The following is a 253,313-nucleotide window of genomic DNA, read 5'->3' on the forward strand; positions in this document are numbered from 1 at the left end:
TCTTTTGGAACCCCAGAACAAACGCACAGGGACAATTCTTCCAGAATTAGGTCTCTGGGAAGCTGGACCATAACCCTCTCATTTTCTGATCTTTATTATTTTCCCTCTGCAGTACATTCTTACAGCTTGACAGTTTTGCTCCACCGTAAGGTTGTTCTGAGAAAGGGAGACTGTTCACTATTTTAGCAGAAGTCAAGCCTGTATTTCTCTGTTTTCCAGCCCATTCCACAGAGCTGTGCAGCAGTCAGTCTCAAACAAGCAGGGCCATGACAATTTTCTCTTATAAAAGTAATGTGTCAGAAGTTAGATCCCTGTGGGGTGCTGAATTACCTCCAGTATCTATGCATTTGCATAGAAAATGAGAATATTCAGGAGATGTAGTCGGTCTGCTCTAGGAGCAGAGCTAGAGTTTGCTGTCCAGATTAATTAAAGTGCTTGAGATACTGTGAATGTGATTACCTCTTCTTATCTTGTTCCAAAGTCCATGCAATATCTACAGTGTTTCGAAGCTATATATGTTTTTAAAAAAATCAATAGCAGTGGAATTTTCATTATCAGCAACCCACAAATAAAGTTGTATGAGAAGCAGAGGAGGGAAAACGTTGGTGTGGGAACAAGCTTCACCTTTGAGCTTGCAAGTGGATTTTCCCTGTAAGAAAAACTATTGAAAATCCCAAAAATTTCTAATTGCAAAGCAAACCAAAAACCCCATAAACCACCATTGTCCCCTCTTGTAGGTGAGGCTTTGAGAAGTGGTTTTCTGAGTACTTAGGATTAGGTACTTGAGGTGAAACAGGTGTTAGGGTTTGGCTTGGCCACCCAATTCCAGCCTGCAAATACTTCAGTATCTTTTTCTCCACGGACAAGGAAAGTTTAAGGTCACCACAAAGGACCTGGTAGGACCTCAGGGAGTCTGTTCTGTGGCCCCAAGAGCTGAGCACAGACACCTCAAACACTCCCTTCCCCCAAGGCATGTGGATCTCAAGTAATTACTTTCAAATTAATTGCGAGTGCAGCATCTGAGCTGAGAGGGGCCTTTATACCTGTCAAGGGCATCTGCTGGTGGCTCAGCCCCAGGCTGCTGGGCTGGGCTGGGCCCCTCCAGCCACAGAAGGCTTCAGGCACTGCCTCTGCCATCGTGGCTCTTCCAGAAGCCACAGGCAGAGCCCGGCTGGCTCCGGGGCTGTCACACTCTGCCACCTGCAAGCAGCAAGGTCAGCAAAGTCCCCGGCGCCCTTTCAGCCTGGTGTGATAAACACACAGTCACAAAGGCTTTCTGAGATGGCTCCAAACAGGATCTGCCCTTCGTTATCCAAACGAGGTCAAATTTGTGCCAGCACACCGCCATGAGCCGCGGCAGGCTTCGATTGGGATTTCTGATTCCTCAACAAGGACTGATGAGGCTCCCCTGTAGCTCCCATTAATCTTCTTCCCCGTGAGCTCTGCATGGCTGCAGCTGAGGAGGTTTTGTATTTCATTTGCACAAAAGGTGACAGTGCAATGGCTCTGACAGGCAGGATGTGGATGGGAAGGATCTCGTCTGGGTTTTGGATTTCGGGGCAGTCCTTTGCCATACCTCAGCAGTGCCTTGCAGGAATGCAGGGAGAAGTCTCAGTCTCTGCTTGTGAGACGTGAGACAGTTTCTCCAGGGATGTGATGGAGCTGCTCCTCACTGGGCATCTCATCCCTGGGGAATTCCTTAGCATGGCAGCAGGGCAAGTGACTGCCCACCACACGATACCAATGTCCCTAGGCAGCAAAGCCAGCCGTGCCTTCCAGCTTGGGAGGCTTCCCGCTCCGAGTTGTGTGGTTTAGGTATTAAAGGTCTCCTTAGTATTTCAGGAAGCTTTCAGACCAATTAAATCTTTAATGATTGCTCCCAGCTCTTTGCACAGTGGCTTTACTTCTGCCTTTGTTGCAGACAAAGTGTGTCTGTGTATAAACTGCCTCACACACAGCCAGAACAAGCCAAGCCTTTCTCTCCCTGCTCCCTCACCCTGCTCCCCAGACCCGGTTCTGCCAAGGAGAGCAGAAACCAGCAGCCTGTGTTCAGAGTCCCAGGAAGCTGAGGGAATCAGTTTTCTATTGAACCTTTCATTCTCCAGATATCAAAACACTTTGTGGAGACAGGGCCTGTAGGGAAGCAGAGCTGCTATTTATGTGATCAATAAAAAGTTTTACACAGAGCCTTGGATGCTCACAAAAGATGGGAAAGAATGTAGCTGAAGCGGCTCTTCACATGAAAACAAGATGTTTATTGGTATTGAAACACCCTGCTAGGCTGAAATCAGATGCCAACGATGTGAGCTCAAGCCAGGCTGGTTTCTCGTTGTGGAGGGGAAAGGAGTGGGCTGGCTTTTTGCATAGAACTTGCTAGAATTTCCCTGTCATAATGGGTAATAATAGAAGGATAAATGCACAGCATGGTGATAAGATTGAGGCTGGAGCCAAGGGGGACAGAGCCAATAACTTTTTATATATTTTCTGCTACGTGAATTTTTCACACCTTGAACTACTTTTCCTTGATTTTCTTCTTCTTCTTCTTCTTTTTCTTCTTCTGCTTCTTCTTCTTCTTTTCCTATTGAGGCAACAGCCAATAAAAGAAACGAATGGGTTAGAAACCACGTAAGCAATCTCCCACTGAGCTTTATTCCCCACAGGCTCATTGCATCAAAGGGAAAGCAGCAAAATAGGGCGACCAAATGCTACGTAACAAAGAAAACAAGTTGGCTGCTGCCAGCTCTGTCCCCCACACAGGGCAGGTCACATTGCCTGAAGGGGCTGTTGGCCTCGGCTGGGGTGAAGAAGAAATCTGGGGGCTTTTCACAAGGCAGCAAAGCTCCTGCCTTTGCTCTGCTTTCATCTCTCCCCACTCCAAATGCAAATACATCTCTCCAGCTGCCCCACTTCTTCCTGTGCCACCTCCACACTTGGAGATGAGGTTTCTTGCTTGCTGTGATTCCTCTCTCACTGTGTTTGAGACCTGTTTTCTGGCTGGAAGGTGCAGAGACACAATTCATCCTGAGTATCTCTGGCCTGCCCTTTCATCAGGAAGGGTAATTTCATGCCAGTCACAATGTCTTGCTCTCCTCATTCCACCTTACTGACCTCAGCCATGTCCATTTAGCAAATCCAGGCCTCCCATACAGAGCAGATATTTTTTCCACCTCACTTCAAGCTTACCACACCACCAGTTTTTGTTGTGCTCTTTCCAGCACTTGGCAATTTTGCTCCATAGTAATGGGATCAGCATCTCATAATTAGTGCAAAACCAGGGTACAACGTCCTGGGGAATGAGACACGGTGGGAAAACACTGACTGTCCCCAGTGCTTCCTGGGAAATGACAGCCCTGAGTTTTGAAAGCAATCTGGAGGGAGCAAACGCTGGCCACAGCACACAAATGTAGGCTGGAGATAGTGCAGCACTAAATCCTGTGCTCTGGGAATGAAACCTTGCAGTCAGCACAGAGCAAAAGCAGCAACACCATATGCAACTTTATCAGGGCTCAGAAAGTTGGAAAAAAGACTTTATGAAGGATAAACTCAAGGTTTTCGGTCAGGGCTCATCCTTGCTCTAAATCCTGCTGGCTTCACAGCCACAGTTTGCTCAGTGGGGTGGGAAATGCAGTTTAGTGGGTCTTGCACCCACCACCCCAGCACCAATTCTCACCTTTGCCTCTCTCCAGAGATCTCCTCTCCCACCCTGTGCAGCCACAGCTGTGGAGCTGCTCCTAATTTCCTGTGTTACCCAGTCACAAGCAGTGCTGCTGCAAACAGCCTCTGAAAAGAAACAGGGGAAGAGCATTAGAAGATAATCAGTCTTATTAACAGCTTGGAGAATCTGCATTTTAGAGTGAGAACCACACTTAAAAATCAGGAGAGACAAAGGGGTGCCTTGCAAAAGTGAGTGTTGCCTGGGCAACATCAGCATCTGCATCCCCCCAGCCCTGTCCTTAGCAAATATCCTCACCGTGGTCCGTCCTTCCATGCAGGCTCAGATTTACACTTTGCTCCCTCTCACTCACGTCTGCATCTGCCTTTCTGAGATGAATGCACAGGGACTGGCACACAAAGTCTACATATGCTGCTGGCAAGGGATGAATCTTCCTTCAGCCTTTCGTTTTGTCTCTCCTGCTGTGCTCTGCAGAGTCCCAGGTCTGCTTGCACACAGTGCAGGATTCACCCCACTCCCATGCCTTCAGACAGAGCTGGGTGCACTTCTGCCCTCCTCCCATGTATCCAGCTGTGTCTCATCTCAAAGTTACATTTATGTAGTAGTTAGGTTTGAGGACAGATGCTTTTCTTCTTTTCCTGCTTTTTTTTTTCCAACACTGTAAAAGAAAAACACACTCATCTTCCAGAGTTGGGAGTTCTCTTGACAGCAGAACGGTCTGATGGATGTGCCAGGACATCGTTTCATCAGAATCTCAAACCATGACGTTGGCTACTGCCCTTCATTCTTGTCATTTGAATCCTCTTGATGTGTAAAATCACATTAAACTCCTGTAAGAGAGAAGTTCTTCACAACTCCTTGTCAGAGAGGGCTGCAGTGGTTCATCCATCCGGTCCTGGGACAGCTCAGGCGAATGGGAGCTCTTGGATAGTTCACTGAAATGGAACAACAAAGTTCTGCAGGTACCTGATCCTCCTCCAGCTTCATTTTCCAAAGGAAGACAAGGACAACTTCTGGTATTTATTGTCTGCAGTTTTCTCCACACAAATCCTTAAAATAGTCGCGTTTTTCTTTCATTTTGCCAATGGCAAAAGGAATTTGTCTTTCTTACACCTTTTACTCTTCTCTGATTGCTGGAGGCTTTTTTAACATCTGGAGCAGCAGGCTGGTGGCCAGATTTTTGAAGGTGGTTAAGCATCGACAGATGCACCTGGGTACCTGGAGGGATTTTCCAAAAGCATTTTGCTGTAATTGCTTATGATATTCTTCACTTCCCATCCTGATCTCTTCCGTAGCATCCCTATTCCTGCCAGCACTGCGTCTCCTACTGCAGACTTGAGCTGGATTTTGTTTCTTTTCTTACTTTTAGTCCCAGAACTCCAGGGGACTCTACAAAGAGAGAAGAAAAATTTGCTGCACATGGTTAGATTTGGGTAGATTTTAGTGTCCTTATAAATACTGATGGGACGATGAGAGGATTCATGCTTTCATTTACAGCAGCAGAACTTCAGTACAGGCAGAGTCTTATCATAGATGTGATGTACAGAGAAATCAACTGCCTGCCTCCTTTGAAATGCAAAATATTCCTGTGCTGTAACATGATGGCTAAATTTGACAGTGGATTTTGAACATTTGTGTGGTTTTTTAATTTACAGAGAGCTTCCTTGTCATGTTTGCCCTCTGTTCTGGCGGTCATGTTTGTGTTGATATTAATAACCAGGTAAAAAACTGAATAAAATTTGCAGGCAGAGCTGCAGAAATTAGCGATCTGAGCTGGTTTCCTCCCCCGGGACAAACTGCAAGGAGCCACCGCAGCCCAGAGTTGTTATTCCAGAGCAGAGAGGCTGCAATTTCCATCCTGCAGTGCCATCTATAGCGCAGCGCAGAGCACAGCAAGCCACGCTCCAAAATCACACCGCAACCCAAAAAAAAAAACCCCGAAGGAGGCAGCAGGCCGTGGGGGACCTCCGTGCAGCGAATTAAATTGGCAATTTAGTGGCCATGGCCCATGTTGTGTTGGGCTGGATGGGAGCGGAGGTGTGAGTATCACCTGCCCTCCTGTCTGGCTGACTGCAATTTTTTGTGGGGTTTGCAACACAATTTCATCCCCTTCAAATCAATGCAGAAATGGCCACCTTTCTCCAGGGGACAGCTCAAGATACACTAAATCAGAGGTGTGAAAGCAAAACCCATTTTGACTCTGATGAGCAAAGGGAATTTCTCTTTATTTTTGATTTTTGAACCAGATGTTGTTTTCATGCTCTGAAACCCCTGAAACAGCTGAATGGATTTTCTTCAAACTCCTCACATGAACAAAAATTCACCTTTGGGCTGTGAACAAGCTTAAGAAATTGGACTGTGATGGAGATTATTTTTTTCTTCCCCTCCCCTCTTCCTTTTTTTTTTGATTTAGAAAGTTAAAAGGATCCTAAAATAGAAGCTGAGAATTGGATTAAACATCTCTCTGTTAACTCTTAGCACTGCTCCAAGTCTGCAATTATCATTTCTTAAGGTGCCTGGCTCCCATCCTTCTTAGACTTCCAGCTGCCGCCTTTGTTATTAAAATAACTGCTAGAATAATGTTGAGGACCAGCTCATCTCTGGCTCACTGTGAAGAGGGAGCTTTGCTGAGAAAACCGTGAGAAAGCCCAGGTTTGGCCCAAATTCATGTGCCTCCAAAACTGAGCCGTGAGACTGGGGAAGGAGAAGGAGATCACAGGAGCCCTAGATGAGGAGAAATCCCACTGTGCTCCTCGTGACTCACCAGCATCCTTTGGCTGGAGGGGCAGTGTGTGGCAGTGCCAAGTGCTCTGGCCTGGGCCATTTGGTATTGAAATATGTCAATCATGAGACCCGCAATGTTAACAGAGCAGAAAAATCACCCAGTTCACTGCCAGGAATGAATAAACACTTCACAGACTTCTTTCCTAAGCTAAATCCGGCCAGAAAGGAACATGAGAAATAAAGGGTGTAGTTATCTAAGAAACCTTGTAATACTGTGGAAATCTGAGGTTTGTTCCCATCAGTCCTCTGTTTTCCAAGATCAAGCACAAGAGCAGCTTCCAACAGAAAGGGTCATAGAATTGTAGAATTATTTAGGTTGAAAAAGACCTTTAGGATCATCAAGTCCAATCATTAATCTAGCACTGCCAGGCTCACCACTGAAACACATCCCTAAGTCACACATCTACACATCTTTTAAATATGTCCATGATGGCTGATCCCAACAACAGCCTCACAAGAAGATTCATTAATAGTCTTGGGAAATGCATATCTACCTTATAACAGTCCCTTTCAGTATTGTATGGGAATATCTAGGAGTGCTGGATGCTTGAGGAATGCTTTTACTGACAAAGGATAAGCAAAAATCATCATCTCCTGCTCTCACTACTAATTTTCCATGCCCCCATTTGTGCTGATGATATGTCTTGCACCAGTAACAGAGCAGACAAAGCCCTGTGTCAGCACAGGAGGAAAGCGGGGTGGGATTTGTGAGTGTCTGAATGAGGGATTTCAGTCACCCAAGAGTGCTGGAGATGGAGGGGGAGCTGTTTGTAACTGCTGGAAAGGATTTGGTGGGAGCAGCCCTTCCTGTGGAGGAGCTGGACAAACTCTGAGCAGATGGATGTGTTAGTCAGCTTGGCCACTGGCTGTTTCAACAGAAAATGATGTGCTAAATCAAGCCCTGGGAAACAAATTGCACACTCAGAGTGGCTGGAAGGCTGGCTTCTGGCACAGACAGCTGTTCTCAGCAGAGGCACATCCACCTCCTGCAGGACCTGCTGCCAGGACCTGCCTTTGGCAATGCTGGATGGAAGGAGCAAAAGCCAGAGTCACAAGGACAGCCACAGTCACAAGGGTGCTGTGTTTGCTGGCAAAGCATGTGTGTGTTTTTCCAGGGTTTCCTCTAAGGAAAGTGCAGCATGGTGCTGCCTGCTGGAGGTTTGGCATGGGGTGGAAGCAAAGCAGGAGATTTGCCCAAGAAGGGACTGGAACCTGCTTGGCTAAGACCCTCTGGACAAGCCAAGGTGTTCCTGGAGAGATGAGATATGGATCCTGGGGGCAGCATCCCCTGGTCTCGAGCTGAAGGCAGGAAGGGCTAAACCAGAAACTCCCTTTAGCCTCTTAGCAAACAAAATCAGCAGTAACCCCCCGCTATTTACACCTACAGTAATTCCTCCCAAAGTTCTTGCAAGCCCAGTTCAATTTTCCTTTAATTCCTGTGTGTGTATCTGCAAATAGCCGATTACTTGTGCTAGACCCTGCCAATAAATTGTGTGCTTATTTGTTTCCCTTCCTTCCAAAGTCGGTTTGCATTAAGCACCACTGCAGCCTGCGCAGGGGTTGAGGTAATGCCTCAGTGGCCTCATAAAACAAGTTCTTATTGAGCATGGCCTCTCTTTCTCACAAAATGAGCCCTTGGAAGATGCAAGCAGCTGGAATATGGGTATTTTCATGGCCATAAAAACTTCATTTTACTTTTATTGCTATTGAAAAGCCCTGGATAGGTGCATTTCTCATCCAGCTGATTAATCTGAGGTTAGAGGCCACCGCAGCAACAATTACACAGATATGTACCTCTGTGCATTTGGAAGCAGTGTATCTCAACCTCTCTCCAAAAGAAAATCAAAGGCAAAGTGTTGCCAGCATGGAGACACAAAGAATGCCCTCTCTTTTTCATCAGAGACTCCAGCGCAGGCATGCTACGCCCACTTAAGGCTCCTTTCAGCTCCCAACATGCCTCTGGGTTGCCTAGCAATCCTAACAATATTTTATGAGGCCTTATTCCAGAGGCACATTTTGCTAATGCTGAATTTTAGATAGAAGCTCTAGGAGAAGCATGGAGGAAGCCTGAGACAATATCACTCCAATTTATTACAGCCAGGATGCAAGGGGGAGGAAAAACAAAATCTGAAATTATCATGCTGGGCATTTAGCAATAAGGTCTGGCATGAGAGCCTGGGAGCCAGGGCTGCCAGGGGTGGTCCCTATGCCATGGGCAGCACAAATGGGCATCTGTGGCTGTGCCCAGGCTCCAACCATGCACATCCCAAAGGGAATGGATGCTGGCAGCCAGTGTGCCCGCTGCAGGCTTCTGAGCAAACTTCTAATGGGAAGAAATTATGAGGGAAAACAACCTCTGGGTGAATGGGGCAGAAAGGATTCAGTACAAGCAGCGGTGGTACCACCCTAATGTTGGGTGGCTCCATTGCCCGGGATCGCTCCCCAGGGTGAGCGATGCTGGGAATTAAAGGGGCTGAAGGGACCAGGGGCTCCAAGATGGCTTGGAGAACCTGGAGGGAGTTAAGACCTGCTGGCATCCACCCAATTCCACTCTAAGCTATAGAGAAAGTAAAGGTACAAAAATCCATAAATCTGTTTCAAATCACTTTCTCTTGGTTTCTCCTTTTCTAGCCCCAAGCAAACAAATAACCCAGCATAACAAGCCCTTGGGGTTAGAATCTATGTTAGAGCCAACATTTCTGAAGGCTACAGAGTTCCTATTTTTATCTTTTAGTTTGGCTAATGCAAACTTTGCCCATAACCCAAACTTTCTATAAGTTACTTTTAGTGGTTGGGGGTTTTAAATCCTACCTTTGAAAAGGAAAATAATATCCCTAATCTCATCAAAGATTACTCCATAATAGTGATCTCCTGTTAACATAAACTGAATTTGATTCCACTATTAAGTTCTCACATGATTATTATTTTGTTGATGAAGAATGACCTTCGGTCAAATTCAGCAAGAGCTTCATTTTTGTAAAACATGTATTTATAAGAAGAAAATCAATAGACATGTTTTCATGCTTTCCTATTTCTCTCTCTCTTTTTTTGGAGAGGTTTTAATTTTTTTCACTTTCCAGGGTGCACAGGTGGGATTTTTTAAGCAGGTAAACATGTCCTCTCCTTCCTGTAAAGCCAGTTCATCAGCATGAGGGAACTGGTGGCTAAAAAGTGCTTCAAACTGAAGTGAGACACATCTCATTGGTTCTTTTCACTGGCCAAGCTGAAGGACAAATAAATCGGATTTTTAAAATCCTTTCACTTTTAATACAGTATGGGATTATCAGTAATGTAAGTAGCAGTTTACAGCACGTTTTTCTAAAGGTGACAGTGGGCCCTGATGGTTGTAAATCCAGTGTTTCCCAGCACTTACAGCAAATGTCCTTATGACACTAAAACACCTAATGAATGCAACCAACCAGAAAGGGGAGGACAGGATGGGAAAAGTAGAGACTTTCACACTTAATCCAGGATTTTACTGGGAACCATCATTAATGCTGGAAATATAAACAGAAGCTGGGTTTGCTCAGTGCTTTAGAGGTGTCTGCAGAGCAGCAGGATATTTTTAGGAGAGTCCCTCCTGCAGCATTGCTCTCTGCTGAGAGGCTCCAGTGATCCCAAAAGACGTTCAGGTCCCACTGAAAGCAATTATGGTTTACAAGTGCCTTTGCTAGTCCCTACTTCAAGGATAACCCAAAGCCAAGAATAGATCACAGCAACTCAAATTTCCTCTGCTGGGATGCTCTGCAGATGCTGAAGTCCAGGGCTCTTCCCACATGGATCCCTGGACACCTTGGTTGTGTCTGTGACTGGGCACTGGACTCCTCACCTCTGCCCTTGGTCCCCTGCCTCTTACTTGAGAAAAAAAAGAGCCACAAGAACATCAGCCACCACATCATTCCTTTAGTTCTAATCCATCCAAAAGAGTATTCACTGTGTACATGCATCCCTTGGATGCTCCAGGAAGGGAGCCTTGACAGTGTGAGAAAGGCTGGATCCAGTCATTTTCCTTATTTTCTTGGCATGACTTGGCCTGGTGGGAGTGGTTTTGTATTTGGAAGGGAAATTTTTGATATCAAGGACGTTAATAGGGGATAGCTGATGAAAAGAGAAAAGGAGGCTGTTTATTTTGGGGGAGGAGAAGAATTTGTTGAAGAAGCACCTGCACGCAGCCATTTCCAAATGCTGGGATAATGCAGAGTCCGGGCTGCTGGTCATGGCACAGAGGTGATGTAGCAAAGAGGCCGTTTACACACACAGCATGCTGGGTTTGGAACCAATTCCAGACTGCCCTGACCTTCCCTGTGTGATTTATGCCTGTGAAAATAGAGGAAGGATGCTGGGATCAGGCATGACCACCGTGGTGTTGGCAGCACATTAGACTGGCTGCATCTCACAACAGATACATCATCATAGGTGCGGGTCATGATATAAGATTTGGGACTGTAAACATGCACATCCTGTGCTTTTTGTTAAAAGGTTTTGTAAAAATACAGGGCAAGTTTTGTAGCTTTTCTGTCTCCTCTTGCTTCTCAGGCAGGTTGTAAAGAAAGATATTTAAGATCAGCTGCTTCCAACCCTCCAGACAATGCATGGAGCTTGTTTTCAGCAGCAACAGGCATTACACGGTGCAGTTGCTCATAAAAGTCCAAAGCCATATTCCTTTTGGGCTGAAATGCTTTGTGTTTGGTATCAGATTTTGTACTTACTGGTTCAGTTATTTTCAGCTGTTGAAAAGTATGTGGTGTTTTTTGCTCTCTTTACATCTATGGATGGTGAGAAAATGAGATCATTCAGAAAGAGCTACAGCAAATAATTCAGACCTGGCTTGTGTTGTGCATTTCACCCAGGTCTAAGTTTCAAGCCAAAATGAAAGTAAGTTAGCTAAGCAGGTTTAAAGCTCAAAGCACACAGAGCAGTGTAAATTGTATTAATTATTTTAACTACAACCCGTGAAATGGTATTGCTTTTGTAAAAGTATCTTGACAACAAATAGTCTTGTTCAAGGCCTTCCTAAGTGGGTTATCACACATCAGACAGGCGCTGGCTTGGGTTCTACAAAAGTGACAGCATTTCTGCATGGGGAATGAGCAGATCATATAGTATCTTAGGAAATGGCAGAGTCTGGGCATCAGATGCTCCCAGGTCCTTACTGTATTTCAGAGAGCTTGCTGTGAAAATATATTCTTGATAAGTGTGATTCAAAAAAAATATCTCTGAAGCCTAAATAAACTGTGATAGAAACATTTCAAGCATGCTGGAGTTTACAGTAAACAGGATCACAGCTGATTTAAAAATGAAAAAAATTCATTACTATTGAAAGCACAATCTCTGCAGGCTGTGCTGCTCTTTGGAGGGAGCTAACAGACACAGCATCTCATTTTGCCCTACCTCTGCAGGCACCAAGGCTGCTGCTCAGCACCCAGCACGGGGCACACAGCACCCTGCAGGAGACAGCCCAGACAAGCAGGGTTTGAGCGATGCCCCCTCGCATTAGCTCCCAATGTTTGCCTGCCTTTTTATCTCTTTGATCCTGCTCCCTTCTGCTTAGCAACCTATTGGCATTAGGGAAAAAATGGAGGGTTTGCATCCTTTGTGAGCTTTCAGGACTGTGAGTGCTCCCACCATATTTCTGACTCACTGGTGTTATTTTCTTCAACCTTCTGAAGAAGAAAGAATTCCTCTATCAGTGGATCACCTCCTCCACAGGCCAACCCTTTCTTATCAGCCCATTTGGATTAAAACCTGTCTCAGAGCCACCGTGAAAGATCTGTAAAGTTGTTCTGACTGAGGGAAGGTATTTATGGGTGTCACAGAGGGGATTAGGCTGCTGCTGTGCTCCCCAAACCCTCAGTGCCAGGTCACATCCTCAATGCCACTGCGAGCTTGCATGTGTCCTCCCAGTCAGAGATCTATGCCGTGGCTGCAGTTTTGGCAGGCAGGGACATTTATATGGTTGTCCCAGATCAGGCACGAGGGTCATCACTGAGAGACATAAGGATCGAGCTTGAAAGCACAGATCCTTCAACAGAATTGAGAAAACAGGTAGAAATCCCATGGGAGGCTGAGTTAGACACCGTGCAAGTGTGTGTGTGTACATCAGACAGATACTGTGATGTGCCTGAATATATTTCAAAACAATGAATTTTATTTAACTTCTTGCAGCTGCTTGGTTAAGAAGAAAATCCTACCAGACACGTATAAGTGCAGCCCCCTTTTTGTTCCTGTATCACATAATGGTGATTTCCCTGAGACACAAAGCTGAATTAAAACCCACCCAGCTGGAGAAAGAAGTGAGGCTGCTCCCGAGCCCAGGTGTGCTGGGGAAAGCAGCTCCACAGATACAGGGCACATTGCTCATCACTTACACTGCTTCAAATCAGTTTGGACAAAAACCACAACAGCGTTTAAAACCTACTTGATGGCTGAGGGAAGGGAAAGGAAAAAGTGTTGTGAGAGGAGAGATGGGCTGGAATTTGAGGGAACACTGCCCTCTTCTTTTGTGTTTAATCAAAGTGTTTGTGCGATGCAGGTGCTGAAGTCTCTGCTTGCTTGCTAATGATGCGCACTTACATCAGTGGAAGCCTTATCACCATTAACCCCATTAGATTGGCACCATGCTCAGGAGAAATGCTGGACTGGGCTGGCACAGAGACAGCAGACTCTCTTTTCCTTAGAGTAATTGCTTTCCTTCACTCTTCTCCTCCTCCTTCCCAGGTCAGAGCTGTGCACATTAGGCTGCCTTTCATTGTGAGCATCAATGTGTCGTCTGGCTGCTGGGTAAATACATCAAGTGGCTCCCGCCCAGTGTGACGCTCTCATCATTCCTTTCTGTCGAAGCTGCTTTTCAGTGATGCTTTGGTCTGGGGGTAGAACAGATTTCCTGCAGTGCTGAAGCCAGGCAGATTCTTTGCTGAATTGGGGCTTGATAAATATGTATTCAGTGTCACGCATCAGAAGAGTGAGCAACAGCCGTATGAAACCCCACAGAAATGCAGCATTTCACTTCTAGAAACTCAATGTTTCTAAGCAGACGCCATCCAGCAGATAAATGCAGAAACGTGCCCTTTTATCACTATTTTTGCAAGATTTGTGTTTGCCCAATGCAGTGGTATCTGGGTGACCATAACAACCCATTACATTCATTTGCCCACAACTGATAGCATGGAACAGATTCTTGCTGTATTGAGACAGTCAGCGATGACACACAGCCAAACAAATATTTGACAAAGGACAGTTGGGTTTCACACCACTCTCTGAGTAACCCTGACTCCATCCCAGCTATTTTCTGCTCTCACAGCTGCTTTGTTTGAATGTTTGATTTCTCCTCCCAGTTCGGGTTGTCCTGTTGCACAGAAAGGTGAGGCAGGGCAGCATCTCAAAATGGCTCAAGGTGTCTCTACAAAGTGCCAGGAGGGATTATTTCTACATGTGCTTGTGTTGGTGTCACATCACAGTAGTGCCTGAGCATGGTTCTGGCAGCAGCAGGACAGCTTGGATGGCCAGGGATGGCCAAGGTGCCATTCCCACACCCACATCTCAGGTGGCACGAGGACTATTCTTGGCTCCCTACAGCTCTTGAAACCTGGCTGGCATCTCCTGGCCATCCAAATATTTTGGTAGGCAATTCACAGAGTCAGGAAGTTTGGCCACGTCTGCTGACACATCCATCTAAAACCCCGCCGAGGAAAACAAACCACTATAAAGTCAATCCAGCCATGCAGGGCGAGATAAACTTAATTCAAACAATCTTGAGTGCGTCTACATCAGGCATTTACACCGGGGCAGCCGGCTTGACTTTAAGCAGGATTAGCTGACTGGAGGAGCACAAAGCGTTCCCGTGGCTGAAGGGCCCTTGGTTTGATGCTGTTGCAGGGCAGATTAGAGCTGAGCAGAGCGTTGGAGGCTGCAAGCAGAGTCCTCTGTTAAAAGCTTAGGGAAAGGATGCTGCAGGCAGGCAGGCTGCTGAGACATGGTGCTAAGCACAACCCACCAGGCAGCTCAGAGGAATCCTGTTTCTGTACACCACTTGATCACGTTGTGCATGAAGCTGGGATTTATCTCAGGGCAGTGGTGCTGGCTTAAGCAGCAAATGCCACCCAGAAGAAATTTCCAAGTAGAAAGGAAAAGACTTGTTTGAAAAAATCTCATCCGTTGGTGTGGCAGGAGTGTTCCAGTGGCCACAGATGACCATGGCACATGTGGACATGCCCACTGACACCACCAGTTCCACAGCCCTGGAGCAGCGATGCTGCACCAGCTCTGCCCTGAGCAGTTGGGAAGCCTTTGAGTAGGGCAAGGATCTTCACAGCCAGCCTCGTGTGTCAGCCCTGGGGTTATTCCCTAACTGGAGCTGCAGAAATCTGTAGCCTGTATTGAATGTGGGAGCAGTAACAGGACCCAGCCCTGCAGTGACACGTCTCTTGGCCCCACATCAGACGGCCACACGGGGCTTCCCTGCACCTCCTGTGTTTGGAACCAGGGCCCCACTCCTGCCCATAGGGGGTTGGCTCCTGCCCTGACCCAGCCTGCCCGCAATGTGTTTTCTCAGGCAGCCCTAGAAACAGTTACTGACAACATCTGGCAACAGCCTCACCCTATCTATGCCTGATCCTTTCAGAGCCCTCCTGGTCAAATTTGGGATTTTAGAAAAGCTTTAGACATGAATGTAAATCTCTGGTGCTGCTTTCTTTTTCTCTTCTAATTTTTTTTTTTTTTTTTGACAGGTCAGGCTGCTCCGATAAAAGGTCTCACCCTGCCTGCTGCCACTCAACAGCCTACCAGCTTGGGTCCCTTTTTAAGCTCAGCTAACAGCACACTAATCCAGGGGTGGATGGAGTAAAAGCTTGAGCCAGCTCTTGTCAGGCAGCATGTGGCTCTGGCTCTACCTGATGGCCACATTTTGCTTTCTGGCCACAAGCAGTTTGGGGCAGGAGAGGAGCTCAGGCAGACAGCCCAGATCACAGCTCAGACCACCTCCCTCCTCCCCACGCCCCCTCTGTGGATGCCTTTCCTCTCTCTCCTGCAACCTTTTTCTGTGCCCAGCTCGGCTGAATCTCACTGCAGAGCTGACATTGGTGTGGAGGAAGTGGGATTGGCGTTTTGTTAGACGGTGCTTTTCTCTCTTCCTCTCGGCTGGTATTGAACTGCAGAGGCAAAGAGCCCTTACTGAAGATGGTGTCTCGGGTGAGATGTCTAACACAGGTCCCGACTGCTCAGCAGTCATTAAACATCTCAGGGAAGATGTTCCAGGAAGAGGAATGTTAACCTTGTGGTCCTGGACCAATTCCAGCTCGTTTAATTACAGTTTTCATTGCTGAAATTTGCTCTGCACTTTTGACCAGTTATGGGATTTTTTTTCCCCATCTCCTTGAAGCTGTTGAGCAGCCTTGCTACGAGCTGACACATTCCCCACACAAGCTGAAGTAATACAAAACTACAGCTGCTCCCTCTCCCAAGTTTCTCAAATTCATTGTATTTTCTGATTACTTAACTATTCAGGATTCTGCAAAGTATCACCAGCTAACCTATACAGAAACATTTTATCTGTTTAATCCGGATATATGTATATATGGATATGTGTGTATAGTGCTGAATATACATGAGCCAAATACATGCTGTTTTGGGAAAGAGCATGACCTTTATCATTAATATAAATATAGATATAAATATAATACATAATCATACAGAAATATAAAAAGTAATTTGAAGAAATGCTGTAATGCAAGCTAAACAACCTACACAGTCCCTTATAATGAAAAACTGTGAGTATAAAGCTATATAAAAGCACTGCATGATTACATACACTCATATATGAGTGTATCTGTTTATATATATATATAAACTCTATGAAAGTGCGTTAAGGTGTTTCAAACCTCACACCTTTGTGTATGTGGGATGAATCTCCCCCTTCAGCAAGCCTTGGCAAACAGTCCAGGGTTATTAAGGAAGTGTTCAAGGCCAGGTTGGATGGGGTTTGGAGCAACCTGGTCTAGTGGAAGGTGTTCTTACCCATGGCAGGGGTGTGGAACCAGATGAGTTTTTAGTGTCTCTTCCAAGCCAAAATTCTATGATTCCATGGAGAGGCAGCAAAATGCCACTGAACCCAGCTCATGTCAGAGACCAGACCCCAGCCAGAGGATGGATGTGTCCCTGCCCCACAGAAAGCCTGGAGCAGGTTGGTTTGGGCTTGGGGTGTCTCTCCAGCACAGGGAGTTGTTAATGAGGTGATTCGGAGAGAGAGACTCTTTGTTAGGAACTGCAGTGATAGGACAAGGAGTAACGGGTACAAATTGAAAGAGTGGAAACTTACGTGAAATATTATGAAGAAATTCTTCCCTGTGAGGGTGGGGAGGCCCTGGCACAGGTTGCCCAGAGAAGCTGTGGCTGCCCCTGGATCCCTGGAAGTGTCCAAGGCCAGGTTGGACAGGGAGCAACCTGGGGTAGTGAAAGGTGTCTCTGCCCATGGCAGGGGCTGGAACTGGGTGATCTTTAAAGTCCCTTCCAGCCCAAACCATCCTGGGATTCCATGTAGAGGCAGCAGAAGGCCACTGAACCAAGCCCATGTCAGTGACCAGAACCGGGCCGTGGGGTGGACCTGCCCCTGCCCACAGAAAGCCCGGATCCCCGCGGCTCGGGGGGTTGTTAGTGCGGCGATGCGGCCCCGGGGCCGGCACAGAGCGGTTTAACCGCCGGGAGCCCCTCGGCCGCGGCCGCTCCCTCACACCTGCCCGCGCTGCGCTGCGCTGCGCTGCCCGCCCTGGCCCGCAGGCGGCGCCGCGCGGCCGCCGTTGCCGCCCCCGCCCCGCGCCCCGGACGGCGGCGGGGCGTCCGCGCCCGGCGGAGCTGCCGGGGGAGGCAGCGGCCGGCGCGGCTCCCGCCCCGCCCCGCGTCCCCGCCATCCCCGCCCCGCCGGCCCCGCCCCGGAGGCCGGCACGCTGGCTCGCTCGCTGCCGGGGAACATGGCCGAAGTCGGGGAGGACAGTAGTGGGGCGCGGGCTCTGCTGGCGCTGCGCTCGGCACCCTGCAGCCCCGCCGCCGCGCCCCCTCCCGGGCCGCCGCCCCCGGCCGCGCCGCCCGCCGCCTGCGCCGGGCCGGTGCTGGCGCGGCTGCAGGGCCGCGAGTTCGAGTTCCTCATGCGGCAGCCGGCCGTCACCATAGGCCGCAACTCCTCGCAGGGCTCGGTGGACGTCAACATGGGGCACTCCAGCTTCATCTCGCGGCGGCACCTGCAGCTCAGCTTCCAGGAGCCGCACTTCTACCTGCGCTGCCTTGGCAAGAACGGCGTCTTCGTGGACGGCGCCTTCCAGCGCCGCGGCGGCCCGGCCCTGCAGCTCCCGCCGCAGTGAGTGCCGGGGGCCGGGGGCGGCGGGGCCGGGCCCGCTCCGCAGGGCAGGAACGGCCCCAGGGGCCGGAGAGGGACCCTCTGTCCCGGGGAGGGGACGTGGGGCTGGGCGGAGCGGGAGCTCCTTCAGGAGGGGACGGCGAGGGGATCCCTCGCCCCACCGCGCAGACGGTGAGCTGCCTGTGTCCCATGCAGGGGATGTGGGTCTGCCAGGAGAAGGGCCTGAGGTGATGGTGAGGGGCCACAGCTGATGAAGGAAACAGGGGTCAAGGATCCCCCTGCCCACCAAGGGTCAGAGGGCATGGTGAGGGTCTGCCTCTGAAGAAGGTGGAGGGCTTGAGATAGCGGTGAGGGATCTCCTTGCTCACGGAGAGCCTGAAGGGACAGTTAAGGTCCCCTCCCTTGAAGCTGGTCACAGTGGGTGAGGGACACTCACCTGGTGGAGGGCCTGAGGTGGCAGTGAGGGACATCTGCCTGTTGACGACTTCAGCATCAACAAGGGATGTCCTCGCCTTCCCGGCCTTGCTGCTGTCCATGGCTGACAAAGGGATCGTGTTCATCGGGACTGGGGCTGCTCACTCTGCGGGAACCATGCCTGGGGAAAAAGTGTGAAGAAGTGTGAGCCCCTCACTGCAGGGTATCCCCCATGGTCATCGTCCTCCATGCCTGCCTGCAGACAGACTCATGTTCAACTGGTGGCCCTTAAGGGTTTCAAAAAGACAGAGAAGGAGGGACTCTCAGTGGGCTAGAACTTGCTACACCCAAGGCTTGTCTTCGTTGGAAAAGATCTAGTGGAAAAAGTTGGAAACCACTTTGCCAGAGTGCTTACTTAAGGGTTGGCAGGTTAGGTGGTGTTCCTGGTGCCTCTCTGGAGCAGCAGAAAAAAGGAGTCAGGCCAGGCTGGGAGTGATGCTGCTCACCAGGACAGCAGGTGCCCAAGGTGTCTTTGCTTCCTTAAGGAACGGGAGAAGGATGCAGAAGGGTTTGCTATGCTACCAGAGTCTGTGTTCTGTTAGACTCTCTTGCAGAAAGAAGAACGAGGTTGATGTTAAGCTATTTCTTCCTCTGAAAACATTGTTTATGGTTGCTGAGTACTGTCCAGCAACTGCAGTGCTTCACCCCAGGGCAGCAGCATGGTAGTGGTGGGTGATGTAATTCCTGTGTGCATCTCCTCAGGTTGTACCAGACAGACTGTGCCTAATGCCCTCTCGGAGTGGAAACGCACTGTAAAGGCAGGAGACCGGGGGTTTGTTGTTTGTACAAAACATCTCTTTGCATCTGTCACGTTTTGGCTTTGGTACTGTTTACCTCCAGCACCAGGGTCCTGGAGTTATCCCTCTCTTGCCAGCCTGTCGCTCAGGGGAGGGTTTTTTAATTACTCATTTCCTCTGCAGGCTGCTTCATTTTGTATTTAGTAATTTAGTTATAGCTCCCTAGCTGCTCACTCTCTGAGGCGTTTTGGTTTGTAATGTGTTTCATTTTCTATAAGAGATGTCCTTTAGTGTCTGTTTAATTAATCTGGCTTTGTAAAACAAGACCACCTGAAGCCCTGGGCACTTCTGTTGTCATTCCCTCTGGCTCTGGTGTCTGTGCAAGCTCTCTCCTCCCTGCCATTCTGTTTCTTCACTTGGTTAATTATAAGCATTGTGATAGAAAACTATGTCAACCAGCAACCTCGTTGCTTATTTCTGTCCCCTTTGCTCCTGACTCCTGGAGTGGGAATGGCAACTTTCCTTCTGCATCCCTTTAAAGGGAGGAGTTTAATGTACACTTACGAACTGTACACAATAAGGCATCCTCATAGCTTGGCTGCTGTTTGAGCTACATAAATAAACTTGGTGCTCCTCCCTTTCTGACTTCCAGAGTAGGAAAATGTTTTGCATCAATCTAGAGGAATTTGGCCCCTTGCTTCTGTCAGGTAAACAACTCCTTACTGGCCAGTCAAGGGTTTGTAACCCAGACCAGGAAGAAGAAAATCTTGTTGAAGCTTGGTGTACACAGTCTTGATTGAGGCTTGAAACTCTGCTGTTTTCTCATTATCTCCACTCTTGAAAAATCAGACGATTCCCTCCAAGTCACCCTCTTCACTTGCACACACACAAAAATCTCCTCTCCCCAGTAAACACAAAGTGCCATTTCTTTTCTGTAGAGAAACCTGTGTACTTCCTGCCAGCTGATGTCAGGAGGACAGAGTGAGGACGGGTTGTAGTACACAGACTTTACACGATGTTTTCTGCATATTTTGGTAACACTCCTGCCCTGTTTGATACAGCCACACCTTCTCTGTGTACCAGCAGGATGTACAGTTTATATTAAGTTTCAGGAATTAGTGATCATTCCATTCAGTGTTTTAGAGGGAGGTCCTTGTGATGTGGGGAGCTCTTGCTGGTAATATTTTAAGAACCAATTGTTTGCATGGTTGTCCTCCCTTTTTCCCCCTCCACACCTGCAAAGGACGGCAGAAATGTGCAAAGTGCTGTTTGCTTTGGACCACTGCAGTCACTGCTGCTGTTACATTACAAGCAAAGGAAATGCTTGTGCATCATGAGATCATGAATGGAAGCAGAGGGTTCCAGGAAAAAGTGTCTTTCAGTTTAGTTCATACAATTGGCTAAAAAATAGTTGCTGAGCTCATAAATTCTGTTTTCTGAGGTTCTGTCTCACTTCACTATTTCTGTATAGAACTTCTCTTTTCTAAGTTTAGAAGTAATTCCTGAAATGTACGGAAGATCTCGTCAGGAGGGGTGGGGAAGGAAGGAAAGGGGGAGTTCGAGACATCTCTTGAAGGCTGTACTTACCTCCTGTCTCAACAGCCCTACTCAAAATCGAGGGCTTTTGAAAATCTTTGTATCACTTCCTCCATCATCGTGGTGTGTGTGGATTATCTGCTGTAGCCAGGATTTTACTGCTGGGCAGGAGTATCATATTCCACAGCTGTGTTGTTATGGGAGGTTGTATTTCACAGATGTGACGACATAACTATACCATATAATTAAACAATAATAACCAACAAAGAGGACATTTCCTAGAGGTTAATGACACTTAGGAACAAAGTGGGTGGAAGAGTGGAGGGCCTATGGTACAGCTGAAGATCCTTAATCAGTTTAATTAATAAGTGCCACACTGCAGCAGACATTACAAATATGAATCAAGATGAAATGATGGAAGTACTTACATCAAAAATAAGTGCTTCAAATCAAATTAATGATTTGCTAGAAACTCTTTTTATAGCTTGTGATTTTTTTTAGCTGTGCTGGTGGGAGCTGGAAATCTGTAGATAAATATCTGGGTATAAGATACCCAGAGAGAAGGAGAGGAACTCAAAACTACCAGGAGAATATGCACTAGATTTAAAAAACTATGGATACCAGAAAAAGTGTAAGATAGAGCAGGAACTATTAACTGTAGTATTTTTTCCTCTTGAAGACAGTAGTTTCTTCAAATTTACAGTGTAATCAGGTGTTTACAGGATCAGGCTAATGATGAATTATTAACTTTTTCTTGGTTGTCTTCAAAATTGACTCAGTTTTAAAAATAATTGGCAACAAGAAGTTAGGCACTTTCAGTAACTAAAATAAGCATTTGTTTGGTTATTTATTTATTTTATCCCTCAGAACAGAAGGAACTGTTAACAGTTGAAAGTTAAACTTGCTAACCTGAATTTTAATTAGCTATGAGTCAAGTCTTCAGATGCTCCTAAATACAAAAGTTCTATTGACTACAACCTGCAAATGTTGGTTGAGCATAGCCTGATAATAGCACTTGAGCCTTTTGAACTGTGAGCTCAATAGATTGGAAAATGATGCTTGTCTGGGAACGTTTCATGGGATATTTGCTTATTGCTTCTGTGACCATTTAGAAATTTTGCAGTGGTGTAATTAATGGAGCCTGAAGTTGGCGTTTTTCAGTGTAAATGGATTGTTTCAGTATGAGATTTCTCAGCATAAAAACAAGTTTTTAAACCTGTAGTTCTTTTAGCATTTAGGAAATAAATGGAGGAGCTTTTTTAGTTTGAGAATAAATACAAGAGAAGTAAATATATGGATGTATGAAACCATATTAAAACACGGAGTTAAAATAAAAAAAATATGTATATAACCCCCATTATAAATTGAAAACTTACCATGCATGTCAAGTTTTATTAAGAGCATGCTGCTTTATTTATAATGGGATTTTTCTAGGTGCTCAATAAACTTGACAAAAATAAATACTTCAGTACTCTGACCACACACCAAGGTGCTGATCCTGCAGAATTTTACTCGTGCATTAATCTTTCCATATTGTGAGCACACAAGTTCCCTTCGGTGTCTGGGTAGTGGAGGTGTCTCAGCAACTGGAGTTTAGTAATTAGAAAATGGAGAGTTAGATCCAGTTTCTTAGGGACATAGCTGTACAGTCTGTTAGCCAGAAACTCGGCACTAATTCAAGTTTAAAAAAATGCCATATTCTAGAAAAATGGAGATGTGCACAATGCACTGCAGTGTTTTGGTGACCTCACCAACCACTCGAGCTCCATTCTTGTGGTTGGAGCGATGCCATCACGGTGGGTACGAGGGAGGGTGTCCTTACATCTGGGGGCAGCTGCACACCCTGTGTGCACACACTAAGGAAATGCTTTGACCACATAACCATGACTGCAGAACTAGTTGTTTCTGAAATGCTGCATATGTATGTTGTCTCTGGTAACTCGTTAGGTAGTTTTGCTTCTTAAATATTGCATTATCTGCATTTGCAACTTTTCTTTTTTGTTCTTTGTTTGAAATACGCTGTTTGCTGTGCTACAGCTTGTGGATGGTGGTTTTACTCTTGCTAGAAACCCTTTAAAGATTTGCTTTCTTAGTGCTTCATCTTGTATTTTTCATGCTCTTACTTAATTTCAAAGACTCTCTTTGAGAACAGGTTTTTTTAGTGCACAGCAAGATGTGATAAAGGATTACCTGATTTTAATTATGGAATTCATGTCAAGTAATAATTTTTGGCTAAGCAGCTCAATTTGTCATGAGTTTTATTAAACGTTTAAGGGAAAGTTTCTCTCATGTGAAACTGCTGCTCAATTTGTTGATTCAAAAATAGCTGTGCTGTAAGTCAGGTTGTGAGTATAAACTAAGGTTATGCAAAACTCAGTGTATGTCCTTATGGATTCTTTTAAACCAGGCTTGGTTCAGCTTAGCTGATGTGTTTATTATGAAAAGATGAATCTAACGAGAACATGCCACACTTGTCTTGTACAGTTTTGTGTGGAGTCTCAGCTATAAAGTCATAAATGTGGATTCAAGTTGTGCTGGTGGAACTTCTTTGTGCTAGCAAACTCTTGATCATGGCATGTATCCTTAGGTGACTGTGGGATCCTTCCTGTGGGTACTGTTGTGTTTTCATATAAATCTAGAGGATGAATGAGTGTGAAAGTTTTTGCTTTTCTGAAAACGGGGACTAAAAATGATGAAATCTGTAGTAATTCATATCTTAGTTATTTAGGTGCCAGCTGTGTGAGCATACTCACTGTAGAGCATCTGTCCTGGTAACAAATCAAAATATGCTGTTTGCTTTTTTTTAGACCCCCCCTCTCCCCCCCCGAAAACGTGATAGGCAGCCTTGCACTGAATCACTGAAAGCATAAATGACAACCAGATTAATGTGCTTGTTGTCTTTGTAAGCAAGCTCCCAGTAACTGCTCCGCTGGCCATTTGGCGTCAGAGCTGTTCTGTGGGACGCCAAATTCTCTTGCTCGGTGTTGCAGTTTCCTGGAGGAGTAGATGTGGCAACAGGATGTTGGTAGAGAACAGGAAACTACTTGAATTTGCCACTTATGCCATGCAAATAAAGGCTTATTGCTGGCCCAGGTGTGGTAATTAGTGTCTGTTGTTGAGAGGAGTTCGTGCAGTGGTGGCAGAGAGCGGAGCCAGAGAGGATTTGGGGGCTGCTGTGTGACAGCGTGGGGTGACAAAGGGGACAGGCTGGTGAGGTGCTTGTTAAACCACTCCGATCTGACAGTTCCCTCCAGCTGGCTTTCGTATTCTGGGGGGATCTCTGCTAGCACTCAGCTCCATATCAGCTCCTCTGGCATGTGGTGATTTACTTTGAGCTCCTTCTAGCTCAGTGTCTGAGCAGTGTCTGGGTGTTCTGCCGTCAGAGCGATGGGACTCTGTAACCAGAAATGCTTCACAGACCAAGCTTGACCTCACTGCTGGTTAGACATGATGAGACAGCTTTCCTTTCCGATCCAAGTGGAAATGTGGTTAAAAAAAAGAAAAATCATGTGCTTTTGAGCTGGTGGTGTTAATGAAAAGGGAGAAATTTTCTCATTTGCTTTTAGTACAGATTCTTTCTTTTTCCTTAATAGCCATCCAGAGCACAGAGGCTTCTCTCACATGCAGCCATGTCCAACACCAGCTTTGTTTTATTAACTTTGGTTCAGTCCCTGTACATCCCAGAGTTTCCTGAGACTGCAGACTCATGACTAGGATATCCACTGTAAAGAAAGAAAAGTATGGAAGTGAAATGTGCTGTAAAGCTTAGTCCACGATGTATCAGGTGGTGGTCTTTGTTCTCTTACTGTTGCATATGCTTTGCAACAAATGCCTAAGAAGTCCCTTGAGCTTCTGCAGTGTTTTCTGACAGGTAAACTTAGGTTAGAATGTTGTTTTATGCATCTGAAATGGCTGATGGGCCCTTATGTAACTGAATGCAAGACTGAACCCAAGGAAAATGTGGAGCTGAAGGTCTGAGTGTCATTTTGCAGTGATTTTTTTGGATTTTTTTTTTTTTTGACAAATTTGTAAGATGAAAAAGCTGAAGCATTTTTTTTCTGTCTCCTGAATGTGAGCTATGACAAGACATCTTGATGTACTCCCAGACATGGTTAATCGACTAATTGTGAGTACAAATTATTGTCTGGTCTTAATGCATTCACTTCAGTCAATAATTGAGTATTAATCACTGAACTGTTTTTTCAAGTATTTATAAGTCTCCCCATTTCAGTTGACTGCAGACTCCTCATAAAAGCAGATTGATGAGATGCTTATAGAGCAGATGAATTTCTCCCTTAAGTAAATCTGAGTGAAAATTTCCATCCAATTGTATATTCTTTGTTTTCATAGTACAAATACAATTTTACTGATGTCTATTCACTCTTGTCCACAAGTGCTTTTTGCTAGTAATTCACATCTTTGGTTTCTTCAGAACAACTCAGTAAATGCATGTGTGCATTCCTTCTGCATGGCACTTAATTTTTATGAAATACATATTTTATTGGACAGTAAAACATTTAAGTATCTTAATGGCCTAATTAATACTCTGTATCCACTTCTGTCATGTGTATTTTGCTCTTCGTTATCCTTCTGCTCCTTTTTTCATGTCCTTGTGCATTTTTTATCATAAAAATTTCAAGCAGTCTTGAGAGAGCAGTCTATTACAAGGCTGTTCTTTGAATATTCAGCAATTCTAAGATTTGATTGATAGTCCCTTCCCTCCCATCCTGTCTATTTTTAGTAACTTAAAAGTGAGTTTAATTTCTTGGGTCGTCGTTTGTTGTATATGCGCAATTTACTTTGGTGGTTTTCCTCCCTCCTTTAAATGTACCAGATATGTAATTTTCATGTTCTTTGAGGATATCTTGACAGTTGGGGAGAAATAATGTAGAAGTTAATTGGGAGCTCTGCCTTAGCTGAAGGAGTAAAGATGGACAGTCTTTGTCTGGTTCTGTTAATATATGCTGTGTGATTAGGATAAGAGGAAGAGTAGAAGGAAACTTTCAGCACACTGTTAGCACTTATTATCCTGCTCCAACAATCTTCTAGCATAAGAGCCTGTTTTCATGTAAAAGTGCAATCCGCTTCATTTTTTAGGACAGAATGAGGAGACAAAAAGCCTTGCAGAGGTGGCGTAAGGACTGTGGAAAAGGATGTCCCTCCATCTCTCTCTGAAGTACAACCTTGGAACTGTACCCCCTTTTTCTGCTTCATGCCACTTCAAGGAGAGCTTTGGGAAATCTTCCCACACAAACTGTTTTAATCTTCTATCTCCCTTTAGGCCACATACAGAAGCCACCAACAGTTTGTCTAAGCAGGACTGGACTCCCTGCAGAGCCAGTTTGTGCACTTGCTGAAGGAATTGTTCTTGAGCAACTTCAGGCCTTTCCTCTCTCGAGGGCATAAGAACTCTGGACTCTTACACACTCAGAATCCTGATTGTGTGGGAGGAGAAAAGGACTAGACACAGAAAGCAAATTTTGTTTCTATCTGATGGGTAGACCAAAAAGGATTTTGCTTTTCATATTCAGTTTGAGGCGTAACCCAAACTAGTAAGGGTAGGCTCTTGGTGTGGGAGATGTGCCAACTGCTATTTATTTATTGATCTTGTTCCTTTTTTTACTTGTCTCATGGCTGGCGTAAAGTGGTGCTGGTGGCTGCCTGCCCACCATGTGTAAAGGGATGTTGACTGTCAACAAGCCTGGCAATTGGGTAGCTTTGCCTCCTGCCTTGTCCATTCAGCTGGATAATTACTATGGCTCTTCTTTTCCCATGTCTCCCTCAGACACCATCTAATGAGACAAGATAATGAAACTGTTTTAGTCCTGGGAAGACCTGCAAAGGAAGTCAAAGGCTGGCTGCTAATGCCTTTATGGAATATTAAGGCAAGCACTGAAGTTTCCTTCAGGCATAGGAATTCTTAGGAGAAAATTCCTGATTGTTAGTGGTTCAATAAAAGGATTGCTATCATTTTTTGTGTGTATTTTGTGTAAACAAGGCATATGCAAACTGGCTGTTGAAAATAGGCACAGTCAAGTAATTTAGACTTGCACATCATCTGTTTACAATCATGTGTCCCAGAGCGATGCTCACTGCGAACAGCCACGGGATGAAGTTGGGAAACAAGTTTGTTTTGATGGATATTGATTCTGAATCTGAGGTCCCTAGTCACCAAGTGGGTGCATCCTCTTCTCTAAGACGCTACAGTTTCTTCTCAATTTCTTCCTGCTTTGTTCTCCATTGCAAGAATGAGAATTCCTATTAAAAAAACCTATAGCAGAGAAGGGCCAGAATTGTGTTTCCCAAAAAGCTGATACTGCAAACTATGAAGCTCGTATAAATCTTCCAGGTAAGGTACATCCGTTAAAGTAAAATGTTTTCCTAATTCTGTATATTCTCTTGAAGCAAAGGAAAGGGAGTATTAAACTATGCCAGTAGTATGACAAGGTAACTCTCTAAAATGTTCCTAATTTAAAAATAATGAAACCACTGTGGTGACAACTTCCACATGTGCTGCGTTTTGCAAGAGTCATTGTCACTTCAGTTGGTTAAATTCTTTGCAAGGATTAAACCCCTCAGCGCAGTTGTATATACTGGCAGGATTTAAAATACCGTAGAAATCTTGTGATTGTTTTATATTGTTTGCAGTCTTAAACCATGTCCTGCTAGGTGGTCTTTCACAAGCCAATTCAGTGCATCATCATCTGAATCATAGTAAAATTATTCTCTTCTTTAGTAGAGGGAGGGAAGGTTGTGCCTGGGATTCTCTTTTAACCTTTATTTTAAATGTCAGTATTTGGAAGGATGCAGGTGGATGTCACTTTTGTAGACACTTGTGTAAGAGGCTCTGTGTTGCCCCAAATGTTTATTTGGCTCTGAGTCTAGGAGTTGTCAGCTTTTAAAACATTTAAACTACCCTCAGAGCTGTTTTAAAACAGTAATCCTGGCTTCCTCTACTGGGTATTGAATGGGTTGTGAAATGTCTTCAGAGGGAGCGGAACGGACTTGTGTGAACATTTTGCAAAGTCTTAACTCCATATGGGTACTTTTTTATAAAGTACATAAATAGTACATTAGCTTTTCCAAATCACTTTCTAAATGAACTGAACCAGCCTCAAAGGAAAATACATCATAGTCATGCTCTGCGTGTTAGAGCCCTCTTAGAGAGTCTGATTGAATTCAAAGGTTAGTACCATCCCACACACAGGCTTTTTCTGGCATATATATGTGGAAATTAGGATTTTTTCCTGAGCTTTACTGAGGTGATTTTGTTTTGCACAGCCTTCCTTAATGTGTTTATAGGTAGTTCCCTGGCTTTGGAAGGGTGAGTCTGCTAAATGGCTTGTGAGACCTTTCAAGGTATTGGGCTGGCTACTTGAAAGCAAACCCTACTAAGATGAATGGCCCATTAGAAGAAAGTTGATGGCATTGTAAATGAGATTTTACATGAGAATCAAACTGCTCTAGTGTATCCAGCAAAGATGCTGAAACAAGTGCCTCTCTCTGAAAAGGTTATTAGGAGATTTTATGAACTGCTATTTTAACGATTAGTTTTCCCTTATTCTCTTGGGTATAAAAATTTCCCAAGAGTCTGGATACTTGTACTAATAAAGAAAGAGTCTTCTCAAGGAAATGGGAGTTAAAATGAAAATGGGGATAGAATTGAAGTTGCTGCTTGCCTGTGGCAGCAGTGGACAGACTTGTGTGGTAAAAGGGGCAGGATGTGCAGCCAGCTGAAAGTTCCATGGCAGTTAAGCAAAGATTTAAAATTCTTGGTATTGAGTGAGGTATGGAAATGAATAACCAGTGCTTCTTGTAGAGGCCAATTGTGGCCCTGCAGTTAGTTCCATACTGTCAGTACATATTTAATTCTTGGTGTACTGTTTAATTTCTTATTGAAAACAGAACTCTGTGTAGAAGCTGGTATAGGGAAGTTCCTCTGAGTGTGGGTGCAGGTGGGGCTTTTTTTTGGCACTGAGGTAGGTGTTAATTGTGGTTTATGATTGAGGGGGAAACATAGTTGAGTGTCTCTGCCAAGATGAGCAAAGAAGGAAAATAGTTAATATTGACCTTTTTCATTTTAACCAAGATCGGTGGGACCAGCAGAGGCTTGGAAAACCTCTCAGAAGGGCTCTTGAATTTCACAGAAGCAGGGAAGGAGTGAGAGGTGGTGGCGAAGGCTGAGTCACTTCTTGTGGTCTCTGCTGTGGTAGAATGGAAGCCAGACTTAGGCTCGTATCTTGAGGTTTATCTTGGAGCAGGGAAAAATTGAGTGTGAATGGGGGCTAGGCAGCCTTTTCTGGTGCAGAAACACTGCACCAGAAAGTGGTAAGTGTGTGTGTATTAGAGAGCTGGTGTTGGGAATTTCTGTGACATCTCTGAAAAGCAATGTCAGGCTCACTGCCTGGGGCTGCCAGAGTAGCCACAGTCCAGAAGTCTTCAAGCAGCCAGGGGCTACGTGTTGTCATTGGGATTGGGAGCTGTGGTTTGGCAGTGCTCCCTTAGGCCTGGGGAAAGTGGGAAAAGAGAAATCCTACAGGAAGGTGAGACACATCAGACCTCTAAGCCCTTGCAAGGGCTGAGCAAAACATGCTCCTGATCCAAGACTATGCAGTGTCTGCCATTTCAGCCTTAGAGTGTAGAATTTGATGTTTAAGGAAGGATCAGTGCAGGACGAGGTGGCCAGAGCAGAACATAGAATTAAGTGTCATCCTGCATTGTTTCGTAAGAGTTGCCTTTCACTGTGCACTTGAATTAACTTAGTGGGACAGCAAGTTACCATGGGGGTGGATGGACTAACCTTATTTATCGCTCTACTATATTTTTCCAGTACCATAAAACCTTGGCTGCTGCCAAGCACACACTTGAAGTGTATTTATCTCCACAGAGTGGTTTTCTCTTTGGAACTTCTGTTCCATTCCATAGTTCTGCCAATTTGATCTGTACTTCAGCTTTGTTTAGTGGCTGTTATCTGGTGGGGTTGGGATTTTGTTTTGGTTTGGCATTTTTCATTTGAAACATCTCATTGGGATCTAAACTGAAGCTGCTTTAGAACTGAACACTTGGATATGATACTTACTTTTTTTACCAGTGTTGTCAGAGTGGCAACCATCTAAATGAAGCTCTGTGTCCTCTGAATAAGCCCCAAACTTCTGGGAATGAAGGGTCCTCCAGGGCTCTGTGGAGATGCTGCCTTAAGACACATTTGAGCTCTCTGTCAGAGCAGGAGTGACAAGTGTGATGTTCATTCTTCCAAGATGGACACTGGCTGAACAGGACTGAAATCCCCACTTGCATGCAGCCTGTTTTACAGAGGTCCATAGAGGCCAGTAATGAATAGAAGTTGTTCAGAAGTGTTTGAAATATTAGAGCTACTTATTCTGTCACCCAGTCTAAACAGCTACCCAACCCAATGATAAACGTGGTTAAAATCCCTGGAGAGATCCTGTAAATCCTAAATATACATTTACCACATGAGCAAGGTGGGCTGCAGTTGCAGAGAGAAACAATTGATGCTGTTGCCCATGTTGATTTTTGTGGCTCTGGCATGTGTGGTGAGCAGGAGAGGAGTTAATTTTAGCTTGATTAGCAACACAGAAGGGAATCAAGATGACTGTTGTAAATGGCCGTGGGATGAGATCAATGAGGGTAGTTTATTTCCATGCATCTAAGTGGGTGTTCTAAGCAATTTAATTTTTCTTTTTTGTTTGTTTTTAAGAGAACCAAGAATGTTAATGCATTTAGTCCTTGAAATCCTTCTGGGACGGCAGTTCTGGATACTTTGTTGTTGTTGCATGGTCATTGCTTTAAATGAACACCAGGTGCTTGTGTTCTGTTCCCCAGCAGTTGTTTCCCTGCTCTCTGTTACCTGGCTCAGCAGCAAGTGGTGAGTGATTCTCAGTACTGCACTCTCCATTTTTCTCCTACTCACCTTTGTTTATATTCTGGAGCATGTTCCCAACTGTTTATGATTAAACATTGCTCAAACAGCCAGGTTAAGATTTATTGACACAAAGGAGGCTGGGAGGAGGGAGTGGCTGGCTGGTCATCTGTGTCTACTTCCAGCTGATAGTGATGTTTTTGATGTTGTCCACGTGTCTGTGCAATGGAGGCTGCTGTCCAAAAACACCAGCAAGGGGCTGATCCTTGTCAGCACAGCCTTCTTCCCTTTGTGTGACACGGTAAAAGTCTCGAGCATGGCAGTTTGTGTAGGTGATGCACTCCTTTCTCTTCAGCTTGGCTTTCTGGAAACATCCCGTGGCTCTTGAGGAGGGGACCTCTATTTTTCTCTTGGTAGGAGAGGCTTGCTGATCTCCACAGAGAGAAATCAGGATTTGAAACATGCTAAAAGGGTTGTGACCTATAGGAGTTTTAAGCAGTTATCCTTTTAAAAAAGACGTCTTGAAAAACAATGCTCTTATATGGAATGCAAGGAAGTTCAAAATGGAAGATTGGAAGGTGAGCACTATTTAGGAAAATAAATTAAAATACAGAAATACTAGCATTAAAAAGAGACTGAGTTCAGTAAAAAAAAGCCTTCTCTGGAACTAAAACAATTTTTTTCCTGGCCCTTCTTAGCTATGTACAAACCAGATAACTATTTAGCTTTTGAAGTGTCTGTATGTAGCATGTTAAGTTTTGGTTATTTATTTTCAAGTCACAGATACTGATAATTTTCAAGTTTTAGGAAAAAAATAAAACACAATATTGACAATATACTAAAAAATGAACAGATTGATCAGCCTAACATGGAAAGGGACTTTTGCACGTATAAGATTTGATAATACAAGTGAGATACAGACACGTGTTGCACGTAATTTACGTTTTCTCTGAAGATCAAATATTTCTTGGCTGGTGCAGAAATGGTTAAGATAGGATCTAGACCTCCACAGGCTGGAATACCTGATTAGAGCAGCCGTGGTACACAGGCTGTTGTGTGCTATATAGAGTCTCTTAACTCTCCTTATTTTTATGTATACAACCACACACACAACAAAATAACATAATAGGCTTGCTATGTGTTACAGATGGTATCAGGCATCTGCAGTGCTGATAGTGAAACTTTCTGGTGCTGGCAGCCAACTTCATTTAAATAAAAGCCTCGTCTGCTCTTTGTGCCAGCCCACTTCTTCAGTGGCAAACTTTCATATCAGGTTTTTGATGTCAGGCCACTCGTTCTGACACATAAAACACCTCCCTATTCCCAAGCTTCAAAATAAACAGGAGCTTTATGGTTAATTTTAGCTTCTAAGGACATCTTACTAAATGTTGTCTGCAGGTCTGTTAACACCCCTGGGAATGCAACTGCAGGGCTTTTCAGCACTGTCACTGCACTGAGAGGCAGAATAAATGAGAGAGTGGAATTGACTGGCAGAGTGTGGTGCTGGGGGGGGGGGGTGAAGATGTGGTTTGCCATATGACACACAGAAAAAAGTTCACTGTAACTTAACTGTGTTCAGAGACATGAAGTTGTTTATAGCAAGGACTGGACAGCAGAACAGAGCAGCTTCTGTAATGCTGTGGTGGAAGCTCTGGGGAGCCTTTAATAAAAAAAAAATCAAACAAACCCCCTACCCAATATTGATCAAAAGGTAGATGTCATTGATGCTGCAGATTAATTTATATTGATGTAAAATCACATCTGATTTTTGTGGGTGTGGGCAAGACCTTCTAAGGCTCATACATTTAGCACCTTGGCAGACTTGAGTTAGGTCTGCACTGGCTGTACTCCATGAAATCTGCCCTGTGTGCTGCTGACCTGCAGTGTGCTGGTGTGCAAAGGAATAGGAGCACTCGGGAAGGGAGCAGGAATTTGTTTTCTGATAGCCAGCCCTGTGCCCAGCGCTCCTGGTTTGGAATGAATGGCATATTTTGAAGCTGACTCCAATGTTTTGAAATGTGAAGCTGAGGGAGGTACAATTACAGCACCACCTCTTTGTTTCTCCATGCCCAGTGAATGGGCACCAAGTAACAACCATCTTGTGTTGTCACAAGTATTTAAAAGGCAACTTTGGTGGTGGGCTTCAACAGAGACCCTTCACCTTGATGGTGTTTGTTATAAAAGCCGAGTAATTATATTCTTTTGATTATACCAAGGCTTGGTTTCTGCCATCATCTTGCTTATCATTTGTCTGGAAATAATTGTCAGAATTTTTCTGAATCAATTTTAATATACATTTTAGTAGTTGAGGCTTTTCATGTTTTAAATAGGTGAGTTAATCCCTAGTCAGATGTGGATTCAGTTTGTAAATAACTGGTGATAGTGATGGTATTTTGAGAATATCCTTCAGCTTGTTTTTGCAGGCAGTAACGTGAATGAACAGACACTTAGAGCTGGCTTATAGTTGCTGCTGAAAAACTTTAAGAAAGGTCACTTTTGAAAATGCATGTTCCTGACCATTTGAACTTTGATGGCTTTCTGGAGGAGACTGGAGCAGCTTCTGGTAGGTAGGGGATTTTTTGGCATTGAACTGAGCGGGATTATTATAAAATGCATCCTGCTAAGCTGGGGATACTAGAATCTGGAGAAGACCTGTTGATAATGTTAATTCTCCAGGCAGGGTGGCAACTTCAGAGAGAGCCTCCTGCTATTCCTGCTGGCTCTCCATTAGCTGATAGAAACACCCTTCTCAGCAGTTTTGGCAATTTCTCCCCTGTTCTTCTATGAGATGCTATTTTGATACTCCATGAATTTATTCCCTGACCTTGCTGCGGTGTTTCATCACACTGAAAAAACAGCAACTATAATATCTTACCTAGTTTGCTCTCTTTTTCCCTTTTCTGCACTGTTTTACTCAAAGGGGAGAATCTGAAAGTGAAGCTGTGCTTGATGTCTCAAATAATTTTTAAAGAGTGAAATTGGAACATTATTAAAGAGATGTAAGGAATGTAAAATAAAGACATATATACAAAAATACAGCTCTTGATTCTTCACTGCTAATTCTCCAGTGTGAAACAGCCTCCAGTGTTCTCACTTGAATGAAAAATTAACTCAATTTATCCATTTGATCTGTGACAGCAATTTAAAGGATTGCTAAGAAAGATAAGAACTTGTGGGAAAGATGCGTAGAATAAAATGACTGTTGAAGTTTCACAACATGGTATCTATAGTGCAAACCCTCCTGAAGGTTTTGCTTTTAACATCCACTTGTTGGAGCCTAAAACAAAAATGCTCGTCTTCTTCTGTGTGCTTTTAAAGAAGATAATGTATGAACCAAACCAGCATTTTGTAGTTCTTTGGGTTGGGCTTCTGGGATCTCTTTTCCTTTTTAGCCTTCCTTATCAGCCTGGGGGTGTTTATACTCCTTCCCTCCCACCACCTGTTTGGCTGAGTTTTACTCACTGCCTTTTCCTGGGATGGGCAGTGGCCGAGAGCTTGCTGTTCTCAGTGCTGTGAGGGGGTATGTGTGCAGGGACAGAAGGATCACAGATATTTTCTCTGTGTGCCTGCTGCTGGCAGGGAGAAGAATCCCAGAAGTTTGGCCAAACTTTGCCATGAACATTGCTGTCTTCAAAAGGAGTTTGCTAAAATACCTACTTGAAAATCTGCCTCTGTGTGGAAGTGTTTCTCAATTTGTTTGAACTTTGATGAAATGGCATAGAGGGAAGCCCTGTGCAACTGTGCTCAATAGAAACATTCATTACAGCTAATTTACTTGGTGCTTTTAAGAGACATAGCTATTCATAAGTTGTGGTTTTGCCTGATGCTGCTGGTAGTATTTGTTTTAAGTAGATACACTTGCCTGCACACGCTCTTCGCCCATCTGAAATCTTGTCTGGCTGTGTTGGAAACCTTGTTGTAAACTTGGTGATCTGCAGTGTTAGGCAAAGCCCAGTGCAACCTGAGTGCCTTCTCATTAAGGGAAAAAAATCCTTTATCGTGTGTACAATTCCAGCTAAACAGTAACAAGGAGCATAAAGAAAAGGTCTTGTCTGTGACAAGGAAATGGCAATTTTGAATTTTCCTGAAGCACTGTCCTTGTTCAGCCATCTTACTGCACTTGCTTTCTCAAGGCCGTTCAGTGAATAAGCTCAGGAAGCACAAAGGTACTAAAAAGCATTGATTTTGCAGCATGCAGAGCCTGTGTATCCCAGCTGAGATAACCACAAACCCACTCCTACTCCTGCAGACAGGACCTGCCAGTTGCCATGGGAGGATTGCCATGGGTACACAGCCCCAGGAAGCTCCTGTTGGAATGCAGAAAAACATTTTTGGTCTTTGTTTTGTCCCCTTGTGCACAGCGAAGTGACTTAGGGTTTGAAATAATTAGGCTGAATTTTAAAAAGACATGGTAACTTCTCTGATTGAGGAAGTTCTGAAAATTTCCAGTCTGAGAGTATCAGCATGTGGCTGATGTGATTTGCCTGATAAAGACCAGAGCTTTTCTCAAAATGAATGAATTGCAGTTTGTTTTCTGAAAGGAGAATGCAGTGTTTGGATCATGTGATGCTTAAATCCGAGTCTGTGGTTACATGCTCTGTCTTTTTTTATAGTCTAAATCTGCAACATTTTTGCTGGTACCTTCTTCTTTCCTTTGTCTACTTGATAATTTTCCCCTCCACCTTCTTTGTGTTGGTGATGCCATCTGGAAGGCAAGCTAAGGGATCTGATCTGCCTGGCAACTTACTCCCAACAAAAAAGGAAATTAATAATTTTTCCAATTACCTGGTTTGCCTTGCTGTGCAGAGGTTTGGGTACTGTTGGCATGAGGGTGATACTGAGAGAAAATGGCAGAAGAGAAGGAATGGCGGTGAAGGAAATGCCTCTTACAGCAGAGAATCAGATTCAGATTGTGTTAAAATAAATCTACATGAGATTGAATGCCACAGTTGATATCTCTTGGGGGAGGTTATTTTTAAGGCTAAGGAAACCAATGAGCCATCCACATGAAGCACAGAATTTTGCCCAGTTTCACATTACTTATCCCAGCAGGTCCAGGAAAGATGAGGATTTCCAGCTAACTCAGATGCATTTCAAGGGAAGGACAGAAAATCCTTCCAGTAATCTGGAAGCACAGGGTAGTTGATAATAATTCCATTGGGTCAGATATAAGGAGTTCCTGATGACTTCAGTGTGAGCTTGCCTTTACTAAAACTGGGCTTACATTATTTCTAGTACAGGAACAATACCTAAGGCTTGGGTAAATGCCAGGGACCCCAGAACACTGCTGTTCAGCTACTTGGGCATCTGGTGGAACATGGCAATGGAAATAGTTGGGAATAGTTGGAATAGTCTTTTTCCAGAAAAAGTTCCCTGCAGAAGAAAATTTAAATTCATGAAGTAGAAGTAAAACCACTGTCTTTTGAATTGAACTAATTATTTCAAACATGAGCTCACTCACATATGCACACAGGGAGTTCTGGTTCAGTCTTGGCTGACAGATGAACTCCTTTGTGTATCTGCAGTGTGAAGCATGACAGCGTATATTAAATACAGTGAGTGTGCTGCAAAGCATGCAGGGCAAGTGATTTGTGAGTTCAGGGTAACTGAGGTTAGGAACCCGTCCTCCAGATCTGAACTCATGTGGTGACTTAGAGAATAGTTGTGACCAAACATTACAATGGGTCTCTCTGTCATTGGAGCAGTGGGGGAGATCACTGTACTCCTTTATTTGCAGATGATCTCAGTACTTTTTAAATCTAGTTTTCTGTCAGTTATGTTACAAAGAGTAACAATGATTTTTCTAGCTTTTCCTCTCACTGAACAATAGTGGATAATACCAGAGGCATTTTTGCAGGGAGCTCTGCAGTTTCTTTCCTTGCCCTGCTGCTGTTTGGCCAATTGCTTGTCTTCCTTTTCTTCAGATTGAGTTGATTCACTTCAGGAAGAACAAATGTGGATTCTGGACTTCACCATTTACTTGCAGACCCTTTGCTTATCTTCATGTATACAACAAATTATTTTACCAGCCACGAGGTATTTCACTGTGTGTTTGATAAATGACTTTATGGGTAGGTCTTCAATCAGATTTCTGTGCTAAAACTGCTCAGAGCAGTAGAGCAGTTGAAAGGGAAATAGCAAATGCTGAAAACTCTGTACTTTTAGACTGCAGTAATCTCCAAAATGAACCAAGCACTCTTAAAACTGTGGTGGTTACACTGTGTATGTCCCGTAGCCTGTAGAGATGTGTAAGGAGAAGCATTATAGTGACTCTTAAATTGCCATGGTGATAAGCACATGCTTGTTTTGTGAAGTGTATTTAGACTAAAAAGAATAAAATGTATCTGTCTTCTTTCCTTCAGAACTGTCTGTAGTGTCAGTGCAATTGACTTTTTTGTTTGGAATGCAGATAGCACTACCCAAGTAGATGATATAACTGTTTTCTTATTGGTATTGCTTAGCAAGTGCTATTTACGGGAAAAGATTGTAGGGTAGGGAGTGGAACAGGAAATGTTGGATGATTTTATTATTATTATTATTTTATTACAAAGGAGGGGTGAATAGTACCTTATCTCCGGTGACAGCTCAGACAGCTTTCAGAGCTTGTTGTATGGTTTTATGACAATCATTCAAACTGATACTCATTTTAATTCACTTGTGATTGAAAGGTGATTTTTGTACTTGTGTTTTTGCACACCTTGCTGCTTCAGACAGCTTAATTCCAGCAACATAATCATTTTGAGCAAAATACTTGTGTTGATTATTCCCGTTGGGGTGTAAGGGTCGAGTTTATTTTTGTGAAGGTAGAGAACATTGATTTGATTATTTTAGTTACTGAAATGGGAGATATCCTTCTCAACATTTTGCAGTTGAAGTGTTTTGTGCTAGGTGATGCAGTGAAGCTTTGTGCTATAGAAAAGCTGAAGTTCTGAAAAGCATTACTGTCCCTGGGCAGAGTGCAGCATCACAAAGCAACAAGTCTCGGTAAATAAATACTCCCAGATCAGCTGTTGCAGAGGTCACAGCAATTCTCAGAGCCTTGTTTTTGAAGAAATTAGAATCTCAGGTAGTTCTTGTCTCAGTTTGCTTATCTCTCTGTGGGCAGACCTTCAGGGCTTAGATACATGTTTAGTTAAGTGAAGCAAACTCTTATCTTTTTCTAACCAAATTTAGTTTCATTTTTGGTGCACAGGTGCTTAAACTTTCCCAGTGAGTCTTGTATGTTGTCCAAGGCACATCCTTTCACACTGCTTCAAAGGGTTTTGTGAATAGGGAGTGGATTTAGGATTTTCATAGATGCAGGCTTGTGGTTCTTTGCTTAGCTGGTTACAGAAGATGAAGAAAATTAGTTACAGGAGGTAATTGGGCACTTTTCTGTAATGGCTGCTCTGCACAGCACCTGCACATTGATTGTAGCCTGAAATTTTGGTATTTATGGTACACATTCGCTGAAAGGGTGACAAGTATCCACCTTGCCCTCCAGTAGAATTATGTCAGGTATCTTGAAATAGCTGGTAATAGCCTGACAGAGATGACTAACAGCAAATTCTCACTTTTACTGAGAAACACAACGTAATTTTGGAATTTTGTGCATGGAAATGGTACTGTAATCTTTGGGGTGAGCTATGTGTAATTGGCACAAAACAAACGATTTTCAGAGAAATTACAGGGGACAGAGAAACAGCTGTTTCGTGGGGGGGTTGGGATTTTTTCTCTTTTACAAGAGTTTTTGTGGGCATTTTTGGTCAAACTTTAGCTAGTAATGACACAGTTCTGTTTCATCATGACGTGCTGCTGTGATTAGAGCTCTGGCTGGCCACCTCTGCTGAATCCAAGGTATTTATTGATGGTAGAGATTAACTGCCTCATCCTCAAGAGTTGGACTACTGTCCCTTCACATCACAGAATCACAGAATTGTGTAGGTTGGAAAGGACCTCTAAGATCGTTGAGTCCAACCATTTCCCCAGCACTGCCAATGCCACCACTGAACCATGTCCCCAAGTGCCACATCTACATGGGGACAGTGATTCTGCCACTGCCTTGGGCAGCCTGTTCCAGTGCTTGACAACCCTTTAGGTGAAGAAACAGTTCCTAATGTTCAATTTAAACCTCCCTTGGCACAACTTGAGGCAGTTTCTTGTCCTGTTGTTTGTTACTTGGGAGTCTGAGCCCTCCCTGGTTGCACCCTCCTGTCAAGAGCAAGAAGGTCCTCCCTGAACGTCCTTTTCTCCAGGCTGAGCTCCCTCAGCTCCTCCTCAGGGACCTGTGCTCCAGACCCTTCCCCAGCTCTGTTCCCTTCTCTGGACATGCTCCAGCCCTTCAATGTCCTTCCTGAATTGAGGAGCCCAGAGCTGGACACAGCATTTGAGGTGTGGCCTCACCTGACAGTGGACAGTCACTGCCCTGGTCCTGCTGCTCACACGAATGCTGATACAAAGTCTAAGTGATGGTGGGAAAGGCTGAGATACTGAATGTCAACTGGGTGGTTACAGTATCTGCATGTTTGAAAAGGAAAGGGGCCCTTGCAGCAGAGGGAGACAGTCCAGCTTAAGCAGGTTTTTGAATGAAACCTGAGGCCTGTGGTACCATTGGATTCAAATTGTAAAAAGTGGTATTTTTAACAGAACACCTCCTGCAATGTTTCTTGCTCGACCTGCATCTCAGCACTGTACCACAGATGCTACTGGTGCAGTTATACCCCCAACATTCAGGAATAACAGGATTTAATAAATTATGGTGAGATAAAGTAGACAAAGATGGTACCAACTTGCTGGTTACAACACATGTGTAACAGTTCCAGCTTACTTTTCTGGTTATTCCTTTTGCATGATGAACTGGAATGTTTATATATAACATAACATACTGCATTATGTTTATATGTATAACATTATATATATATACATATGTATATAATTCCAAGTTTTATATATACATTTTTGTATATTTTTTATATATGTTTCACCTTGGCTTTCTCATGATTTGCCTTCTTTTTGTCACTGTGCTTTTCCTCCATGTAAATGTACAAGCATAAATCCAGCACAGTTTCCTGCCTCCTTTTAAAATCTTTAAATAGCCTTTTCTTGCTGTCATGGAGCAGATCTTAGCAGAAGTCATTTGGTGTTAACAGCACTCAGGGTGCTTTAACAAAGAAGTCAGTGACTGTAATAGCTTCTATTGAACCTGGTACTATGTTTTGGCAATTGCATCTCCGTTCCCTTTGCAACTGTGAGTAAAAGGTGCTTTGAGGAGGAGGAGAATGTCTGCTTTTTATAGAGCCATGCAGGGTATGCAGTCATTTTGTTGGGGTTTTTTCCCTAACCATCCTTCCTGAAGTCTGCTGTAGGGTGACTGTTTATGTAAAGTCTAGTGTTTCCTAGCACATTATTTTCAGACTCTATGTAGATGAAATGCTTGTGGTCACTGTCACTGGTTCACCACATGAAGGATGCCTTAATAGCATGGGAGCTGTGCTGTCAGTGGGAGGAGCTCATCCAGGAAACTTTTGGAAAAATCTGTCTTGTGTAAAACAAGCAAACAAAATTCTAGCAACATCTTTTATGTGACTGTAACCATGTGTGGAATGTGCACTCCTTCTCTTCCCCTTGGTCTCCAATGTATATATAGCATGCATTGAGCCACTGCTATGGATTCTGTGCACTCCAGCAGGCAGCACAGAGCCAGCAATCCATTTTTCTCCTGCCTGTAATCTAAGAAGGCAAGGATTGTTTCTGTGCAGTTTTTGGTGGTTGGGGAGGCTGTTTGTGTGTCTTTAGTTTTAATACAAACTAAAAAGAAAAAGCTTTCTATTCTCACTGCCTTGCAAGGCATCCTAGAGAAATTAGAACCCTTTCCCACAAGGAATTATGTATGTGCTGTGCTGTAACTGTGAGTTCAGACCATATGGTTTCTATGGCCAGGGACTGATGGCAGCACGTACCTGTCTGTAGCAGGTTATTGAGTAAATTCAGCAGATCTGTAACTGAGGCAGGCTCTTCCTGCCAGTAACAAGACCAAAGATTTTGCAGACCATTAATTCATCCATCTAATCAGCTGGAAATTTCAGAGGTGCTTGAAAGAGTTGCTTCTTGGGCACCCTTGGAAATACCAGTTAACTCCATTATGCTTTTTATGTTGAGTCCAGTCTGTGCTTTCAGATTGATCTCTTTCTCATCATGAAAATGTTAAGCGGGAGTAAAAATTGTTATTGCATCTTTGGTAGGAATCATGCAACATGGATCAAATAGTATAACTCAGTTTAAATAACCTGAAATATATACAGTAATCTTAAGGAATGCATGCTCAGTTCTGCTTGGGTTGTCTGTCTTGTCCGGCTTATCTTCTGTAGAAGTGTAATTCTCAAAGGTTTAAGTCCTGCACTAATGTGCCTCACTCCTAAATTGGACTACCTGATATAATTTGAGTTTATCCTCTTGGTTGGAAAGAGGGTAATTAAGGGAACAATAGAAAAGCTCATTAAAACTGTATTCAGGTTCAGTGTAATGAAAATTCCTGTGACAAGATGATTCCAAAATCATGTTTTTGTGATTCCTCACTGACATGGTTCCCCAGCATTAGGCTGTATTGATTTGAAGCAGTTGCTTGAGCTGTGCTGGTGCCCCTGTTTGCATTGCTGTGGTGGTTGTGATAGACTGGAACAATAACCTTAATCCCAGGCACCTTCTCACCCCTGAGGGAAGGGAGGAGTTCCGCAGGAATTTACAATCTGCTTTGCATTGCATTTCCATTTCTTGGGTCTCAGGTTTTTACATCAGGAAAAGCATAAATTCGGCTACATTACCCCCAGCTTGGCTTTTCAGGCAGTGTCAGTACTGAAGCCAGCACAGAGCAGGCTGCAGGACTTTCTAAAGCTGTGAGCACCCTTACATGTGTCCACTCCCTGGTTTTCCTGGGACTGGTTCCTTACAAAATGGCCATGTTCGTGCTAGTTACCATAATCCACAAAAGCTGGTTGTACATCCTGGGTTCTGCTTCAGTGAACTGGGAAGCCTGTCTGTCTAAAAACAAAATCACAGCAGCCAACAAATTGTTTGCTTGTGTAGTCAGCCCAGGCTCTGTTTCTCTCCGCTGGTTGTAGCCTGAGATTGCGGGTAAATCACATGGCTGGATCGGGTGGCTCTGGGGAGGCTCGCAGGGAAAAGCACTGCTGGATGGGCCTTTTCAGCACATGTTTGCTGCCTTAGTTTAGACTTCACATTTCAGGTTGACTCATGATTTTGGGAAAGTAACAGATTTTCTTGAGATTGCCCGCACTCACAGGCTGATGGGACAGCCTCTCACGGTGGTTTGGTGCAGGTATCACTTTTTAGCTAACGTTGCTGCAGCGTCAGTGAGTGTAGTAGAGTTAAGGAGTTACTTTACCATCACCTCAGAACAATTTAAGAGATATGAATCTTGCATTACTGGGTCCTTCTGAAAGGAAGGCTTAAGTGGCAGGGGGATAGAGCTTGTTATTGCTATGAGGCTGCAGTGGGGGATCTCCTGGCCTCAGCAGTGCTGCAAAACTGCCTTAGGGCTCTGTGTAGTCAGGCCTGTTGATCAGCAGCAGGCTGGGATTGCACTGAACACTGTTGAACAGGGGCTGATTTGTCCTTGACTCAGATGTTGGAAAATGCTGAGCAGTTGGTGTTACAGCAGAGAATTCCATCGCTCTCTGACAGGCAGCTCAGCTTTTTCCCTGATAAGGGCTTGAGAAATGATGAGGCTTTGCTCATACTGGTTTTGAGCCTTAGTCCATGTGATGCTCATTGCAAATGTATGTACTTTGAGCTTTTTCTCTTTAAGCAAATCCATGTAGCAGTACAAAGCTTAAAAGCCAGGGCAGTGGCTCAAGATCCTTGTTTCAGGTTCATCTCAGGAGGTTGGTGCCTGCTGCTGGCAGACACTGCAAGGCACGGACACTACTGTTTTGAACTATGCCTTCATGTTGAGTCTGCGGGGAACCCTGTTTAGAAGGGTTAGATAAACACAATTAGGCTGCATTGCCAGCAATGATGTTCTTATTTAATGCATTAATGAGTGCAGGTGGCAGGACCTCTGAAGTGAATTAAATGCAATGCAAACTCCTGCTGTACTAGCAGAGCCATTGTGAGCCACTGAATGCTGAGCCAGCTCATTTGAGAGATGAGGTGGGAGATAGGAATGAGCTTCCCATGCCTGAACGATAATTTTGAGCATTACCTTACAGCACAATCAGCTTGTGCCAAAGAACCAAGAGCAATCGAGTGTGTTTTAGAGCTGCATTTCTGTCAATAGCAGCATTAAGACAAGGTGGTCAAAAAAACAGACTGACTTGCTTGTCACCTTGTTCTGTTACCTGGTAGGGTTCAATAATGCACTGGTTAAAAGAATTCTGCTCAGCCCGCACCAGCACTTACAGTGCTAGAACAACATCACCCAAATCCCTTCTTTTCCTTCTATAGGCAAGATGCTGGAATCCAGCACAATTACTGTGCTCTGCTGGCCTTTCCCACGGTGAAACCTGGTTTTTATTTCCTGCTGCTTTAACCTTAGTATCAGTGAAATGATCCCTGGAAAGCTTGTATTGATTGCACATGATTGTCTAATTAAAGTGCAATAAGAAGAATTGCAGAACACTCGCTCTCACAGCCCTGTGCTCACTGTAGACACTGGAAATTAGAAAGCTTTCTGTTCAGATATGGAAAATGTCAGTGCTTATTTCCTTTTGAATTTCCCAGCATCTCCTGAAGGCTGCACTTGCAGATGTATGATTTTTTTTTCCTGAATAACAATTGGAAAGAAGTGTTACTTAGAGAAGAAATGAGGCCCCCATAGGCTTGCTGAGGCCCTGTTCTAACCCAGCTAGCTGTAACCCTAAAGGGAGGCACTTCTAAATGAATATATGTTAATCTGAAACCTGCTAGATGATCCTTTAGCATCATGTGCACCAATATAAATAGATACCAATTATACAATGTATAGAGGCAAGTCTTTAAATAAAGCTCTCTAGTCTTACCTGGAGGCTGTTTGTTGCTCTGTCTGGACTTTATGGCTGTTTTGCTCCCTGTCGCTTGTGGTTTGATGCTTTCTAGTGACTTGGATCTTCCTGAGATGTGTGCAATGAGCTAATTAAAAATAGATCCTAGTCCTTGATACATTTCAGGAACCCAAGAGTTTGTTGTTACAGGAGTGCATCTTGCTTAGTCACTGATTGAATACATGGCCTTGAGGAAATCACTGAACTTACCCAAACCTTCAGTTTGCATCTAATCACTAAGTGATCTATGATTCACTGTGATATATTTACAGAGCTTTATGAATGATCAGTAAATCAACCCAAGATACTGGGCAGAAAGATGCTGAATGGTGGACTTTGAATTAATTCATCAATTGCATACAAAACCTCTTAAATACGTTCAGTATCATCCGTGAAACTGACTTTTCCCTTTCTTTCCCTTCCAGATGTACTTTCCGATTCCCTAGCACGGTTATAAAGATCCAGTTCACATCTTTATACCATAAAGAGGAAGTAAAAGAGGAAGCCTCAACGCATCCCCTTCGGCCACTTTACCCTCAAATATCACCGCTGAAGATCCACATCCCGGAGCCGGATCTCCGGAGCGTGGTCAGTCCCCTCCCATCCCCCACAGGCACTATCAGGTAAGATGTTCATTCTCCAAAATGTGTTCTCTGACATCAGTCTGTCAGCCCTCTTTCGTTTGGAATCCTTGCTGCAAGAAATACCCCATTAAAAATAACTAGTTAAATCTCTGGTGTTCAAAACGATGCAAGACTGCTAAAAAACGTTATGGTGGCTGGCAGTAGGGCACAAAGGATTTGTTTAAGAGCTCAGAGGGTTCAAGGAGAAACGTGAGTGTAAGTTTCACACTATAGAGTTACATATAGAGTCTATCTTTGGCAATGGAATTAGAAATATTTATTCAGAGCTACCTATGTGCATGGAGAAAAGAAAGCAGGCATATACTTTCTATCTTAAGACTGCCTGCTTTATTTTTATCTCAGTAATATTCTGTTGTTGCTGGGTGGTGCTGCTGTTATCTGAAGTTAGGGACAAGGGTGGCCATTGGCACGTGGTTTCCTGGGAATGGAAGGAAATGGGGGTAGGATGCTGACCATGTACTGAGGGGCTGTAGCAATCTGAATGTACATCTGGGCGAGTATCCTGTTTTGTAAATGATCTGATTCGTGGATGTGCAGTAGAAATAAGCTGAACATCAAGTTACTGTCTGGAATATTTTCTTTTCAGCAAGGACTTGAAGTTACAGAGTTTCATTGAAATCTTTGTAAAAAGGTATAATATGCAAATCTCCTCTGACAGCACTAATTCAGTGAGTAGTATTCAAATTTACGTGGCTGAGACTGAGACTTCAGTGTCACAATGAAGCTGGTTTGGGTTTGCATGATCTGGAGGCTTGTTTGGGTTTTTCCGACCGTCTTACAGAGCTGCACAGATGTGCAGTGCAGATATTCTAGAAAGAGGGGGCTGGAGGTAGCTGTGGTTTTAGTCCTCTGTTCAGGCACTGCTTTTAGTTTATATTTAACCTTCTCTTTTTAGATGAAGCTTGTTGCTGGGAGGGGAGGGGGATGGTTCCTTTGCCAACATATGGTAGTTAGTTTCCATTCAGTCATCTTGTGCAAAGCAGCACAGTGTGGTTTGTGTTGCTAACAGAGGCTGTATCTTTTGACTCTGGCATATGCCTGCCACTGGTGTTTGATTCCCTGAGAATGTTTCTTTTGCATAAGGAGAAAGTGGAAATAGTAGTGTTGAATTGTGCTCAGCCCCTAACGCAGTGTTTACTAAGGGTGATTAATGATTGCATCCATTTGTCTTGAGCAGAAGCTAATCCAGCCAAGTCTTCAGAAACCTCAAAAGACATCTGAGGTTTCGCTTGCCAAAGCCCTTTCATTTCCGAGTTCCGCTTACAGAGGAGGGGCTGACACGTTTGTAAACATCCCTGCTCAGCCCCTTCAGCCTGCCCCTCTACCCCAGCAGGGTCTTGCAGCTCTCCCCTGTGGGCCAGGCTTTGGGAAGTGATTTGGGTGTTTCTGCCCGAGAAGGGAATGCTCCTTTGGGAGCATGTAGCTATGCATTCTGGCCATCTGGCTTCCAGGGCAGCTCTCTGCACTCTTGGTGGCTTCACAGTGCGGGGTGAGCCTGGCACAGCGTCCTCTCTTCCTTCCTAAAGGCAGAGCTGGGAGGGCTGGTGGAGCTCAGCGTGGAACTCAGACCCCTCTCCCACTGTGGCTTTGGGAGGTGGTTGCTGGGTTCTCCTCCTCCTCCTTCCTCTCCCCCTTCTAGTATTTACTTTCCTAATTTGGTGCGTTTGCCTTGCTCCTCCCTGATTGGCCCATGGAAAATTATTGCAGTTTGGAAATCCTGGGCAGGGTGAAATTTCCTTTTTGGAAAGTGGCTCCTGGCCCCCTTTTCCTGCCTCCACCCTGGTGTAGGGCAGGGGCTGTACCTGCACTCTCCCCACCAGATCCAGCCCTGCCCTCCTGACCCCCAGCCCTGCTCTGCCTCCCTGTTTACACTGCAGCTTGCTTCCCTGCAGGTTCTCTCCTGCAAGCTTCTGAGTTTTTTTCCAGCCTATTTATTTTCTCTCTGCAAAGTGCAGCGCCTAGAGAGGGAATGAGCTTTAGTTAAACAAAACCAAACCTGCCACCCTCAGCAGCTTTGGAAAGCAAGATTCCTGCTTGCTCCTGGGGAGAAATGTGCTCACTGTTTTCTCAGCTAGGTGTTTTGTCTCCAGGAGGGGCCATGTGTGTGGATGTGTTTTGAATGCTGTTGTACAGCTGTAAGGGAAAATGTTGGTTGGCAGCATGCTGTGAGGGTTACAAACAGGCATGGATTATTTCTTCCTGCTTTGAGTTCAAAACTCCTTTTTATAAAAATCAGACTTGCATGTTCCAGAAAGGAAAAGGCCGCTGTGGTTTTAAGAACTCAGCAGAAGCAGCCTGCCATTTTGCATAACATATGAAAGGGCAGAGTAGCACCAAATCACGTCTTAGTAAGTTCAAGGCATAGAAAAGCTCTGTGAAAATCATGTGGGGTTTGGTTGAATTCAGCTCTACCTTTTGGGAGATAGAACAGAGTCACAATTTCAGGAGTTAAGGAGCAGCCTATCAGTACATGACTTTAAGTTTCTGCGCCTTGAGTTCGGAGGATCCTCTTTGAGGGACAGTGGTTCCACAAAGTTCCTCACCTATGCTGCAAACACTTATCTTTGCCTGATTTTGTGATAAATGTGCAACATCTACATATATGTGACTCTGTGTTACAACCCAATCCCCTGGGTGGCTTGTGCTTGGATTATTATCACATTCACAGAGACAAGTTGTGATGCAGGACTCTTTTCCTGGTCTCAGTCTTGCGGAGTTGGAGTTTAGATTTACAGTGTTCCATTTCCTTTTTACTGTAGTCCAGTCAGTGTTAATGGCCCTGTAGCAGTAACTTAACTCAGTTTACCAAATAGCATCTCTGTGCAGCCCTGCCCCTCAGAGCTGGAGTGGTTTTAATATTTGTGGAAATTAAATTGTTTCTCTGTACTTGTTTCCCTATTCTAAACAGCAGTTATGTTCTCAGTGAGATTAGATAGATAGATATACACACACACACACACTACAATACAGAAATACTAAATGTCCTGCTATGGAGGTCAGTACTATCATTCATATTTTACAAGTGCTACTTCTGCCTTATCTCTGCACCAGAATAACTTTGGGCTTGAATGCTTTGTCTTGTACTTGTTTGGGTTTTTTCACAGAAAGGGCACGGATTCTTAGCTCACATACACAGTCTTTATCAGTAAAAAAATTTCTTTGACATGTAGGAGTAAGAGTCCTTAGGACCCTGTGAGACCTGCTGCTTGAAACGTGCCTGGTGAGGTTCAGTGTTAACAGCTAAACTGGTACATATTTGTGTGTGAACCCGAATTTGTATTTTAACTGGTAGTACTTAATGTGCCTGCCCATGTTTGGCTGTTACTAGCAGGGTTAATAACTAGTTTACAATGTAGTTAATGGTATGAATAATGAAAGATCAGCTTCTTTTGTTCTATGAGCTTGATTAGTAAACCAGAAGATGTGAGCTGAATTGCTTGGTTTCATAAGCTATGGTCCTTTTTTCACTGAGAGAAATGAGTTCTGTAACACATTGCATGCTCTGATAGGGGATTACTCAGAGGTAGCTGCAATTATCTTGACTTAGCCACCAACTTGTTTTGTGGCCTTTAACGGGTCATTTAAATTCATTGTCTGATTTTTATGCATGCATAGTGTAATTACTACTTCACAAGCGTGTGTAGTAGATAAATTATGTATTGAGCTTTCATTCAGTAAAACTTGACAAGAGTGTGTGTGAGCCATGTTCCAGCAGACGTGCAAATGCTAGCTGTGCTTTGATCCAGACTTGGTTTGGAAAGAGGGGGGGCTTTTTAATGGGCTCTAGGATTGCACTGCTGTTTCACAACTTTGGGATTTACTCTGAACTTGCACATTTACTCTGAAGGTGTGTAGGGGGAAGCTGGATGAAAACTGGCTTCAGTGGATGCGCTCACTCACTGGAGCAGGATGCATAAATATTCCTTGCTCCATTTCATTCAGGCTTTGCCTCTTCCCAGAGCACTGTGAGCCATTGAACTGAAATGCTGCTGAAGAGCTCCAAGGCAGGTTTTTTGCAGGCTCTTTTGCATCGTCTCGGTTACACGTTACTTCCTGCACTCAGGCAGAATGCACAGCTCAGGCAACTCCCATAGTTGGACAGAGTGGTGATTATTTTTAATCACCCAAGTCTCCAAACCACAAGCCAAGGAGGGTGATGCATATACATCACATAAGAGAAGCAACAGTCTATGCTGGGTTGGGGAGCTCCTACGCGTGTTTATTGCAGATAATGGACTGTGTGCTAGAGGAGATGTGCCAAGCCATGTGCTGGAGGAAGGGTTGCAGATGTCACCAGCTACAGGAGCACTTCCTCTTCGCCAAAGAGTATAAAATGTTCACTGAATCCACAGTCAGAGTGAAGTCACTTCCTTTCCAGGGGAACCACTGGAGCACTGACGAATAATAACAATTTCATCTTTTGTGGATAGCTCACTTTCTCTCACTTGTGGCTTGTTCGACAGCTTTGGTTTTCTTCAGCATTAAGCAGGCAGGGTAGCTCTCAGATTTCTCCTTTCACATCAAAATCCAGCTTGGTTTGGCAGTCTCACCACTTGTGATTGCTTCTGAAACCTGTCTGAAACATGCAACGTGCAAGGACTCGCCTTTCTTTGAGTTACGATTTTGGGGCTAGGCTGGGGAAGGTGAGAGCAGTGGAGGATTCTCAGCCATTCTTGCTGATTGGTGTATCGTGGAAAGGCTTGTTTCGCAAGTCCAAGGGCTGTACTTTGACCTGATTCTTGCTTATTGCACGTAAAAAGCGTCCCTGTATCTTCATGCCCTTTTTTGCAGGCTCATGAAGTGGAGTATTGGGGTAGTCGGAGGTTTGTGCTATTTCTCTAACCACAGTCCCTGTGCCCAGGGCAATGCACCTCCAGCTTGTATTCAAGGAAGAGACTGGGGAGAATTTTAAGAAATAGTGATTTTTTTCTCTGTACCCAACAGGGGCTTAAAAAATGCCCAGTCAGACTGGAATCTGTATACTGGCAGCGTTGCCAGGGCTGTAACTCTTATCCCTGCTGTGTCTCTGTACCTGCTTCACAAATGTGCACATGGGAATTTTTCAAAGGCACTGCTGTGTGCACACCATATCCTAAACCAACAGTGGTTTTGTTCTTCTTCAGCAGTACAGATTCCAAGTCAGGTGAACAATTTTTTATGGGATCCCAGGTAATCTTTCCTCTTTGTCCTAGAAAGGATAGGTGCTTCTTCCATATACCTGGCTTAAATTTAGCCTCCATAGCTTGATCCCTCAATTGAGTAATAGGGCAACTTCCCTGCTTTCTAGTACCGCCTCTCCTTCTGGTGAAGTTGGCACTGGAATTTGGGAGTGTTTCTGTTTCCAGATTGTTCACAGACTTGTAATATGACCATAAATAAATAATGTAAGCACTTGTTGCTTCATTTTTATTTTTATTACCCCCTAGTCCATAAAATGTGCCTAGTATTGAGAGACTGTGGAAACCTTTACGTGAGAATCTCAATGTGCCCAGGGAGCAGATCCATTTAGCACAGTGTTCTGCCTCAGACATGGGTATCTTGGGGGTCATATAAGAACACAGAAAACAGAGTAATGCTGACTTAGGTGTAGTTTGCCTCCATTTTCTTGGACAGGAGACTACCTTGGAGCAGGAACTTCCTGACTATCTGTCTTACAAGGCCCCTGATGGCTTCCCTGTCTTTCCCCTTCCCCAAGAACTTGTGTACTGGCCTTTTGCATTCACACGGACTTTATAATCAGCCCTGTCTTACAGGATGTCATTCCACAGTGTAGCCACAGAAGCAGAAGCACTTTCTTTTGTTTTGGACATGCTGCTTAGTTTCATTTTGTGCCCACCATCTCTTCTGTTGCAAGAGGCCAGGAGCTAAACGCTTCCTCTTGGCTTTGTTTTCATAGCTCTGTCACTTTGCACCTCAGCTTCTGCCTCAAACAATTTTTTCTTGCATGAAATCCATTCTATATCTCCAGTCATCCTACTTATCCCTGTCAGTACCTTCTCTGGATCTGCTCTATCCTTTTTTCTTTTTTCTTTTTTTTTTTTTTTAATTAGAGTAGACAAGCAACACAGAGTGTCCTGGTGTGAATGTACCGTGCACACTGTTTTTGCAGGCTGATTCTATGGTTAAACAAACTGATTGTGGACATTCCAATAGCAATGCAGCACATTGTACACACTCTTCAGCAGCTTAGAGTTAATTGCTGCTAGCAAGTGCTGTGAACTTACAGGCTGGGTTCCTGTTGGCAGGAGTTGAAAGTGAATCGTGGTGCTACAAAGAACGTTCAAGCCCCGTGTTTAAAAGGCATCCTGCCACTTACGTGGGTGAGTGTATTGCAGACACTGCCTTCAGCCCTCATCTTTCTGGCCTTCCTGCCAAGGAAGGGTTAAGTCTGAAATGGAAAACATGCTGCAGAGGACTGGTGTGATTCAGCACGTGGTTGTAGTCTGATTCTAAAGCTGAGTTCTCAGCATGGTATTTAGAAAACTGTGGCTCGGTGGCTGCCTGCAGTCAGTGTTTCAAGTTGAGATGCTGAATCCTCAGTGGATATCAAAGATCTCTGGCACTTGGGGCATTAACCATGGTACCATGGGATTAAGACTGTGGGTAAATGCAGCTTGGTTGCTTCCATGCTCTGTGTCTTTCAGTGGTGTAAAACACTTGCTTCCTCTCCAAAACGCTCTCTTCCATAACAGGCAATCTTAACCCAAATTAGCTGGGATTGCTTGTAAGCTAAGTTTGCCAGCATGGACAGTAAGCATGGATCACAGCAGTGTGTTAGGATGTCAGAGCAGGGTAAAATTGCAGACCTTGCTGTGCTTTTCTCAGTGAAAGGTTATAGTATCAACATGGATCAAGTTATGGCCAAGTATTGATGCAATGTTAGTATCCAGCAAATCATTATTACTGTCCTTGCAGTTGATTTTTGTTTTATAGCACAAACTGGTGTTTGGAGGAAAAAACTCTTTGTTTCATAATATTTTTAAAGGGGGTGTGAGTGCATGCAAGCATCCCCGGCCAGCCTCTGGATCTGGGTGGTGAGGAGAATTCCAGGAACTCCAGGAAACTGATGTCACTGCATTGTGTTTGCTTGTTTTCTTTTGACTGCACTAAGTTTAATTTTAACTTAACCCTCAGAGGGGTATTTTTAGTAAAACTGTTTCTTCACTCCTGTCCCATGTTGGGAGGGGAACAGGTTGTGTCTCCTTGTTTTTTCCAGTAGTCAGCTCTTTCTGCCTCCCTTCTGAAGAGCTGTGATGATTGACTGAGAGCTTGAACACTCAGCAGCATGTGTTACCCTGTCTGTGCATGGAGTGGGTACATGCTGGTGTTTGTTCTGTCCTCATATCTCATGATTTGATCATTGATCCAGGCTGAAAGGAAGCAGATCTACCTGGACAAAAGGGCTTCATTCTGGTAAAAGATTAGTATCTCTTCCAAATCCTTGGCTATCACTGTGGTCGTCCCAAGAGGCAGCTGCTTCTTTAGGGGATGGTCATGATTGTGTTCTTCAGTGAGTATCTGCTGGGAGAGGCTGGCTTTTCTAGAAGTTATTAACACCTTAGTTTGGAGGGGCTTTGTCAGCACTCCAGAGAATCACAGCCCTGCAAGGGATGGGTTTCTCCCTTTGGGTTTTTTTGTTTGTTTTTTTTAAGCAAGAGATCATACTTAAAATTCAGAAGCTAGAGCTGGAGAGGCAAAAGCTGAGCTGCTTGCTCTGCTGATCTTGAATAAAGGAATAAATTCTTTTATCTATTTTTATTTATGTATTTATTAAAAAGGAAAAGAAAAAGCAGGAAATACAGCTCTGCAGAGCATGGATTTATTGGAGAACTTTTCTCTCTTCCATATCTTTGTCTTGAGTTTTGGCTGCTGTCTCAGTGGTTTGCTGTTTGTGTATTTCTGCAGACAAATAACAAAATCAGAAAACTCTGTTTCATCCTATTCTATTTCTAGCCCGTGTGTTGAAATAATTGCTCTGGTGCCAAACACAAAAAGAATCGCTGTGTTTTTGGCTTGTCATTGTTTCATGTATGAAAATGGCTTTCAGTTGTAATTATCTGCACATTATAAGAAGTGTGTATGTGAAGAAGCTATTGAAAAATGACAGCAGAATAATTAAATTCACACCAGCTCCTCATGCGAATACTAAGACATCAAGAGTGTCTTCTGTGGTTTAGTATTATCCATTTCCAAAGCTTGGAGTAGCAAATTTTCATTCATTTTCCTGCACAAAGAGGTCTCTGCTCTTTGAAAGGCTGGATAAGAAATGCCTTTATCGCTGGCAAAGGGGGATCTATAAGTACAGGCTCATCAACATTATGTACCTTGCACGGCCTGAAAGTTTTCCCTCCTGCTGTGCTTCTGAACAGCATCACCTATTAATTCCAAGGACTACTGGTGGGAACTGAAAGGGTTACCAGGTGCTGTACGAGGCTGGTATATGGGACAGGGGTGAGCTGGGGTTCCCTGTTGCAAGGGTTTGTTGTGGCTGGATATTTCTGCTGCCGTTTCTCTGCCCCCCAGCCCCCCCCATCCTGTAATTCACTTTTCAAAGAAACCAGTCTGGGTTGTGCTGAGCTCAGCACTGCAGCCATTTGCAGAGACACCCCAAGGAGTAGCAGCACTTCTCCGTTTACGGGCTGGACTGTGGTAGGAAATGGTCATTCCTTACGCTGTCAGATTGCTTCTGCACCCAAGGTATTGCCCATTGAGCAAACAAGGGTTGTCTCACTGCTTCCTCTCCATCCCTATGTGTGTGTGTATCCAGACAGTCACCTTTTGAGGAAGGGACCGTGTTGTGTGTTTTTTCATACAGCATTTGTTGCAGTGCTCTGATGGGTGTCAGTTACTGCATTTGTTTGTGTCAGTTATTGGACATTTTACCAGTAAGAGGATTGTTTATGCCAGTTTTACTGAATTCTAGTTCCAGCTGTGAGCTTCAATTTGCATCTTTTCATACAATTTGAACTGCTTGTTTCGCTATGTAAATCTTCTGTGTATTGGTTTGCTTTCTTGTTTACTGTTTCTCTGCTCCTAGAAGACATTTGTAATCCTGGGATTTGGCTGTGCATCCTGCTGTTCTGGCACTGCATCCCTCAATTCTGGACAGCACAGGACAAGGGAGAGACAGAAAAAGGGAACTTCAGCTTCCCAGACTCATCCCTCTCCTCCCATCCTTCCAGGCCAGGTTGGATGGGGCTTGGGAAAACCCGGTCCAGTGGAAGGTGTTGCTGCCCATGGCAGGGGGTTGGAACAAGGTGATCTTTAAGGTCCCTTCCAACCCAAACTGGTCTTTGATTCTGTGATCCTTCCAACCCCACAAATCAAGGACGTGTGATCCCTAGACAAGCCTTTCTAATTAGTTCTCGTCTTGTAGCACTCATTTCTGTGTGCCTGAGTGATGTTGCAAATTATAGCCCCCTTTTATGTGTTTGTAGCTTTTTATCATCTTTCACAGCCTATGGTGCTCAGTCGCCGTTCCTGTAATGCCATCTTGTGGTGGCCCTGCCACTCTGAATGTGCCTTTTCCAGCCAAAACTGATGTTGGGCTACCAATGTGTGTAGGCAGGGAGTGCTGCTCCCCTTTGCTGGCTGCAGGAGTGTGGGGCAAATCAAGGAAACCCCTGTCCCCAGCTGTATGGTGTCAGGGTATGGGCTTGTGAAGCTCAGCTGTGGTATTAGACAGGGACCTTCATGGCAGGTCCCTGCTCTGGGTGCTTTAGCTCTGATACTGTAGAAGAACTGTCTGTTAGAAGGATTGATTAAATATGATCTGTGTTACAAGGAGATTGGTGTGTGGTTCATTCACAAGTCATAATAACAAACTATTCCTTTACTTAAATACTCATCCCTGATACACCGTGTGTTGTTTGAAGTTTTAAGTGCTTCTCTAAACACAAAGGAGTTGTTTAATACTTTGAAACACTGCCCTGTTGTGATTGCAGGAAGTGTATGTGGCAGGGAGTGTCAGGATTTTGTAGGAATTCCAATTTTATCTCTGGTGGGTTTTTTCTCAATCTGTCTGGGCTTTGAATAAGCCACAGGGGCAAAAGAAAGGCCATTGCATCTGTTTCTCCATGACCAGAGAGCTTTACTGTACCTTCGAGAGTAAGAACTGCATGCCTTGTTCATAAATGAAGTAACAACTGTATTTCTTTCTTTTTTGCCTCTCCAGTGTTCCCAACTCTTGCCCAGCCAGTCCACGTGGTGCTGGATCCTCAGGATATCGTTTTGTTCACAACATTACCTCGGATCTGCAGCTGGCAGCAGAGTATGCAGCAAAGGCAGCATCAGAGCAGCAGGCAGATGCATCTGGCGGGGACAGCCCAAAGGTTCACACAAACATTACTTACCCAGCAGTGCTCCTTGGGAGGATTATTAAATCTTGGGGCTTTGTTGCTAGTTCTGGTTAGAGTTCAAAGGGGTTTAAGAACACCCTGGCCATAAGGGTGCTGTGTACAGTATCCTCCAGATGCTTAAGGTCATTTCTTGAAACTGTCCGTGGCTTAGTGGCAGTCTCTGCTTGCTTAGCTGCCCAAAATGTATTCAAATCACTCACTAAAGTTTTTAAGCAAGAATAACTTTTTGCTTATTTGATAAATCAAGATCCCATAAAGAAGAGGCACATAAAATTCAGTGTCTCATTTTCTTCTTTTCATTAATGGTATTTTGCAAAATATAGTTGGAGAAAGCAGAAGCAGGGGAAGAAGCCAGATCCTTGTCATGAGAAGTCTGTAGTCAGACTTTAAAACAAACATGAAGGCCTGTCAAGTAGGCGTTAAACAAGGAGAGTAGCAAGTGGAATTTAGATTAAAAAATAACTTAGTTAGAATGATAAAATGTAATTTTGGTGAGCTGATCTTCAGATCAAAGTTAAAAGTTCCAGATCCAAAACCACCTGATTTGGGATTGGGTGGAGGAGCACACTACTAGATGGCTTTTTTTTGTAGTCTTAATTCTCCCTCGAGACAAGAAGGGTTGTTCTTGATGGACTAATGCAAAGAGTTGGAAATATGAGGTCTAGCAAACAAATTAAAGTTCCTAGAATGAAACAAATCCTGCTGGAATAGGGAGGGGATGGGATCAGGTTTCATGTTGGGCTTGTTGCTGGGAGGAGGGCTGATAACATACTGCTTGAAACCTTTCTAACAGAGTGTAGTTGGGCAGAACTGAAGGCTTTAATTCATGAACACAGAAAGCAGTGAATGTACCTGTACTCTCTATTTCTTGATTCCAGTTGCCTGTCTTGACCCTGTTCCTTGTGCTGGTGTGAGCATGCGTGGGAAATTCAATGGGGAATGGAATCAGGTTGAAGTTGGGGTTTGTGTGTTTGTGTGGAGAGGGAAGGGGAGATAGTTTTCATCTGGCTCAGCCCTATAGCTCTGTTTGCACACAAATGCCTGTGCTAAATGGGGTGGTGGCAGCATAAAACAGCAATGCTGCTCTCTTAGCTGCCCTGCTGCTCTCTTGGCATCAGTGAAAATTACAGCCCAATGTGCTTTTTAAGTTTGGGTTGTGGTACACTGCACTGTAGGAATTCTTTGTTAGTGACTAAATTTTTGTTTGTTTTTTGTTTGTTTTTTTTGTTTGTTTGTTTTCTTGCTTAGGATGAATCCAAGCCACCCTATTCTTATGCTCAGCTAATTGTGCAGGCTATATCTTCAGCACAGGACAGGCAATTAACACTAAGTGGGATCTATGCCCACATTACCAAGCATTATCCATATTACAGGACTGCTGACAAAGGCTGGCAGGTGAGTTCTTGGCACTGACAAGCTTTTAAACTACTTTGACAGGGCTTATCTGCTTTGAAATGCATTTATTAAAGATTTGGGGCACTGGGAATAGAGCTGCTTTGACTGTTCCCAGAGTGAATTTGTTTAACACAAGCTGACTACTAGTTCGTTTGTGGGGGATTAGGGGTTTTTTTTGGAATACATTGCAGGGCAATGTAATGTTACTATTGGGCTCTCTGGTTCCTCTTTTAATGCTGTAGTCTTGTGTCTTTCATTTTGTACTTTATTTGCCTACATCCTTGCTGTCAGTCACTCCTCTGCCCAGATACTTGCTTAATCCTTTACCTCACCTTTGTTTGGCATGATTTGTCCAAACCAAGGATATCCAACCTAAAACTGAGGCTCCAGTTTTTAATCATAGCACCTTAAATCATTACAGATGTTTTGTTTTCCCAGTGTATCAAGTGCATTGCCTAAGTCACAGTTTGCAAGTTTTGAATTTGAGTGGGAAACTGGGAGTCCATGCACTCCTTGTGGTACTCAAGGAAACCTGACCAGCTTCATAGGAGAGTTTGGATGTGGTTAACACATGCTAAATCAAACTTCAATGTTCACTTGAGGGCTGCTTCCAAAGTTTCAGGAACCTCAGCTCCACCTGCTTTCAGACTTTTTCTTGGCATCACACCTCTGCCATGGGTGTTGTCATTTGAATGTAATATGCTAATACAGCTGCAGAGGCTCTCACAGCTGCTGATTTCACTGTATGCAACTGGCAGGAGCAGTACTGCTTGGTGCACTTTGAGTGCAGTTGGAATAAATATATTTCTGCCTCCCTGGCTTTTCCCTGCAGTTCTAATTAACTGTGGAATTCACTTCCTGCCCTAACCTGCTCAGCAGAGTTGTGCTTTGTGAACCAGTTGCTGCATCCTGCTTCAGAGAGCTGCATTTCAGCGGGGAGTGAAGTTGCCTTTTTCTCTCCTCTCCAGTGGCATTGTAAGGCTTCACCAGTGAAGAGATTGTCTAAACCTGCTAGAAAAGCTTTTGTTTTGTTTTGAAAGTGGAAGAGGGATGAGTTTGTGCCCACTGAGGCTTGCTGAGCCCTTCCCCAGCCCAAAAGCCAGCGCTACGGCCTGTAAGAGATGGGCTGTCGCAATGGAAAAGATGAACAGTCTTGTCATCATCTAGAGAGCTGCAGAGTGCCACACAGCTCATGGATTCCTCCCAGAGCTGGCTGAGGGCATGTTGGCTGCCTTGCATTGTGATTACTGTGAGATGCAGTGTCCTCTAGGGCATGTTTGGACACCCTGGTAATCGTTTGGCAGGTGAGCAGTTAGCACAGGCTCAGGCAACTTTTTCCGCTTGCCGAGAATAAAGCCTGTGTTTCGAGAGGGTTCTGATGTGGTTTACAGTGATTTCCCCCTGCCTCAGCAAAAGCTCTGCTTTCATGGCTTTCCACAGAGAAGTCACTGCTCTGCCTGGCTCCAGATGTATTTAATAGTTAGTACCAAGCAAACCCATCTTTCAGCTTGGGTAGGAGAAACTGACACCTTTCCCCAGGTTTTCTGCTGCTGTTCTGTGACTTTGAAGCTGTGTGAGTTGAGTGACTTGTTTCTACCTTCAACACTGATTCTGGCAGGGTGGATTTATTTTTCCAAGCTGTGTGGTGCAACCCATTTGTCTTTGTTACATACTTCTTCATGGCAAAATAATCACCTCATTCCTCTGCTTCCTGCAGAATTCCATTCGGCACAACCTCTCCTTGAACCGTTACTTTATTAAAGTCCCACGCTCCCAAGAGGAGCCTGGAAAGGGCTCCTTTTGGCGAATTGACCCTGCCTCTGAAGCCAAACTTGTAGAACAAGCATTTAGAAAAAGAAGGCAAAGAGGAGTGTCCTGCTTTCGAACACCTTTTGGGCCTCTCTCCTCCAGGTAACTTCAATTTCCTCTCATCTCTGTGCCAAACTCATTACAAAGAAAATAAACTAAAACTTCTCCTGAAGTATAGTGAGTAAACTTTGCTGCTGTTTATAGTTTGAGAGGTGATATAGTTAGTCCTGAGGCATAATCTTAAAATTGTTCTGACTTCTTAAGTGTTTAACAAAAAAAAAATTCCAGAATCAAACTGCAAAAATGCATCAAATAATGTATCTGTTTTGGCATCATTTCAAAGAAATTCAAAGCAGTTATCACTGGAGTAAGTGTTTTCAGATGGCAATCTCTGATTTCAGGAAAGCTGTGTTTAGATGTGGATTAGATCATAGTGGGAATAACTTCTGTGGTATTTAAAACACTCTCCTATAGGGAAGATCAGGATGATGGTTGTTGTCAGCAGTGAAGCAACAGGAGTTCTGTGTGGCTGCTCCAGTCAGCTCCACTGCCTTGTGCAATGACAGCTTCTCTGAGCCTTGTAACTATGAGAAGATTTGGAATTCAGCACTAGCTGGAGCAGTTTCATGGAACATTCTTCCCACACCTCCTATTTTCTGTCTGTTAAAATGTGGAGGAAACAGGAGGAGAATTTTTCAGCTTTTTATTCTGGTTTGTCATTAAAGAAATGTACAATTCCTCACATGTTTGGGGCCAGAGGTGGGAACCAAGTGGTTGGGGAGGGAGGCAACAGGGAAAAGGGGAAGCAGCTGCTCTGTAAGCGTATGCAGGGCCAGACACTTGCCTCTACTTGCATCTTTCTTCTTCTCCCTGTCACTCTCAAACTCTGACAAAGGTTCTTTGAGAATGATCTGAAGCTGTAAAACTGATCTGAGCATGCAACATTTGAGGTTTCTCTGTCAGCAATGGGTCTAACAATGAAATGTTAACCCTACTCTGAAGGGTCCAGTTCCCTCCCGCAAGGAATAACCCAACGGTGTTTAGTGCTGGAGTGTTTGTGGGGTCACTGTGTACCTTTCAGCTCTTCCTAGCAGGGAGGATATTGTGGAGGAAAGGCTGTCCTTCCTAGAGAATCCTGTACTGGACATGATTCCGGGTCTCTGCTGCTGTCTTGTGGTCAAAATGCATCAGCACTTGCCAACGCTATGTTTTGGTGTTTCAGGAGTGCTCCTGCCTCCCCTACTCACCCTGGCCTGCTGTCCCCTCACTCTAGTGGCCTACAGACTCCAGAGTGCCTGTCACGGGAGGGCTCACCCATTCCACACGATCACGACTTTGGGTCAAAGTTGGCCTCAGTTCCAGAGTATCGGTATTCCCAGAGTGCACCTGGTGAGTAGCTCTTGTTCCAGAGGGTGGCTGTTCACTTGCCCCATGTGCCATGCCAAGGACACCACAGGAAGGCTTCTACAGTGTGTTATTGGGGGATCCGGGACTCTCTTCCCACTTCGTTGTTAGAGACTGATGGTGCAAGTACAACTTTAAACCATTTTTCTTACTACTCTTTGGAGGAGGGGCAGAATGTGTAGAGATACCTGATCTAAACTTGAACTAGGTGGCTGTAAAGGTCTGACAGCAGAGTAGCCATGGCAGCACACAGCTCACTTGCACTCATTTACCAGCCTCTGGATAAGATCGACTTGGCTACGCCAAGCTCTGGTGCTGTGGCCAGGGCCTGGTAAATATCTGCTTGTCAGCTGTGCTGACCTGAGGTGTAGGGTGAAGTTGGAAGGCAAAGCTCATAAAGGAAAGCTTGGTTTGGGGGATTTTCTTAATGTTTATTATGGCTTTTATTCACAGAAATGTGCTCAGATGACAAGTAGTGTTTGTGTACATTAGGGAGGAGAAGTTTGAAGGTGGTATTTTTGAAGCCTTGGTTTGTTTTTTTTCTTTTGTTTCTACCTTCTGCCTTGCCAGTGCTGAAGCCTTGAGTAGACTGGAAGTGCACAGATGAAATCAGTGGTGGTCTTTTTGCCTCTCCTGTTAACATGTGCTTCTCTCTTCTGTTCAGGATCTCCAGTGAGTGCCCAACCAGTGATTATGGCTGTCCCTCCCCGACCATCCACCCTGGTGGCCAAACCAGTGGCCTACATGCCAGCATCAATAGTGACTTCTCAGCAGCCTTCGTGCCATGCAATCCACGTGGTTCAACAAGCTCCCACTGTCACCATGGTCCGAGTGGTGACTTCCTCTGCAAACTCTGCAAACGGATACATCCTCACAAACCAGGGCACAGCAGGAGGAGCTCATGAAGCTGCAGGAGCAGTGTTGGACTTAGCTGGTGACCACCGAGGTAGCTTTTCACCTCCCTTGCTACTCTGCTAATAAGTCTTGAGCAGGCTTGGAGGGGAGAGTGGTTGAACATTTTCACTCACTGGGCACTGAGCCCTTAAAAAAAATGTTTCTCCAGGTAAAACTTAAACCAAATGAGAGCTCTTCCAATTTTTTGCTTCCACCAGAGAGCAGGACAACTGTGCTCCCTTGTCTCCTGGGGAACAAAACTAAGAGACTTTGGAGCCTGAAAAAACATGCAGTGCTTAAAATTTTCTTATTATATAGAGTCATCTATGGAGGTTGGAAGGTACCTTGAAGATCATCTCATTCCAATCCCCCTGCCATGGGCAGGGACACCTTTCACTATCCCAGGTTGCTCCAAGCCCCTTCCAACCTGGCCTTGGACACTTCCAGGGATGGGGCAGCCACAGCTTCTCTGGGTAACCTGTGCCAGGGCCTCCCCACCCCCAGAGGAAAGAATTTCTTCATAATGTCTTACCTGTACCTACTCTTTCAGTTTGAAGCCATTCCCCCTTTTCCTGTCACTTCATGCTTTTGTAATTATCCCCAATACCAGTATTATGCCTGTATATTGGCTATGAAAGCGTCTACATTTTCCAGCCAAAAGAGAGAGCCTGGGAAAGGCTGCAACTCTGCTTCAGGATGGCCTTGTAAATAAATGATTGAGCCCTTCCTTTCTGCAGGCCTGGATTCCTAGAGGAAAGCATGTGCTTCTGGAAGTGCAGGCAGTGCCCCATTAAAAGAATCTTCAAAAACCAGTTAGAACAAAGGCCTTTTTTTGTCCCTAAGCTGGAAATTCCAGCCTTGGGGGATTTAGTGAGTTAAATATTCTCTTGCTGTGATCTAGACAACACCTTGTCTGCTCCCCATTTCAGAAGGTCTTAGTGCTACTAGGTCAGTGTATGTTGTACCAGCAGCAAGGCTGGTTTCTCTGACTGCTTTTAAGTTGGGCAGTGGGACTGTGGTCCCTCTCTAAGGGAAGGAAAAAATGACAAAGAGCTTCCCCTCCTGCAGCAGCAGGGTCACTGGCATTTTTAGTTCAGCACTGATTATCTTGCTTGAGTTTCACTTGCATTCTCTAGAAATTCCTGTCTCGATCCCATACACGTTCCTGAAGCGCTAACAGTTGCAGCTGCCTGTCACCTGCTCCCTTCTTTCATTCACTAGTTCTTGCTGCTGCATGTTCCTTCCCTACTTGTCCCACTCATATCCTTTTCTAGCCTCTACTTTCCCCGGTTGCTGCATTTTCCTTCCTGAACTCCCTGTTTTCCTTGCCTTTTCTCTACCTATCCCCATCGGCTTGCCTGCAGGTTTCAGCTCAGTGCTTATGTCCCATCTAACTCTCTACTCTTGTGTGCAAATGTTAAAATGGGAGAGGCCACCTTTTTCTACAGGACTAATGAGATTGTGCATCCTGCCCTCTCTCTGAGATGCACAGAGCCCCTGGAAGACTGGTGTTCCTCTTCTTTCCTGCGTGCCTGGCAGGATGCTGTCCTGTATCTGTTTCATACCCCTTACTTATCCTGGGAAATGAGAAAAGTGGTTCAGTGCTCTCAAGCAGTTACCTCTGTCCAGGAGCTCAGCTCTCCTTTTTTATTTTTTATTTTTCTTCCATCCTGTTTTTTTCCTATACTTCCACAGCAAAAACTGGCAGTTGTGGGAAGACCTCCTTGTAAATCAACCTCCATGCAGACCTGACAGCAAGCTGCTGCAGACTTTTGGCTCCAGGCATTGTTTAAGATCTTAATGCCTTCTCCTGCTGTGTGGTATTGAAAGTCAGGCCAATTTGTTTGAAATTGCAAAGTAAGCTGTGAGATTTGCAGTGCCTGCTGTCCATATCACAGCTGTGATGTGCCAGTAAGGGAGATGATGCCTTTTTAGGGCAAAGGGTCATATTGATGGTTTTGATTTTTTAAAATTTTTCTTGTGGCTTATGCTCTAAGAAAAATGTTCTTGATAGAGTAAGTGTGCAATAGAGGATATTTTAGTGTTTCCACATACTCATTCTGTGGTGCTGAGGTATTGTAAGCCTGGAGTATGTATCCCTGCTCAAGTGTTAATGAGAATAAAACCTGCCTCTAAGCCAGGGCACTGACTGATTGTTGTCTCTTCTGCTCTCCACAGGCATGGACGAGAAGCCAACGATCGCGTTTGCCACAATCCCCACAGCCAGCCGTGTTATCCAGACAGTGGCCAGTCAGATGGCCCAGGCTGTCCCTGGGCAGACTGTCACCATCCTGCAGCAGGCAGCTCCGGTGGCCCTGGGGCAGCACCAGCTGCCGGTGCGGGCGGTCACCCAGAACGGCAAACACGCTGTGCCCACCAACAGCATCGCCGGCAGCACCTACGGTGGGTCTGCTCCCCAGCTCCTGGGCTGGCAGTGCTGCCCGAGCTTAGCAGGCAGGGTGGAAAGCTGCAAGTGTTTTCTCTTCTTGCTTGCTGTGTATCAAGTTATTCCATGTGTCCATCTCAAAGATATTGCAATTCTTCCACTTCTGGGGCTGTAAATGTCAGTGGGAGGTACCCTTCCATCCACCTCTGCTCCCTTTCCTGGGGGAAAAGTCCTGCTCTCTGGCAGAAAAGCACGGTGTCCTTCCTTTGCCCTTGGCTGTGCAGTTACTGCTACTGAGACTCTCTACTTCTTGAGGTTACTTGTTGAAAGTGTCAGTGATTCTTGTGGAGAGCCTGTTTTCATTTATTTTCTCTTGACCAACAGCCTTCGCTTGCAGCATGCCAAATAATAAAATTTCCATGGTGCTCTTCAGATCTTGTGAAACATGACTCCATAGAGTAATAAGAAAATAATGTACATTCCCATCTTAAAGTCTTAGAGCCTGAGAAAAACAAGATCTATTTCACCAGGTGAATGAATGTAGGATTTTTTGTATACACAGTATGTGTTCTAGTCATTTGTCAAGCGTGGTGTTTTGAAATTCCATGCAAGCCATGTCTTGGCAGCCTCCTTTTCTTGCTTGCTCAGCACCTCAGATTTTATTCAGTTGAGGATGGGAATATCCAGGTTTCTTACGGCTTTTTTTCACTGAGGTGCCAAGCATTTCTGCTGCCTCAGGCTGGCTTTTTGGGAGTTTGAAATGAAGGGCACTGCTGAGCTTTGGATGCCTTTCATGAAGGTAGGAATGTTTCTACAGAATTTTCTGCCACATCTCTTCATAGTTACCACCTGGCTTGCACTTGAATTGCAAGGATCTCATTGGAACTATCAAAAAATGGTAGTGATAAGTTTTTTATGCAATTATTGTAAGATATTAATAGATCAGATAGGTCAAGCTTCTACTAACCAGCAGTAGTGTGTGGATACAAAAATGCTGCTAGCAAGGATTTTCTTGCTATTTTCTAAGTCTGTGAGAGACTTTTCTCTCTCACAGAAGAGGTAGCAGAATATGTAAACAACCAAACACCTGCAGCCTTGAAAAGTCTTGTTTATGGTGCAGTAGAAAAATATTTTGACAATGGATGTTTTAGGATTTTAGCCAATCACCCCCAAGGGGTGGCTGGTCCTTTGTCCAATTAGACTATGAAGAAAAAAGTCTATAAAAGAGTTCGTAAAATAATTAAATAAATCAATCTTGCTGCACAATTCCTGCCTGCTGGATCTTCTCTCCTCTTCCTCCCTACGGCTGAGGGACACGGTGATAGGGCCTAGGCCTGTGGTAATATTAGTGTTTGTCTAATATAGAATCAGACAGTTTCTTATTTAACATTTTTATGTTAAAATATTTTTATCTCACCGAACTTTTTTTAACTGTCATCAAACTGGGAAGTATTCCAGTTGCATCTGAGGTTTTTTTGTAAGTGGCAGTAAATTTTCTGGTTCACAAAACAAAGCCTGAATCTCTTGACTCTCATCTGTACTAAGTTAACTTCTCTTCAACTGTGTGATTTAGGTTCTCTAAGTCACTAAGCTGTAATTGCTGACTGCCCTCATCCTTACCCTAATTTTTTTTCCCTTCATCCTTTTGATACTTTACAGCTTCCTTCTCATGCCTTGGTAGAAGTTACTGGGCTTTGAGGGCCTTTGTTCTGTTTGCTTTGTTTATTTATCCTAGGGCTCCTTTTTTCATGCATTTAGCAGTGAACACAGCACTGATGTTCAGTCATTCCATCCTTTGCAAATGAGTCTGGAGGGCAGAGGATGTGCTGTCTCCTGAGTCCCCTTTGGCTTCCTCTCTGATTGATGCAGAGTCCAAAAACTGCATGTGTTTTGTTTTCCAAGCAGTGGTGTGTGCCAAAGTCAGTGTGTAAGCACATTCTCTGTCTGGAACTAGGAATTGTAGACATTTTTACGGAGGGTTGCTACTTAAATCGTCTTTTTTCTCACCACTTTTATTAATGGGAGGGTGAGACCTTGTGTCAGTACTGCAATACAAGATTGGAAGCCAGAAATTCCTATGTTCTGATCCCAGTTCTGATGGGAACACGTGTGGTTGCCTAGGGTAAGCTCTTTCCTGCCCCTTTTACAAGTGGGATGTCAGTACCCTCAATATTTGGATTCTGTTTTCCAACAGCCTGGTTTGTTCTTCCTGGGTGAGCAGGGCTCAAGAGAGCGTCTAAACCTCCAAATAAAAGGCCCAGGACACGGGTGTTGCTGTTCTTGAGAAATTCTCTGGCCACCTACAATCAAAAGTACGTCTCAAAGAGATGTGCTGTAATTATAAGCAGAGCTTGATCCTCCCTTGCTTGGGGTGAATACTTAGCTAGCAATGCCTTGTTTGACAGTGGATAGGAAGAAGGAAGTTCTCCTGTCAGAGGGGTTGGTGCTGGTTTGGTAAACTTGAAAAGCAGAGGTTGTGGAGGGAGAGGGAAGGACAAGACAAGCCAGGCTTTCAGAATGCACTGGAAAGCACCACCCGACCGTGTGCCAGCTGTCGCATGTTTGACGGTGGGGTTTTGTTTTCTTTCTTTTCTTGGAATAGCTTGTTCTGCTTCATCCCACTAATTCTGCTTCTCTTATCCTCCTTGCCAGCTCTTACAAATCCACTGCAGCTCCTTGCAGCCCAGGCCAGCTCATCCACTCCTGTTGTAGTCAGCCGGGTCTGCGAGCCAGGGACCGAAGAGACTGCAGCAGCCTCCTCCAGTGAACCTGAAGTGAAAAGACCTCGGATAGAAGAGCCCAGTGGAGCAGTGCCAGCCCAGACTGGAGTCATCACATCCACAGTGCCACAAGGACAGGCAACCAGTGAATGAAGAACCGGTGGGAGGAGCTGGAGTGATGGTGGGGTGGGCATGGGATGGCAGGAGCCCTAAAGCAGCTTTCACAGGAAACCAACCACAACTGTAACAGCTCAAAACACAGCTGATAAAGAGCTCTTTTTAAAGGCAGATTTTTCAATGGGAGGACAACAGCTGTTAGAATCACAAGGTGCCAAAAAGAATGGAAAATCTCTCCCAAGAACTCGTATCTGGAACTCTGTTCTGTCTCTACTTACGGGATTTTTTTTTCCTTTTTCTTTTTTTTTTTTTCTTTTTTTTTTTAGGTTCAAAAAAATACAGACAACTGATTGTATGACTGCTGGGATATTTTTAACTATCTTTTCCCCTTTTGGCTCCAAGGGGATGGGAATTGCAGTTCAGAATCTAAAGGAATGTAATACAAACACAGTCTGCTCCCTGGAAAGAAAACTCCTCACGTTCTATGCCTTAATACCACGCTTCTGAGAGCTTTGAACCATAGCACCATTTTAAAAAGGTCACCTAAGGCAATCAAATGCTGAAAGATGGGTGCAGTATCTCTCAACAACATTAAAGAAACATGGTACCAAGCTTAAAAAAAAAGGCAAATTATTCTGTTTTTTTAAAAAAGAAAATTCTGAAAATAAATGCTTATTTCTATGGGGATTCAGGAGGAAGAGTTACAGGGCTCAGCCACCTGGATTTCCAGATGCAATTTCTCTCCATTCCCTCTGAGGGAATAGGATGACAGAGGAACTGTATTAACTTGGTTCCTGTAAAGATGTTAAAAACAAAGGGGTTTGTATCTTCAATGATCTCTTATAATTATCCATCACTTGCTCTGGACAATAGCCAAAGTATCTTGATGCCTGAGGATCACATGGGGAAGGGTGTCTCCAGGAGGTTCTGTGTGCATTTGATTGATCACAGCTTGTGTGGAGCACCAGCTTTTGTTCAAATTAGCACTGTAGGTGAAGGCATGGGCACTGTGTTTATGAACTTGAGAAAATACTGGTTGATGTTCTGCACTAAAGCAGTCACCTTCACCTCCTGGTGGTGGTGTGATCCTCAGCTTGATGGACCATGGTCAGGAGATCAGAGCTGACCCTATTCCATGGCTAACAGCAAAATTCTGTGTTACTCTTCGGAGAGGGAAGTTTAGGGCTTGGATGAGAGGCAGCAGAGGTCATATTGTGGTTCATGCAAATTCTGTCAGGGTGTAGTAGACCAAGGCAAAAGACTTCTCTTTTATTTTCCATGTGGCAAAAGTCACTGGAGGTCTTAAACAGTTTTACCAGAAGGAATTTGGAGGTTTCCTTTCATTGCTTGGCTCCCTCTCCCATGTCTCCTGCCTTGAGGACCATTTGAGTTGGCCAGTAGGAGGAGGCCTTTACTCAAACTGTATTCCAGGCTCCTCACATAGTACAAGGATGTCTTTCGAGGAAGGCAGGTTTGACTCACTTCAGCCACGTGGAACAGTGGGTGCTTGTGACGCCTTATGACTGGCAAAGAAATCCACCCCTGCCTGTAGCCTCCAGCAAACCCCTTTGGCTTTACACCCTTTGCAATCCCCTTGGCTAACATGTCTTCTGGCAGCACAGCAGAGATCTTTTAATTTAGCAAATGTTACGGCTTTGGTTATGGCAAGAGAGACTTAAGAGAGGTGGACTGTGCCTCTGGTGGTTTGTCCCCCATCTGTACTGATTTGCTGTCCTGTACAGTCTGACAAGGCAGAGGCAAAACCCACTGCAGAAACATTGCAAAAGCCTTCGCCAGTGTGCAGTAAATGATACTGTCAGCATATCCATAGGGATTAGGGGTCAGGCACAGCCCTTTGGTGCCTGCTGGAATCTGAGGAGGAAATCTGCAAGGTAACAGCTGGCATCACTTGTTCCCTTCTAGGTTTCCTTTGTCTTTGCCAAATCCTATTCAATAGCCAAGTCCCACCACTTGAATAAAACCCAGACATGTTTAATTCTCAAGTCCATTGTTTTATGAGAAATATTTCTGAAAGAAGGAAAGAATTTCTTGGTCTCGTGATTTGCGGTTACTTTCTGCGGAGAGAGGCACATAAAATATTCATGACAGATCATTTATCTCAGCTGGGCTTTCAGAATTCAGGTGTGTGCCCTTAGTGACAAGTTATTAGATGGGATTTTAGTACTTCAAAATGGTTTTGTGAAGGAGGATTGTTAAGAGACCACAAAGTAATTGAAGCAGGCTGGCCTCCAGCTGTCCCTTCTCCCGCTGGGAAGGTGAGGTGTGGCACAGTGGAAAAGCACACGGATTAGCTCTGTTTTCTCTAGCCTTTTCCTCCTTTCAAAGCCAGGAGTCAATAAAATGAACTTCAAGGCAGAAGGCACAAGTGAGAGTGCAGCACAGTCTGTCTGTGATGAATCATTACTTTCGGGTGACTGCTGGTTTAGATACAGGCACGCCTCTGAAACAGCCCCCAGGCTCGGGAGCGCTCCGGAAGCGCAGGAGTCCTTGGGTTTCCAGAGTGTTGAGTGAGTCAGAGCAAGATGAAAAACCAACAGAAAACTGTTCAGGATGTGGAGCTGCCAAAATTCTGTGGATTTTTTCTTTGCTGATGCTTTTATCTTGGAGAGTCTAAATAATTAGGCCCTAAGGTTCTGTAAACTAATCCAGCACCACAGAAGGACATCAGCTGAGTGACAATGTTTTCATCCACCATAAAGCTGCTGCTTTATAGATACCTCTTGAAAGTCCATCCTCAGGTTGCATGTGTGGATCTGCCTTCTGAATATGTAAAACAGAATAACACTTCCTCTCTCTTTCCATGGCTCACAATGCCTGCTGGTTCAAATGGGAGTTCAGGATAAGCAAGTATCTTTGTTCTGTTCACCTTTTCTGCTTGAGGTGTCTGGAACTTGTCATTTCATCCTGTCAGGGGTTTTTTGCTTTATCAGTCTGCTGCATCCCCTTGCTACTGTAGGAAGCAGTCCTGCCACTTGCAGATTTTTTGGTAGGTTTGCCTAACCATTGCTTGGTAAAATAATTGTTCTTGCTAAATCGTGTCGAGAGCTGTGGAAAAGTGTAGTCCTCATCCAGAACATGTGAGAATGGAGACATTTTGTTTCAGGCCTCCAGATGAATTCTTTCAACACTGCTCAGTCTGGAAGACAGCACCATTCTTTTTACATACCAGTCCTGATTTGCCAGGCTGCAGAGGAGAGAAAATTAATGCGGTCGTAGAATTGAGTCTTGAGCTAGAAAGAAAATGTTTGTCTTAATGGTTATATGCCGTACTTGGATTATTTTAAATTGATAATCTGACTTGCTTTTGGTGTCTAAAAAGTTGCATCTCATCTTTGATTACATTAAAGAAGGTTTGAGGGGAAGAGGAGGAGGAGGCTTCACCAGATGTTCTGCTGTCTGTGTAACAAAGGTCAAGGCATATTGAATATTTAAACTGTGATAACTTAGACCTGGGAAAACTGTAAAGCCAAGTTCTTAATGTGTGAATTCACTTTCCACCATTCCCTATTGATTTTTTTTTCACCTTAGGCAATGACATTGACTAATTTTACTTTGATCACAGTTAGTTTATAGCAACTTTCTTTGCCCTGGTTTGCAAGAGTTGAATGCAGTTGTTCTTTGTTTTATTCCACTGGAATTCCATGTTGTTTGTCTTGACCTTGACTCTTGTGATACAGAAAGCTTTTTAGAGGAAGATCAATTTAATCTGATTTAGTGATAACACGGCACAGTGCTGAGCACAAAATTGAAGTTCATGATTAGCTCATATATTCTTTTCAACTCCTTTTCCTTCCCATATTCCTCCCTCCTTCATACCATTAATGCTGTCCCCTGTAGCATATCCAGTCATTTTTATCCACTGACAGGAGCAGCACCTTGCATTAAGCTCTGCCTGAGGACTCAAGGATGAAAATACCTGTGGAATACATGGAGCTCCAGGGCAGGCTGAGAAAGGTCAATTTGGTCACCCTGTATTAATTTTCATGCTGTGTTCTAGACATGTTGCTGTTGGGCAGAGCTTATTCAGGAGAGTGTTTTCAGAGACATGTTAAAGCTTCGTAAGAGGAAAGAAATAATAGCTGAAGCCTTTACAGTGCTTCTGCAATCAATGTCATGGTTTGGCATCAGATTTTGGGGGGAGCAAACTTGATTTTGCGTGTTTGGCCTTGTGTACTGACTTAGAGTTGTCATTCAGAGTTAATTTCTACTTTTTTTTTTTCCTTTTTCAGTAAGGAAATGCCCACAATGAAATAAAAACCTAGAGTACAGAAGGCTAGGGACCTGTATCAAGGCAAGTGAGAGCATCTGACCTGAACTTCATTGCAGTGTGGTGTGGAACACTTTTCCCTGCCTGCTGGGGCTGTTCAGTTGATGTTGGAGCTTTTCATCTGGTTTATCAGGGGATGTTCCCAGTGAGATATTTGGTATCACTGGTGTATGCTAGTGTGTAAATGAATGTCAAAATGTAGGGTGAAAAGAGAAGTGTTTCCCTGCTATACCTGGGTTTGGGGATCTTGGATGACAAGGATTTAACCTGGCAATAGTTCTGTACCTTTCCTTCGAGAATCCACTCTCACCACACAAGATGAAAACTTCTCAGCAACATGAGAAGAATTTCCCATGCAGCTGCATATGTTCCTTGCCTCTGTGAAGAGCCCAGCTCTGCCTCCTCTGCATGTTGCAGATAGGTACTTGAAGATTCCAGGAAGATTTTCCCCTTCTCTTAAGGTTGAATCAGCCTGGTTGTTTTGGTCTCTTCTTGTCCATCAGGTGGAATTGCTGCAGAAGGTCTTGTACTGGGAAGCCCAAAGGCAGAGACATGATCTGGGGAGTGCTGGATGGATTGGAAGAGGAATCCTTTTCCTTGGCCTGGTAGCTACACTTTGCCAGTACAGCCGAGTATCTGTTTGGTCTCTTGCTGCAAGACAAGTGTAAAGTGTAAGGAACAAATCACAGAGTGAACTGGATTGCATTTGTGCAGATGCAATTGTGTTGTCCCTCTTTTCCAAGGAACAGTCCTAGCTTGGGTCTTTTTGAGCAGGAAGCAGCGCTGAAGGATCCTGATCACTTTTAAAATATCTGTACTTTAGCTTATCAAATGGTAGGTTCAATCCAATGTGGAACTTGCCTTGAGTTTCTACCTGATATAAAATCTTTGAGGTTTTTTTAAGTCCTGCTGCTAATAAGTTGGACTAGGGCATTAAGAATGAACCTCTAAAGGAACAGGACTTGCTTCATAATTTTGCCCTTGCTGCGCACTGAGTTTTTGAGTTTCCAAATGCCATCCTGCAGCAAATCATCTGTCTTCTCTTGCCAGCCAGTCTCTTGGGCAGCTCCTGTTTCTGCTCCTCATCAGTTTTCCGCCTCTATTTGTAGTTATTTCTGTCAACTCCAGAGTCCTTTAATCCAGCTCCTAATTTAATTCCATTGCTTGAAGGTCTGCATCTGGTGAGGATTCTTGTGTTAGGTTGCAGTTACATGACTGAACAATCTGTTGTATAACTTTTTGTGTCCTTCTGGGTGAAAAATTATGCCCAAGCTGCTACTATTATAGCATACACTACTGCTGGAAAGTGTAGCTTCCAATGGAGCCAGCTGTGCTGCAGAAAACTGTTACACTACAAGGTCATCTGGATTGCTGGAGCTGATGGGAGCCTTCTTGCATGTTGATCTGCACCTGATCAAAATGTGGTTGGGGCATCTCTCTCTGGGCTGCCTGGCAGCTGTCAGGCTGTGATTTGTTAGATCAGCGTCTCTCTCTGCTGGGTGGGCTGTTTGCAGGACAGTGCACGTGTTTGTGCACACAGGTGTGGATGTATTCACAAACCATAATCAGTAGTGGGAATTTCCTAGCTGTGAGGGTGGGATTTCTCTGTTAGGGTGTCTTTCATGGGGCAGTAATACAGCAGGGAGCGTTTTACTTTGGCCTGAGCAAGACATTTTGAAAAATACGTGGTTTTCTTGGAGCACTATATTTAAATTCCAAATTTTGAATCAGTTTTTGACTTTTGTATTAATATGTTCAGAAAATTCTTTTGATACCTTTTCAATTTACCAACACTGAACTAAAACCTTTCAGAATGTATGGTTGGTCCTCTCCTTATGTGTCACTTTAAGTTTCAGAGCATGAGGGTAGTTGTGGCAAATCTACCCCTTTGCTCTCAAGACAGAAAAAAAAACCACATTGACAATTCATGGGTGGCAGCTAAGGAAGAAACCCTTTAAATATTTTTTTTCAGAGAATATTAAATTAGATCTGTGTAAACATAAAATTTATATTTATTAATGTGTGAGTGTGTGGGCGTGTGTGTCAATATAGATATATAAATGGTCCATGACTATTTCTTTCTCTTAAATGGTACTTACACAGACTTTTATGTAGTGTATTGGTAAATTCCTGCACCAGGCACTGACTCTGAAAGAACGATGAACCGATTTTTGTAACGAATGTGAGCAGCCAGGGGAAGCAGCTTTACTTCAGTGATTGCTTTCATTCCTCTCGCAGAGCAGAAGAGGCAACTTGGTACTTGCATCTTCCTTGTGTAGGAATCCCTGCTTCTGGTTTTGTCCTGCTTTCAGCAACCCCAATCCACACTGCTTTTCTGGCAAGAAAATCCCCTAAATGGCACTAATGAAAGCTGGAATCCTTTCTTGTCTGCAGTTCTCTCTAGATGCAGTAGCAGGGAGTTCTTTACAGATTCTGCTCTGTAAGTAATGGGACCTTATTTCTAACAGAGGTGATTTATGGGGGGTCCACGAGGATGCTTGTAAGGCTGAGGAATTCGTCCCTATCAGGTGGCTAAGCTAACACTGGGGCACTATGAAATAGTTCCTTTTCCTCTGTGGTGAGATCATTTTCCTTTTATCATGCTTCTGTCTCTTTGGGGGGTGAGATGTGTCTATATCACCTCAAAAACAAGCACAGAAGAGTTTTTCTAATGTTTCCATTCACAGGGAGTAAATTTTACTGAACTGGCCAAATTTCAGGTGTGGTTTAATTCCACAAGGATCACTAAATTCACAGAAGGGTATATTTTGAACCACTTGGGTCTTCTGAGAATAAAAGCAAGTGATACTTGACTTCCTAATCCTAATTGCTCTTCCAGAAGCAGAAATTCTCTATGAGGATCTGAGTGAAAGCTTCACCTCAGCAATCAGTGGCTGGTGATGGGGCTTCAGTACTTCAGGGAGGACAGGGCTGGTGAGAGGAAGAGTGACCAGAATAGGAGCAGTGAAAGGAAGCAGCTTTCATCCTCATCCAGCAGAACACAGCCCTTGTGAAACCCAGACTTCCCCTAATATTTGGTTGTTGCCTCGTGTCTGCTGCCAGGTTGTGCTGTGATCTGGACCTCTCTGTCCTGCTTCTACCCCACCTCAGTTTCACTTAAAACAGTCTGAGACAGAGCCTTCCTTAAAGCTAAGGGCAATGGTGAGGAGAAATGTCTGGTAGCTGAAGAAAAGTGAGATTTCAATGGGGCAGAAAAAGTGAGAATTCCTTCTGTTTCACTGTCTTGCTGCTAAAAGTCTGGTGCAGAACATCCTGATGTTCTGCTGATTTATATGCTGCTCTTGGGAGGTGGGCAGGCTGCTAAGTTGGCTCTGTAGCAATTGAATTACTGTAAACCTAAACTTGCTTAATCTCTCCTTTTTTTCTCCCTCAAATGGGCTTGAAGTAGAGGGAACCAGAGTATTGTTTGTAAGATCTGTTTGCTTTAATAGAAAACAGAATGTTAAAAAAAAAAAAACCAAACCAAACTCATTCAAATACAGTGATGCAGAAAATGGCTTTAAAATGCAAAAATCCTACAAGACCATATGTTGTGTTGGGTTCTGGACATGCTGTTTGTGCTGAGGAGACTGGCCTTGTCCAGCCTGCCAGCCAACGCCCACATAGCCAAAAAGAGCATTTTAAGAGTCTGTAGCTATCCAAAGGACTGTTATCCAAAAGACTGTTAAAAGCTGTTGAGGGATAAATCAAAAGCTGCGTGTGAGCAACGGATGGTAAAGCTGGAAATTCAGATCCAACTCTGAATAATTGCTCTAAAAAGTAAAAACATTCAGAAAAATCCAACTCTCCCCCTGTTCTGCAGATGCTCATTCCCACCGAATCCCCGGGGAAGGGTGAGAGGAGAACCTGAAATACCTCAATGGCTTCACAGAAGGGTTTGCTACAGAGATCTGGGCCAGCCTTACCCCTTTCACCTCGGTTTGGCACTTACTTTATAAAATAAGAAGGTGATGGAAAGGGGAAACTAAAGCCATGCTTGCATTTCAGTTCCTGGTGTTGCCTGTGCAAGACACCTCCAGCCAGATGTTTTGGGGTTTGTGGGTTTTTTTTTTTACAGCTGATATCAAAAGTTGTTGTTTGTTTTTTTTTGGGTTTTTTTTTTTTTTTTGTGACTTGTTTTCGTTATCAGTGCTTTCTGAAAAGCAGGTGTGTATCCCAAGGGGGAAGCTCCATGTGGGGCAGTGGATGTGAAGTTCATGTTCTTCCTCTGGCCATGTTGCAGCACTGCTCCTGTGAGATGCTCAACTGCACAGGCAGCCATGGCTCCCACCAGGGTGGGATCCTGCATCCGAGGAGCAGGACCTGCAGTTCCACATCAAATGGGATACAGTGGTTTTGTTTGTTTGTTTTTTTAATATAGAGCCATACATTTTTTAAGTAATTTGAGATCTGAATGTGATTTCTAATGTATCGAGAACGTTAATATTTTAAAGCTATAACAAAGGTTTAAATTTCTACTTTTTTTTTTTTTCATTTATTTTAACTGTTCTGTTACCTTAATTTGATGTATGTGGTTGGGGAATGTTGCTTCTCCTCTTAGCATTTGTTTCTATAACCAGAAATAAAATTATATATGAAAGAGAAAATGCCCTGAAATTGCTTTGCTGCTTTGGGTGACAGACGTGGATCCTTCCAGTGTAGCATCATAGGGGGGTTGAGTTTCCTGTAGCAGTGAGGGGATGGTGTGTTTAATATTTTTTCCTTTTCTTTTATGTAGGAAGGAAGTCTGTATCTGCACACCTTGCAGTGTTTAGAGTTCAGACACCCCACTTTTGATCCCGTCAGTTATTTGGGCAGCTGTTGGCTCGCAGCAAAGTGAACATATGGACATGTGTGTTTGAGATCCGTGATGCTTCCCCTGGGGCTTATAAACTGCTCCTCCAGCTCCAGCTTTTGTTTTGTCATGAAGTGAAACATTGTTATTTTGAACGTTAAAATATTCCACTGCATTCCCCTGTAATTTATAATAATTGTTTTCATTTAAGTGTATGAGGTCAGGAAACAGTGCTTTATCTGTCTTGTAGCTAGACTTTTCCCTTCTTTGTCCTCCTCTTGCAGCTACAATTTAAGTTCTGGGTTTATTTTGACTGAACATTCTGAGCTCCACAATTAAATAGGAATATCTTTTAAGTCCTCAACTGACATAAAGTAGCTGTAATTCATGGAATTTTAGAACCACAGAATGGTTTGGGTTGGAAAGAACCTTAAAAATCATCTCATTCCAATCCTTGCCATGGGCAGGGACACCTTCCACTACCCCAGGTTGCTCCAAGCCCCATCCTGCCTGGCCTTGGACACTTCCAGGAATGGGGCAGCCACAGCTTCCCTGGGCAACCTGTGCCAGGGCCTCTCCACCCTCACAGGGAAGAATTTCTTCCCAATATCCTATTTAACTCTGCCTTCTGGCAGTGGGAAGCCCTCCCCCCTTGTCTTGTCACTCCATGCCCTTGTAAAAAGTTTCTCTCCATCTTTCTTGTAGTCTCCCTTCAGTTACTACAGGGAGGATTTTTTTTTTAGTTGACTAGCTAATTAAAAAATTAACAACACCGTACAAAGTGAGCAAATATATTCATCCAGAGCCCTTTGGGGGGGTGTCTTTTAAAATTATCCTATCTTTGGCTCCCCACGTGCTGCTGCTCTGCTGGCTGATTGCCCAGGCATGGTGTTAATGAACTTTAATGCCAGGAGAGCACAGGGCAGGGAATTACAAAAGGGCAAAGTGCCAAGTTTCGTCCCGTCATCTCCTCCTTGCGGGGCAGTGCTCAGCATGGTGGTGAGGGTTTCAGCCGTGTTAGCAGTCGGGAGAGAGAGTCCTGGTGGATTTTTAACTTCTGGGAGCGCTGAAGACCTGAGCAGCTGGTTTGAACATCTCTTACCAGTTTTGGAAAGCTCCGTTTTATGAACAGGTTGCAGGAAAGGCTGATACATCATCTTTTACCATCACACCCGTAGAAGCCCCAGCTCTTAGCTCTCTGCCTTGTAATGATGTTTTCCATACATCTGAGTGCCTGGAGCTGCTCCCCTTCGTTCCATGCGGGATGGCTTCAGAGCCAAGCTTCTCCTCAGGCTTCTGAGGTGGGGAATAATAACAGCAACACCTCAGAACGATCCGTGAGCAGCCGCTAGTGATGATTTTGGTCACACCTTGTCTCTGCGGGCCTTTCCCGCCAGGCGGAACCTTCGTGCAGTAGCCACCGCTTCCCCCCGGAGCCGGCGCGACGTACCGCCCGCCCATGGGGGACGGCTTCGGCCGCGTACCGTGGCGCGGGCGCGGGCGGCGGCGGGGCCGGGATGTTCACGGCGGCTGCCGAGAGCTTCCTCAGGCAGGCGAGGTGCGGCGGGGGACGGGGGGACAGGGGACAGCGGCGGGAACCCCTCGGGCCGGGCGGGGGTCCTGCTCGGGGCTGAGTGGGGAGCCGGGCGGAGGGGAGGGCGGTGTGTACCGACCCTGCATCCCGGAGCTTCCCAAGAGGGCCGGGAATGGGGGCCCGGGTTCCTGACAGCCCCGACTCTCCCGGCAGGGAGATCCAGGAGGAGGAGCTGCGGAGATTCGGCGCCCGCGTGTCCGCCCTGCTGCAGGGCCCCGAGCCGGGCCCCGAGGCCGTGGATGGGCTGCAGAGGCTGCACCTCACCGTGGCCGCCACCAAGTACCCCCGCAAGTGAGTGGCCTTGTGTGTCTCGGGTGTTCAAAGAAGCAAAGCGTTACCTTCCTAACCAAAAAGAAAGGAAGGGCGTGGGTTAGGGCTTTAAAATAACACCCTGCCTTGAAAGCCCTAAGTTCAATATAAACTCAAAGCCCGTCTTTGCCTTTCACCCCCTTACTAAGAGAAGGTGCCCATCTCCTTTTGCAGCAGGAATAACAAGGGTTGATCTCACTGAGCCCTCTGTCAAACTGCATTCAGAAGTGAAGGTGATGAGATGGCATCGGTCACTGTCAAGGGGGATCATCCCGAAGCCAAGAATATGCAGGAAATAAACATCTGGATTTTTTTTGCCTTGTGGTGATGTTTACTGTGACTCTTGCAGGCTCGATGGCAAGTTTGTGGAGCTGTTGCAGATTGTGCTGTGCTCACCCAAAAGTCCTGAGCAGATTCAGGTGTTATGTGCTGCCATCCTGAGAGAGATGTCACCTTGCAACGATCTGATCCTCTCCTGTGATGAAATTCAAGATACAAAGCTCTTGAGCCTGGTATCCTCCATCCTTCTGGCTCAGGTAAATGGCCTGTCAAGTCAGAGATTTTCCTTTGTCAATATGGATTTGCTTTTTGATTGTTCCCTGCTCCTGAGCTCCTCCCTGAGCTCAAGGAGAGTGAAAGTCAATTGGAAATATGTAGAGAAAAAGCAGAGGCATTTCAATGTTCATTTAAGGAATCTCATTATTCTACTTTACATATGAAAAAATGGCAACTTTTTTGTGTGTAGCACTTAACAACAAAAAATGCTTAAAATTGTAATGTTTAGACACTGAGGTCTTGGAAGCAAAAATGAACCTTTAGTGCTTTTTCAAATCAAGGCTGCTCGAACCTGGAAAGCAAAAGATTTTAGAGTGAATTTACTACTACTTCTTATGATATTGGCTTTCATGTTCACATATAAAAACTATACATAGAGCCTATAAAACATGTAGGGCTGTAAATGCAAATGACACTTCAAAGATCCAGATTCTCCATGGAGAGAAGCAAACATGAGGACCTTCCTCCTGTTTGAGTGCTGCCTGGGGAGCAAGCTGGAAACTTCTCTTTTTCCTCTCCTTCTTTTACTTTTATTGTGCCTGTTAAAGGTAAAATATTTTTCTGAAACTTCTCATTCTGAGTTTCACTGTGTGCTTAGAAATGTCTCCTATGTTTCTGACATTCATCTGAGTCTACTTAACTAAAGGAAGTGAAACAGAAACCAGCCATGTGCTTATGTGCTGCCTTACAAAGCTCCTCTCTCCCATATCCAGCCTTGAGACTGTCCTGCAGTTCCACAATCCAAAGCAGCCCCGTAGTTTGGGACCTGTGAATTCAAATTGCAGAAAATCTCTGTAAAATGTGGTAAAATCATCTGTGCTGGGATTTCTTTTTGTGTTGGATGCCTGCTGGAAGAGACTGTACAGTGTTGGTCTCTAGTGATGGTAGATTATCTGTCTGTCTTTACCTTTGCTTTATTTTTCAGGGAAATAAGGGTAAAGTGGCTGCTGTGGGGCAGCGTGTTGTGAAAGTCCTTGAAAAAAGACTGCCCGAGGGTCAGAGTGCTCGGTTCCTTCTTCCTGTCCTGGCAAATGTCATCAGCCTTTCACCAGAATCTCTAACAGAAGGTAAATCCATAGGAAGGGCTGAGATTGCCACCTGGCTGTGAGCTGGGTAGTGATCAGAAGGCTCTCAGTTGGAAACTGCTGTCAAAAGTGACATCTCTGCTACAAGGAAAGAGAACTTACTGGGTGAGATGTATTCCACCTCACAAAACTGGGACTGGGCCTCCCAGTCAAGTCCTGGCTGTGGGTTTGTATAACAGGATCATGTACTCTAGCTGAGGTCTCCAGATGCAGTAGGAGTGTGAAACTGTAGCTGAAGAGCATCAAGCAAAGAGAGGGAGAGGAACAGAGATGTGCCTGTGCATCTGGTCAAGAGAGCAGCAGAAGCACCTAGAGGTGCTCTTCATCACAGAGGCAGCACTAAATGGGTAGCAGTGAGTTAACCTAGGAGAGCGTTCCAAGCTTAAAATGCTGGGGAGTTGTGAGCAAGGGTGAGATTCTGGGAGTTCCCTGGGAGGTTTGTGTGCCTTGTGCAGTGTGCAGGAGAAGCTTTGGGGAGGATGTTGGGCTGGGTGCGTGGGCCGGCAGAACAGGCAGGATCACCTGCCCCAGCTTCTGCAAGTTGCCAGTCAGGGATTTATGCCTTTGGCTGCAGAGCTGAAGCCAGACACTGTCTGAAGAGAGTGACAGTGTTTTTGCACATTCCTCCTAATAGCAGCTGTGGATGGAGACAAAGGAACAAGTATCTCTTGAGTGATCTGGTTCCAGCACTCACTCCCTGACTGAGGTAGTATGAGGAGTACAGGACACCCACCTCAGTATACCAGTTTCTTTATGGATTGCTGGATCAGAGAGTGGTCTAGGCTGGAGAAAAAGCACAGCAATTGAGGGTTAGCAGGGACATGTTACAGAAGCTGCTTCTCTGCCCAGCCCAGCAATGACCCTGTCACTTCCATTGTACAGAGCAGACCAATGTTGTCAGTAAAAAGCTGGCTGACTGGCTGAGGTATGCAAGCATTCAGCAAGGAATGGCTCAGCCCTCTGGAGGCTTCTTCTCCAGTCCCAGAACCAAACAGGTGAGTGCTGAGTTGCCATAGTGACCTTTCAGGGGCATTTGTTAGTCTGTTACCTGCTGGTTTGGGTTCCCAGAATCACCATCTTTTGGAAAATGGTAGCCTAGAAGTGCTGCTGTTCTTCAGAATTTTTTGTGGGATATGTGGTTAAGACACATAGGAAAGCAAAGTAGGGGGATTTACAGCTCTGAGATTTAGGACTTCAGCTGTAGAGCCAGAGCTTTTATCCTTGAAGTAGTTTTAAGAGAAGAGTCTCTTAGTGACCATGTAGTTCAGAGTAAAAGGTGATTGGAGACGAGACCAGTGTCAGAGTAGCAAAGTTGAGTGTTTCAGCTGGGGAGGGGGATCTGGCACAGTTGGCTTTTCTCTCTGGATACCTGCCCTCCTGCAGGACCCCAAACAAAGGCTACTTATCTCCATGGGCTCAGTGGGTTTTCCCTGCCCTCTCACTTAGCTTTTCCCTGGGGCTCTGACCTGCTGCATCTTTTCTCTCAGCCTGCTCCTGTCACAGAGGTGGATGGTGCTGTTGCCACAGACTTCTTCACAGTGCTCTCAGTGGCTCAGCACTACACACAGGACCAGTGGCTCAACGTGCAGACCTTCTCCATGCTGAGAAACTGGCTGCTGTGCTATGGGGGCAAGGAGCTGAACACCACTAAACCAGGTAGGGATTGAAGGTCTGCAGGCCACTGTGCCCCAATAGGGCTGTGTGCTTTCAGATGTTGTATGAGGTGGCTGCATCAGCAACCCAGCAATCTCCTCCCTTTCAAACTGATTAGATATTAGGAAGAAGTTATTCCCTGTAAGGGTGGGGAGGCCCTGGCACAGGTTGCCCAGAGAAGCTGTGGCTGCCCCATCCCTGGAAGTGTCCAAGGCCAGGTTGGACAGGACTTGGAGCAACCTGGGGTGGTGGAAGGTGTCCCTGCCCATGGCAGGGACATTGGAACTGGATGAGCTTTAAGTCCCTTCCAGCCCAAACCATCCTGTCATTCTATGATTCCAAGTGACAGGAATGTGGGCAAGAGTTCAGAGATCTTGGACTCGGAGGAGGGAAAGTTTGGGAAGGAATATCACTAAACCTCCTGACTGATACTTATTGATCCTTCCTTGGAGAATTAGTTGTTTGGTGAGTCTCCTGTTTTCAGGCAAAGCCTCATGGATTCCTAGGAAGGAAGGCCTGGGTGATGTGAGACAGCATCTCCTTGGTATTCTTGTAACATTCCCTTCTCCCTCAGCCTCCCGTTCTTCACTCTGCACCCGGGGACAGTCAGCTGCCTTTCTGTTGCAGGGCCACTGTGTGAGTGACATTGCCTGTGATGAGCTGACACATGTGATGTTTATTGTGCAGGTGACAAAGCAGGAATGGACAGGTCTGTCACATCCACGGTCTCCACTGCACCCACGGCTGGCCGGCTGCTTCCCCCCAGGGAGCGTCTGCGGGAGAAAGCCTTCGAGTACTGCCAGCGCCTCACTGAGCAGAGCAACCGGCGTGAGTCTTGCCATGAGCCCTCCTGGCAGTCTTCTTGGTAGTGTTCTCCAAAATATTTCTGGTTCACTGCATGCTTGGGCTGGGATCTCACTCCCTGGAATCCACAGTTCAACTCCTAGGGATAGGGCCTGCTGCAGCTGCTGGGGCAAGTCACTGACCAGCCCTGAGCTGGGGTTTTGGGAGGGATTTGGAGGCAACAGCCAGGTCCTGCCTCCTTGATTTGCAGGAGAGGCTGTGGAACTTGGTTCTGATTGGCCTGGAATGAGGTTCAGTGTGTGTTCCTGCCTGCGCTGAAGTCGGGGTTAGTGCTGCAACTGACAGCCTCATATTCCTGTGTGGGCTCAAAGCTTAACTTGGACTCATTTCTCTGGCAGGACCCCTGAAGAAAGACGATGGAGACCTGCAGAAAGCTGTAAGCACACAGAGGTGGGGCTGAAGCTCTAGGAGTTGTGGCTTCCCCCACTCCAATCTTACTCTCTGCTCTCCTGCAGTGTCTCATTGAGGCAGTGACAATCATGGACATCATCTGCAAACAGGACTCCTCCTACGTGTGCCGTGCTGTCTCCTTCCTGAAAGTCCTGCACAGCAGGATCTGTGGGGATGCCTCTTACGCCAGGGCACTGCTGCCCATTGCCCAGTTCTTCCTGAACCACAGTAAGTCTTCAGCTCCCACCCCATTCTCCACAATCCAGTCTTGCCTGCTCCAGCACAGCCTTTTGTCCTGGCAGTTTGCTGCCTGCCAGAATAATTCCATCTAGCCTGTGCTCTGGTATGGATGATCCCACCCCAGGAGACCCAGGAGCTGGGGTGTCCCATGCTCTTTAGAGAAACAGAACCCAGATCTGTCTTAGCCCCTGGAGCTCTGGCAGGGCTGCTGGGTGGGTTGTGCTCAGCAAGGTGCTCTGTCCTCCCAGGCAAACTGGCAGCTGTGGACTCGGATGCCATCTACAAACACCTCTTCACAGATATCCCAGCTCAGCTTTTCCACAACCCATCACTGGCCTTCGAATTTGTCCAGTTCTGCAAAGACAACAGCCAGTTCTTCACAGACTCCTCCATATTCAGGCAGAGTTTCCCAAATCTCTTCAAGGTACAGCGTGTTGGAGCAGCAGAGGGGAACGCCTGCTTCACATTCCTTTCCATGCCCTAGAACTTCCTTTGTGCACCTCAAAGCCCACCATGTGCCTCCATGGCAGTGCTAGGGAGAGCACAGGCAAGAAGGACTGTTACAAAACAAGTGTGAGTTCGAAGGGGAGGAGGGTTCTGGGTGTGTTTAGCACTGCCAGGAGAGGAGAGTCTGGATTGGCAGGACTGCAGAGGACTGGGAAGCACAGTGAACGCAGGACACAGCACTTTGTTTCTGGAAAAGTTTAGTAACTTGCAGCTTGCCAGCCACTGAACCAGCTGCCAGAGGCCTCTGTTGAGCTTCTAACAGGCTCCTGGGTTTTGACCAAACCCTCAGACTTCTTTGGTTTTGCTTTTCAAACATGACTTTCCCTTCCCCATTCCATCTGGTCATAGTGTGGAGTTGTCTGGGTGTGTGATAGAGTAGCAGGGATAGTGCAGCAGTTTGTGCTTGTTCCTTGCAGTTCCTGGCGTGGAACAGCCCACCTCTTATCTCTGAGTTTGTGGACCTTCTCCCGTTTCTGCTGGATGCAGGCACGGCCATTGAGATCTTCCATTTGCTGCTTGACCTGCCCTGTTTGACAGCAGCTCTGGACATCCAGCTGAGGTAATGCACCTTCCCTTCCTCCCACTTGTTAATCAGCATCTTGACACTGACCAAAGCCCAGTAGCCACTTCTGACCCTCAGCTGTCACAGAGCAAGAGCCATCACTGCAGGGTTAACACAGGGCTGCACAGATGTCAGCCCAGTTTTCCTAGTAATGTGTTGTACATGGGAAGAGAAGGTGACCAGCTCTCACATTTCAGTACTGGACTGTCTTTGGAGCTCAGGGAGCTGTTGTCATTCCCCTCTCCCTATCCAGCTCCAAATGGTTGCCACATATTTGAGGCTGCCATGAGCTACCACCTCAATACAGAAGTGCAATACCAATTCTTCCTTCTCTGCTCTTAGCCCTATTTTTGGCTTTGTTCTCCTGGAGACACACAGAATTTTCTTCCTGAGATCTTAGGAACTGTGAGCTTCCAGGAGGATGGTGTAGGACTGGAACTGGCTATACCTCTGCTCTTGTCCTCCTGACATTACAGCTCTTTCTGCAGTGCTTAGAAAAGAGAATCATCCTAAAGGCAGATGGTGGTGGGCTTGGATGACTGAGGGATACAGAGTGCCATTTTCCCTTTCCCAGGCATGACACAGAAACAAGTCTGGAACTATTGCCTGAATACAGGGGGCCTGAGCTCATCAGGTTGGCTCTCTGGCTTCCAGAGAGCCTGGATTAGACCAACTTGCTGTCCAGTGTTCAGGATCCCAGCTCTGGCCTGGCCCATTCTCACAGTGCAGCACATTCTGTGTGTTCCCTGCTAGGGCAGCTGCTCTTCCTGCCTCTGAGAAGTCCAGCAGCGACCCAGCTGGGAAACCAGCCAGGTGTCTGGAGGCCTTTCGCCATCCCGTCTACAGGAGCATGTTCCAGTATCTTCTCCGCACCGAGTCTGCTCCTGAGGATGCCCCGGAGAGGTGGGAGCCTGCCTGGAGTGTGGTTCAGCCATCCAGCTCTGGGAGGCAGCACTGGGATTACTGGGAAAGGCACAGCCACTCTCAGCTGGCGTGAGGTGGATTTCTCTTCTCTGTGTCAGCTTTGCCAGCACTCAAAGGCCTTGTGGGGGATAGGGAAGGGCAACTGGGAACAAACCTTCAACAGAAACTCTTTTGCCCACAGTCTGGTTCCACTTCGGCAGCTGCTGGGATCCCTGGCTGGCAGCCCAAGGGTGGTGCAGTGTGCAGAGACTGTCCCTGTCTTACTGGAGCTCTTTTTTGGGGTGGTGGCAGAGGTAGGTCCTTTTGGGAGGAGTTCTGTTCCCAGTTGTGCCATGGGGATCTCTTGTTATGTGAAGAGCAGTTGTAGAAACAAAATTGTTAAGATGCTGCAGCTTTGAGAGAGGGGTGCATGAGGGGAGGGTGGGATTGATACTGGCATGAACAGCACTGAGCTGGCCACTTCATCCAGAGAAACAGAAAAGCTCTGTGATGCAGCATCAGGTTCACTCTGCTCTCAGTCAGCTGTAAAGGAGAGAGGTGAGAGCACAGTGTGTACCTGATACCTGCTTTGTGCACTGTTCCCCTCATAGATCAGGCAGTTTCTCTGCCCGCTGTCTCACCTGGCTGGTTAGTTTGGGTTTGGCTGCTGGGAGTCACTGGTACTGCTGAAACAAGGGCTGCCTTTCAGTTTGCAGATGGGTCTCTGATAAACCAGCTGGTGGTGCTGCTGCTGCAGAGGAGTGACCAGCTCTATGAGATCCCGTCATTTAAAGATGATGTGTACAGGTGAGATGGGACAGGAGGCACAGCCCAACTCCCAGCCCTTCCTCCTGGCATCCCAGGGCAGCCCAGGAGCCTTTTCAGTTGTGGCCCAGTCCCCGCTGTGACACATCTTTGAAGGGTGCACAATGGGGGCTGCACCTTCATCCCTGCTGGGAACATCCAGAGGGTACAGCCCTGTGCCAGTGGCTGGGTGCTGCCAGCCCCTCCTGGCTTTGGGGATCACCACCTTGCCCTGGTCTGAGCTGTGCCCTTTTCTCTGCTCCAGGGTGCTGAGCTCACAGCTGGTGATGCTCTGCAGGCTGCGCCCTGCGCTCGTGGTGGAACTGTCCACGGAGATCCTGGAGTTCTCGGGAACAGTCAGCAACATCCAGAGCAAGGAGGCCATCTTCACCCACATGGTGAGCAGGACCGCCTGCTGCTGCAACTGCACTTTGCTGCTCACCTTCCCTCTCCTTCTCTGTCCTAGCATTAGCTAACCTAATTTTCTATTCCCTAAAAGTTACTCAGTTCCCTTTCCCTGTGCTTCCTTCTGCCCTGGCCTTAGGTGTGGGCTATCGGCGAGTACCTGTCGGTGTCCTACGACAAGCGCTGCACAGTGGAGCAGATCACGCGGTTCTTCGAGACCCTCGAGGCTGTGCTCTTTGAAATCACCCAGCTCCGGCCACAGGCCAGCACCCCCAGCTGTGCCCCTCGTGCCATCAGTGTCCTCATGGCCACCTTGACCAAGCTGGCAGCCCGCAGCCAGGACTTGATCCCCAGGTGAGCACCAGCAAGGGGTTGAAACGTGCAGATCTCATGCGTCCGAACATGGGTTTGCTGTTATTAATTAATAATTGGGTCTGGCAACTGGTGGAACCTGAAAAAGGGCAGAGGTGAGCTGTGGAGGGGCACAGTTTGGGGGGAGTGGGATTCATCTGCTGGCTAACACTCTGCCACCTGCACTAGTCTGTTGGAGTTTACACACTTGAGTTGTGATCTGGCTGGGTGCAAAGGTCCTGCCACTTGATATCCATGTCCTTCTCTCCTTCAGAGTGTCTATGTTCCTGTCCAAGATGAGGACATTTGTGCAGAGCCCTGCTGTCACCTCTGTTTACTGCGAGGAGGACCTAGAGGAGATCCTTATTCGGGCAACTGAGCTCATGAACCTGCTGAAAATGCCCAGCGTGGCTCAGTTTGTGTTCACCCCACCCGTGGCCAGCACGTGCTTTCAGAGGGAGGTGAATGACTCCCTCCCTTTGGCCCTCAGGATGGTCACCCAGCTCCTGGAGCCAGCTCCAGGCTCCGTGCCAGTGTGAGGGCAGGAGGTTTCTGGAGTAACTCACTGGACACTGCCGACACTCAAGGCTGAGGCCCTGATCTTAACTGGAAAAGAGGAACAAATTATTGTGAATGAAACAGAGAACAGGAATAAGGAGAGCTGAGGCTGCTCTTTTGTCTGAGGCTGTTTGTATTTGTGTCCTAGTGCCTGTTGCTTTTTTATCTCCTAAGCTTGTCTTATCCCTTCCTGGTGAGTATGCATTGAAAATCCTGGTGGATTTGTGCAAATGTTGCAAGAGAGTGAATGTGTGCATTAATACCCTGCCAGCACACCCTGTGCCTTTGGAGATGTACTTCCCTCCCTTCCTCTGCCTTGTTTCCCCCTTTGCTCTCACTACACCTGCACGTGCTGCTTTTCTTGCCTCTCCGTGCAGCAGGTCGAGCAAAGGCATGTGTGAGCTGGAGCATGCAGGAGTGACTCTGTCACATCTGGGAGCCCTCACCACTCTTCTGTCTCACCATGAGAATGAACACAGATCCAAGAGACAGCTGTCAGAGCAGGGCTTAGAGAGATTTATTGATCCAGTTTATTGTTGATACAGAGCATTTCTTAACATCCACCGTGTCCGACAGGCGCCATGCTGTGCTCAGTATCTGCACCAGAGTTTTATACACATCCGAGCTGTACAGTATTAACACACAGGGAAGTCAGTCCATCCCACTGCTCCTCCCTGGAGAAGCCAGCCCTCATGCACACTAGTAAATAGCAGGGTTTATTTACAGTCTGTTTCAATACGTGACTGCACTGTGAGCGACACACAGCTCTGGGGCTGTTTTCCAGCTCCAGGGGTGCTCAGTAGGTTGCGCTGGTACTGCTGGAACGTGCCAAGATGCAGCCCCAGCACTGTCTAGTGCAAACCAAGCCTCCCCCCAAGCCCTGGCTCCGGGGCAGAGGGGAGTAAGGAGTGCATGCAGTTTGCCCAGGGGCTTTAGGCAGCCCATTTCAAGTTCTGTGGAGGACGACAGGCCAGCATACCTACTTGATTGAAAGTGAAGTGAATCACCAGGAGCCCTGAGCCTTTGCTCGCCTGCTTGGTAGAGCGGAGTCAGCAGCAGGAGGATGCACTGCTCCCAGTCCCTGGTGGGGCAGCACCCCAGGCCAGGGCTGTGAGCATGGCCCAGCAGAGCAGCAAGGCACTCGTGTCTCAGAGAAGGTGCCTGGTCCATCTTGCCTAGAAAAGCAGGCCAGGGTGTGTTGAAATCCAGTAGTGGAGCGTTTCCCTTGCATGGAGTGTTTTGACATCTCTCTCCTCCTGCAATGTGCAAGACTAAGCACAGGAACCAAAACTGCAGCAGTGAGGCGTAACTAGAGCCAACCCTGTTTTAGCATCACAATCCTCGGAGCACTGTTGTGAGATGCCATGTGAGTATCTGATCTGCTGCCAGAGCCTGGACTGCACAGGGTGTGATGGAGGGCTTTGCTGCAGGCTGTTTTAATAGGGTTCAGCTAAACTAGGTCTCAGTATCTGTCTATATGTGGAAATCAGGTCGGGTTTATCCCGTTAATGGTGCTAAAAGCAGAGGGAGGACTCGGCGGGCAGGAGGCCGGGTGTGTGGGGGCCCAGGCAGCCACACGATGGAGCTGAACCCTCGGCTGAGCTGACACCGTGGTCGGCAGCAGGTAGCAGAGCAGTTCCTGGGATATTCAAAACTCCTCCCAAAGGGAGTCTCTGCTGTCCATCATCACCTGTCAGCATTTCAGCAGCACATGCTTGGGAGATGCTCCGAGCAGGGCACGGAACAGGGTGGCCTTGCAATGGGCTGGAAAAGCTGGAGGGAGAGGACCAGGACATGGTGCCAAGCTGTCGTTTGTCTGCCTGGGCTGGTGGCAGTGCCATGTGCTGCTGGGGTCACTCAGGTTCCTGGTGGCACCAATCCTCTGTGGGGACATTCTGCCAATCAGTCCTGGGGGCCTTCAGCCAGGATCCTGGTGCCAGAGCTGGGCAGTAAATCTGCGGAGCAAGGCCAAGGGAGTTCTTCTCGGCAGGGAGCTCTCCCCAGGACTCACAGGAACTGCTGGTGGTGTCAGCCCTTTGCTGTAGCTGCTTCCCATCCCGAGGCAGGGCTGGAGCCCAGCGGCAGAAAGGCACCTGAGTGTATGGCACCAGGGGAATTAACTCCTGGTGATGCATCCTGTGTGGAATCCCACTCCTGGGTGCTTGTGCTGCCTTACCATCCCCAGAGCTGAGCACACTTTTCCAGCCTGACGTGCCAGCACCTCAGGTGGCCACTGCCACAGTGAAGCCCAGGCCTGCCTCACATGTTCATCTTCAAAACACAAAGGTATTTCAAGCTTTCTGCCTGCCAGCATGAAATACCACACAGGGCTGCCAGCCTAGAGGAACAGAGGAGCCTGCCTACAAGTCCCCATGGTGAGAGCATCCCCTTCCCTCCCCCTGCCAGAGGGGACAAAGGAACAGGAAAGGAGAAGAACGTCCTCCTGAGTAGGACGACACTGGGTATAAGGTGAGGCTGGGCAATGGATCAGGAATGATGCTCCCAGCCAGGGCAGTGGGAGAAGCGTGCACCATCCTTGCGTGTCCTTTCATCTGCTGCAGTGCAGGGGCAGTGTCCAAAAGCATATGGAGGGTTGTTGTGGAGTCCTGGTCCTCCCTCTTGCACTCCAGGCTCCCTGAGGTCAGCCTTAACCAGAGCTGTAGCCACAGGCTGCTGCAGAAGGATCCTTGCACCACAACGACTAAGAGGAAGAGGAGCTGGAACTGATTTTTTTGGCTATTTCAATGTCCGACTTGGCAACCAGAAACCGTAGCTTCTTCCCTCCAGAGCGGATGAGGTCCACGGCACTGCAGGGAGCAGCAAGAGGGAGAGAGGTGAGTTCTGGCTCCCTCAGGCTGGCAGCCCCTCAGGAGCCTGCCAAGTCACGGACATTCACAGAACACACCCCCTTTGCCAATCACCTGCCCCTCTGCCCTGTGCCTGCTCAGGGTTACATGCAGGGGCTGTTTCTCTCCTGCCTGTAGCTTTGTGGAGGGCTTGGCCTCCAGGTTAGTGCTGCCAGGATGAGGGCAAACAAACCCTAAGCTGCTCTGTCCTATGGGCACCTGGGCTCTGCCTCTGAGCTGCCCCATCCCGCCACCTTCAAGAGGAAACCTGGGGTGGGATGGGGCTGGAGCAACTCTGCATTGCTGAGACACACCTCTGGAGCTCCCATTTATTTCCCATATATGCTCCCCAGTTGTTGCTCCATAATCCCTCTTCCAAACCCACAGCCTTTCCCCCTCTCTGGTGTCCTGTGCAGGTCACTCCTCTCCCTGCAGCTTGCTCGTACCGCAGCATCCTCAGGACTGCAGCACTGGCAACTCTTGCAGCAAAACAGCTGGAAACCTGGACCTGACAGTAACTCCCCCAGTGCTGGCACCACCCCAGGCCCTCTGCTGAGGTGAGGCTCACCTCTGATAGTCTGCCCCAATGAGGCTGGTGCCGTTGACAGCCAGGATGCGGTCCCCGATGGAGAGCCTGCCGTCGGCAGCCGCGGGGCTGTCCTCAATCAGGGTGCGGATGTAGATCCCCGGGGAGCAGAGAGGGGTGTGCTGTTAGCAAGGAAAGGAGGTGAGCAAAAAAAAGGGACACAAAGATTTGTGGTCCCAAAGGGCTGAGCTCCCCAAATGGGGTAACTCTTCCCCAGAGCTCACAGCCAAGCCTGATGGCAAGTGGGACCTTGGAGATGCTTGGGAACATGACGGGGATGGTGCTAACAGTAACAGGAAGGAAATTAGATCCTTTAGTTTTATATCAATTTATACACAGAAAGGAGAGGTGGGGGCAATCTGCTCTTATTCAATTTAATTAAAAGTGAAGCATCATTAACCTGCAACCGTGTTGGGATGGGAGCTCTGCTCACACTGTCCCAGGGCTCGGTGATGCTCTGTTTCCTACTGTCCAACAGCTGATCCACCCCACAATGCTAGATTCCTCCTTATGCAAAGGAGGAGCTGGTTTGACACCCTGTGAGCCTCCCTGCTCCTCTCCACTTCTCCTGCCACCGCTGAAGGGTGGAGGAAAGACCTCGGCTGAGTCATTTTCCTTCCACAAGAGAGCTGAGCCTGTTTGCTCTCTAGCTGCAGGACAGCTGTGGCCTTTGTATGCATGGCACTGCAACCTAGGAGTAGAGGTCCTCTGATAGATCTCTCTCTGCCTCCTTGTCCCCAGGAGAAGCACCCTAGCTCCCGTGGGAAGCCATCAACTTCTTTGCTGGCTTTTCTTGGGGTATAAACCCGGTCCCACACGTCCCACTCCAGCAGTGTGAGGGACACGAGCTGAGAACTCACCACACCATCGATCAGCCCCATCCCCAGCCCGATGGGTCCCCTCTCCAGCTCCACCACGAAGACGTAGCAGAAGTCGTCGGTGGCAGAGCTGCGGCTGGAAGACTCCGGCGTGGGGTAGTCATAGGGGGTCGGCGAGCAGCCTGGCAGCGGAGAGAGCGGCTTACGCTCTGGCACCGCCCAAACCCAGCCTCACAGCCCCGGGGCAGCGCCAGCACTCGGTACCTTCGGGGGTGCTGCCTTTGGTGCCGTTCATCCCGTTCCTGCGGGGGTCCTGCAGCCCTTTGCCGGTGCCCTGCGGTGACTCCGGGCTCCCGGAGTCGAAGTTCAGGGGGGTGGTGGGTGGTGTCAGCAGGCAGGAGGAGTCTGTGGGCGCCGTGCCGGCCTTGGGGACCAGACTCCTGCCCAGCTGCAGCTGCTTGAGCTTCTCCTGGAGCTGGGGCTCACCAGCGGGGGGCTCGCAGGGGCAAGCGTTGGTGGCCAGGCAGAGCTGGGGGTTCCCCTCTGGCTCGGCACAGCCCCCCAGGGAGCAGTAATCCTCCTGGGCAATGGTGCTCCCCAGGGCGGCCGCCGGGCCCTCGCTCACCTCCAGCACCTCCAGCGCCGTGCATGCCTCTTTCTTAAGAAGGAGGAAAATGCTGTGGGACCCCCTGCATGTGCTTTTCACTCCCTACCTGTACCCCACCACCCTGTCGCTTTCCTGGCTGCCAAATCCGTCCAAAACCTTGGCAATTCAGACACTGCCAGGCTTGTCCTGGCTTCCCAGCACAGCTCCCACACCCCCGTTTGGTGGCCAGGGCCATGCTGGGGATGTTTACAGCCAGCCGGGAGGGGATTCCTGGTCATGTCCCTGCTGGGGGATCCCATTGGAAGGGAACACTGGGGTAGCACAGTTCCTCCTGTGCCACAAGGGCTGGGCAGTGTAGCCCCAGGGTGACAGACAGTGCCTGTGGGTGCTGCAGGGGATGGGGACAAGATGGGAGAGGAGAAGGGGACCTGCTGGAGGGACGTCCTCCACTTGGTAGTTGAGCTTATCACCCACAGCACGTATCACCCTCCCTGTGCTTTACAGGCATTAGCTAATTAGTGCTTTTGTGCAAGCCTGGCTGCTGGGGATGGGCAGGGTGCAGCGCAGGGAGGACAGGGAACACGCAGGGAGAAGGAGAGCGCTGCCCACAGACATCTCCCCTTCCTCCCTCCTCCCTGCTAACGAGATTGCTGGGAAGAGCCTGTCCTTCCAGCTCACCTTCCCGGGCCCCCCATGCTGGGGGATTAGCAGCACTAATCCTTCCAGAAGCTCTCCCCGAGGGCATTGCCACAGCTCCAGGCTGCAGGCGAGGGCAGCAAGCCCTTGGCACTGGGCTTGAAGGGGTCTGCAGAGGGACCCAAGACCCTCCTGCCCACCTGGGAGAGGAACAACCCCCATGGGATACAAGATACCTTTAAAGGTGCTGAGCTTGGCCCCTCGCTGGTGTGGGGGCTCTTGCTCTGCAGGCTCCAGAGGAAGTGGCGGATGTAAAGGAGGTGTTTGTAGATGTTGTCATCCAATGTCTCCACCTCCAGGTCCACTTTGAAGCCCCCGCTGGGCAGGATGATGGGTGGGTGGTTGTCAAAGGACTCCAGCATCTCATCTGAAAGGCAGAGGGACGGAGGTTAGCACTGGCCCAGGATTCACCCCACTCCTGCCTCCTGGCTCTCAGCCATGTGCAGTCTCCCAGCTGGGATCAGGGATTTAGTGAGCTTGAGCCAGCAGCATCCCTCACTTGGGACCGCAGAAAAAGCCTCACACCCATCTGAACGCACTTTGCATGCTTTGCAATATCTGAATTTTGGGGCTGTGGTTATTCCCAATCACTGCAGTTATTACAGGACACCCAGGAAGGGGAAGGGAATTACCTGTTTGGTTTGCATGTGACTGGAGTAGGCTGACCAGAACTCACCAGGCTGGAAGGCGGCCGGGCTCTCCTCCTCGCTGGGCTGCCATGCTGAGATGCAGCCCACGTCCATCACTGCCTGGCACTGGCTCAGCACCCGGTGCAGCTGCGCAGGGCTCAGCGCTGGGAACTCGGCTCGCAGGGATGGCCAGGTCATCTGGGGGAGGACACAGAGCATGAGACCAATGGCAGAGGTGAGAAACTGCTTCCTCTGAGGAGCAGGAGCTTGCAAGGGGCACAGGAGGGAAAGACTGGGTAAGATGGAGAGAGCCAGAACATCCTCTCCTGGGTACTGCCCACCCACGGACCCTGGGAAAGGGCAGAGGGTAGCGGGTTGCAAAAGGGATGCATCAGTGTAGGGACCCCCCGGACACTGGGCAGGCGCTTTCCTGCCCATGCCTATCCAAATGCCATGAGGCTGGGCATGCCTCACCTGCACCAGCTGGGAGCCGGGCATGGCCAGCAGGTTGGCCACACTGGCGAGTTTGGCGAAGAATTGCTGGGCGAGCTGCTCAAAGCCAGCGCCACGCAGCCATTCCAGGAGCAGCCGCATGCTGGCCCGCAGCTTCACCCCCTGAGACCAGTGGAAGCAGCCCAGAGAGGAGCCTGAAGAGGCAAAGCATCCATCAGCTATGTCAGGGAACAGCCCCTCAGTCCCCCAGCACCTGCCCCGGGTTAATGTCCCCAGCATCCTGTGGCTGTAATTCCTGGTGCTGGCTGGACCTTGCCTGGCACTGACAATGGGGCAACTGTGTTAATGAGGGCTAATGAGCACCTCAGGCTGCCATAGTTTATTAATGAGCTGCCCCTATCAACTGCCCTCAGCCTCCTCTGCTCAGGCTCAAAGGGGCAGTGGAATGGGGATGGGATCCTTGTGGGGTTTAGCCTCTCCTGGGAATGGGGACCCTGGTGCCAGCAGCTGGGTCTGTGCTTGGCCTCCCTGTAACAGTGCCCATCCCCAGCACCCTCCTTCCTGTACCCTCCAAGGTGGCACTGGGATGGACTGGAGTGCATCCCAGCAAGTCAGTTCTCCATGTGTCACCCAATTCAAGGAGGACTGACCCTTATCCAGGAGCTGGTTGAAGAGCAGGGTGTTGGAGAAGAAGAAGAGGTAGGCGAACATCTGGGAGGTGATCTCGGGGTGCACTTCGTACTGGTGGAGCAGGTCCAGCACGGCCTGGTAGATGAGCACGACCCTGCGGAGCTCCTCGGGCAGCGGCGGGGTGCCCCGCCAGCTCTCCCGGCACTCACTCTGGAAGGGATTGCACTCCAGCAGGGCAGGGAGCGACACGTACAGACACTGCAGGGAGAGCAGCAAGTTCACAGCAGACTCAGTTTGTTGGGTTTTTCTATTTTTGCATGAGCCAAACCTTTCGTTTACCTCTGCAGCTAAGCAAACTCTGCCAGTGCTGCTCCAGCAAGGGGCTGCTCCTACTCACCCCCTGCCTCCGTGGGCTCCAGTGTTGTGCAGAAGTTTAAAAAAATCATAAAAATTAACATGTTGGCCGCTTTTAGCACTTGGAAGTAATGGTGTGTGACAGCAGCTAAAATCTGTAAAATCCGATGTGAACCAGGGCAGAAGCCGATCAGTTGGGCACGAGGGTGAAAGAAAAGTCGGGATCGGTGGGGATGGCATTTCCCTATTGCTTGAATGGGAGAGCAGTGCCTTGCACTCCCTTCTGCGGGGCTAAGGGAAGGGGAGGGTGCTGAGGAGGAGGGCGCAGGGGAGGAAGGCGCTGCTCTGGAGCGGTGCAGGAGCAGCCCCTGTGTCCCCGCGGGCCGGTGCCAGTGGACAGGAGCCGTCCTGCACAGGGCAGCCTTTCTGTGCCTCACACTGCCCGCTCTGTTCCGCTGCCGCTGCCGCCCGGCTCTCGCGGTCCAACGGCGGCGGCCCAGGGGCCCCTTTCCATCACGCCCTGAATCACACCATTATGCCGCGCTGGCCGGAGCCAAGCAGCCCTCCCCAAACACCTCCCCCGAGCCGCTGCACTGCAGACAAGGAAACACGCCGCAGTAATTCAATACTTTTCCTGGGCTGCGACCAAAAATCGGGGCACTTCAGCCCGAAGGAAAACACCTCAGCGTGGTGCAACTGCCAAGGAGTAAAAGCTTAAAAAAACCCCTCCTGCACAGCCCTGGGGATGCTCGTGCTGGCCCCATGTGGCACCGTACCTTGGAGATGTAGTAGACACACTGCTGGAAGGTGTACATGATCACCTCCTCCAGCACCGTCATCGCCTCCTCGCTGGCCGTGATGGTCGAGGAGAACAGAGACTCCTTGGAGCCTGCGGGGAGGAGAGGAGGATAGGGGAGCAAACCTGCAGCAGCAAGGCCCCCAAATTCTTAGGCTGTGGGTTATTAGAATTTCCAGGTTTGTATCATCACCACGGAATCCCTCATCAGGGCAGAGGCTCCTCTGGCCGCAGGGAGCTCCCATCTGCCATCCCCCACAGCACCCTCCTTCCAGCACCTGCCTGGCCTATGAACATTTTAACTTTCTGCATAGACCAGAAACTTTCTGAGGCTAGTTTAATACCTTTTCGTCTTTTTTTCTTTCATTTTGCTGGCTTTAACATAGACTCACTGAGCAGTTCTGCAGGGCTGCCTACAAATCCAGGTGCCCCCACAGCAGCCAAGGGTGAAGAAAGCCCCCCCAAGGCATTAACCAGAAGCTGCCATGGTGGCAGAGGATGCTCATCTGTGAACAGAACACAACCTGGCTCTGGAGCTGGGCAGCACCACGGCAAGATGTGAGGCTGCTCCTCCCACAGATTTCCCCAGCCCACACCACAGAGTTGTCCCTGCTGATGAGGATTACGGAGGGTTAACGGAGCATCTCGAGGGCACCAACCACTGCCTGTGGCTGGGGATTAGCAGAGCAGGGCTGCTCCAGCTGGAAAAACAGGCAGGATGCTGCATCCAGACTTACCTTTGATGTCCAGTTCCTCCTCCATGCTCTGGATGTAGGTGGGTGATTTCTGCTGGACAAAGTAGAGGATCTCGATGGCATTGGCCATCCAGAAGATGATGTGCTGCAGGTCTGGGAGAAGGTCTGTGATGGTGAAGCGGGACAGGGTGGCAGGGTCCTGGCTGGGGAGACACAGCAGGTGTTACACCTACTGCTCCTCAGCATCCCTGCTCAGGCTTTTGGGGAGAAAACAGCCAGCCTGGGGCAATGCCAGACAGCTTTCACACCCCTCCACCCCCAAGCCCAGCACTCCCCTTAGAAAGATCCTTTACAAGCGAAAATTCAGTGGTTCCTGCTCTGGGGTGGCCAAGGTCACCTGGCCTTTGTGGGGTGCCACTTTTGGGGGAGACTTCCCCTTGATACAGCTGAACTGCAGTAAGTACTCGTGGCTGAAAAGCAGCCCTTCCCTAGGGGTATGTGCTGCTCCTGCCAGTTCTGGACAGTTAAACCCAGCTCACCCGCCCTGGGCTGTTCAAAAATAAAACAAAAAACATCTGGGAAATTTCTCAAATGCTAAGCTACTTTTTCTTGCTGTAGGAAAGGCCTGGGAAGTATCCTTGAAGTTTATCCTACAGAAGGGCTCACAGCAAGCACCAACAGTTCCTCCAGATACTGGTTTAGGGATGGGATTTTGGAAATGGCTGGGAAGACAGCTCCTTGCACCACTGTGATTGCCCCAGAATGGTGCTCCCAGCACTGGGACACCCTGTGCCACCACCCCTGGATGCACATATGCAATGCCAGCTCCATCTCAGCTCCACTGAGGGGTCTCCAGCATGAAGAAGGTCAAGCTCACACGTAAGGGACATTCCTGCTATATCCCTCAGGGATGAAGCCACAAGTGCAAAGCCTTGGCCAGGTCTTGGATCTGCTGCAGGTCTTATTCCCTCCCGAGCTCGCCAGCTTTTCCAGACCCACACATTCCATGCAGGCATCGTGGTTAAAGGACCAGAGAGCAGAATGTGTGGGATTTAGCAGGAAAACTCATCATGCATCACTGCTGACAGGCTGGGAGGGTGGTTTTACCAGCCACGGACTCCCTTCACTCATGGAGGAAGGACTGGTGTTGAGTTCTCCCTGTTTTGAGGCAAAACAAGGAGGGTCACACTTACTGCTGGGATTGCTTTTCAGCCAGCTCCCGCGTCCGCTCCTGGGCAGGGAGAGAAGGGAGAGCACAGTGAAAACCAGTGGGATGGGATGGCGTGAGCATCACCCCCATCAGCACTCGCTGCCACCGGGGACCAGGCTGGGAAGATCCCAGGGAGGGGTCCAGCAACACCCCCACCCCACAAACACCCCCTCACACCGCCGACTGACCCACACCGTCCTCTGGATCATTTTGGCCGCTTTGAGCAGCAGCTGCCCGAAGTCTCCTGGCTCAAAGTTGGTGGCCGAGTGCTGGATGCAGAGGCAGAGCAGGAAGGCGGGTGTCAGCTTGTGGTCATCCCCCCCGGGCTCGATCAGGGTCATGATGCGCCGCAGGAGCACGTCCTCAGCCGCTGGCTCGAACTCCAGCTGCAGCTTCCTGCGGGGCGTCCTGGGGCCGCCGGAGGGCGAGGGGCCCCGCTTTTTGGCAGCAGGGTCCTTCTCCTTCAGCAGGCTGCCACACGCCCCGCACACGTGGGGACTCTCGGGGTGCAGGGCTCGCAGCCTCAGCAGGGTCTGCGCCGGCAGCGGCTGCGCCTTCATGGGGTCCTTGTAGAGGAGCAGGTAGTAGAGGCCGAGGGACAGCAGGTCCCCGTGCCGCAGCACCACCGTCCGGGCCACCTCGGCAAAGTTGACAGAGATGCCAGCGCCGGCGATGGGCTCCAGCACCAGCTTCTCCTCCGAGCGGTGCCGGGAAGGTCGGAGCTTCCTGATGGTGCAGTGCAGGGGCAGGATGTCGGGGGCTGACAGGCTGATGCTGGGCTTGCTCGCCTGTGTCCTCTGGCCCACCGTGTGCTGCTCGCGGTTCAGCAGGTAAACCAAGCTGTCCTGCCAAGCCAGGAGACGCAGCATGAACCGGGAAACGGGGAGAAGGGACCCTCCTCCCTGCCATGCAGTGAGTGCTGCAGCCTCCCGCTGTCCCCAGCAGTCCCCTCGCTGTCCCCAGCTGTCCCCCATGCACCTTTGCATGGCAAAAACATTTCTTTTTTCACTCTCCTCGCTGCCAAGCAGGACAGCAGCAATGCCTGCCTTGGGCACGCCAATAAATGGGCACAATGACTTTGGGCATGCAGTAAATGGGGCTGCTTTGGGCAGAAGGAGCCCTCCTTCCACCTCTCCCCCTCATGCCTTCCTGCAGCTGTTTTTCCCTCCCACCTTCTCCCCCCAGACTGCAGCGATGCCTGCACCCCCAGCCCAGGGGCACGGTGGGACCCCAGTCAGAGCATCCACCCCTTGCCCTGTCTTTCCCCACAGTCTGCCCACACACCCCGGTGCAGCTCAGGGGACCACCCCGTGCCTCAGTTTCCCCGGCAGCACTAACGGGATGGCTGCAGTGCTGGTGTCACCCTGCCAAAAAGCTTGGAACAGCCGGATACTCAACGGGCACAAAGTAGCCATTAACTGCAAGAGCTGTCCCTGTCCTTTGCAGTTCTCCAAGTGCTTCCAGCAGACGCACTGTTCTCCTTGCAGCCTCTGATTCCATTTGCCGCTAAGGACGCAGCCGGACAGGGGACGGGGCAGCTCAGCCACCCCCGCAGAACCAGGGCTGCCTCGGGCCGGGGCAGGGATGCTACTCGGGGATCACCTTGCATCCCTCTGGGGCATTGCAGGGGGTCACGGGTCCTGCCTCCGTGTGCCCCGTGCTTGGGGACAGACTGGGGACAGACCTGGGGACAAGGCTGCGAGTCCCAAGCCCGTTTCCTAAAGGATGCTCATCCGCACCACCACCGCCACCCCCCTCGACCCCAGCAGCTCCGGCCATGCAAGCAGCCCCGCTCCCCGGGGCTTTGGAGGGTGGGAGGGAAGCGGGGGGTGCCGGGGGTGCGCAGGAGGCGGCGCGGTGCTTACATGCTGCTGGCTGTAGCCCTGCAGGAGCAGGAGGTGCGGGGACTGGTAGAGGGAGTACCGCATGCTGCTGCCGCCGCTCCGCGCCGCCGCCGGGCTGCCGGGCAGGGTGGAGCAGTGCCGCTGGAGCCGGGCCCCGGCCCCGCTGCCGGCCCCGGCCCCGCTCCCTGCCCGCCGCGCCGGGGTCCCCAGGCTGGTCTCGCTGAGGCTGCGCCGCAGGGCCGGGGGGGGCCCGCGCCGCTCAGCCCCCTCCGCCCGCCGGGCCCCCCGCGCCCGGTGCCGCTGCAGCTTCCGCGCTTGGGCGTTGATGCCTGCGGGGATGGGGGGGAGACAGAGCGGCGTTCAGCCCCTGCAGCCCCCCCGGGACCACCCCCCGCCCCGCCGCAGCACCCCGCGGCTGGGGGGATGCTGCAGCTCGGAGCGCGGAGGGAGCAGCTGGAGCCCTCCCGGCGCTGCGCACCCACCCTGGCTTGATGGCCCTGGTCCTTTGCCCTCCCCGAAAGGTGACGCCAAGACACCGGCGCGGAGAGTTTAGTGTCCTAATGCCACGGCTAAAAAGGGGGTGTCCCAGCCCTCCCTGGCCCCCAAGCCTCACTGAATGGAGAGCAGCCGGTCTATAGTATCCCCCACCTGCCCTGGCCACGCTGCAGGGCTGGGGGAGAGGAGATCCCTGCTAAAAAGAAATTTCACTCAATCTTTGATAAAAAGAAAAAAAAAAGAGCCCGGATTCTGCTTTCAGCCCTTCGGCGCTCAGTGGCCAGCAGCAAGTGGGAACCGCAGGGACCCCCTCCCCGATTCCCTGGAGCATCAGCCGGGCACGGGAGCTGCAGTGGAGCCCGGCTGCAGCAGGAACAAGCTGTAATTCACTTCTCCCAAGCATCAATTCGTGCAGAGCTGTCTGTCCATGAGACAAACAGGAGCCGGAGTGAATGAATAGGCCTGGCCGAGCTGCAAAAGCAGCCCCTCACACGGCATACCCAGAGCCGGGGGGGACCCCGTGGGTCCCTCCATGCTGCAAGCGTGGCTTGAGCTCTGCAGGAGAAATAGGAAGTTGTGCGTCCGAAGGGCGATGCTCGTACCTCAGCTGGGCGGCCTCCTGGGAGCAGGTCACTGGCATTCGGGGAGGACGAAGAGAAGGAAAAAACCTAAAGGATTTGCTTGCTGGAGCAGCAGTGCAGCGTTGTCGGTGCAGCTCCAGAGCCAGAGCCCCGCTCCTGGCTGGGCCGACCAGGGAGCAGCCTTTGGACAGTGAGATTTGGGGACAGCCAGCGGGATTTGGGGACGGCAAAGCAGAGAGCCTGGTGCCCAGGGCTGCTTAAAGGGATACTCACAAGCTCAGACCCAAAAAAAAAAAATCATCTGCCTTATTTGGTGAGGAATGGGCTGCCGGTTCTGAAATACATTTTTTTGTTTGTTTGTTTTAAATGGAGCGCTCCTTTGCTGGGAAAATCAAAGAGATGTGGATGGGGAGGGGGGTGGGACAGGGAGAAAATAGCCCCTGCTGTTTACATGCCTTGGGATTAGGGCAAGGCACAGTCAAGCCACCCCAAGCAGTCCCGTGCCCCACGTCCTTCTTAAAAAGGCAATCGGCCCCGCTCCCGTCCCCGTCCTGGCCACGGCACGCTTGTGAAATCCAGGGAGAACAACAAGCCCACCCAAGCCACGCTGCTGGGGATGCCAAGGGCCACCCCAAAGGTGTCTGCAGGACACCTCAGCTCCCCCCAGGAGCCCTGTCCCCAACCCACAGCATGGAAATGAGCCAAAGGGATGAAGGACAGTTGGGGCAGTGCAGATCCCAGACCAGCCTGTGGGAGTAGGGAGGAGTGGGGCTGGATTCTGGGGAGCAGCTACTGCTGGAGCTCAGTGGGACAGACTGGGGTCCCATTGCCTGCAGAGACAGACCATCATCAGCCCCTTATCGAGGGGAAAGGAAGCTTCTGTATTTATTTTGTGTAGGAAAAAGTTGCTTTTTCACTGCCAATAGAGCCCCCGTCACAGGCTCCCACTAACCCCGGGGCTGCGCTGGAAAGATAAACACAGCTCTTTTCCTGAGCATAACAAAGTCCCTCCATAAAACTGGTCAGGTTTTTTTTAATCCTTTGGTACTGTTTTGTCCTCCCAGGCATTGCAGTTTATCCCACACAAAACTCAGCCTGAACATCTCCAGTCCAGCATGACCAGGGCAGAGCCAGTGGCTGCTAAATGCACATGGAGATTGGGATGGGAACAGGGTGTAAGGAGTTAAGGAGCACCTCCCAATATTACATTCCTCCCTGGATATCCAGGACTTGGATTGTATAAAGGTGCTGGTGCTATTGTTGGGGTGTTAGGCCTTGTTAAAGTTTAGGGCTGGACAGGCTCCAATGATCTCAGGCCTAGGGGGAGGTTAATAAGGCTTGGGAAAAAGGATGTACCACTGATAGTGGGCACAAAGAATACAGAATTTACAGGCCACAAGGACATTTGGCAGAACTCCCAAGATAAGGAAGAAACTAACAGAAGCAACTCAACAACGGTGCTGAATCAGCTCTGACTGGGTAAGAGGTAATTCTGGCAGGGGGAGATTCACAACCACCAGCCCAAGAAACCACTGACTGAAAACAAGAGTGCTCTCATTGTCTCTGTCCCCTCTTTTCTCCTTCTTTCTACCTCACATTAATTGTTAATAAAATCTGTATTATTTACTTTGGCATTTGTCTCATTTGCACCTCAATTCAGGCAGAGGCATCTCTCACTAATCACATCCTAACACAGGGCTGGCTCACATCCTTAGGGAGAGCTGGGCACCCCTTGGGCAGCACCCACCAGACCCCACCAATCTGCTGCCTCTAAACCCATTCTGCATCCCAGGGGAAAAGCTGCTAGCTGTGGTGCCTGGGATCTTGGCTGGGATCTGACTCTTTTTCAGCTGAGGAAAGAGGTTCCCTTTTCCTGGCTGAGAAATAAATCAACAAATAACTCCGTGGGCCCCAGGAAAGGAGAAATGCTTTGAATGTACCCAGGAGGGACTAACACCAGGCTAGTCCTTCCTAATGTAATTGCTCCGCAGAATCTGCAGGGAATCTTCCCTGGATGCAGTTGTGCTAAGGTATATCAAAGCCAGATCCTCAAAGGCACTTGCCAGAGCATCTTTTAGAATAATAGGCTTAAATCCTGAGTTTCTGGAGCTGCGTGTGCAGTTCAGCCTCCAGCCTCTTGGGAAAGCTCCAGTTAGGACAGGACCTGGTACAAAATGGGGGTATTTTGGAAAATGAACGCCACTGAGATGCCAAGTGCTGCACCTCCTGCCAGCCCCCTCCAGTTTGTGGGTGTTTTCTCTACATCTCCATAATTGCTGCCTCGATGGCCCCCAAAAAGAGCAGGGCTGGGGGTAGCAGGGAGAGGGGGCTGCCTCGTTTGCTGCAGAGAGGCTCTACCTGTGCTGCTAATTAGTGGCATGAGGAGCCAGCACCATCCTCCCCAGTGGGAAGCAGCTAATAAACTAATTAGGATAATGGGTAACTGAGCAGATAAAACTCTTAAGCTGTTTGCTAACAGGTCATGGATGGGTGTGGAGCCTTTCCCTCAGCCACCAGCCCAGCAATGCACCTGTGTGACCCCAGTGGTTCCAGTCCTCCCAGTCCTGCTGCTCCAGCGATGCCCTGTGTGGGGAAGGGCCTGCAGGTATTGCCCTGGGGATGATTTGAGCATCTCTCTGCTTTTCTCTGAGGGAGCTGCAAGTCTGAAGTCCCTTTATTTTTGCACAGATGTTGTGTTTTCCACGCCAATGCCTCACCACCCTGGGCAGGCAGCTGCTGCTCAGCAAGGGGACCTCTGCCAGCTTGAGCCTGGTGACAAGGGTGACCCTAGTGGAGGGCACTCATGGTCAATACCCCTTACACCAGGAGTTTTGTGTCTTTTTGGGGTGCTGGGTCACGGGCTGCATCACTCACATTCATTCCTGGCAGTTTGCAGATGAGGTGGGAAAGTGTGGCCCCAGCCTCATGGCATCCCAGGGCCACCAGCTCAGGGTGAGACTGGTGACAGAGCCCCTGGTGCCACCAAAAGAAAGGGCTGCAGGAGTGAGATTTTACCAGGTAAGACAACTATGGGCTGTGTACTCCGCAGAGCAGACAGCCTGACTGACTGTGGGTGTAGCTTCTGTCTTGGAAGAGCTTGGTCAGCTATGGAAAATGCCCAAAGATTAAAAAATGGGGAATTTCCATGGCCCCACCCAGGAGTGCTGAAACAAATGAAGTGATAACGAAAGCATAACAGGCTTGTTTCCAGATCCAGAGCACAGAATCTATCAGGAACTGCTCCTCCATTGGAAATGACTGAAGGGTGCCAGTCCCAGGCCAGCTCGATGCTGCTCCTGTGCTGGGCAGCCCAGACCCTGCTGCTTCCCCAGCCTGTGTGGGAGCCTTGCACTCCCACGGCTCCCAGCCCACCCAGGATCCAGGTCATGGGCAGGAAAGTTGCTTTCTGGGTCCAAGGGGGAGGATTTGAGGCCGAGTGGATGTGACCTTGGGCTCCAGCAGGGAGCTGCCACATGGTCCTGCCCACCGTGTGCTGCAACACTGCGCTTGGCTCTTGCCCTTCCCTCTATTCAACAGAAGCTGTTTTTAGAGTCGCTGCTCTCCCAAAGTGCTTCACATCTCTCTGATCCTGGCTGGAGAAAGAGCTGAAGAGAAGAGCAGAGTATCCACCTTCCTGGCCCAGGCTCTGGCAGGAGCCACCTCTTTGTCTGTGTGTCCCACATGCAACGAGCTGGGACCACCTGTGGCATCCCCTCCCTGAGCAGACAGAGTGGACACGGTGAGGATGGAGGTAGCCCTCCACCTGGCTGCCAGGTGAAATCTCAACTGAAAATTGCAGCTGGGGGGGCTCCAGCTGCCTCTCCTCTCCCCCAGAATGCCCATGGCTGGATTCCCTCACCCTTTGCCTGGGCTCCTTCCAGCCTTTGTTAGGATGGGTGGCAGGGGAGCTGTGTCCCCCTGGTGTGGGATGGGTTGGACGGTTTGTTCTGGTGCTGGTGGGGGAGAAACTTGGCTCTTCTTTGACAAGCACATAGAGTAATCCTGCACCATCATCAGTTTAGTTCTGACAGTAACAATCCTCTCCTACAGGCGTGAGGAACCGCTCGGGGCCCATCCCAGCAAAACCCCCTGGCTGACACCTCTGGAGCCTGGTCCAGACCCCTCTGTCAGCAGGCCTGACACAGCAAGCACACCATGCAAGCAAAAATCTGATTTTAAACCTTTCTGCCCTCATCCTCACAGGGCTTTTATCTGAGGGTGGGAGGAGGAAAGCTTCATTACTGTGTGCTGGGGTCACTTATTAACCTGCTGGTTCCTAATGACGCACTTATCTCCTCCTGCCAGCCCTGGCCTCCATCAGGCACTGCTGCAGGGGCTCTCCTGCCCTACATTGCTCTCTCTTCATTAGCTTTTCATTTGCCTTAATTGCTCCTGCAGATTTACCGGGGGTGTCAGGCCTGGGGGATGCCCAGAGGGAGATGGGGGTGGAGGGGAGCAGGGCCGTGCTCTGCCAGGCACGAAGCTGGGGATGCCATGGCGCTGGTTCACTGATGGGAAGAGCAGGAAGCACTGATGGTCTTCCCTGCTGCTCCCCAGCCACGAGCAGGGTTTGGTACTAACCCCTAAAGTGGCTGGGGTAAATATTTGAGGTCGCAGATACCAAATTAGTGCAGGAGAGTGCTGAGTCCTGCCTCAACGCAGGAGCCTTGCAGCTAAAATGTGGCCAACCTCCCATTTGCACCACCCCCTGCACCCAAACCACATCTCAAAGCTGCTTGTGTGGGAGGGTTTCTGGGGGTGCATCCCAGCCCCTCTCCCTGCCCCACACCCAGCTCTGACCTGCAGTGGTGGTGTCCACATCCTTGGCTGCCATCTCCTCCACCTCCGCCCTCCTGCGCAGCTCCAGCCGGCGTGAGAAGCCCTCCCTGGGCTTCCAGAGGTCCTGGATGAGCAGTGGCTTCTCGTGGTCACCCAGGACCCTCAGCCCCTCTGTCTGCCACTGCTTCTCGGGGCCCTGGAAGCGGCCGATGACGTCGCACAGTGCGTACTGCCCGGCGCTGAGCTGGCTCAGCCCGTAGCGCTCCAGGGCCTCCTTCACCAGCTCCCGCGCGCCAGAGCTGCCCGTCACCAGCACGCTCTTGTAGTTGGTGCCTGCACAGATGTTGCCCCCGAAGATTTTCAGGATGCCAGGAGCTGACAGCTGGGTGGAGAGCTCAGCCGGGTCGTCCTCCGCAGCCGCCGGGGAGGTGGAGGCCGAGGTGCGGTCCTTGTAGCTCAGGGTGCGGTACAAGACCTGGGAGAAGAGCCGGCTCTGGCGCTTCAGCCGGTTCTTGGATGGCGGAGCCATGGTGGAGGAGGGCCCATAAAACATCGTGCGTGAGGTCGTCATGAAGCACAGCTGGGCAGGGAAGAGCAAAAAGGGGAAGGTGAGTGGTTTAGAGGCCAGATGTGCAGCAGGGGAGAGCAAGCAGGTGGCCACGGAGGAGCCACTGTCATCTCCAAGGTGACAGATCAAGGGACGGCCATTTCCCTTGTGGAGCCCAAAACACCAGTGGAAAAGCTCAGCCAAACTGCTTGGCAGCAGCACGGTTACCTCTGGATGGATTTGTCCCTGAAAACAGTCTGGAGTGGCCCCATATTTCTCCATCATGTGTACTAAGAGGTCCCTCTTACCCAGGCAAAATGCAGCGGGAGGAGAGCAGAGCCCAGCAGGACTTGGCAGGGCCCATCCTGGTCAGGAGCCAAGGCACCAGGAGTTACTCTCACTAACGAGTTTACGGAGCAATCCCATTTTTTAGAGGTGAAACGAAAAGATCAAGTGCAAATTCACTCACTCTGAGGTCACTGCTAAGTGCTTTTGCTCAGCGAGAGGCACAGGGTGAAAATGGGCTTTAATTAGCTTTTCTAAAAATGCCCTGACTCTGGCAAATCTGTTGGCTGTTGCTTGTTTGCGGAGGACATTCAGGCACAGGGTGGCATCGCTGACAAGGCTGCCCTTGTCACGTTAGCCCAGGGCAGGGCTGCTCAGGGCAGCCCCAAGTGGGCAGCAGCGACTGGAGGAGATGTGGCCAGGGCCGTGTGGCAGCTCCCAGTGCTCCTCAATCCCCTGGAATGGACTGGGAACCACCAATCACTTCTGGATTTAGGGGCATAGCACACCTGCCTGATGTCACTGTCACCATCTGGGGATGGCTTTGAAATCCCATCCCGGCTGCAGCAGCACCTGGTGCTTGCGTGGTGCTGATAATCCACAGCTGCACCGTGACCTGCTGGCAGGGGAGCTCTGGAAGTAAGACAATCCAAGCATTCCTGATTTGCACAGGGCTGGGAACCCCCTCACTTCCAGATTTATAATGTGCAGGGATTCCATGCATACACAGAGGACCCCCAAAATGTCCCATCCGCAGCTATCAGAGCACAGGGTTGCAGCAGTTGGGGTGATCCAGCTGTGCCTGGCCAGGGACACGCGGGGCACCAGCAGCTTCCCACGGCTGCAGCCCCAACTCGCTCGGGCACAGCCGCACCTCCGGAGCAAACTCAGCGCTATCAGGCAGAATGATGTCGGCCCTGGAAAGCCTCCAAACCACCATCCAATCCAGGAAAAAAGAGCGTCCCTGCTGCTAATGGAAGAGGTCACCTTCTAACCCAGAAACCACCTCCCAGCCATGCATGGAGGGCTGCTGCAGGATGTGCATCCCCCCATCCCGCAGCCAGAGGCCCATGGAATGCTGCAGATCGGGGAAACTGAGGCACCAAGTTCTAAGGATGTGGCCAGGAGCTGTTATGCTGCTGCACCCCAAGTCAACCCTTTCCCCTCTCCCAGCCCCACCAGGACTATGAAACTGATGGGGTTTGTCCTTCTTTCCAACCTGCTGGCTCCAAAACTGTCTCCTGGTGTGCTGAAGGGTGGGAGTCCTGGCACAGGACAGCCGGGCTGAGGACCTTGTGTTTTATAGTGCCCCGGAACTTCACCCCAACTCACTGGGTGCAGGTAAGGCTGCTCCTGTTCCCACCTTGCAACTGGGGAAACTGAGGCAGGGATGGGTTTGGGGCTCTGGCTCCCCCCACAATGCTGCTCCTCCTCCTCCAGCTGAGCCTAGAGCTGCTGCTCCCGCAGGGGACATCCTTGGGGTCATCCCTTGATGTGTGCTGTGTGACATCTCCTGGGAGTGCCAAGGCAGCCCCAACCTGGGGAGCAGGTCAGGGCACTGGCAGACAGTCAGGTTCAGGATCAGCTCCCCCAGGCCGTGAGCACGGCCCTGCCAGCCCTCATTAACATTGACCAGAAGGAAAACTGCCCCAGTGTCACTACAGGACCTTGTCATCAAGGATGCAAAAGACAAAACTTTGTCATCAAATCACTGGTTTCATGGATTTAATCTTCTCCACCCCGAACCACCCCCAGCACAAAGGGAAACCTTTTACCATCTGCTGGTGGCAAAATCATTCGTCCAAGTCCACATCACAGAGACTTGCTTCTTGCAGGTCCCTGCCTGGTTTTGAACGTGTTATTTATAGCTCAGCTATTTTTCTGCTCTTTCTATCAAATGCAGCTCCTACAGAGTTCGGGGGCAAGCCTGGATCAGGAGGAGCTTCCAGCCTGGTCACCCCAATTTTCAGCATCTAGAGCAGCACCGGTGTGATTTCACCAGGCACCAGGCTGGGTGACCTGAGAAATTGAAGCCTTCTCCCAAAGACAGAGGAACACACCTGGTCTTAATCCCCCGGAGGACTCTGAGGGCCAGGATAAGACGATAACGAAATGGGCTCCTCCCACATCCGTGCGCTCGGGCGCGCTGGGCACCGGCATCTCCCACCAGGAGGAAATCTCTGGTACGTGCAGTCCTGCTGAGTCCTGCTGTGGGAGCAGGGATGCTCCAGCTGGACCCAGCTGCCTGGGGACAAGCCAGCAAGAGTGCCAACTGCTGGGCACAGCTCTCTGCAGGTCAGTGGGACACATGTCCCGGATGGACATCCCTAGCCCAGGTGAGCTCCCTTCTCACTGCAAACCAGTTCCCTGGAAGGACACAAGCCTGCAGCTATGGAGCATGATCCAGACTTTCCCAGGAGTCCCTTTCTCCAGCGTTCAGTGACGTTGTCTCTCTAACGGCTACACAGGAATTAGTCAAAAGCCTGGGATTGCCCCCCAGCGAGATCTGTCAGGGATCCTTCACCTCTTCACAGCCACACCAAAACCAGCTATTTTCCACAGCCAGCTCTGTCTGAGCTCTGCAGAGCTGTGACAAATGCCCTCGGTATTCACGTGGCCACCACATGTCCTTCCATCACCACAACTGACTCTGCAAGCGCTGGGGACTTTCCAGCGGGCCCGAGGTTCCTGCTCCCGTCACGGGTGAGCAGCTCCTTCCCAGTGCCTCCACCCAGCGTTCAGGGAAAGCCTCTCCCTACCTTGCCATCCTTCTCACGTGCCTTTTTTCCTTCCATTCATCCTCCTTCTCAAAACAATCTTTGCCCTTCGTTGTGCATCATCCTGGGCAGGCGTCGGTCGTGTTTCTGCGAGAGGAAGAGGAGGAGAGGTGCTGGGCTGCTCATGGACATTGGCTGCTCGCAGTGTGGTGGGTTTGGAAGGCTCAGAGGTTCTGCAACATGCTCCTGATGTGCTGTGTGTGTTTGCATTTGGGCTACTGAGCCACATCTAAACCCCCTATAACCAACAGCACCTACCCCCATCGCATGGGAGAGCGGGAGAGAACAGCAGGAGGAAAGGAAAGGAGAGGAGAGGAGAAAGGAAGGAGATGGAACCAGCAACAGCCCTGTGACCTTTATCTCCTTCTCCCTAGCACACACATGCCTAAGGATGCCAGGCTGGGGACCCTCTGACCCATGGGTGGACAGCAAGCCCTGGACCAGCTCCTTTCCCCAATAGCCACAGCACACTGAGATGCTCACTGAATTTTGTTTTCCTGAATCTCAGCCTGTTCTGCTGGACATCAAGAAGAGCCACCCAGCACTGTCCCCTTGCCTTTTCACCACAGATCTGCAAGAACACAACCACTGGTAACCAAGAGACAAAGCTAAAAGAAGCACCTGCTAAGTGCCTCCAGGGATTTCACTAGCGTTCCTCGGAAAGAGCCATCAGGGCACGAGAACTGCTCTTTTCCATGGCTCCACTGTGATTAAAGATAAATGCATCATCCTCTAATTAAATCACCTAATCAGGGCCTTGGTGTGGTTCGATCCAGTGCCTCTTGCTGGCCCAGCCCCGGGGCTGTGGGAGAAGCTCTTCGAGTCATGATGTGAAAGGCAAAGAGGTGCTTGCCCCACCTCTGCTGCTCCATGTTTCTTCTGATGATTAATCGCTCCTCCTGGTAAAATATTTATGCCTTATTTCCAACGTGTCTGGCCTCAGCTGCCAGATATTGATTCTTGCCATCTTTTCTCTGCTCAATTAACAAGCTTCTGGCTACCATGTATTTTCTCCTCTGTGAGAATATTTAGATGCTTTTGCCAAGCCCTCCTCTTTCCTCTTTGACTTGATTTATGAGTGGACTAACTGGATGGCCTCTCCTCTCCAGCTGTAAGACCCTTTCTGCAGCCCCTTTGTCCCTTCCCCTCAGACTCCACATCTCCTCTGCTGAGATGGAGAGGTTGGATTTGGCTTCCATAAGCCCAAATTTGGTTCTGACCAGAAATGCAAATTACTGCTATTTTCCCTTTTTCCTGAGCCAAATTTCACATTATCCTGAAGATTTTGAATGTGGAATGTGGACAGACAGGCAGCCACCCCCCAAACTGCTGCCTAGTGAACCCCTGTGCTGCCTCTCCCAGCACCTGCAAGCAGCTCCAGCTGAAAATTTACCATCGGGATTAGGGACAGGAAACCATGTACAGCCACAGTTATTATTTTTGGGTGTAGAAGATTTCCATGTTCCATTCTGCTCCAGTTAGGATGCCTTTCACTCCTCCGGTTTACCTCCGGATTTATACAAACCATTAACACTCAGCTGCTCGGGGTCACATCCAGGTTTTTCCAGAAATCATTTTCATCTCCTTTCTTCCAGATTAGTGATAAAAACACCAAGTGCATGTTACCAGCTAGCAGTGCCCAGCAGTGATAATCTCCCTGATAAGTGCCTTGGATATAGATCACGTTTATTTAATACCAGCTTTCTTGACACCATGTAATGTCGGCTCTAAATACTGGACTGGATTGACTTCTTTAATACGGGGAAGTGCAGATTTTTACAAGAATATCACCTCCCATAACTCAAATGCTTCTCAGAAGTGTATTACAGCCAGAGAGTCACCTCTCATGTTGGAGACTGAAATAATTTCTGCTTGCCAGAAGTTATTTTGCATATAGCCACGTTGGATGGCAGGAATTTATTCCTGGTGCTGAAGTCTTTAATCAATTCAAGCCCAAGCCAGGTTTCTCCCTGGAGGGATGCTATCAAGCCAATCAACCTGTAGCTACCAGGTCATCTTATTCCCTTTTGGGAAGAGCAACAACACTATTAAAACACTTTTTAATCATCTGGAATTTCCCTGAGGCTCATCCCGGCGCACAGATGGGTGGTGAGATTTCAGCCATAACCATCCCAGAGCAGGAACCAGAAAAGCTGTTTCCTCAGGTCTTTGTTTGAAAAAATTGTCTTTTTTTTTTTTTCTTTTTTCCTCCTTTCCTTTTTTTTAATGTTTTTTTTTTGGATGGAAACTGCTGGAGTGGCAGCCTCGGACTAACGGCACCGACCGCAGCCTGGATGCTGCAAGTGGAGGGAGAGGCCGCCCCGGCGCTGCAATGTGGAACAAATTAGAACTCGGAGAGCAAAGGAAATGAGAACGCCCTGGACGCGGCGGCTTTGACGTGCGCTCCTCGGCTCCAAATCCTGCCCCTCTGCTCCAGATCCTGCCCCTCTGCAGATCCCGTCCCCACAGCCCAGGCTGCCGGGGCAAAGCCCAAACCCCTCTGCTCCGAGCCGGAGACCCTGCTCCCTCCCTTTCGGGATCAAGTCTCCGCTCCCGAGCCCGGCCTTTCCTTGTGTGAGTTTTATCCATCTAATCTAGGGGCAGATCGGAGGCTGATGATGTCCATGGCTGCCTCGGTGCAGTCTTTAGCCGGATCAGGGCGGGTAAACTCCTTACCATGTTATTCTTAGCAGCAGGCACCCTGCCGCAGCCTGGACCCCGCGGCCCCGGGACTGTTCAGACAGGATGGAAAGGCAGTCCCGGTCCCGCAAACACGAACAGCTTGTCCCTAGGGCAGCTATCGCTCCACAAACATTGTCACAGTTTGGGACCTGATTCCACAAGGACAACAGGAGTCCTTTCAGCAGGTTCTCTTTTATTGCTTTTTTTCCCCCCTATAATTATTTTTCAGGGTCTTTTGAGCCACCAACGTGCACCAGCTCTCCTTGGTAATGCACCAAGGCGAATGCCAGCCCTCTGCCCGGGCAGCTCTATTCACACACACACCCCAGAAACACTGCACAAAGAGCATTTGCTTTCTGCTGCCTCCCGAGCTCCAGAACCTCTGTAGGCTGCCTAATTATAAGATCTTAGCAATATTTTTTTTTCCCCAGCGATAATTAACTGGTCCTGCAGAGAGCTGAAAATAAGCACTTCCCAAGCAAGTAGCAAACTCCCCTGGGTTTTTTTCTGCTAAAGTTACAACTCAGCATGAAACTGCTCCAGCCTCACAGGGACACAGATCATCTCCGCACCTCCCTGCCACAGCCTGGGATGCCACCACAGTCGCAGGCAGCTGAATACAGGTGAAACGGCGGGTGTGGGATAGCAGTGGGATCCCAAGGGGCATGCAACGGGGAGAAGGATCCCAGGGAGTATGCAAGGGGGAGAAGAAGCCCAAGTGGCATGCGACTGGGAGAAGGCTACCAAGGAGCGTGCAGTGGGGAGAGGGATCCTAAGGGGTATGGAATGGGGACAAGGATTCCAAGGAGCGTTCAACAGGGAGAAGGAGCCCAAGGGGTATGGAAGAGAGCGGATTCCATGGGGCATGCGATGGAGAGAAGGATCCCAAGGGATGTGCAATGAAACACGGACCCCCGGGGACTGGCAATGCGGGGAAGGCTCCCCGTGTGCCCGGCCACGGGACAGGGACCCCCGGGCGCTGCGGTTCCCGGCAGAGCCCTCCCGCCGGCCGTGCCCGCTGCGGCTCCGCGGGCAGCGCGGGTCTCCCACGGCAACCGGACAAGCCCCGACCGCCGCGCTCCTCCCGCCTCCGGTTCCCAGGGGACGAGAAACAAACGCTCCCGCCCGACCCAGCGAGGGTGTGCGGGGACGCAACAGTGGGGATCTGCCCCCCAGGAAAGGGGGGTCCCTGGGGTAGGGTCTGCCTTCGCCCCTCCCCCGCGCCCCCCGGGCCCGGTACTCACCGTCGGAGCGGGGCTGGCTCGGCGCGACCCCGGCGGCGGCAGCGCCCGGAGCCGCCGGGGCTGCGCGGGGACCTCGGGCCGGTCCCGTCCCGCCGGGGCGGAGCGACAGCGGCACCGGCGCCTCCCCGCGGCCGCCACCAGCACCGCCCCGCCGGGACCGCGCCGGGGAGAGAAGGGTCGGGATGTGGGAAGGGGGTTTTGCCCCACTCTGCCCCCCTCTCTGAGACCCCAGCTGGGTCTTCAGCACAGAAAGACGTGGAGCTGTTGGAGTGAGGCTGCGAAGATGCTCCGAGGGTTGGAGTACCTCTCCTATGGAGCCAGGCTGGGAGAGCTGGAGGTGATCAGGATGGAGAAGGCTACAGGGAGATCTTAGAGCCCCATCCAGGGCCTAAAGGGGCTCCAAGAGAGCTGGAGAGGGACTTTGGGCATGGAGTGACAGGACAAGGGGGAATGAATTCCCACTGACAGAGGGCAGGGTTAGATGGGATACTGGGAATAAATTCTTGCCTGTGAGGGTGGTGAGGCCCTGGAACAGGTTGCCCAGGGAAGCTGTGGCTGGCTCATCCCTGGAAAGGTTCCAGGCTGGGTTGGAAGTGGCTTTGATCAACTTGGTCTAGTAAAAGGTGTCTTTGCCCATGGCAGGGGGTTGGAAAAAGATGAGCTTTAAGGTTCCTTAGAACCCAAGACTTTCTAGGATTCTGTGAAAATGCCAGGAGCAAGCCAGGCAGGGCTGTGCAGGCAGTGGTGCCTCAGCTGCACAGGCTGGCTTTGGCCAAACAGGTTTTATCAAACCAGCTCCAGAGCTGACCTGGAGACTGCAGAGGCTGCACACAGGCCTGCACACTCCTGAAAGGAGTAAGGGATAGATTGTGACTGGGTAGTTGTTCAAGTTAAGACAGTCACTGATGCTCTGCTTCCCTTGGTGAAAACGTCTCCTTTCAGTGAAAGGCTGTTTCCCTGCCCAGGGGTGCTGGGGCGCTCTGGGTGGGAAAGTGATTCTGCCTCCCAGACACCCTCTGGGAATGACAGCACCAGAGCAAAGTCAAGAGGCCTCCCAGTCCAGCCCAATCGCCAGCAGCAAAGAAATGATGGGTGAGGTGGAAGTTGTGGGTCAGGTTTCGGGTGAGTTCAGCTGCCCTGGAAGCAGGGAACCCTCCCTGGCTTTCTAGGAAAGCCACTGAGCATGGTAGCCTGGGGGGAACTCACCCTGTGTAATTATGGCAGAGAGGGCAGACAATGGATGTGCAGAGGGCAGGCCAGGCAGCTCCAGCACGGGGGCAAATTCTCCCCTCCAAGAAGAGCCAGTGCCCACGGGAGAGGCCGGTGGGAGCTGCTGGGTGCTGGTGGGGCTCCCCTGTGGGGTCAGCAGCGAGCTGTGCTTACCCTCTGCCCAATCTGCCACAGGTTTTCTGCTCCTCCATGGCTCTGGCATCCTTCATCCCCCTGCAGCGCCAGCCCTGGGGCTCCACACCTCAGCTTCTGACTCAGCCATGGAGGAGGGAAAATGGCAGGGCTGGAGCAGGCGTGGAGGGCTCTGCGCTGAAGCCACCGTGGTGAGATGCTGATGAGCCTTTCAGCCAGCACTTCTGGCCACACGGGCACTGCCAGCAAACTCATTTATTTATTTCTTTATTTGTTCAGCAGCTGGCAATGCCATCCCTGCATCAAGGTGAGTCAGTGCTCAGCATCCCAGCACCCTGCAGTTGGTTGAGCGGCTCCTCTCCTCACCAGGGACCAATGCCGTGTGGGTTGAGTCAGATAGAAAAAAAGGTTTATTTCCAGATGCTGCACGGGAAGTAATTTTGACTTAACAAGCAGGCAAGAGTGAGGTATCTTGAGTTTTTATTTCGATCCTACTCCACAGGAAACAATATCCACTAGCATTATCTTCCTTACATTTGTTTGTATTTGACCCAATACTGTATTAAATATAAAATACTGATTAAACAAGGATGGATGGTGAAAAACATGAGATGCTAAAAAGATCCCTCGAGCCCTCCTCCACAAACATCCTGAATGTTATGAGTCATTTAAAATTAGTATAAAATAGGAGGACAATCCAATAACTTGCTCTGTGTCCCCCATCCTGCTTTGCAAGGGGCGGATTTAGGAGCAAGAGAAGAGGGGGAGCCTCTCAATTACAGAGAAGCCCATTCAGCAAATCCGGGCTGAAGGCAGGGTGGCGATGTTCCCAACAGAGCCCAGCCATCCATTCCTGCCCGGGCATCTGTACCGCCCTGGATTCTCAGCAGGAGACTGAGATGAAACAGCCTCAGAAAGGTCCTTCTGGCACCTCCCTGTGCCTCAGGAGCCCTTGGGACAGATTTAGGGCCAAAAGACCACAATGGCAAAACAGTTTCCGAGATAAATCCCCTGGGATGAAGCCTACGGACAAAACACAGTGGTGGTCCCTGGGCATCCTCAGCCCCTGCCAGGGGACATCTGCCTATGGCTGGGACTGCTGTTTGCATGGTCTGACCCCAGGGTGGTTCCCCATGGGATTTAGTGACAGAGGGGAAGGAGAGCCAGGCACACTGAGCCGAGGTTGCCACTGTGCCCCACAGTGGCCCTGGAACCTCGGTCCCCCAGACTCAGTGAAAATTGAAGCAGGTGTTTGTGAAGCACTGGCTGCCCTCCAAGTGCTTCACAGGGTCCTCACATGAGCCCTGTGAGGTAGGTCATTGTTTTCACCCCATCTTACAGACAGGGAAACTGAGGCACAGAGAAGGGTAATGACTTGCCAGACAGAAAATATGGCATCTCCCATTCCAGGACCTCTGTATCCTGCTATTCCCACCCCAGATATGCTCCATCAACTGCTGGTTACTCACAGCCCATCCTTCTCCACCCCTCCATCTGCAGCAGGTGACAGGGCCGGAGCTGGGCAGAGGCAGCAGCATGGTCTGGGCTCACACCAGCTTGTTCATTCCCATCCCTAAGACCACCCATCACCACAAGGGCAGTCCCAGCCCAAAGGCTGCTTTGGGGTGCCCTTGGCACGGATCCCCAGCAGCCCCACGCCAGGCTGGGGTGCCAGGTACAGTTCCCAGAGCCTTTTACAGGAACCTTCTGCCTATGGAAGTGAAAACCCACCGGATATTTTTGCCAGCCTGGTGACCACAGCCACCACGTCAGGAGGGGGTGAGTATCCAGATGCTTCCTCTTTGGTAATTTGCTGCAAAATGGCCCTGGAGAGCCAGTCCCAGGGTGCCACAGGCTGGGGAGCCCTAAGCTCTGCGGGAGGTGGAGCAGAGCTGGGGACTCGGCTCCCTGGAATGCTGCTGGAGGAACGGGAGGTGTGGGATGGTGGCCATAAACCTCCTTCACTTGCCACGTCGTGCCAGAGGCTGCAGCTGTGATTAATCAAAGGCCAAAAAGAGGTGATGGGCAATCGATGCCTTTGGGGGCTGATGGGGAAGGTGCAGGCAGAGCCCAGCACACACCACACCCTCCTGGCTCCAGCAGCTCTGCCAGGGTGTTTGGGGAGCTGGACCAGGTGTGGTTTTCCCATTCTGCTTCTCCCAACAGCTGGATGGATGTTCCATGTCTCATTATCCTGGGTTAGCACTGTGTGGCCATGGTCAGGCATTTAAAAACTGAGTCTCACTGGGATCTCTCCATCACAGCCCACATCCAAACTTCGTGTGGATGCATTCCTGCCCTGCAGCAATCAGTGGAATGACAGAAATCTTTCCAAAAGTGGAATTAAATCTGATGAGCAATAGGCTCATCAGGAAAATGGGAGCAGAGAAGGCAGCTAGCCCCGTGACCCCAGTCCAAGGAGGTTCACTTCCCTCCCTCGAGGAGAAAGGGATCCCCTGAAGTGGATGGGCTGACCCCAGTCAGGGAGATGCCAGGAGCTGGATCCCAGCTCTGCTCCCTGCTGAAGGCACACGTGCAGCAGAGCCTGGGAGCAGGGCTGTGCTTCAGGCTGCCACTGGCATTGAGGCTGGAGAGGAAAACCAAGCACTCCAGAGAGAAAATGTCCGTAGGGGATCCCAGCGCCCATCTAGGGGGGATGTACTGATTTGTGCACTTAATATTGGCTTAGATAAAGGGTTTCCCAGTGCTCGGGCACTGGGATGCCCTGGAAGAGATTCAAGTTTCAATCTCTTGTAAGGCTTGTTGAGTGTGGACCATCCCCTCAAGGACTTGGAATGGAGCAGTTAATGCTGACATGACTTAGGACCATTTAGGAGCTGAGTCCAGATGGTGCAAGGGTGTCACCACATCCCTCTCCACCACTGGGCCTCTCTCCTCATCCTGACTCCTCCAGTCCCCTCAGTGGCACACACTAGGGACTCCAGTAGCCACTCCCAGGGTGTCATAGCCAGGGGCATGTGGGGCCAAGGTTCCCAGTCCCGTGAGATGCTCAAAACCAGGTGAGTGAGCAAAGATCCCTATGGTCACTCCCCTATCACCCACAGCCCAGTCAGTCACTGTGTTCCAAAACCTTTGCCTAAAAAAAACCAGTTTCCAAGGTTAAAAAAGAAAAATATTTAAAATCAACCTCCAGGCTCTCCTGTCTGCACAGGAAGGGCACCAAGGGCTGCTGTCCATGGAGCCAGGGGGTGGTTTGGGACGAGCCCACGGTGCAGGCCGTGTCCCCGCTGCCCTCTGTGTCCCCATGTGCCAGGTGGCACAAACAATGTCTTTAAGGCTTCTACCGGGACGTTTTGGTGTCCAGCGCTCCGGGCCGGTAGAGGTACCTCCAGATGGCATAGTAGTGGATGCCAGCTCCGATGGCCACAAAGAGGTGCCAGATGGCGTGGGCGAAGGGGACACGGCCATCGCTTTTGAAGAACACCATGCCCAGGCAGTAGAAGAACCCACCGGCCACCAGCTCCGGGAGACCGTCCCTGTTGGGCTGGGAGCAGGAGGGGCTCAGTGAGGCCAAGGGGTGTCTGCCCTCTCCCCACCACCCCATTAAGACCAGAAGTGTTGTCCATTTGCAGCTCCGGACTTCTCTGCCTTCTGCTACCCCCTACTCTCCAGCAAGACAGCAGGGACCCAGCGACCCTGGGAGAATTGGAACTAGATGATGTTTAAGGTCCCTTCCAAACCAGATCATTCTACGATTCTGTGATCCCACAATTTCAACACAACAGAGCCCAGGCAGGGGGGGCCTGGGGGAGATGCATGTGGTGCCTGCTGGGCACCCAAAGCACCTGCAATAATACCAAGCTGAGCCACATCATACTGGGGATGGCTTTATCCATCAGACAGCCTGGAGACTGCACCAACCCACCGGAGACAAACTGTTCCGGGTTTTCAAATCCCTCCTGGGATTTGTCCCTCATTCTAAGCGCTTCCCAGCAGGGGCTTACCATGGAGAGGATGACCAAGGCAGGGAAGAAGCCCATGATAACGTAGCACACCAGCTCCACCAGCTTGTACCTGCGACAGAGAGAGGCAGCTTGGAGCAGGCGCAGAGGGAGGTTGAGTTTTACGCTTGTAATTTCCACAGCCATGCTATAGGGAAAGGGGTGGCGGTGCCATCACAGCAGGTCCCTTGTCCTCACGTGTGGACTGGCTTGGGACCAGGCACTTGGGACTTCGGGGAGGCGCCTGGGGCCTTTGGCTTTTTATTTGGTGCCACCACGCGGAGGAAGCAGCTCATGGCAGCGCGCCCCTGCTCCGCGGCCCCGGCCCCGCACACGCACCCGCTCGGCGCCGGGCGCAGGCACTCACCGCTCATGGAAGAAGAAAACGTAGACGGTGCCGATAGACGCCATGATCCAGATGATCCAGCGCATGTGGGAGGCCCAGGGACCCAACTCCCTCAGGTTCAACCTGCAAGACACAGGTCTGTGGTGAGGCGGGTCTAGGGCAGCACCCGGGACTGGGCTCACCCTCTCACCTCCATGGCTGTCCCACCAAAGGGTCTTCCCAACTTGTAACTTCAAGAGGTTGAAATCTACAGGATGTGAAGGTTTTGTGGAAAGGGGTAAGGTACAGCCTTGAGAAGGGGCAAAGCCAGAGAGGGAAACCCTATTTATTGGAACCAGGCTGATTTATTTCCCCTTCAGTGGGGCCAGGTGAAGGCCTCCAGCCACCAGCAACTCACCACGGAGCGTAGGACGCGGCGATGAAGAAGTAGATCACCATCCTGTCAAACATGTGCAGGCAGTGCTCCACAGTCCTGCAGGACAGACAGATGGGTCAAGCACTGGGGGTATCGGTATCTGGACCCTCTCCCCTTCCCGAGCCCTGAGCAAGCAGGGAAGATACCTGAGATGCCTCTTCTTCCAGGAGATGGTGTGGAAGATGGTGGAGACAATGAAGAGGCTGGACAAGCCAAAGCCATAGATCCAGGCTGAGATGGTTTCCCACTGGTCATCAGAGAGGATGTAGAGGATGGAGCTGCCGAGGATGCTGGGCAGGATCCAGAACTGGAAGGGGAAGCAAACCTCCTGTTGACTCTCTGCATTTCCATTGAGCAGCTACAATAGAGTCTCCACTTTTCCTTTTAGGTGTCTCTCTAGCTTCTGGTCAAAGCTACCACCCATAAGGGGCAGGCAGGGTCCCTTCCTGCGTGGTGCAACTCCAAAATAGTTTGTCCAGAAGGTAGGGAGGAGGAGGAAGGCACAAGGAGGATGGCTGCCTCTGAGTCATCTCCCAGGACTCGGGGTGGGAACTGTCAGTTCCCAAAAGAAACCCTGATGGGGGAGAGGTCCCTCCCACTGCTGCACAGGCAGCCCCATGGGCACCTGTCACAGTTCCTGCTGTCAAACAGTCCATTTTCAGGGAGCTTTGAAAATGCTCCTGCCTCACCAAGCCACAGCCAGATTCCCCAGGGACATGTGGCCACGGTGGTTGAGAGCAAGGGGGATGCACATCAGCTTCCCAGGGCAGAAGAAAGGAGAGCATCCCAGTCCCCAGGAGCTCATGGGGAACATCTGCCTCATCACAGCCTTCAGACTCTCAGTAACTGCTCCAGGGCTGAACACAGACATTCTTAGGTGTCCTTTGATGTTCCTCAGTGGATCCCCAGAGACATGAGCACCATCCTCCCTCGCCCAGGGACAGGAACTCACAGCGTGGGTGGCACAGTTGGCCGCATGCTCGTACTCCGTGGGCTGGTACCTGCAGTTGGACGGGACACGGTGATTCATGAACCTGCAGCGAGAAGCAGGGAGAGAAACACGCTCAGGGGATGGGGATGGAGCAAAACCCTTCTGGAGGGGTCTGCACAGGGCCACCCCCAGCCTGCAGCCCCACCTGAGCTCAGCTTTGCTCCAGCTGCCCTGTAGAAGTGACCTGACAGCACAGCGTGTCCATCTGGCTGTCCCCAAGTGCCAGGTCCCCAGGTCTTGGCCATGGCTCAGGATGAAGCAGCTCCTGGGAACTGCTGTTGCTTGGAAAGTAGAAGGCAGAAGCCAGCTCTGCCTGTTGCTGTGGGCAGACATGGGAAGAGCCCCAGCAGTGAAGAGGGAACACGGGGTAGTGGGCAGACCTGCGGGTCCCCAACCCATCCAGGGGTGCCACCCTCATGTCACAGCAGCATGCCCAGCTCCAACAAGGGTATCCCTGCGATGCCTTTGGTTCCTGGGTACCACCTGCATCTACCCCCTAGCCCCAGGGCTGCACATCCCAGCACAGACTGCTGTGTGGGGGAACCCTGCTGCCCTCCCTTGGAAACCTGCATCTTTATTTCTGTTTCTCTTAGCCTTAGGAAGCATCAGCTTGCTCTTGGCATTCACAGGAATGTATTGATTCCCTCTGCTGGATCAACACACAGTGATAAAAAATAGTGTCACTCCATTGTGGGTATGTAACAGCAAATTAAATGTGCCTCCGTGATAACAGATCGGAGCAAAGCCTTGTTCACCACCCTCTTCTGGCAGGAGACAGCCGTGGAGGCTTAGCAAAGGGAATGAGAAACAAGAAATGGAGAGGCTTCCTTCCCTGGTCCTGAGAATCAGGGTTTCAAAGACTTTTCCTGCTGTGGCTCAGGTCAGGACGGCCGAGCTGAGCGGGTGCCGGTGGGGCTGCTCTGCAGGACCTGGGCTAATTGCTTTGTGACCCTGTTTGCCCCCAGCTCCAGCACCATCTGTGGTGTTTCACAGCTGAGTTGTGCCCAGCAAAGGGGCTCAGGGGCTGGCAAGACCTTGCTGCTGGGCACAGGGTGATGCCTCAATCCGGGATGCTTGGAAAGGCAGGAAAAGTCCCCTCTCACTGTCCCCAAGCCACCCACACCTTTGTGGACTCCTCTGCCATCCCCCACCTGCTTGGTCCCACTCACTGCTGCCTGTTAAAACTCAGCCAGGATGGATTAAATAGGTCAAATGACAAGGATTGGTGTGGGGGGAATTGTGTGGCCACAGCACGGAGAGGGGCCCCCCAGCAGATGACAGTGATACCCCGCACAGGGACCCTGTCCCCAGCCCCTGCCCTGCTGTGCCTCCTGCTAGACCCCAGCGCTGTGGGAAGAGATTCATGGTCCTCATCACCAAAAAATGTCTGGAATTAAGAGGGAGAATGGAGGGGCCAAGCTCCCCCTGTTCTGCAAACCAAGGACTTGTGCGGGGTAAATCGGGGCTCAGCAGGGCAGGAAGCAGCTGGGCATCCCTGGGGACATGGCTGTGCCCAGAGTGCTGTCACCTGCACCCCAGGGACACCAGGGATGCCCTCCCCATCCCACCACTCCAGCCACGAGGCCTGGCAGGGCTGCCCGTGCTGGAGCCACGTCCCCCTGGCAGGAGGACGTTACTGTCCCCAGCGTTGCCAAGAGACTGTCCCCAGCTCCCCTTCACTGTCTGCTTCCCTTATTTTCCCTTTTAATAATAAGAAGGAGGAGGGGGAAGGAGGGGAGGCCAGACGTCCACATGACGTCACAGTTGCTGAGGAAACACGTTCAAGGCCTTTTCCTTGAATTTATTGATTTTAACAAAGCCTGCTCCATCTCCTCTCCGCTCTGACGGAGCAGTAACATGGAGCCAAATCCACAGCCCCCTCCCCAGAGCTGGGAGGCACCAAGACCCTTAGGGAAGGTGTCCCTGGGTTGCAGATATCCTCCCTAGCTCTGGTACAGGGATAGAGAGGCCAGGAAGGACCACCCAAGCCATCCCCATGGAATGAGTTTGAAGAGCATCCGTGTTCCTGGAGCCCAAAGCCGTGCTGGTGTGGGGCACCGTAAGCACCTTCTTTCCCCAGAGGGACAATAGCCTTGAGGAGGAGCCTTTTTTTTTACCTGGGGAGAGATCACTCTTGTTTTCCTGCCCTGCTTTCTAGTAAGCATCATCCTGTGGATGGTGGGAAATGGAGCATCATGGATATGGGACCTGGCTGCGCAGTGCTGGGTACAGCAGGGCCCTCCTGGGACCAGCATTGCATTTTGGGGCTAATTTGGCACATTTCTGTGGTCCTCCATGCTGTGTAGAAATGGGAGCAGCTGGTGTTTGCATATCTCCTGGCAAGGCAGATAAGTTCCGGGCTGCACCTTATTTCCCAGGGGTGCAGAGGCCATTTCCTCCCCTACTCTCCTGGGATTTCATGGACCAGCTCACGTCATCCGTGTGCACACTGGGACGGATGCAGGGAAGGGCACAGGGAGCCCTGCAGCATTCCCAGCCTGCAGACAGCTGCCATGCCGGTGTGCGGAACCAGCCTCAAACCACAGCTCCAACCTGGACAGACAGACAGATACACTTGGAAAGAGCACTTGTGATTCTTGGGTCCGGGAAGCCACAGGCAGGTGTTCACACACCACTGGGTGCTCCAGTGCAGTTCAGCAGGTGCTTCAGGATGGCAAAGTCCAAAAGACACAGAGAAGTTCAAAGACTCCTGCCCAGCAGGAACACAAGCATGTTCATTTCCAGGGATGGTGTGTGGGAAGCAGGGAACTGAAGGGTTCCTGGGCACCTTTTCCTCCTGGTGCTGTTCCTGGCAGACTCCCTACAGTTGGCTGTATGAGGAGAGGGGGCTGCTGAGGGTCTGAGCAGGGGTTATGAACAGCAGCCCCAGGGTTTTTGCCTGCCCTGGTTGTGCCTGCTTTCCCCTGGCCTCTTTCCCAGGGAGGGAGCCTGAAAAGGGCCAGTACAGCAGGCTCTGGCCAGGGAAACAAAGAGCCCCTTGTCCCTGGGCGTCGGGGCAAAGTGCAGAGCTGGCTTCCCAGGCCTGTTCCTTTCTCCTGCTCTTTCTCCCACTCTGTTGGGTCGGGGTGGTTTTTTTATAGCTTTAGGGGATTTTACAGAGTTTTTAAAAGACTTTTATCCAAGAACAAAATTCCAGCCTCAAAAATCGTCCAGATCTGCCTGGCTTTTGCTTTGCCAGGATGGGAAGAAGAAGGTAAGAAAGGGATTAAGTTAAATTATTCCTCAGAGGGCTCACAAGAGACCGTCTGAGCTCTCCTGAGGGCACCATGAGAACCTGAATCAGTCACTCCATGGTCACCACACACTCACTCGAGCAGAGGCATGGGACACTTTGCAGGAAAGCTGTCCCCTGCACACGTGAACAGCCCTGAAGGAGACCCAAGCCGGGCTGCAGTTTGGGACAGATGGGGTCTAGCCCTGACTTTGACACGACTCCTTGGTTGGCCTCTGCCACATCTCTTCATGTTCCTCTCATCCCCTTTCCCCTCTCTCCAAGCGAGGATAATAATTCTGACATGCTTTAGGTGAGCCAGTGGGTGGATAATGTGAGGAGGGGGTAAAATCACCACTAAAATGTGGATGGGGAGGTGTGAGCTGGGCTCCTGCCCTTGGAAAGAGCTGGTCCAACACCTGCCCTCCCCAGCCCTGCCATAAATCAGGCTGTGCATGTGTCTGTGTGTCTGTGCACTGTGGGCTGGGTGCCACGGGGACAAAGGAGCAGTCAGCAAGTCCAAGGTTATCCCAGGTGATACAAATCTCCTCAGAGCAGCTCACATCTACAGGTTTCACCTGCAAATGGCTTATAAAAGGGCTGAGCTTACTCAGGAGTTGGCCTAAAGCCTGTGGAGATGGATTTGCTGTGCATCTACCCTCCTGCCCAAGGAGCTGGGGCTTTTCCAAGCTGTGTTCTCTGCTGGGCAGCTCTTGGGGTCTGGCTGCAAAAGAAGATTTCTCCTTCCTGTTGTGACTTGATGTCACAGCTGCTTTTGAAGTAAAAGAGGAAGGACTGAGGAAGGATTTTCTGGATGTCAACCAGCAGTGGCGGCAAGCCTTGCTGGGGCTGTCCCTTGGTAGAACAAGTGTTGTGATGCCTGAGGTGTCAGTGATGGAACAGATGTGTCCCTGTAGGGTAGACTGGCCTCTGACTCTTCAATGCATGGCCTGGGTTTGCTCTGACAGCCCCGAGGCTGCACACCCAGCACAGATGTCAGGGCTTGGTCCTGGGGCTCGTGCTCACGTGGGAGCTGCTGTGGTGGCATCCCCGTAAGCTGGGGCTTGGCAAGTGCCCTGCCTCTGATCTGGAATCTGGTAATGCTCCAGCTGCATCCCTGGTAAGAGGCTTCAATCCCTTGAGCTCCTCTGTGGTTTGTAATTAGCTCAGTCCCGGGGAGTTGTACGTGCTGGCATGGAGCCTGCTCGCTGTTTGTGTATGGGACACAATCACAGGCTTCAGGAGAGGCAGCAGGACCACGATGAAACACCCATGGCCCACTTTGAGCCCAGGAGATCCCCCAGACTTTACTGCTTTATCCAGCCCAGGAGCACTTGCGAAATCCTGCTTTTCCTTCCTACCCATTGACGTGGGAGCGTTTGCCACTGGGAAGCAGAAACGCCAAGGCCGATGCTGCCCGGCACTGCCATCTGCAGAGCCACCCACGTGGGCATGTGCACGGCTGCGTGGCACCCTCTGGGAGCTGAAATCTCCCTTCCATGCCCATCCCTCAGCACCTGCGCGCTCCCACGCAGGCACATGGCGCTCCTGCTTTGCCAAGCTGAGCTGTGCCTGCTGGAAGCCTGTGGGGCAGCTCCTGGGGCCAGGGGAGGTGGGGCAGCTGGGGCAGGCCTGGCCATGGGCCCCTCCTGTGACTCCAGCCCATCCCATGGGAGAGGGGCAGGAGGGCTGATGGAGCAGGACAACTCAGTGTTTTCTTTTGTAACGCTTCCTAGCACAAGGAGCCAGCAGCTTGGGTAGGGAGCAGGAAATGGAAGGCTTTTTATCTAAACCAGCATTTCCCTATCTTTCTCTACCATGGGTAAATTCATGGATCACCAGATTTCTGGAGTAACCCACCCAAATTCCCCTGGTGCAAGCCTTGCTTCCACAACGTGAGTCAAAACGAGCAGCAGATCCAATTGTCATCCATCACCTCATTACACCCATCCCAGTTTTGCTCACTCCCAGCACTCTGACGTGTACCAGCACCCTGGGCTGGCTGTAGACCATCCCCTGGCACTACACAACCTGCATGCCCTGAGAAATGCTGAGCAAGTGCTGCTGCTGACTTAGAGATGCTTCCAGGCAGGGACCGTGTGCTCAGCCAGGCCCGTGTTGTACCTGGCTCTGAGCCCTGGGCACAGATGTCCCCTGAGAAGGGACAGAGGAGGCAACCCCTGACACATCCTGCTGCCTCAGAGGGTGCAGGAGGGCATGTGCTGCTCTTCCCCTGAACATACCAAGGGCATACACCCTTCTGTTCTTGCCCCTCGTCCTAGCAGGGACAAGCATGGGAGGCTCCAAGCCAGGCTGGATGCGGGCATTGACAATTTCTGCACCCACAAGAGCCCATATACACCCAGTAGGGCTCAGCAGCCATTCCCAGCAGGGTCCTAGCTGTCCATATTCCCATCCTGTGGGCAGGGATATTTATTTTTCTCCCCAGCTCTCTATGTAGATGGTGTCTCTAACTCTTCCAAGGCAATTCATGACCCTGCAACCACAGCAGAGCTGTTTGTTTATTCACAACAGATGGGATTGGTGAGTGTTTCCCAAATTACTTTCTGAGCTGGGACTTCTTGTTTCATTTGGTACTCATGAGACATCCAACAACAGCTGATTAGTCACAAAATGACTCTGATGTCCCAGGTGTTTTGTGAACGTTGGAAGGACTGTTTCCAGAACTGCAAATCCTCTATTATTCATTAATTTCTTGTTTGGAAAGTCATTGTGCATGTTCCTAGCTGCCTTGCCTTGAGCGAGAAGTTAGTGGGATAAATCCTGAGCTGGCTCTGCCTGTTTAATTGCAACAGCCCAAGGTGGGCAGGACTGAGCATGACCACTGGATCCTGTGCCTGCTGGCAGAAGATTTGGATAGTTTGAGGGCTGGAGCTTTCCCAGCCTCTAACCCTGGCTGTGACTGTGAAATACATTGGCAGGTGACCGTGTCCCAGGTTCATAAAATCTCCCGACAGCGTGGCCTGAGAGACACAGCCAGGCTCTCATGTGGGATTCCTGGATGCCGCTCAAGTACAAATAATTTCTGTAAATTATTCAGCAAATGCCTCTGGACAGCGAAGGCACAGAAGGAAAATCATGTATTTCACCAGCCAAGCATGCAGATAGTAAGATTTCCATTAGTATTACTTACAACAGAGAGCAGGGCTCTGTCTAACGCTGTTGTGCCAGCCAGTGCTGCTCAGCACAGAGAGGAGGCAACTCCTTGCCCTGACCTCATGATCTCTTTCTGCATAAAGTCCTTTCCTCAGCAGCAGCAAACCTGGACTTTAAATTCAAACAGGAGCACAGAGTTGACTCCAAATTCTCCTGAAGGTCAGCACTGCTTGGATCAACTCACTGTATCTGACACACCCACCAGGAATATGACACCTGTGGTATCGTGGTATCACGAGAGGTTGCAGTGTTGTCACCGAGAGCCCATCAGGCTCTGGATTCTCACTGCATGAAAATGTTGAGTTTCCGTCACACCTGGAAAGACCTGACACCTGTGTTTGGCCATGTCTCAGACCCAGCCCTGAGCATCCATCCCCTGGCAGCAGAATCTCTGGGGACTCAACCAGCCTCCTTGTGCAACTGCAGCCAGGCACCCCTTGGGAGCGAAGGACTGGAATAAGTTGTGCTCTTTTCCCTTCCTTTCTTTGGGAGTTGTAGTTGGTTGGCATGGCTTTGTCTCGCTCTGGAGCTGGGGGTGTGGGAAGGGAGGAGGAGGGGAGGGGAGCCCAGGACCCGTCCTGGCAGAGCCCCATTTCTCATAGTCACTGACCTGCCGTGCTGGGCAGTGGCTTGAATTTCCCATGGGTTGTTGGCTGCTACCTCGTGAAGCTGGCCACAGCAAACCGTGCCAAAGAATCACATCAGGCTGACATCCAACACCAGCTGAAGGAGGGGAAAGATCATGTGCTTCCCAGGCAGCCAAGAGACCATCCTTCCCCCAAAAGCGCAGGGCATGGGGCTTGGTTTGCCCACTTAGGCACATCTCCAGTGTGGTGGTCCCCACCTGAGCCTGTCCTGCTGGGTGCCCCAACCCTTGCAGAGGAGGGAATGGGGTAGTTTGAGTGGACATCCCATCAAAAATGATGCTCCAAGGGCTTGTTGCCTTCCAAATACCTGGCTCCAGTTACGCACCCTGAGCATCTAAACCTACATGAAATGACTCTACTGGTGCCATTTTAAGAGGTTACCTGAGTCAACCTGGCCCCACAGAGCAACCGGCATGGAATTGGTTGGTAACATCGGCTGATCCTGGTTTTCAGACACTTTGGGAGCCTCTCCATCTCTTGGAGCAGTGCCTTTTGCATCAAGGGGGTCTGTCTTTTCAGGTGGGACAGGCAGGTCTTGATGGGGCCAGTGCTTGCGAGGTGAGCAGCCCCTGCCTCTCGAGGAGCTTCAGGCTGTGGTATCAACACTGAAAGCATTTTCCTTCTCAGTGCTTCATCCCACATGGGCTGTGGGGGAAGCAGAGCTCTTGGTAAGCATCTTGGAGTGTGTGGGAGCAGGCGAGGGCTGCTCATATTTTCATGGCAAAGCAATGGGGAACAGGTCTTCCCAATGTGGTGGCTCTGTCTTGGCATTGCTTTCCTTTTGTTGGGAGTCTGAGCACCCCAACATTTCCTGCTCCTCCTATTCCTGCTGGTTCTCCTCTCCCTGTCTTGGCCAGAGATGCTGGAGTAGCTGATGAATGTCTCTTTGCTCAATAATTACAGGTGCAGGGAGAAACAAGGAAGGTCTTCCCAGCTGCCTTTCCCCAAATTCAGAGGATTTGGGTTTGAGCAAGTGTGGAGTTCAGACCTCCATCCCCTCATGCTGGTGAGGAGGTGGCAGTGCCTGCATTGCAGGCACAGGGGGGTGAGGACAAGCCTGGCCCATGCACCTACAGAGACCCCCACAGAGCCCCCTGCTCCTGGGCTGAGACATTAATGGGGATTTTCCCAGTTGCTCCTCTTTGTTGCTCCACGCAGGGCAAGCCAAGCAAACACAGTAAGATTTAGAGCCTTTTACATGGATAAATCAAAGGAGCTGCTATCAGTTTGTGAGGATGATTCAGTGCCCTGCAGCTCCCGGCAAGCCCCTCTCCACTGCTGCTCCAGAGATGCTGAAGCTGGCTGGATACAGCAGCTCCCTGATTAATCAGGTTTCCTTCCAATTACAGCTCTGGATGGCCAAAGTCTGGGAAGCATTCAATGTCCCCACAGGAAGATACTCAGCCCCGTGACAGCTACATAGGCCAGAAGGACCAGACCATGTTTGAGTTAAAACTGGGCCAAAATGGGGTCAAAACTGGTGGTGAGGTGCAAGGAGGGTTTGGTTACCAGGTCAATGTAACCTGACCAATGAGTCCAGTGATAAAGATGCAGCTTGGTCTGATCTGTTGGTCTGGGAGGGACCCAGCACCATTTTGGTGAGCTGAGAGGAAGAGTGGAGGGGGAGTGGGGGGATAACCCTCTGGTGGTCGGACAAAGCAGGAGGAATCACATCTGCCTGCACTTTGTGCTGCGCTGGTGTCGTGGCTGAGCTTGGCCTGTCGGGCAGGAGATGGATATTGCTTGTCAAGCGTGCAGGTTGTGAGTGACAGGGAAAGCCTTGCAGCAACTGTGCTTTGAAACTCCATTTCCCCACGGTGTCAGTGATGGAAGAGCCTCCTGGACCCCACAGCAGAGCAGAAATAACCGCGTTCCTCATTTATAACCACGGCGAGCTCAAATGGCACTGCCTTGCACCCTGTTCCCACCACGGTGACAGCCCCTGCCTTTGCTTTCTTCCCCTCTGCCCCAGCTCTAACGCTGCATCTCCAAAGCCCAGCCAGGAGGGATTTGGAGACAGCCTGGTGCCCCTTCAGCCCTGAGTTTTCTCCTGGCAGTTCACAGAACGTTCCCACATTGATCACTGCTTTTCATCTCTTTGTTCTCACACAACAGGTCTTTCATCACCACACTGTGTTTTATTTATTCCTTTTGGTGGGTGTATCAATGGCCAAGTTCCTCCTTTCTTGGTCCTTGCTCAAAATTAGATAAAATGACGTGAAAAATGAAGCCTGTTCCAGGCTTTTCCACCATAAGGAAAACTTTGATATTTTTCCTTTTTTCAAGGAACACCACAAGCAAGGCCACATTCTCTAAAACGATGTTGCAAGATGGAACCATAGAATTGTTAAGATCGAGTCCAGCCATTAGCCCAGCATGGCCATGTTCACCCCTAAACCATGTCCCCAGGTGCCACATCCACACGTGTTTTTGAAAACTTCCAGGGATGGTGATTCAACCACTTCGCTGGGCAGCCTGTTCCAATGCCTGACTACCCTTTTAATCTAAACTTCCTCTGGTGCAGCTTGAATCCATTTTGTCTTATCCCATCCCTTGTTCCCTGGCAGCAGAGCCTGACCCACACCTGGCTGCACCCTCCTGTCAGGGAGTTGTGGTCAGTGAGAAGGTCCCCTCTGAGCCTTGTTTTCTCCAGGCTGAGTCCCCCATGGCTCCCTCAGCTGCTCCTTCTCAGACTTGTGCTCCATTATCCTTCTCTGGAGCTGCTCCAGCACCTCAACATCTTTCCCATAGTGAAAAGTGAACACAGGACTTGAGGTGCTTCTGCTGCCTTGAAGGACACGTGCCACCATGAGTTCCCTGGCTTCTGCTCGCCCCAATTCCCACCTCAGAGCTCGGCTGAAAGAGCACCCCTGGCACAAAGGAAGAAGCAGCCTTAGGGTTTCTTTTGGGATATGGCCCAGCAGAGGATTTCCAAGGAGAGCAGAGTTGGTGTGCATGGAGTGCAGGGGGGACGGGGATTATCCCACTGTTATTTTTAAGCACTAGGCTAAGAGGATCTCTGCGATGATATAGGAAGCCCTGGGTTAGCATCACGTGCTGGTGACTTTCTTGGGGTGAAAGCCAAGGGAGCACCCATCTCCTGCTGCTCCCCATCCAGCCCTGGCACACAGTGAGAGCTGGAGGATTCCCTGTGGATCTGACCCTTCCCATTCCCCACAGCCCCTGCCCTGCAGGTGGGCACCATCCCTGCAAGGCTGTCTGTAATGCCTCATCCCATTTAACGAGTTGTCTCCAGAACTGACCACAACAAGGCTGGAGCACGCTGATTCAGGATAAATCAAGCAACAGGTTGGCAGATGGGTTCTGCTGCGGGAGACTGATGTCAGTGGAGCAGCCCCTGATCTGCTGCCCAGCTCCCAGAGAGCCTCTGCACCCCTGCCATGGGCTAAAGGTATTGTTTGCCTCATGCTTTGGGGGGTACAGAGCTTTGCTCAGCTCCATTTCCCCCAGCTCTGTCCTTTGCATGCCAGCTGGGGTGGGGGGGGGGGGAAGTCTTGAATTGTCCGTTTTCACAAGGTTTTGTACCAGGCACATTGTGCAGACCTGCTGGGTGCCTCCTGCCTTGCCCCCAGGCAAAGGTTATCAGGAGGCAGATACAGCATCAAAACTGTCTTTGACCAAGTGGCCAGCATGGATTTTCCCCATGGGACACCTGGAGGGAAAGGAGCCGATGGCTGGAGGGCGTAGGAGGATGGTCTCCTGTCCTTACCCAGCCCAGACAAACACCCCTCAGGGATCATCCTGCCTGGAGCAGGAAAGAAACACCGTCACCACTTTTTTTCACACAAGTTTTTCTCTGGTATCTGCCCCTAACAGGACCACTGGGAGTCTGGAAGTGGCAGCACAGAGCTGAGTACCCCCAGCAGCTGTGCCAGCCCGCGGGACCCTCCGCAGGCAGGAAAACCTCCCCACCACAGTCCCAGGGAGCTGGGAGCAAAGCGTGTCCTCGGTGCAAAGCTGAGCACCCCCAGCACCTCCCCGGTGCCCATCTGGCTGAGCAGCACCCGGTGCCATCTGACTCATCCTGGCCAGCCGGGGAGCAGAGGGCTGCAGACGTTGTCCCCATGCCACCTGCCAGCTCCCTCCTAAAGGCCACATCTGATCCCGCAGCAGCGCGTGTGGCCAAGTACCCTCTGACTTGTGCTCAGCAATCCTCAGGTTTCCCCCTGCACAGGTAACACCGTGAGGTTTCCTGCTACACCTGAGCTTTTAAAACAAGTCCCGGCTGCTGCTGGAAAACCTCCCTGGGGATTTCATTGAGGGAGAGAAGGATCCACCACCGGTGCATCCCATGGGAACCCTGTTGAGCCTGGGGGTCCGGGCTGGGAGAGCCACCTCGAGGGGGTTTCACTTGGGTGCAGCTGGACCTTGGACCACACTGGTGCCTCCATGGGGGGTTTGGAGCCAGCGCTGGGGTCTCTTCCCTCGGGAAGGCAGGATCCTGCTCCCCCGGCAGCGCTGAGAGCCGCGGTGAAGTTAGACCAAGCGAAAGGCAGCGAAAGCTCCCAAGGATGCTGAGAATCCTTTAAGGATGCAGAAAAGCAGGTAGCCAAAAGCCCAGCCCGCACTTGCCCTGTGCTTTGAGGCACTCAGCAGCTTTTGAAGACCCTTTCGGGCTCCATCCCAGCGGAGCCGAGCCCGGGGAGGGGTTGGGGCTGTCCGGGGGCTCCGCGAGCACCGGAGATCGGGGGCCGCCGCACCGACGGATTTACCTGGCGTAGCGCGTCTTCTGGAAATCCAGGAGCCGGGACACGAACATCGCGGCGGTGCCATGGGGGTCCCGGGGGGCGGCGGCTGCTCAGCCCCGGGGCGGGGGGAAAGTGCCGCCCGGGGGAACGGCACCAACTCGGCGAGCTCCGGCGAGCGAGGAGGAGAAGGGGCGGCCGGTCCAGCTCAGCCCAGCCCAGTCCGGCCCGGCCCCGGCCCCCTCCCGCTCCCTCGGTTGCTCGGGAGAAGCGACACGGGGAAAACAAAGGCGACCTCTGGGAGGGGGGAGCCAGCCCCGCTGCCGCCCTCAGATGTGCAACGAGGAGGAGGAGGAGGAAAAAAAGGAAAGGGGGGTGCTGGGGGGGAATCCCTTCTAACTCTTCCCGGCGCCAGCAACCTGCGCGATCTCCCTCCGCCCCCCGGCAGCTTTAAGCACAGCTAAAAATATCCCCCACCCTCCCCGCTGCCACCCCCGAGGGATCAAATAGCAGCAGATTTGAATTGAAAATGTGATTAAAGCATCGGGGAGGAGGGGGAGCGGCGAGTGCCGGCAGCCGGCCCGCAGCCCCGGTACCCACGGCCGGGTCCCCCCGAGGGTCCCCGGGGCATCTCTGCCCGCGCCGAGGCAGCACCATCCCCAAGGAGCTCGTTCGTTCGGCTTTACTTTTATTTATTTGGCTTTAATGATTTTTTTTCTCATTATTTTCCAGAGGCCCCAGCAGGGATGGGTGGCTCTGCCTCAGCCCCATCGCTGCGTGGTGCCCCTGGGTGGGGACACAACTCCAGCATCCCACCATCCCTCCCTGCTGGGGAGAAGGGGGGACAAAGACGCACGACAACAAGGCAAGGACTAAGGACCCCACAATCAACTCATCTCCATCCTAAAACCTTCACCCCTCCCTCCACTACATCACCCAAGGAGGATCCTACAGGAGGTGACATCCCGAGGTATATCTGAGGTTGGGCAGCTCAGAGAGGGGATACAAAAGGTGATGGGGGCTTTTCTGGGGGCAGATGGGTGTCATCCTTGCCCTCGCTGTGCCAGGGACTGCAGGCACCCTCAGGCCAGCAGCTAAGGGACAAGAAAGGAGAGGTCAGCAACAACTGGAGGAGCAGAGTCTTGGTCACCCCGACACAACCTCTCCTTGCTGAAGCTGTGGTAATGCTGAAGGTGGAACAGCTGAGGACATCTTGCCAAGAAGGGTTGTACTCATATGGCCATTTCCATGGGAGATCAAGCACACATAGATCTTCGAAAAGACAAAACAGACAAAAAGGAAGAAATCCTTTAAGTCTAGACATGAATTAATCCTGGCACCCTCTGCAACTCCTTCCAAAAGCAGCTCAGTCAGGGGATGCAAAAGGTGCAGCTGCATTGTGGGGTGTCCCCAAGGCACACAAGAAGCACCCCAGGAGCCAGCAGCAGGTTCAGCCTTCCTGCACAACTCCCATTGTGAATGGAAGACACCAGTGGGGACCAGACTGGTGACAGCAGGATCCAGGAGGTGTGGGGGCAACAAAATAAACCCCATCTTTAGTAGGATATCTGGGACAGCCAAGCCCTGGCTGAGAGTGGCAGGTCCAAGCTGAGATGCAGAGTGAGATCATCTCCGAAAACCTCTCCCACGCTCTGCCACTTAGCCGGGAAGATATTTTTCAAATTCCTTCCCCAGATGATGAGCTTTGGCAGAGACTATGTCATGATTCCTGTGCCCTGCTGTACCTGTTCTCTGGCCCTGAAGAGGGGAGGAAGAGGAAAAGATGATAAATCACATTTAACAAAAGAATCCCCATCCCCAAAGCCCCCAGCCAAGGGTGCTGGCAAGGGACACCTGAAGCAAACCATCCCTCCCAAAATAGATCCGTCTCAGAGGGCAAAAGGCAAATTGAATGAAAAATAAGTTACTATTTTTGAAGCCTGAATCCAGTTGTTATGGCAACCAAAGCCTCGAGCATCATGCTGGGGAATGGCTCCAGCCCCAGCAATGCCTCCAAACCTGGCAGATGGAGAATCACAGGCAGCCAGGGGCTGCTCCAAGGTGGGGTGTGGAGATGTCCACGCTCACACCACCTGTACCCCACTGGGATGGGTCCCCTCCCTGCACGGCAGCTCTCCTCATGTACTCTGCCCACCAGCCCAGCTTGCTTTTCTTCCCTCTCCCACCCCTGGTGCTCTCCTCACCTTGCAATGATCTGAGTAATTGTAAGGGCATTAAGGAGAAATTCCAGTATTCTGGGCTACCCTGAATGCAGCCGGGTTTTTTTAATGTCACCAAAACAGGGGGGGCTTGCAGAGTTTTCCTTTAGATGAGGAATGGCTCATGAAGCCCAGGGATGTTTTCTTCCTTCGTTCTGATCTCTTCTCACTGGTTACAGTGACAGGACCTGAGGGAGCAGCTGAAGCTGTGTCAGGGGAAGTTTGGATTGGATATTAGGAAAAAGTTCTTCCCCCAGAGGGTGGTCAGGCACTGAACAGACTCCCCAGGGAATGGGCACAGCCCCAAGGCAGCCAGAGCTCCAGGAGCATTTGGACAACATTCTCAGGCACAGGGTGGGATTGTTGGTGCAGGGCCAGGAGTTGGGCTCTGTGATCCTTGTGTGTCTGTTCCATCTCAGGATATTCTGTGATTCTCTGCAGAATTCCCACAGCTGGAGACACCTCTGTGCACTGCCCCCAATGAAGGATTCCAGGGGCACCCCAGCAGCGAACAGTGTCCACACCTTTGCAATGATGGCAGTGTTTGGCTCTCCTGGCAGCACATGCTGTGATCCCATTTCCTCAGGGAGAGAAGTTTCCCTGCACATGAAACTGCCAGAGCCAACAGGTAAGAAAAGAGATAATTTGAGATTAAAATCTGCCATCAGCAGGGAAAGTCTCCCTGGGAGAAAAGAAGCTTTGGATGGATAGAAAGAGCTACAGGATATATGGATGTGTTGGCAGGTGTAGTGGAGGCAGAGGAGAATGTGGGGGGCAGTGTGGGGGACAGGACTGGCTCTGGTGGCCATGGCAGGGTGGGCACAGGGCAGCAGGGAGCTGGGGAATGGCCACTCGTGTTGAGCCATTTGGAGGGGTCTCCTTGCCAGCAGCTGGAGGCTCCTTTTGCCTCACAGGCTCGTGAGGGGGAGGCTCCATCACTCCACGCTGCCCCATGAGCATCACTCATGAACCCTACGGAGCCAGCTGGACCCACAGGCAAAAACCCAACACCCAGTGGCTCGTTTTTGTGAGATTTGCCCTTTTTCGTACTAATCCCTTGATTTTGATCCCATTTCCAGACATCCCTTGTTCAGTTCCCTTTTTTTTTTTTTCCCTGCAATTTGTGTTATCTCCTTACAAGTTGTTCCCTGAGTCACGGCTCCCCTTGCTCTGGAATTCACAGAATGGGTCAGGTTGGAAAGGAGCACAATGGGGCATCTGGTCCAAACTTCCTGTTCAAGCAGGGTCACCCCAGAGCACACGGCACAGGAGTGTGTCCAGACGGGTCTGGAATATCCCCAGCGAGGGATACTCCACAGTCTCTCTGGGCAATCTGTTTCTGCAATCTGGGGACCCCCACAGGACCCCTCGAATGGCCAGAACAATTGAGATCTCCCTGGAAGAGACTGTGCCAGGAGCAGTCATAGAATCATAGAATGTGAAGGGGTTGGAATGGACCCTAAAGTTTGTCTAGTCCCAACCCCCTGCCATGGGCAGGGACATCGTCCACTAGAACAGGATGCTCAATTCGGCCTGGCTTTGGACATGGCCAGGGCTGGGGCCTCTGCGATCTGTTCCAGCGCCTCACTGCCATCCCAGCAAAGAATTCCTTCTGTGTAACCATCTTCCCTTTCAGAGCGAACCCATTACTCCTTGTCCTATTCCTACAGATTCTGGCCAAGAGCCCCTTCAGATACTGAAGGCTGCTCTGAGGTCTCCACGCACTTTTCCCCAGGCCGAACAGCCACAACTTCTTTTTCCCTTTTCCCAAGTCCGGAGCCCCCGCCCGCTCATCTGCTGAGCCTCGGGGCCATCCCGTGGCACGAAGCGGAACTGCAGAGGCCCGGGCGGGCGGGAACGGCGCGGGGCGTGCCCGCGGGGCCACCGTGACAGGAACGCGGTGGCCGCGCTCAGCCTGGGGACAGCGGGGGCGCGTCCGAGCCGGGCACCACCGGCCGCGCCCCGAGTCTCCCATCCACCGCCGGCCGCGGCGGGCCCGGCTTAGCTTCGGAGCACGTTCCGCGCGGCGCCGCCGCGCGCGCGCAGGCGCGGTGGCCGTACGGCGGCCGGGAGGGGCGGGAGGGCGCAGGCGCGGGGGCCGCTCCGCCGCCCGCCGCGTAAACAAGGGCCCGGCGGGGATGCGGCGGGGTCCGCGCGGTCGCGGCTGAGGGGCGCAGCCTTCCGGAGGTGTTTCCTCGTCCTCCCCCCGCCGGACGGGGGTGGCGAGGGCCGTCCCGCCATGAACTTGGCCGGTCAGAGCGGTGACGCCGGCAGCGGCCATCTGCTGTTCGCCAACTTCAACCAGGACAACACGTACGGGGGGCTTAAGGGGGCGGGCTGAGGGGGCCCGGGCCGGGGAGGGGGCAGCTGAAGGGACAGCGGCCTGGGGCGCCCTGAGAAGGCCTGGCCGCGGGGGGGGGGGGGGGCGGGGTGGGGTCTCCCCGGTGCCGCCCCGTCCCATGGCGGGGAGCGCCGCTGGAGCCGCCCCTTCCCGGGACCTCGGGGCTGCGGTGAGGCCGGGGTCCCCCGCGGGGAGGAGGGCCGGGAACAGCCCCCCTGTGCCCTTCGGCTTCAGTGCGGAGCCGCGGGGACAGGCCGCTCCTCCCGCGGGGACACGCGGCTGTGGGGTCGTGGCAGCGTGTTGCCCTCTTCCTCCCCCGGATCGCTCTCCTGGGGAGCTTCTGCTCCTGCTTGGGAAGCATCGCTCGCTGTTCCTTGGGGGAAGGGACGGGAGGAGGGCTCCTGCTGCTCCTTGGTGATGTCCAGCCCTAGGAGGGCCTGACATGAAGCCCCAGGTCTTCCAGGACTTGCAAAGACTTCATCCAAAAGTTCCTCGCAGCTGTCTTTTCATACAGCTATTTTATTGTCACCTGCTGTGTTAAAGAAGTGAGACAGGCTTGAAGGTATTTTTATGAGCCCATGCTACTTTTAGTTTTGCTTTTGAAAAGAGGCCTTTCTCTGATCCTTGGAACTGCACTTACTTGGGCTTTAGATGGTTCAAGCTGCACGTCTCACAAATTACTTAATCATTGCAGCATATTTAGATCAATTAGTGCACATTAGTTTTTATATGGGGTATTATAAAGCAGTATTTTTAATTTAGGAACCCCCTATTAGTTGGGATTGGAGCACCGAATATCATTTAAAGAAGGATTTGACTGTGTTAAATACCTGAGAGATGAAGCTGGGGAGTAAGAACCGAAAGAACTTGTACTCGAGAAAGGAGATTTTTTTTTTTTTTTAGGAAGTGAGTAAGAGGAAATGATCTCAGGCTGGCATCACAGAGTATAACCCATGTGTGTGGTGGAGGGTTTGTTTTTTAACAACTTGTTCTTTTTGCAAGCAACAATATCTTGCCCTCACGAGGGAGACCTGTGCCTGTCCTCAGCACGTCCTGTAGCATATGGGAGTTGTGAAGGTGAGAGGGTTATTTCTGGTGACTGCCAAGCTTGAGCAGAGTTACATCACAACAGGAGAGGCTCTGTTTGCTTTTGTAGGTTTTGTTGGGGGTGAAGAGATGAGCAATTGGAGCTGGATAGACTTGAGACAAGAGACTCTGGCAGTAAATAAGTTATGGTAAATGATGGGGGGAGCAGTAGTGCTCTGTGTATTTGTAAGTAAATTATTATCCATATATTGATTCAAGCCAGAGACTTTTGCAACTGCTTTTCACATTTTTTCAGTGAGTGCCATATAGATCTTTCTCTGCCCGTGTAAAACATGCCCAAGTTTTGCTCAGCTACCATTCATTTTTTACCTGTTACTGGAAAAAAAACCCAAGTCATAATAACTAGGAGATTTGTCACCTCTTTAGTCTGCAGTTTATGAAGGTCATTATATACATTTTTGAAGTTCAGCTCTGCTCTCCAGTGTGGCACTTCTGCATTTTCAGTTGCACCTTAGCTTTGTGGAGAGCTTTACGTACCTGAAGATCACTGAGTTGTGATAAAAAACCCCACTTATTTTGAACAAGACAGTTGCAGGTTGACTTGAGAACAAAGCCAAGACAAATAAAAAGAAAGCAAATATAACATAAACTTACCTAGGTGAGTTTTGGCTTGTACACCTTGAAATCTTTCTTGTAGGAGAGTGGAGGTGATTCCTTTATAACTTCGAGTTTATAGGGAGAAAAAAGGGACACCTGGCTAATGATTTCTTTCCTGAATTGTGTGTGTTACTGCACTACTTTTTCCATTTCATTTTTGTAAATAACCAAAAAATCTTTTTTGGTAGCTGGTTTGGGTTGGTGGTTTTTTGGTGGGGTTTTTTTTTTTTTTTTTTTTTTTTTTTTTTTTGATTTGGTGTTCTAATATCCATTGTGAATAAATGATGCTTTTAAAAAATGATTTATATATAAATCACCTTGAGATTAGCTGATGGGAATTTTGGTAATGTATCTTTTATGTGAGGCAGGCCTGGCCCGTAGATCTTTGCAATTACAGTTCTTGGACTACTTTTGTGTCATTTTTGAGTATTTGTGAATTCAGCTATCTGTTGTAGAAATGACAGAAATATCAAAAGGCTCCTGTTCATATTTTTGTCTCAAAATTCTGAGAATAATTTAAAAGGCCACTTAATTTGAGATTAATGAGGTGGTTGATGATGTGGAATAATCTTTTCTTACTAACAGTGTCTCAAATAAAATTCTCCAAGAAAGGTAGTAAGTATAAAACAAGTCTTGCAGATGTGTTTGTTAGCAGCTTCTCAGTGAAACACTTGTCTGATGTGGTAAGTGGCCCAAACAACCAAGTTGCATTCAAGTTCCTAAACTGAGTAGAATTTAGTGGTTGTGTATGTTCTTTAAACTGAAGTTTATTTGATTTTTTTTTTCTTTTTCCCCACCCATGATCTCTCCTAGTTTCTTGTTTGAGTTGAGAAACAAGAAGGCAGCTCTCTGGGTTTATAGTACACTATTCTATGTATCTAGGAGATGACAGTTCACCAGGTGAGAAGAGCTGAAAAGAACTTACTAGGAGTGACTTACACTTTCCCATGCTGGGCCTCAGCTCACCTCTTTTCAACTTTTACAGGTAACTGGAGCCCTTCTCCAGACAGGCAAGGTAAACAAATGTATATTCTTTCAGGCAGTATATGAAAGACAGGCTTTGTTTATGTCTGCCCAGTCAGTAGAGCTCACATCATGCTTTCAGGTGCTTCAGTAATTAGAAAAATTGCTGACAGACAAAACTGGAAAATAAATGACATGGGCTCATTGTTGTTACTACATTTAAAGCTTTTAACTTCACCTTAACGAGGTGCCAGTTCCACTCAGGCTTAACTGTGTCTTGCTTACCTCCACAGCAGAGCCAGTTCCTTGCCTTAGGAAAAGATGGGGCTTGTTACTGCTGAAAATAAGTGTCAAGCTAACTTTTCCTTGGTTTTATGAAGAGTTGGTAATTAGTTACTCTCTCCTGTAGGAAGATGAGCTTCATGGTGGCTCTCAGTCTTGGGAAATTGGATTGCTGGTAGTTAGGAGAATGTTGTCGTCATAAAAGTTGCTGTTGCTTTTCCCAGTTGTTGAAATCCCTGGCGGCTGAAGCAGATATCCTCTATCCTGCTGGGTTTTCCCAGACTTGGCTAATATTCATTCATGTGCACCGTGTGTAGTGACATTGTCTCTTGGAATAGTATCTACATTATTGCAAGTGTTGTCTTGCCTGTTTATCCCACATTGCCCTAAGCTTTATTTACATGAGAGTTTTGAGTTATTGGCTGGGACTGGAACTCTGCCTGAAAATGCTTCACCTATAATGCAGCAGAAGCGGTTGGTTTGTGGCTTCTCTTTGATATAATGTTTTCATTAAGTGAAAACACAGAGAAGGGTATTCTCAGAAGATGTTAGTGTGCTTGTTTTGGACGTAGCCCTTTCCCCCAGTGAATCAATCATTGCACAACTCTGCATGACTGGCGTTCCTTGATTGAGAGGCAGAAGCTCCAGCTTGCAGATCAAAGTGTTGCAACCGATCGGAATTCGGGTGTCCCAGCAAAACCCGGCAGTGGAAGCTTGTGGGTGGCCTCAGTGCTAGGTAGGTTTTACAGCTGTAGATCTTTAACAATGGATACTTGAGAAGAAAAACCCGAGTGCAGTTTGTATTACCTCAGGGAGAACTGCTAAAACTGAGCACAGATACATTTATGAAAAATTAAACACTTCACAAACTCATAGAGCTTTAAAACTCATAAGGGAAATGCTAATGGATTAGAAGTTTGTGACTTTTTAAGCAAAGCATAACTTCAAGAACCCAAAGCTTGTATGTATCTATATAATAGGTAAAACTTTCAATCTTTAAACTGTTGCACAGGTGTTCTTTGGAAATACTTGCGAGTGGTGTTCAGGTTCAATTTACAAATACGCACCTACTTCCCCCACCCACAAAAAATAACCCCACCAAACAGCCTGCTTGTGAAATAATGCAAGTGGGCAGACTAGAGTAGTCACCTTTTTTTAAAAAATAAGTAATCGTGTGACAGCATTTGGAAACAAAGTAGTCACTGCAGTTTTAAAAACACGCTCCTGATGAAAGGGAAGAGGAAACCTTGTGTTTGGACTTCTGAGGAAAACACTGGTGTGTACCTTATTGCCAAGGACTTCTTCAGGCTCTGCTTTCATTTATGTCTGGAGTTACACAAGCCATGTGTATGTCCGTATATTTCTTCTTTCCAATTTAATTCTGCCCATTATTTCCCAAATAAATCAATTTCATTCTACATTGTGAGCAAATGCTGCTGTCCCTATATACAACCAGCATGCTTTGTGTCCCAGAAATTGTATTCTCATTCCCTTATTCTGTGATGTTTGGGTCTCAGTAGTAAACTGCTTGTGGTGGGAGGAACAAGGGTTAGGTGCTGAGCATTCACTCCTCTGCCTTTGTTTCTCCTAGGTTCAGGAGAAAACACCCGTGATCCTTGAGGACAGGAGAGCTCTCTATTCCAAGGAGACTTTAAAGCTAAACACAGACCAAAAAAAGGAAGGACCGAGCGGTCACGTAGCTCCTACACTCAGGGAGGATAGCTGAGAGAGACAACCGTATGTTGTGTTTCTTGCTGTTGTTGCAGAGGGCACAGCAGCTGAGGGGGGCTGGCCAGACGATCTGTTCCTCAGTGTGTGACCATTTGGATGGGGATTTGGCCCGAGAATAGTGATATTTACTTGGATTATGGACTTTCTGTTGTCCCAGCCTGCATGTTAAGTGATGAGCAGGCATGGTCTCCTTTTGCTGTAGCAGATTTAAGTCTGTGGGTTTTCTTTTAATACAAGAATAATGGGAAAATCTCCTGTGGGTTATCAGAATGTTGCTGACAAAAACATTGAATGTATGAAGTTCTGTATCTCTTTTCCAAATAATGACCTTTGATATTAAAATATGTCCATGAGATGTTACAGCTTTGGTTTCAGCAGATATTTTGGAGGGGGAAATAAAGCAAGGTACATTTCCATAGTAATTCCTTAGCAATTCTTATGTCTTCATTGATTTTTCTTTTATTACTATTATTTTCCGCCTCTTCATCGTAAGCCAAAATGTTTTGTCTGTGGAAATTTACATTGGTTTTGAAATGAGGTGGAACATTAGTATAATGAGACTGTATAATAATGAAAGTAGGCTTAATTAACCAGTTATTTAAAGTAGTAATGACTTTTAGAGTCATGTTTATGCTGCAGCTGCAACTGATTTAATCTTTGAGAGAGCTGTCCTTGTTAGGAGCTTTCTGATTAATGTAGAATATTTCTGATTAATAGTTAAGGTCCTCTGCGATATGGAAAGGGAAAAACTGGTTTTCTTCCTTCTGTATGTATATTAAAGAAACAAAAGAAAACCTTAGGATTCTAATCCAGCTGAAAAAACTTGTTTCTAAAGAGCCAGAGAGATTGAAGCAGCTGATTTCCCCCTTTAGGTGAGTGCACTTAGAGTGAGTGTCAGCATCTTCCAATGAGTGTGTGAAATCTCACAGCACTGTTTGCTTGATGAAGATAGTTTTAATTATTTATGACAGCCACTCTTGAAAATACTATCAAGATTTATGTAGTCTGGGATCAGACTGCAGCATTATCTCTGGAAAAAGTGGGTAAACACAGTTCCATGAATCATGGCTATATTGATAATTTTGTACTGAGGAGACAACCTTCATGATGAAATAGCTCAGAGTCTACAGTCTAAAGTGTGTAATAGAGGCTACATAACAGAGCTAAAAACCCACATGTCTGTGGCATAATGTTAGAAGAAAAAAGGCAGTTTTAGAGAATATTTATTTTATTTTCAATTTCAGTCTCTCATCAGCTTCTGAAAATTAGGTGTTATAAAGCATGACACCTACACTGTGAAAGGAGCTTCTGATAAACCACAGCAGCTTCTTGTTAGCCACTCTCTATCTGAGCAAGAGCTGAATGGCTTATTGATCATATTTCTTCCCCATATGCTTGCACATTTTTTTGGAGGTGAGGTAATTTTGGCTAAGTCCTTGTTTTGTGGATTTGGCCATTTAGGTGGCTGTGGGATGTCTTAAGGCTAAGTGTAATATCAGTGCAGGGGAAGATGGAGATTTAAATCACTGTGATTATGCTGGTATAATTCAGCCTAGTGGGTTCTATTACATGTAAAAAGCCTTTTTCCAGTAGTTTCATAAGAAGTAATTTGAGAGTACATTTAAAATACCAAGCCAACAAAGCAAACCCTCCAAAAGCAAGACAGCTGTTCTAGAAGAAAAAGGGGTTATTTTGCAGTTACACTTGTACACTGAAATGGGTTTAATTATCTTGACTTGAACTGCTTCGTGTAAACAAATAATTTGTGACTTCATCACTTCAATCCTGAAATAAATAACAAAAAACAGTTGTCATGGATGGAAAGGTCCATTCTATGCTGCTGCGTTTTGGGTTCTCCTCAGTCTAATGATTTTTATCGTGTACACAGTTCTTTTTTTGCCATTGTCTTAAGCTCATTTGAATGAGGTGTAGTCATAGGACAAGAAAAATGGGCTTCCTTACTGCTTTCAGTGATCCTGTCAGTAAAACAGTGATTCAGCAGTATTCTGTATTTACTGTAAGTACAGTTCAGGAATCAATTCTGCCTAGTAATACAGATAGCTGCTGTGTGGAGTTCTCCATGAGGAAATCATCCTGTGTCTTTTGTGGATCGTTCATATTGCAAAGGAGTCTTGTGACTCCATTTATTTTAACGCTGTGGGACTGCTTGTTACCTTTGAAAAGTGGACAGTTTTAATGTCATTCTTTGTCAAACTTTCTTTTGAGGAAAGCAGTATATATAAGAAAGCTGACTTACTGCTTTATTTTACCAAATTAGAGTTTCAGGAGGGTTTTTTGCACAGAATGTCCAGTTTTCATTGAGTTGTACGAAAGTAGTTGAGCAAAACCACTGAAGTGTCTTTGGTGATTAATCAGATAGAGACTGCTGAACATACTGATTTTGGTCTGAAGGAAAATTAAATTCAGTATTTCTAGGGTGAGTTAGAGGAGAAGCAACAAATTTTGTTTTATGATTGCTTCTCTATCTTTAAGCCTAATATGTTTTTTTAATATCTTGGTTATTGAATCTGTGGAATCGAATCTCTTGCCTGCATGGTGCAATATTTTAATTTGAAGGTTTAAACCTTCTCAATATTATTTCCTAACCAGATTGTGCCAGTTGTATTTTCTTCTAGAAGAGGAGATCACACCATCCTACAGAAGTTGATTTTGTAGCTTGGATGTTAATTTCACAGGGGTGAACTATTTGAGGAGCAATTTTTAATCTTCTGGGTATGCTGAAGTTTAAAAAAGACTCACTTTGGAGCCACGAGTGGAAAATACAGAAAGAACGTGAAATGTAGGAATCTTCATTGTATTCCAAATGCAGCATTAATTGTTAGTGCATCTGAATGTAGAGAATCATCTTGCTGAGTTCAGGAAGGCATTTGGCAGGCTGACTGGCAGGGTTGGATTGGAGCTCTGTGTTGAATGACTTGCCACAATTTAGTGTATCAAAATGTATTTTATTGGAATTTAATTAGTTTTTCCTTCATGTCTCTTGGCAGTTAGAAATATATGGACTATAAACATACTAATGCACTTCTGTAGAACTGTATTGACTGTTAATTTTCTTTATCTGTGGCATAAAATCGTCCTCCACATGGGGAGGGGAAACAAGAATGAGCCATTGTCTGCTGCCTTGATGTGTAAAGACCTGCAAGACAGGCTAGAGGTTTTTCTAGCTTAAAATTTAAGACCTGCCTTTGACTCTGGCTGGAAAAGCAATTAACTGGTCTGTGAGCTAAGTGTGAAAATTGAGTAATGGAGGAAAGAAGGGGTTTTAGTTAGTTTTTTAGTGTTCTGCTATTGTTAAATCTCTTTAACATCAGTGACTGGCACTTTTTAGAGGTGCCTCTGATCAAAGATTCAGTATGAGTATTTTGTAAGACTGAGACCTAACAATGGAGGTGCTAGAACATCATCACCTAAAGCCAGAGAAAATTAGAGTTGGCAGTTTTTAATTACTTTTTTTTTAATGTGAAAACTCTTTTGGGATGCTTGGGGACGGTTACCCTGTGAAGAACAAAAATCCCCAGACAGCTCAGTTTAAAAGGTCTTGGAGGTCACCTCTAATGATGAGGACAATGATGTAATTGGTTTGCATTACATTATCAAGTCATCATCTTTCCTCCACACTGAAGCTTTTAGCCTGTGTGAAGAAATCACCGGTGAGAATTGGGCAGTAGGTTCACTTTAGGCTGTGAACTGTCATTTCGTAAATGTGAAGCAGAATTCCACATCCAAATTCTGTAATTCTGAAGCTGTTTGGTCTAATCAGATTTGAGGACGCTATCTGTGTCTGTTGTGGCTTTTTTGGACAAACTTTTCATCGCTTTCCTTACTGAGCTAACCCAGCTGGAGGTTTAGAAAGGGGTAAGAATCTGTCCAAGGGTAATCACAGCTGATGTCATTCGTGTTCCTGACTGGCTTGTTTCTTTTGCAGATCCCTTGCAGTTGGCAGTAAATCAGGCTACAAATTCTTTTCTCTTTCTTCTGTGGACAAATTAGAGCAAATCTATGAATGCAGTGAGTATCTTTTTTTTTTTCCTCTCTTTTTTAATCCCCTCAGTTGGCTTAATGTGGGAAGAATAAGAAATGTTTCATTTTTTCACAGGTTGTTTGAAATTGGCCTAAAAGGAACCTTGAATGTAAATATGACACAAATACAAAGCAGTGATTGAGGGCAGGGTACAATTATAAATCAGTTCTGTATTTAAATTTAGCTGGTATAGTGTGAAATTCGAGAATAACGAGAACTCTGCTTTTCTAATTTTGAATCCATTAGACAGGTTACATAGCAGCTGGACATAAAAAGAATAATTTACTCATGAGAGAGTGTCTTTTGGGTCTTTATACTGGCTGTTGGGGCATGGAAGCACTGATAATGCTTTTATCAAATAAGAAAACAAAGACTTCATTATATATTTTTCTATCCTAATATTTTCTGGTAGAAAATTATTCTTTAACGTGATAGCTGCAGGCTTGCTCATCCAAAAGGGTGAATAATTCAGATTCCCAACACTGATCACCGTTGAGTAGGATCTGAGATGAAATGGAGGGAAGCCTGAGGGAGAAGTGGTATTCCCTGTTCTGCCAGCAGTTCATAGACTTCCCTTTTTTTTGGTGCTAATAAGTCAACTATGAATGCTATGCATGCTTTCTTGTAAACTCCATGTGAGCAGGTTGGTACCAACTGCTGTGATGTCAGCATTTATAGTGGGGATCCCATGACAGAGTTGTCCTCAGACTCCATTCCCAAAGTGACCTGACCCTGTGGCATCTTAAGTTTGGAAATGGGGTGTGATTCAGATCACCTGTTACCTGGGATGACAGCCTGCTTCTGTACACAGTCAATGGAGAGAAGTAATTGTGAGGTTCTAATTAGGTACCTGTGGTCAGGTTAAACTGTGTTGCAGCTACATCTTCCTATTTGAGTCATGGTCTGGTTGTACTGGTTAGTAAGTGGCTTGGATTCCATTTTCTGCCATGTAGTTTATGTGCCTGACCTCTGCAGTATGTCAGGCACTTACAGTATCTGGCCTGGTATCACCCCAGGAGACTCGGTGAAGATGATTCCTGTTACACAAGACACTGAAAAATATCCCGAGAGGTCGGCTGCACTGTGCAGGACTGCATCTTCTGGGTAGCCCTTGAGAGAGAAAGTACAGGTTGGATAAAGTGCCTTGTTCAACATCTCACAATAACCTGATAAAGCAGTTGGAATTGGAATTTTGACCTGCTGATTGCAGTCTTGTCTTCAAATGGCTCTGGGATGCTTGTGTTGACTTAAACTCTTTGATATTTTAAGTTTTCTGAATGTTAAGTCCATGAAGCTGAGCACAGAGTATGAGGTAACATTTAGTAGAATGTTTTGGGTTGGAAGGGACCTTAAAGATCATCCTGTTCCAGCCCCTGCCATGGGCAGGGACACCTTCCACTGTCCCAGGTTGCTCCAAGCCCCTTCCAACCTGGCCTTGGACACTTCCAGGGATCCAGGGGCAGCCACAGCTTCTCTGGGCACCCTGTGCCAGGGCCTCCCCACCCTCACAGGGAAGAATTTCTTCCATATGCCTAACCTGAAGTTCCCCTCTATGAGTTTGAACCTGTTACTCCTTGTCCTCTCACTATGGAAAATTCAATGGTTTGGCCTGTGGAAGCCAGACAGTCTTGGCTCAAAGCAGGTCGAAATACTGAGAGCCGTTCATTTTCTTTGTATGAGTCAAATAATGTTCAGTCTTGGACTTGCAAACCATGCCTGTTAAAACTTGATATGAGGGTGGAGGGCTTCCTGTGCATTGGGTACCTCCTTTCCTCAAGGAAACATATCTTGAGGCCTCCCAAACATGGTGCCTCCCACTTCCCAATTTAGTTTAAGTGGGTCTAAAGACTTTTTGTGTTGAGTGAGCACTGTTAAGGACCCCTCCCTCTCTTCTGGAAGATTGATCTGCTAACTCTTGTGTAGGTGTTTAAACTAAACTGCAGAATATGCCTCAGCTGTCTTGGGTTTGAGAGAAATAAAAAAAGCCATGGGAGATTTGGCTGCTCCCATCACTGACTTCTCCTGTGACTGCAAATCTCCTGACTCCCTGAGCAGTTGATCCCACTGTAAAAACAAGCATTAGATTGGAGAGTGCTTTAAGGCTTAATGAATGCTTCTAACATGCTTTATGTTCTTGGATTAAAAATGGAATAAAGGCACAGCTGATCATAATCTAGCTGGCTCTAACCAGCTCTTGTCTGTGATGCTACATGCTTGTGTTTATGAAACTAATCTTGTTATGTGTTTGCTTGTTCTCCCCTCGATGCTGAGACTTAATTTGTTTTGCAGTTCTTTTTGTTGTTACTCTGTTTTGAACCTGAGTTTCTGGCAATGCTCAATTGTGTAGTGTAAAGGAGATAATATTAACAGAAGAAAAAACCGTGAGTAGCAGCATTGCTATAGGGCTTTAGTGCTGCTAAAGGTATGATTAATTCAGGTCAGCTGAATGTAGGATGGGCAGTATAGCCTGGTACTCTCTTGAATAGGTGCTGTTGGGAAGCATAAACTACTTGGCAGCTGTGAAGAGATTTTATCTCTTCTTCCTGTTAAAGGAAGACAAAGGAGCAGGGGTGCATCCTGTATTTTTAAAGTGAATTTAATTAAATGCCCATCACAATGTCTTTCTGTAAAGGTAACTGTCTGTATTGTAGTCTTTTTATGGTGAGGCTGAAGGATTATCAATACCTTTGAGGCATTTTGCTTATTGAAAATTTTTTCTTCTGTCTGGTTGCTTAGTTGTTGATAGTGCTCTTCCCTGTGTGCCTTCCCTGCTGCTCACCCTTCCCATCACAGCAGCATAGGAGAGCACTTTTTCTATATGAATCCCTGCTGCTGTTCCTCTTCTGAAATACCAGTTCTCCTGCCTGCCTGGGAGGGTGACAAATCCCAGAAGCTGTGTCTGAACACTGCTATCCCTGGATGGGGAAAGAAGCTGTGCTCGCCCTGGAGCAGGGAACAGTCAGACTGTGGATTTTGGGTCTCTGTGTGCTGGTCTTCTGACTCTTGTAAAAGGATGTCATCATTTTGAAGGAGTCCAGGCTTAGATGGAGAGCTGATAACCCATCCTGTAAAATATTTGAGAGTCTTTTATGTAACTACTCTGATTCAAGGAACACAGACCTCTGCATTTCAAAGTCTCTACATACATTTATTGAAACAGATTTTTGTGTTTCTTTTTCATGTGTTTTGTGTAGTATCGGGAAAATGGAGAACAATTCCTTGAAAACAAAGTAATTACTAAAATGCATTATCTCTGTTGCTCAAGAAAATTGAATTTTCAAAGCCTCTGTGAGCTATTATGTCTTCTCTGGAAAAGTACTGTATTAAATACAAGATGCAGATAAAAGTCAATTATGTTGCATGGAGTACTGAAAGTGCATAGTGTAAACCTGCTCCTTTTTCATAAGCAGGCTGTTTCTCTCAAAAAAAATGTAGAACATTAAATATTTTGTGTTCATTTTCTTGAAATAAACTGCCCAGAAAAAGCGCTTTGAAAGCAGACACGTCCCACACTGATAGCAGTGTCATATTCTGAGAATGTTGAACAGAACTTTTTCATGGAATTTCTGTCACTGCTGATGGGAACAGTGCAAATTAATTACTTAATGTTTCTCTTGGCCAAAACAGAAGCCTTCAGAAACAAGCTCTTTTGGGTTGTTTGGTTTTTGTTGTTGTTTGTTTTTTTTAACTGGCAGTTTTATGGTTTGGAATGTGTTAAGCATTGAGCTAATCCAGAAGCTGACTCCTGAAAAATTTGTTTTGATGGATTAAGGCCAAAGGCTCAAGTCCCTTGTCTTGATTGGGTTCTGTAATGAAAGGGCAGGTGTAGCCCATGGCTGTGAAAGAGGTGCAGAGCATGGTAAAACCCTCTCCTGCTTCTTGCTGCCTTGAAAACTGTGTCTGCTGTGTCCCTGGGGCTTTTGGAGAGGAGCTTCTGGGGATGGGAGAGGGAGGCACAGATACCAGGATAACTGGTGGTGGGACTTGGCCTCCTGCCAGCTTGGTCCAGTGCTGGGGTATAATCAAATGCTGTGGAAGTGCTTCTTTGCCAGAGATCCTGCACTCTCCTCCCTCCTGCTGTCTTCCTCACGCAGGGATTTGTGTTCCTCCTTTGCTTTCAGTGCTCCCATGGTAGAACACTTGGCAAATCTGATGTTTTATGGCTCTGCATGAATACTGGGCATCAGTGATTCCTGCACAAATTGCTCTTAGGGCCTGTCAGGTAAAAGATGGTATGTGTGAAAATGCTAATTGGTGGCTTCAGCAGTCTTGTGGCAAATGAGGTTTACCAGCTTTTTTGAGTACTGTAACCTTTCTTTCTTCATGGAGAGGTATATGGAAATGCCAGGGGTTTGGGTCATCAGAAACCCTTGCATACTTTAAAAACAAAACCCAAATACACCCACAAAAAAAGCCTAGGAAACATTTGCTTTCCTAGATTTCTGCAGAGATAAAAAAAGACTGCAAAATTCTGGAATTGACAATTTTCTGGGTTTCGTAGCTTTGGGGCTTTTTTTCTGTTGGATTCTGGGCATGGGGGAGTAGACACTGTTCTGAAACATTAACTTGTGTGACACCTTGGGGAAGGGGGAGGAAATCTTTGGAAATCAGCACTCACTGTGTAGATTTTCTGCTTTCAAAGCCTGTCCCGTCTCCCACTTTGACTCTGAGCTGTTGTGGCAGAATGTTTGTGGTGTTAGGCTGTATTTTTACATAGACTGAATCTATGATTCTGTGATTTTCTTAGACAGTATTTCCTGTTGATGTGCATCACTCTTCCTCCCCTGAAATCTCCCTCTGTATTTTTCCCTCGTTCCTGTGATCCCCCAGCTGACACAGAAGATGTGTGCATTGTGGAGAGGCTCTTCTCCAGTAGTCTGGTGGCCATAGTTAGCCTTAAAGCTCCACGCAAGCTGAAAGTTTGTCACTTTAAGAAGGGGACAGAGATTTGCAACTACAGTTACTCCAACACCATCTTGGCTGTCAAACTCAACAGACAAGTGAGTAGTGATTTTGCCTAAGTGGAAATGTGGGAAAGGGGCTGTGGATCTTACTCTGGCACTTCCTCTGCTGATTGGTGTCTCTTCCTTTGGTGACAGAATTGCTATTTGAAATTTACTTGTGCTTTTCCAACTGTGGCTTCTGTATGGCATCTCAGTACTTGTATTTGGTTAAGCATTTTTGGTTCTATGCTTATGTATTGACATAGGAAAAGACCCTGAGTAACATGGACATGCTTTGAATAGGAGGTTGGACTAGAGACCTCCTGAGGTCCCTCTCAGTGTGAATCATCCTTTCATCCTAAATGTGAAAGTATGTGAGACTAACAATTTCTCTTCAGGCCAAAATTTAAAGTTATCTATTAAATTCTTAGCTTTTTAAGTACTGTTTGCTGAATTCTTCTCAAAAAAATAAAATTTTTTTAAAAGGCACTCGGTGAATTTTTTGAGTTAAGTAGCTGGAAGTATAGTTCACTGTATTAATAAATCATTAGTAGGCTCTTCAGCAAATTACAGACTTCTCTGTCTTAGTCAAACTAGAGAGAATGGCATCTGAAGGAGAAAATCTTAATGTCTGTCTTTGCCCCCAAAAACTGAGTGTGGGAGGAGGGGTTTCCTGTTTAAAGTCATGAGAGAAATAGTGGCTAATTTGATTTCTGGCACAGGGAGTTAGTGTTAAATGAGTAATGTCTAGTTAGTCATCCGTATGTAGTCTACAAAGTGTAAATGAGATTATGAACTTAATAAGAGTTTAAAAAAAAAAGCCATTCACAAATGGTTATGGAGACATAATAGGCTTTATGAATGGTTAAAAAGTCTTGTCTGTTTTCCCTGTTTAGCAGAAGCAGAAAGTAATTTCCATTATTTACACATGTAAATTGGTACAGAGTAAGAATTAAGTGAAGTTTTCTGGCTTGCTGACTTAAACTAGTAATGGGAATGACTTCAGTTTGCACTGGTGAGATTGAGGGAAGTGGGGTGCACTGGTCAGTTCAAGTGACCACATGCAGTGTGTGTGTCAAGAGCTGGATCTTGTGTATCTTCTGTCAGACTCCTACTTCTCATCAGGTGGTACAGCCTCTTCTCTATTGGAAGGTACCTGCTGCATTTTGGCATAGAATTTTTTTAGGATTGATAAATACATATAAACTCCATTTCCATGTCAGCATTTTGTCCTCTTTCCCTTTTCTAGCGGCTGATAGTATGTCTGGAAGAGTCTCTTTATATACACAACATACGAGACATGAAGGTATTACATACAATCAGGGAGACACCTCCCAATCCTGCAGGTAAATACAGTGGTAGAATCAGCAGAACTCTGAAAAGTGCTTTCTGTGTCAGTGTATGAGGTTCCCTACAGGGAACTGTTGTGTTGTTAATTCTGCTTTCAAATAAAATAACAAATACGAGTGTTGTCTGAAAGCGTACTTGTTTGATCCAGCTGAGAACAAGTAGCAGCCTCTGCCTTGCACTGCATCTTCCCAGTATTTTGGTCTCCTGGAGTGGTTGTGTTGAAATGTTAGAAAAAAACAAGAGAGAGAAAAACTGGATTTTGACAGCACTTGGTCTATTAAAGACTTTGTCAGGTTAATGCTTTAGGAATCATGGCAGACACTGGGAAGTTCTACTGTTTAATCAGTTATTGCAACTCTCTTGCTATTCTTCCTTTTCTGTTTTATATTAAACTTATGGTAAATAGTTGAATATGTATTGCAGGTTGACTCTGAGATTACTCGTCTTTGGTTCTATTTCTGTTGATAATTTGAGTTATTTTTGTGACACTTAAGCACAGAATCAGAAAGTTTTACTGCATAGGTCTTGGAATTTGCCTGTTTCTAATTCTGTTTCTGCATCCCTTCTAGGGTTGTGTGCTTTATCAATAAACAATGATAATTGCTACCTGGCCTATCCAGGAAGTGCAACTATTGGAGAAGTACAAGTCTTCGACACCATCAATCTAGTAAGAATCTTTGAATGCTGTTTTCACCTCTAAAGATGCAGATTTTGAAAGTTACTTAACTTGCTCAGAGAGGAATTACTGGACGCTTAAGTTTCTGTGCATCAATTTGCAGCACCTCTTGCTTCACAGAATGTCAGCAAAGAAAATACAACTGCTAATACTAGATTTGATGAGTAGAATTGGGCATCTGGGTGGAACCAAGTAATTTCTATTTGAATTGTCTTCCTGCTGCTCGTACTCTCTATGCATATGCTGCAGTGATAATTTTATGTACTTAGCAGTTACTGAAAAAGTATTGAATCTGTTGTCCGTAAAGTAAGACCCATATTTGCCTTGAATGTGCTTAAATATGCAGTCTCAAGCTGCACACATGTAGCTTTTAACCTGCACTGTTCTAAGGTTCTATTTTGTTGATTTGCTGCAGAGAGCTGCCAATATGATCCCAGCTCATGATAGTCCCTTGGCTGCTTTGGCATTTGATGCAAGTGGTACTAAACTTGCCACGGCCTCAGAAAAGGTAAGGGAGATTTTGATTGCCTTGCCAATATTGATAAAAATCAAATTTGTTGTTAAGTATTTTAAGTTTGTGTGTGCCCTGTTCCATGTGCAAGTGCCAGAAAAGAAGGCTTACAGTTACAATGGGAAATCTGAGTTAAGATCTGTTAATGATATTTGACACAATTTCCGTGCTGTGAAACGTTGGATAATAAGGTTATTTAAATAAAACATTTTAATCTGGCTGTAATTAGGGCAGTCCTCTGAGTGTTCCTCCCTTTAGTGCAGGATGCTTATTAGAAATTAGTTGTCTTGTTTTGATGCTGCCTTCCTAATGAAAACAAGACAGTTAAAATCCAAATAGAGAGAAGTGCCTCGCTAGTCTTTGGCATGCGATGACAAATCGTTCATGAAATGTGTATAAATTAGAGAGTCTGAAGCCTCTGCTCTTTGAGTAATAAGCGTAGACTATAAAGGTATAACTGATCGCATCTGATAAAGGCACAAAGACATCTCCAAGTGACTGCACTCGTGGTACTTGTCTAGTGTGGTCGTTTTCATGATCAAATATGGTGAGAAGGGCTGGTTTTGATGCACAGCTTGTTCTCTACATTAGTAGCTCCCACCTCTTGTTTCTGTACTCTTCAAACACATCCTACAAACAAGCTCCATAAATACTTCGTATAGTATCTGGGGTGCATCACAGCAATGAGTCACCAGCAAAGTGGTTTGCTGCTTCTAGTTGTACTCTGCTTGCTAGAGCTAATACACAATGAATGAACTTGAAATGAAAAATGATTTTTTTTTTTTTTTTCTTTACAGGGGACAGTAATAAGAGTGTTTTCCATTCCAGAGGGACAGAAACTCTTTGAATTCCGAAGGGGAGTGAAGAGGTAAAGTTCAGCTGGGTTAATTACCTGATGCTCATTCCTTATGGTTGATTTCCAGTATGTTCAGCAATTGAGCTGGCATCCTGATTTTTTGCTTGTTTTCATCTTCATTCATCCCTGCATGTATGCTTATAACAGTTTTCAGCTTGAATGTTTTCCAATTTCATTCCCTTGGACTTGACTATTCTACAAATCAATCCTGTCAGAACTGTACTCCCTCTTGCCTTTTAAAAATTTATTGGTGAGGGAACTTGTTTAGAGTGGGTCACCTTTTGTAGGATATATTGTATTCTTAGGGCAATTGGAGGCAGTACATCTAATATTCTCACTCTCTTCTAAATCCTTCTCATACTGTGGCCATTGATAGCCATTGTAAAATGGTGGTGTGGTTTGTGGTAACAGTAACTCTCTAGTTCTACTCTACTTTATACAGGGGTAAGACTGAGTTCAGATTGTTACTAATTGATCCCATATCTGGTAAACATCAGAGCTGAACATCATTAATCTTATGCTTGAGTAGCCTCAAGAAATTATCAGAGAATTCAGAATACTAATTATTTAAGAGTTTTTTTCTTATTTGCAAAGTAGTGGTGACTTTAGAAACCTGCTTAATTAAGCCAAATACTTTTACTTCATTGTTTTTCATCTCTTTTTTTCTTTTTTTCCCAGGTGTGTGAGCATCTGTTCATTGGCTTTCAGCATGGATGGCATGTTTCTGTCTGCATCCAGTAACACGGAGACGGTGCATATCTTCAAACTTGAGACTGTGAAAGAAAAGTAGGTTTCAAAGGTGCCTTAGATTTTTCAAGGAAAAGGTTTAGAAGTTGACTGTACTCAATAGGATGAGTTCTCCAAAGTGTGGAGAGACTTCCTTTGAACACTTCTGTAAAGTAAAGGGCATAAGAAGTCACTTATGAATCAGCAACTGCAGCTGAGCTGTGTACTGTTCTCCCACTGAGTAGAAAAGGTGTTTTTCTGCCAAAGAGAACTTGGCCATCCTTCACAGAGGAGTGTGGAGCAGTTTTAACGTTTTCAGTTACATTTGTTTCACCTCCCCTGATATCCATATGGGAAGAGCTATCTCAGCAATGCCTTCCAGCTGCATGTAGGGGGCTTTAAAAGGCACCAGGTTGTAAAATGTTCCTATTTATGATTTGAGAGGACAGTCTTAATTACATTTCAGTGGAAGTTATTGGAAACAATGATTTGCTTAGTGATAAACAGATTAATAAAATCCTGAAGCGTGGCGCTTCCCAGTAGATTCTGCTCTTGTATAATGAATGTTATAAAATGCAGTCTTAAATGCAGAAATATCAGTTTACAATCAAGCATGCTTAAATAACAGGCTGAGACTGTTGGAGGACACATTTTGTCCTGCAGCACAAATGAAGTGCGTTAGAATTCTCAAGGGTGTTAGTTATTTCTGAAGAGAAAGAAGCTGCTTAATATCTTTAAAAATAAAATGTTTTCAAGTGTTTGCACAACTTTTCTCTCTAAGGTGAAGGCAAAGTTGGTCACTTTTCTCTTCTAATTTGTAGACCTCAGGAAAGAGCCTACAACCTGGACAGGTTACTTTGGAAAAAGTGCTGATGGCCTCAACGAGCTATCTGCCCTCTCAAGTAACTGAGATGTTCAACCAGGGTAGAGCCTTTGCTACAGTCCGTCTGCCCTTCTGTGGGCACAAAAACATCTGTGCACTTGCCACGTGAGTACAGAAATGGAGCCTGCCCTCCCCACCCTGCTGGCTTGTTTGGGCTCTGGAGAGGCAGCCACTGTAAAACACAACTTCATCTGCAGCAGAGCACCTGTGATCATTCCAGTTAAGAGCAACGTGTCAGAGCTAACACCTCACAGTCATGAGAGAGGAGGAGGAAGGGGCATAATATTTGGATAGGAATAGCCCATTTCTAAGTGTTGTTTAGAGATGTCTTCTAAAGGTGTCTTAATTTTGGAATAAGAATACTGAGAACAGACCCATGGGCTTTTATGGCATTTGCTTCCATTAGTGCTGTGGGGAATGATGCTGTATGTTGTTAGTGAATTGCAAAATTAGGCAATCCAGCCTAACCATTAAAGAAGTCTTTGAAAGCAAGTTCATATAATTCTTGTCTCTAAAACAGCGTAGCATTCATTAAAGTTAATTTTTGAGGGACTAAATCTAATCTTTTATGCTGTCTTCCTCAAAGGCAGGTCCCATTTGGCACAGCTACCAAAGCAATAAGATGAGCAGTAGTAAACTTATTTTGTGGAGGTTTTATAATTTTTATGCTAAATTGACTTCATGTCTGTACTCTCACTCCTCCTGATCTCAAAGCACCCCTTTAAGCAATAATTAAGCTTTGGTAACATTTCTCAAATAAGTAAATCCTTCCCGTTAGAATATTCGTCTCTGGAGTTGCACAAAGCTTGATAAATGATGGTAACTTCTCAATCTGTTTTACTGAGTCACATGTAATTGCTTGATTCCTGTGGCATCCTGGTTAGCCCCAAATGTGGTTATGCTGTAATTTTTTTACACACAGTCTTTCCTGGGTGCTCTAACTGTTAACAGCATTCCCTGTCTAGGAGCAAAAGTGCGGAAAATAATGCCTTAAAGTCATAGAATCGTTTAGGTTGGAAAAACCCTCTAAGACTGAGTCCAACCTTTAAATCATGGGAAGGGAAGGGAGTGTGTATGCTATTTAATAATCTGTTAATTCATAATCTGTTAATTAATAACCTCTCCTCTAAACCTTTCTAGAATCCAGAAGATCCCTCGTTTGCTGGTGGGAGCTGCTGATGGGTATCTCTACATGTACAACCTAGACCCCCAAGAAGGAGGCGAGTGCACACTAATGAAGCAGCACAAGTAAGTCCACATTAGCTGAGAGCTGTTGTATTTTATTTCTTCTCAAAATCCAGTTTGTTCTCAAACTTAGTTCTGTTCTAGAAAAGTCTAATTTACAACAGCTCATTTCTTCAAACTAATCTTTTTCCAGACCTCTGATATGAATGAGTAACTTCAGAATCCCCCCTGAGCCTCCTTCTAGGTATCCACTACACCAAGCACCGCTTTACCAGCAGAAATTTAACCCTGTCCCAGTGCAGGGAGGGATCAATCGCTGTTCTCTCTGTGCTCCTGTTTCCTCTTGGCACTTTGAGTTGAGTTACTTAAACAAGAACTTGAAACGAGTGACACCGTCCTCTTCATCAATAAATGAAGTGGTTACAAACATGAGAAAGATCTTACTCTGACTTCACAGAGGGGAAACTGGCCTATGAAATTATCCCTGTTCTCTCTCTGCTGGTGTCCTTATTAAACTTCCTTTTGCATATAGGCCAGGCAGGTGCTGTTCTGTAATAGTACTGTAGAGCACTTAGAGAAATAGGACAATGCACTGTTTTCCAGTAAGAGTTGGCAGGAAAAGCTGGGGTAATACCGTCAAATTACTTGATCAATCATAGAATTAAAGATAATAACTCATGATGATAATTCAGGTTTGCAGCTTTGGTAAACCTACAATTATGGTCAAAAATCATGCATTTATCTGAACATTTTAAGGCATGATCTCTGGTTAGGGATGAAGTAAAGCCTCATAGAGAGAAGCTTTTACCAAGCTGTTAATCTTTGAAGTGCTCTAATTTTTTCTCTAGAGGGTTTTCTAGTATCTGTGTATGAAGCAACCGCTTCTGCTGTGGACAGAGCTCAAGACAATCTATAATATTGCTGATTGGAATGGGGTTTTTTAATCATGCAGTCTGTTTTGAGTCGTCTTTTCCTACTATGAGCTACTAGGACTTAGATCCTGATGCTGTGTCAGAAGCAAACACGATGCTGATGAGTCTTCAGAGAAATACCAAGTGTTGTCAGGTGCCGTCTTGCCAGGCCTCTGAAAAGGAGGGACCAACTTCCTCCTGTTGCATTTCTCTATATATTATTCTTGCACATCAGATGAAATATTTTCCTGTAGCTGCCAGCTCACGCTGCCTTGTGCCCAGGCAGATCACCTCTCCAGCTAACCCCTCTCTCCCTGGCAGGCTCGATGGCAGCATGGAGCCCGCCAACGAAATTCTGGAGTCTGCATCCCACGACCGGCCCTTGGTAGCGCAGACGTACAGTTCCGCTGTGACTAAAGGTACATACGTGCCTTCCTCACCCACCAGGCATGGTAAGGAGAAGGCTGGGAATGGGGCAGGGAGCACCTCTGCCTGTTGCTTCCTTCTAGATGGCTGCATGAGCTGGTCCACGTCCGCACCGAGCTTTGCGTAACCGCGCGTGTGAGGTGGAGCCTTGGTGAGCAGTAGGAAAAGAGCACTTGTGGTGTGCAGTAGCTTTCTGTAGCTGGATCACTTGTCTTTGCTGCTTTCTGGGTAGAACTTTTTCTGGAGTTGTGGTTGATTGCTGTAGTGATAGTTTCAGTACTTGCCACATGGTTCTTGAGGCAGTTCTGCACCCAGACCTTGTGCAAAGCATCTGAATTATAGCCCTGCTCCCTTTTTAACTTTTTTTTTTTACAAAAGGTTGATAAATTCTGCAATTGTTCCTTTATGGGAACAGCAACCTTTTAGCCTGATTCACTGCTCTGTTAAATCAAGAGGATGAGAACTTGGTTAATGCTGCAGCTCTCCAAGTCAGTGGAGCTTTTGCCACGTCGGGCACCCCAGTTAGTGCCTCGCTGCAAAGGGAGGACAGTCAGCACATATCACGTGTGTACTGCACTGCGTCAGTGGAGACTGAAAACATCAGCCTGCCCAAAGCTCCAGTATGCGTTGCACACACACAGGAGTTTAATTTTGATCATGAACTGCTCTTGGCTTTGGAGAAGCACAGTAGTGAAACAGAGTCATGATAAAAGCAAACATAGGGTGGCAGTGAAACTATTTCAAGTAATGCCTGGTACTTCAGCTCTCCTCATTCACTCTGGATCCAAGCCTTAGTTTGTTGCTGCTGATTCCCCAACTCCTTGTTCCTTTCTCTCCAGCCTATACGGATGACCTGGGTGCTGTGGGTGGAGCTTGCCTGGAAGATGAAACCAACTCACTTAGATTGGACGAAGACAGTGAGCATCCCCCCATGATCCTTCGGACAGACTAAACTTGGACCTGCGAACTCACTCCTGAAGCAGAGAACACTGGCTTGATGTTTCTTGAGGAATCTCGTGTTATGCTGCTATGAACTTTGACATGAGTTGGGAGAGAGGATGACAGACTCTTACAGTTTTAAGTCGTAGCTGTAGTTCTAATTCTATACAATTGGAAAAATATATGGTTTTCAATTCAGTGGCTTTTAATCTTGCTTATCTATTTTAGCTGTGTTTATTTTTTTTGTTGCCAAAACCTGCTGTTTGTGCAGCCCTCAGAGCCTACTTAGCTTTGCATGCGTTCATGTGCCAAGCAAGCATACGAGGGGGAGAGAGAGAAGCCACTTTATAACAAACTCAAGTTTGTATTTTTTTTATATATGTATATAATATTTAGCCTATATAAGGAAGGAGTAGAGAAGTGGTTCTGGAAGCTGAGACTAGTTCTGCACTGACAAAGGTCCAAATGGTTTCCTGTGCATGGGCTTGCAGGCATACCTAGTGACTGACATGCAACCTTTCAAATGCAATGGCCTGTTTTTTTGGGTTCTCCCTTCCCTTTCCTGGACCATTTTGTTAATTAAAATTCCTTCTGAATGTTGTGTATTTGTGGGACTGTTCTGTTTGTTGGGATGGAAAACTGGAAGTGTTTCCCTGCGTAAGGATATAGAATATAGAAAGTGCCTTTACAGGGAAGGAAAGGAATTGCTGCAGGAAGAAAAGCTAGAATTGAGGGAAGGATTGTTAGAGAATCTTGTCTGTACACCTTTGGTACTTGGGTGTCTGTAGCCTGTAGCAGCTGATGAGCTTGTGGGTTTTTGAGAAAAGACTTGGAATGCACTTTCTTTCTTTCCTGTAGATTGTCCTATTTTCTTGGCAGAGTAGCAATAACCTTTTTTTATACTTTTTTAAATTATCCAAAGCAAGGATTCTGTCAGGCTGGAGGGAAGTCCCTGTAGAGTTTGGCAGCCCCACTCTATAAACAGCCTTAAGGTTTCCTGCTGGAAGGCTCTCAATTCCTGCTTCTTCTCAGTCTGGGGCTGAGTGTAGTGCTCTAATAGTGAAAGTTCTTGATTTTTTTTTTTTTTTTTTTTCAGATACTGATGTAAATATAAATGATTTTGAAAATTTAATTTACTTCCGGGTTCTCTACTGCTGCATAACAATGCTTTTCTTTTCTTTGGTTTTTTTTTTTTCCATTTCCCCACTCATCAGAGTACCTCTTGCGATACACTCAAGGACTGGTTGTTTCTTTGGCAGTTTTGGAATAAATCCTTAACTGCCCTGACACTGTCTAGGGCTTTCCAAGGCTGAGCAGTGCTGCAGACTATTTTTAGGGTTGTAATGTGCCTTCTCTTAAGTCTTGGATAACAGTTATTGAGCAAGTGATTAGTGAAGTACTTGGTGAGTGTTACTTCCCTTTGCCAAAACGAGCCTGCTTTGCCTTCTGTGTAGCAATGTGGGTTGTTTCCTTTCCCTCTACTGACTGCTTACAAAGAAGTAAATATAAAAAGAGGCAAGAAAATGGCAGATCTTGAGAGGAGGACAGAGGCTGAGTGTTCCAGCTATGTGTGAACTCCCTACAACAACTACGCAGTGATGTTCTTTTAGGATTTGGTACCATGAACAAGTCTTCTCTGGAGCAATAGCAGGCAGTGGGCTCTGTCCCCAAAGCCCTGTGTGGGCTTCCCCTGCCTCTGTAAGTACAAAGAAGGTGGTAGCCCCTGCCAAGAGAGCTCTGTCAAGGAGGCTGCTGTGAGTCTGTGTCAGTGGAAGGTGTTTGTACACGAGCATGTGTGGGAGAGAAGGGTTCAGGCTTGTTTATTCTCTGCAAACCCTTGACTGTCCGAAGTAGTCGGTTGGAGTGGCTTGTGGTGTCCTCTCCAGAACCCAGCACATTCACAGCAAGCCCCTGAGTCGTGCTGAAATCTTGCTTAGTCTCTTGACTTTAAGGTCTGGCTGACAACTCAGTTCCATGGTCTGCAGTTACTTATTTTATGTTCTGCTTTACTGCTCTCAGCTTTGCTGTGATGTTCCGAGCTGCAGAGTGAAATACAAGTCTTGAAGTAAATATAAGCTCAGTGAGCTTTGCTGGCAAACTGAACCACCCAGGAGATGTCTGCTCATTCCAGACTAAAGCTGGTTAACATTCCTGATAACATCCTTGGAGGCTTGGCCTAGACTCCACAAGCACAGTTAGCAGTAAACATGCACCAGCAGCACAGGTCTGCTAAGCACACAAGTTTTACAAGTCTTGAGTGTAACAAAGGCCATGTTACACCCCTAAACGTAATTACTAACTTTGTTAAAAACAGAGAACATGTATTGTACTAATTTTATTCCCTTCTTAATTTTCATACCTTATTTTCCACAGGTGAGTTGGAGATCCCATATTCACTGTATTTGTGTCTTCCGTACGCTGTAGCGTGTTCCTGCTCCTGAGCCACACACTGTGGAATTGCTGTGCCCTACTTGGTTCACTCTTAAATAGAAGCTGAAAGCCAGTTAAAGTATCTTCTTGCTGTTGTAACTGGGAAAATCTTTTTATAGAGCAAAAATATTAATGTTCTGAGGTTAGTGACCAGCTAGTAGGGTGGAGCAGGTTGTTTCTGGTCCCCACTGGCTGTGTATTTAAGAGTGGTGACAGTAGTTTGTCTTAAATTCATTGCATGAGGATATAAACTTTTTCTCAGATAAAATATGACTGATGTAATTTCCATGTGATGGCCTCAGGCCCTCAGTAACCACCCTGTTGCGGTATGCTACCAAAGTTAGAAGTCTTTCAGCTTGGGGGTTTATCCCAGTGACACAAAGATGTGTTTCTATTTTTTTTTTTTTCTTTAAACATAACTAGAAATACTGTTTGCAGCTGCATCCTCACCTGAGTGTGGAGCCTGTGATTGCATTGTTGTTCTCTGTGAATCAGGTGGTGTCTAAACATTTCTGTTCTGATGCTCTGACAAACCCAGGGTAAGCCAAGGAGGCTCTAGCCCTGTGCTGTGGCCATGAGCTGGTCACAGGGTATGGGAACACCTGTGCAGCCCCTCTCAGTTTAGACTGACCTTCCTTGGAAGGACAGTTTTTGTTCTGTACAGTCTGTCTCTCTCTCCATATGGGCTGCACTTCCTCATAGCTTTTAACTCAGTGGAGGGTTGAGGCAGAGAACTGAAACAACCAAAGCTAGGGAGGGGGGAACACTGAAAAACTTGGAATCCTAAACTCAGGTCTCAGCTTGCAGTGGGATCAGTTCCCAGGGAGTACCGTAGGGAAGGAGCTGCTTCTCTTGATGTGCAAATGGGCAGCGAGTGCAGGTCCTCGGCTGCTGTCTCGACATCTGTCTGTTTACTCTGTATTTCAAGTTCTGAGGCAGAAAGCTTTTATCTGCCCTGGTCTCTTCTTATGTCACTGTTTCCAAAATACAAGTGATAGATACGAATCTAGCCGTTAAAAGGCAGGGCCTGGCAGAGGAGGAGGAGGAAGTAGAAAGCATCAAGAGGTTGGTAAAAGCTGTTTGTTCTGATGCCCTGTTGAACAAGACATTGGCACGAGTGCTTCCTCTGGGATCAGGTGTGTGCTTGTACCTCACTGCTCTGGGTCCTGCACGGCGAGTTTCTTGGCTCTGTGTTTTGCAGAGGGTGGGGGTAGAGGTGGTGGCTTTTCAAGTCTGCCTGAATGCAAATAAATACCTGAGAAGACCTTTAATGCAGTGACAGGTGTTTGCACAGAGGAAATTCGGTCTGACCTGTGTGGAATAGCAAAAAGGGAGGAGGGAGCAGAGGAGCCCTGGGCTGGATGAGCGGGTTAGCACTGAGCCCGAGCACAGCACTCTCTGTTATGTCCCATGCTGTGCTTTCTTGGCTCCAATAATGGCATTAGCACCAACCAGCATGCAGTAGGACAGTAGAGTTTCTTTCCCTGTGGGTTGCTGAGCTGTTCAGTATCCCACTGGCATGTGCAGATGCTCTGCTGCTGTTTGCAGAGCGACAGGAGTCTTTGTCCAAAGTGTTGGTGGGGATTAATCACTGCAGAGGTTTGGGAAGTTTTATTCTGTGCTCCAGTTGTCCTGGCTAACAGTGAACTTTATTTAAACTGTTAATATCTGAGAGCAAGGCCCGAGTGTCTTCTCCACATGTGCAGAGCAGGCCTTTCTTTTCCTGGAATCTGCTGGCCTGTGAAAGGCTTGCAATGAAGAAAGCATGGCTCTGACTGTAAATAAATCCTTTCAGATTCCAGTTATACAACCAAAGGAATTCAGCAAATTCCTATTTTTCTAATCATGACATGCCTTCATTTTAATGCTCTTCCGACTGGCAAATCTCATCTTACACTGCTTTGAAAATAACGGGCAAGAAGTTGTAATTCTGCCCTGCAAACAGCTGCCGTTGTGCTTGTTACAGATGTCAGTGCTGTGGCTTTGGCCATATGGCCGCAGGGACCCTGCATGTGTCCAGCGCAGGAGCGGGGAGTTCTCCCCAAACCTGTAGCTCTGGGTTTCTGTGGGGTGTTGACTCAGCCCTAGGTCTACCTGGATCTATTTGCTCTTGCATTTGCTTCCTGGAGAAAACCCTGCATCCTGCAGTGCTCACTGACTGTTTGGTATCTGTGTTGATAAGTGGAAAAATTTGTCTAACATTCCACCTCACCAAGTGTCTGGCTTTCACTGCTAGCCCGTCGCTCTTTGTAATTTTATAACTGCCTAAGAAATTAAATCTGTGTTGTGATAAGTATTCTGTGTCTTCTTCCTTTTGTTTGCTACTTGGAGATGGGGCCAGATAAGATCAGGGTGACGCTATGTGGCCCAAACCAAAACAGCAGCAGTTAAGAGCCCTCGGTCTCGGCTGTGCTTTGTAGCTGCTCTCCACAGAGCAGCTTTGCAGGGACTGGGAAAGGACCAGCTGAGTTTTTCTTGGCACATTTTGCTTGCAAATGTAATTTTCCCTCTTGTTCCTCCTCGAAGCTGCTCTTCCCTGGCCTTGCATTTGTGTATTTTTCTCCTGCTGCTCGGGTGAGTTCCTTAACTGCCTTTATTCCTTTTTTCATGGGATGCATCTCAAGCAGTACTTTCATAGCCAGCCTGCTCCCTGTGCTGCCACTCCAGGCTTGTTGCTTCTTGCATTCAAGCCCTGGAGGAAGATGTGGAGTGAGCCTTTGCAGATGGGAGAGGAGGCACCTCCTGCTTCTGTGTCCTTCCTCCTGCTAAGCAGCAGCAAGAGCTTTGATCGGGGTGGACAAGAGGAGCAAAACCCTTTCTGCTCTTGCTAGCAGTGTTGGAGCACGTGAGGACAAGATGAGGATGAGACTCTCCCTGTTCTCCTGTGTGGCTTTCTCATGGCGAGGCCTTGGCTGAGGAGCTGCAGGCGCCGCCTCCCCTGATCCAGCTCTGGAGGGCAATGCTGCCCTGTCGCTGCTGCTTTGTGCCTCCCTTTGCTCCAGGCAAAACAGGCTCTCTTAGCTCAGATGAGTGTCTCTAAACTGTTCACTCGGCTGCTGGTGATGTTTCCCTGTCTCCTGCCTGGAGCAAACCGAAGATCTGAGGGAAGCTGCTGGTGGATTCAGGAAGTGGCAGTGACTTCCATCTGCAGTGGTGATGCCAACAAATCCTCTGTTCCCTGTGTCCCAGGTGGATAGAGTCATCCAGACCCACTGATGTTTTGGGAGGTCCAACAGCCCCTCTCCTTCTGCTCTAGGGGAGCAAAACAGAATATTCTCCTGTAAGCATAAGAAAAATTGTGAGCAGTGGGCCATACCCAGCCCTGAAATAGGCAGCCATGGTTGCTTTCACATCAGCAGTTTCACATCTGTCTGTTGGTACTGAGTTTGGCCCACTGAGCATGAATTTCCAGGGAAGGGACTGAGCAATCCCATTTCCAATTATTTATCTTATTGTAAGGGCAAACATGGACTCGTGCCTGTGTTCCTCCCTGGTATGCTTTCTCTTGGTACTGAGTAGGCTCTTGGGTGTAGCTGTGATGATCTGCCCAGTGGTGAGGCCCTGAGACCCTTCACTACGCAGGACTTGAGTCCAAGATGAAATAACTGAGCAGAAGCACAATCCTGGTGTGAACAGCCCCACTTAGGCTGTGGCTGAGCTGAACAGACTGCTGGGAGCAAAGCAAGGAGTGAGGAACTGGGCAGAGCAGCTCACACTGCCCCGGGCCTGGCTGGGTTGCGAGGTTGATGCAGAATCACTCATTTTTAGAGCCAGTGGGCAGAAAGGAGATGCTGGGGCAGTGCTGGGGTCCAGCAGCCAGAGGTGAGCGCCAGCACCACTCTGATCCTGCCCAGGCTTAGGAGCAGCTTGTCTCTCTTTGCAGCACCCACTCTCAGCTGGTGCCTGAGCACTCACCTCTCTCGTGCCACATCCAACCCACGCAAGTCTCAGACAGGCCCTTGGCAGAGACTTTTTTGGCTAATTAATGATGCACTGTGAGCTAATGAGGGCATTGTGCCCAGCTTGCTGGAGCTGAGGACAGCTGATGCCGGCTCCTCCAGCACTGGGTTATGTTTTGGGCTGGGGTTTTTAGCAGTTACAGGCTATAATAAAGGATTTGAAGATTGCTGTGTCTGGGTAAGTCCGTTAAGTAAGCTAGAGGATTTTGGCAGTGTTTTGATATTTTGGATGCTGTTTTGCAGGGGCAAGGAAGGCCCTGGGAGAGAGACTCACTTCTCCACAAGTGTAGTCCGGGAGCTGGGGAGCACCAAGTGATGCAAGGGCACAGATCTGCTTTGTCCATGTGATCAGAGCCACCTTGTCCACACGGTGGGTACAGAGTCACTTTTGGGTGCCAGCCTGGTGTGTACCTTCCCAGCACCTCCCTTGTCACTGCTGTGCCCTTCTCCCTGCTTGGGGCAGGCTGGTGGCAAAGCCCTTCCAGGCGTGTCAGCCACTGCTCCTCAGCAGCTCCAGATCAGGGCTGATAATTTACTTTATCTGTGGAGGGCAGGCAGAGGGATGGGCCTGTGGCTGGTGAAGGGAAGGCTGCTGGGGGCCATCAGAGGGGGGCTGTGCTCTGCTGTTGTGCAACTGTTGGATGGAGCTGCAGGGCCCTGGGGCCACGGAGTGTCCCTGTCCCTTCCCCAGGACCATCCCAGCCTTCTGTCCCCAGAGCATCCCTGTTCTTTCTTCCCTTCCCTGGGACCATACCAATCTTCTTTTCCTGGAACACCCATGTTCTTTCCTTTCTGAGAGTCTCCCTGCTCCTTCCCTGGGAGCATCCAAGCCTTTTCTCCTCTAGAGCATCCCTGCATGTTCTCTAGAAGCATCCCAGTCTTTCTCCTCCCATAACCTCCTTGCTCTTTTGCTGGCAGCATCCCAGCCTTTTCCCCTTGGTGCATCCATGCTCCTTCCCTTGTTTGCTCCCATGACATCCCTCATCTGCTTCTTCAGCAGCTCTCTGCAGCACCTTCTGTGCATGCTGAGGGCATCTGCCTTGCACTTGCTCCTTGACCCAGAGCAGAACATGGGGGGGGAAAAAAATACTGCTCTGTGTTTGCCTTCACCCAGCCCCTGAGCCAGAACTGCTGGGGGAGGCAGAGGGTGCTTGGCTGCTGTGTGTGCCACAAGCTCCTGCCTGGGGCTTGATCCAGCCATGCTGGGATGAGGGGACTGTGGTGGGGCCAGAGCAGAGTGTGTCTGGCTTTAGCTGTGTGGCTGTGCCACTGCTCTGCTGTGTTTTCCTGAGCAGATAACGCTGCAGCTTTTGGAGTTGGGCCCAAAAATTGAGTTCTGGCAGGGGAGGGCAAAGCTCTGGGCTTCACCTGGCCCCACAGCCTCTGCTGTTGGCTGAAGCAGGGCTGGAATACAGACCCCGGGCTGTGTCCCCTCCCTCTGCACCATCAGGGCACAGGGGTCTCTGCTCCAGGTGTCCCCTGAGGACCCCCCTGCTCTCTATGGGCACCAAGCACAGTGAAATCATGCAGAGCATCTCTCCTCACCCAAAAACAATTTTGGAAATGAAAGTGGGGAGACAGAGCCAGGGACATTATCTCAGCCCTTTTTGACTTTTCAGATAGGAAATAGCCTTTCATCTCTCCCAGGGTGAAAAGGCAATTTGCATTTCAAGAGGTCAGGATGAAGCTTTTTCTCTTTACCATCCCAAATTCATTATTAAAAGTCTATTTGGAAACAAAACAACACATCCACGGGAAGATGGCCTCTGCAGGCTCAAATTAACTGCTCCTGTCATCCCTGATTTCCCTGGCTGCTGCTGGAGGATGCAGGATCGAGGAGGAGGTGCGGGCACTGCTGGAGATGTGAGCGGAGCAAACCTGTGAGCTCCTCAGTGTGGCTGGAGCTGCTCTGGGGCTTGGGGGTCTCCCCTGGGAATTGGGGGGGGGGGGGGGGGGGGGGGGGGGGGGGGGGGGGGGGGGGGGGGGGGGGGGGGGGGGGGGGGTGGGGGGGGGGGGGGGGGGGGGGGGGGGGGGGGGGGGGGAGGGGGGGCTTTGCTCCCCCCTACCCTGCACACGCTTGGCTTAAATTCCATGAGGATAACTCCAGACCCACCTCCCTGCAAACCCTGCTTTCTTCCTGCTCCCACACTCGCCCTGGTCTGGGACCTCAGCCTGGCTCCAGCAACCCAATTCTGCCTAATAAAAAGCCTCTGGCAGCCTGGAGCTTGGCTGGGGCTTGCTGGGCACTGGTGCTTTGTTTTCTCAGCTGCTGCCTCTGCCCTCACCACTGCCACTTATTGGTATCGGCGTTTGCATTAGCAGGTGCAACTCTGGGATATTCAATTACATATAAAGAGCTGTAGCAAAGCAAGACATTGCAGGAGGCATCAAGGCTGTTGGTTTCAGGGGTTTTTTTCCTTGGTTTTGGGTGTTTTGTTTTGGTTTTTACCTTGCATTTAAAGGAGATGTGAGGATGGGTAAAGTGGTGTTGACTAAATAGAAAACATAAGTAAAAAGTGGAGTGAAGAGAGGGAGAAATAAATAAATAATCCTGTTTATGAAATGAAACAGCTGGGTAGAAAAAAAGAGAATGATCTCCGGGAAGAAAGCAGCTCCCTGGGCTATTTTTAGCTCTTTTGTTTCTCCCCCCCTTTCCATCCCCACCCTCCTTGCACAGTCTGAGGGTTTGGTGCATGTCAGTCCTGCTGTTCTCCCTCACCTCCTGAGTGCCAGGTGATGTGCTCTTTTCTTATTTTCTTTTTTTCTCTCCTCTTTTTGCATCTTATTTATAGCGTGGAGGTGGGGGAAGGGCAGCAGCATCAGGAGAGGCCGTGCAGGCATCGCCCTCAGCCCTGGCTGGGGAAAGGAGGGGGCAGCAGGGGCTGAGCCTCTCCTGCAGCATCCAGAGCCCTCCCTCTGCTCCTCAGCAGCTTCAGGAGCTGCTGTAACCCCCTCGGAGTTCCCTTTGCCTGGATCTCGGGCTGCAGTTGCTGTGCTCCCAGCAGCTCCAGGGCAAGGGGCCAGGGTTGGTGTCTTCTCTCAGTTCTTGCACCAGTGGGGCTGGAGGAGCCCTGGATTTCCATCAACTCTTTCTCCTGCTAGGCACCATCATTCCTACACTCATCCCAGCAAAGCTCTCCACCATCCAAAGTCACTCAGCCCTGCAACTTTCCCCTTCCCCAGCCATCCCTCCCAGCTCCCACATCTCCCATCAATGCTGCTGCTGCCCCAAGACCCCTCTCCCCTCATCTCCTCTGCCACCACCTCCCCCCCTCACCGAGCATCCTCGTGGTCTCCCATATTTGTGCCATTATGGAAGAAATACATAATTCTTTTATTATTCAATTAGGAATTTAACACACAATCAGGTGATCGCTTTAAGAGGATTTCCTATAAGGCAGGATTTGAATAACAGGGCTATGAGTAATATATTCCCTTAACTGGTTTATTCCTTTATCAGATTTTTTTCCCCCTAAGCACTTTAATGCATTTACTTTCCCATTGTCGACACTTTTCTCCGCACTCTTCCTCCCTCCCCGAGCTTATGCAAATCCCCCGTAAGGCGTTTAATGCGCCCTGTGTGTCAATAGTGCCCAAATCTTCGCGACAGCATTAGGCTGCATGCATGCCCTGGCTGATTAAGAGGGGTGATGGGGCCAGCCTGGCTGCCCAAACCCCCTTCCAACCCCCACCATGGGGCCAGCAAAGGGGCCCCTGTGCTGGGAGCTGCATTTTTCCAGAGAAAAGGCTGGAGCTGAAAGTAGCTTTTCTTTTGCAGGGCGGGCCGTGAATAGGGAGCGTGAGGCTGACCTGTCCGCCGCTGTTTGCTGCCCTGTCGCTCAGCTTTTGGGGTGCGTGGAGGTGTTCACTGGGGAGGGGGATGGCTGTGGGTGGGAGGTGAGCGGAGAAGGAAGAGGAAGGTGGCAGAATAACCCCTGAGCCAGTATCAGCGTTTATTTGTGAGCACACAATCGACGTGCACGATCCTATGGGGTGGTGCGTGCTCGGGGTGCATCACCCCTGGGTACCCGGGTGCCTGCTGGAGCCATGTGGGAATGGCTTGGGCATCTCTGGCAGGAAAAGAAGGGGTTTTCCTACTTTTTATGCCTCCAAGGGCTGAGGTCAGCTCACCCTCACCACACTGCCCAACCTCCTTCACGCGTTCCCTGGGGCGGCCTCTGGGCCTTGTTTTGGGGGGTTTAACAGCCTTCACAGACATGGGGTGTGATGTACCCGGTGACTGGGGCGGAAGCCTGGAACCTGGCTCAGGGGGATGTATTTGCCTGCTCACCTTGGTGGAATGTTTGCTCTGAAACCTACAGACAGTTCTGGGGAACTGGGAAAAGGAGAGCCTGGGGAGGAGGGCAGCAGCGATGACAGGAATAGCAAAAAAGGTTGGCCTGTAATTCCTGGCTTTCCCACTGCCTGAGGGTTTTGTGGCTGCTGGCGAGGCCCTTTGCGAGCACAGCACGGGGGAAAACACCCCCTCCAAGGGTAACTGTCACCATTTTCTCCTTCCAGAGAAAAATCTCTCTCAACCTGTGTCTGTAAATAGCCCGGTGAGTGGGAGCGAGCTGAACCGGCCCTTCCCGGCGTTGTTTCCTCTACGCCCACCACTGATTGTCTCCTTTTTTTATCCCGTCCTGCCACTCTGCCTGTGCGTGCAGCAATTATGCAAAGTTGCAATCAAGGAGCTGAATTAGGAGCTCATCTTGAATTAATTAGTGATGGATGCAAATCCGTTCCAACAAAGAGGAGCGAGGGGAATGCAAAGGCCATGGGTATCCTCCCAGGGTTTCTCCAGCTCTCCCAGGCTGGTTTGAGGGCAGGGAGGGATGCAGAGTAATGCCTTGCAGGAGAACTGGGGCATCCACGTGAAAGAATTTGGTTCTTGGCCTTGGGACAAGGCTTGGGTGCCCCAAAGCTCATGCTCAGCTCAGCCCCTGCATCTCCCTGGAGGTTTTAAACCCAGAGCTTTGGGCTTAGAGCATCTCCTCCCACCCCGGCCTTGCTGCAAAGCTTGGGGAAAAACCAGTTAATCCCTGCGGCCTCCAGTGCTGAGCTCCTGCCAGCACTGGGGATTTCTGTTTGCCTGCAATCGGATTGTGACAAACCCCTCCACTTGCATTGAACAAATTCTCTGGCTACTCCCCGCTCCTTGCAGGCCCCAGTAATCCCCCAAGTGTGACTCTGGCCAACAGGCAACATCCCTGATTAATCCCTGCCGTCTCTGTGCAAAGCCACTGCTGCCAAGGATGCTCCTGGTGCTGGCACGACACGCTGGGCCGGTGTTGGGAGCAGACCCCGGGTAAGGATTCAATGCTGTTTAAAGGAGCTTTTCCAAGAGGGGATTGCAGCCTTGAGAAAGGCTTCCTCTTCTGTGAAGCGGAAAAGATGGATGCACAGCGCTCCCGGGAGCACTGAGTGAGGGGGTGTGGGAAGGGGGGTACAGATGTCTCATCCCTTTTTCTGCCCCCCCTCAGTGTCACCCACCCCAGCTGGTGCAGAGGGGACACCCATTGGGCACAGAAGAACCAGGGCAGCCTGGCAGGGTGAGCAGGGCTTGGTTAAGGAGCTCCTTAGCCAAGGGATGGCTTGTGGCTGTGTCCACAGGGATGGGGACAGCAGGGACAGCCCCTTCCCATGGTCCCCAAGAGTTTAAAGCCTTGGCTCGAGGTTTTTGGTCTGCAGACAACTGAAAGGTCTCTCCTTCCTCTCCCCTCTGCAACAGCAATGATTAATAAAACCTGACTCGGCTGGAAGGGCAAGGAAAAAACAACAATACAGGACATTTCTGGAGATCGTCCTAATCCAGCATCTCGAAGCCAAATGAATCAGCAGCTTCTTGTTCTGCCGGCAGGATTAGTCAATGTTCATCCAGGCTCCTGGGCATTGAGGTGAGGCCCTGCATAGCAAGGAGCTGTGGCAAGGTGGCCACAGGGTGTTGGCTGGTTCATGGAGCCAAGCAAATCCTGCAAACTCTGTTGGGATGCACCCACTCGTGCTGGGAGCCATGGGACAGCAGGGAGAGGCAGGAGAAGGAAAAAATGCCTCTAGAAATCTGCAGTGTGGGTGAGGGATGAGGCTGTTGGATGTGAGGTGCAGGGGCCAAGACTCCAGGCTGGGGCTGTGTGTAAGGGATGTCCCTCATGCCACAGGGACCAGGATGCCTGGGACCAGGAGCACCACGCCTGGCTGACTTTCCTGGCTGTTAAAGTGGGTCAAGCAGAAACCCAAGGAGCATCTGAGCTCACCAACCTTGAGCCAACTATGTGGAAGCTGAATTATTCAGGGCCAGCTTAAAAAATTTAAGAGCCCAGCAAAACACCAGGAGAGCCCAGCCCATGGGACCCCCATACCCTTGTCAGGCAGAAGCAGCTCAGCCTGCCGATGCTCAGGGGGCACCTTGGGCGGGGGGGACAGTGTTGTTTGTGTCTAACACTGCCCTTGTGAATCGAGAAAGCAGAGAGAAAGCACCCAGAGAAGTTCATCCTGATGAGTTCATCTCCCTGTGTTTCCTGTAGCTCTCCAAGCTGTAGCAGTTTCCTTGGGTATCCCAGCATGGGTCTGTCACATCCACAGCAGGAGTAGTTGAAAGGGAACCCCCCTTGTCCCCTGGAATGGGGATCTCTTGATCGTGTGATTTGGAGAAGATGCTAAAACTCAGGCTTGATCTTTGTCACCAGGTGTTCGCTTGCGGCATCTCCCGTGGCTCAGAGAGCGCCGCATCCTTTTGGGAGCTGAGATGCTCCCCTCAGCTTGGTTGTCTTTAAAGGACCACCCCTGGTTCTATTCCTGGGGCTTTGGAATGGGGAGAACCGGCTCCTGGGGGGAATCCCTGTGGTGAGTAATGCTGCCTGGCGAGTGCTGGGAAAAGGCGGGTGCACATATGCTTCAGCTCATCCTGCTCTTTTCATGGAGCACTCTCACTGTCTGGGTGCCAACCAGTGTCAGACACGGCCAAGGAACCCCCACCACACTCACCCCCCCCCCCCCCTTTTTTTTACATTTTCAAGGTTCCTGGAAGAGAGCGATGGGGTCTGGTGTAGAGCAAGGGGTTGTACCCCAAGGGGAGTGAGGTGCTTTGAGATTTTACAAAGACACTATGAAATTAGAGCTGAACAAGCCTGCCAAAGCAAACAGCCCAAAAAAATCCCCCTTTGCACCAGAGGGCCGAGCTGTGCAGGTGCTCAGCCCAGAGGGGAGTAGGGAAGGCTGAGCCCCGGCCCCAGGCCGTGCTTGGCACAGCAGTCGGGTGCGCTTTGAGCCAAACTCCGGCTATTTCAGTCAAGGAGGAAAAGATGGAAATTTCCACCTGGCCTGTTTTCTTCCCTGCGCTGAATTTGCAGGAGACCCTTTTCTCAGCCCCGCTCCCGGCAGAAGGGCGGCTGAGGCGGCACAGGCGGCTGTGTCTCTAATTTCCTCTGGCAGCGGCAGCAGCAGCAGCAGCGCATCCCCCGGCCCCGCGCGCTGATTTACACAACGCAGCAATTATTGACTGCGAGGAGATTGTAATTCACAGCCCGCCGCGGTGCAGCCACGGCCTGGGAGCAGGGATGGTTCATCTCCTCCTTCCCGCTGCCTCCATCCTCACACGCTCCGGGGGGGCAGAGCCCAGCAAGGGCTGATCCCCCAGAGCTCTCACCCAGTTTGCTGGGAGGGGGCTGAGTCCCCCCCTCTGTGCCTTGCTGCTCTTGTAGAAAACCCCACAGCAATAGATCCCCGTGGTGGAGCTTGCAGCCTGGGCCAGCTCTCCCAGCCCAGGACGGGTGGGGACACCGATGGGGTCCCTGCCTGGATCACCCTCCTTGGGGGGACACAGGTATCCACATTGCCCCATGCTGCTGCTTCCCTTACTCCTCTGCTTCCACTCCCTGGTTTTGCAGGGGATCAGAGATCTTGGTTGTTTCCTCAAAACGCTGGGGCATTGCTGTGTTCTGACAGCCAGATTTGCAATCCATCTATCCATCCATCCTGATCCCATCAGCTCCTCTTACGACAAAACCCTTCTCAGGGCAGGAACGACCCTGTCCCTGAAAAGCTCATGCCCTGAATGAAATTACCGGGGCTTTTCTTCCTGATTAATCTCTCTTTTGCAATTAGCTCCCGGACCTCCGATATCCCTCTAAGGCACCTCTCGCCCATGTACCTATAGGCGGTACCTACAGGCGGTGCCTATGGACAGGGTTACGGGCGTGCATCGGGAAAGCGCTCCCGCGGACCCGGGGCCGCCGGGGGGGCTCGGGGGAGGAGCGGGGGGGCGGGCGGGAGGCAGACCCGGGGGGGGAGGCAGACCCGGGGCCCCGCCCCCCGCTCCGCGCCGCCGCCGCACTCGGTGCCGGCCCCCTCCCGGCGGAGGCTCCGGTATGGCGGGGCCGGGGGCCGGCGGCCGCCGGGGCCTGAGCGGGGCGGGCCAGCGCCGGTGCCGCAGAGCCGCCGCGGCGGAGCGAGGTAAGAACCGCCGCGACCTGTTGGGCTCGGCCGGGGACCGCCGGGGAGCGGGGGGAAAAGGAGGGGAAGCCGCCGCGCCGAGCCCCTGCACGCCCTGGCCCCGCTGAGCATCTTCCCGGCCCCCCCGAGCATCCTCCGGGCGCGGCCGGGGCCGCGTTCCCCGCGCTCCCTCCGGCCAGGAGATTCTCCTTCAGACCGGGAACGTGGGTTACTGAATTCCCCTCGTCTGTGGCAACTTCGCCGCTGGTAAGATGTCGGGAGACCCTTCTGCCAGGGCAAAAAACGCTTTTTCTGCCCTAACACGGGGCTGCGGTTGCCCGGGGCTCACGCAGAGCCGGGGGGCAGCGGGGCAAGGGCTCCTCTCGGTTGAGACCTCCCACCCCTGACCCGCGATGGGAGAAACGCCCCCGCTCCCACACTGGGGCCACAGGGGTGGCAGGGTGTAAATCCATAGGGGCAGACGGTTGTATATCCAGCGGGAGGAGAAAATCCAATTTACGGCGGCGCAGGGATGCTCGGGGGAGTGAGGCGGAGAGTGCCGGAGGCTGGTCCAGCGCCGCGGCTGTGCAGCGCATCCCGCATCCCGCTCTGCTCCTGGCCCCGGGAAGTTTGGGCCACACACAGTGCGTACGAGGCATTTCCAGCTGGATTTCTGCCTATGGAAAAGCCCCTGCAACAGGCTTTCCGGCATCCCGGGAGATGCTTCCCGCTGGGTTTTATTGTCTGGGGTGGTAGCAGGCACAGGAGGGTGTGGGTGAAGGGGATTGCAGACAGCTCCTCTGGGAGCAGCAGGATGGAGCGGTGTCCCCAGCATAACGTGCCCTGCTGGGTTGTTCTGCTCGCGGGGCTCCGGGATGGGCAGTCTTGGGGTGAACCCCAGCATGATGCGGGAGGAGGGACCCCATCCCAGCGCCACAGCAGTGCTGTGACCTCAGCACAACCTCGGGGCCGGGGCAGTGCTGCGCTGTGCACCCGTCCTGTAGCAAGAGAAGCATTTTAGGCTCCCGGAACTCGCTCACAGGATCTGTGGACAACACGTTTGCCACCCACCTCAGGGCCCTCCGGCATCCAGCACATCCTGGCAGCTGGAAAACCTCTCTGCTCCTGCAAACGCCATGTCTGGCAGGGAGACCAAAGAAATCACTGTCATTGATTTTTCCTCTCTTGCCCTGACTCAAACCTACTGCTTGGAGGAGATTTTTTTCACCACCACCACCCCTGGATGCCAGGGAAATCTGCAGGAGGTGGGCTGGGGACAGGCTGGCATCGAGCAACTGGCACAAGGAATTCAGAGCAGCCCCCTGGGGTTGAACCGCCGGGAAGAAACGTATTTTGGGTGGCTCTGGTGGGGTCACTGGAGGATGTTGGGTATTTGAAGAGCTCATTCTGGGATGCATTCAGTGCAAGACCCTCTGAAAGCATGATGCTGGGGTCTCTCTGGCGGCTCTCTGAGCAGCTCTGTGCTGGGCTATGATCCCTCAGAGAAGCAGATCTAAAAAAAGCAGGGTCACATCCCATCCTCTCCCTGAAAGGCTGCAGGAGTGTGTCTGCCCAGGCCGGTGGCTCTACCCCAGCCCCAGGCAGCAGAGATGCTGAAAAGGGGCATAAACCGGAGCAAGTGTGCTGCCTGCAGGGAGCCAGGGCTTCCCGAGGCAGCCGGGATCTTCCCCGCAGCCGCCTTCCGTGAGTGGTTTTCATCCATTAATTTCTCTAATTGCTTTTGGAAATCACAGTGGCGTTTTTCTTTGGTAGCATCCCAGCGAGGTGCTGAGCCAGGCTGCTTCCTCAGGGGTGGCTCGTGTGGGTCCCCCACAAGCACTGCTCACCACCCCAAAGCCAAACTTCTGCTCAGAAGGTTGGTGGATCCCATTTGCGCCAGAGAAATCATCTTTCCAAGTGGAAAAAACACCAGAACCGCTGTGATACAGCGAGGTGGCGACAGCTCAGGGCTGCCCACATGCCATTGTCCCTTGCAAACCTCTGGCATCACCCGGGGGGGACACAGGAGCCACTGCTCTCTCTCCCCTCTCAGGTTGGCCAGGATGGGCTCGGTGGGAGCCGAGCGCTTCAAGGAGCTGAGCCCGGCGGCGACGCCGGAGGGGAACGTGGTGATGAGCTTCAGCTTCGACAGCTACCAGCTGGAGGAGGACGAGCTGCAGCGGGGCAGCCAGGCCAAGGGTGTCCTGACCTTCATGGAGCCAGGTGAGGGCAGGCACGGCCCGACGTGACCCACAGCCAGGAGCCGGGTTCCCCGCTGGTTTCCCACCCACTTAGGAGCTTCCTGGGATGGGTTTAATAGCCACAAATAGCCTGAAATGCCACAAAATTGCCCAATACCTTTTTTCATCCATTTTTGTACCCATGAGAGCCACCAGCACATCCCGTGACAGTGGGCTCTGCAGGCTGGCAAGGAGTTGAGGATTGGTGCCCTGGTTCTCCTGCCAGGCTCACCCCCAGCCTGCAGCTTCGTCTTTCTCCATGCAGGACTCAGGGATGCTCCTGGGATTCACCCCAGCCCTGCTCCACATCCTGAGGCAGCCCTGTCCACCCCCACACCTGCCTCCACCCCTCTGCACCTTGACTTGTGCTATTACCTGCAGTGCCTGGCTCTAAGCTTGTTTAGCTGCAATTAAAATTCATCAGCCCCACAAAGCCCAGGTGTTTTCCTGCCTCCTGGGTGTCCCACTGAAGGGTCTTTATTTAGAGAAGGAGCTTCTTAGAGCTGGGGCTGTGTATTTGTACATCTGCAGGGTGCTGGGCTATTTCATCGCCTCAAGGCTGGCGTCTGACATAGGTCCCAGGGGTGCAGCAGTGTCACTGTTACATCTTTTTCTTTCACCTTTTGGGGCAGTTTCTGAGGACCCTGAGCCCCAGGATCGATACCATGGGATTTATTTTGCCATGCTGCTGGCTGGGGTGGGATTCCTCCTGCCCTACAACAGCTTCATCACCGATGTGGATTACCTGCACCATAAATACCCAGGTAGGTCTGGAGCAGCTCCAGCACTTCCCTGACACCCCAAACCTGGAGAGAACTCATTCCTGTTTCCAAGGGAGCTGACCTCCTGTTCCCCCATCTTCTGCCTCTCTGCAGGGACCTCCATTGTCTTTGACATGAGCCTCACCTACATCCTGGTGGCCTTGGTGGCCGTCATCCTCAACAACGCGCTGGTGGAGCTGCTGAGCTTGCACACCCGGATCTCTGTGGGTGAGTGGGGTCCCTGCACCCCCAGGCAGTGCTGTCCCTGTGCTGTCCCCCCCGCCACCACCTCTGTCTCCCCCCACAGGCTACCTCTTCGCCCTGGGGCCCCTGCTCTTCGTCAGCATCTGCGACGTGTGGCTGGAGCTGTTCAGCCGCAGACAAGCCTACGCCATCAACCTGGTGGCTGTTGGGGTGGTGGCCTTTGGCTGCACAGGTATGTGGGAGAGCAGCTGGGCTGAGACAGGGCAGGTAGGAGTGGGAAACATCCCCATCCCTGAGCTGCTCTGCTCTGATCCCTATAACCCTCACAGCCCTGCTCCATCCCCTCCACATCTGTCCACTGTGGGACTGGCCAGGGGCACCAGCACCAAACCATGACACCAGTGACTGACACCACTGATCCAGGCCACCATGGTGGCATCCCAAACCCCCACATCTGGTGGCCACTCTTGGTGGGAACAGATACAGTGAAGCATCCGGGGAGGGAAAAAGGCCCTCCTGCTTTTGGGGCAAGGAGGCTGGTGCAAGGAGCAGCTCCCAGTTGGCACAGCACATGGGTTCCCTCTGGGGTTTCTTCCCCCTTCCCGGAGTTTCGGCTGCAGCAATAATTCCCCCTTCTCCCCTCTGTGCATCTCTCCTGAAGTGCAGCAATCCAGCTTCTACGGCTACACGGGGCTGCTGCCCAAGCGCTACACGCAAGGAGTGATGACGGGCGAGAGTAAGTACCCACAGCCACTGACCATGTCCATGTCCCACCACATGGACTTGCACCTTCTCCTGGGGCCCCAGAGAGTCACACCTGGGTCCCCACTGGCTCCAGCACAGCCCAGATGGGTTGCCAGCAGGTCAGGGACACCCCAGGGTGCTCCCAAGCACTTACTGGTTTCTAAGTCCCTGCACTGCCATGCCAGACGGGAGGTGGGGATGTCTGCCAGGAGCTTCATCACCCCAAAATCACTGCTGGTGACTCCTCCATACTGGGAAGCATCACATGCATGTAGCAGGGGCTGATGGGGATCCCTGAGCCGGGATTCAATGGGGCCCAGCGGTGACAGCTCTCCCGCACCACCAGGCACCGCTGGGGTCATCATCTCGCTCAGCCGCATCTTCACCAAGCTGCTGCTGTCAGACGAGAAGGAGAACACCGTCATCTTCTTCTTCATCTCCATCGGCATGGAGCTGACGTGCTTCATCCTCCACCTCCTGGTGAAGCGCACCCGCTTCGTCCGCTACTACACGGACTGTTCCCGCAAGGGCCTCCCCGAGAGCCGCGGGGCTGGCGACCCTGGCACCGGCTACCGCGTCCACCACGATGTCACCTCTGAGGACATCCGATTTGTAAGCCAAGGGTGGGTTTCCCTGCTGACTCCTGGGGTTCTTCACCACTGCACCTCAGCACTGCTGTCCCCTCTCCCCTCATCCAGGAAAACCAGGAGCAGGGGCAGCCGAGCTCCCCTCGGGGCAGCCCCGGCCCTGAAGCTGAGCTGGCTGGGAGTGGCACCTACATGCGCTTCGACGTCCCTCGGCCCAAGATCAAGAGGAGCTGGCCCAGCTTCCGAGGTGAGTGGTGGGCTCAGGGGCAAGCCATGCCCATGGGGTGGGTTTGCCACATTTTGTAGGGTGGGATAAATGATTGGTAACCCAGAGTTTTGGGGCAGGATCATCCCCAAGGCGGGAGAGGGCCTTTTGAAAAGGGTGTGGAGTAGCAGGACAAAGGAAAATGGCTTCAAACTGACAAGAGGACAGGATTAGATGGGCTATTATCAAGAAACTCTTCCCCATGAGGGTGGTGAGGCCCTGGCACAGGTTGCCCAGAGAAGCTGTGGTTGCCTCATCTCTCTAATTGTCCAAGGCCAGGCTGGATGGGGCTTGGAGTAACCTGGGGTAGTGGAAGGTGTCCCTGCCCATGGCAGGGGGTTGGAACTGGATGAGCTTTAAGATTCCCTTCCATCCCAAACCATTCTGTGATTCTGTGATCCCTTTCCTAATGATGTGCCCAAAACTATGAGGGAAACTCATCTCTGGAAGGCACGCCTGGGGGTCAGAAAAGGCTCTCAGGCTCTTCAAGGGGGAGGCTACAGTTTTGGCTGAGCTGTGCTGCCTGTCTCTGCCAGACATGCTGCTCTACCGCTATGTCGTGTCCCGCCTCATCTGGGCCTACATGCTCTCCATCGCCATGACCTACTTCATCACGCTGTGCCTCTTTCCCGGGCTGGAGTCGGAGATCCACAACTGCACGCTGGGGGAATGGCTCCCCATCCTCATCATGGCCATCTTCAACCTCTCTGACTTCGTCGGCAAGGTAGGAGAGAGGCCAGAGACAGCACAGTGGGGGTCTCTCCTCCTTTGGTGTTCTCTTTCTAAGCCACTTGGCTCCACCAAGGGTCATCTCCACCCATGGGTGTCTAACCAGTGTGAGGCTGCTGCTTACCAGCACAGCCAAGGTTGGGTTCCCACAGCAGTTGGTCTTCTCCACAATCTTGTCTCCTTGTTGCCCCATTTTGGGCACGGCGTGGCCCTCCCCAGCCTCCTCACCCTCCGCAACAGGGTCTCTGCCTCTTGCTGCAGATCCTGGCTGCCCTGCCCTATGACTGGAGAGGGACCCACCTCCTCGTCTACTCCTGCCTCCGTGTGGTCTTCATCCCCCTCTTCATCATGTGTGTCTACCCCAACGGGCAGCCCACCTTCGGCCATCCCGCCTGGCCCTGCATCTTCTCCCTCCTCATGGGCATCACCAATGGCTACTTCGGCAGCGTCCCCATGATCCTGGCCGCAGGCAAAGTGAGCCCAGAGCAGCGGGAGCTGGCAGGTAGGACCAAGCCCTCCTGGGAATCCCACATGGTGTGGCCAGAGCACCCTGACACCCCGTGTCCATTCCCACAGGGAACACCATGACCGTGTCCTACATGACGGGCTTGACACTGGGCTCGGCTGTGGCGTATTTTGCCTACAGCCTCACCAGCACCTCCCACAGCACCTGTTTCTACACCGAAACCTCCAATGGCTCCTTTACCTTCGGGTACTGAGCCCTGGGGTGGGGCTGTGGGGACACAATGGGACCTGCTGCCCACCATGGTCCCCAGCACCCCACATGTCCCTCCTCAGGGAGGGAGCCTGGAACCAGAAAGCCGCCCCAGGGTGGACAAGGACTGGTATCCTGTCGGCACAGGGCTGTGGCATCCTGAAACGGTCCTTGCTGCCCAGCCTGGCACTGTGCAGGGCCACTGCTTGGGGTGACATTCCTCCCACCCCATGGGACAGTTCTTGTTGCTTTTGGGGATGTCCCCATCAGCAATGTGCAGCTCTCCAGTGAAGGCTGGGGATCTTCTGTTTGCGCCAAGCCATTGACAGGAGGAAGAAAATACTGCCAAATCCCAAAGGGAATAGAACCAGCACTGGGGAGAGGAGGGTGATGGAGGGCTGGTGAAGAAGAAGAGGAGGAAGAGAGAAAGGAAACGCTCCTTCAGTCCCTGGTGGCTCTGGGAAGGTGGGTCTCAACTTCCATTGACGGTGCTGCAGGTTTTCACCAAGAAAGGCTTGAAGTAACAGTCCCTCCCTAAATATGCCAACCGCTGTGTAGAAGTCCCAATTCACTTCTGATGGTTGGGGAAAAAATGATTTTTTTTATTGTGTCTTGTTTTACCCCCCCTAACTGCAAGAGCAGCAGGTCTTGCCTCCCTCCACCCCACACTGTGAATCTACCCCATTGCAAGGGGTGGAGGGGGGGGTCTCAAGGCTACAGCACTGCCAGTGCCATCCACAGGCCACTGCTGAGCTTGAAAATTTATTGCACAGGACAAAAGTGAAGCTGATTAAATAATTAAATGTCTTTGCTGGTTCTTAGCTGTACCACTGGCACTGGTGGCACTTTGCTGGTGCTGGGCTGGGCTGGCAAACACACACAGGGTCGTGCCTGCTGCCTGTCCTGTTGGATCTTGCGGTGCCCCTTGTGCTGCTCCCCTTCTTCAGGGCCCTCTTTGTCACCTGGGGTGCCTGAACTTGTCACCGGGTTACACCAAACCCCTACCAGCCTGCAAACTGCTGTGGGCAGCACACGGGAGAGGGCATGGGCCAAGAGGAGCAGAAAGCAGCAGGAGAAGGTGCCAACGGCACATTTTGGGACTGGCTGCACCTTGCTGTGCCAGTTGGCGGGTGCCACCTCCCAGGAAATCAAGCCCAAGGAGCCAGCGAGTGCCAGGCCTGGCCCCAACCCGGCCCCCGCAGCACCATGCCAAGTTCCTGCCTGTATGAAGTGGAGCTCACACCAAAAAGAGCAAATCCAGCATTTCATCCTCAACACATGGTGCCCTGAGTGTGGCGGCAGGGGGAGGACTCACACCTCCAGCCTAAAGGCCCCGTCCAGCAGACACCTCTGCTCCTGTGTCCTGTCCTGTCCATCGGTGCCACCACGTCACACAGACGGGTTCTCCCCAAAAAGCCACCAGGCACCTGGGTTCTGTCTTTCTCCAGGGCAGGGGCTGAGCCAAAAAGCCATCGTTGCCACCAAGGGGAGAAAAACCCTGCGGTCAGGACAAGTGAGACAAAGAAAGATGCTTCGTTGGGTTGCTTTTTTTCAATTAATTTTTTTTTTTTTATGAAAAAAGATCACACGGAGTTCTCCAACAAACAGAATGCCAAAAAAATTGTTTTAAACAAAACATAAACAAAACAAAACAAAAAGACAAAAACCTGGCTCTCCTTTCCTCTCGATTGTCTGAAATATCCTTGTGTTCCATAGAAGGCAGTGGGTTTTAAGTGCTTTCTATTTAACATTAGCATAAAATCTCTCTCGCGCGCTCTCTCTCTCGCTCTTTAAAATATGCTCACACAATTTGCTTCTAGAAGTACAGTACACTTTGAGCGTGGGGGGTGTGCCTGTTCCCAGATCATTTACAATCACAATCCAACAGGAAATAAAAAATAATATTCTAAACGTCAGACTGTGTTCATTTCTGCCGTTGTGGGTTTTTTTCTTTTTTTGTTTTTTATAATTTCATAATTTTTTTCACAGTTTTAAAAAGTTTATATTTATATATATATATTTATATTTATATTTATAATTAAAAAGTTGAATCCATTTAAAGACTTATAATACAGGAGGGCTAAAGAGTCTTTTGGTACATTAAAACTGTACAGGCTAGAACCGTCACTGTCTGCCGTGCCGAGGCGCCGGTGGCCCAGGGTGGAGATGGTACAAGCTCAGCACCATGTGGTTTGTTTAAAGGTCAAGGGGGAACTCTGCGGGGCTGTCCCTCTCCCCTGAGCCCCGGCCTCCAGTCTCTGGTACGCAGCCGGCACCAGCGTGGAGAGTTTCCAATCTGTCCTTGGCTAAAGCGTCTCCCCACCCAAGCCTGGGCCGAGCCGGGCCCCGCTCCACGTCCCAGTGATCTGTAGTGCGAGTCGGGAGTTGCAAAGATCAGTGCGTCTCTTGGAGTTTTGTTTTAAGTGCAAGGATGGTGCATCGTTCTCAGGTGTTCCCTCTTGCCAGGTGTAACCCTGGAGCAGCAGTGGGGGTGCTGTGGGTCTGGCGTGTGCCCAGTGGGAGCTCAGCTCCTCCATGGATGGAGGAAGCTGAACGGTGCCGTCCCTGAGCCCAAGGTGGCAGCGAGGCTCTGGCTGTGGGAACGCCGCAGGCAGGCACAGCCAGGTTCACACACTGTCCCCATTCCCTTCAGATGATGAGCAGAGGCTTCCCAGCAGCTCCACGTCTCAGCTCAGGCCAGGCATGGCAGGTAAAGCTGGGTGAGGGATGCCAGAATCCAATGGCCTGTGATCTTCTCTCCTCCAAGCACCGAGCAGCAGCTTTTCCCAGTCGATTCCTGCTCCTTCACTGCACGCTCCAAGACAAGGTCTCAGTTTGCCACGTGTCACCCCCTTGCCACCTGCTTGCTCCCTCTAGCACTTCTGCACGGCAGAAGGGGTACAGAGCTGCAAAGGGTTCAGACTCTGTTCAAGGCAGTGGGAAGGCAGCATCCCAGATTGGATGTTGGCTCCTCTTCCACCTGGCTCCTTCCAGCCTGGAGGATTCTCTTCTGCCATCTCTGCGCTGGGGCCAGCCCTGCCCCGTCGTGCTCCACATGCTGCCAGAGGGGCCTCCAGGGAAAGGGAACGGCAAAAAGGCGCTGAGAGGATCGAGACGAGGCGCTGAGAGAGACTCATCTCCTTTCTCTTTCACCCTGTCCTTCCTATAAAGGGTCATGCGAAACTAAGCAAGAAAGGGAATATAAGGACGGAGAGGAGCGCACGCAGAAGGCAAGAGGGTCCTTCCACGCGCGGGCGGCTTCTGAGTTACTGATGGAAAAAAATGACACAAAAGGGATCCCTCCTGCCGGGGGGTCCCGCTGGTGAAATGATCACGAGACCCATGTGCTTTCCTGGACCAAAAGGAGGAAGGGAGAAGTTGGTCAAGTGTCACCTTACTTAAAGCCACTTCCAGAAGAGCCTCAGGGTTCAAGCACCACCACCACCCCCCAATGGCACCTTCCTCGAGTCCTGTAACTGCTTCCCCAACCCCCTTCTTCAGCCCTCTCCTTCCTCCTCGTGTCTCTCGCGCTCTCCTGTCTGTAGTGTGACACAGAAATGAGCATTGAAAGAAACAATCATGTCGTCTGAACAGGCACGTCCTCAGGTTTGTCCCATCCCTTCCCAGGGGGTGGCATGTGTCCCCTGGGCGGTCAGCAGATGACAGGGACCCCGTCAGTGTTGAAGATCATGCCCGTGGTGGGCTCGTAGGTCCCTGCAAGGTAGTAGAGGTCCTCACTGTCTTGGTATTTCTTTGTCTTTAGCATCTGCTCATATTGATCCAGACCAACAACAAGACACTTGTGTGAGATGGTCTGGACATCGTTTTCATCCACGTGAGAGGACTGGTAGAGGGCTCTCTGCACAACAGGAACAGAAGGAAGGAGGTGGGAAAAAAAGGAGCCATTAGATCTCACAGCATTTACAGCACCATCTTCAGTAAGTAGGAAGAACACCCATCATAATGGGACAGGGCTCTGCTCACACTCAAGAACCTCTCATTCATCCCAACAGCCAGCCCAGGGGAGGAACACTGGGAATCTGCACAGGCCCATGGACAGCCTGGACAATCCCTCCACTGTACCTGAGCCCTGGCTTTCACTCAGCTCCCACTGATGGGAATGCTGCGGCTGCCAAGCACATATACAGGGGAATATGGAGGCCAGGAGTTTGTCATCCTCCCTCCAAGGATGCAAATGAAAAGATGGGTGCTGGATACCAGCTCCCTGTTCCTCCCCACACCCAGCACTTGCAGCTATTCCCACCCTCCCAGAAACATCCATCCCAAGTCCTGGGCACTGCAGACTTGGCAGCCAAGGCAAAAATCAAGAGCCAGAGAAGTTTGGGGGGCATTTCCCAGCAGTATTTATTTGTTACAGGGTACCCAGCATTTCCTCCCAGCCTTCCACCACTCTCACCAACCTCCATAAAGTCCTTCCTCTGGTTGGATGCCTGCAAAGCTGTGGACAGACTCCTGCCCGATTTCTGATCCCAGCGCTGTGCCCAAGAAGAAAAGAGGAAACAGAAATGAAAACCTGGTGAATTTGTTGTTTTTCCATGCCATCACCTCCTGCCCACCACTTGTACTTTTGGAACTTCAACCCCTGCCCACTGCCACGGGGAATAAATCCTGCTGTAAACCACCCCCCCACACATGTGCAAAATTCAGTGTTTCTGAGCACCAGGCCCATCATTCTTACACTTTAAAGACTTGATCTAGCTCTTGACACTCTTTTCAGACCAACACAAAAGTCTTTATTTCCTACTATGAAGAAATCCACCCCTCTCTTGTTCAAGGGGCCAACACTGGGCTTGCCCACACCATAGGCAGCCCCCACAAAATGAAAGGATAGGGCCAACCCCTTCAGAGCAGCAGTAACAAACTGGGCCTTGGGTGTTTTCCTCATCGTTGTAAACAAGAGGGAGCAAGGAGCTTTGCAGCCCTCTCAGCAGAGGAAACCAGCCTACCTTGCCTTCGTTGAGTTTCTTCCCAGGGTTGGTTTCTTCTGGGTGATAAAACCATTTGACTCGGACCACCATGTTGTTCCCCCAGGATTCCCACATGCTCTGGATCCGGCCAATGTAGGGCAGGTTGGGGCGGCCGGCGGAGAGGAAAACCGCGCAGTCTCCGATGCGGATGATCTCCTTGCCCCGCACGATGGCCTTGTAGAACAGCTTCCTGGCCTTCCCTTTCATTCCTCGTCTCTGCCAAGAGAGGATCATGCAAGTGGTCAGCCAGGGATCACCCATGTTTCCCCCACACACCACTGTTTGCCCTGTCTCACCGGCACCCCTTTGCTGTTGGCAGAGCCACAGTATTCCCACAGGAGTTGCGGCAGAGGAATACACCACGCAGGATGGCTTCCCCAATGCAGTGAAAGCCAAACCCAATCTCCCTGCCAAATGAACACCTGGCACACCACGCCAGCAGTTCCACCACCCCAGGAACAGGGGAAGAGGCACCAGAAGGCAAACTCTGGTGCTGAGAGAACTACAGAGCATTTACCTGTGTGGGTTTCCCGAACCACTTCCACAGCTGCCGTGCCGGGAGGAAAGCGGCGATTTTGGGCCTGTTCTCCACAGAGGGCAGGCGCTGGCGCTTGGCCAGCTCCTTGGTGGTGGGCAGGTGGATGCCCTCGCGCTTCTTGGGCCGGCTCTTGTTGCTGCTCTGTGGCGGTGCCGGCTGCTGCGCTGGCTGCTGCGCTGGCTGCTTCTGGCTCTGCGGGTGCGAGGATGCCCGGGACTTCCCTGCCTGCTTGGTTTGCTTGGGTGGGAGGGTTTGCTGAACCGAGGAACTCGGCTGGTCCTCGGCTACTTCATCGTCAGAGCTACAGGAGGAATCTTCATCTGTAGTAGAGGAGGAAGAAGAGCTGGAGCTTGATGAAGAAGAGGTTGATGAGGTGGAGGAAGAGGAGGAAGAGGAAGATGAAGAGGAGCTGCTGCTAGAAGAGGAAGATGAGGAGGAGTTGGAGGAAGAGAGAGGGGTGGATGCTCTTGAGCTGGCTGAGCTGCTGTCCTGGGCTTCCCCTCGGTTCTTCTCAGCCTCCTCTTCTCCCTCTGACTCCGAGCTGCTGTCGCTGCTGTTGCTCTCCGACTCCTCCACAGCTGCTGGAGCTGCTGCCTTTTCTTCCTGGTCCTTCGAAGCAGTAAGGCTCTCTGCTGAGGCATCGAACTTCCCTCCAAAGCTGGCAGGGGAAGGGTCTCCCTCAGCTGCCTTGGCTCGGGAAGACTTCTGCTTGCCCTCCACACTCACTGCCGCGGAATAGCCCAGCCCCAAGAGACTCTTCCCATCTCTGCGACTGGCCAGGTTGGAGTCCTCCAGCATCCTCATCGCCTCCTTCATCTTCTTTGTCTTTGGAGACATCACACCCTCATGGTCCAGCTTGATGAGGATTTCACTGTCATGCTTCCTCTGAGCCTTGACCATGGTGCCAAACTCTTGTGTCTCTTCTGTGGGCCGCCCTTTCTTGGCCTTGGCTTTGGACACCGAAGCATCACTGGAGCCGAAGGCTGCCAGCGTTCCCGGGAGATCGCTGTAGGGCTCCGTGCCAAGGATGCTGCCGAACACAGCAGGCTGGTAAGGGGGTTGTGGGGGGCTGTGCAGCTTTGTGGAGATCTTCATTTTGCTGGCTTTTGACCGCTTTTCCTCTGTGGGAGCAGGAGAGCCTCCAGTGGGCAGCGGTTGTGATTTTCGTGACCCCTTCATGCTTGGCTTGCCCAAGCAGGCCGGCTTCTCTGGGACTGAGGAGGTAACAGGTGAAGACTCCACCTGGTCCTTCTCTTCAGGCAAGGCAGCCTCTTCTGCAGAGGAGAGGAAACACAAAGACACAATGTTATCCCTCCAGATGGGCTTTATTAGCTCAGACAGAACTAGACACCAGTGCTGACTGGTCTCTGGCCAAGCATGGCTTGTTCCTGCCTGCTCAGGTACCCCCAAAGGGATACAGGGAGTGTCCTCACTGCTGACTGAACAGCCTGGCCTGGTGCCAGCACTTGTGAGCAGTAATGGACAATGCCCAAGGGTGCTGCTTCAACTTCAGGAGAGCCAAACTACAAATCTCCTGCACCTTTGGCCCTATTGACAGCTGTAGATACGCTCAGCTGAAAAAGGGACTCTGCTCCACATCCCTGACTGACAGAAGGAGGCTGTCACAGCACAGGCCAGCTTCTGAGCCTGCCTCCTGCAAACTGTAGCCACAGCAGAGCGAGATGATGCATGGGTGCTCTGCACTCAAGCAATGCATCCCTCCCCATCCAAATCCTGCTCCAAGCAACAGCTCTAACTTGGGGAGAACAGTGGGGAACTGTGCAAGGATTCCCTCAACTCCAGGCCTGGCAGTGGTGGCACCTTACCAGCTTTTGCCTTGACACTTGGCTTTCTCCCTCGCCCTTTGCCCTTTGACACAGGCTCCTCTGACCCCAGGGCAGCTCCCTCTTTTCCTTCTCCAGTGTCTTTGCTGGATTTACGGCTACGGCGCTTGGTGCTGGGCACCAGAAGGGCAGGGGAAGGCTCAGCACCTGGAACAGGTCAAAGAGATGTTCAAATGCAGTCAAGTAACACATAAAACAGAGACATGATACACGGAAAGTATCCCAACCAAATCTGCAATAGGGACTGGGCCTTTTTCCTTATGGGTGATATCCCACCCCAGCTCTGTGTGTCTGTAATTGATGGTGCAATCTTTGTCACTGGAAATCTGTGAACTTGTCCCAAAATCTGAGGAAAATGGCCCGAAATTCCATACATTTCAGAGTGGGAAGTGTCTTGCAAAAAACTGAACAGCAAGACTCACACTGGATCTTGTAGTCAGGTGGGAGAAGCCGAATGTGAGACAGTGGGATGCGTCCGGTGTCCCCGTCATCAAACTCTACTGTGATGAGATCACCATCTTCCTCCAGATCCAGGGTTCCTGTGGGATGGGCAAGCAGAAGATGGGATTAGGAACAAACACCCAAGTACAAACCCCTTGTAAGGGAAGCGGGGACATGAAGAAAGACGGGGACTGCCCCAGCTCCAAAGCATCCCATCTCCACCTTTCCTAGGCGGTGCAGGGAGGGCACAGAAGGCTCACTCTGCAACGGAAAGTCCCTGATAATACTAAACCAGCCCACTCAGTGTGAAATTCCCCTTCAGCAGCACTGCTCCAGAACGTAACAGCCATTCCAGCTCGACGTCCCACCTGTCTCCACTATCTCCCTCTATTCTTGCAGAAATTCACTTCTCTCCTTTCACTGAAATATCTTTTTTACCTGCATTTTGTAACTACTCTCATAAACTGCTGCTTTTCACTTTCTCCAAGAGAAATAAGCTGTGTTCTCACCCTCTCTTCTTGCAGCACCATTACTGGTTTATAAATCATTAAGTAATTATTCCCTTTTACACATGTGGTGTGACCAAGAGCCCAAAAACAAGACCAGCCATGGCAGAATTGTCCAGAGCTGTTCACCAACTTTTTCATGGGACCAGATTGGGGAGTTATGTGTCACAGTGAAGTTGTGAGGGTCCAGGTGATTTAGAAACCTCCACAGCCTCAGAAATAATTGATGCCTGAAATAAATTCTGACTTTCTGAAACGTATTAAATGTCCTTGATATATTTAAGCTCCTAAATTGCTCAAACCTCCTCCTGAACCTGCAGGACGTTACTAAATCTGCATCATTAATGAGAGGGGCATGACCTGGAAGAGAGAACGGGCCAGGCTCTGATCTCCAGGACACTCACAGCAGAGCTCAGGCCTTCCCCAGACAAGCCTGACATCCCTGAGGACGCACAGGACTGAGGCATCCCAGGTTCACAGTACAGAGCAGCTGGAGTGGCCTTACCTCGGACAACTGTCCCTGGGTAGAGGCAGCGGTACTGCTGGCTCCAGTAGGCTGCAATCCTCGTGCCCTCGGGCAGGAACCGCACTGAAGGGGGTTTCACGTCGATGATCTGCTCAGGGCAAGAGGAAGGCAATTACTGACCACCCTGGCACCAGCACAGACCATCCCACCACACCTGGCATGGAGCAAAGCAGCTCTGGAGAAGGCAAGGGACAATTTTCCTGCTGGGGAATGGCCTTCTGTCTGCTCACAGGGCAGCATGAAGGAAGGACCATCCCTGCTGGAATACAGGACTAGTGCCTGCTGCCAGTGGGGGAGCTTGGCCAAGGGGCAGCAAGTACACCAAGGGGAGCTCTGCCCACACCGGCCATGGGGGCAGGACCAGGGCATCCCTGCAGCTGGGGAAGGACAGAGCTTCCAGCTAGCCTTCCCCAGCCCAGAACAGGGCATGGGCACCGAGGACAGGCAGCCTTCAGCCTCACATACCGCTTCCTGCAGGAGCTGCTCCAGGCAGTAAATGTGAGGACGGTTTCCCCTCTCGCCTTCCACCACCACCCGGTATCTGAAACACAAAGGCTCAGTCAGACACAGCACACAGGAGACACCACCCCAACCAGGTAACGCCTCCCTCTGAGGATGTGAGAGCACTTAATGAGAGATAATTGGATTTCCCTCAGCACTGATAAACCAGACTGAACTCTCCTTCCCTCCCTGCCAGACTCCATCAGTCTTTGGGCAGCCAGCTCTACACAGCCCGACAGTGACCCATCCCCATTCTCCAGCAGATCCCAGGTGGATATAGCAGCCCCTCAACTCACATGTCTGGTGAATGCACTGTCTTGACATGGCCGGCATAGAGCAGCTTGTCATCCATGGGGATGAGGACACGCAGGCCATCTTTCAGCTCATCCTTGTCAATGATGCAGGAGCGGGGAGCTGTGAGGTGTTGGACCAAAATGAGGATTAGAGAGCACCACACAGGACAAAGGGACAGTGAGGGGAGAAGAAAACTTCATATTCCCAGCATCACTGTCCCCTAGGAAAAGGTCAGTAAGCCATTTGGAGAAAGGGCTCTCTGTCTTGCTAGCTCTTGGTAATAAAAATTAATAGTGATAAATAAGTCGTCCCCCCTCTTGGTAATAGTAACATACCAGTAAATGAAAATAGGGCAACTCAGAGACTGGGCTTCAACTAGATGTCACAGTCAGCCATGATGATCAGGCTTAGTTTTTATTGAATTGACTGAAAATGTGGTATCTCCACCCCAAGGACTCATGGCTCTGGATGAGGAATGTGTGAAAGCAGCACAGCCGTCCTTTGAGCAGCCCTGGGAAACCTGCCCAGCTCCTCTACATGTAAAATCCTGCCCTCACCTGGTGTGGATGGCCGCTCAACCAGCATGCTCAGTGGGATGTTCTCATCCTCTGAGAAGCTGCTGTCTTGGTTGGGTTCAAAATCTTCCTCTGCTGCCATGCTCTCCATGAGCTTGCTGACAGCTCCTCCTTTCCCTCGGTTCTGCAGGGGAGTAAGCAGCACATCAGCTGGATCACCACAGTCTGATCCCACCTCACCTTCCTCCAGCAAGAAATAACCTGAGGATATCGGGACAAACCAGTCTCCACCCTCAGGAATTGTTTCTCTCACAAACAGTTAAGTGGGTGTACCCAAACTTTTTCTGCCTTCATCCCCAAGCATCACCAGCAGTTGACCAAAAGCCATTCCCCACATCCTGTCTCCTGGAGGTTGGGAGAGATGCTGCAGAGCTGTAGTTTTGCTCTGCATTCACCACAGTGTTCCTGAGCCTCTGCCTTCACTGAACAGGTGCCAGGCATTGCTCCTATTTCTTTTCCAATCCCCATGATCTGTTCCTTGCTGTTACTCGCAGACCATAGCACCACACTCAGAAATCGTGTGAGAAGACAGCAATGTGTGTTATGAGAGATGACAGGCTACAGCAGTGGAGCAGAAAACAGCTGTGACCCAGTGCTGAGCAAGGCTACTCCATCACCATCTCCTTGGTCCTTGCTGTTCATGCAAGTTCTCCCTCCACCCCGTGGCAGCCTTAGAGAAAATCCTGCCTGCTCCTGAATTTGGGGGACGAAGGCAAACAAACACCAGATGGTAGCAGCAGGTACTACCTCAGAGTGTTCCTTGGATTTTAGGCTTCTCAAACCAGCACTTTGCCTGTAACGCAGTCAGCAAAACCTACACCTCTGTTTTCCCTCCCTCACACTGCAGCAGTCCAGGACACAGGAAGGCTCTGCCAGCCACCCTCCAGTCCAGCCACACTAGAATCAGCCCCTCACCTCTTTTTTCACCTCCTTGGCTTTCACCTTAGCTTTGCTCTTCTTGGTGGAGCCCAGGGCACTTGCCAGGCTGACCCGAACATCTGAGGGGGAGCTGGGGATGCCAGGAGGAGACATGGATGAGGAGGAGGAGCAGCAGGGTGTTTCTTTACCCTTCTTCCGCTGCTAAAAATAAAAACAAAACACTTCCATCAGTAAAGAGAAGACTGGTAAAGATCTGGACCCAGGGAGAGGGAAAAGGTGGAGCAAGGCAGGCTAGGCACAGGTCAGATTATGTTCAGCCAGCAGTCAGTTCACTGCCCACATCACATCCTACATCTCCCAGCTCTGCTTTCTGGCTTCACACATTTTGGGAAGAGATTTTCATTACCCTGGAGAGCAACTCCTGCCCATCAAATCTTCCTCCGAAGAGCTCCAAGAAGATCCCAGTTGGCCTCATGTCACAACTAACTTGTCTAACTCTCCCCATCAGTGTTCCTCCATAACACTGCCATGAACTGAACTGGAGCCAGAGCATTCAGCTGAGATGAAGAGCCAGTTACCCAGAGATCACTGTCACCCCCAGACAGGGACAGACCTCAGAAGTCACCATATAAAAGGTGAAGAGCCTTAAAGGCCAGTCTGGGGGCCAGAGGTCAGCAAGAGGACAAGCTCATGCAGAGAGTGGGAGATCACTGACTCCGGCCACCCAAACAGAAAGGATTTGGGACTTGGAGAGTGACAGAAGCAACCAGCCCCATTCAAACATGACATGTTTTTACTCCCTGCAACTCATCTCCAAGTCTGACAGAGCCTCCGGGTGTACATGGAGCTGACAGGGGCGACAAACAACTACCGAGATAGGACTTAACCCTCCTCTGCCTTAGTGGAGTTAATTGCCCTCCCCTCACCTTCAGCTCCCAAGCATCCCAACGCCGATTTGGCCAGCACATTCCTCACCTTGCTTAGCTCCTTCCTCTCCTTTCCCTTGCTGCCCTCCTTTTTGGGGCTCATGGGGGCCCCCTTGCCACAGCGCCCCGGTTTGGAGACAGGGGTGGAGCTGGCAGGCGCCGTGGATGTCAGCATGGCCGAGGACGTGGTGGCGTCGTGGAGGAAGATGCGCTCGCTGCGGCGCCGGTTCCACAGGTCATCATCGCTGGCCTCCAGCCCAAACTCAAAGCTCAAGTCCTTGGGGGATTTAAATTTCTTCAGCTTGCGGCCTTTCTCAGACCCCAGCTTGGCCTTGTCAGCGCTCCCAGATCCAGAGTCCAGGCTGCTGGGGGCCTGGCTTGGCGGGACGCTGCTGGACTCCAGCGGCCCCTTCTTTCCACGCAGCAGCCCTGAAGGCGACTTCTTCCTGATCTTGATCTCGCTCTCCGAGTCAGTGTACTCGAACTCTGTCCCTACGTGCAAAGGATTTAACCATCAGTTAAAGCCCTGGCTGAGCCAAGAGGGGACATGTCCTGCTGGAAACTTCTGGGCTCCATGGGAGATGCTGTGCCTGTTCAGTAGAACTCTTGCTTGTTCCCCTTTCCAATCCCCACATCCCTCAGACCTCCATTTCTGACCCATAAAACACTGTGGAAATTCCCTGGAAATAAGCCTGCCCTGCTCCAAACCAGAGCCCAACCATTCAGGCAGTGTGGTTCAGTATGTTCCCTGCCTCCATTTTCTCCCTTCTCCCACAAGCAAGACCCCGGAAGCTCTGAAAAGATACTTCAACCTGCTCCTCCCCAAAAAGGAGCTCCTCAGCTGAAACCAAGCATAAATCCCACAAGCTGATCCCTCCTTCTCTCCTAGTGGGAGCCCTCTCCAGTTTCACCTTTGTTTCAGGAGAACAATGTCTTTTAAGAAATGGAATAAACCCATATTTCAAGCTTATTTTTTTCCCATTGGCCAACAGACACCACAGATCTTTTTATTGGCTCAAGTAGTCACCTTAAAGTGAAGAGAGGTAAATGATCTTTTTGTCTGTGGCAAATGGAATTCCCCTCACACTGGCCTCTGCTAAGCACCACGGGCACAGCAGTACCCAGGGGCCTGAAATACTGTAGTAATGCCAAAATGTTCCACACCTTCACTGAGTTCCCCTGAACCTGATAAAGGAAAGCAAGATCATGTTTCCAGGGGTGGAAGAGAAACTGAGGCAGCACCTACACACCCAGCAATATGGGCAGGAGGGTAGGCAAACAACATTCACGAGGGAAAATGAAAATGCACATGGCACAAGCAAGGAAAGCATCTTCTCTTGATCCTTCTCTCAAATACACTCACTTCCCTGGGTAAACTCAGCCTGCAGGAAACTGCTCTCATCTTCCACCCAACTCTCTTCCCCTGAGACAGCCCCAGCATGAACAGAAAAGGAGCCAGTATGTCAAAAACAAAGCTGGAAAGGCTCGAAATGAAAAACCCATTGGAAATTAAAACACTCCTTCTCCTCTCTCACTACTGCACGAGGTAATTTCTAGATGCTTCCAGTTTCAAGGAGGGCAGGTTACAAGACAATAAATTCTTAACAGGGGCTGTTGGAACAAGTTGGCAAAAGCCTAATATAGCATGGAAACAGTGCTAAAACAAGCCAGGCTCCCGAGGAGGACATCATTTTCCATTTTGAAGCATGCTATAAATTCCATTATCACTTAATAAATATTAATAGAGAATTTATAAATGGAACCCATATAGACCTGTCTAACCAGGAACAATGTCACCAATGGGCACTTGTGCAGCAGGGCATGGGGAGGGGAAGAAATGAAACTCCCAACACATTGAAACTGAGACACACAGGGCAGAAACCCAGATTCTGGCACTGCAAACACATGAGCAGAGGAAGGAATGCTTGTTTCAAGTCTCACTGGCTGGTTTCTATAAGGAAGCTGACGGGATGGGCTGATGGAAAGAGCTTTTCTTCTGCTCAGGTGTCTCTGCTTCCCTTGTGTATCCAAGATCAGCTGCATCTAGCACATACTTCCTTCCCTAAAATCTAACAGCACTTCACTGCCTTCTCCGCTCTGTCCAAGGGGATGCAGCATCCCACTGTTTGCCTTTGCAGCACGTCTTGTTCAGAATTTGCCAAGTAGGAGAAGAGGAAACTTTGACGAAACCACAGCTGTCCCTAGGGAAGCCATGGCTGGAGCTGCTAACCTGCCATGTCCCTGACTGGCCACTTTCTCCACCTTCAGCATCAGGACAAAGCAGCCAAAGCAAAGAAAGGACAGCTCGGTGTCTGGGTACACAACCTGCTCTCTTGCAGCACAGCTGGGACCTCACACACCTTCCACCTTGCACCCACAGCACCACCCCAAACCACGGAACTCACCCATCAGGCTCTGCCGCTCCTCCTTCTTCTTCGCCTTCTGCTTGGCCTCCAGCTGGATGATGGAAAGCGGAGGGGGAATGATGGGGCTGGGCATCGCGCTGGCAGCAAACCTGGCCAGAAGGCCCAGGCCACTCTCATCCAGGGCAGGTGACGACAGCCTGTCTGTGCCATCCGTGCCATAGTCCTCTGCTTCCTCCTCTTCCTCCTCATCGTCGTCCTCCTCCTCCTCCGAGCTGGAATCTGGCACGCAGAAAACAGGGAGCCCGTTACAAATCTCACGGAGTTGTGCAGCAGCCGTATTCCCAACCCGAACTGCAACTCTCCTGCTGCTCTGTGCCCACCTAAGTGGCACTGAGCCACCCGGGACTGAGCCACAAGATGCTGGCCATGGACACACACGTGTCCTTGCAGCCATAGAGCTGGTGTCACCCTGCCTGCCACCACCCTGGAAGGACACAGCAATACAGGGTACAGCAAAGACGACCCATTCAGGGCAAGGGAGGGAAGAGCAGGGTGTTGGCAGATTTGAAAAGGATGCCAGGCACCCCTTCCCTACAGCTTTCAGGAGGAATTAAAAGCTTCATTCCTTTGAAAATCCCTACCTTGGAGCTGTGGGATTCCCCTCCCGCCCACCAACACTTCCTCCACAAGGAAATCCATTAGTGTAATCAGAACCAGAGATCAGCATGGAAGGGGAATACCAGAGAGCAGCCTGTGCCATGGCGGGAGGCAAGGGGGACACAGGGAGGAGAAGGGGCAGGAAGCAAAAATGCAAAGAGGGGGGGAGAAATAATAATTTGAAAGCAATGGATTTGGAATGCATAAGGGAGGAAAGTGTAGGTAGTGTTGGAGACAAGGAGCAGTGTTTAAACACTCTGCCTCAGAACTCTCCGTGCCTTTCATTTCCCTCTCTACAGCTCAGGATAGGGAAGCCTGGCTCAGCACAGGCAGGAAGAGCTGCCCACAGCCAAAATCTAATTCTGGCAAAGAAATCAGCCTCACTGCCTGCCTCAGCTGACACCTGCAGAGCAGTGGGCTGGGGGGTTTCCTCTAGGGTGTGCATACAGCAGGTATTTTGGGGGTAGATGCTCCAAGAGTGGCACCTCTCCCTCCCTACAGCACTTCCCAAGAGTCTCTCAGCAGCTCAGAGGCAATTAATTTTAACAGCATCTCATCCAGTGAGTGCTGGTGAGCAAGCCACTTCACAAATGCACATATACCACACACACACTTATACACACACATATATGAGCACAAAGATCTATAAAAATATATATATATAACTGCAAAAAGCAGGTCTGGAAAAGATATTTCATTTCTCTTGAAATTGAGGGCTTAAGTAGGATCATTGAGACTGCTGGAAAATTTCCACCACTAGCAGGAGCCTTGTTCTGAGCCCACTCCCCAGCTCCCACCAGCCCCTATCCCTGCGTCTGAAATCCAGCCAAATGAGAAACCAGATCCCTTCAAAATGAGCTGGAATGAACAAGAAAATCCTTTTCTTTTCACATACGCCCTCTGGGATAGATAAAAACGTCCTCAACACTTGGTTGCTCAGAAAAAAAAACCAACAACAATAACACAAGTGTTATTTTTCCATGATATTAGAAAGAACAAGAATATCAGAAAACAATGTTCTCATCCTGGTATTTTATCAACTGAGGTAACCGGCAGCTTTTTTTGCCTTCTTTTTTATTTAACATGGACAGTTCATCTCTGTAGCATACATCTGATAGTCACAGAATACTAATTTTTAACTGCATAACAATCCCTTCCCCATTTCGGTTGCTCAGACTGGCTCCTTGTGATATAAAAATGCTACTACAGTCCTGCAGTCAACACCAAGAAATCCACAGCCATGTTCACTCCCTGCATAAAAACCACATGCAAAAGAAAAAATCCACAGCAAACTGGGATCAGATTCCTTCCCCTACCAGAAAACAGGGCACAACTACTGGTTTTATATCACATTTTGCCAAAAAGAAAACGAATCCAGATGAACTTTATTCTGAGACGTGAAAACCACCTGCCTGAAAAGCAGCAAAACCATGCCTGAGCTCACTGACACCCTGTGGGGTAGCAAGACCTTCTCCATACATTCCGTCTAGCTCTGAAATTCAGCAATTTTCAGCAAAAATGGGGAAAAAATGAAAAAATCAACCCGTACATCCCCTCATGCCAGACCTGAGAGTTGGCTGAGCAGAGAGTGGCTCACTGAGCAGCTGGGGAGGAAAATGGGGAGAAAAAAACCGGGAAAGTTGGCAGGAACATGATCAGTCCAGCCCCAGTGGCTCAGCAACATCGACTGCCCAGCAGCACCATTCCTTCAGCACTAGCAGGCTGCATGTGCAAGGGCAAAAGGGCGCCCAGCAGCTCCAGTATTTCAGAAGCACTCAGGTAAAACAGATTTAAAAGCCAGGATGGCAGTGGCTATTCCTCAGGCTACAGAAAATATAGGATACAGTGAGGTGCCTGGTGGTTATTCCAATGTCCTGCTCATACACGGCGTCACACTACGGAAAGACAACTGAAGACAGTCCCTTGTCAGCATTTTTACCACAACACTTATATTTTTATCTGCAGGAGATACAATTTCCAGCCTGAAAATAACCTCATTTTAACACATTCACAGCACAGCTCTATCCTCCTCCACCTCTCATGGCGAGGATAGATCTTGCTAACCCCACTCCACATGCACAACACAATCCCTGCTCCTCTTCTTTCTCATTTTCCAAGGGACAAAAAGTAACAAATGAAGCAAAAAGAAGACATTTGGGGCTCTGCTCCAAGCCCACATGCTTCTAAACTAAGTCCCAAAACTTCTGGCCATGGTGGCAAGTAAGCTGCTGGTGCTCTCTGTCCATCTGCACAGCTCCTTGGAAAGACTGGTGCCTGTATTTAATGGGAAACAGGAGCTTTACTCCTACTGTACCCAAACTATGTGTGGGTTTAAAATTAACTATGCACAGATGCCTTTACACAATTGAAGCCTCGGTATTTTTTTTGTCCTGAAAAGGGGATTTTTAGCTAGCAACAGGGAAAAAGACATTTTAAAAAAAAATCATTTTTTCCTTCAACAGTAATTCTGTTAACACTGAGAGAGGGTAAGGGAAAAAAATGCTCAAAGTTAAAAATATCTTTTCTAATTGACATTTTTAAGAGCATGTATATGTGTGTATATACCCACACATGCAACCACACGTGTACATACAACTCCACAGCCAAAACAAACAATACACTCGTATTTAAATGCTACTGATGCCAGATAAACTGGAGCCAAAGATTTTTTTTTTTTAATTTTTACCTGCATTGAATTAAAACCCAAACCCAGTTAAAAATACTAAGTTTTCTCATTGCTTTTAACAGCTAAGCTGCCATGATATTTTACTGTAGGAGAGCAGTAAATGAAGATTTGTTAATGATGAACAGAAATTGGTTAAGCAATTTGGTTTTTAGAGACTGATGTATGTAACAAGACGGGTTGAGGAGGGTGTGAAGAGGAAAGGTTGGGGAAGGGAGGGACTAGAAACACACACTTAAAACAGTCATTTCACATTGTAAAAATAAATAGCATGATTTTCTCATAACACCAAGCAGGCCTACAGCATACAAAGCAGGCTAAGTACAGGCAGACTTTAGACAGCTACTGGGTCATTAACATCTGATTTCTGGGATCTGTCCAAATTCTGGAGGTTACTTATTTTTGAGTATCCAATTTAAGACTGTACCTTTCTTTTTTTTTTTCCCAAATAAGCCAATTCTCAAAATTGGAAGATTTTTCCCCCTGATATGTGCTGTGCTGTTGACTCCAGAAGTGCCTGTGAAAAATTAAAAAATATTACAACTATCACATGGGAATATGTAGGGAACTGGTTATCCCTCACTGCTTTTTTTTTAACTGGGGAAAATTATCCTCCAAGTCAGGAAAAAGAAAACAGAGAAGAAGGTACTAAATTCTTAAGGAAAACAGAGTATGGAGGAGAAGGACTTACGGGTCTTTGGTTTCAGAAAGCTCAAGGAATTACCTATCCTGGTGGGCTTTAGCCCACATTAGCAGTTTCCTCTCCAAGGTCACTGGATTAAAAACCACAAGCTGTGCCTCTTATCAGAATGGCAACGTGATGTTTGGTCTGTAAGAAAGCAGCGAGTCCCCCCCCATCTGTCTCAAACCAGATGACAGAAAACAGCTAATCCCACCTCTGACACAGACACTGCAGGGCCAGGGCCAGGCAATATCCCTGAGAGAGGAACATTTCTGCACCGTGGCCCAGAAACCTTTAAGGTTTGCATCTTGGACCCATCTGCAAATCCTTGCCCTGGCTGGGCTAAGGGGTTCTCCCAAAGAAGTTCTGCAAACAGCAAAGCATTTCTGGAGTCCTCAAACACACACACACACACGTGCAAACCTTCCATGTGAGACTCTTCATGGACAGAGGAAAGTCAAAAGTGGACAGCAATCATCTTCAAAATTAAAATACCCAAGAGAATGCAAAGAGCTACGTGTCATTATTCATGGAGGCAACATCGAAACGTCTGAGGCTGACAGATGACATAAAGAAAAGTTATTTTGCCTACCTACATAACAATGGTCAAGGTTCAGGTTCATGGCTAGTGACCCTCGCTGAGAAGTGTCTGCCCTACAACCAGCCAACCACTTTGCTTCTTTAGTGCAGCGTGAGAGCAAATGCAAGAGACCGACACAGACATTCAAAGCATCATGGATAGGGGCAGGGGTGAAAGGGTTGGTCAAGCAGCTGCAAGGAGAAAGCGAGCACTTCTAGAAAAGCTGAGGTTATTAATCGGTTTAGTATTCAGGGAAAGCCATCAGAAACCCTATTACCCAAATATCCCTTCAAGAAATGCTTCTGACAAAAAACCAAAAAAAAAAGAAATTCATTTGCAGGAAAAAACCCCCAAATTGTAACCAATAACCCCTTCCCACCTCCCTCTCCCGTACCCACCTCCCACTCCAGGGGGTTTTGCATCTTTGGTTTCCCCACCAAATCCCCCAGAGGGATTTACAACGCATTTCCCCATTTGTTCCAGATTCCCCAACCTCCTCCCGTATCCCCTCCCCTTCCCAGATTTTATCCCGTAAAACTGGGATTTTTAGTTTATTTTTTTTTTAATAAAGCAGACAGGTTACTTGAAAAATAGACAAAGGGACAAGTTACCTCTCTGCTTACCTGGAGCAAAACCAAAAAGTAAACCCAAAACCCCCTCAAGAACTTGGCACCTAAAAGGGATTGATATCCTCAAAATTTCCAACAGCAGCAAAACAAACAAAGAAAAGATGCAGGAAGGAACAGGGAAGGGAAGAATGGAAGTTAACGCAGACTCTTCATGGAAATGTGGCAATCTCAGCCTTACATAAAATCCACTATCCCCACAACTTTTCAGGTTCTCTAAAGAACAATTTTTAATTTTTTTTTTGACACATATATTTCTCTTCCAGGTTTTCTTTGAAATGCATTGGTGGGTCCAGCCCAGAGCCACATCAAACCAAATCAACATTCTGCATCTTTCTGCCGTGTTTGACAATTCTCTTTTTTACACTTTTTAGCTTAAATTATCTTTCTTTGGAGGGAAGAAAAACCAAACAGGTGCAGGGAGGAAATTAACATCAAAAAACTCAGAAAATAAAAAAAAAAAAAAAAAAAAAAAACCAACGCCAAACTATCCAGCCCCATTTTTCAATTAACAGCCCTGAGCAATGTAAAACACTAAAAGGCTTTTGCTGGGCTACATCCAGCTCTGCCGTGTAACTTAGATAACAACTGGGGATGCTCTTGCTCTGCATTCAGCCCAGCCGAGCTACTTTCTTTTGGGAGCTGAGGGCTCATTAAAATGACCTTTCCCCATGATTATTATTTAATGAGTGCGCTCTAAAACAGAAACCCCTTGTGTCTCTGGAGGAAAAGTCTCAAGTAATCTCTTTTCCCACTGAAGTACTAATGACAGGCTGGCAAAAAAAAAAAGCTGCAAGAAAAAATTGGGGTGAGGGTGAGGGAGGGAAACTGCAGAGTCAAATTTAATGCAGTAATTGCCACATCCTTGAACACTGTGGGTTACGTCTGGGCATCTGAAAAAAAACCTACCACCTAAAAAGAGACACAAAAACTTGACATTTAGGTTTTAAAAAATAAAAAGAAAAATTTCTGGCTGTTAAATATACCCTGCACCCTCCTGCAGCAGCAACAAGGAGCGAGTGCCTCCATGTTTTATGTGCCTGCCTAGAGAGAGTCTATCAGGAAACAAACATAAAAAGATAAAACCAAAAAATGGGTGAACAAAATAAAAATTAAATTAAAGGGGTTGGGAGGAAAGGGGGAAGCCTAGGCTTTATCTGGACAAAGGCAGCAGGGATATTTGAATAATAGAGAGTACCCCAGACTAGGTTAATTCCAGTTCTACTGATGGGGAGTGGGAGCAGGAGGGGGATGCAGAGCAGGATGGAGTGAAGCGGCAACCTAATCGCCTGATAAGAGACACAGCAAGAGAGACAAGGTACACAGGTTTAGTTAAAAATGAACTCGGTATGTTTAATAAAGCTTGGTAAACCAAATCGCAGTACAAACATCAAGTCACACGGCCACACAACAGTACCCCGGTAATAAAAAAAAAAAAGAAAAAAAGGGGGAGAAAAAAAGAAAAAAAAAGGGGAGCAAAAAAGAAAAAAGGAGGGGAAAAAACAAAGGAAGGGGTTAAGAAACAAGAGGGGGAAAAGAAAAAAGGAGGGGAAAAGAAAAAATGAGGGAAAAAAGAGAAAAGGGAGAAAAGGAGGAAAAAAAGGAAAGTAATTAAAAAAGCTCCTTTCAAACTTCAACAAGGCTCATGCCAAAATAAAATAGTAATAATTAAAATAATAATAGTAATAATAATAATATAATGGTGGTGGTGGCAGCAAGGAAGGAAGTGAGGTTAAAACTGAAGGGAGGAAGGGAACAGGAAAGAAGCGAGACGTGGACACTAAAACCCAGTCGATATAAAAGCTCTAAAAGAGCCAGCCAGTAAAAATATCACAATGATACAGGTACAAAAAGGATAAAAAATAACCATTGGGGTGATAAAGCAGGCTACGCTGCCAAGGACAAAGATGGCCGCCCTGGCTCCGACCATCAAAATGGCTGACCCCGGCCCGCCAGGCCCCTCGCCCCCGCCCCGCTCCCACACGGCCACAGCACAGGGTGCATTTGGGGGTGCGTTTGCTATAAATTAATAACCTTGATCGAACGAGTCCTCCGAGGAGTCGCTGAAGGAAGATCCCGCCTCAGCCTCCCTCAGCAGCAGGCAGAAGGGCTGCTTCCGCCCCGCCGCCGCCTTCGGCCTCAGCGGCCGCCCGGCCACCGCCACACTGCGCGGGGCCGCCCTGGGGCCGCCGGCTGCCCGGCTGCCCTTCCTGGCCGTTGAGCTGTACAGGCTGGGCGGCCGCGGCTTAGCAGCGGACGGGGGCTGCGCTGGCCACTCGTCCCTCAGGGATCCCTCCTCCTCCTCCTCCGAGTCTGTATCTGTGGTCAAAGCGGGTGGGAAGAGCGTTACATCACTGAATGGGGGTTTGGGTGCGTTCTGGGGGGCTTTGGTGCCACCACTGTCCACCCCTGCCCAGGTGCTCCATCACAAGCCTTGCGCTCAACAAACACAGGAATTCACATTTCCTTCTTTCCATCACAAATGGACACTCTCCACCTCCTGTCCTCCCTTAAGACAAGATCCAAGGAGTGTTTTTAGCTTGGCAGCAGAATAATGAGGCGAACATTTCCACTACGTAAATGTGAAGGCATAGCACTGTCAACTATTCGACCATCAACCTGAATTTGTCTTCACTATGATGATATTCAGCATTCTTGATCTAAATCTCCTTTTCTACATGAACCAGCTCTCACAGAGGGTTTTAGACACAGGTGGCTGGAGTAAACCCAGCTGCCAAGAAGGCAGGATGTCTAACTCCAAATGTCTGACTCCAAACACACTGCCCCGGCTGCTCCACGGCGCATGTCACAACAGAGCAGGGACCAAGCCGCTCCTCAGTCTGTGAACCATGGCTTTACAAAGCTGCTTAGCCTCGTGGGCGGTGAGAAGTTATCCAGCCATCCCCTCTGGCACCTGATGAGAGGGACAAAAAGCATATGGCACCCCTGGATGCAATATAAGTGGGTATAAATTGTCACCTCCCCGCTTGTGGACATGCCATCAGCTCCACAACATTACAGACATTGTGGCGTCACTCCCCAGCTCCATTGCATTGGGTTGTGGAGAGGAAGACATGAAAAATGGCAAGTTTAGGAGGCCAAAAGCCCAAATATGCACGTTATTTTGGACACCTGACTTTTCTTAAAATTTGTGGGAGTAAGATGCTCATTTCCCCCTTTGGATCTATGCCCAAAGTTTTCAGGACTCCAGGTAGAAAATCCTGAGGTCAGGAGGCAGAAGGACTTGGCGCCAGTCCCATTTACCCTTCTCCACATGAGCAGCCCACCCGCCATGGGAGGTGCTGCCATATGCTCGACCTGCCTCCCCAAATTTATCATGCCTGAGTGACCAAATGACAGGCTAAGGCCATTCCCTGGAACGTGCACACAGCTGAAAAACCAAAGCTGAGCTGTTTCCTCAGTCACAACAATCCTGAGCTGAGACCTGAGTGACAAAGAGACACACTCCTACACCAGGAGACTCACTGGACAGTGGTCAGACAGAAGCTCTCTTAAGTCTGGGAGGGAGTTTTTGTTCATGAAACCACAGTACCAAGTGCGAGGGCACTGCAAAAGCTCCCTTTGCCATGAGCCCAGGCTTTAGTTCCAGCAACAGCCCATCCTTCCTCTTCCCATTAGCTCTGGAGCTCCCAGTCTAGGAGACACGTGTCTGTCCTTGGGAGTGAAGCACATTCACGAACAGAACTGCTGGGTAGTGTGTACAGCACAATAAGCCAAAGGCTGTGTTCAAGTCCAGTGGACACAATGGCTCCTATTTTGCCATATAAATGGCTAATTTCATACCAAACATTTGTTCCATTGGAGAGTCACCAGATCATCTTCCCCATTAGTGAAATTTCTAAACTAGTGTTGCAGCAAGAGATGTATTTGTTATGCTCACAAACACCCCATAAAGGTTTTAACATGGCTTTAAATAGCTGCAAGCAAAGGGAAAGATGTGTGTGCAAGTGAGCTGAGACCATTACACGACGGTCTCAGACCATAAACTCTGCCCCAATGTCTGCCTGAACTGTTAAAGACTCTCCTGTGTTTGGCTCTACTGTTTTCCCAACACTGTCGGCAGTTCAGATTTTTCCTTTTGTAACAGGGGCCAGTCGCTGGTACCCTCACCTCGGGCACACTCTGGGTTAAGAAGTAACAATCACCACACTGATGTTGGGTGGGGACAAACGCTGATGACCCAGATGGGAAGGCTCAGCACAGCCAGCCAGGAACCAAGCCATGACACTGAAGGGCAGGAGGATGCTCAGGAACATCAGTGTTGCTGGCAGGCTTTTCCTTTCCAACAGATTCCGTGGCATAATCCTAAAGCCAAGCCCACTGAACTCAACAAGGACTTCAAACGTCAACCACCTCCTAGAGAAGAGGCTGCACGTGCTCATGTGACAGGTAGAAGGAGTGTCTACTCCCACCAAAAGCGAGAACATGGGTCAACTTCATTTTCTTAAGCGTTTTTCCCCACTGATGATGAATACAATACAGGTCAGGAAGAGATACATTGACCATGGCTACCCCTTGGACAGCAAGATGGGCAGACAGCCCATGCTGACCCCAAAGATGCAGCAGCATTCACTGGGAGGAGGAGGTCACTTTTCACTCACGAGCAAAACCAGACCCATCTGCAAGACCTTTTCAATAGGCCAGAAACTCCCACCACAACCCCTTCTACAGACAGAAGAGATAAAAAAGACATTACTTACTATAGGAGTAGCTGCTAACTTCAGATATTGCTGGTGAATGGGAAACCTTGAGCTGATTTTTGACTTTTAACCCCACCTCCATCTTCTTCATTTTGGCGGTCACTTTGTTTTTACCTTCTTTGGCCGTTTTCAGTGACAGGCCCAGGTTCTTGGCCAGGCTCTTCTTCTCCTCCTTGCTCGGCAGAGCCTCATGGGCTGGGAGGTACCTGCTGCCACCTCCACTGGTTTTGAGCTTTCCCCCAGAGCTGTCAGCAAACTTGAAGGGGGATTTGAGCTTGTCTTGCTTGGTGAGAGACAGGGCCTTGTCAAGCTTGCTGGCCAGCTGCTCCTGATCTGATGGCACCTTCTTCTTTTTGAGCTTTAACTGCTGAGGTGAAAGGAAGAGACAAGGTGAGCACAGAGCAGATATCATGGCAGACCTGAGGGACCTTACTAGCCCTCCAAACAGTCTCATGCATGTAGTTAATAAAGCCTCAAGGTGATAATCTTAGCCCCAGTTGTCATAACCCACCATGGTTCTAAGGAGGAAGAAGAGGAAGATGTCAGCAAACAACACAGTTTTACTGAGCATTACAAAATTGCAAGATTAACTTAGAAAAACTGAATGTTCTTCCAAAAGAAACACGTTCATAGAACAACATGCTTTGGAGTTCTTTTTTCTCTATACCACCTGGTTTTTAGGGTATGTTTGGGCTGGTTTAACAAGCTTTTCTCTAAATCACAAGGATTAAAAGTCTTCTTTACCCAAAACTCAGCCAAATAAACAGGGATTTCCACATAATCAACCAGCTCCAGAGGCTGGGATGCCAAAAACCCAAATACCTCTCAGCATGAGTATCAGCACCACTGCACTACAGCCAGAGCTGCTACACCCTTTTCAGTATTTCTTGCTTCTTGAAAAAAGCAAGTACATTTCACATGTGCTACAGCTAGATAACAGCAGCTCTAACTCAGTACTTTGCCTGCATGCGTTTTGGATTTCATCAGCAGCTTAAAGCTCCAGTAAATATCTCATTGCCTCAACAGGAGCAGAAGAAAACCCTGCATTTGAAATAGCAAGGTTGTGCTCCAGTTCCTCCCTTGCTTCGGGAGGTCCATTCCCCTGTGCTCTCTCAACAGGCAAAGGGGTAAGACAAGCCCTGCTCTGGATTCAGAGCCAGTGCAGCACTGAATGCTCTGCCTGGCTCCAAGGCACTTGACTCTGCTGCCTTCCAAAGAGGTTCAACCTCTGTAAGCCAACGGTAGCCCCTTCACTGCACACAGTCCTCTCTTGAGGAGCATCTAAACCCACGTGAACTGAAAGCAGACACTGAAAGATCAGGAGTCCAACCCAACACCAGCAAAGCAGGAAAGAGATGGGCTTTTGGCCTGGGCCTCCATGTTCCTCACAAGGGCACTGACCTCATTTGAGAAGCTGGGAGCCGCATCGTGCTCTTCCCAGCTTGGGTTCCTCCCTTTCATCTTGCCACTGCTGCTCTCCACATCCTCGTCCTCCTCCGGGAGGGCCCCTTTGTGCCTCTTCTTCATGCCCTCACCAGTCTCAGAGTCTTCAGAGAGCAACAAGGACTTGCTCAGTCTGCAAGCCAAGCACAGGATGGGTCAAGGTGGGCAGGCTTTCCTCCCTGTGATCCCCACCAAGCTCAAAAGTGAGGTTAAATGCCTCCTAAGACAGTGGGGATCCTCAGCGGGAGCCAAGTCCACTGTGAAGTGACAGCAGTTTGGACAAGGTTTTCCACCAAACTGGAGAGCCAAGGAGCCCTTCACGCACACTCTTGGCCACCAGGACAGATGAGGGTGCCTGAAATCAGAGACCTGCAAGGTGCTCTCTAAAAGGAAGTACTTGGTATTTTGATAACAGCCACCAAAAAGTGCCTGATTTGGTACAGAGCAGCAACAGGAAGGACTGACAGGTGACTTGGCCCTTAAGGTCTTCTCCCACTTCTACTTCCACGGACTCTGCAGGTGAAGAGAGAGACTCCTGAGGCCCAGGGAGGTGCCTCACTGCCCAGACACTTGCTTTGGTTGCCTGGGTATGAGCAAGAGTGGCAAGGAAGTGCCACATGGGGTGACAGGGAGGGACGAAGGCACTGCAAGGACTGGCTCACTCCAGACTCCAAGTCTGGCCCCTTGTGAAAGGCATTTGTGATCTATGTCATCGGACTTGCTTTGGGATTTGGGGGGAAAGGAGAGGGTAAATAAATAAGAAAATAAAATAAAAAATAAAGTAGATGAGACTATAAGCACATCTTTCCCGGCTCCCCAGCCATCTCCAGTAACTATTTGATGGATGATCAGTCAACACCTCAAGATTCCTACCAAGCTTCCATTTCAAGCCCTCATATGCTGCCTCCTTCACACTAAGCCTACCAGTCAGACCACCACCACAAAGCCACTGACACGGAGCAGCCTCCTCAGCTTCCAGGCATTTCTCCTCCCTTCTATCCTCTCTACTGACCTGCACAGACAGCTAAACCAACACCTCAGGCCCTGGACACTGGCTGAGGATGCACCTCCATCTCTAACAGCAGCCTCCTCCAGCATTCCTGTGATCCAGGGACACGCACACACAACACTGCCATGCACCCACACATGCACAACTCCAGCTGCCTCCGGACGCCTCCAGCCTGTCCAGCCACCCAAACACGAAGAACAAAACATAGAGCCACCAAGAGGACAGATTTTCAGAAGCACTGGTCAGTGGGAGCTGGGCACCTGAATCTGATTTGTGGTCTTGAAAAGGACGTTTACAAAAATATGGAGCACGCAGGGAGGCAGCTTGGAAATGCCTTCCCATTGGAGAGGCTATGTGTGGTAGGGTAGATGGCCAGCACTGGTGAGATCCAAACAAGAGCAGCTGGACTTGCAAAAGAGAAAAAAGCAGAATAGAGAAAAATCCAGATGCTTGAAAGAGAGATGTCAGGCGAAACCAACTCCCACTGATTCAGGGAACAGAGAGGAAGACAGAAGAAACACAGCAGAAAGGTTCTACAAAGTAGATAACCTGGAACAGCCCTGTCCTTCCCGGTTTTGATACCAACATGCCTGCAACTGGCTCTACAGCACCCGCTTGCACCATCTGCTCTCCTGAAAGCACACGAGGATGCACTCCCCGACTCCAAAGCCTCACCTACAGCTCCCTGCCAGCCGCATCACCTCACAGCTGCTCAACTCCACCTGTCCTACCTGCACCCAACACCAGACACGTGCTCTGCCCATGGGGAGGAAGGACACTGGCACTGCATTCCCACCCTAAGGACACACTCACGTTAACAGCACGCGCTTCCACCACTGCAGCCAGCGGCTGGCCTGCCAACACAACAAGCCCCCGCTGCATCCGAGATGCTCTCCCCAAGTCAGACCCTGGTGCAGAGACCCTGCCGTGTTCCCATCTTCCCCAAATTCCAGCCTTACTTTCCACTCTTGCTGTCACTCTTCCCTCTCTCCTTAATGGGTGACAGAGCGCTTGATCCAAGTTTCCTCTTCCTGGGCCTTCCAGGGCCTCTTCTCGCCAAGCTTCTACTTTTCTCGTCATGCTTTTCCCTTTAAAAAAACCACACGCTTCACTGTTAACCAAGGCAACAAAAAAAAAAAAAAAAGAAGAAAAAGAAAAGGGGAAAAAAAAGGCAAAAGCAAACTTTGCTAACAAAAAGCAAACAAACAGGGAAAAAAATAAGGAAAATAAATCCAAAAAGAAGAAAAAGGGAAAATAATTAAAAGAAAGCAAGCAAGAACGGGTGCCAACCCAGAACCTTCGCCTGCCACCAAATTGCTAAACTGAGCTGCTGTAGCCAAGGTTGTCTCTAACACAGTCTCCCAGCTGCAGTCACCAGTTACCAGGTTGTTGTGTCACATAGCCTAGGAGTGTGCTGTGCAAAGCTCTGGCAGGATGTACCAGGAGAGGAGAGGAGGCAGGGAGGGATGGAGGGCAGTTTTCTCTCCCAGGCCAAGAGGCAGTGAAAGTGCCCAGCTGGAAAAAAAACAAGACTGGGTGAGCAGCCTGTGACTTACTCGGAGTCCCTGCGGCGCTGCAGCTTCACCAGCTCCCGCTGCTTCTCCTTGTAGCGCCGCTGCAGCTCTGCCAGCCTCATCCTGTAGTCCAGCTCCATCGCGTCCATGTTCTCAATGGCCGATTTGATGGAGTACATCTGGAGTGGGGAGGCAAGAGAGGGTCAGGACACGTCCAGGGGGTGCACACTGCGTGCCCCGGCAATGGCCAAGGGGTGCAGCCTGGCAGAAAGCCCTTCATGCGGACAGGGGAGCAGAAACACCGTGCCCACCAGCACAGCCCCAGAGTGGTACCCAAGAAAACCAGCAAAGCAGAGATGTTCTGTGGCTTATGCACAGGGTGGCATCAGCTCTTAGAGACTGCAACCCTGGAAGAGAACCTGCAGGATAAAAAGCTCTTTTACCTTGTTTAAAAAGACAGATCACAGTATATCCCATCTTGGAATACTTACTTGCTCTGTACAAAATAATTTATCAGTCTCTTCCACAGGGAACAGTCAGCAAATTAAAAATAAACAAAGAAAAACCCTCCTGCCACTACTTTTATTTATCCTCTGGCCAGAATAGTAACACACAGGTTCCTCTGGCATCACATTAAAACACCACTTCCAGAGCTGCTGAGGATTCTGCTGAATGTTTGATTCACAAACAAGGGAAGAACCTAAATTGCAGCCCACTGACTCCTGTGCAGCCAGGAATGTGACATGAAGGAACAACCAGCGTGTTCTGCTGAATGCAGAGGGGCAGCACGAGCCAGCATGAGCCCCCAAATTGGGGCTGGGACAGAGAGTTGTGTGAGTGGATGCACTGGGGCTTTCCAGGCTCAGCCACACTAAGAGCTACTTACTGGTTCATTTTTCTTCTGCATCCAGCTGTATTTTTTGTTGGGATTCAGCTCTCGAGGCAGCCGGATGGTTTTCAGACTTTCCATAAAGGGGGTGGAAAGTACTTCCATGAGCATGTGCGTGCTGGCAGCCAGCAAACTCTCCAGCGTTGGCCGGACAGGGAAACTCTCTGGACCTGCTGGGAAGGACACAAAAAAAAGCTACAGAAGGTCCCATTCCAAGACTGCTTCTCCAACAGGCATAAGGAGAGGCTGATGGCCCTTTCTGGACCACGGCTGCTCAAGGAGTCCCCCAGCCACCCCTGGCCCTCACCTGAGATCTCCTGTTGTACTCAGCCATGGTGTAACTGGCAGTTCCCATCACTTCTCACCTCAGGAAGTTACTGGAAGGTGAGATTCTTTTCAGGACCTGCCAAGCTCTTGGAAAGCATCATCTGGAGCTACTGGGGCCTCTGGTGCCAAACCCCAACAGACTGTGGACTCAGTGCCTGCCAGAAGGGTGTTACCCTGGCAGCTCTCAGCAACTGGGGCTCCGTTTCCGCTACGCATACCACAAACTGTCTAGACATGGCGAGGGCCTTTGGAAGGGAGAGCAGTACAAAAGCCACACGTAGCTCAGCCTGCTGCAACAAAAACCCTGCTCCAACCCCATCCAAAGTACCAGCCACTCCTGCAACTCAGGGCAATGCTCTCCTCGCTGCCTGGCTGAGGCTGCAAAAGATCCCCCCTGTGACTCCGCTCTCTGCCCACATGGAGAGCACAGGGACCATAAGATGGGAGACCCAGCATGGTCAGAAGCTGACCAGACTCCCCACTCACAACTTACTTTGCATTTCTTGCTTCCGTTTCTCCAGCTCCATCTCTGCAATTTCACTCAGCAAAGTGATCCCTTGCAGGAAGGAGTGCTCCAGGTTCTGATCAGTTAACACCTCCACCTTCATCTGGGGTGGAGCGACAGCGGTGGTAGTCAACAAGGAACAAGCCTGAGGCATTTCTGTAGCAGCCACCAAAGCATTCATCCCAGCCAGCGGGTCACCCGGCTTGATGTCCAGATCTGGGATTTGGCAAGCGATTGCCTCTTCTGTGTAGGAAGGGATCTCTGGCCCCTGCTCCCCCTCCTCAGGAGGCAGGCTGGGAAACTCTCTTGCCCGGGGCACATCGGCGCTCTGCAGATCCATGGCTACAGAGGCCTCTTCCCGCTGGGGCGTCAAGTCCATCTCCGGTGGCTCGCTCTCCGCGTGCACGAGCAAACCGTCATAGTCCATGTGCATGGAGCAGGCTTCTGCTCCACTCCCGCTCTCTGCCTCAGCCTCTGCTTCTGCAGGACAGGCCACAACCTGGTAAGGAGGTGGGCAGCTCTGGAGGTCTTCCTGGTCCTGCTCCATAGCACCCAGGGCTTCACCTTGGTGCAACAGGAGATTGCAATTGTCCACGTTCTGCACTGGGACGGCTGCGGAGGTGGTGATGTTCAGAGTCCCCATGTCCTGCTCACAGATGCCTTCTTGGCTTTCCTCCATCTGCACCTCTGATTTTACTCTCTCTTCCAAGGATTCCTCTTCTGTTGCTGCTTGGATGGGCTCTAGGATTTTGGACGGAGACAGATGGATGGGCTTGACCTCTGAGGAAAGCTCCATGTGCTCAGAGCCTTCAGCAGGCAGCGGGACGTCAGGAGCCAGGCCATCCGCATCAGATGCTGCGGGGGGCTGGAGGAGGTAGGGATAGTGTCTTCCAAAGGAGGGAGGCAGGGACTGGAATGGATATCCAGGGGGAATCTCTGCAAGATATTAGAAGGGACAGACTGTGTAATGGCTGGGTCTCCAAAGCACCTTCTCTCTGACTAAGGCATAAAGCTGCTTCCCTTGGCTTCCATCATCTCTGGTCTCCTCCTGTTCTCAAGCAATAGGTGCTTTGGGCACCGCTCTCCTGACCAAGCTGCCACATGCAGCAGCACCCCAGAGGTCCCTTCTGCACCTTTCCAGCACTTTCATGCAACTGGAGAGAGATCTGCCTCCTGCCTCCTCTCCCACTGGGACTCCAGCCCTGGAACAACCAACCCAGGCTCAGCCCAAGGGAAGAAGAGAGCCTACAGCCCCAGGGATCCAGGCATCGATCCCAGTCCATCACACTACCCCTGCTCCTTCCCTCTCCCCTGCCTTTTAGAGGAGCTATGCGGTTTTCCCTAGGGGAAGGGACAGAAGCAGGAAAGAGCCGAGGAGAAAAAGGGAGGCAGGCACAAACACAATGGGACTCTGCCAAAGCAGGGCTCTCTTACCTGGGAACAAGGCCTGATATGGACCAGCAGCCTCTTTTTCCAGCTCCAGGTCTTTCTTCTCCACGGTCTCGGGCGCCTCTTCCTTTGGAGGGATGGCAGGGGCAGGGGGTGGAGAGGCAGGGGGCGGGCTGGAAGGATGGGAACTGGGGGTGGCAGGGTAGGAGTAGGCTGGCTGCGAAGGTGGCTCCTCCATCTTTTGGATCACCTCAGCTTTGAGCACAGACACAGGTGAGGCCCTGGGAGAGAGGGGAGGTGGACTCACAGCCTTGCTGTAGGACGTGGAGGCGCTGGGAGACAGCACAGGTGGTTTTCGGTGCACCAGTCCCGGGGCAGAGGAGGAAAGGCCTGACTTGGCACTGTCCAGGCTCCGTTTTGTCACCTTTTCTTCCATATCCACACGCTGCTCGTTTGCCTTCAACCTCTCCTGTGACAAGAACAGAGCAAAACTCAGCACAACATCTGGAAAGTGGCACTGACCTACCACCAAGCAAGACCAAAACATGGTCTTATCAAATATGCACTGGAATAAAACACACATTCCCCAGTGCAAGACCATTTGAAGACCAATCTGACAGAGGGTGACACTGATCTACAATAGCTTCTCCACTAACTCCCAGCTCCAGGACTCATGAGAAGGATGTCTCAGCTTTCACTTGCATCCAAAGCAAACCATTTCTATTTCCAAGCCTCCAGCCTAGCAAGCCCATACACAAAGGAAGGTCGAAAACCAGACGACCACTATAAAAATGAATGGGTGTAAAACACCCAAATGAAAGCTCATGACTTCCAAAACCCTTTCATGAATGGGAGCTGTCTCCAGGAGCCAGTGTGACTGCTGCAAGTCCTGCAGCTGCTTCTCTGAGCTGCTCAGGAGGTTTGTTTGGAGGTGACCAAGAATGAAACCACTCAGCTATGCGGAGACATCCCTAGGGAAGGAATCCAGGTTGTGCTGCTGCTGGGCAGCTCTCCTGACAGCACTGCTCAATGGCTCTACACCAAACCCCTCCAAAACCCACTCTAACTGCAGGATACACCAAATGCTTCACATCCCAAGGACCAGGGCAGGATCACTCAATGCATCCATATCCTTGAGACGCACTTGCCACACAGGCACAGCTGCATTTTCTCCCCAGACACTCCAACTTCAGGCTCGTTTCACGGCCAAGCAAGAAGTTCTTGAAAACATACCACGAGCTGGGCACTCCTCTGCAGCTCCATGGCGTGGGCTGCTTGCTGCTGCAGGATGTACAGCTCGTGCTGCCGCAGCAGCTGCTGATGGGAGAGGAGCTGGAGCTGGTGAGCGTGCTGGAGGGAGCTCCTGGTCGGGGGGTACATAGCGGGCCACAGGGGGGGTGCCCGGTCCATCAGCTCCACTGTGGAATGAGCAGATATGCAGTCAGGGAGGCCGCAGGGTAAGGATGGACAAAGGATTCAGGATCACTCAGGGCAACACTCTCTACAGTCCCAGAGTATGGGGGATGCCAAAGACTGGGCTATACAACCAGGAATCAGAGGGGAAAGTGTGCTGTGTTCCCCTCGGCAGCCCCAATCCCACCACCCCTGTGCCCTAGGGCCATCAGACTTGCTTTCCAGGCACCCTTGGTGTGACTGTCCATGGCTGAGCCTATGAACAGATTCTTCTAACCAAGGATCAAACTCTGCAGGGTCCCGCAGGGGATGAAGAGCCTCTGCTAAAGACTACACATTTCCATCTCCAAAACACACCTAGTAAGAGGCCCACTCACACCCACCCTACAGCTGTGGCTGCTGGTCCCCACAGGTATGTATGCTCCTCTCTGGCCCTCCCAAAAGGCTGTTTTCCCCCCAGCTGTCAAAGAATGGTCCTCAGGAACATGCTCACATCCTTACCAAAGTGAGGCAAGTGCTCGCTGGGGATCACAACAAGCTGCCCGGACTGCGGATCTCTGGCAAACTGGTAGGCAGAAGGGAGAGCTCCCCCCATGGCAGGGGGGAAGCCTGGAGTCATGCCCTGGTGCAGGGAAGGGTGACCAAGTCCTGGAAGAAAAAACACCAAAGTCACAACTCAGGGAATGCAGACAGCTCCTACCCACACAAGAAGTCATCTACTGCTCCGAAATGCCTCCTTCCCTTTTCCCTGTGCTCCTCAAACAGCCTCACTGGGCTGTAGCAACACTTTTCCCTGGATTTCATTGGTGTGAACACCCCACGACACTGCTCCCTCCCAGGGCACTCACCATAGGGATGGCCAGCCAGCCACATGGAGGGGCTCCCTGTCCTGGGGAGCCAGGGGTGGGCTGCCAAGTGCGAAGCCGGGTCTGCAGACCAGCGCCCGGAGCCCGCCAGGGCTGGGCCTCCCGTCACCATGAGGTTGGAGTTTAAACCGTTCGTGGCGCAGCTAGAGGGGTGTATTCGAGCAAAATCTGCCAGCTCCTTGCTTTCTCTGGGGATGGAGGAGGTAAGAGAGAGAGAGTGAGAGAGGGTCCAAGTGATGGAGGTGCCCAGGAGTATGGACCAGCCTGCAGAACGAGTGTTTGCAAACCAGGGTCAGTCACTCAAGGAGAGCTGTGATGGAGGTGTCATGTCTAGAATAAAACATTCCACCTCTCCAGCCCTTGGAGCAGGCATGGATTTGCAGCTGTCTATTAGGTGTGCTTGCTGAGGACTCAGGATCTGCCTACAGCCCTGTGTACCCCACTCAGCATCCCTCGCTGCATCAGTTTGGTGCCAACACCTACAGCAGGATGGATGCAATCCTCTCTGGACAGGTTGTCCCTCAGCTCAGCTTGTGACACTACAGCAAAAGACCTCGCCTCCCTCCAACCCTCACCTGAGCAGCTTCTCCTGATCCCGCTCCAAGCGCCCTGCCAGGAGGTGGCTGTCCCGGTGGCGGCTTCTCTCATCCCCACAGTCATCTTCGGAGCGTCCGTGCCCTACGAGACAACCCAGCACCATCAGACAGGAGAAATGGTCACGAGAAAGCTGTCCCCTCTGGGCATGGAGGAGCACTATCTGGGAGCCAATACACCCAAACATCAATGTCCCCAAGGATGTTCTAGGTTCAAATCCTGAAAGACCAGGCAAGGCTCTCTGTGTGATCAAGATATTCTCTCTAAAGCAATATTCTCCTCGTAGCACCCAAGTGCACGTGTTCTGAGGTTCATGTCTCCAAGACATCAAGGGGCTACTTGCCAGGCCAGGCTGGTCTCCCAGGACAGCACAGCCACCAGCCTGGGAGCAACAGGGCCAAAGGGACCACTGTGCTGAAGGACAGTGACAGATTTCCCCATCCCAGAAAGAGCTGAGATGCAGCTAAATCCTCCATCAAACCACACAGTCCTGCCTAGAACATCTCAGGGAGGGGAAGGATTTTATCTCTGCACTTTCTGAAGCACCTTTTGATCCTGTAAACCAGTCCGGGAAGCACTGGGTATGCTCTGAATCCCTGTCCTTCTGCAACAGGCAGAACCAACAATACAGACCCTCACAAAACCAGCGCGCTCCACTCTGCAATTCAACCCATTATCAGGAATCTGCATCCCCCCTGAGACACGCAACAAGAAAGGGTCTGATGAGGTAGGGACACATATGGCAGATGAGGGCAGGAATCCAAAAAGGGAGCTGGATGTTTGGCTGGAGAAACAACTTGTCCACAATCAGAACAGCTCTTGCAAATACAGCCTGGCATGGCAGCAGCTGCATCTGTGAGAGGCTACGAGGCACCTTCACAGGAGCAAGCAGCAGAGCCTCACTTGGCTCTGCCAGGACCAGGTATTAAGGCCACCCTTTCCTTTATCCAAGGTCTTCACTGCAGCTGCCTGATTTTAAGCTCGCTTTTCCCTAGTTTTTTCCCCTAGCTTCTTTCTTGCATATTCATTTTTCACACAATTCCCTGTTGCCCCTCTCCTATGCTTTGGTGATACAATCCACTCCTAAATCCCAGCCCTGCTTGCAGCCAACACCCAGCCTCGCAGGACTGCACCCCAGCAGCCCTTCCCAGGGTCCTCATTCTCCTGTCTGGATATGGTTTGGCACACGGGAAAACATCTCGGAACATCAAGTCTATTCTGCTGACAGGCAGTCTTTTCAAGGAGAGCTCTAGTGTGTATTTCCACAAACCTGGACAGCCCATGGGTTTTTTGCTGTCAAGTCTCCAATTCCCTCAGCTTTTACTGTCAGAAGGAATCCAGGAACAAGACAACATCTCTCCCAGCTCCTTTCCCCAAGGCTCCTTCCACGGGCTCCGGGCAAAAAACAAAGATGCTTTAAAACCTGGCACACAGCTCTCCCTCCCAAAGGACTTTCCAGGGTCACCACATCTCCCTCACAGCCTGCCAGGACACCACGTGCAGCCCAACCAGCCCCAACCAGCCCCCCAACTCACTGAATGATGCCCCCCCCCAGCCTCCGTTGCTCACTTTCACTCCCCAGTCTCCACAGCACGGGGGCTCACAAATTCCTCAGGAGCCCAAATATCTTCCACTGCCTCTCTGCCAGCATTCCCTTTCCACACCCTAGCCCACGGTTTTCCCCCTCTGGAGCCCCTTTTCCTATTTCTTTTCCCCAATCAATGCCCAGCTGTCTCTTTGGTGTCAGCACTGTGGAGCAATTCCTTGGAGAGCTCACAGCCGCCCTCCCTTCCTCGGCATGAGGTGAGTTAACCCCCACCCCCACACTGTCATTAAAAAAGCGTTATTTTGTTATTTTATCATCGCTCTTCCCTCTCCCATCTACACTCCTTGCGCTCCATTATTTCTAGACGAGTTTACCATCTTTTTTCCACCCCCCATCCAAACATACACACTGACGGACCTCTAATTCCCGCCCAGCCTCCATCCCACCAACAGGACAGTCTCTTTCCTGGACAGAACGAGGATTGTCCAGACAGAGAATGATCATTCTGTCTATATATATGAACATGACGCATGGACTGCATAGAAAAATTCAATCAGTTATGCATGGAGGAAAGGCTTAGGTCCGTTCCCTTGACAACCAATGCCCAGTACTAAATACTTGCATTTTACTTGCCAAATACTACAGATTAGCCAACTAAAGCCTGCTTTCTCCTTCTTAAAAGGTCTAAACATTCAAGCACCGTCCACTCAGCGCAAGCAAGCTAATGTTATTAGACGAATATCTCCTGGCACACAAAGGGGGGGCAGCATTTGGGGGGCGAGAGGAGGAGAAAAGCAGTCTTGTTTTCTGTCTGAAAGCCAACTGCATCACTTAGCAACGAGCCCAGAGGCCTGCCAGAATTCAACCCTTGTTTGCAGCCTTTTAGTTCGGCTCAGTAAATTACATTTAACGCAAGCTGGGAGCGTCTGGGACGACTGAACGGCTGAACAAACAGCTCCCTGTGCTGCCCACGAGGTCCTCGGCCGGCTCCCACCCGGCTGTGGGGAGGGCACTGGGAGGCGATGGGAATGGAGAGAGGGGCTGCTGCCTGAGGGAAACTGCTTCTTGCCACTGAGTTTTGGGAGAGGGGGGCAAAGGCAGAAAAATGGGGAAGACAAGAGCTAAAAATGGAGAGCCAACCATTGCTGGCCAGCCGCTCGCTTTGGCATTGCTCCTTGGCACACCAGAGCCCCGTGCTGGGCAGCCCGCGGGTGTTCTCTTGCGACACAGGCCAAGCAGAAAACCAAAATCTCTCTGGTGCCATCCCCCTCCTGCCAGCACCACGGCTTAAATCAAAACCATGAGATTACAACACCAGCACAAAGGTGGCTCGAGAGGTTTCTGTGTCACTCCCTTTGCTAATGGATCAAACTCATGGAGTGGGATTGTCCTCAGAAGTGGCCAGAGGGACGGGAAGCAGGGACAGGGGACTGACTACCTCTTGCACAGGGGGTCTTGCTTCCCACTGTGGTTTACAACATGTCCTTGGCTGGCAAGGGAGGCAAAAGGAGCTGAAGATGCCAAACTCAGTTCATGGCACACAGCCTGCACAGGGTGGCTGCTCTTCCCAGGGAACAGATCCTCCAGGGAAGCCCTGAGACAAGCCCTAGGGAACCAACCTTTGATGCTGCTGAGAGACAGCGAACGATCCCGGTCTGCCAAGCTGGGCCCCAGTTTGCTGCTGCTGCTGCTGCTGCTGTTGTCCTTCTGCCGGGCCACAGCCACAGCGATGCCAACAGGCAAGTGCCTCACCTCCACCTCGCCCTGGGAGCCAATGCTCTCACGGCCAAAGGATTTGGCACTCTCAGGTCTCTCAGGGTCCCTCTTTAGCTGCTTCGCAGGCTGCTGCAACAGCAGCTGCTGCACCTTGGAGGCTCCCAGCTGTGCAGAGTCCAGCTTCACGTTGCCCAAACCCCCAAAGGGGCTCTTCTTGCCACAGCTCTGCCGGGACGCTGTCTCCTTGGCAAAGCTGCCGCTGTACTTGATGAGGCTCTGCATGGCCGAGCCTTCGCCGTGCGAGGCGGGGTGCAGGACGTCTGCGGCGCCCCGCGAGCCCACCACCGAGGACCGCGGCAAGCCGCTGGGGTCAAGGTAGACCTTCTTGGCTTCCTCCTCCACCCGGCTGACGTGGTTGTGCTGCGCGGCCAGCACCGCCATCTGCGTAGTGGCAAAGTTGCCCATCTCAAAGGGCTTCCACTTCTGCTCCGGCGGTTTCAGCTGACCGTGGTCCAGGTGCTGCCGGGAAGAGTCCAAAGTGCCATAGACCTTTGCTGCTTCTTTGGAGCTGGATCGCTGGAAGCGGTCCCGCTCGCAGGGGCGATGCTCTGCCTCCGGACTCGGCTTCAGCAAATCCTTGGAAGCCAGGAACTCCCTGCTCTCTGGAGAGCCCAGCCCCGGCCGGTTGAGGAAGGGCTCTGAAGTGACCTGTCTCTTCAGTGCCATGGAGTTCGTCCTGATCACCGAACCCTTCTCTCTCAGAACCTCCATCCTTTTGGCATCACTGTGACAAGAAAAGTCCTGGGACAAGAGTGTGCGGGAGGCATCTGCAAGGCAACGCTCCGTGGGCGACTGCAGCACCCCCACCTTGCCAAGGTCCTTGTCCTTCCCCTTGTTGTCACGGGCCTGGGAGGCGATTTGGATGGGCCCGCTCCTCTCATCGTAGGCTTCGACCGAAGGCACGAAGGTGGGGGCGATGACTTTGTGCTCCCTCCCCAGCTCCTTGGCCGGCGGGAAGATGGTGTACATGCTGGAATGGACGGGCTGCGGAGGGAATGTTGTGGCCGGCGTCATCTTCCCCGTCTGCGAGGGGTGTGGGGATGGACAGCTACAGGAGACGTGCAAAGCGCCCACGGAGGGCAGGAGGGGCTCCCCCCGCTTCAGCCGCTCCGCGTGGGCGTGCGCAGAAGGCCTCATGTTCTCATCGTGCCGAGCGGGATCCTTGGCACAGCGGTCCTGCTCAGCACCCAGGACCTTCAGCATGGGGTCCCCGCCACCGTTGCAGTTGCTGAGGGAAGAACTCTGCAGCGGGTTCTTGGACTTGGGTTCCCCACTGCCTGCGCCCCGATTTGGCATGTGCTCGGCCAGGAATGGCGAGAGACGCTCGCCGACCTTCACCGCCTTCTCCACCACACTCACTTTCCGGTCGCTGTCGGGCTTGGTGTCCTGTGTGAGGTCAACCACGCTGCGGGGTCGGGGCTCCTCCTTCGGCTTGCTCTCCTTCTTGGCAAAGGGCAGGGACAGATCGCTCCGGCATGCCCGCTCCTTCCCACCAGGGTCTTTCAGGCCTTCTTTCGAGCTCTTGTGCAGCTGCCCAAGCTCCTTTTCCCGGAGCAAAGTGTTCGACGTGTGGCTGCCCACGGTCCTTGAGAGGGGAGGCTGCGGGTGCAAAGCGGACTGGCCCGCATGGCTGGACAGGTAGAATCCATCTGTAGAGTAAAAGCAACCAAAATTATCACAGGCTTCCAACCCCTTCAGTCCTACACAGAGACAGGCAAGAGGTGGCAAACCAGGAAAGACTGGATTTCAAGGATGCCTTAAACAGAAAGGCCCAGGGCAAAGGAGACCAAGCAGGTTCCTCCATGCGGGGCGCAAGACAGCCCTGTCTCTGATGCACACTGGGGCTTCAAGGAGGGACCTGGCCAGCATTCCTACAGGACAGCCACATCCAAAACCTTGGTACTGCTCAGCCCAGAAAACATCCCTGGCTGACCACCCAAGGGGTGATCTTCACCCCCAACACTCAAGCATCCAGCAACTCCAGCAGCCAAACAAGCCCAAAGGACAGGGTAAAGTACCCAGGAGTGACTGTGGGAAGGGCACACAGGGTCTGAAACTCACCTTTCTGCGACTCAAAGAGGCTGTGCTGTCCCAGCTGGGCCAGGAGCGGACTGCCAGCACTGGGAGGTTCGAGGTGGCTCAGGGGAATGTACGATGGGTAGAGACCGTTAGGCAGATGGGAAAAGCCTGCAGAAAATGGGAAACAGAAGAGGGAAACATGTTTTATCCCAAGCAGCACGCTGCCTTGGAACGAGCCCTGCAGGAGCACAGACTGTTGTGGCTGTCGGTCCCTCACATGCCAGGAGCGGCAGCGGGGACGCACGTGGTGACACACAGCCCACACAGCCCAGCGTGGGGACTGCTGCTCGGGGACCCCACTTCAGGTACTGACCCCCACTGTGGGTCCCCCAGCTCACCCCGGGCACCTCTGCGAGGCTCCAACTCTGCAGCAAATGGAGCGTGCTGCTTCCTGAGCACAGCCTGACACCTGAAGGCTCAGTGACCAAACCACCTGGCTGGTAAGATGTTTTATCACAAGTACAGCAGCCTGTGGGTGAGGGCACTCCCCAACATGCTTCCAGAGCTGTGATAAGACCTTCTTGCCAGCACAGCTTTGCCAACACAGCTTGTCCCCACTGCAGTTGCCCAGCACTGGGTACAGGCTTTGGGAAAACACAAGAGCATCCTCCAGGACAGCTCACAAAAAGCACAGTTTCACATATCCAAACACAGCATCTCATCCCAGAGGAAGGCAAAACAGAGGAGAAAGCATGACAACCATCCAAGAGCTGATAGGAAAGCAGCATATCCCCATGACCCTGCTGCCAGAGGTCTGGATGTCCTGGACACTGGATCCCTAGCAACACCCTAATGCAAATTGTCATCATTTCCTCAGTGAATACAATCACCACAATAGTGGTAATAACACCCAGTGTTGACTACAGGCAGCAATTCCTCTCCAACACTGCCACCAAACGACACCCATGCAACACTACAAACCCAGCGCTGCGCCAGAACTAGCATCCCAGTCCATGCCATAATTTAAAAACTGAGTAAAAGCCATCAGGAGAATCTGAAGGAGCCAGTCAAGCCCACTGCAACCCTCCTCCCTTCCCCTCAGCCTCCTTTGGCCACCAATGTCCCCCAGATTCAACGATCCCGCTGAAAGCAACCAGGCAACAAGTTTGTCAAGAGTCCAGCATCCAACTGGCTCAAAACAACATCGCACCAAAACCCAAGGGGAGACAGAGAAGTTCAGTCCCCGAAGCTGCACGTGGAGCACCATCTGTGAGAGCTAGTCAATATTTCACATTATTTAGACAGCCAGGATCTCTTTCGCGTACATGTTTGCATCCCGGCATATGTGCCTCACCGACGCGGTGCTCCGCGCAGCTCCTGGCCCGCGTCCATCGCCCGACAGATCCCAGCGGCATCACCCGCACACGCCAACCCTCCAGCAGCAGGACCAGGGGAGCTGCTGTGCCCGTGCAGTTCAGCACCGGGCCCGTTCCCAGCAGGCAAAACCTGCTGTTTAACCTTGAGCACGCTGCTGCAAAGGCACTGAGCGTGCACACATGCCTCTCCTTGGTAACCCCAAAACCTCCACACTGAAGCATTTCCAAACACCTTTTCTCCAGAGCTGGAGAGAGCTGGGTAGAACTCAAGAACACCCACCCCAGCTTAGCTGTGAGCAGCTCCACTCCACACCATGTTTGCCTCGGCTGTGTCATCGTCACCGCTCCGGTATGGCTGGGCTGGCAACGAGCCAGCATCTGGAGCAGGAGCAACACATTTCCAAGGGAACACGAGTCCCATCTGGCAGAGCACATGGCTGCAGCATGGCAAAGCCCCTGGAGCACCCCATGCCACACCAGCCCGGAGGCTCTGGCCGCAGACATCCCCACGTGAGCCCCTTCTCCCAGCCAGGCATCAATCCCAGCTGCAGCTGCTCCAGCAGGCAGAAACACCAGCATGGGGATCACGGCGAGACACATCCCATGCTGCAGACACCACCGTACACAGATGCCATGGCATGTCCCCACTTGCACGTGGTGCAAGGACATGAAGCCACCCGCAGGGCTCCAGGGAAGGGACACACTCCAGCACTGCCATCCAGCACAGGGACACCTGCACACAGCTTAAGCTACTGGTACCCAAAGAGGCATTTTGGTACCAGTTACATCCCTGGTCCTCTGAGGGCATGTCCCTGCTTTTGGCATCATATCCTGCCCAGGGGTAACACAGGCTCAGTCCCAGCCCCAAATGTTCTGGGGCTTCCTCCCCAGTCAGCATCATCACATCCTGCTGCAGTGACCCAGCCTCAGCTCAGATCTGCAGGAGCGGGAGGAGGAATGGGAAGTGTCCAAGCTGGGGACAGGTTCAGATGGAGAGGTTAGGAGCCCTGCCAGGCAGTGTCACCATGCCATCTGGGAAACAGCAGCAGAACTGAACTGATGCCACCTGCCAAGCCCCAAAGCCACATCACACCAGGCAGCCCTTCCCAATAACTTCCAGAAGCCCACAGCAGCAGTGCTGCTCCTTAGAGAGGCATAAGCCCAGCACAGGAGCTCAAAGCAATTCCAAACTTTTGCAGTTGTAGAAACTGAGGCATAGGCAGGTGCAATGACTTGCTGCATCATGCAGCTGTGACCAGCAGCAGAACCAGAGAACCACTTGAACTCCAGCCTCGGGTCTACCAGCGACACTGTTTTCCCTTGCAAAGTGCCTGAAGAAGCTGCACAGGCTGTATTTACCTGGCTTGTTCCCTGCCAGGAACCAGAGCCAGAGTAGGGAGAAGGAAACCGAACCACAGCTTTCCTGGGGATGAACCCAATGCAAATCCAACCTCAAGGCACTGCCAGAGCATCCCTTCCTCCGTACAGCCCTCCAGCAGCCACGCTGACGGGCTGGTGTAAGGCTCGCACGCAGCCCAAAACCTGCTGCCCCAGTGCCCTGGGCGGGACCTGGAGGTGAAGCTGCTCCTCCATGCGCTCAGGAGCTGCACTGGCAGGAGGCGGCGGCGGGTGAGTCGCTGCCTCCTTGGATCTCCATGCCAGAAAGCGATGCCAAGGGGAGAAACTCTACCGCAGTGAGCAACGCACAGCTCACCCCAACCATGGGCTTCTGCCAGGAGAAAGGGAGGGGAAAAGGGGAAACCACAACCATCTCCATCTGCCTGGGGCCAGAGTGTTTGCTGAACCAGCACAAGATCCGCTTTGCCCCGGGACACGCCGACAGGTCTCAGCAGGCTGAGCACACTCCTCTAGCCGATTGCTTGCCCAGAGGCGGTCTGGCACCACAGCACAGGCAGGGAGGTGCGAGTTGGCAACGCTGCCAAGCCCAGACTGGCTGTGCCCCCCCTTCCCTGCCAACTTACACCACGCCATACACATGCGTGTGCCCATTAGCTTGGCCTCTGACTGCCTGGGAAAGGCACCACCAACACTTACCTCATGCCAGCAAGGACACACATGATCCAAAGCAGCCCAGCTCTGAGGGTAAAAGGGTTCAGGGCACAGAGATCGTCCCTCGAACCACCTTATCCCTATAGCCAGCAGCCAAAATGCAACCCCTGTGATGCTCCAGTTGCTGCAGCGGATGAACACACCTGTCCTCCTCCTTCCCAGCTCCAAGATTATAAAACATACCTGTTTTGCACAGTTGAGACATAAATCACTAAGGGCTGTTATTAAAGGAACTTGGCGGGTGCAGATGTGTCAGCCCACTTGAAAACATCTTCTTCATCTTTGCTCAGCTCTCCAAAATGGCACGGGTTCTGGGGAAGAGGTACGGCCTCGGGTGACTCACCACCGAGAGGGGATGTGACCGATGAGGAGATGAGATACCAGTGACCGCACAAACCACACGCCAAACGTCTGGAGGCCGGAGGTCGCGCTGGGGGAAGTGGGAGGGAAACAGACCCCACGTGCTCAGCCCACTTGGGGTTGCCAAAGGTCCCTGTGAGGAGGGAGACAACAGAAAGCATCCCCAGGCAGAGCTGGGGAAAGAGGGTGGGCAGACATGCCCTCAGTAGAGGGGGCTGCCACTGGTCACCTGGAGTTTTAAACCCATGGGGCTCTCTCTGACTTGGCCCCTCACACCTCAAGACTGAAATTCAGTCCCAGCTGGACAAGTCAGTCAAGGCTGGGTTGTTAAAGAGCCAGACAGGAGGAGGGCATGCTGGAGGCAACATGCTGGAACTGAACAGATGCCCCTGTGGACACAGCTCCAGCCAATAAGCCAGGCTACACGCCCAAGGTGACATGGGTGTGTGCCAGCACTGGGAAAGCTGCTCCATCCCTCCTCAGCTGTAGGTGACCGGCTGGCACCTTCAGCATCCCCGTACTGCCCTCCACACTGGCTGCCAACCTGCTGCAGAGGGGACAGCTCACCTGAACACCCATGAAGGATCAAGGACAGCAAGTGGGAGCAACATGGAGACACCACTCAATGAGGAATTCACTCTCCCAGTCTGATTCCATGTTTCCAAACTAACCCAAGAGCACCAACACACCAGAGAGAAGCAGCATCCACAAAGCCTCTGCTCATGCCTTGGGACAGCCTTCCAGTTGGAAAAGACTCTTTAATCAAGTCCAGCACAGCTGGACAGCCCTGGTGGCTGACATGTGATAACAGGTGGCCACGTGCACTGCTGGCTGCAAAGCATGCCAAGCAAGAGCCATCCTCAGCTTAGAAGCCACAGCCCTGGCACCGGAAGACCAGTGGCCTCCAGCACCCCGGGAGAAGTGAAGTAAACTCTTCCCCATCAGCCCCATCTGCCCGTTACACGTTTCTGCCGCTTATGAAACATTTCCAACTGCCGGCATCTCGCCCCATCCTCCCTGGCCACAATGGACAGACACGCTGCAAGGCCTCAGGCTGGCACCACGCAGTGCTCTGCAAGGGGCTGTGGCCACAGAAGAGCCTGAGCTATAAAGCCTGGCTCCTTGGACCCTCCAGTCTGAGCCTAGCAAGGCTGGGAAACACAGCGGTGAAGATTTGGATTTATTATATATGGGATGTTTTGAACTCTGGGCACTCAAGGGAGATTTGCAGCCCGGCTGCAGCCAGGTTCTCAGCTGGCTGCTGGGCGCAGCACAGAGCAGGAGCTGCAGCCACCCTTGGCCGGGAGCACAACCACCTCTTCCCCAGTCCAGCTAGCAGTGCCTCACAGGCAGCCAACTAGGACAACAGTCCACGCCACAAACAGCTGGATAAATGCTTACGTCCTCCCTGGCAGGGAGGGAGGAAAGGAAAGCAGGGAAGGTCCAAGCACAGCGAACACCTTCCCACCATCGGCAGAATGGACACCACACTAGCTGCCTGTGCTTACCATGATCAGTGCAGCCCTGATCCTCTCCCTGCAGAAGCAGCAGATTCCCAGGGAAGACTCTTTCCGGGGTCCCCCTCCAGCACACACCTCCCCATCTCTGCCCCGCGCAGCTCAGCGAGGCATAGCCACAGCTATTCCTCATGCACACATTTATGGCTGCAAACAGCTGCGAGCCGGAGTGCTGACAGTGTAAATCTTTGCCACCTCCTCCCCTGCCTGCCAGGGCAGCTCCAGTGACACCCGAGGCACCGGAGCCGCTTTGACTCTGTGCCATGCACGAGACACCAGTGATACGAGCCCCTGAACAAGCCGGGCTGAAACCAAAGCCCCCGGATCAGATGTATGTGGACTCCAGCGGTGGCTGGTCCCTATCGCTGTCCCCAGCAGCTCCAAGCTGCTGTCACAACCCACCACCCTCTGCTCCAAAAACTGCCCCAAAAGCCATATTTACACTCCATGCCATGGGACTGGCAGCAGCTTCAAAGCCCTAATTTACAGCCTCAATTCTCTGCATCCCCTGAAAGCCTTCGATCCCATCCCCGGGAGCCAGAACAGCCAGGGCAATTTAACTCCCCATTTGATCTTCTAAGGGCCATGGTGAGCTCGGAGACAGCATCCTCTGGCGGGGGGTCCACACTCCCGGCCTTTGCTGACTTGAACAGTGCCGCGCCGCTTTCCTTCAGCTGCACAAATCATTACCTTAAAAGCCAAGGCGAGTTCTCCCTCCAGCTCAGTACAGCTCTGTATTGTTTCTTTTAATTTTATTTTATTCCACGTGGGAATCTGTGTCCAGGCCGCTTTATTTTTAAGTGGCTCTTACTCAATATTTACTATCGCTCGCAGCTGCGTCAGCACAGGAACACTGCGCGCTTGCATCAGGTTTCCGACCAGCCCTCCCGCAGCCATTCCCCCCGTGCTGATGCCATGCCATGATTTTCCTGCCGTGCCACCCTCGTGGTGAATCACCAGTCCCCCACAGCCATAGGATACTGAAGGGCAGGGTGTGAGCATAGGACATGGGGGGGGTTCCCTGCTTTCATGGAAATAAATATCATCAGGCAGAGCCCTGCCACTCACCTCCTCCTCACCCAGGAGCTGGAACAGCCCCAACAGCCTGGAGATGGCAGAGGAGGAGAAAATGGGAAGTGGCTGGAAGGGCTCAAGGGACTGGTGCTCATGCCTGGTTCTGCCCCAACGTCCTGTGGACTTACTTTCCACTGTGCAACAGAACAAAGGCAATCCAAGATATGCCAGTGCCTCAGGAAAAGGACACCAACAGGACACCCTGAAGATCCCCCACAAGGTCACCCACCAGCTCCCCATTAACAGCATCTCCATGGGGACAGCAAGAAGCCATCTGGGTGGGGACATGAATCGCTCTAGCAGAATGAAGGTGGCTTTTCCTCACATTGGAGGAGCCAGGATGGAAACCATCCCAGTGGGATTCTTGACATGATGCGCAGCCAGTCCACTCAGCCCGAAACACGGGGTCTGGGTAGCACCGATCCGGTCCCACACTAATCCTGACACTCAAACCAGTGTCAACGCTCCTGAGTCACTGCCAGCTGCTACAGCAGAAGCTTCTCCCACATGCCCCCAGCCTGAAATCCCCCACCACGTCGGATGTCTCTCCTTTTCCACCGGCATAATTAAACCTGCCACCCCAACAGGGGTCCATTGAAGCCTCCAGGCTCTCACTACACAACCACACAGCTCTCCTCAAACAGCAAAGAGCGACTCAGTGGGATCTTCAGCTCCACATTTACTAAAATGCTGTATGGAAATAGAAAAAATAATAATTTAAACTCTCAAACTGATTAGCAGAATCCCCAGGAATGCAGAACCTGGCTGCTAGATTGCAGTCTCACCTTCCTCTCCTGATTTTCTAGGACAGCATCAAAATGTGTTTGCTCTGGTTGGGTTCATCCTTCATGATGTTGAAGATTCTTCAGCCACTGGTGTTGAGCACAGGGGTTCTAAGACTGACTCTGCTACTGGCACTGGGCACACACTTTCAGTACAGGTGCTTCCCCTCCTTTCTAAGCAGAGAAACTTAACCCATCCCATTTTTCTAAATTGTATTATTGTTTTAATCACCCAAACTCAGTGCAGAAGACGATACAAACAAGTGAGCTCCCCCACCCCGAGCCCTGCCTGCACATTTAACCCAGCACCACCCACGAACTGTCCCGTGCCTTCATTAGAAAAGAGCTCGTTACCCTTCACTGCCAGAGCCCAGAGAGCTACAGGAGCTCGGTGGGGGAGGTTATTGTGGGATGGCACCGGTGCCGGTCCCCACATCACCTGCACCGAGTGCCTGCCAGCAGCAATTAAATCAGCCTTCAAAGAGAGATCCCAGCCTTCCCAGCACCATTAGCTGTGCCCTGGAGGGAACACGGTCTATTTTCAGCCACAATGACTTAAGATCAGGTCACCAGCAGGTTAAATGGGACTATGCAGCATCATCTCCCTGCCCTCCCATTGAGAAATTAAACACTGCTGTGTGATGGGCAGCAGCAGCCCTGGACACACACCAGGTGCCCACGGAAAGGTAAATGCCACCTGCCTGCTCCTCTCCTCTGCTTCCCATCACTGGCCATGGACACCCACTGCCCTGGCTGCCTTCCCTCTGCGTGGCGTGGTAGGTGGGGGTTCACTGCAGGATCACCCCTGGGTTCCTCCCTGCCTGTCCTCTTGTCCAGCACAGTGACAGTTCAGGTCCAGAAGGGTCCCCACAATGCCCAAGGCCAGGAGTGCTGGAAGGAGCTTTGCTGCCCCCCCATCCTGCAAACCCAGGCCCACACAGTGCCAGACCAGGGCTGCTCATCTCGCCCCCTCCTCCCGATGGCCCAACTGCAAATCCCCAAAGCTGGGGACTGCCCCAAGCCACCAGTTCCACCAGGGTTTCACCACAGCCACCAGAAAGGTGGCATCTCCCCACAGTAGCTCCATCTGCTTTGCTGGTAGGTCCACCACTGAAACCCAACCAGCCACCCCACCACTAACATCTGGCGGGGAGGCAGCAGCTGGATGTGGGTTTGTTTTGCCTCCCAGGCTCCTGCCAGGCGCAGTCAGCACGAGCCGGGATGACTCAAAGCCCGGGAGACGCAGCCTCCATCACTGCTTATTTTAAACCCTCTTGTCTGCAAAGCAGCTGCTGTGGCTCAGCACCTCTGGGGGTACCTTGCAAAGGGGGTGGCACTGCAAGGGGAAACTGAGGCACAGACCCACGATCAGACCTGGACACCACATCATCAATGCCCGCATGGTCAGCAGTCACTGAGCACGACACAGGGAGTCAGCAGCAAGAGGTGATCAGCTCCGAGAAACACCCTAGGGCTGCAGCAAGGACATTGCCAATGACCCAAAAGCGTTCATCAGCTCCGGCTTCATGATTCCCCTTGGATACAGCATGGTCAGTAAGTGCAAGGTGAAGCCGGATGCTCCTGCATGTGCTGCTCTGTGTGCCACAGGAGTGAATGCATCCCTCTCCCAGAGCCCAGCACTGACTTAAACAACACCTGCAGGGGCCTAAACCACCCTGGGAAAAATTCAGCAATGGGCTGCAGGCATCTGGGGGTGGAAGAAAGGGATCCACACACAGATCAGAATCTCGTAAGACTCTTTCTCTTAGGAAATCAGGCTCAAAAGCTCAGCCTCTGCCCCCAGCCTCTCCTCTTGACCCCACACTCAGGCTTTTTTCCTTCCAGAGGCTCCTGCTCCTCCCACACCCTCCTGAACATCAGCCCACGCTACCTCTTCTGCACCAAAAAAGCGCTGAACCATGAAGCAAAGGGGTATCTGTGGCCGGCAAACACCCAGGACCCCACACCTCCCCGCTGCCGATAATGGGAGACAAACACAGAGGCAAATATTATGGCAGTGCAGTTTAATTCCTGATGAATTATGCAAATCCGTATTCAAATGGAAGCACAGCCCTTGGGCTCTTGACAAATTGCCAAGCTGGCCCTGATGACACCAGGCAGGGACGGTCAGCCCTCCATCAGGTGAGGCACTACATGGGTGCCCTCTATATGTACATATACACACATACGTGCTTGCACCTCTCAGCTAGGGAGACCCAAGCAGCACTTGCAAGAATGGTTCAAGAGTGACTTCTGCATTTCTCCCTCCTCCCAGCTGCATTTAGTGTGTCCAGGGAAGGCCACCAAGCTTTCATATCCTCCACAAGATGGAAGCAGCTTGGCCTGACAGCAAAATGCAAAGCAGGACAGAAGAGAAAATTCACCATGTCCAGGGCTCGGGAGAACAGGCGGCAGAGGGGGGCACGAGGGGAAAGCCTAAAACACTTGTGCCAATACGACTGTCAGCCCTGAAGCCGAGGAAAGGAAGATCTGTCCACAAAATAGTCACAGAGAGGGCTCATCTGATGAAAGTAGGAATTTCCGATCCCACACAAACCCCGAACATCCATTAAAAGTAGCAGAAGAATTGCCGCTTTGTGTCACTAATCTCATTAGGGAGAAAGCCCCGCTGCAGTGCCGGGATTGCAAAGGGAAACCCCGGCACGCTGCACACTCCAGGAGCCCAGCACAGTGTGCCTGCTCATCCCAGCGGAGCCAGGGCTTCCACCGGCACCCCAGCGAGGTGCCTGCACCCTTCTTTACTCACCCACCCGGATCTCTACTCGCTGGAGCATTATCCGCTTGGCTTGCGTGTGACACGGCATCTGGGATGTCCCCACGCCCAGCAGACCAGGACACAAACACCAGGATGACACACATTGCGTGGCGGTAACGCGGGAGATGCCTCATGCACACACAGCGACCGGCGCTGCCTGCCAGCGGCACACAGTCCAATCCCTCCAAAACCCTTCCTCCCCACCACAATGGCCACTGCCGATACTACTTTTTAATTTTTTTTTTTAATTAAAAGCAATTAAACCAAATGTGTTAAAAGCGTATTCGAGCCACGGGGAATTCTGCTGAGAAGGCATGGGGGAATGAAGGGAATCAGGGGCAAGAAATCCAACCACCGAAGGTAAAAAGAGCTCTTTGCTGGCAGGGATGCATCGGGATGAAATGAATGGAGACAGAAGCAGGAGCAACCTTTACAGAAGTTGCTGGGGATACAGCTCCAGAGAGACAAGGCTGAGTGTCTTAAAATTTCTGTTATTCCTCTAAAAAGGCATATTCCCTCCTGAATACTGCTGCTTCCCTTGCTCCGAGCCCACCATGTTTGGCTTGCCTGCCTGCATCCAGCTCGCTCAAAATGGCTCTTTGGCCACTGCTACGCTGGCAATAAAATTTATTCCCAAGGTCACTTCAATCCTTTTGCCACTATTTCAATCTGGCTGGATTTAAACAAAACGCAGCCTCAGACACACTGAGCCCCCCCTCAGCCCCTCCTTTCTGCCCATCACTTCCCTGATTTAGCGATGCCAAACTCTCAACTACCTTTTGCTTCCCATAACCGTCAGCAGCAACAGCTGGAGAGGAAAACGGGAGCATATTGTGCACCCAACAGCTGATCCTGGCGGCGTGGGGAACAAGCCCAACTGTCACCGCCACGGCACTGCCAGATCAGGCGCTCCTGCCGTGCGTCCCCCAGCCAGCACCCACGGGGACTGGGCTCAAAGGGCTGTGTGGTTGCCATACCCTTGATGTTTAAGAGCTGGGGAGAAGCGAACAATAAGCAAAGCAAATAAACAGCAGAGAGGGACGGCATCGGTGGGTGCGTCGCGATGCCTGCAGACATCCAGCTGTGCCATCCCGGAGCGAAGCCAGCCAGAAACACGGGGATGGGAGGAAACATGGGGAGAAGGAAAATGCCAAATCCTCGTGGCGAGGGTGAGGCAGACACACTGGAGCAGTCCCCTCCCAAACTTTGCTTTTTGAAGAGCATCCCCAGCTGGCAAAGCCAGTGAGAGGCTGTGCAGCTGGACACAGCACTGCTCCCTTGCCCTGGCTCCAACAGGCAGGGAACTCGGGGCTGCCCTTGGCTCCTCCACCCCGCCTGTATTTTCAGGTTGTTCAGGGCGCACCGTGCTTTCCATTTCAGCAGCGAGGCTGAACAAAGCACTCCCTTGTCCTCGGCACCTCGAGCAGCCAATGCTGGATCGCGTTTCCTAACCCAGACCAACATCTCCTCTTCCCGGCACGGCAGCTTTCGTGTCAGCACATGCCAGCCTGGCCCCGATTCCCTGCACCACCTCCTGCCCGGAGCTTTAACTGGACCAGTTTAGTACACGGGGAAAACACACGGGGCCTTGTTTGGACTCGTCGGGCGCTAACCCCAGCTCGGGGAGGTGATCCGACACCCTCGCGCCGGTCGCAGCTGCGGCCGAACCACAAGGCGCTCACCTGGAAGGCTGCCGTAATGACGTTAATTCCCCGTAACAATGTTCATTTCCATATTCATCAGAAGATGGTGAAATGACAAGATGGGGGGTTATTTACTATATGATTATAAACTGATTTCAGCTTTACTCTGGGTTATCCTAGGAAGGAGATCTAAAATTTCCCTTACGAAAGCCCTGCTCTGCTAACCACGTCTGCAGTGAGATTAATGCCCAGTGATTTCCATTTCTCCAACAGCTGCTGTGCTGGGAAAGAGCAGGAGCTTGTCCCCAACAGCAGGGACCTGTCCAGTGCCCCATGCCACCCCCGGCTAGGATTTCTAGTGCCGGCTCATCCTCCAGATCAGATTTTCTCTGGCACACTATCAGTCAGGGATGGGACCCATGGTTTTCCAACCCCACCAAGGAGACTCTGTACTGGGTAGAAGGCAAGGCTCACTCCAAGTGGGAGAAAGGCTGCTAGAAACCACACTAATTATTGACACCTTTACCAGCCTTGTGTACAAGAGGCAGGGACAGACTCCTGCCCGTTCACCTGGGAAGGTGTTGGAAACCCTCACACAGTGAAGGATCCCACAGGACCTTGCTCTGAGCAAGTTTACGTCACCACGTTGGCCCTTGGGCTCTTGTCCATATTCCAAGCCCAAAATCCCTACCAGCTACCACTGCTTGGGACGGGCATTTCAACAGAGGCTGCAGCACAGGGTGTACAGTCCTTCCCCACTGCCCCTGAAGGATGGAGATGCCACCCCACAGCCCACCAGGACCCTGGGAAAAATCACTGGGACATCAGAGAAACACAGGAGCTCACAGCGGGAGACTCCCAAAAATGCACAAGTTCCTTTTCCACCACCATTTCAGCCCAGAGACTGCTCCTGCCTTCCTCACAGCCTATGAGCTGGCCGCCAGCCCAAGGGAGCTGCAGGGACATCACTCCATGGGATGCCGGGTGTGAAGAGCAGAGCGCAACGGGACTGAGCACAACATCGCTGCCCAGCACAGGCCAGCACCCACCTCCCCGAGCCCCACTGGGACAGGCACACTCTCTGCTCTGCCTCAAACATGTCTCAGAAAGCATCTCATTTCACCAGGGCCCCAAGGGAGGGGAAGCATCCTCCCAGGCAGGTCTCCGGCCGGTCCGCATTCCTCCCAGTGTTACACCGAGCCCCTGCCCCAAGGAGCCCCCTGCGCTCAGCCCCTCGCACCACCCCTGGGCGGGCAGGGAGGGGGAACCGCGGTTTCAAGGGCCATTAAACACCAATGGTATTTTCCTTGCAGCATCAAAATGTGACCAAAAAGAGCTGTGCCGAACCATGGGAAAAATCCCGCCGCTGGTCCAGGAGCCATCGTGCTCCGAGCAATGCAGAGGAACGGGGCACGGATCACTCCGGCACCCAATCCGTGCTATCCCGGTCTCTCTATCAGCAAAGCAAGTTTATCATGGATGCAGTTTGATGAGCAAATTGTGCTTCCACTGGCACTGCCGACGGCAAAGCCTCCTGCAAAATTTGCGGGCTCAGCAAAAGCACCATTTTGCCATTATAAGGATGGCTGTGGTGGAATTTTGCTGGCACAACAGCGCTGTCCTGGGAGATGAAAGGGTATTTTTATTTCTTTTCCTATGCTCCTACCTGGCCCAGCTGTCTGGAAAACTTCTCCCTGGGCACAGCAGGCCTGGAAGGAAGGACAGTCTCCAATCTGCCTTAAATCCCTGCATTTGAATGCACATGCTAATGTGAAGCAGGAAAGCAGGGAAACCAAAATCTCTCCCCTCTGTCTGCCTGCTTTCCTTCCAGCCCCTGCTCTGGAGCTGGATTTAACACAGTCAGCCCTGCTCATGGTGGTGCGTCCCCTTTCCCGGGCGCTGAAAAGTGTTTCTGAAGCGTATTTTAATGGAAGAGGCTGAGCATCCTTCTATACAAACACAGATCTGTTCCTGCAGTCCCCCACCCAAGAAAGGATATCTCAGCACAATAAGCACATTTTTATGTGCAAAAAGCACATTTTTATTAATTACTGTTATTTTAAACTCAGAGAGTCTTTTTTTGGGTGTGGGTGATCCTTGCTCACACACAGCCCCGCTGCTGCCTGGCAGGGACACGGTCCCAGAGCAGCCCTTCGCAATCGTGTCTGAGGGAGCCTTTCCCACCTCCCCCAAAACACAGAGTCTGCCAAGAACAACATGCTCCTCTGGGATGGAGGCGAGACCAGGACCCAAAGACAGTGGGATAGAGAAGGAGCAAAACAATAAACTCCCATATTTTGAGCTGCTGCAGAGCAGAGCGAGCCCTTGCTTTAATGGACTCATTCCATCGATTGCAGCCTTTTTTTAAGCAACATCTTCCCAGCAAGCTCCAGGCATGAAATTCCATTGCAAACAGTCCCTTTCCTCTGCTATCCCTCCACAAGGCCCATCGGGAGCACCACCCTTCCCTCCTCAGGGATGGGGAGATGGCGATGCCCAAGAGTACAGAGGGGACAGGGAATGGCATCCCCGAACTGAGCGCCGGCTCAGCTCCCGCCTCAGCCTCCAGCTCACTCCTCCCTCCATGCACTTCCAACAAAGGGGCTTCTGTCCCTGTCCTCCCGGCCTGCACGGCAGCAGCCAAAATGCCACCACCAAGCAGAAATCCCCCAGAGAAGAGCAGAGCGTCCAGGGGTCACTGGACACAGCCCAGGCACTGGGGCAGAGCCCTGCTGGCGGACTGAGCAGAAGGTACAGGAAAAACAAGGAGTCGGTGCCGGCCATAACTGGATTCTCAAATATGGCCAATCGTGCTATTTTTACAGGGGCGTATTTATTTTCGGAGGACGCTGGGATGGATTCAAGAGTCTCTTTCTTCAGCCCGGGGTATTTAAGGATCGGTTTGAACTGGCTCTATTTAAAGGCTTCGCCTCCTGCTCACTTTTCTTAACCCCTTGCACAAGGCCTTTGCTATCCACCCCTCCTAAAAACAAAACAAACCCCCCAAAAAAACACAACAACAACAACAACAAAAACCACCGAAACCACACACCAACAGCACTGAGAACACAAACCTACAAAGGGCCCCTCGGTAGCAGGAAGCAATCATCATTTCAGGCGATATTGTTAAAGCCGTAAAAAACAACAACAACAAAAAAATATCCCTGCCTACCCCACTGCTGCGGTTTAATGAGAGTTTCAGCTGTTAATTGTACAGATCTTTTTAATGGAGTTTAGCCTGGCTGGGAATTGCCTTGACGAAGCCGAGCTTCGCGAGGATTGTGCCGGGGAGCGGACAGGGAAGTGCACTGAGGTGCAGGGACGGGGGATTTCAAACAACTCCCAGAAAAAGGAAAATAAAAATAATTTAAAAAATAAAATAAGAACACAATAAAAAAGAATTGGAGGTATCACACACCCCACTCCCTCTGTGAGGGGACCCCAATCTGAGGCTTCCTTCCAGTATGGTGGGAAAGCTCCCAGACGGCATCACAGAGATTGGCCAGCTTGGAGAGACCAGAGCTCTGTGCCTCCGTTCTGACCTGCCTGGATTTCAGAAAAGGAAACTTTGGGAGGAGAAATAAAACAAAACAAAACAAAAAACAAACAAAAAAAAAAAAATAAAATTACCCAATAAAAATAAGAATAATTTAAAAAATACCAAGAACCCACACTCGGTTTGGCTTATGATTGTCCAGATGAATTTTTGCAGAGATCGTATTCTGCTGCAGTAGGAGGTGGAAAAAAATAACCAGGGGGAAAAAAAAAAGGGAAGGAAAAAAAAAAAACAACACAAAAGGGAAGGAAAAAAAGAAGGTGTTTGCCCATGTGCTTGGCTTCGTAGCCCAGTTCGCTTTACACCTCTCCTCTTTGCACCTGGGAAATTGGCACTGCCACCTAGTCTAAAACTAATAAATCTTTTTCCCTCGATTCAGGCTGCTTCCTTCTCTGCAGATGTTGGCAATCAGGTTTGCAAATTTCAAAGTCATTCATCCCGGGCGGCTGGGAGAAAAGCAGGTTTATTATTGCAAAACCTGTCACCCTCCCAACGCCTAAAGTAAACTCCGAGTCACCTCTCCACGCCCAGGGGAAAGAAAGGGGAAAAAAAAATTTTAAATAGTCAGAGAGGGAAATCAAACGGTCAGAAATCCCTTACGTCCTCCCAGGGAAAGCAGCGAGCAGCAGTGTGGGCAGGAGAATGCGGCAGCGTCCTCCCAGCAGTGCTGGACTCCGCGAGCCGCTGGGAAAGGGAGCTCGGAAAAGGGGAAAAAAATAAAAAGCCTCCAAAAACCAAAAGTAATTTAAACAAATAAATAAAAAGCTGACTGTGGAAAAAAAAAATACACTGCTTATATTTCAGCGTCTGCCTCTTTTTTTTTTTTCTTTTTAACAGAAATGCAGACGTGGGGCTGCCCGAGAATGAAGCACGCCAAGAAAGGAGAAAAAATATAAGGACGAAGCAGTCACTGCATAGAAGTTTTGTTTCCGTGTTTGAAAAATAAGAATTGCCGAGAAAAAAAAAAGAAAAAAAAAAAAAAAAGAAACCCCACCAAAACCAGCGGTGCCGGCAGCGCTGCCCGGGGGCAGCGGGACCTCAGCGGGGCTCGGGCTGCACTGGGCAAGAAATCACCAAAACAGCTCCTTTTCACCCCTTTTTTCCAGCCCAGGGATATTTTTTTTGGCTGGCCGGGAAGCACAGCGCCGGGCAGCGCAGCCCGGTCCCTCTGCAACCCGGTCTGCGCCTCTCCCAGCTTACCCGAAAATCGGATTTATTCCCCGGATTTATTCCGCAGCCGCCGCGGCAGGGATTTTCCTCAGCGCCAACAAAACCGTACGCTGGACGAGGGGACTTCTATCGGCTAGGCGCGATTTTTCCCCCATTCCCCTATTTTTAACTCCGTTCCCTTACTTTTCCACCATCACCCTATTTTTTCGTACTTCTTCCATACTCCCCCTATTTTTTTTTTGCCAAATCAAAACCACGCGAAGCAGAAGACACTTGGGGACAAGACGCGAAAAAGCTGCGAGCGCATAAATATATGATTATTATGACGATATTTGTATTTTGGGGGGGGGGGGGGGTGGTTAAAGCCCGATCCCGGTTCCGCCGCCCGCGACCGCGGAGGGAAGGCGCGGGGGTACCGGGGGTTCCGCGGAGCCTTACCCGGGTGGGAGTGAAGGCTGATGCCCGATGCGAGGAATTTTCCGGGCTGGAGGGCGGCGGGGAGCCCGGCGGCCATGGGCCCGGCGGCGGGGGCCAGGCGGCCGGTGGCTCCCAGGCGGTGGCTCTCCATGGCCAGCCCGGAGAGCAGCGGAGGGGGGCCGTGCACCGAGCGGGGGGGCCCGAAATCTCGGCCATCCATCATCCACTCGCCGGCTTCACGGAGTCTCCCGGATCGCTGTCGGTGCCCGCCACCGCCTTCCCCCCCCCCCCCCGCCCCCCACCCCCCTCCTCCTCCTCCTCCCCCAAAAAATCAGATGGTTTTCAAAAATAAGGCGTCCAAGCGTCCCATGGCGCGGTGCAGGGAGCCAGCCCCGGCGCGGCGGTCTCGGCGCTGCCTGCAAAGAAGAAAGAAGGGGGAGGTGCGGTGAGCCGACATGCCCCGACACCCCCCTGTTCACAGCCACCCCCAAAAATACCCCCCAAAACCCACCCTCACCTTCCCGGAGTGGGGGTAGAGAAGGGGGGAGAAGCGGGGAGGGAAAAAAAAAGTAAGAAAAACTTGTGGCAGAAGGCAGGAACAAAAAAAAAAAAAGTATTTAAAAATAGTATTTTAAGAATTTAAACTTTTTTTCCAAGAGGTACATTTGTCACGGCCGCAGCCCCGGCCGGGCCGGGAAGCGCCCGCCCGCAGCCGCAGCCTGGCTCCGGCGGGACCGACCAGCGGGGACGCGGCACCGCGCTTCGCCCCGGAAAACAAACACAAAAATCCCAAAACAGGGAAAAAAAAAAAAAAAACCACCCACTCAAATCTTTCTTCTTTTTCTTTCTTTGTTTTCCTGGGGTTTTTTTCGTGTTTTTTTTTTTTTTTAATTTTTTCCAACCCTTTTCTTTATTTCTCCCCCGCCGCGGGGTCCGGCGGCGGCATCCCTCCCGCAGCCCCGTTTCTCTTTCTCTCCTCTTTTGGAGCTCTTCCCCAAGACTCCAAACCACCGACTGGGCTTGTTGTTTGGGCTTTTTTATTTTTCCTTTTCCCAGCGCCGCTTTCACTCGGGAAAACAAAACCCGCATTATCATTTCCCGGCAGAGCGAAAAAAAAAAAACCAACTCAACCATATATATAAAATTATCTATATTTGTATTTGCAGCCTGATGAAAGGCTCCACTCGCCCGCCGTATTTTGCACCGGGATAGCGAGAAATAATAAACACTGCGGGATAAAGTGGAGGTTCTCCCCTTCAAATCCTCCCCAAGCGCTACCGGAGCCCCGGGAGCCGCCGCTCCAGCCCCGCCGCCGGGCGCTCCTAGCGCAGGGGAGGGATAATTAAAAAAAAAAAAAAAAAAGGAAAAAAAAAAAAAAAGAGGGCAGAAACAAAAAATTATACCCCGAAAAATCTAACTGCTTTGCTTTGTTGTGATTTTTTTTTAATTATTTTCGGGTGGATTCTAATATTGATTAAACCCTGCCTGCGTGGCTGCTTGGGGCGAGCCTCACCCCGGGAGCTGCGGGATCGGCCGGATCCCGGCTGGAAAGTAATCAGTAAAGGGGAAAACGGCTAAAAAGGGGCAAAAAGCGGGAGGGATGTGGCGGAAGGGGGGGTGGAGGGGGGGGGGGACGGGACCGCCGCCCCGGGGTCGGGGTGCGGGTCTGGGTGCGGGTCCTACCTCGGCGCGGTCAGACCGCCTGGTCGCGGGGCATGGCGGCGGTGCGGGGCTGGGGCGGGGGGTGCCGGCTCGCCGCCCTGCCCGCCGCCCGGCTCCTCCGCTGCTCCGCTCCGCTCCTCAGGGGCAGCAGCGCGGGAGCGACGCGGTGGCGGCCGCGCCATGGAGCGGCGGGGCCCCGCCGAGCTGCAGCATCGCCTCCACACCCCCCCCTCCCCGGGCCGGCCCCGCGCGCGCGGCTCGGCGGCGCTTAAGGGAAGAGGGAAGAAAAAAAAAAAAAAAAAAAAAAAAAAAAAAAACGGAAAAAAAAAAAAATTAGGGAGAAAAAAAAATAAAAAAAAAAAAAAATGGGGGCGCGAGCGCGGGGCGGGAGGGAGGGAGGGAAAAAACGGGGGAATGGGGGAGGGAAAAACGGCGGCGGCGGGGCCATGAAACACGCATTGTTCTCGGCGCGGCGGGGGCGGGCCCGCGGCCTATCTGCGCCTTCCCATTGGCCAGCCGGGCTGTCGCTCAGCGGCGGGTAAACAGGCGGCTGTTTCCAGGCCCCCCAGCCGCCCCGCCCCCGGCGCTCCCGCTGCTGTTTCCAGGCTGCCCCCGCGCTCCCGCCCGGAGCGGGCGGGCGGTTGGCGGGGAGCGGCCGCGGGTCCCCCCGCTCCGAGCGCGGACGTGAGGGGGGAGCGCCCCGCGACCCCCTTTATTATCTGTGGGGGTTAAATCCTTCATCCCGGCCGGGCAGGGCTGAGGGGGAAGTGCCGCCGGGCCCTCTCCCACGGCCCCGCCGCGGACAAAGCGGCCTTTCAGGGCCGGGGGCGAGCGGGGGAGGGTCCCTGCCCTCCCTGCGGGCCCCGCCCCCCCAAAAATTCAAAAATAGGGTGAAAAGGGAGGCTGGGGGAGGAGACACACACATTCTCCCTCTCTGGATTTTGAGGGGGGCGGCCCCCCCCCCAGTGCTGCCCGCCGGCCACACCAACTTTTACTTTTCTTTCCTTTTTTTTTTTTTTTTTTTTTCTATTTTTAATTTCTTTTTCCCTTTTCCCCCCACCTATTTTTAATGTATTTTTCTCTTTGCACAGCACAGAGCACTCCTCGGGGAGAAGGGGGGGATGCCCCATCGCTGCCAAACCCCCCCCCGAACCTCCCAACCCACCCCCCGCTTCTTTACTTAATTAAACAAAAATCGGCTTTTATAACGAAAGAGGGGAGGAGGGGAAAATCTAATTTAATCCGGTATAAATTAAAAGTGATAATAATAAAGCGCCACCCCCCCAGCCCCCCCGACAGGAGTTTCGAGGTGCCCACCGGGACATCGGCCAGAAAAGGGGAGAAACAGCCCCAAAAATCTGCTTATTTTTAAACGTTCCAAGCAAAATCGAGTTCGTCGAAAAGCTCTCACGCTGCGCAAGGCCCTGGTTTAACGCGAAAATAATAATAATAAGTAATAGTAATAATAATAATATATATTTATGTTTTTATTTATATTTAAGAGCAAAACTGCGTCAGAGGCGAGGGCTCAAACCCCGCTGCCTCCAAGAGGAGGGCGCTTCTTTTCCCAGTCTCCTTTAGTAAACCAAAAAAACGGGGGAATTGGGGGGTGAGGGAAAGAAAAAAATATTAATGGTTTGATCGCTTTTATGTGGCTTTAAAAGCATATTTTATAAATGTTTAATGCCTTCACGCCCGGACCTCCCCGCCGCTGTCCCCGGGCCGGGGGGTTGGCATGTCATAAATCAGGGAAATGCTAATAAAAAATAGAAAAAACAGGCTCGGGCGGGGCGGGGGGGGGGGGGGGACGGACGGCCCCCCCTCCCTGCAACTCCAGCCCTTCCTCCTCCTCCTCCTCCTCCTCCTCCTCCTCCTCCTCCTTCCCTTCCCCCGGCCGGGAGCCATCTTGTAGCAGCAGCTCCTGGCTGGGGCATCGCTGCTGCAAAACACCCTCCAAAAAAAGAAGAAAAGCCCCTCCAATCTAATATACACATTTTTCTAGTTATGATTGTTATTGTTATTATTATTATTTTTCCGTCTCCGGCGCGGTCCTGCGGGCGCGCACCGTTTTCCCACCGTTTTCCACATGAAATCCCAACCCCCTTCTTTTCTCCCCATTATTTCCCCCAGTAACCCCCCCACCCCTGCAGCTGGGGGGGACACACACGCCGCAATGGGGGGCTGCGAGTACCCCGTGGAATTTGGGGGGGTGGCGGCCGCTCCCACATTTTCCCCCGCAAAGCTTTGCCGCAAACAGCGCTTTCTCCAAAAACACCCATTTTTATAAAAAATAATATCGGGGCGGGGAAGGGAGGTGGGGGTGTCCCGCGAGCAGCCGCACCGCGTTGTGCCCCCCCCATTCCCATTCCCATCCCGATCCCGGTGCCCCGGGCTCCCGGCAGGTTCCCACGGTGCCGCCCGCCCCCGGGCCGCCCCCCGCCCCCCCCGGGGAGGGGGCACCCCCGCCCGCCCTGCGCGCCCGGCTCCGCTCCCTCCGTCTCTCCCCTTGTGCTTTTTCCTTAATTTTCTTTTCTTTTCCCTCTCCCTCCCCCCCCCTCCCCATTTATTCTCCATTTTGTTTTGGCGTTTCTTCCTGGTTTTGTTGTTGTTGTTGTTGTTTTTCCTCTTTTTCCCATTTTCCCTTCTCTCCCCTCCCCGGACGAATACGAAATTCCCAGTGGCCGCCCCCGTCCCGGTCCCCGCCGAGGCGGAGGGGAGCGGGCAGGAGGCAGCGGAGCGGTGCGGAGCTCGCAGCCCCCCGCCCCACACCGGGCACTGCCCCCCCTCTCGGGATGCAGGTAGGACGGGGGGGCGGAATCTGGGAATGGGGGGAGTTGGGGGAGGCTCTATGGAGACGTGGGAGGCAAAGCAAACCGATGCCCCCCACCCCCAACGCATGTCCCCCGTCTTGGGGGGGCTGCCAAGGTGTGGGAGGTGGGGGACGCTCACCCCTTCATTGCCAACCCAGCGCTCGATTTTGTACCCACAGACTGCGCACAGGCCCTGATGGAACCCCATTCCCATCTGCTGGGACCCCCCAAATCCCCTTTTTTTCCCCCAATAAATCCCCTATGCTCCCCATCCCCAGCCGGGGGGGTGCTGTGCGTCCCTTCCGCCCGCTGTTTTTAACGTGCTTACTACACGTTTTCAGGGTGTTTTTGAAGCTATATTTAAAGTGTGCAGTCAGTGGCTGGATTTAGAAATCCAGGCATAAATCACATTAAAACGCGGACGGCGACGATCCCAACGCGTCGGCAAAGCTTTGCCCTGATTTCATTCCTTCCCCCCTTCTTAAAAGCAGAACTGAGTCTGACAGCAGGGTTCCATCCCCCCCCCCCAAATAAAACCCTGTGGGGACAGAGGTGGGATTTGAAGGCAAGAGGGCCCTGCTGGGGTTTATTCCGATGCATCCATGGCGATTTATTTATCAATGGGGGGGCTTGGATAATTCCAAAGCCTAGGGTCCCTCCCCATCCCAGCCCCTGTGCCTGCAATGAAGGAGCTGCCATCCTTGGGGAGGGGGCTGTGGAGTGGGGGGTCCCAATGAGGAGATCCCCAGGGAAACGGTTTGGGAACTGAGCGAAGAATTTCTGATTAACGACCAGAACAGCTCGGGATTTCGGTTTTCTCCATAAATCCTGGCTGATTATAACCCTTGTGCTCAGCCTGGCGGCAGGCTTTGCATGGAGGGGGGAGCCCAAGAAATAACTGCCCCCTCCAGGGGCTGTACCCAATGCCTGGCAGCAGCTGGAGGCTGGAGCATCCTCACCATCCCACGCAGAGCAGAGAAAAAGGGAGAGGGGCCAGGGGGTGCGCAGGGATGTGGTTGGTGCCCTCCCCCCAGTTCACAGCAGTTCTGGTCCCGCAGCTCTGGGGTTTGTAAACCCAAACGTGTCCCGAGCCGGTGTGGTTTTGAGTCCAAATAAAGACTTTCTTTTTTGGGGGGGTTTTTTCCTTGCTTGGCACAGGAGGGTGGGGGTGTGTGCACAATCTGACCCTGTTTTCCTGCTCTGCCACCTGTGCACTCACTTCCCCCCAAATCCTGAGCTGGGACCCCCAGTGCCAGGACCTGCCCCATGCTGGGTGCCCTTTGCTTTCCACAACCTCCACAAGCCCCTGGTACCAGGCTTTTTTCACAGCTAGACTGGCTCTTGTATTCATCAGGCTGGATTTATTTTTTTTTTTCCCCTTTTATCCAATAATAAGCTTTTTTCATCCAAGATCAGGGGGAAAAAACAGGCAGGGAGGAGGGCAGACATGCACAACCCATAGAGCGCTTTGAGAGGAGCACCAACCCCAAAGCTGTAATTACTGCCTGCGTTTTTTGGCTACGGATCAGCTGCTAAATTGGTCGTAAGGCACGGAAACGGCAGTTACACCTTTCAGTGGAAAAAATGTGGTTTAGTGGAGAAACGTGTATGGGAAACCTCCCCAAAACTGCAGTCCCCATACAACACCCGCTATTACAGGTTCTGCATTTGGGAGTTTAAAACAATCCTCCATCCAGGTGAGCTGAGCTTAGAATGACAAGACCTTCTACATCAACAGGGTAAATTGGGGATTTTTTCCTTGATCTGTCACTTAAATCAAAAATACCCTCCTGGGTGCAGGACACGAGTAAGAGAGAGGCAGGAGCATGTGCTATTTTGAGGTTCAATACAAAATAGATACCCTTGGCTCCAGCAGTTCTCCGTAGCCCAGCCCACAGGAGCTGCAGGTACTTTCGTATGCATACAAAACATTTTTAAATGGAAAATATTCACAGCTGCTCTCACTGTTTTGACAGGGGGGAAGGAATCGCGGGGCATGTTAAGGAGATATTAAAAGCTGTGGTTTGAAGCTCCTAAAGCATTTACTCAGCAGGAGAGCCAGAGAAAGAAGTTTAGAAGTTAACTGCATACTTGTGTGCCTTTGCTCTGTCCTTCTTAAAATTCACCTCTCCTATCTGCTTCTAATTTAAACAAGCAGAGCCCTCCAGGAACTGGAAAATCCAGATTTGCAGCATCTCCCAGGGAAAGACGATTTCCTACGTGCCCCCCCAGCGTGAGGGTCCTGCTGAAGGTTAAACTCGTGAGTGCCTTTGGTTTTGCACCAAGTTAATCTCCCCACAAACTAAAAGACTGGGGAAATGCTGGTGAAAACGGTGCTGATGTTGCTGGCTGGTCCCATCCCTCTTCCAGAACCAGATGTGGATTTCACCACCACTGCCAGCCTTGAATGCTCATCCCCACACTGTTCCCTGGCCTGCTTCAGCTTCCCCACCTGAAAACAGAGTAAACCCATCCACCTCCCCAGGGTACATTATGGTGGCTTAAAATTAACACTCAAAAATGTATTTTCAAATCCCTTCATGAAAGGCATCAGAAGCACTGGGTGTTAGCAGAATAGATCCTTCACCTTTTAACAGCTGTTAATTGCCATTAAAACCAAACCTGCACAGCTTTATTGGAGCATCATCCAAGTTTCCTTGTCGGATGCTGCATCCACCCTCGGTCGTGCTCTCCTGCACGTGCCGGCTGCCACAACGAGGTGTGGTGGATAAATCCTGTCTCACTGGTGGTTATCTTGCACTTTGGGTCCCATTGTACGATTTCCTGGTGCCAGGTTTTTTCCTTCGCCATCCTGTGAGTCGTTGCAAAAGTTGCAAGAAGCCCAACACACCTTCCTTTGACTCGCAGCAGGAAAGAAGATGGGATGCAAGACTTGTTCCCAAAAATACCCCGAGGAACCAAGCAGGAACCTGCCCTCGAGGAACTGGGTCCCTGAGGCTGAATCCAGCCCACAGCTGTCAGCAAAAGCATGTGCTGGGTGTCACAGGAATGGGAATAGCCCTCTGTGACCAACGTGGAATAAATCCAAGTCATCAACAGGCAGGGCTGGGGAAAGGCTGCCAGCACTGCCCCCGCCATCCACCGTGCTGGGAGTCCCTTCCCTGCTGCCTTTGGGGTTTATTGACCTGATCCTTTCCATGGCATCCCCCCATCACCCTGCGGCCCAGATCTGGCTGGAGAAGCCAAGTGCCAGGCAGGGGAGAAACCCTTGGGAAAACGCTGTGGCAGGAGTTTTCCTGGTGTTTGTGAAGCCATTGGCTCCTCACATCCCTCACAGGTGCTTTATGCACTCCCAAACACCCAGACCCACCTGGGAGTGCCCTGTGCCACTAAACTGCTGATGCTAAAACACATGAGGTGGATTCAACAGGGTAAGAGGGGAAGGAGTCTCTGTGATTCCGAGTGTCTTGTTAGACCCCAGGGTTTTGTTTCCCCCTGGATCCCAGCACAAGGAGGGGGTGTCCAGGGCTGGCTCCCAGGGCTGGCTCATCTCTTTTCCCATTGCCCCGGCCCTCTGCATGGGGGAAGGGGCGGTTGGACAAGACGAGCCCTTTCTGCTCCACAAAGCTCGTCAGCCAGCCGCACTGGGCTTATAATTATTATTTCCTTAAAGACGAGCCGAGCAGCTATAGACAAAAAAGTCCCCTCTTGTCGGAGCTGGAATTTGATGTCCTAACGACTGTTTTTGTACCGCGCCTGAGAGGAAAGAGCTCGGCAGGAGGGGGAAAGAGAGATTTAATTATAGAGCTGCATTGTGATTTTGCACACATAGCTGGCTGTTGTAATCAGGTTACAAGTGTATCTGATTTTCTTCCCTCCCCTCCCTCTTCCTCCTCTTCTCTTTCTTTCGGTTTTTTTTTTTCTTCTTTTTTCCCTCCCCCTTTTTTCCTTTCAGTGGTCCAAATTAGTTGCTTATGTTTGGGTGTTGCAGAGACGAGCTGTTATTTGCCTTCCCTGAAGATCTTGATCGAGGGAACAACGTTTCCAAAGAACCTCGGCAGTTCTTTGCCGAAGGAAGGCAAAGGTTCCCGGCTCCGGCAGAAACCCCCGGGGCTGTGCCAGGCACTCGCATCCCGCCATCCCCAGGCTCCCTTCCCTTCCCACCACCAAAATAAGGGGAGACACCCATATATATATATTTTTTTTTTTAAATATATTTTTATATTTTTATATTTATATACATATATATCTTCCTCCCCCATGCTCCCCACCAAATTCCTTCACATCCAGGATTCCCTCAATAAATTGATGCACTTGAAGAAGAGGAGGAGCCCAATTTACCTTACCTGGCGCAGGAGAAGGGAAAGAGAGGAGACAAGAACCTTTTTAAAAGAAACTTAATATTTTCCCTATCTGAGGCAAGTGATGCCGCACTGGGATTGGGGGCTGTTGTTGGCTTCATTCAGGAATCCATTGTTGTCCATGTGAATTCTTTTTTACATTTCAAATAACAGGATTATTTCCCCAGGGGGTAATATCCTGTAATTTGAACACAATAATGGGAATAAATTACTTACTTAGAACTAATAACGACAGCCTGATTCCAATATATATAGGAACTGTAACAGCTTTGGTTAGTTAAAGTGTAATTGTGTCGACGGATGACATTTTCTTTCAAAGGAATCTGAATGACTTTTAATTAAATTTGCTGGGGGTGGGGAGGAGAGGGAGAGATACGCTGGGAGATCTCGGCTGCTGAGGCTGTGGCTGGTCCCAGCCTTGGTGCCCCAAGTCCAGCTTTGCCCCAAGCTGGGTGTCGATCCACGATTGTGGAGTTTAAAGACCAGGCACAGAACAGAGGAGAAGGAAACCAGCAACAAACCTCCACAGCCCAGGGGTGGTGGGATGGAGAAATGAAGGGGGTGGGGAGGATGAAGAGGACAATGAGGCTAGAGGGATAGAGGGGATGGAAAGATGGAGCCCAGCCCATTTCCCAAGCTCCAGCCTGGCAGAGGGCAGGGCAGGGCCCGTATCCTGCCCTGGGGCACCACAGAATTGCCTCTACCTGTGCTGGGAAATGGAGGAGCTGACAGAGGGCAGGAGGCACCAGCAGCCAGGCAGGGCAGCTCTGCTGCTCTCACTGGAGCCACAGAATCCCAGAATGGTTTGGCTTGAAGGGAACCTTAAAGCCCATCCAGTCCCATCCTCTGCCATGGGCAGGGACACCTTCCACTGTCCCAGGCTGCTCCAAGCCCTGTCCAACCTGGCCTTGGACACTTCCAGAGATGGGGCAGCCACAGCTTCTGTGAGCACCCTGTGCCAGGGCCTCAGCACCCTCACAGGGAAGAATTTCTTCCTTATATTCAATCTAACTCTGCTCTCTGTCAGTTCAAAGACATTCCCTTTTGTCCTGTCACTCCACGCCCTTGTCCCAAGTCCCTCTCCAGCTCTCTTGGAGCCCCTTTAGGCACTGGAAGGGGCTCTAAAATCTCCCTGGAGCCTTCTCCTCTTCAAGCTGAACACCCCCAACCCAATATTGTTACCTCAGCCCAAGGGTTCCTCAGGGAAGGCAGCTCTGATGAGGGGGATCTGCAGCAGCAGCTGTGCATCCCAGCTCCTCGCCCTCACCCCAAAACTCCCCTTCAAGCCTCGGGCTCTGCACCACATCTCCTCACCGCTGCCTTCAGTGCCAGCCACTCCTCAGGTTTATTTCTGAATCAGCAGCACGCGAGGTTCCCTTCAGAGGCAGACAAAAAAAAAAAGCTGCAGTGTGCAGAAAGCCAAGTTCCTGCCCCGAAATAATCTTGGAGAGGAGCGGTGTGCTGCTGCCAGCGGCTCCAGCCTCCTCCAGGACTCATTTTCCTCTGTTTATCTTGAAAATATTTCTGCGCTGAGGTCCCACCCTGCGCGGCGGAGCCCTGCGAGGCCGCCTTCAGCCTGACACACGGCCTCTTGTTTATCCACAGCGAGTTTTACAAATAGCTTATTAAGCCCAGAGGTCTGTTTGCTGGAGGAAAACCTCACCGAGCAGCTCCTGCAGCCCCCGCGAGGCTCCTGCCAGCTGTGCTCCCTCCCAAAAACTCCCTGATGTGCATCGAGGGGCTCAGACCTCTGTGGCTGTAGACATTGGTGTCTGCTGGGTTTGGGAATCGCTCCTGCTTTGATAAAATAACCAGTGTGCTGCTGATGGGTCTCCCACCACTCTCACCCTTTCCCCGTTCCTGGAGCTGGTGTCCCAGCTGGGATTTTGGCATGGCACAAGGATGCTGTGGCACTGCCAGCTCTGGTTCGTGTGATCCCACAGTGGAGTTGCTGGGTAGTTTTTGCTTTTTGCAGGACCCCCCTGCAAGGGCTGCTGGTTTTGGGAGGGTTGCAGGGGTTTGGGTTGCAAAGAGTGTATTTTGGAGATTGCTGGAAACATGTCCAAAGCCATAAGAGATGAGGACAGCTGGATGCTGTATAACGTGGTCCTGGCAGGAGCCCAGTGGGACCGTGCCTCAGATTCCCTCCTGTGCCTCTGCTGCCCACCTGGCCATGGGACCACCAGGAGGGAGCTGGGATGGGGGTTTCAGCCCACAGCAGACACTGTCAGGGATGTCCCACTGGGCTTGAGCCTGACCATGGGCACCTCTCTGGCCACAGGGTCTCTCAAACTCATGCCCAAGCACCTCTGTCCCTGCTGCCACCGCTGTCCTGGGCAGGAGCCTGGCTGTGCCAAATCCCCAGCACCCCAGCCGCACCTTGGAATGCCCATCCTGAGCGTCCCCTCCCCGAGACCCCCTAAAACATCGCTCCTGGAGCTCACAGCCAGGCAGAGCCCCATAACACAGCAACATTCATAGCCCAGCTAAGGAGATTGAGTTACCTGCCCCTGGAAGAATAAAGGAAGCATTCAGCCATTTTTTTAAAGTCTTTTTCTGTGCCAAGACCAGACACCACGGTGACGGTGCCGCACAGAGGCAGGGAAACACGAGCCCTCGCCTCTCCCTCCGAGGGTGACCCCGATCTGCCCCACGTCTCCCCCTTCTCTGACCCTTTAACACCCAGGGAAGCACATGCTTTGCTCACCCGTCACGAGCTCCCTTATCTTTTAATAAAACCTTTAAGAGCAGAAGTCAGGCAATGCTGGCACAAAGGCAGCTCAGCCTCCTCCCGGGACATTAATCATTTTCTTTGACACGTTTTGCTAATTAGCCAAAGCGTTTGCCTCGACAGGGGAGAAATTGGGGCCTGGGAAAAAAAAAAGAAAAAAAAAACCATTAGAAGGGGGAGAGGTGGAAAGGGAGGAAGAAATGGGGGAAGAAGGAGCTGACGTCACCCCTGTGTTATCCGGCATCCCTGGGCATCACCTTGCTGGGAGAAAGCCCAGTCCCAAGCCCATCCCAAGGATTTTAGAGCACCATGAGCTGCAATACACATTTTACCTTCCCCATCCCACTCCTGGTTACCCCAACAGTGCAGATTGCAGCCATGAAGGGTAACTTGAAACACGCTGTTTGGAGGTTTAACTCACGGCTTTATCTTTTACACGGCTGTTAATCCTCGGGACACATGTTTCCTATCAGCCTTTGATATTTAACATACAATAAGTGTCTTATTAAATCCCAGGGACTGACTCCATGCAGACATCTCCCCCCAGGTCCTGTCCTGAGGACATCCCAAAGGCAGATGGGGCACCCCGGCTTGGGCACAGATTTTGGGTGTAGAGTGTGTCGTAACCAACAGGGAGAGAAATAGAGTGGGGTGAAGGCTCCTCTGCACAGGAATTCAGCCTTTAAATTGGCTGAGCAGACACCACTCCCACACATGGGAAAACCCCTCACAGTTTTTAAAAATACGTTATTTTTAAGGGTTTTCTGGCAATGCTGTGGTGGCCAGTGAGCCCATCTGAGGCAGGACTAGCTACTGCCTCAGCATGACTTCTCTTCTCTAGGAGTCCAACTCCGTTTTCATCGGACCTGATGTTTTCTGGGGGAGAGATACCATAGAGAGAGCAACTCACAGTGAATTCTCTCTAATCCATGGCATTCAAAATAGAAAATCCCAAGGAGAAAGCATTGCCTGCTCATGCCTCCCTCCAGCCCAGCATGGCAAAATACTGGCTCCTGTCCCACCCCTGAGCATCAGCTCTCCATCCCAACTCCTTAGGGAAGGGCAAGGCAGAAAACCACACGGCACAATCCCCTTTTCTCCACAAAACCAAGTGTAAGAACAACGAAATTGGGTGATACAGTCCCCACATGATGTAAGGACACCCCACTGCCCACATCCACAGCAACTGTCCCATCCCCGTGCATGGGTACAAGGGAGTGGGAGCAGCATCCCAGAGCCACGTCGGTCCTTTGGGGAGTGTTAAAAAAATAAATCACAGCTCTTTACTCCTCTCTAGCACAAGTTTCTCATTGCTGCGGGATGACACACACTACCTCCTCCAAAACAAGACCCTGTATTATTATTCTGTTTCTAATTTGGGGGTTGGAAATTATTTTCCATGCCAGATTCCAAACTAAACCATCACCCTGCTCCCCTCCCCCCCCAAAAAACATTGCTAATGTGCTTTCCAGAGAGCAGTGGCACGGCCAGTGGCCTGCAAGGAAAGGGTGAAGGTGTGATACACAGCACTAAGCACCACGGAACATCCCTCTCAATGCCCATTTCTAAGAAAAAAACTTTTTAAAAGAGCCAATTCAGTTAAAGACAGAGCTGGCCCAAACTCCTGCTGCAGCCGGGTCTGGGATGGGCCGGTCCCACTGGGAAAGGGCCGTGCTCCATCTCTGCCCTCTGAAGGACTTGGAGAAAAAGCAGTGAAAGGTGAGTATTTGGGATGCAGTGTGGGGCTGGGAACTCAATGGGAATCAGCGTCATTCCTGTTCTGAGTGTTTTAACCCAAATCTACCAATGGATCCTGCTTGCTCCCTACAAGGCATCAGGAAGCCAAGCCACACAGTGAGATCCCACTTCTCCATGTCCTGCCTGGTCTTGGGGACAGTGGGGACACTCAGGACAAGCCTGGATGAGTCCCCAGCCCCATCACCCCGGGCTGTGCCACAAACCTTGGGGACAGACTTGTGGGGGCCCCGTGCAGCCGGCGGCGCTGGCAGGAGTGCGGAAACCAACACGCAAGGAGCTGGTGGAAACCCTCCAAGCTTCCAACGCCGTTGTATAAGAGCCGCTCAAAAATACTAATCCCCAAAAAATTCAACCCTGGGAGCGTGACCAGGCTGCCTCCCAGGCAGCCGACAGAGCGTGGCTTGCACAGCCAGCCCTGCACACATCCAGGGGGGAAAATACCTTCAGGTGAGCGAGCTCTGCAGGAAGGTCGGGGTCCCAGATGTTTTCATACCAATGATCCTTTAAAAAAAGACAGGCGAGCGAGGCACGGAGGCAGGATCACCCGACGTGCCGAGCGCCGCTGCAAAACAAGTCTTTTTTCCATGAGTCACCAGTGGAAAGAGCAGATCAGGCGTCCCACGGGTGGGCTTGGCCGGAGCCGGCTCCACATCCCCGCCACGGCCGGGAGGATGCTGCGAGTGCAGCCCCTTCGCTGCCCTGCTCTCAGCTTTCCCAGGCGGCTTTGGGGTCACGCTGGGGTGGATTCCATGGAATCCCCAAGCGCCGAGGGCCTCGGGATGCGGAGATGCATCCCGCGGTGTTTAGACGTTTGCACCACGGTGCAGGATTTTCCCGACCCCCTTTCCCCAGCCACTGACATTCCCCATGGAGACCAAACGTGTGCCCTTCCCCGCGGCCTCGGGGCCGCTTCATTGCTCTGCCGCTGTCCCCTGCACCTCCGTTGTCCCCTAAAACTCTCCGGGACTGAGGCAGGCAGCGGCAGACATAAAAATAAATAAAGAAATGTGGAAGGAGCGCCCCGAAACAAACGGGTTTGTTTTGTCGGTGGCGGGAAGGGGCGAGAGCGATGACAGGCAGCGCAGGAAGTCCCTGGGATCGTAAATCCCGTTGGGAGTGCTTGAAGCCAGAGTGTTTCCATGCCCTGGGTGGGAGGGGACGGGGAGGGCGGCTGATAAAGTCTAGGGAATCTGGGGTGGGGTGTTTTGGTGTATAAAAAGACGGCGATGAAGGGGAGGTGACGTCCGGGGCAGCACCCAGGGCAGGGTGCCGGCGGCAGCCCGGGAAGGGACGGGGTCACATCCTCGGGAGGGCTGGAGCTCCGTCCCGTCATCACCACCCGCAGGATAACAGCAGCCCTGGCTGTGTTGTGGGTACAGAAACGGCACGTACTTGTTGCTGGCCGGGTTTCCTGGCAGTCCCAGGCAGGATTTGGCTGCGCAGGAATTTGGAAGCTGCCTTAAACCCAGAAAGAAATGAGAAAAGGCTGGGAGCGACTTTCTGAGCAGAGTTCAGCCGCAAATCCCGCGGCCGCCCTCTCCCGACGCGCGGCACCGGGGGCGAGGTCGGAGACATGGCGGGGATCGCCTCCTCCTCCGTGGGGACATCGAGGAAGGCTTCCGTACACCCCCGATACCGTCAGCTCCTCCTCCCCCTTCCCAGAAAGCCTCCTTGGCCACAATGCCCCTCAGCACCCAACCCTCCATCCCACCTCACCCCGCAGAGGTGATCTCAGAGATGGCTTGTGCCGCTAGGAAACTCCATAAATCCCCATCGCCTTCGCCCCGGAGCTGCCAGGGGCTGCTCTCTCCCCATGGATGAACTGGCTCAGCCACGGACTGACACCAGGCTTCACCCTCTTACTCCTCATTTGGGGGGAATCAAGGAGGAAAGGGATGAAAAAGAGGCAGGAGGTGCTGAGTGCTCTAAAAATCGACAGCAAAAATGCAGAGAAATTAAAATTCACTCCAGAGGCTCCTCTGGATGCTCAGGAAGGTGCTTCCCTACCTCTGGAGCTCTCCATGGGTGGCTGTCCTCATCCAGGGTTGGTGCTGGGGTCACTTCAGCCCCACATCCATCAGGAGTCCAGCTCTGGCTCTTCACATTCCCAGACCCATTTTCAGGGATTTGCCCGCAGCATCCTGGCTCATTGCATTTGTGGGAAATTCAGAGTTTCTTAGGAAAAACAAGCCCAGTGCCTGTGGTGGAGGATTACTTGTATCCCAGTGACACCCTGGGGTGGGGAGGGTCCTGGTGATGGACGGTACCCAACCCTGCACCACTGAAATCCAGGCTGCACCTTGTCTTGGAGAGCCAAGGAGGAGCGCTTTCCACCCCAGGGATTTTCTATCTCATTTAGGAGAATGTTTTTAATTACTGGTGCCGTTACCCCGTGCACTTTCTGTGTAAACACAGCCTCTCCATGGTGGTTTAAACGGACTGAACTCACACACCTTCCTCAAAGCATCCACTGGGAAAAGCAGCCAGCTTCGATGCCCAGTCAGAGGGAAGGGGAGGCCCAGGTCTGGGAGGCAGGACTTCTGCAGGAATAAATACCTCAGACCCATCAGCTCTGTGTTTCCCAGCTCTCTCCTCATTCAGGGACAGGGACCCCATGCCACATCCCCTGCAAGTCCCTATATTTGCCCTAAAGGGATTTTCCTGCCTTTTTTCCCTGGCTCAAACACCATCCTTTCCGACAGCACCTGAGACACGACAAACATTATTCAACATCCCAGCCAGGTTTTATATATTTATCCTTTAACTCCCAAACTGGAGCTTGCAGGGGAAAAATCAAGCCTGGTGGGAATGGGATCCCAGCCACAGCACTCCCAGGTTTTCAAGCATCTCATTTGGCTTCTTGAGCCTCATTTTGGGGAGCAAACAGCTTTTCCATACTGGGCTGTGTCTTGTGCTGCCTCTCCCTGATGAAGAAGCCCTTGAATGTCATGGAAAGGGCTTGGCTTTGCTTTGGTGAAAAGCTGCTTTCTCAAAAACAAGCTTTCTATGGGAAAAATAGACGGTTTGGGATGACCAGGGATACTCCTCAGGAATTCAGGGCTGGATTTGCCCCCCCCCCCACCCCCCAGTGTGCCCATGAGCCCCCCCAAAAAGCCATTTTTTTTCCTCATTGCTAATAACTCCCTGCAAAGAGGGGAGGGAAGAAAATTCGTGCCCTCACTTATGCAGAGACAAGGAAATGTCGTTAAACTAAACCAAACAAACGAATCCAGAGGCAAAGAGAAAAATCACATTATCCCGAATCATAAATCCTGGAGAGGGGTATTTACAGGCTGAATTGCCAAGTGCATTGGAACTGCAGAGCATCCGAAGAGCAGATAGCCATAAAGGCAGACAACGGCCCTGGAAAAATGCTTTGATTAGGATCTGGGCAGCATTCAGCCCAGATGTTCATTTGTCAATGGAAGAGGGATGGGGGGGAGGTGAGAAAGGCTTTAAATTAATCTTTACAACTAGAAAGGAGCTTGTAATACACACCATATGGGGAGCAACGTCCTCCGAGCCCCCTCTCCTCCCCCCAGCCCCGCGTGCTCGGAGCCAGGCTGGGACCCTGCGGCCGGAGCGTGTCCTCCCTCTTCCCCCCCTTTTCTCCATGCACCAAACACCCTCTGAGCCCAAACCCCTTCCACATGTGCTTTTTTTTACCATGAACAAAACAAACTGCAATTCCTCTTATAACACCAGATCTCTTTTATTATTCCCCCCCCCCCACTCCAGACCCTGATACCTGCTCCCCTCTCCCTCCAATTTTTTAACCCTTCCAAGCTGCCAGCAGTGGTGGGGGGGGGGGGGGGGTTGTGTGTGGAGAGGAGGGACGAGGCTGTTTATTAAACGCCAACCATTCAAATTAATTCCCCTAATGGACTCGCTGACATCATGGTGTGCATTTAAATGAACGCTTTGTCATATTTCATAGCCAACCTGCAGCTCTCTGCAGAGCAAACCTGCTGGAAAGCCGGGAACAGCAGCAATGACGGGGACAAACCTACGGAGAGATAAATAAGAATGAAATACAAATCCCAAATGCAACATGGAGGGGGGGAAAAGAGAGCCCAGGAAGCCCTTGGGAATTTGGAGGTGCAAGCGAGAGCCCAGGCAGGGCAGAAGGAGCTGTGTGATGGCAGTGGGAGATGCTTTTCCACATGGGAGGAGGAAAAATCCTCTCACTGCTGGGGCAGGAGGCACCAGAGAACCTTTGGCTGGGATAGGGAACCCTTGCCCAGGCCAGCACAAAGCCACTGTTTCCCAGCTGGAGTCTGGGCTGTGTTTGCTCTGCTGAAGCCCTGGGGAGCCCCACCACGGCCAGGACCAGCCCCAGCAACCCCAGCTCAGCCACAGGGACGCAGCCAGGAGGGGAACCCCCTCCGTCCTGCATCCCCCTGGACCACCAATGTGGGGATGAGGGTGGAGGTGCCTGGCCAGCATCCCTCCTCGCAGCACGGACTGGCCTGCTGAAACCCAACCCCTCCTGGCAAGCTGTGACCGCAGAGCTGAACGTCCCAGCTCCTGGCAGAGCATCCCTGCTGCTCCTGAGTAAACAGCTCTTCCCCCCAGCACCCCTGGGACAGCCACAGGTTACTCACCTTGGCTTCAGCTTCAAGAGCTCCTGGTCCTTTCCTCCGCTTGATGGAAAATCTGTGTGCACACAGCCCCCGTGTGCTGCAAGCACCAGATACCTCCTGCACATCTGGTTCCTCCTCTGCCCCCACCTTTAAGAGCTGCAGCAGAGATTTCTTTCCACCTTTGAGGGTCCTTCTCCTTTTCTCCATCCTGCCCCAGGCAGCTTCTGTGGGATCTGGAGGATGAGGAGGGGCTGGGGGAAACACTGCTGCCTCTCTCCTGTTTGGGACACTGGCATGACCAAGGGTTTTCACACAGCACGAGGGCCAAGGAAAGGGGGAATTTTCATGGTCCAGGACAGGGATGCAGGCAGCAGCCCCAGCCACACGTTTGGTACAGGCAGGAGAGCAGAGGGAGCAGCGAGTGCTGGCAGCCAGGTCTACCCCATCCTTCCAGCCCCACTGCAGGCTGAAGGTCCCTGAATGTGGATTGGCCAAAAAAGCAAAAATCATAGGATCCCAGAAGGGAGGGACCCCAAAGACCATCCCATTCCACCCCCTGCCATGGGCAGGGACACCTTCCATTATCCCAGGTTCCTCCAAGCCCTGTCCAATCTGGCCTTGGACACTTCCAGGGACGGGGCAGCCGCAGCTTCTCTGGGCAACCTGTGCCATGGCCTCACCACCCTCACAGGGAAGAATTTCTTCCTAAAATCTAATCTAAACCGGCGCTGTTTGCAGAAGGTTCTCATTTAGGAAAACATCTGGAGTCAGCATTTCTCCCCCAAAGGGCAGCGAAGGGTTCAGAGGACACCAGCCCTCATGCTGGGGAGGAAGAGGAGGAGGAAGAAGCCCATTTTCCTTGTCCCCCAAGGAAGGGACACGACATATTTGTGTTTGGCATCTGTCACCTGGCCTTGAGTGAGAAAGGCACCATCCCCCTGCCAGGGAGAAGCATGAAAACCCCTTGGAACCCCAACCAGGAGAACAGCCCCTCCAGGTCCCAAAGCTGTGGGTGCCAAGCAAGTGTTGGCAATGCCCAAGGTCCTCCCAGGGCCAAGGAGACACCCAGGTTTGGCTGAAGGACCCTGGGGACCCGAGGGGACAGGAGGAGCAGGGATGCTTCTGGTCCCCTGGGCTGTGGGTGAGTAGGGGAAATGGTTTACAGAGGGACAGCACACCGGGGACACGGCTGCTGTCACAGCACAGCCAGGGGACGTCACTCCTTTTTCCAGGTCCTTCTGGGCCTTTTCCCCGGCTGTCCTTGGCCCCAGAGCAGGAGCATCCCCCAGCCACGTGGGGGTGCAAACAAAGCCCTTCCTGCCACCTGGGGCATCACAGGTGAGGAAAGGTGCTGTCCCGTCCCATCCCGGCCCGGGCAGGTCCCCGGGAGCCGGCAGGGCCGGGCTGCGGTGACACTGGGCTGCAGTGACATCTGCTGGGCTCCCACTCGGGTCCCTCCCCGCCAGCCCCTCCGGTCCCGAGCAGGACCCGCTCCCGCGCTGAGCCCGGAGTCTCCAGCCGGGGCTCCGCTTTTCCAGCCCCAATCCCACCCTGATCCTCTCTCCGGGTCCCACTCAGACACCTCCACACCACATCCCTCACCGCCAGCTCCAGGGAAAGCCTCCTTTGCCTCGGCCCGGGGAGAGGGGCAGCACCCCCAGTACCCAGCACCAGTGGGAGGGGTCCCGGGGGGTGGTCTCGCTGCTCCTGAGGAGACCAAAGACCTGAAAAACCTGCATTAAGGGAGAAAATGCACAAATTAGGAGTGGGGAGCAGGGACTGGGGAGGGAGGGGGGGAGTTGTTTATCTAGAGCTGATTTTGATTTTCCTCTTTCAAATATCAGCAGGATGCTGAGCCTCGCCTCGTTATGCAAATAGAAGCAATTAGAGCTCACCCAGGCTCTG

At 50.1% G+C, this 253,313-nt stretch overlaps 6 protein-coding genes and 3 long non-coding RNA genes across 17 annotated transcripts; 7 read left to right on the forward strand and 2 right to left on the reverse strand.

Annotated features, from left to right (window-relative positions):
• The first annotated feature begins 17,392 nt into the window (after window positions 1–17,392).
• FOXK1 (forkhead box K1) lies at window positions 17,393–73,161 on the forward strand. Its single transcript, XM_032125710.1, has 9 exons — window positions 17,393–17,801; window positions 43,870–44,067; window positions 54,263–54,419; window positions 55,695–55,841; window positions 57,559–57,752; window positions 58,873–59,039; window positions 59,719–60,000; window positions 62,127–62,351; window positions 64,987–73,161. The coding sequence occupies exons 1-9, from the start codon at window positions 17,419–17,421 to the stop codon at window positions 65,205–65,207; spliced, it is 1,974 nt and encodes a 657-aa protein (XP_031981601.1). The 5' UTR covers window positions 17,393–17,418; the 3' UTR covers window positions 65,208–73,161.
• A 2,547-nt stretch (window positions 73,162–75,708) lies between these two features.
• On the forward strand, window positions 75,709–85,160 carry AP5Z1 (adaptor related protein complex 5 subunit zeta 1). The gene is made up of 17 exons (XM_032126494.1): window positions 75,709–75,812; window positions 76,002–76,139; window positions 76,507–76,693; window positions 77,638–77,779; window positions 78,680–78,792; window positions 79,285–79,453; window positions 80,138–80,278; window positions 80,653–80,690; window positions 80,770–80,932; window positions 81,193–81,368; window positions 81,868–82,010; window positions 82,767–82,916; window positions 83,119–83,230; window positions 83,626–83,723; window positions 83,986–84,118; window positions 84,265–84,479; window positions 84,751–85,160. The coding sequence occupies exons 1-17, from the start codon at window positions 75,772–75,774 to the stop codon at window positions 85,013–85,015; spliced, it is 2,424 nt and encodes an 807-aa protein (XP_031982385.1). The 5' UTR covers window positions 75,709–75,771; the 3' UTR covers window positions 85,016–85,160.
• A 369-nt stretch (window positions 85,161–85,529) lies between these two features.
• Window positions 85,530–110,693, reverse strand: RADIL (Rap associating with DIL domain). The gene is made up of 16 exons (XM_032126493.1): window positions 110,589–110,693; window positions 106,645–106,749; window positions 103,075–103,633; window positions 97,220–97,527; window positions 95,543–96,199; window positions 95,338–95,375; window positions 94,187–94,347; window positions 93,430–93,542; window positions 92,320–92,557; window positions 91,691–91,863; window positions 91,264–91,414; window positions 90,764–90,954; window positions 89,549–89,942; window positions 89,327–89,466; window positions 88,449–88,588; window positions 85,530–87,841 (listed from the first exon to the last, which is right to left on the reverse strand). Exons 2-16 carry the CDS (start codon window positions 106,678–106,680, stop codon window positions 87,736–87,738), a joined length of 3,405 nt encoding a protein of 1,134 aa, XP_031982384.1. The 5' UTR covers window positions 106,681–106,749; window positions 110,589–110,693; the 3' UTR covers window positions 85,530–87,735.
• LOC116452249 lies at window positions 109,304–127,595 on the forward strand. Its single transcript, XR_004243443.1, has 4 exons — window positions 109,304–109,529; window positions 109,776–109,967; window positions 111,993–112,141; window positions 112,230–127,595. It is a non-coding gene; the product is annotated as an uncharacterized LOC116452249 (long non-coding RNA).
• A 6,137-nt stretch (window positions 127,596–133,732) lies between these two features.
• On the forward strand, window positions 133,733–156,719 carry WIPI2 (WD repeat domain, phosphoinositide interacting 2). Its single transcript, XM_032126502.1, is given in 13 exon segments — window positions 133,733–133,958; window positions 142,613–142,695; window positions 147,539–147,708; window positions 148,901–148,997; window positions 149,571–149,668; window positions 150,093–150,185; window positions 150,986–151,056; window positions 151,723–151,843; window positions 152,606–152,632; window positions 152,634–152,758; window positions 153,794–153,901; window positions 155,071–155,201; window positions 156,015–156,719. Coding segments are annotated over 13 exon segments (1,311 nt in total). The 5' UTR covers window positions 133,733–133,884; the 3' UTR covers window positions 156,128–156,719.
• Window positions 156,720–161,023: 4,304 nt separating this feature from the next.
• Window positions 161,024–179,094, forward strand: SLC29A4 (solute carrier family 29 member 4). 6 transcript variants are annotated; one of them, XM_032126495.1, is made up of 16 exons: window positions 161,024–161,118; window positions 162,747–162,873; window positions 166,282–166,354; window positions 167,668–167,811; window positions 168,235–168,400; window positions 169,190–169,346; window positions 172,987–173,156; window positions 173,806–173,937; window positions 174,049–174,162; window positions 174,242–174,370; window positions 174,800–174,874; window positions 175,229–175,494; window positions 175,581–175,716; window positions 176,271–176,458; window positions 176,725–176,965; window positions 177,040–179,094. In XM_032126495.1, exons 6-16 carry the CDS (start codon window positions 169,249–169,251, stop codon window positions 177,180–177,182), a joined length of 1,692 nt encoding a protein of 563 aa, XP_031982386.1. In that variant the 5' UTR covers window positions 161,024–161,118; window positions 162,747–162,873; window positions 166,282–166,354; window positions 167,668–167,811; window positions 168,235–168,400; window positions 169,190–169,248; the 3' UTR covers window positions 177,183–179,094. The 6 variants fall into 6 exon arrangements, with proteins under 6 accessions (XP_031982386.1, XP_031982387.1, XP_031982388.1 ...); XM_032126496.1 differs by lacking the exons at window positions 161,024–161,118; window positions 162,747–162,873 and adding an exon at window positions 165,220–165,236; XM_032126497.1 differs by lacking the exons at window positions 161,024–161,118; window positions 162,747–162,873; window positions 166,282–166,354; window positions 167,668–167,811 and adding an exon at window positions 167,866–168,055.
• On the reverse strand, window positions 178,784–233,822 carry TNRC18 (trinucleotide repeat containing 18). Of its 4 annotated transcripts, none has more exons than XM_032126490.1 (28): window positions 233,564–233,822; window positions 216,844–216,969; window positions 214,626–216,431; window positions 211,442–211,544; window positions 210,849–211,054; window positions 210,502–210,648; window positions 209,821–210,005; window positions 208,633–209,056; window positions 207,187–208,134; window positions 206,364–206,536; window positions 205,520–205,656; window positions 204,923–205,051; window positions 202,913–203,087; window positions 201,512–201,878; window positions 198,825–199,109; window positions 191,602–191,841; window positions 189,246–189,688; window positions 188,307–188,471; window positions 187,374–187,515; window positions 186,819–186,936; window positions 186,487–186,562; window positions 186,001–186,109; window positions 184,971–185,087; window positions 184,531–184,695; window positions 182,684–183,978; window positions 182,146–182,382; window positions 181,600–181,674; window positions 178,784–181,037 (listed from the first exon to the last, which is right to left on the reverse strand). In XM_032126490.1, exons 1-28 carry the CDS (start codon window positions 233,763–233,765, stop codon window positions 180,831–180,833), a joined length of 8,802 nt encoding a protein of 2,933 aa, XP_031982381.1. In that variant the 5' UTR covers window positions 233,766–233,822; the 3' UTR covers window positions 178,784–180,830. The 4 variants fall into 4 exon arrangements, with proteins under 4 accessions (XP_031982381.1, XP_031982382.1, XP_031982380.1 ...); XM_032126491.1 differs by having other exon boundaries at window positions 201,512–201,875; window positions 206,364–206,539; XM_032126489.1 differs by having other exon boundaries at window positions 206,364–206,539.
• LOC116452250 lies at window positions 232,349–232,898 on the forward strand. Its single transcript, XR_004243444.1, has 2 exons — window positions 232,349–232,695; window positions 232,793–232,898. It is a non-coding gene; the product is annotated as an uncharacterized LOC116452250 (long non-coding RNA).
• Window positions 233,823–237,664: 3,842 nt separating the features above from the next.
• On the forward strand, window positions 237,665–242,565 carry LOC116452108. Its single transcript, XR_004243402.1, has 2 exons — window positions 237,665–238,002; window positions 240,173–242,565. It is a non-coding gene; the product is annotated as an uncharacterized LOC116452108 (long non-coding RNA).
• Window positions 242,566–253,313: the final 10,748 nt, after the last annotated feature.

Source organism: Corvus moneduloides, chromosome 16 (assembly GCF_009650955.1).
Source record: "Corvus moneduloides isolate bCorMon1 chromosome 16, bCorMon1.pri, whole genome shotgun sequence".
In the NCBI taxonomy this organism is placed as follows: Eukaryota; Metazoa; Chordata; class Aves; order Passeriformes; family Corvidae; genus Corvus; species Corvus moneduloides.

What these genes read in the sequence shown, in the direction of transcription:
- FOXK1 (XM_032125710.1), top strand. Translation starts at nt 17,419, where the DNA reads ATGGCCGAAGTCGGGGAGGACAGTAGTGGGGCGCGGGCTCTGCTGGCG. An exon ending in TCCCCCACAGGCACTATCAG is followed by an intron (nt 44,068 to 54,262) that starts GTAAGATGTTCA and finishes TTGCCTCTCCAG; the next exon opens with TGTTCCCAACTCTTGCCCAG. An exon ending in TTTGGGCCTCTCTCCTCCAG is followed by an intron (nt 57,753 to 58,872) that starts GTAACTTCAATT and finishes TTGGTGTTTCAG; the next exon opens with GAGTGCTCCTGCCTCCCCTA.
- AP5Z1 (XM_032126494.1), top strand. Translation starts at nt 75,772, where the DNA reads ATGTTCACGGCGGCTGCCGAGAGCTTCCTCAGGCAGGCGAG. An exon ending in TTTAAAGATGATGTGTACAG is followed by an intron (nt 83,724 to 83,985) that starts GTGAGATGGGAC and finishes TCTCTGCTCCAG; the next exon opens with GGTGCTGAGCTCACAGCTGG. An exon ending in AGCCAGGACTTGATCCCCAG is followed by an intron (nt 84,480 to 84,750) that starts GTGAGCACCAGC and finishes TCTCTCCTTCAG; the next exon opens with AGTGTCTATGTTCCTGTCCA.
- RADIL (XM_032126493.1), bottom strand. Translation starts at nt 106,680, where the DNA reads ATGGAAGGAAAAAAGGCACGTGAGAAGGATGGCAAG. An exon ending in CACGTGAGAAGGATGGCAAG is followed by an intron (nt 103,634 to 106,644) that starts GTAGGGAGAGGC and finishes TTCCCTGCCCAG; the next exon opens with CTGTGCTTCATGACGACCTC. An exon ending in CCCGGCCGCCTTCCAGCCTG is followed by an intron (nt 90,955 to 91,263) that starts GTGAGTTCTGGT and finishes TCTGCCTTTCAG; the next exon opens with ATGAGATGCTGGAGTCCTTT.
- SLC29A4 (XM_032126495.1), top strand. Translation starts at nt 169,249, where the DNA reads ATGCTCCCCTCAGCTTGGTTGTCTTTAAAGGACCACCCCTGGTTCTAT. An exon ending in CCTGCACCATAAATACCCAG is followed by an intron (nt 173,938 to 174,048) that starts GTAGGTCTGGAG and finishes GCCTCTCTGCAG; the next exon opens with GGACCTCCATTGTCTTTGAC. An exon ending in TCTCTGACTTCGTCGGCAAG is followed by an intron (nt 176,459 to 176,724) that starts GTAGGAGAGAGG and finishes CTCTTGCTGCAG; the next exon opens with ATCCTGGCTGCCCTGCCCTA.
- TNRC18 (XM_032126489.1), bottom strand. Translation starts at nt 233,765, where the DNA reads ATGATGGATGGCCGAGATTTCGGGCCCCCCCGCTCGGTGCACGGCCCC. An exon ending in GGAGCGGCAGAGCCTGATGG is followed by an intron (nt 189,689 to 191,601) that starts GTGAGTTCCGTG and finishes CTTTGCACGTAG; the next exon opens with GGACAGAGTTCGAGTACACT. An exon ending in CCAAGGAGGTGAAAAAAGAG is followed by an intron (nt 187,516 to 188,306) that starts GTGAGGGGCTGA and finishes ACTCCCCTGCAG; the next exon opens with AACCGAGGGAAAGGAGGAGC.